Source organism: Lotus japonicus, chromosome 4, assembly GCF_012489685.1.
Source record: "Lotus japonicus ecotype B-129 chromosome 4, LjGifu_v1.2".
Lineage (NCBI taxonomy): Eukaryota > Viridiplantae > Streptophyta > Magnoliopsida > Fabales > Fabaceae > Lotus > Lotus japonicus.
Genome location: NC_080044.1, coordinates 82,650,236 through 82,929,197, shown reverse-complemented (window position 1 = coordinate 82,929,197; position 278,962 = coordinate 82,650,236). Strand labels below are relative to the sequence as shown.

General features: G+C 35.3%; 38 protein-coding genes, 1 non-coding gene and 1 pseudogene across 46 annotated transcripts; 22 read left to right on the top strand and 18 right to left on the bottom strand.

Annotated features, from left to right (window-relative positions):
• The first annotated feature begins 3,097 nt into the window (after positions 1-3,097).
• On the top strand, positions 3,098-10,105 carry LOC130714511 (MACPF domain-containing protein At1g14780). The gene is made up of 8 exons (XM_057564409.1): positions 3,098-3,413; positions 3,515-3,756; positions 6,713-6,905; positions 7,194-7,268; positions 7,434-7,617; positions 8,307-8,476; positions 8,555-8,619; positions 9,352-10,105. Exons 1-8 carry the CDS (start codon positions 3,177-3,179, stop codon positions 9,977-9,979), a joined length of 1,794 nt encoding a protein of 597 aa, XP_057420392.1. The 5' UTR covers positions 3,098-3,176; the 3' UTR covers positions 9,980-10,105.
• Positions 10,106-10,857: 752 nt separating this feature from the next.
• Positions 10,858-13,962, top strand: LOC130714513 (probable phospholipid hydroperoxide glutathione peroxidase). Its single transcript, XM_057564412.1, has 7 exons — positions 10,858-11,049; positions 11,672-11,748; positions 12,256-12,317; positions 12,415-12,533; positions 12,777-12,944; positions 13,176-13,241; positions 13,685-13,962. Exons 1-6 carry the CDS (start codon positions 10,885-10,887, stop codon positions 13,206-13,208), a joined length of 624 nt encoding a protein of 207 aa, XP_057420395.1. The 5' UTR covers positions 10,858-10,884; the 3' UTR covers positions 13,209-13,241; positions 13,685-13,962.
• A 652-nt stretch (positions 13,963-14,614) lies between these two features.
• LOC130714512 (glutamyl-tRNA(Gln) amidotransferase subunit B, chloroplastic/mitochondrial-like) lies at positions 14,615-19,292 on the top strand. 2 transcript variants are annotated; one of them, XM_057564411.1, is made up of 9 exons: positions 14,615-15,445; positions 15,751-15,960; positions 16,758-16,898; positions 17,016-17,219; positions 17,354-17,551; positions 17,961-18,029; positions 18,448-18,564; positions 18,646-18,809; positions 19,009-19,292. In XM_057564411.1, the coding sequence occupies exons 1-8, from the start codon at positions 14,843-14,845 to the stop codon at positions 18,724-18,726; spliced, it is 1,623 nt and encodes a 540-aa protein (XP_057420394.1). In that variant the 5' UTR covers positions 14,615-14,842; the 3' UTR covers positions 18,727-18,809; positions 19,009-19,292. The 2 variants fall into 2 exon arrangements, with proteins under 2 accessions (XP_057420394.1, XP_057420393.1); XM_057564410.1 differs by having other exon boundaries at positions 14,616-15,445; positions 18,939-19,292.
• A 742-nt stretch (positions 19,293-20,034) lies between these two features.
• On the bottom strand, positions 20,035-21,250 carry LOC130712118 (general transcription and DNA repair factor IIH subunit TFB5). The gene is made up of 3 exons (XM_057561958.1): positions 21,090-21,250; positions 20,847-20,903; positions 20,035-20,446 (listed from the first exon to the last, which is right to left on the bottom strand). Exons 2-3 carry the CDS (start codon positions 20,879-20,881, stop codon positions 20,269-20,271), a joined length of 213 nt encoding a protein of 70 aa, XP_057417941.1. The 5' UTR covers positions 20,882-20,903; positions 21,090-21,250; the 3' UTR covers positions 20,035-20,268.
• A 1,220-nt stretch (positions 21,251-22,470) lies between these two features.
• LOC130713468 (two-component response regulator ARR14-like) lies at positions 22,471-24,700 on the bottom strand. The gene is made up of 5 exons (XM_057563233.1): positions 24,577-24,700; positions 24,317-24,469; positions 23,733-24,113; positions 23,557-23,633; positions 22,471-23,070 (listed from the first exon to the last, which is right to left on the bottom strand). Exons 1-5 carry the CDS (start codon positions 24,698-24,700, stop codon positions 22,471-22,473), a joined length of 1,335 nt encoding a protein of 444 aa, XP_057419216.1.
• Positions 24,701-26,417: 1,717 nt separating this feature from the next.
• LOC130715840 (H/ACA ribonucleoprotein complex subunit 3-like protein) lies at positions 26,418-28,356 on the bottom strand. Of its 2 annotated transcripts, none has more exons than XM_057565971.1 (4): positions 28,226-28,356; positions 28,060-28,132; positions 27,800-27,842; positions 26,418-26,710 (listed from the first exon to the last, which is right to left on the bottom strand). In XM_057565971.1, the coding sequence occupies exons 2-4, from the start codon at positions 28,111-28,113 to the stop codon at positions 26,613-26,615; spliced, it is 195 nt and encodes a 64-aa protein (XP_057421954.1). In that variant the 5' UTR covers positions 28,114-28,132; positions 28,226-28,356; the 3' UTR covers positions 26,418-26,612. The 2 variants fall into 2 exon arrangements, with proteins under 2 accessions (XP_057421954.1, XP_057421955.1); XM_057565972.1 differs by having other exon boundaries at positions 28,215-28,248.
• Positions 28,357-31,094: 2,738 nt separating this feature from the next.
• LOC130713562 (adagio protein 3) lies at positions 31,095-34,365 on the top strand. Its single transcript, XM_057563334.1, has 2 exons — positions 31,095-31,514; positions 32,450-34,365. The coding sequence occupies exons 1-2, from the start codon at positions 31,177-31,179 to the stop codon at positions 34,041-34,043; spliced, it is 1,932 nt and encodes a 643-aa protein (XP_057419317.1). The 5' UTR covers positions 31,095-31,176; the 3' UTR covers positions 34,044-34,365.
• Positions 34,366-35,455: 1,090 nt separating this feature from the next.
• Positions 35,456-42,511, bottom strand: LOC130711647 (phragmoplastin DRP1C). The gene is made up of 16 exons (XM_057561348.1): positions 42,157-42,511; positions 41,988-42,051; positions 41,288-41,395; positions 40,646-40,747; positions 40,125-40,175; positions 39,959-40,020; positions 39,695-39,785; positions 39,540-39,604; positions 39,205-39,399; positions 38,907-39,026; positions 38,741-38,811; positions 38,369-38,594; positions 37,594-37,644; positions 36,811-37,063; positions 36,489-36,628; positions 35,456-35,797 (listed from the first exon to the last, which is right to left on the bottom strand). The coding sequence occupies exons 1-16, from the start codon at positions 42,286-42,288 to the stop codon at positions 35,672-35,674; spliced, it is 1,857 nt and encodes a 618-aa protein (XP_057417331.1). The 5' UTR covers positions 42,289-42,511; the 3' UTR covers positions 35,456-35,671.
• Positions 42,512-43,476: 965 nt separating this feature from the next.
• Positions 43,477-45,193, top strand: LOC130711646 (transcription termination factor MTERF4, chloroplastic). Its single transcript, XM_057561347.1, has one exon. It carries the CDS (start codon positions 43,590-43,592, stop codon positions 45,075-45,077), a length of 1,488 nt encoding a protein of 495 aa, XP_057417330.1. The 5' UTR covers positions 43,477-43,589; the 3' UTR covers positions 45,078-45,193.
• Positions 45,194-46,665: 1,472 nt separating this feature from the next.
• LOC130711644 (microtubule-associated protein 70-2-like) lies at positions 46,666-51,248 on the bottom strand. Its single transcript, XM_057561346.1, has 11 exons — positions 50,660-51,248; positions 50,467-50,552; positions 49,972-50,037; positions 49,706-49,876; positions 49,439-49,609; positions 49,180-49,335; positions 48,924-49,070; positions 48,709-48,780; positions 48,092-48,622; positions 47,759-47,952; positions 46,666-47,184 (listed from the first exon to the last, which is right to left on the bottom strand). Exons 1-11 carry the CDS (start codon positions 50,862-50,864, stop codon positions 47,145-47,147), a joined length of 1,839 nt encoding a protein of 612 aa, XP_057417329.1. The 5' UTR covers positions 50,865-51,248; the 3' UTR covers positions 46,666-47,144.
• Positions 51,249-58,647: 7,399 nt separating this feature from the next.
• On the bottom strand, positions 58,648-60,764 carry LOC130711643 (40S ribosomal protein S2-3-like). The gene is made up of 2 exons (XM_057561345.1): positions 60,022-60,764; positions 58,648-58,998 (listed from the first exon to the last, which is right to left on the bottom strand). The coding sequence occupies exons 1-2, from the start codon at positions 60,688-60,690 to the stop codon at positions 58,840-58,842; spliced, it is 828 nt and encodes a 275-aa protein (XP_057417328.1). The 5' UTR covers positions 60,691-60,764; the 3' UTR covers positions 58,648-58,839.
• Positions 60,765-61,943: 1,179 nt separating this feature from the next.
• On the bottom strand, positions 61,944-65,676 carry LOC130711642 (E3 ubiquitin protein ligase RIE1-like). The gene is made up of 5 exons (XM_057561344.1): positions 65,095-65,676; positions 63,779-63,898; positions 63,143-63,275; positions 62,897-63,055; positions 61,944-62,642 (listed from the first exon to the last, which is right to left on the bottom strand). Exons 1-5 carry the CDS (start codon positions 65,553-65,555, stop codon positions 62,481-62,483), a joined length of 1,035 nt encoding a protein of 344 aa, XP_057417327.1. The 5' UTR covers positions 65,556-65,676; the 3' UTR covers positions 61,944-62,480.
• Positions 65,677-67,265: 1,589 nt separating this feature from the next.
• Positions 67,266-70,991, bottom strand: LOC130711641 (DNA-directed RNA polymerases II and IV subunit 5A-like; annotated as a pseudogene).
• A 2,016-nt stretch (positions 70,992-73,007) lies between these two features.
• Positions 73,008-82,589, top strand: LOC130710536 (nuclear pore complex protein NUP155). The gene is made up of 13 exons (XM_057559841.1): positions 73,008-73,326; positions 73,747-73,916; positions 74,594-74,720; positions 76,055-76,317; positions 76,460-78,104; positions 78,192-78,404; positions 78,544-78,791; positions 78,906-79,320; positions 79,517-79,707; positions 80,467-80,824; positions 81,485-81,703; positions 81,871-82,193; positions 82,332-82,589. The coding sequence occupies exons 1-13, from the start codon at positions 73,168-73,170 to the stop codon at positions 82,447-82,449; spliced, it is 4,449 nt and encodes a 1,482-aa protein (XP_057415824.1). The 5' UTR covers positions 73,008-73,167; the 3' UTR covers positions 82,450-82,589.
• A 535-nt stretch (positions 82,590-83,124) lies between these two features.
• TRNAA-UGC (transfer RNA alanine (anticodon UGC)) lies at positions 83,125-83,197 on the bottom strand. Its single transcript has one exon. It is a non-coding gene; the product is annotated as a tRNA-Ala (tRNA).
• Positions 83,198-87,845: 4,648 nt separating this feature from the next.
• LOC130711479 (protein VAC14 homolog) lies at positions 87,846-95,507 on the top strand. The gene is made up of 20 exons (XM_057561117.1): positions 87,846-88,324; positions 88,444-88,557; positions 88,670-88,735; positions 89,175-89,264; positions 89,353-89,472; positions 89,624-89,652; positions 89,918-90,060; positions 90,151-90,245; positions 90,388-90,474; positions 90,661-90,768; positions 90,909-91,000; positions 91,208-91,289; positions 91,935-92,000; positions 92,287-92,402; positions 92,513-92,633; positions 92,944-93,105; positions 93,250-93,378; positions 93,689-93,757; positions 94,401-94,694; positions 95,110-95,507. Exons 1-20 carry the CDS (start codon positions 88,235-88,237, stop codon positions 95,200-95,202), a joined length of 2,166 nt encoding a protein of 721 aa, XP_057417100.1. The 5' UTR covers positions 87,846-88,234; the 3' UTR covers positions 95,203-95,507.
• A 592-nt stretch (positions 95,508-96,099) lies between these two features.
• LOC130713467 (classical arabinogalactan protein 10-like) lies at positions 96,100-97,330 on the top strand. Its single transcript, XM_057563232.1, has 2 exons — positions 96,100-96,108; positions 96,896-97,330. The coding sequence occupies exons 1-2, from the start codon at positions 96,100-96,102 to the stop codon at positions 97,328-97,330; spliced, it is 444 nt and encodes a 147-aa protein (XP_057419215.1).
• A 7,951-nt stretch (positions 97,331-105,281) lies between these two features.
• Positions 105,282-108,959, bottom strand: LOC130715662 (ankyrin repeat-containing protein At2g01680). Its single transcript, XM_057565779.1, has 4 exons — positions 108,816-108,959; positions 108,305-108,728; positions 107,262-107,671; positions 105,282-106,417 (listed from the first exon to the last, which is right to left on the bottom strand). Exons 2-4 carry the CDS (start codon positions 108,636-108,638, stop codon positions 105,542-105,544), a joined length of 1,620 nt encoding a protein of 539 aa, XP_057421762.1. The 5' UTR covers positions 108,639-108,728; positions 108,816-108,959; the 3' UTR covers positions 105,282-105,541.
• Positions 108,960-109,948: 989 nt separating this feature from the next.
• LOC130715664 (uncharacterized) lies at positions 109,949-113,291 on the bottom strand. The gene is made up of 10 exons (XM_057565780.1): positions 113,134-113,291; positions 112,850-112,900; positions 112,639-112,716; positions 112,384-112,408; positions 112,253-112,285; positions 112,030-112,151; positions 111,785-111,915; positions 111,239-111,462; positions 110,480-110,730; positions 109,949-110,241 (listed from the first exon to the last, which is right to left on the bottom strand). The coding sequence occupies exons 2-10, from the start codon at positions 112,850-112,852 to the stop codon at positions 110,149-110,151; spliced, it is 960 nt and encodes a 319-aa protein (XP_057421763.1). The 5' UTR covers positions 112,853-112,900; positions 113,134-113,291; the 3' UTR covers positions 109,949-110,148.
• Positions 113,292-114,240: 949 nt separating this feature from the next.
• Positions 114,241-115,182, top strand: LOC130711256 (probable calcium-binding protein CML25). The gene has a single exon (XM_057560797.1). It carries the CDS (start codon positions 114,489-114,491, stop codon positions 115,050-115,052), a length of 564 nt encoding a protein of 187 aa, XP_057416780.1. The 5' UTR covers positions 114,241-114,488; the 3' UTR covers positions 115,053-115,182.
• Positions 115,183-116,044: 862 nt separating this feature from the next.
• Positions 116,045-119,560, top strand: LOC130711255 (uncharacterized). Of its 2 annotated transcripts, none has more exons than XM_057560795.1 (5): positions 116,045-116,414; positions 116,827-116,993; positions 117,445-117,744; positions 117,858-118,121; positions 118,816-119,560. In XM_057560795.1, the coding sequence occupies exons 1-5, from the start codon at positions 116,105-116,107 to the stop codon at positions 119,191-119,193; spliced, it is 1,419 nt and encodes a 472-aa protein (XP_057416778.1). In that variant the 5' UTR covers positions 116,045-116,104; the 3' UTR covers positions 119,194-119,560. The 2 variants fall into 2 exon arrangements, with proteins under 2 accessions (XP_057416778.1, XP_057416779.1); XM_057560796.1 differs by having other exon boundaries at positions 116,274-116,414; positions 116,817-116,993.
• A 13,165-nt stretch (positions 119,561-132,725) lies between these two features.
• On the top strand, positions 132,726-133,355 carry LOC130710275 (uncharacterized). The gene is made up of 2 exons (XM_057559475.1): positions 132,726-132,992; positions 133,073-133,355. The coding sequence occupies exons 1-2, from the start codon at positions 132,756-132,758 to the stop codon at positions 133,331-133,333; spliced, it is 498 nt and encodes a 165-aa protein (XP_057415458.1). The 5' UTR covers positions 132,726-132,755; the 3' UTR covers positions 133,334-133,355.
• Positions 133,356-147,687: 14,332 nt separating this feature from the next.
• LOC130713466 (protein FAR1-RELATED SEQUENCE 5-like) lies at positions 147,688-150,870 on the bottom strand. Its single transcript, XM_057563231.1, has 5 exons — positions 150,844-150,870; positions 150,579-150,698; positions 150,395-150,460; positions 150,230-150,307; positions 147,688-150,120 (listed from the first exon to the last, which is right to left on the bottom strand). Exons 1-5 carry the CDS (start codon positions 150,868-150,870, stop codon positions 147,688-147,690), a joined length of 2,724 nt encoding a protein of 907 aa, XP_057419214.1.
• A 2,356-nt stretch (positions 150,871-153,226) lies between these two features.
• On the top strand, positions 153,227-154,980 carry LOC130710227 (nudix hydrolase 17, mitochondrial-like). The gene is made up of 5 exons (XM_057559420.1): positions 153,227-153,500; positions 153,777-153,882; positions 154,214-154,297; positions 154,409-154,537; positions 154,643-154,980. The coding sequence occupies exons 1-5, from the start codon at positions 153,427-153,429 to the stop codon at positions 154,760-154,762; spliced, it is 513 nt and encodes a 170-aa protein (XP_057415403.1). The 5' UTR covers positions 153,227-153,426; the 3' UTR covers positions 154,763-154,980.
• Positions 154,981-156,039: 1,059 nt separating this feature from the next.
• Positions 156,040-159,607, top strand: LOC130710226 (protein XAP5 CIRCADIAN TIMEKEEPER). 2 transcript variants are annotated; one of them, XM_057559418.1, is made up of 10 exons: positions 156,040-156,287; positions 156,386-156,629; positions 156,885-156,963; positions 157,070-157,146; positions 157,311-157,372; positions 157,480-157,611; positions 157,715-157,768; positions 158,754-158,819; positions 158,961-159,035; positions 159,305-159,607. In XM_057559418.1, exons 1-10 carry the CDS (start codon positions 156,117-156,119, stop codon positions 159,353-159,355), a joined length of 1,011 nt encoding a protein of 336 aa, XP_057415401.1. In that variant the 5' UTR covers positions 156,040-156,116; the 3' UTR covers positions 159,356-159,607. The 2 variants fall into 2 exon arrangements, with proteins under 2 accessions (XP_057415401.1, XP_057415402.1); XM_057559419.1 differs by having other exon boundaries at positions 156,083-156,287; positions 157,048-157,146.
• Positions 159,608-161,043: 1,436 nt separating this feature from the next.
• LOC130710229 (40S ribosomal protein S15-4) lies at positions 161,044-162,616 on the top strand. Its single transcript, XM_057559421.1, has 3 exons — positions 161,044-161,167; positions 161,265-161,474; positions 162,176-162,616. The coding sequence occupies exons 1-3, from the start codon at positions 161,165-161,167 to the stop codon at positions 162,422-162,424; spliced, it is 462 nt and encodes a 153-aa protein (XP_057415404.1). The 5' UTR covers positions 161,044-161,164; the 3' UTR covers positions 162,425-162,616.
• Positions 162,617-163,933: 1,317 nt separating this feature from the next.
• On the top strand, positions 163,934-170,694 carry LOC130715029 (histidine--tRNA ligase, cytoplasmic). The gene is made up of 7 exons (XM_057565022.1): positions 163,934-165,346; positions 166,122-166,301; positions 166,534-166,791; positions 167,779-167,913; positions 168,951-169,232; positions 169,592-169,732; positions 170,085-170,694. Exons 1-7 carry the CDS (start codon positions 164,039-164,041, stop codon positions 170,382-170,384), a joined length of 2,604 nt encoding a protein of 867 aa, XP_057421005.1. The 5' UTR covers positions 163,934-164,038; the 3' UTR covers positions 170,385-170,694.
• A 1,059-nt stretch (positions 170,695-171,753) lies between these two features.
• LOC130715030 (ubiquitin-conjugating enzyme E2 variant 1B) lies at positions 171,754-175,719 on the top strand. Its single transcript, XM_057565023.1, has 5 exons — positions 171,754-171,914; positions 173,642-173,781; positions 174,322-174,447; positions 174,522-174,648; positions 175,429-175,719. The coding sequence occupies exons 1-5, from the start codon at positions 171,887-171,889 to the stop codon at positions 175,485-175,487; spliced, it is 480 nt and encodes a 159-aa protein (XP_057421006.1). The 5' UTR covers positions 171,754-171,886; the 3' UTR covers positions 175,488-175,719.
• Positions 175,720-185,351: 9,632 nt separating this feature from the next.
• Positions 185,352-188,325, top strand: LOC130714808 (plasmodesmata-located protein 6). The gene is made up of 3 exons (XM_057564755.1): positions 185,352-186,400; positions 187,845-187,970; positions 188,046-188,325. Exons 1-3 carry the CDS (start codon positions 185,671-185,673, stop codon positions 188,057-188,059), a joined length of 870 nt encoding a protein of 289 aa, XP_057420738.1. The 5' UTR covers positions 185,352-185,670; the 3' UTR covers positions 188,060-188,325.
• Positions 188,326-199,082: 10,757 nt separating this feature from the next.
• Positions 199,083-199,806, top strand: LOC130715255 (uncharacterized). Its single transcript, XM_057565335.1, has one exon. It carries the CDS (start codon positions 199,214-199,216, stop codon positions 199,604-199,606), a length of 393 nt encoding a protein of 130 aa, XP_057421318.1. The 5' UTR covers positions 199,083-199,213; the 3' UTR covers positions 199,607-199,806.
• Positions 199,807-209,406: 9,600 nt separating this feature from the next.
• On the top strand, positions 209,407-212,615 carry LOC130714407 (plant UBX domain-containing protein 2). The gene is made up of 3 exons (XM_057564308.1): positions 209,407-210,399; positions 211,277-211,555; positions 212,222-212,615. The coding sequence occupies exons 1-3, from the start codon at positions 209,518-209,520 to the stop codon at positions 212,459-212,461; spliced, it is 1,401 nt and encodes a 466-aa protein (XP_057420291.1). The 5' UTR covers positions 209,407-209,517; the 3' UTR covers positions 212,462-212,615.
• Positions 212,616-216,641: 4,026 nt separating this feature from the next.
• LOC130714200 (protein TIFY 6B-like) lies at positions 216,642-220,514 on the top strand. Of its 2 annotated transcripts, none has more exons than XM_057564090.1 (7): positions 216,642-216,951; positions 217,619-217,740; positions 218,117-218,382; positions 218,479-218,569; positions 219,040-219,346; positions 219,466-219,523; positions 220,216-220,514. In XM_057564090.1, the coding sequence occupies exons 1-7, from the start codon at positions 216,864-216,866 to the stop codon at positions 220,274-220,276; spliced, it is 993 nt and encodes a 330-aa protein (XP_057420073.1). In that variant the 5' UTR covers positions 216,642-216,863; the 3' UTR covers positions 220,277-220,514. The 2 variants fall into 2 exon arrangements, with proteins under 2 accessions (XP_057420073.1, XP_057420074.1); XM_057564091.1 differs by having other exon boundaries at positions 216,645-216,951; positions 218,485-218,569.
• Positions 220,515-222,038: 1,524 nt separating this feature from the next.
• LOC130711019 (glucan endo-1,3-beta-glucosidase 3-like) lies at positions 222,039-226,461 on the top strand. 3 transcript variants are annotated; one of them, XM_057560454.1, is made up of 4 exons: positions 222,039-222,306; positions 223,915-225,191; positions 225,809-225,836; positions 226,004-226,461. In XM_057560454.1, the coding sequence occupies exons 1-4, from the start codon at positions 222,218-222,220 to the stop codon at positions 226,155-226,157; spliced, it is 1,548 nt and encodes a 515-aa protein (XP_057416437.1). In that variant the 5' UTR covers positions 222,039-222,217; the 3' UTR covers positions 226,158-226,461. The 3 variants fall into 3 exon arrangements, with proteins under 3 accessions (XP_057416437.1, XP_057416438.1, XP_057416439.1); XM_057560455.1 differs by having other exon boundaries at positions 222,041-222,306; positions 223,938-225,191; XM_057560456.1 differs by lacking the exon at positions 222,039-222,306 and adding an exon at positions 222,916-223,258 and having other exon boundaries at positions 223,938-225,191.
• Positions 226,462-226,889: 428 nt separating this feature from the next.
• On the bottom strand, positions 226,890-229,148 carry LOC130711020 (F-box protein SKIP28). The gene is made up of 2 exons (XM_057560457.1): positions 228,262-229,148; positions 226,890-227,593 (listed from the first exon to the last, which is right to left on the bottom strand). Exons 1-2 carry the CDS (start codon positions 228,622-228,624, stop codon positions 226,988-226,990), a joined length of 969 nt encoding a protein of 322 aa, XP_057416440.1. The 5' UTR covers positions 228,625-229,148; the 3' UTR covers positions 226,890-226,987.
• A 347-nt stretch (positions 229,149-229,495) lies between these two features.
• On the bottom strand, positions 229,496-233,829 carry LOC130711022 (uncharacterized). The gene is made up of 2 exons (XM_057560459.1): positions 231,256-233,829; positions 229,496-229,800 (listed from the first exon to the last, which is right to left on the bottom strand). Exons 1-2 carry the CDS (start codon positions 231,496-231,498, stop codon positions 229,642-229,644), a joined length of 402 nt encoding a protein of 133 aa, XP_057416442.1. The 5' UTR covers positions 231,499-233,829; the 3' UTR covers positions 229,496-229,641.
• A 6,201-nt stretch (positions 233,830-240,030) lies between these two features.
• Positions 240,031-241,641, bottom strand: LOC130711021 (protein PLANT CADMIUM RESISTANCE 2-like). The gene is made up of 4 exons (XM_057560458.1): positions 241,317-241,641; positions 241,149-241,220; positions 240,773-240,985; positions 240,031-240,346 (listed from the first exon to the last, which is right to left on the bottom strand). The coding sequence occupies exons 1-4, from the start codon at positions 241,486-241,488 to the stop codon at positions 240,261-240,263; spliced, it is 543 nt and encodes a 180-aa protein (XP_057416441.1). The 5' UTR covers positions 241,489-241,641; the 3' UTR covers positions 240,031-240,260.
• Positions 241,642-243,981: 2,340 nt separating this feature from the next.
• Positions 243,982-246,225, bottom strand: LOC130714930 (protein PLANT CADMIUM RESISTANCE 2-like). Its single transcript, XM_057564911.1, has 4 exons — positions 245,823-246,225; positions 244,713-244,784; positions 244,421-244,633; positions 243,982-244,312 (listed from the first exon to the last, which is right to left on the bottom strand). The coding sequence occupies exons 1-4, from the start codon at positions 245,935-245,937 to the stop codon at positions 244,227-244,229; spliced, it is 486 nt and encodes a 161-aa protein (XP_057420894.1). The 5' UTR covers positions 245,938-246,225; the 3' UTR covers positions 243,982-244,226.
• An 881-nt stretch (positions 246,226-247,106) lies between these two features.
• On the bottom strand, positions 247,107-248,781 carry LOC130714929 (protein PLANT CADMIUM RESISTANCE 2-like). The gene is made up of 4 exons (XM_057564910.1): positions 248,457-248,781; positions 247,855-247,926; positions 247,551-247,763; positions 247,107-247,394 (listed from the first exon to the last, which is right to left on the bottom strand). Exons 1-4 carry the CDS (start codon positions 248,647-248,649, stop codon positions 247,309-247,311), a joined length of 564 nt encoding a protein of 187 aa, XP_057420893.1. The 5' UTR covers positions 248,650-248,781; the 3' UTR covers positions 247,107-247,308.
• Positions 248,782-263,553: 14,772 nt separating this feature from the next.
• LOC130710330 (endoglucanase 8-like) lies at positions 263,554-268,067 on the bottom strand. Its single transcript, XM_057559553.1, has 7 exons — positions 267,786-268,067; positions 267,264-267,680; positions 266,904-266,996; positions 266,644-266,805; positions 265,099-265,210; positions 264,688-264,851; positions 263,554-264,203 (listed from the first exon to the last, which is right to left on the bottom strand). The coding sequence occupies exons 1-7, from the start codon at positions 267,999-268,001 to the stop codon at positions 263,877-263,879; spliced, it is 1,491 nt and encodes a 496-aa protein (XP_057415536.1). The 5' UTR covers positions 268,002-268,067; the 3' UTR covers positions 263,554-263,876.
• A 2,152-nt stretch (positions 268,068-270,219) lies between these two features.
• Positions 270,220-273,798, top strand: LOC130710331 (uncharacterized CRM domain-containing protein At3g25440, chloroplastic). The gene is made up of 5 exons (XM_057559554.1): positions 270,220-270,378; positions 270,560-270,635; positions 270,867-271,299; positions 271,813-272,214; positions 273,303-273,798. The coding sequence occupies exons 2-5, from the start codon at positions 270,577-270,579 to the stop codon at positions 273,450-273,452; spliced, it is 1,044 nt and encodes a 347-aa protein (XP_057415537.1). The 5' UTR covers positions 270,220-270,378; positions 270,560-270,576; the 3' UTR covers positions 273,453-273,798.
• Positions 273,799-278,962: the final 5,164 nt, after the last annotated feature.

The following is a 278,962-nucleotide window of genomic DNA, read 5'->3' as shown; positions in this document are numbered from 1 at the left end:
TATAACAAACTCATCCCATCTAAGGGGTGTCAATAGCAACAAGGTTGTTGTCCTGAGAGTTTGCAAGAAAATCATCGCAAGCATTCCCTTAGCTCACTGAGAGTATGGATCACCTCCACTCGCCAATCACGACCTAAAAAGTCCTTAATTTAACATATAGTTTTTTACTGCAACAACTAATAGAAACAAATTGTTTTTTTTTTAATTTATGTCCCATTAATAAGCGTTAATGACATTTTTTTTTCATATTGGAGATTTGAGTGTTAAGTAAAAGGTATCATTTTTAAAGGATTTGGAGGACCTCCATGTTGAAACCATGAGTTTAAGTCATTGGTCTAACTAGTTCATCTGGAATTTTTGAGTGAATACCATCTAATAAAATATTACAACTTTTAAAACTTGAGTACGAAAAGGGGTTGTCTAAATGATTCATGATAAAGTTTTGGTTAAATAATTCATCATCCAATCACATTGGAGATAAGTGAGTTGAAATTTCTATATTTTATTTATTAATTTATTTCCAACTCATTTATTTCCAATATGATTGGATGATGAATTATTTAACCCAAATTTTATCATGGGTCATTTAGACACCCCCTATAGAAAAGGAGTTGTCTAAATGACCCATGACACACATGGATGACAACTCTACAGCGAATCTTGAGCATGTTGGTTTTGGGGGTTTATTTGTAGGGGATTATATGAAATGTGAAATTTAAGACGGTTTTTACTAAACATCTAATAAATATACACTTTAATAACAGTAACTATTAATTAACCTCTGTAAATATTAGTATCGGTTTTTTTTTTTTTTTTGGTCAAATGGTTAATGTCATATCATTAAACCTGGGTGGAGCCAAGCTCCAAAGAATACAGGTAGTGGTCTGAGAGACCCAAGGGAAGAAACCCAGTATCGGTTTTAACCACCACAAAACTGTATGGACACGGATCATTTCCATTAATTTTGAATAGTCTTCATCTATCTAGCCCAGCCCATAGGTTGGAAGCACAAAGCAGAATGCAGGTTGGACTCATAACTATATGGGGTATAAGTAATTGAATGATCTGTTTTTGGTCCTTATGGGGGTCAGTCACATCTTATAACGTGTATGCAATTAATCTTGGCTCGTAAAAGGATCTATCAAATTTTCTGTGATTCACATTACATGTTGACCAAGTCCATTTAATAATACAGTGTGGCTGTGTGGATAAAGGTCTTGGCTGCATTGCAATTTGCAACACATACTTCATTTTTCCTCCTATATGCTGACAAGAGGAGAAGTACAATCTTCAACTTGGTTCAACTCAATTTTCTTTTGATAAACGAAATTTTAATTATTAACATAGTTTTCCGTCTTAACTTTTCAAATTTCCAAATTACCTCACTCTTTTATGTACAGCTTTCCAAGCTTGTTCAACATAAGGGACAAATGTGGGAAAATAACTAAAATCAAAGAAAGTTAGACCAGGGGATCAAGCTGCATTAGTTACCCCTTTATACTCTTCACATGATCCAATATTTCAATTCAACATGGCATCAATTTCCTATGATATGAATGCAGATTAAGAATGAACAAACAATAAGAACTTTTATTAACATAAATGAACAATCCTTATGATTTCTGTTGATTCAGGTTTTGGTTGTTTTTTGACCAAAATCTCATTTAAATATTTGATTTTTAAGCTCTCAGATGTATAATTACTTTCAACGCGCAAACAAACAACACCTGTAGTTTAGTTCTATTAGGCTAGAATTGTTCTCACAATTAATGGTAACAGACTGATTTTGACCTGACTTTTCATTATTAAGAAACTATTTAAATATTTTCTTAAAAAAATGAAATTGATATACACATGCCTTTTATAAATTAAAATGTGTTTACCAAAAAAAGTTATATGCCTGTTTGAACGATAAAAAACCTACTACATTGTACAAGGACTATTTGATATAAGTAAAATAAAATAAATAAAATATATATATAATTATATTTTAAATATAAATAAAATATATGTTTAATTAATTTTAAAAATTGAAATTCGGGTTAAAACTTAAAAGTAACATATATGAGATATTTATAAAAAAATGAATAAAAATGATTTATATATAAGGTTTAATTCATTGTTGAGTTTTTCCAATGGATTTATTTATATTAAAATCACATTAAAATATAAGTGTGAATCACAGTGGTTAAAAGTGTTTACTTGCACTCTTGATGAAATATTTAGCTTTCACGCCATCTGGGTTAGAGTTGTTAGAGAATGACTCATCCACATAAACATCAATTGAAATTGAAACTTTGCCAAGAATTTCAGGAAAGGCATCAAAATATTAGACCAGACGAAATACGTTGTTAATTAACTAAGTGCCTCTAATGTAAGGGTGATAGTGCAGGCCACAAATAAAAACTAACAACTGAAAGTTATATCATCAAATTTTGTCAAATGACAATGAAATTTCCTTTGCCGCATGCTCACCATTATCAAGGACTCTGGGTAAGTTTGGATATCCATTAATATTAATGGAAACCGACATTAGCACCCGCTTTAAAATAAAAAAAAGTAAATAAAACTCTTCTTATAGTTAAATGAAAGTTAGTTCATGTTACACTCAACTAGTATCTAAACACCCAAAAAAAATGAAAACTATCAACTAAGGTTACCCTGTATTGCAGTCAAATTCTGTGAAATGTCGACAATGAAATTTCCTCTAGTGGCATGTTCCCCATCGTCACCAAAATCTTCTTTCTTTTGGCTTGTTTTATAGCACACACGAGACAAAAAAGTGTAGCTATCCCAACTCTCATTGTTGCCCCAAAGAATGCTTGTTCATGTGTGAATGCTGTTCTATGTTTTCCTTCCCTTGAGACACCCCCAAAAAGAAATTAAGGTTAAAACAGAATAATAACTACTAAAGACTAATACATATTCAAATAATCAAAGACTAAAGTAATTATGACAGTCAAACCTAAAACTGATATGTACCAAAAAAAAAACCTAAAACTGATGAAATGATGACATCAACCAAGCATATAAATAAGGAAATTAAACTCCCTAATTTTTATTTTTGATAATTATAATTAATGATATGTCCATATTTCTTTTCCACTTTCCACCCCTTTGAGAGGAAAAACTAGCATATATCATTCACTGGGTCAAAAAAACATACACAACACAACATGGGTGAAGGCATAGTTGAGAAGGCTTTAAACAGCTTAGGAAAAGGCTTCGACTTGACCTCAGATTTTAGGCTCAAATTCTGCAAAGGTGAAGAGCGTTTGGTTATTCTCAATGAAACAGAGAGAAGAGAGCTCACAGTGCCAGGTTTTGGACCTGTGACAGATGTCTCTGTTGACATCAAATGTGATAAAGGCGACCTCACCCGGTACCAATCTGATATTCTCAGCTTCACCCAAGTAAGGCATTTCATCAAACAGTTTGTGGTCAACTTGATTGGAAGAACAACAAATTGAATTTTTTTAATTTTTTTCATGTGGGTTCTGGGTTTTGATTTCAGATGTCTGAGATGTTCAATCAGAAAAGCTCAATCCCAGGGAAAATTCCATCTGGGTACTTCAACACTGTGTTTGGATTTGAAGCTGGTTCATGGGCAAGTGATGCAGCTAACACCAAGTTCTTGGGTCTTGATGGATATGTTATCAAACTATTCAATGTTCATATTGATCGTTACCCTCTTGTTCTCTCCAAACAAGTCATTGAAGCTGTGCCTTCTTCATGGGATCCTACTGCACTTGCAAGGTAATCATTTCATCCTTTCTAGTTTCTTCTTTCTGAGTCACCATTTTTTGGTGGTTGACTTCTTTGTCAAAAGTTTACCTTTGCAACCCAAAATATAATGGATTATATACATTTCAGAAACAAGCTTTCACAGATTTTGTGCTTATTCAATCAAAATAATTTGACAATATCTTGTTTATCACAACTTCTTTCAGTGGTTTAAATGAACTTATTGTTAAAATTGTGAAGGTTTTTTTTAGTATAACATTTGATGTTTAGTCTTTGGGATTCCAATTTTTGTTAATTTTTTTGTAACATTCTTACACTTGAATTTCTATATGAACTTCTATTTCACACTTTTTTAATGGGAAAAGGGTTTAAAAAAAGAGAAGAAAACTGATAACCAAAACGCAAGTTTATGAATGAAAATGATAGGACTATTGTGTCTAGAAAATAAAAATATTATTAAAACTGAGAAAGCAATTGGCAAACTGCCACATTAACAAGGTCAAGTAGCTTGGCTGTGGGCAAACCAGTAGCACTACACGCTTAGCCGACTTGATGCATATTTATAAGTGTGTTTCGATTTGAATTGAATATTCTTTTTAAAAAAACCAAAATATGTTGATACAAAGCACAAAAATGTTTCACCAAGTTTACAATTCAAAGATAGCTAGTAAATTTATATCGACATACATGCTATAACTCAGAAGGATTAAAGGGAACCTGCAGTACCAGTTAAATATAATGTGAACATGTTTTTATCTTAATTTATAAAAAGAGTTTTATTCATTTTGTTTAAAACAAGTGTTAATATTCATTTATACTAGTGTTAACATGGAGGCAAGTTTGTACCAAAAAAAAAACATGGAGGCAAGTCCTCAATATAGACATGGTTATCTCATGTAAAAATAAGTTAGCACCACGTTGAATTGGCCCTTTCATCTTTTCTTTGTAGTCTAATGTTTTATTTTTATTGTTGAGCAAGTCAACTACATAATGGGCTTTAATAATTAGGTTACTGTTTAGATCAGATTATTATTAGGTATGAACCCGATAACTTGATTGAGAGGAATCGTGCAACATTGAAGGTTCAATTATTTAGAAGTCCTTTTCTCAACATCAAATTATTTGTTGCTAACGAATGGGTTAATTTCTATGAGATTAATTTCTATGCACCGATGGTGTAAAAAGTTTTACACTATCATTCAATCACAACATTCTATTTTCTATTTTAAATTTTATTAAATTCAAAATTAATTGTGAGCTAACAAAATGGAGGGATGTGATTGAATGATGGTGTAAAACTTATTTACACCGTCGGTGCATAGAAATTAATCTCAATTTCTTAGCTACTAGTGCGAATAACAATCGTATTTCACTATTTTTCTCGTTATAATTGAATTAAAATACAAAAAGACAAAGAAAGCATAATGATAATGATTAAATCTGATTGGACATGTCCATCAAATTTGTTCACACTAAATTCATGAGAACTTAGAGGGTCGTGTGATATTATATATATTTTGAGACTCTTTGTAAGAAAGATTGAATTTGATGAGTGTATAACATTCAATAATGAGGATTTCCATTTAAAAAAATATTGAATACTCAAATATTATAAGTAAATTGCAAAGATATTAGTGGTAGAAAAAATTTATTCATGACATATATTGAAAACATTTATTTTTATATATAAAAAATTAAAAGAATAATAAAATGAAGTCAATATTTTTGTGATGGTTTAGAAAAATAAATTAAGAAAATCTCTAAGAAGGAAGTATTTTTTATAAAGATAGCTAGAGAATGAAAATAATTTATTAATTTTCACAACGGTAACATAAAAAGAAAAATTCGTGGATTAAAAAAATTGCATCAAGTCAAAAAAGAAAAAAAAATCAAAGAATAAGATTTTTTTTGACATAAAATAATAATATATATTTAATTATAGGAAATGAGAATACGTAATAAAAAATTTAAATGCCAAAAATAATTCATAGTATGATAGTATAAAAATAAAACAATATGAAAGAAAATCATATTTCACGTTTGTAAAGAGCGAGTAATGAAAAATTAAAATTAAAATGAAAAAAAAACCCAAAAGTTTGAACGGGAAATAAAACAACTTTAGATATGATTCAGTGGACATGTTTATTTATTGTAGATTACTTAATAGTCAAATTAATCATGGAGGTCCGTCTTGGTTTTTTATTTCTACTTTTATTAATGAATAATTTTTCTTGCTATGATGAAGTCATGCAAGAAAACTTCAATGAAGTAAGTTAAAGTTGCCATGGATTCAATTCATTCCCAGCTAAACTCCTTTCATCACACGCAAAAACTTTGACTTTCAACCTCTTCACTTCTCTAACTCATCTTCGAAATTGGTTTTATAACTATATAGTGTAGACAATGTTTGAAAACAATGCACCATAAATTGTATTAAAATAGTAAACTTTTTTTTTTATTAAACTTCAACTTTTTGATGATGCTTATCCTTTTAAGACATTTCATCACTCTTTTGAATGTATTGTGCGGAGATCAAACTTGAGAAATCTTTCCACACACTCAACATATGTACTTGCCATATGAATTATCATAAATTTAGAATAATCATCATTCGAAGGGTGACCAGACACCAGATAATTTATAAAAAAAATTGATTTGTAGTTCATTTATCTCTTTTTTATTTCTGAAATTTTTTATATTTAAATATCATTATTTTAACTTAATGAATATAACTCTTCATGAAACATAAATTGCTATCTACTTCTAACTATTTAAACCAAGATTAATTATACCATTTGTCCTTTTATAATGTTTGATGAATTAGTCAAGTTCTATTGGACATAATTGGTTCTCTGTTCTCTATTCACTATATAATTCACTAAGAAGGCAATTTACAATGTATTTACTGAAACTACACATGCATTGAAGTTCCTTAATTGATGTTCTTTAAAGGTTAAATTTTTATCAGATTTATTGAGAAATTTGGGACACACATCCTTGTGGGGCTTAGCATTGGTGGCAAAGATTTAGTGCTGGTCAAGCAAGATGTATCTTCCAACTTGGAACCGTCAGAGTTAAAGAAGAACTTGGATGAGCTAGGAGATCAGTTATTCACTGGAACTTGCAATTTTCTTCCAAAAACCAAAGACCAAAAACACAAGGTTTCTATTTTCATCCACATAATTCAATTATATGTAAATCAAATCCACTAATAAGACATCATAGTTTGGATTTATGTAAAAAGTTTGATACAGACATCAAAACATATCTTATCACCTTGCTTTATTAGTACTTTCTTGTTTTAATTTGTTTATGATAAGTACAAAATTGTTAAATATGTCCGTGTGAACTTTTTAACACTGTCCGCGCATAGTTATTAAAATCTTATACTTTTCCATGATTTATTTTGTTATGAATAGTTATAATGTGATCTGCTGAAAATGATACAGGTACCACCTGCTTTTGATGTCTTTGGTCCTCAAATTGTTGCCTTCAATAACTCTACATGCGTTTGTGCAAAAGATGTAAGGTTCTACCTCGGTCCAAATATTAGTTTTTTCTATCTTCGTGAATAGTTAAATATTCTAGTTTGCAAAAACTCCAAGATCTTTTTAGAATTTATGATTAACTATGTAAATTAAATAATGGATTTCAGAGATGATTATAAAGATGATGGAACATGATTGCAGGGAATAACAGTGATATGTGCAAAGAGGGGAGGGGATACTCAAGTGAGCAACCATAGTGAATGGCTTCTTACAGTTCCTAACAAGCCTGATGCTGTTGATTTTAGCTTCATTCCCTTCACTTCTCTTCTTAAAGCTGCTCCTGGCAGGGGTTTCCTATCCCATGCCATCAACCTTTATCTTAGATGTAAGTTTATTTTAATAGATTCTATATATCCTTCAATGGTCGTGTATATATTATATGCATGAACAATGGGTTGTTGATCCAAGTGATACAAACTTTTTTCCACTAAGCAAAGTCTCTGTTGGAGTCCCATGGATGAAAAAAGCCGCTGGGAGAGCTAGTTCCACCAAGGGCTAAGCCTCGGCGCAATAATAAGGTTGCTACTATGTTATTTTGCAATCACATGAAATCAACCTCTTGCAAAAATGCAAAGTAAGGTTCCGTACATTAGATCCACAAAGTGGGACAAACCACTTCCCGAACCTCCCGCATAAAAGGAGCTTTATAGCACCAAGTGAGTTAGTCTCACAAGAATGTGATGTTCCCTACTCGAACAACATTGGCTCCCATGGATGGCAGCTGCATTAGAAAAAAAATATTATGTATGACAGTTCAATTTTATCAAATGTGTTTGTGACACACACATGATACTATGATAGTAAAAGGTTAAACATTTGACTTCAAAATTGAGAAAACAGATTTGATGTTAACAAGTTTGGACAAATGAGAATGAATAAGTTGACACAAAATGCAGAACTATGTCAATTTTTTCATACTTCATTGACTTCCTAGCACACAAGTTTTGGGTCCCGTAATCACTTTTCATCAGGTTGTTGAACTAATGATATGAATAAAATTATTATCAAATGCAGATAAGCCTCCTCTGTCAGATTTGCCTTACTTTCTTGACTACCAAGCACACAGGCTTTGGGCTCCCATTCACAATGATCTTCCTCTTGGTCCAGTTTCCAACAGAACCACTCATTCACCTTCTCTCAGCCTCAACTTGATGGGTCCTAAGCTTTATGTAAACACTGCAAAGGTACTTTCAAATCCTTTCCCATTAGTGATTAGACTTTGATTTCATGTTCTTATGCCTTAAGTATCTTACTCATTACAGGTAACAGTGGGAAAAAGGCCAGTCACAGGAATGCGGTTGTTTCTTGAGGGCATGAAATGCAACAGGTTAATTCCTCACTACTAGTTATTATTCTTTCAGGTTCTGTTTAGTGTTTAGCCAGCAATCTTACAGCATGTTTTGTTCCATGTTCATAAGTGTTAGAATCTATTATCGACCCCTAGAGTCATAGTGTGTTTGAATTGGCAGTGGACACACGAAATCCCGAACCATGGTAACTCCCGAAGCTATACTTTATATTTTTTTTTCCCTAAAAATGAGTATAAGGATTCCTAGCATATAGCCAAACAAACTTTCAATTTTTGGACATTTGGATATTTCCTTTTTCACAGTTGATCTATCTCCAACATCAATTCTAGCGAAGTTACAAATTTTAGCTTCTGCCTTGAAGATAATTAATGAACTTATAATTTATAGTCTGATGATAGTCAATTCCATGATTATAAGTTCATTCCATATTGGATCAGACCATAATAGGGTTATACACATTCTCATTATGAGAAGGAGTTATTGGTCGAGTGTATCTAAATAGATACTATATTTGCATATAGATTCCCGCATTGCTGCATTCCATTTAGGATTAGTGACTGCTTGGAATTTCACAAATTGTTTTCACAATATTACCTTAAAAAATCACTTTTCGTATAAATGTATCAAAACATAAATAACTTCATTTTCAACTCATTTTTATCACAATCACTTTTACCAAAATCAATTCTAACAACTTACACTATTGTTTGGTTGATGAAAAGTGCTAACAATGAATGTTGGTGACACAGATTAGCCATACACCTGCAATACCTACTAAACACACCAACAATGCTCAACAATAAAATAGAGGACACCACAACATGGTCAGAAGAAATCATTGATGACCGTTTCTTAGAAGCAATCAGTGGAAAGAAATTTTCTCATGTGTGCACAGCACCAGTGAAGTACAATCCCAGTTGGAGTTCTGATAAAGATGTTGCTTTCATAGTCACAGGAGTACAACTTCATGTGAAGAAACATGAATCAAGAAGTGTCCTTCATCTGAGACTATTGTTCTCCAAGGTGTCTAATGCTATTGTTGTAAAATCAAATTGGACACAGGGCTCAACACAAAGATCTGGATCTGGCTCTGGCTCTGGCTCTGGCTCTAGCGTTTTCTCAGCAATAAGCACATCTATTCAGGGTAAAGACCAGAAGAAACCAGCTCTAGTTGTTGTAGATTCTAGTGTTTTTCCAACAGGACCTCCAGTTCCTGTGCAAGCACAAAAGCTTTTGAAATTTGTGGACACTTCACAGTTATGTAAAGGCCCACAAGATAGTCCTGGACATTGGTTAGTTACTGGTGCAAGGTTGATGTTGGACAAGGGTAAGATATGTTTATGGGCTAAGTTCTCTTTGTTAAATACTAGTCCATGAAATATCAATACTAAAGTCCAAATGAAAAATTGAAAAAAAAAGAAGGGAAATTTTTTCAATTTATTTTTTATATTCACTGTTGATAGTTAAAAGATTAATCTCTATCAAAAAGTAGAGATCACCGAAGTGAGTTTTGCCTCTTCCAAAAAATCTTTCAATTTTATTTATTTATGTGTAAATTATCACATGTATCCCAATGGTAGATAAGTCCTTTTAATATTGATATATCTAGCTGAGTGATAGAGGTAGTTATAGGATCAATGCTTTCTTTCATTGGTTTTGTAAGTAGCTTTCAACAAAATCAAGGATTCACAATATAAGTAACTGATGTATATTTCTTGATTAAGCTAATGTGAAGTAAAGAGTGCATTTTAGAGGTGTGATAAACATAACAATAGTTTGGGGGTGGTAATTAACTTTTTCAGCGCTAACCAATGAATTTCCACGGTCGTTAATTGTGAAACTAATTCTCCGCTCTATTGTGAGTGTATTAAGCGGTACAAAGTTAATCAATAAATTTTTTTCATTCGTGAAGTTAGAAATTGAACTTTCAATCACTTGCATAAATGACAAAATGTTGAATCACGGCCTAAACCCACATGTTGGGTGATGATTAATAGTATCTTGAATAAAATAACTATTAATTTCATTATTTAAGATGATGAATCGGATTGAATGAGCTGGTCCCCTTCCTTGACCACAACCCCCCAAAATCAGTGCATGCACATTCCATGTGAGCATTTTCCGACTTTACATGTGAACGTAATATGAACACGATTTGCATTTTCTAATTCAAAATTGGTGCCGTGATCATTTTCTTATGCATGAAGAATATTATATTATATATGCTATATATAAATAAATGAATAATTTGAGATGCTGTGAATTGAATTGAATTGTAACGTATGCAGTTGTTGACTTTCTGGAATTGGATTTCTCTTGTCATTTTGGCTTTCGCTTTCTTCTTCTTCTTCTTCTTCTTCTACTCTCAAACGCACCCAGCTTCTCCTCCTTCTCCTTCTACCATGGCTGAACAAACCTCCAAATCTCTTTACGATTTCACTGTCAAGGTACTTTTTCCCCCCTTTTCCTCTTTATTCTCATCATAATCAATTGCTGTTTCACTCAAATTACTTGAAATTTTTTGTGTCTTGCTCATGCCCAATTGTTGTTCAACTCAAATTGCTTGATGGGTGAATCATGATCATCATATAGATTATTTTTGAAAAATAAAATAGAGTGGTAATTTATCCTATACTTGATAGCTTCTGGTTCCATTTTATCTCTGTATTTTGATTTTCATGGAGATCACTGAAGCATGCTGATCTGTTTTTCATTTCATTTCATGTATTTGCTGTCTATTAGATTCAGCAGCTATGAGTCTACTAAGACTGCAATATTTAGATTTATTTTTCCTGACAATTTTTTAGTTTTTTTTTGTGGAAATTGAATTGGGTCCAGGGTGTGTTATTGTTGATAATTTGTTTGTTCTGCATATCATATGTGTCTGTTCTTTCTGCTGTACCATAGTTTCTGGGATCTTAAGGCTGATCATGCATAATATTTTTTGTTCTTTCTGTTGTTCACTTTGTCTGTTTGTATTGGTTATAATGGATATCCAAACATAAATTGCTTGACTGATGTTTCATTTTGATAATTTATTTTTGCTTCTGTTGTGAACTAAAATTTCAGGACATCCGTGGAAATGATGTGAGTTTGAGTCAATACAGTGGGAAGGTTCTTATAATTGTGAATGTTGCTTCACAATGGTAAGATTATTTGATTCATACTGATAAGTTCTTTTGGGGTCATTGCTTAAGGCCATATACCAATTTACCTGATCTACTTCCTTGTGTTGCTGTAATTATTTTATTTGATGCATCTAAGTTGCTTGTGTTCACTTCAACCTTATTTATCTGTTAACCAATGTGCCTTGTATTGCTCATCCTTTGCAAAAGTTGGATTGGTCTTGGAAAAGTTGTAGTGGCATCTATTGATGAGAATATGACAGAATCTTGCTTAAGGTGAATTGGTCTTGAAAACCAATGGAGGTTCTAGTAAGAAAAGTAGATCATTAGATTGTCTGATTAAAAGAGGTAGACAAAGAACAAAGAGAACTTTAGGAGAACATATTCTAATAAATCTTGCTTTAGATGGATTTGTTGAAATTTTGGTTTTTGATTAAGTCCAATGGTGATTTTGGAGTAAACAAATAAATCTTCCCACTATTATTCTGACTATAACTGTAGTTATGATATTCTAAATCATTGATGCAGTGGTTTGACGCAAACAAATTACAAAGAATTGAATATACTGTACGAGAAGTACAAGAGTAAAGGTCTGTCACTTTAGCTAAGAACAAAAAAAAAAGAAATTTATGTCAATTATATGAGATTGCGAATTTCAAAAGACTGAGACTTTTGAATTCTCTCCAGGGCTTGAAATCTTGGCATTTCCATGCAACCAGTTTGCTGGACAGGAGCCAGGAACCAATGATGAAATTCAGGATGTTGTGTGCACAAGGTTCAAATCTGAATTTCCAGTCTTCGATAAGGTGATTTCTGATAAATACTTTGCAATTTACGGAAAAATTTCCCTGTTTTTAATGCATTCTATTTATGCTATAGGCTCTGTAATGCATTGACACACACTATTTATGCATGCAAAAAACTTGTTTGAAGACAATGCATTTGTATTTTCTCAAGCCAGAATTTGCAAACAATGATTTCTCGAAGGATACTGTTCCATAGATACAAGTTTATATTTTAATCATTCTGAAGTAATTAAATTATTATAGGTTGAAGTGAATGGGAAGAATGCAGAACCACTCTTCAAGTTTTTGAAGGATCAGAAAGGGGGAATATTTGGAGATGGTATCAAGTGGAACTTCACAAAGTTCTTAGTGAACAAAGAAGGGAAGGTTGTGGAGAGATATGCTCCTACCACCTCTCCTATGAAAATTGAGGTTAGAGACATTTTAATGCTTCAATTTTTGGATTTCTGTATATAGTGATGCCAGACAAAGATGATCAATTATAAAATTTTGAATAGCCATTTGGGATATTGTATTGGCATAAATTCTGCTCATCATTTAAAATAGCCCAAACAGAAACCTAACTTTTCATTGTGACTGAGCTCTTTTGTGCTGTCTCATATAAGATTATATATCAATGCATTTTTGTGTTTCTTCTTGCAGAAGGACCTCGAGAAGCTCTTACAATCTTCTTGAGCAGTATGGTTCTATGGAACACCTTATCTTGAGGTTAGTTTTGCAGTCATTTAGTTTTCACGTCTTCTTTGATTCTCAGTCTTGTAGTTGCAAATGCACACATTCATTTTTTCAAATATTCTAGCATATCAATTCTCTTCAATACAACATGCAATGCCCATATCAAAACAACCTTTACATTTTGATTATAGTTCATTATTTCAGTTAAGAGTATCTCAAATTGCATCAGTAATCATCATGTAGACCAAAATACAAAATATAGTCATCCTACTCTGATTAAGTATTGAAGGATTTCTACCCATTCGATTCTACCTCTAAATTTAATTTATATGGTCATGATGGCTCTTAATCCCCACCTTATTTGAAATTAAAGTTCTTTCTCAATTTATGTTTCTAACTTTTTCATTTGAAGCATTGAAGGAACTATTTAAAACTGTCTTAAGAAAACTGATTCTCCTTTCTGTTCTTTTGTACAGGACGCAGGCAATCTGTCTAGTGCGCTTTCAAACAATACATAGCTTCGCAAAGCATGTTGCATTTTCAATTTATGACCTAAAAAATTCTTAATATGTACTCGTGTATTTGGTTTATGCAGTATGTATAATTTGGTGTTCTTACTTGCGTAGCTAAATATTAAAAATAATGTACTGGGAATTTGAGATGTATGTTCGTTTTATTCTGCACGGTCCATCCTCCATACATTGATTTGTGTATTACATATCTACAAAATACATTTTATAGCATGTTTGAATTATTTTTTTCTTTTCTTTTCTTATAACCAATTCGGATACTCAAAACTACTCACTGAACTTCTAATCTAATGTGATTTTGTATTTAGAATCCATTATAGAAGTTTTTTTTCTTTCTCAATAGTTGATTATCATTGATAAAAGGCCGAAGGCCCAAAGATACAAAGCTGAATATACACAGCCCGATAGATATAGCAAGTAAAGCAGTGTGGAAACACAGTTTCACAAGGGATATAATCTGTTCTGGGAAAGCAAACAAATGAGCACTAAGAATTAGATTTGGTGTCTTGTAATAGTGATGAGTGTGGCCCAACAAATTAGCTGCTACCATAATAATATATTTTTTTTGATAAGAGGGGGCCTATTCCTAAGAAAAACAAAGTTAACCAGGAGCAAAAACAAAATAAGAGGAAGCAGGCTCTGAGCAAATGAGCAATCCTTTAACAACAATTGATTGCACTCTCCCATCAAAATTCTAAATAAATGAGTACCAAAATACGACAAATAATATGCAAGAGCAATCGCCTTCTTAAGAACGTGCTAAAACCTCATGCTCCCATGATTATGGCTTTTCGAATGGATAGGCATAATCAAATCAATATACAGGTGTGACTCATCCATATCAGATAGGATAAGTTAAATAACCTATAGAGAATCACTCTCAATAATAACATTAGGTATATACAAGTTAAGCATGTATACACAACCCACAACTCTAAAAGGATAAAATTTGCAGAAGAAAAATTGTCCAAATTTCTACACTCTTGAATAGTCATTTTGGAACGCTTGCAGTAGATATAGCCATCATTCCGCACCACTAGCCATCGTGAGCAACCCTCCCACATTAGTGGCTTCGATTTTTAACGCTGTTCAGTTCCTTCCAGAATGGCTTCCACAATCTTCAGAACCTTCCAACTTCACCCCTTTCTGCTTTGTCCAGCATCATTTCTCAGAACAACAAATGGGGTGGTTTTGCGCTGCGCATCATCAGACACCCAACAGCGGCAACCACAAACCAAGGTTTCAACCCAGTACAAGAAACTTGACAAAATCCCAAAAGACTATGAAGCTGTCATTGGCATTGAAACCCATGTTCAGCTCTCTACTCTCACCAAAGCATTCTGTGGTTGCCCTTATAGTTATGGGTCACCTCCCAATACCACTGTCTGTCCTGTTTGTATGGGCTTGCCTGGTGCTTTGCCTGTTTTGAACTCCAAGGTTATTGACTTTGCTGTCAAGCTGGGCCTTGCTCTTAACTGTAACTTGTCTTTCAACTCCAAGTTTGATAGGAAGCAGTATTTCTACCCTGACCTTCCTAAAGGGTATCAGATTTCTCAATTTGATGTGCCTATTGCTGCTGGTGGCTACCTTCATGTGGATATTCCACTGGAGTTTGGTGGAGGCCACAGGAAGTTTGGCATTACAAGGGTTCACATGGAAGAGGATGCTGGGAAGCTCCTACATACAGAGAATGAGAATTACTCTCAGGTAGTGTCTTTATCCCTTCTTTCAGCTTGCAGCTTCCAATTCTTATTTAACATATATTTTTCCTTGCTTCTATCTTTAACGTGTTTACCAGTGGCAGACTGCATTTGTTCATTGAGGCATTTATATTTATGTGAAGTTTAAACAAAAACTCATGTCAGACCAGTTTCACACATTTCTTGGTTTGTAATTCATGTTCTGGAAACACATAAATGCTTTGTTCCACTCATTTTCCTGAATTATTGGCAAAGGTTCAACAACCTATAGCAATGCTATAACTATGCTAAAGTGATGGTCTTTCATGACAGGTTGATCTAAATAGGGCAGGGGTGCCTTTGCTTGAGATAGTTTCTGAGCCTGACATGAGAAACGGTATTGAAGCGGCAGAATACGCAGCAGAAATACAGAGATTGGTACGATATTTAGGAGTGAGCAATGGCAATATGCAAGAAGGTTCTCTTCGTTGTGATGTAAATGTATCAATACGGCCCATTGGGCAATCAAAGTTCGGGACAAAGGTATCTAGCTATTTCTTCTATTAAAACAATTAGAGGCTTTTAATACATATTGCTAGACTTTTGGAATTGGCACTATGTTATTATTAGGAAGCTTGTTTGTCTAGGTATTGGAATTGCATGGAGACTTAGATGATAGTTTTCAATGTTGTACCTACTCTGATTAGACATTATAATGAGAGAATGTGGGCTAAGTCAAATTGTCAAAAAAAAAATCTCTGCACATCTAAGGATGAGAGATGTGAAGGATATAATGACAGTTATTACTGCATTATATGCTGTTTTCCTTGTCTGACTTATCATGCATTTATATTACCCTTTTGATCATGCCAGAAACCCAGAATAAGTTGTTGGATGTTAATTCATGGGTTCTGTTTTGCCAAGGCCTGACTTGCATGATAATGATAGTCACTGTCCTTTTCAGGCCATATGATGGAATACATTGGAGTTTTAATATTGTGTGTGTTAGAAGTCTTTGTAAGAAGTAAAGTGCATGGAAGGTATTTTCTGAAGTGATAAGTATGGTTTTGATTTTCTTTGAAAACAAGTAACTGCACATAATTTTGGGCTTTTATTGACCTTAAAGAATACAATGAAGAGCAATTGTTACAAACTGGTCTTGTGGATAGAAAATTGATTTGTCTATCATATTGATACTCTTTAAAATTGGTTGATCCTTGCTTTTTGCAGAAATTAAGTACCACAACTTGATACTATTATTGCCTTTTGTTGCAATGCAGTATTAGAGAGTCCAATATGTTGACCTAACTAGCAGCTAATATGTTAAATTGCTCTGGCAGGTTGAAATAAAAAATTTGAACTCATTTTCAGCAGTAAGCAGAGCTATTGATTTTGAAATTGCAAGGCAGGTGCAACTCCATAGTAATGGCCAGGAAGATCAGATAGTACAGGAAACTCGTCTATGGGAAGAAGGCTCTCAGGCTAGTACTATATCGTGATTTTGTTCTTATTTGCCTTCTAGATAGTGTAGCACGTACAGGATAGTATTATCTTCCCTTATACTAACTTTCTTTAATAACTTCTGTTATTCTGTTAAGAGAACAATTACAATGAGGATAAAGGAAGGGCTCGCTGATTATCGGTATTTTCCCGAACCAGACCTTCCAGCTGTAATCGTTTCCCAGGAATATGTTGATGGTATTCGAAATTCTTTACCAGAGCTTCCAGAAGAAAAGCGTAGAAGATATGAAAAGATGGGCTTAAGCATGCAAGATGTTCTCTTCTTGGCTAATGATCAAAATGTAAGTTATCTGCTCTGTTTTCTGAGGTTATAAACTGTTTACCTTTGTGATGCACATGATTGAAGTAAATATTAGGGAAGTTTATTACCACAACTGGTCTAATATGATTTTTATTTTCTGAATGGATTTATTAGATTGCAGAATTTTTTGATGCTACTCTTGCAAAGGGTGCTGATGCAAAGCTAGTTGCCAACTGGATAATGAGTGATATTGCTGCCTTCATGAAAAATGAGAAGTTGAGCATAAATGAAATAAAACTTACGCCTGAAGAGTTGTCTGAGTTGATAGCTTCCATTAAAGGTGGAATCATCACTGGCAAGATCGGGAAGGAGGTATAGTTGGCTCTGGCACCAACAAGTGGTGAATAATTAGGATCTAAGCTTAAATCATTCGCATACCTGATTTTGAAACATTAAGCTTTAGCCAGGAGTTATACTGTTTTATTTTTAACATATCTTCTAGTTTTTTTCTCATTTTTTTCCAGTGGGAGTTAATTGTGTTTGTGTATTAATGAACCTAAGGATTTCATTTATAAAATATGTTGACTTCGGAAGTCTTAATTTTTGGATCCTTTATGATCTGAGCTTTACTATTTTGGTCCTGTTAGAAACATCTACTGTTGTGTCTTGGTTGAATGTGTCATGTAAATGTAGTAAATAGGAAGATTTGATCTTTGTACTTATTACATCCATTCAACATATGCTTCTCTTTTTCTTTCACAACAATTCCATTCCTTTTCAGATACTATTTGAGCTATTAGCCAAGGGTGGCAGTGTCAAGGAACTCATAGAGAAAAAGGACTTGGTTCAGGTCAGTAGTAACATCAACCATTATTGAAATTTTTAAATTGAGTCAGTTAGCAAGGGACAACTGATCTTTTGGATACTAAAGCATAAATTTGCTAGTTTATGGGTTCACTTGTGAATTTCATTACAGGATTATTCTGATTTTGTGTTATTTGAGATGTTACTACTTGTATTTGAAAAACAAAACTGTAGAAGCATAAAGTTGCCTATGTTTTTGGGTCAGTTGCAAATTTAATAACTTCACTGGATTATTTGGATTTTATGATGTTATTTGTTATTTTAAAAGCACAAATTCCGAGGTGGTTTGAACAATTAGTGTTAGGCCTCTTCTCAGTGACTGCACTATCGGTGCTTTATTTGTTCTTGCTGAGAAAGGAAAAAAGAAAATGTTAGAATGTGCTTGTGACATTTGGAAATGACAGATAGCAGATCCTGCTGAGATTGAAAAAATGGTGGACAAAGTGATTGCTGAGAATCCAAAACAAGTAGAGCAATATCGAGGAGGGAAAACTAAACTGCAAGGCTTTTTTGCTGGCCAGGTATTAACTCGTACAGCCTGAAACCATTATTATGTTTGCCCCTTTTAATTATCTTAATATCATATATATTTGTTCAAATAGGTAATGAAGTTATCTAAAGGCAAGGCAAATCCTGGTCTCCTTAACAAGATCCTCTTGGAGAAATTGAATTCAAAGAGCTGATGCATGCTACACGCTTTTTAGTCATGAGAAAGATATAGACATACATTTTCCAATTCGATGCATGGCTTCTTGCTGAGTTCATGGTAAGTGCTGATCCCTGATAATATCCAGCCAGTAGACAAATGAAAAATTAAAATTGGAAGGTTCTTGTGTTGCTCATTGCAAGCTGAGGTGATTGGTTATATTGACTAAAATATTTTATCCGATTGTAGAAATAGATTCTGAAGGTTTTCCACATCAGCTATTGAGACTTGGGTGCTCTGTCCTTGTTTTCTTCTGCAGAGGACATAACCATTATCTGAGGTGATTTAAAAGGACATGCAGCTTCTCAACCATGCGGTTGATATCTCAAGTTAATTGATGGCTTCAAAATTTCTTGATGTATCTCAATGTATTTTGATTTTAGAATGAGAATAATTTAATATTCTCTCTTTTGCTCATACAATAACAAGAGAGCATACGTGTACCTTTTGCACAATTGGCAGTTTTTGCTCCTACTCTACATGAATTCATCTTCTGATTAATTTTATTGAAGAAATTACATGAAATAGTTTTTGTTTTCACTACTGGTTTGTTTCATATTATCCCCAACGCAGAAGGAAAAATCTTCTCCTTTCAAGTGCCCCTCAGGATGTGTACTCTAGATTATTCTCAATTAAAACAACATTTGAAACCGCAACCGTGAGTTCCCATAAAATGAGAAATACAAAGCTCAACTTGGAGACCAAATTGGTGTTGATTTTTCCTAGTATGTTTTAATTGATAGGTCTCGCTTTAAGTTTCAATGGTGTTATTCTAAGAGTAAGACATGCTTAGTTAATATACGATATGGTGGTTCCTGAAAATTATAGCTTGAATTATATTGGTATATGGAAGTGCAAGTGCTGGTTTGGATAGAAGTCGTAGAACTTTAAGGCGAGGGGATGAAAATGTAAGTGTGACCAAATTAGTGCATGAATATGTCAATTTTTTCATGTCCACTTATCTATCAACTGGACTACACCTGACATCTATGCAATCATATCTAGCAGCTTATGTTGCATTATGGGAAGCTCCAAATGCTCACACCATTCTTTATTTTGTTCAGTTCATTAGTGTTAGCCTCCTATCCTTTGTTACTGGTTGAACCTGATTTCTCTTATTGGATCTTCTACTCTTTCTCAAAGAATGTTCTTACTGTTACTAGGAATCTTAGATAAACATATCACAAATGTCAATGAATGTGCAGCTGAACCTTTCTCTTCCTCCATTATCAATGACCTCCAAATTCCAATACAGAGAGCAAACAAGTATTGGCATTCACGCTCATAATCTTTCATACCCTTTTTCAATTATAAATTAGTATTGCCCCTCAGTGGATTAAACTCTCATGGACTCATTGTATGAACAAACAATGTTCCACCAATAATCCCCACAAGAACACATGTCATTCTTAAAGTGATAAAAACAGCTAAAATCTCTTACTAATACATCATAGTTTCCTTGCATGAGATTCAGATACAAGAAACAGGTTTAATCAACTAATAATCAACATCACATGAATCAATTAGGCTTGACATATGTATTGTCCTCTCTAAACTTGGCCATTTGACTTCGTATCATTTGCTCGACATGGGGTTGAACAAACATGTGGGTATTATCCAAGATATGTATAATGAACTTGTCAGATGCAGGCATTGAAGCATTCATGTTGATGATATACTGAGCCATAGGTATGTCACTGCACAAGGCAACATCGCTAATCAATTATGCAGGCAACAGAAGCTATATTGAACTGAAAGAGAACAAAAATAACAACAGTAAAACATGCTCACTCACTCTGACTGCTAGAAATTAGATGCCAATAACCAAAACTTATACCAAGAAGTTATGTAGCCAGAATGAACAAATTATCTAAAATTATAGTACAAGTTCCAAAATTGCAAACAAACTTGCAAGGATTTATTTTACTTTACTTTAATACTACATTTGATTAAGGGTATTCTAAAGCTTTAAAATTATTGTACAAGTTCTAAAAATTGCAAAATAGATGATTGAAAGCTTTTAAAAAACAAATAGTTTGTGCAATCAGCAAATTGCAGTCTTCAATTATACAACAGCAAGAAAAAAAGTAGTGTTACCAGGAAATAAACACTCCTTTAGTGGCATTGACCATGATGATGTATTATGAAAATATCCTGAAAATAATGTAAGCAAGACAAGTGAGTAGATAGAAACTGGTTAAAATCATGTAGAAATAACAAGAGAAAGTTTTACTAGGGTTTGTCCATGAGATGCAGAACGATTATCAATTACATTATTATACAGAACGCAGATTAAGCTTTATCAACCGGAAAAGCACCAACAAAGGATAAGATTGATACCTGTAACGAGGAATTGGTTTCGTCACGGCGGTGGGAGGGTGGCGGAATGGGTGGCGGTGGGAGAATTATTGAGGGAGGAAGAGTAGCAGAGTGGAACCGCGAGTATATTGCACGTGACCTACTTGCTAGTGTTCTAGAGTTTTTTTTCTACATTTTAAGATTAATTAACAGAGTTTTATTTCTGAACATATTCTTTTTATATTTACATTATAATCACTTGTTTATATTACTTCAAAGAAATATCACATAAAATCTGTTTTTACTTAATAACTTTTGAAATATATTTAATTCATAGAATCAACTAATAATGTAAGCACGCTTGGGATCTGGGTTTGAAGAGGTGATATGTGTGTCTGATGGTAGGAGTGCGGTTGATGTGCTTCAGTTGAGTATGTTGGGTTGGAATTGGGAGGGCGGGTTGCTTATGTCGCGAGAGAGATGAACAATGCAACGAACTTCTTGGCGAGACAAGCTTCTAGAGAAAATTCTTCTCAATGTGTTTGGCGGCTTCCTCCGTCGCATGTTATTATATTGCTTTACCTTGATGTCATAGACTAGTTTTTTCTTGTAAAAAAAAAAAAAAAAAAGGTATTGGTCTAGTGGTAACCAAGCTAGAGATGTAAGAATAAGAGTATAAGTTCAAATCTAGAGAAAAAACATTTGTTGAGAGATATATGTAACTGTTTCATGAACTGGTGACGACTTTCATTAAAAGAAAAAATATTGTATCGAAACTTATATGATCAAATGAGTTAGTTTGATTCTCTTTTTTCTAATAAAAAAATATAATTTAAATTTATGTATGTGTAAACATGTTATGTGAGTGTATTAGAAATATTGTAGAAAAATCATAAATTTTTTTTAAAAAAAAAAGTTAGCATAAAAGTCAGGTGTCATATGCCTTGAAATAGAGGAGTATGTACTAGGATTCGCGGAATACAGACAATTTCCTTAAGCAAGTGATTATGATTTTTTTTTGTTACAACGGAAAATAAGTGATTATGATTTATGAGAGTATGAAACTACTATTTCTTACGTGAGTAAAAATAACTAAATAAGGAGTATTCAATTGTGCTTCTTTATGTAAGTGACTCCACCTAGTGTAAAGACTTTGGTTAGAGTTGTTGACTTCTATATTTGTTCAATGAGAATTAATAGACAAAGAAGGACAAGAAAGAAAAGAATCTAACAAATTGTTGAATCAATTCATATCCATGATGCGATTAGGAATCATATTAATTCACACATGTATTGCACACTTAAAAGTCATTGAATATATGATGATTCTGAAAACTTAGCTAAGTTCCAAAAAATTACAATAAACCACGAGATATGAATGTAAATCTAAGGTTCAAGATCATGAAGATGTTGATAAGAAGATCTATGGATATCCTGATGAGGGTGGGAGATCCTCTAGTGGCATAGAATAATTTGGATCCTGGTTCAGTGTATTCATATCTGTGCAGCTATTCTCAACAGGTGCAACATAAGAAACAACTTGTGAATCATGACTAGATGTAGAAGAACCATATGGAACACCTTGTGTAATAATAGGCACTGATGAAGATCTCTTCAAAGATGTGTTTTGAAGATGTTGAGTAGGTAAGTAAATGTTTCTACCTCTGTTGTTGTCCACGGGGAATTGAGCAATGCCAGAAAAGTTACTTGATTGAGGCAAAATCACATTGTTATTATAACCAATGATTTGAGTATGAGAAGATTGAAAACCATTGATTGAATGAATTTGCATGAGTGTCTGCTGCTGAATTTGCTGATGCTGCAATGTGTTATTCATCTGCACATTATCATTGTTTGGGAAACCCATGACCTCAGATTGAAAGTTTGAGAGCATTTCAAGTGAAATATGGCCAGAAGCAACCAAAGCTTCAAATCCATTGTATCCACCATGTTTGAATTTGTTGGACATTCCATTCTGTTGATGTGCCTCTGCATTGGATCTCTTCAAAAAGTTTCTAAATTTCTGCCAAATCAATATTTCAACATTGTTAATGATAATCTCAATTACTGTTTAGAACCACAAAACTCAAGTGTTTAGTGACAACATGCTTGATTCCTAAATTTCATTTAAGCTTCTACATGCCTAAAAACAATGGTGAAGCCAAAACCAAAACCACATTGCTTCTGTAAACCGTAATTCTAGTACATTGTGGTTTTGAACCTTAAATCCAAAAATACGCTAAATCATTTCATATTGAATCATTCAAAATTTTGATTTTGAAAAAAAAAAGAAAATTACATATAGATAGATAGATAGATAGATAGATAGATAGATAGATAGATAGATAGATAGATAACTTTAAAATGCTTTATTGTAAAGTAAATTATGAGGAACACTAAACCAGAAATCCAAAAGAGTTTTGATTCACCATAAGAAAATCTATCTACAACATGTAACCAATATGTGTGCAACCATGGAAAATTCAATTTAAGGAATACATAAGCAAACCTGCAAATGGCTTGCAACGTTTTCTCTTGTCAAATCAGGAACATTCATCTCTTCAAGAATTTTCTTTGGCACAGCCTCTGGAAAAAAAAAACAACCAACAAAAGCCTTATCACACTCCCTGAGATGCCGGCGACGACAAATGAAGAAAAGAAAAAAAAAAAGACAAAGAAACATACTATGAAGCCCGAGTTGCGTGACAGCCCTCATGAAGTTTTCATGCAGTTCTGCAGTCCAAACTATACGACGCTTCTTCTGTGTGGGTGTGTAGCCATTAATCTCTGACTCATAAACCACAGCTTCTTTTGTTGAAGCGTTCTCTTTTGTGGCAGTATCAGCATCAACACCTTCATCAGTAACAGAAGAATCGGAACCCCTTCTCTTCCTATCATACTCTTCCAAGCTGGTAATATTTTCTTCCTTAAAGGCTTTCCTCATAACATGCTGCCAGATGGTCCTGAATTGCTCCTCTCTCAAAGGCTTGATAAAAAAATCACTAGCACCATTTGTAATAGCCCTCATGACAACACTTTTTGTAGATTCCTCAGGCATAGACATCACTGCACGAAGATCACAGCACGCTCATTACAATTTCACAATTGCATAGGAATTAAAGGAAATATTAAGTGATATTATTTTCCTAAAACAAGGATTTAGGTTCCGCTGAACTAGCCCTATTACGATATGAATGTTTCTGACTCGAATAAGATTGATTGTAGTAGAGGATAACCAAAAAATAGGAAAAGTTTAATTAGTTACTTACTAATGACAGGAACATCAATCTCGTTGGTAACTTGCTGAAGGAATTCAAAGCCATCCATGTCCGGCATACGAATACCACTTAGTATCAAATCAAAAGGAACATTTCTTTCCCTTAGGAGACTCAATGCAACTCTGGCTTCAGAGCATGGAGTCACTGGAGCATGAAAAATAATCACAAAAGAAGTATTACAACTCTTTATTTTCACATAGAGTTCGAATAACATATATATATATGTATGATGAATATAGAACTTAACTAACCATGATAATGGCATTGAGTGCACATCTCCTCAATAAGATTAAGAACATTGATGTCTTCATCAACAGCAAGAATTCTGAGACCAGCAGGGAATTGATTTCCATTGGCATAGGCTTCCATCTCCATGAACGTAGACAGATTCTAAGGTAAGAGAGGTGAAGAGTGAAAAAAAGAAAAACTTGAAACACGGTTTAGATATATAAATAAAGATTTCAAACCTAAATATCTGATCCTGTCTAGATATATAAATAAAGATTTTTTGTTATTAGGGAAACAACGCAACAAAATCTAGCATTTAATATCTAATTGAATACCATATCATATTTTATTGTCATCTAAAATAAGTGCTTCTTTTTTATGGATTTTATTTATGCCAATGTATCACGGTCATATTTATTATTTTTTTCAAGAAACATATTTCTAAAGTCAATCATTAATATAATTAATTTTTTTTCTTCTCAGGATATCTCACCGCCAGCCCGTCATGATACTTATCATCTCATAACTTGGAGATAATACAATGAATTAAAAATTAACTAATTAATTGAATTTTTTTTAAACAATTAATTAATTGAATAATTGAAATCAATATTAATTGCAGATTAAAATTTAGAATTATATCTATATATAAGTTATGTATTCAATAACAAATTGACAATAAGATAAGATTAAATATCCGATTCTGTCTAGAAATAAATTATAGTCATATAAAAAATGTTCTTTTTAAGAAATTTATTTATCAAAATGTATGAGGATGATATTTTTATTTTCTTTCTAAAAACCAAATTTATGTAGTCAATTATTATTTTATCTTTAAGGGATGTCACCACCTATTTGAGAAACAGTTGTCAAACCATATTTATGTAGTCAATTTTTATTTTATCTTTGAGAGATGTTGCCACCTATTTGAGAAACACTTGTCAAACCATATTTATGTGGTCAATTATTATTATCTTTAACGGATATCGCCCCCTATTCAAGAAACAGTTGTCAAACTATATTTATGTAGTCAATTATTATTTTATCTTTGACAGATGTCACCACCTGTTTGAGAAACAATTATCAAACCATACTTATGTAGTCAATTATTATTTTATCTTTGTCGGGTTCGCCACCTATTCGTGAAGCAATTTGCTTCCCAACAAGCAACAAATGTCAATATTATTACTATGTATTTTTTTTCAATTATTTAAAAGAGAGGAAATATGTACAATATGTCCCTAATTTTTAGAAATCACCTTAGTTTAGTCCCTAATTTTTTTAAGAATCACCATAATCTTGTTTGGGTCCCTTTCCACCAAGACCAAAAGCATGACAATAATAAACCATGGTAAATTATGGTGATTTCTAAAAGTTAGAATTTCAAACCAAAAACTAATGTTGGGACCCAAAACCATCTATTTCTATTTTTTTTTTTTGGTACTTCATTTTTGTGCTTCATCTATTTCCCTATATTATATGGACCAAAACCTTCTACTTCCTATATTATAAGGACTATAAACATATTTAAGCCTAATCAAAATTTAAAGAAAATACCCTTATCAAAATTAACTCGTGAATAATACCTGTGATACAAAAAAATAGCAGTACGTAAAAAGTAAGTGGGTTTTTTTCTTTCCAGGTTTTACTTCTTTCTTTTTATATCCTTTCTTTTTTTTCATACGATTTATTATTTTTTCAAACTCTTTTCATATTACAGCTAGTTTTTATCTAAACTAAATTTAACTTTGAACAGCTTTATTTTTAACTGCAAACGTCAACTCAGAATTCATCCGTGAATTTCAACACTTCTTTTCTAATATTTGAGAAAGATTATGACTAATTGGTTCAAACCGACAAAAAATGGCAAAATTGATTCAATTTCTTAATACCAGCACCAGATCAACAACACTGCTAATTACGGAATGAATGCTAATTTGCCACACAAACCAATGCAAGTCAAAGGGCAAAAGCTACATATTGTAGTTTCATGATACATGATTTTAGATTCGATATGAAGTGAATCCAAACACATTAACAGTTAGAACTTGTACACCGCTTAATACTTAGGAGGTGGCTGCTGGGTTGGTAGCAATCCAAATCGCTTCTTCAGAAGAACTCTCTGCCTTGAGTATTTGTCATCAGGTGAAAACCGGGCTGCAGTTCAGGAAAACCAAGAAAAATCACCAGTAACAACAGAAAATGGAGCATGAATTCTAAATCATATTCACATGTCTATGTTAGAGTTGACAAAACAAGGAAAGCATGTTCTTTCATCAGTAACAATTTCACCGGTGTCAAGAGAGTGCAAAAATTGATTCTTCATAATAAATATCTAAATAAGATATTTATTTCAACAAAGAAGAAATAAGATAAGAAGTACCCATTACCTCACAATTAAGAAAATCAACACATTTGAACTTGTTAATCTAATTTACCTCAAACCTTTGTCTCATTTGTAAGCAAATAAAGACAAAAAGAAGTGTAAACTAAGCTACCAAGTTCAACATCACATGATTTAAGTTATTAATTAATCAACCACAATAGAATCCCAAAAAGACCTATAGAAGCTTCCATAAGGATGGTAGATCAAATGAAGGGTTATCCAATAATTAGATATAGAAGGGGTCAGGGGGTTTAAGTATAAAAGTGAAAACCATAAAACAATCCATTCAGAATGATTCAGATTTAAATGATTTAACTTTAAACATGATTTACAAAATAGATTAATGCAGTGCAGTTTAATCCATTTAGCCAACTCTATCATTGATCATTCCGCCTAGTGGAAAAACCTTTGCTGTTGTTGTAAATCAACCTAAATGCTGATGTAATGTACATCAAACTTGTAATCATCTCCAAATCTAACAAGTTGAAAATAATGTAATGTAATGGAAGATGATAGACTGACGACAACAACAGCAACAATAAAACAGGTTATTAAGCTCGAATTTTACGCTGAAATTGACTCAGCCACTCGAGGCAAACTTGTGTTTAAATATGAAATGGAAGTGCAATCCAAGTACCAAAGTACTATAACGAGGAAAATACAACAAGAGAATAAACTCAAATCGATAATACGAATAATACTACAAAACACAATATATTTTAGGACCAAGATCGAGAACACAAGGAAAAACAAACAGGGGACCAAAAAACAGAACATTTTTTTTATCATTGACATGCATGTTAAAACAATTTGAAAGAGCGCACAAGGGATAAAAGTAATAAAACTGAAGCTTAAATTACCAGGATGAGCAGATTGCGTAGCATTTCCGAGCGGCGACTCTTTCTGCAAGGGGAAAAAGCAGCAAAAGTGTCACTCAACAACATTTAATTTAAAATTACCAGAACACCACTCAACTCAAATTTTCACTCATTACTGATCACCAGTTATGTAAGATACAATTTTAACACTCATAAGAATGAACAAAACAAAGAAGCATTAGTTAAAACTGAGCTAGAAGATACACCCTTTCAACTACCCAATCAGAAGGTTAATTGATTACCTTAGTGGTGTAAACTTTGTCACCATTGTCATTGATGTAAAACTGAAGATACATGGTTGCTAGTAGCTTATCACTGCCAAGTAAACAACAAAATTAATTATTCATTCCGATGAAAAACAATAAGCTAGCTGTGAGGAAAAAATACAGTGGCGAACCAGAAGCAAACCTGACTCTGAAAAAACACAGTGAAGAAGAACCCTAGCTACTTCGAAAACCTAATTTTAACAAATTAAATTGGGGAACGACCCGAACAATACTCGGAGTCGGACCAACTCAACCCGCCCGTTTCGCTCTATTGGTTAAACGGGCTGAACTAACGGGTTGGGCTTGTACTTGTAGTAAGTATATCACTTGAGATTAAATTATTTGAATTAGGTTGTCTTGTCATATCAAATTGATGCTCACTAAACACTCGTCGACATTCAGGACAATTAATCAATCAATAGCAACTAAATCAAGAACAAATTCACCATACATTAAAAATAATAGAATAGATTCGTCATTCACAACAGTGTAAAATAGGTCACAAGTTTCACTCAATTGTAACGTAAAAAAGTTTAGCAATACATCAAAAGAATGGAAGAAATTACAAGGGAAAACAGTAAAAAAATTGGTGAAATAATTCATCTAAATGAGCTGAAGCCTGGGGACATATGGAATTATGGATTGAGAAGAAGAAAAATTAATAATTTATATTTCTAATGTATAAAAAAAAATTATATTTGAATGCACAGTACTTCTATTATTTATTTTTTGTTAAGAAAATGATGTCCTACATCATAGCATGAATTTACACAACATTTCACCCAATATGCAGTGTAATTATTTATGCACAAGGCATGAGCTTCATTAGGAATGAGTGTCACTTATGCACTTTTCACGTAATTAAAGGTTTGTGCATCGTAAAATTTTAAAATCATGAGTGCCGCTATTTGATACGAGACTTCAATGCACGAGCAAGCACGAGAAGTCTTGTTTATAAAATTTTGTTTAAATTTAATAAAATAGAAATTCAATTAGTTGAAAACATAAATCCCTAAAAATCTGCAATTTTATTTTTGCCTCTCTGTATCTTTCTCCAATGGCTACTCCGATTCAATTCTCCTCCGGAATCACAACGACCTCAGCGAAGTTGTCGGCAGCAAGAGTGAGGACGTAGTGGGCAACAAGGATGCTTCCGTCGGCGAGATGGAAAACTGAAAAATTGGCGATGTAGTTCACTGCGAGTTCAAACTCCACTGCAATCCTTATCTCTTTTCCCCTCTCTTCTTCTTTGTTCGTTTCTGCAATTTTACTTCTTTTTACCATTACTCTGACTGCAATTACTGGTTTCTCCCCATATGTTATTAATGCCATCATCTCAAAAATTTGCAAGCTAGCACGTCGTTGGAGAAGATCTGGGCTTGCAAGTTGCAATTGAGATCAAACCATGGAAAACATACATAAACAATGATGTCCATAAGCTGAAGAAGACAAACAAAAAAAATTAAGAAACCATGGAAGAAAAGTGGATGTGAGGGACTGGAGTAAATCTCTACCTACTGAATCTTACAAGTCCCACATCGTGAAGGCCCTATCAAAGAGACTGAATTTGAAGTCACCAGGTTAAAGCACATGACAAGCACGTGAGTCGTGCATATTCGACGAGAGAGGCTTCGTGCCCTTTAGCATTTTCCTAAAATCATAATTTAAAAAAAAATGAGAAACTACTTTTTATCTACTTTTTATATTCACCAAATAAAAACCTTAAACTTTTTATGGGTCTTTTGAAAAACTAAATGAAGCATGCTATTCAGCACGAAAGGGAAATGGTTTGAGGGGAGTGTGATATTGATATGAATCCAATATGTGACATGTCATGCATGATATTTGGCCACGAAATGTGACTATGATATGAATCCAATATGTGACATGTCATGTACGATATTTGGACACGAAATGTGACATCGTAACCAAATCTAATGATGGTGTGTGTGTTTTTGTTTGACATTCAGTTGTTCACACAGAAAACCACGATAACTAAACTAGAATGGCTGTCATTACCCGCCACGCCGAACCACAAAAATATCTTGTTTTCCATTTCCGATGACGTGGTGGAATTCACTTGCAGATATTTTCTCTCGAAATAAATATCCAACACATGCTCTCTACGTCTTTGACTCCTTTCTTCTTCCAATCCACCTTTAAATTTCCCTTCAAATTACCATACTGCCATCCCTCTTTCTATTGCCATTTTTAGATGTTTCATCCTTATTTGTGTATTATTCTATTTTAGATACATAATAAATAAAAGTGATCAGTTTTTAACCCTAAAAACTTGGGTTCAGAAAAAGTACTTTTATAGGTATTTTGGAGGCAATCTTGTTCGAACTAAAAACATTCATATTATGGTGTGATTAACTCTTCTAGCGGTCCACAAGACTAAAACCAAAGACATCACTTAGAAAAATATTAAGCATGTGTCATTTGTACCAACTACCTATTGGTTTTATTTTTATTTTCTTCTTGAACTCAAACAATCTTTGGTGCTCATTGTGGTACCTTAAGGCAAATTAATATGTGGTACCTAAAATAATATAAATTAATAGAAGAAAAATAATTTGAACTTAGAGGAAGAGGATGGAAAAAGATTTGCAAGGTTCAACATGGGTGAAACATGAAAGAAGAAAATCGTGATAAGAAAAGAACTCAAATGATCTCCCAAAGTTCCAAGTTAAATTTAAAACCTTAGTTTTCAAATCGTGTATTGTTACATTAATTTTTCACAACATAATTATTAATTAAAAATTCATTTATTTTCAATAAATAATAAATGCAACATATTAGTTTTTCTCTCACTATCAACTCTCTTAAAAATCCATTTCAAAAAAAAAAAACTCTCTTAAAAAGAAATTATGGATATAAATAAATAAAGGAAGTAAACTAGATATTTTGTTCGAATAAAGAACGCAAGATATTTGTAACACCTATCAGGTTCGTTGGCAATTTATGGTTGTAAGAAGGATATTTACGTCACAAAACTCCAACATCCTTATAATTGCCAGAGAACAGAAGTAGCTTGTGCAGAAGAGAGAGGCAGAGATTGTTGGTCGGCAAGTCTTGAAGTTGCAGGAAGCTATGGCGATGGCAAAGGAGAATAAGAACAAAAACAAGGAAGATGAAGATGAGCTTCACAATCACAACAGCTCAGGGAAGAGGCTCAAATGCATGAGGAAGATGAAGAAGAATGAAGAACAAGACCAAGTTGTTGATGATGATGATGGTGTTGTTGTTGTTGCAGGGGAAGCTGAGGAAAGTGAGCTTCCACTTCAACCAGGACTCTTCTTCTACCCAACAACACCAACCTCTTTTGTTGTGGCTGATGCTCTTGAACCTGATTTTCCCATCATCTATGTCAACAAGGTCTTTGAAACCTCCACTGGGTATCGTGCTGATGAAGCTCTTGGTCGGAACTGGTGAGAAATGATATATTTTTCTTCTTCTCTCCCTTGTTTGAGTGAGTTCACGGGAAAATGAAATCTGGGGTTTCTATTTTTTGTGGAATTAAGGTTGGAATTTGGATAAAGTTTTCTGCTTTGCATGATTTGAGTTTTGATCTGTGTTGAAACCGACATAATCCTCAAACTTGATCCCTTGTTTTAAACGGTGAAATTCAATGAATTGATTCCATTCATTCAGATCTATGCCAAGTTGGAGCATTTTGCCAACCACATTTTCACTCAATTCTGTACAATTTTGATGACCCTAACATTCATTTTATGGGAAAATAAATGTTATTTTGTTCTCCTTTGATATTGTCATGAACCTCCACTTTCTCAATTTTTATGATCTTACCAAATTAAGTTTCTTTATGGAAAATGTGATCTGCTTAGTACTTCCAATTAGTGCTTGTTACAGTGTCTATGATTTCTGGTTAGTATATAATGTTTTTTTAGGTTTGATTTAAAAAAAAAAAAAAATTGACCATGAGAGTTTTATGATTTGGGGTTCATAATCTGTTTATGATTGTGATTAACTGCCTCTGAGTAAGATTTTGATCGGAGGACAACTCTGGTTAAAGTTGTGACTTTCAGTGTGTCAATGATAGGGAATCTAGACATTGAGAATCCCTTTTGGTTTTACTTGATCCTAGTCGTGCATGTTCAAAATCCATCTACAATCGAATCTAAAGTCAAAATTAACTCCGGGCAGAAGCTTTGCTTTTGCGTGTTAGCTTCTGCGTGCCAGCATTGATTTTGATAAAAGAAAATTTGATACAAAGCATGCTATCAGTTCCTAGTGTTTCTTTTGGGGAATCCTTTATCCAATTCCTTTAATTACCATAGGTTTCTTTAGATATACTGATTTGAGTTATTTTCTTATAGTTGCTTTGAAATTTCTTTTGTTTCAGTCGGTTCTTACAGTACCGGGATCCTCGAGCTCAGAGGCGGCACCCTTTGGTGGATCCTGTTGTTGTGGCTGAGATTAGAAGATGTCTTGAGGAAGGTATTGAGTTCCAAGGTGAACTTCTGAATTTCAGGAAGGATGGTACTCCTTTAGTGAACAGGCTGAGACTTGCACCAATTCATGATGATGATGGAACTGTGACACATGTAATAGGCATCCAAATATTTTCCGAGGCGAATATAGATCTGAACTGCGTCTCATATCCGGTTTTCAGAGAGACTTGCAATCAAGATTTGGACATGGCTGGTAAATATTGTTCTCAGAGTGGACAATCAGTGTACAGCCAACACCAAGATATGTGTGGCATTCTTCAGCTTTCTGATGAAGTCCTGGCTCACAATATTTTGTCGCGCTTGACACCGAGGGACGTTGCATCAATTGGTTCTGTTTGCAGGCGGATCCGGCAGCTAACAAAGAATGAGCATGTTAGGAAGATGGTATGTCAAAATGCTTGGGGCAAAGAAGTTACAGGTACATTGGAGCTGATGACCAAGAAGCTAGGATGGGGTCGTCTGACTCGAGAACTCACTACCCTTGAGGCTGTTTCTTGGAGAAAATTCACAGTTGGAGGCGCGGTGGAGCCTTCCCGCTGCAATTTCAGTGCTTGCGCAGCGGGAAACCGACTTGTTTTGTTTGGCGGTGAAGGAGTGGATATGCAGCCAATGGCCGACACTTTTGTTCTTAATCTTGATTCTAAAAATCCAGAATGGCGGAGGGTCAGCGTTAAATCATCCCCGCCGGGGAGATGGGGCCACACACTCTCGTGCTTGAACGGTTCTTGGTTGGTGGTTTTCGGTGGATGTGGTAGGAAAGGATTGCTGAATGATGTGTTTGTGCTTGATTTGGATGCTCAGCAGCCGACATGGACGGAAGTCTGCGGCGGAGCACCCCCGCTCCCAAGATCCTGGCACAGCTCTTGCACAATTGAAGGCTCCAAATTGGTCGTCTCTGGCGGCTGCACCGATTCCGGGGTGCTTCTCAGCGACACATATTTACTCGACCTCGCAAAAGATAATCCAATATGGAGAGAAATTCCGACCTCGTGGTCTCCTCCATCGCGGTTGGGGCACTCTCTCTCGGTCTACGGGAGGACCAAGATTCTCATGTTTGGTGGACTTGCAAAGAGTGGACACTTGAGATTGAGATCAGGTGAGGCTTACACAATTGATTTGGAAGATGAGAAACCGCAATGGAGGCAACTAGATTGCAATGAATTCAGCGGATTGGCGAGTCAAAATCCTGATGTTCCTCCTCCTAGATTGGATCATGTTGCTGTGAGCATGCCTTGTGGGAGGATCATCATATTTGGAGGGTCCATTGCTGGTCTTCACTCACCATCTCAGCTGTTTCTGTTGGACCCTTCTGAAGAGAAACCATCATGGAGGATCCTCAATGTTCCAGGGCAACCTCCTAAGTTTGCTTGGGGTCATAGCACTTGTGTGGTTGGAGGGACTAGGGTGTTGGTGTTGGGGGGACATACCGGAGAGGAATGGGTGCTCAATGAGTTGCATGAGTTGTGCTTAGCGAGCGACCTGTGAAGGCAGTGAACACACTATCCAAAGCACCATTACGCTTTGTAACATCTCTTCAGAAGTGATTATGTGGCTTCTTATGAGTTCATACCAAACACCTTACTCTCAAGAAGACAATATTTTGTTTTGTTTACACGATGAGGGTTTATTTTTTTCTTTTTCAACAACAAAAAAGAGGTTTTATTTGGGTTTGGTTCTTTCTGCCTTTAGCAGTTTGGTTTTGTTTACTGAACTATTTTCTATGACTGTTATGTGATGTTGTGTATTACCACCAGGGTTATTGAATGATCTATGGCACCTTTGTACATCAAAGAGTTCTTGGTTGCTATATGGTCCTCTCCTCCTCCTTTTACAATTTACTTCTATAATAATTATTTCTTTTATTAATATTATTTTGAAATAAACTCTGATACGAAAATCTAACTTGAACTTGCACAAAGTGCAATAATGTTAAACTCAGCTAACCACAAAAAAAACAAAGGAGAAACATAAGGTAGGAACTAGGAAGAGACAGAATGCATGTCATGTTTGAAATTCACATTAGCTCTCAAAATCACGTTATAATATGAAGTTTCTTCGCTAATGTGTTTTGGAGTGTGCCTGACACATCCAAAATGACATTTGAGAATTAAAACTACAATTGGAAAGTTAAGAAATATTTAAACTTGAGTACAAATAGTAGAAGGTTGTTAATGTCTAGAAATCTGGCCGTGGTATTTAGTGATGTTTAGTAAACTGATGTCTTGCTGCTAGTTTCAACTGTCATATTTTCCAATAATGTTATGTAATTTTATTGTTAGAACCTATATGACCAAGTGATTTCAGACCCTCTTTTATGGCAAATTTTGAGATATTTAGTTGATGACGAACTCTTTTACTTAAGCTTTTAGCATAGTTGATATAACAGAATTTTAGCACAAGTAGGTGGAAATGTGCATTTCTCAATTTTTTGGATTGTTGAGGACATCATTTCTTTTGCAGATCTTTGTCATATTATTACATATTTGTGTTGTTAATTTTTTGACGAGGCACTTTTTACTTTTTAAACATTCTTATAATTTATCTACGTCATAAATTTGGTCCTTTTCAATTACAGATGCAACAATTCATCATCATCACTAATGTAATTTGAGCAAAACGATCTTAAACTACAAGGACTTACTAGAAAAAGATAATATTAAAAATACAATATTAGAAATTAATAAGACTATAAAGGCTAGCTTGTTTAATAATTTATCCATTTCTAGCCTACCAACTAGATTATTGCTATGCTAAGCAAGTGGTCTCGTAGATTTTCATTGTGACAAATTTTGTTAAACTTGCATGTCACCTATTCCAGATTATTGACTCACATAGCAAAGAATTACACATAATGGAAAGCTCTTCGAAACTAATCAATGTGGTAAGAAAACCGAACATAATAAATAACCAACAACTCGTTAGTTATATAAAACAATAAAATCACAACATAGAGCTCAGGCTTTGTACACTAGGGCAAAAGAATTATATGCAAGCAAACATCAACTTGCCGTAAGACTTCTCTGTTTGAGTTCAATTAGAAAAGAATAATGGAAATTATAAAAATCTATTACAAATCTTCGTCATAGTATCTGTTGCAAAACGTGGGATCTTCCTTATTTCCAAGCCACGGAGTCAATATCATCCCTAGCTTGCTTGTACAATTCAAGCCTTTTAGCTATTTGTGTTCTCTTTTCCATAAGAGCTGGGTCTTCATCCAACATAGCTCCCAATTTCTCCTTCTGCACAATTAGCTCATAAAATCAGTTCTTACCACACACAATGTTGCAATCAACATATGCTTTCATCAATCTTACACCAACAAGCAAGACAAATCGCTAATATTGAGTCTGACTTTGTACATGTTTGGAAATCCATCTACAGTTGATTCTAAAGGCAAAATTAATTATGGGGAGAAGCTTATGTGTCTGGTTGTCAAAATTGCAAGCTGATCCGGACATGCTATATCTTGCTTAAACAATCTTAAAAAGGAAAGTAGCCAGCTTTCTATTGTCTTTTCCACAAAATACTTATACTCCACATGGGCAGTGTACTAAACATGGTTCAATAGTATAAATACCCGGGGAGCCTTAAATGATAGAGATAGTAACTTCATGGCCAATGTTTTACCATGTCCATATCTCTATCAATAGATTCAAATATTTAATCTGGTGAAATAATTAGATTCACCGCATCCGGCGTTTACTACACGTTCTCCGTGATATGAACAAACAAACAATCAATTTGTAAGCTCTCCAAGATACTTGGACCAAGTTCATTAAGTTTTCCATGGATATACAAACTTGTAATATAATTATATAAGTAAACTCAAGCTAGCCCAACACAAGTCCTTATCTATACCATGAAAAGAACAGCTTAAAGGAAATTGTGTCTAAGATGGCAAAAATTTAACCAAAAGATATAAAATCATACCTCCTTCTTCCCAACTTGAACGTAGAAGTAGTTCAGCAATGATCTCTTGGCCTCTCTAACTTGACAATAAACTACGGCCTTTGGTATAGTATTCTTAAGCGTATCACAGACCATGTTAATATATGCATTTACATTTGATCCTGAAACAAGGAGCATGATATATTTTAACAAACAGAATAATCAATGTCCAACTTTACAGATCAGCTTAAACAGTGTCGAACAAAATCCAAAATAAGTAGGAATATGACGAATAAATTAAAACAGCCTTTACTTTTCATAAAGGATGTAAATGTTGAGAGAAGGCTTGTAGAACACTATGTACCAATCTTGCGGAGGTGAGTGTCAGTATAATTGTCCATAGTGGGGGGAGGAGCATTCCGATTTGCATTTGGTGGTCCGTTTGGATTCTTTTCTGGTTCAAGATTAATCTTCCTGAAAAATTCCACTGTAAGATAGCTAGACTCCATATCAACCAACCGTGTAACTGTCTTCCTGCTTTCGTCACGGAATCTTTCTAGAGCGTCATTTGCAGCGGTTGCTATATCATTTGAAAGCGTAGGAAATCTTTTTAATTCCTACATGACATGAATTTGCACACCTGTGAGATTCATTTCCTCGTGTCCTCCCCACGCCCAAAAAAAATAAAAAATATTACGGCGGCCCATCAAAACCTAAAGTGAATGTTCCCAGGTACTATTTACAGGCCTGAGACGGGCACCTAATATCAGTTATTTAGTGCTAAGATATGAATGTCCAGCATCATTATCTCTTGAACATTCACTAATTTTTTCTTCGAAGAAAAGAAACACCATAATCAACACTGACAGAGATGAATTAAATGTTGAATAAGAACAGTCTCATCCAACTTGCATGCATATATTAGAAAAGAACAATGTTATACTCTTTTATGTATATTCCTACAAATCCTCCTTCTACTATATAAAGAATATATTAAATGAAAAAATAAATGCATATGATTTAATGGAAATATAAAAAAATTCAATACTTTCTCCATTTAGTAAATAGAAGGAGGAAGTAGGGAGGATTTAGAACTATTCATTTGAAAAAATGACTTGTCGGAAAGAGTTATATTAATATTGCTTACCTCAGTTTCTGCAATTGACTTCCGTACAAGTTCTTTTAAGACAAAATGGACCTGAAGAATAGAAGCAGAAATCATGTAATTAACAAATGCAAAGAACATAATCTTACCAGGCAATTTAACAAGAAAAAGTAAACAAATGGTTGTTACATAAAATGTGAATGACGAAAACCGTTTTTTTGCAGAGTAAGTTCTTCCTTCTTTCATTCAGTAACAGGAAGAAAAGGAGAATAAAAAACACTGGTAAAAAGTCATCATGTGATAGACTGAAGCCTGCCAAATACCACAATGGGTACGAAGAAAGCTGATTTCAAAGTTACGGTTTTTGGAATTGAAGACAACTGTATTCCAACTTTGGGAAATGATCTATCATCAGAAAAGAGGAGTAAGCAAAATGAATTTGACAGCAGGATTTTAGGAGCATGCAAATTCAGTTTTACCAATGACCATATTTGGACTGATGTGGTGGAAAAGAAGAGGAAATTATGAAGACATTCTTGATAGATGGATTTGTATGCTCATGATAATTTATGATTTAAAAGAATAACATTTGGTCTTGAAGTCCTTCAAAATCACCTCTTGTCATGACTTAGACTGAAAAGATGTACCACTTGAAAGGAGATAAAGCATTCTTTTGAAAAGAATACAAAGCACGTAAAGGTGAAGGATGTTTATATAACCAAGTATTTAATATCTTGTAATTCTACCACGTAGGAGTAAGAGACCAAGAAACAGAATGACAGTCTGTAGCAAAATATAGTAAAGTTAAGAAGATTACAGCATCCACAGAAGCTTCAGCTGGGCCTTTGAAATAGCCGATAGACCCTTCAATAAGTCTTCTATAACCCTGTTCTGGAGCAATGAGATGGGGCTGATACCCATCAGCTTCTGTCACAACTCTCTGCACATTTTTTAAGTTCAGATGACGATCGAAGGGGAGTTTTTTTAAAGCAGCTGGTAATTGGTGATCAAAAACTCCATATATCCGATCACCTCCAGGACGTCTGAAATAGCAGTTGGTGACGTAATCAATTAGATTAGCTCCAAAGGTTAACAGTATAAGCAGGAAAAATAACGTATAAATTCATTCTTTGGAAAAGAAAACAATTGCATAATACAAGGTAATGCTAAGACTTAATACAGAACTTACCCTCCATCTAGGTGTTCCTTAAATACTTTGTCAAAAGCACGACACATCTCTAAAATGGTGTATAGTTGGGCCTACATAAACAAGTAGCACAATTTAGTTCACATGCACAACCAGGAATCGACTACTTTCAAATCTAAGAAAATTAATTTCAGATCTCAGTTCTGACCCCGGAGTCCACAGCAATCGGCCTGCCAATAAGGTCCAACTGGGCATTAAGCTCGTCAATGGTCTTGTTTATTAAGGCAATGATACTAGGTATCTTCTGCCTGATAACTTGTTCCAAATGCTGAAGTCATAAAAGGCGGTTAAAGAAAGGAAAGAAAGTCGGTGATCATAGAATGAATTAGAAAACCATTTAACAATAGTAAGTTTAGTAACATAATAAAAATGCTAGAGAAAATGACTGGAATGAAATAGAAAATACTAATAAAAATGCCTATCAAAAAAAAAACTAATGAAAATACCTGAGATAGAAGCTTAGCAAGATATTCTGAGCCCATTTTATGTGCCAAATGTCCATATTCCGGACTTGTCTCAAAATATTCACGTTCCTTTCTACGAGCAACAATCATATCAACATTTTTATTAATATCAGCTTGTGAACGATTCACAATTCCAACCCATGGGTGCTGCAGTCTGTATGACCTTCCCTCAAGAACCTTCAAGATTCACATGAATAACACCCATCAATTTACACTCACTGATAAACTATAAGTTCACACTTAATTACATTGAAATCAATTGAAGTTATTGAAGACCAAAACAGAAGATAATCATGCAGTTGTTATAGAAATCATACATCAACTGCATTTGTTCCTTTGTCCATAAGATCAAGTTTTGTAACCACACCAAATGTTCTTTCACCTGAAATAATAATAAAAGAAGAAATTAAAAAAAAGACATTGGGAAAAACATAGTGTTTCTTGGAATTCCATGCAGCATAGACAACCATACCTGAAGGATCAACTTCCCTTGCAATTTTTATGGCATCTGAAGTGGCAATATCTTGATTGGCAGGAGAAATAGCTAAGATAATGCAATTTGGCTACACAATCAAAGAACTCAATTAGATAGTTTATGAGAAACATCAGAGAGGTAAATGTTACGAATCAGTTAAGAATCTGGGAAAAAATACAATAGAAAGGGACCATGTTTAAGTTCTCAATATCGTGCTTGTTCAATATTAAATTTTAAATTGTATCTCTAGAGTATAGTTACCTTCTCAATATACGAACGGACCATGTTTTCAATATCTTGAACAATACTGTCCTGTTGTCCCTCTGTCAAAGAAGCCAAAATTTCATTATACATTAGAAATTCTGATGAGTCTTCTCAAAATGCCACTCAATTTGTATATAGTACTGGGAAATATATTAAGGCTTACCTACTGCAACCTTCGTCAACCCAGGAAGATCTATGAGGGTTAAGTTCACAACTGCAGAAAAAGCCCCAAAAAATCATCATTAATCTAATATCTCAAACCATAGAGTCATATGGAAAGAAGGCATTATTAGTGAAGAAGAAAATATGTCTCTTTTGTATTCCCATTTCCCAACAGGGAGGGTGCAAATTAAAAGATAAACTTCATGTTTTTCAGCCAAAAGAAATTATTATTTCCAGATAACCAGCAAGTGCAACACGCCATGAAGATGTTGAGATAAAAGAGAAAATCATATGGATCTCTCCAAATAGGGAGTTGTTCACATTAAATAGTGAGTGGGACCTACATAATTTAGAGGGATCACATGATTTTACCAAATAATAGAGTATTTGAGAGGATGTTACTAGCATTCCTAAATCGTAAAAATACATACAAGGCAATATTACACTATTTGATAAGGCCTCAATCAAATTGCTTCCAAGTTTAATCTATCAATGTTATAAATGGATAATGCAAATACAAACCATTTGGCGAATAAATGCTGAGTTGAATTGGAATGTTAGAAATTGCTTTTGTCTTTCCAGTTATACGATCTGTTTCATCTGCTATTTCCTTCCTCACAGCAGCTGCATGGGCATTAAAGGAACATAAGAAAACCATTTGGTTTGGAATCTACAAAGAATAAACTAATGCATCTGCAAGTCTGCAACCGTGTGTTACTTGTTAGCCATACTGAACAATGGACACATAGACAAACATTGTAAATCCCCAACCACAAACATTCTAAATCCCCAACCACAAACATCATAAATCCTTCAGAGTTTTACATCTTTCCCAACCATAATTGTAGCCTCAATTATCAAGACATGTGGTGAGTATTATAAATCATTCCCAGTTCGAAACTCAGGTTTGTCAGAAACGGAATGAATTTTTGTTGTAACCTACCAATAACTGGTAAATTTTTTACACAAGTGGATAAATCTACCACCCTCTACAAGAGTAAATTATCCATTAAGCTCGATGAAGTCTACTTTGGCTGATGATAGCATATTACTATAAAACGAAATGAAGATTATTTAAGCAGCCATACACGATGCTAGCTACTCATTATTGCACATCTTAGTGAAACAGAAACAGGAAATATCTTGGTTAACAACTTCATTTACCAAAGTCTGTGAATTTCTTTCTTGGCATGTGAAGAAACTCAGCATACTCCTGCTGCCCTTGTTCGACCTTATGAAGTTGCAGCACTAGCGGCCTCCGTGTTACAATACCTTCCAATACAAACAGTGAAAGACAACGTCATAAAGCCATTCATTCAGGGAAACAAAAGCAATCACCCTCCCACTGCCATCAATGAAATAATAATGCACGAAGAAAAAAAAAAGGACCACAGTCATTGATCACCTAGGAGCAGCTATTTGCAGTAAACTTAAAATTTATCAAAAACTTGTTAAACTAGCAACAAACAACTCCTGTATCAAGCTGGATGGTAATAGTTCACCTCAACTTTGAAGCATTTTGTAACCTAAACAGTAACCACTACTACTACTACCCACTAACCCAGCATAGCATCCTTTCTTATATATCTATATGTTTGGGTAAACAATTTAACTAAGCGCTTATGGATCCATAAGCTTATCACATATGAACTTAATCATAAGCTTATTTGGGATGTCTTTTGAAATAAGCTGAAAATAACTTTCAAATATGTGTAAGCGATAATTCATCAGCTGAGAAGCTTGTGAAAAGAGTTTGAAGTTGACATATATTGTTTACTAGTTATTGAACTACATTGTGATTGCTGAATAGATCTCGATGATGAAATGCAGAAAACAGTATGAAAAGAGAGTGAGGTGAGATTACCAGATCCACGAGGCAGAAAATCCCTTCCGACCACACTTTCCAGCACTGACGATTTCCCTGAACTCTGAGATTAACATTCCACATAAAAAATACAAAGGAGTTAGAAATACAAAAGCATTGCTAGTTATGGTTTGAAAAAGGAGGTGGAAAAGAAGAAGATAGAAGATACCTGTCCACCGACGACGGCGACGGAGGGAAGAGCCTCCCAGAGGGACAAGCCCTCACCGCCGTGATCGCCCAAGACGGTGCAGGCTCGTTGGATCTTATTGATAAGACCGATCAAGCTCGTCATCGTCGCCATTTTTGGATGGATCCGAGGGGAAAAACACGGATCGGATCGGATCAGAGGAAATCGGATGGATCAGTGAGATTGAGATTGGGAAGGAATGAAGACGATGATGATGTGAATCGCGAGATGAGTTAATTTGAAATGTGGAATGCGCGTTCAGACATCAACACAACGCAACGCAACAGAAACAAATATGGAAACTAGAGAGAATGCAAATGCACGGACAAAACGAAGATACCAAACTCAAAATAAATAAATAAATAAATAAATTAAACGGTACTTTGTTTATTTTTATTTCATTTCATGTTGGGGGTGAATGGTGATTGGGGTAAATGGTCACTTCACACATGTCCTTAACGTAACAGCTAGTTAGTTCTAAAGTCACCATTCCAAGATTATTGAGCTCTGACATGACATCCACATTCCACAATATTTGAATTCTATTTTGTATGTTCCTCTCCTTTTCAAATTTTAGTTGATGGTAAATTGCTTTTTCATTAGTTAACTCTTCATGGTTTCTGTACGAACCTATCATCAATGAATTTGTGTAAATACATTTATCAAATTTGATTATTACATTATTTATCGTGATATAATAATGACAAGTAGTTTTTTTTTTAATCGACAAGTGGTTAGCACTAACTCAAATGGGATGATTCGAAATAAAATGACATTCATCTTCACCACCATTTCGTGATCAAGCCTCATGACGTAGCAATATTCAATCCTAATAGAATAATAACTCATAATCTCGTATGAAGTGTAGAACAAGAGTTCAATTTTTTAAATAAAGTGTCTATAAAAGCAATATAGTAATCTCTTACAACTCCTCTCACATCCTGCTTAAAAGGAGGTTGTACTCACACGGTAAAATCTAGTTCAATTGGTCAAGTGATATCCATCTAAAAGTAGGATACGATATCAAACACCATTTTGCATTCCCCACATATCCTTCCAAGAAGGAAATCTAGAGATACAAAAGTATACATTTGTTCATATAATGTTTTCCCCTGAATTTCAAGTTTCATAATTGAAAGTTTTTGTTCTTATACATTAGAATTAGAAAGTCTTAAATTCAAGAAGAAAAAACAAATGTTAGAATTTGAAGTTTTGGGCCCACTTTTGTTATGTCAGGCCCAACAAACAGAAATGGGCTAGAAGGAAAGCCCGGATTTGCTCCCCTTCCCTCACTCTCTCCCTGAGCCTCCATTTCATCTTCTTCGATCACTGTTGAAACAAACCACCATTTCATCCATTTCCACTGTTCTTCTGCACTTCCAGTTTCTTCGATTCTTCGCTTCAACCCTCAATCAATGCTCACAAGAAGAAAACTCCTGAACTTATTCACAATCCCCAAGCTAATTTCCCACCATCTCAATGCAGTTCCACACCCCTTTTCTCCAACCCCTAGGGTTTTACTCTTCTACAGAACGCAATCATCATCATCCTCCTCCAATTTCCCTGAATACGAGATGCCCTCTGTAACCTGGGGCGTCATTCAAGGCCGCAAGGAGAAGCTCGTGTCGCGTGTCATCATCTTCGACTACCTCAAGGGTTTGGGAATCATCCCTGATGAATTGCACGACCTCGAGCTTCCTTCCACTGTTGATGTCATGAGGGAGCGCGTTGAGTTTCTTCAGAAGCTGGGTTTGACTGTGGATGATATCAACAATTACCCTTTGATGTTGGGTTGCAGTGTGAGGAAAAACATGATCCCTGTGTTGGGGTACTTGGAGAAAATTGGGATTTCTAGGTCTAAGCTTGGGGAGTTTGTTAAGAGTTACCCTCAGGTTTTGCATGCTAGTGTCATTGTTGAGCTTGCCCCTGTTGTTAAATTCCTCAGAGGGCTTGATGTGGAGAGGCAGGATATTGGGTATGTGCTGCTGAAGTACCCTGAGCTTTTAGGGTTCAAGCTTGAGGGTACCATGAGTACTTCAGTGGCTTATCTTATTAGTATTGGTGTGAATCCTAGAGATATTGGTCCAATGATTACTCAGTATCCTTATATGTTGGGGATGAGAGTTGGGACTATGATAAAGCCTCTCATTGACTACTTGGTTTCTTTGGGGTTGCCTAAGAAGATTTTGGCAAGGATGTTGGAGAAGAGAGCTTATATACTTGGGTATGATCTTGAAGAAACTGTGAAACCAAATGTGGATTGTTTGGTCAGTTTTGGGGTAAGGAAGGAATGTCTGCCTTCCATTATTGCTCAATACCCTCAGATTCTCGGGCTTCCTGTTAAGGCGAAAATGTCTTCGCAGCAGTACTTTTTCAGTTTGAAGCTGAAGATTGATCCTGAAGGGTTTGCGAGGGTGGTGGAGAAGATGCCACAGGTGGTTAGCCTTCACCAGAATGTGATCATGAAGCCTGTTGAGTTCCTCCTCGGTAGGGCGATTCTGTCGCAGGATGTGGCTAGCATGGTCGTCAAGTGTCCTCAGTTAGTTGCGCTGCGAGTTGAGCTCATGAAGAACAGTTTTTACTTCTTCAAGACTGAGATGGGGAGGCCCGTAAAAGAGCTTGTAGAGTTCCCTGAATACTTCACTTATAGTTTGGAATCCAGGATTAAACCCAGGTACCAGAGGTTAAAGAGCAAGGGGATAAGGTGTTCTTTGAATTGGATGCTGAATTGTAGTGACCAGAGATTTGAAGAGAGATTGCAGGGTAATTACATTGAATCTGAAAGTGTCGGTCCATCGTTCTTTATGGGGGGGAAATTAGAGCTACCTGGCAATGCGATATTGTCAGATGAAGAAGAGGAGAGTGATGATGAAATGCTATATAGACGAACTGTTTCTCTTTAGCTTAACAATACATATATTGTTTTTTTGCTACTATAGTTGCAATAATTACAATGTATAATTGTCATCAAATGAGTACAATGATTTCTATCTTTCAATTTTATTTTATTGTTACATTCCATTGTTGCCAATAATCGGCATTTGAAGTTTTCTACATGTTCATTATGCACTTGGAGGCGTAGGATGTTCTGAAACAAAGATAACATGCAGTACATGTTAGTTATCTTGCCCTCAACTTTCTCCCTTGTACTTCATTTCAATATATTTCATTTGTTTATCAAAAAAAAATCAAGGTCAATTTAAGACAAGGCGGCCTCTACAATGTCACTTGTTGGAGTAGCCAAGAACTAATGGTTTGATGTGCTTGGTGGTCTGAGCTTTGACAATTGAAATTGGATTAATATCAGCCGAAAGAAATCAGATTCACCACAATTCACTGTTTCAAATAATGTAAAAAATAAAGTAATTTACCAAAAAATATAGTTTAAAAATAAATTACCAACATGAGGTTAGGGTTTTCTGCGACAGAAAATTAATACAATGCAAAAGCCGTCACAGATTCGGACGATGACATTTGCGACGGAACACATCCCTCTCCAATTTCCTCGCTAAATTCACCTATCTGTTATGGATTGTGACGGACTTCCTGTTCGTCGCAAAAAATCTGACAAGATTTTGCATAGTTTTCTTCGCAAAGTTCACCTGGTTTATCTGGATTTTGTGACGGACCTTCTGTCCGTTGCAATAAACGCTGACAAGATTTTGTGACCGATAATATTTCTCTCTAACTTCCGTCGCTAAATTCATCTGGCATAAGGATTTTGTGACGAACTTTCTGTCCGTCGCAAAATAGTAAAGGATTTATTTTCGTGAACAAGCTGACAAGTATTTTTGTGACGGATATATAATCCATCGCAAAAAAAATTAACAAGGATCTTGCAACAGTTTCATTTTCTAATTAATTTCTTTTCCCAACCAAAATTACCCATTGATAAATTACTTTTTTGGCTAAATAGTTTCACTTTTTATAGTACTTTTTAAAAATCCCCCAATTCACTTTATGCTCTTCAAGCGATGATAGATGTTTGACCATGAGTGGTGATGTCATCTAGTTAAGAGATCATGCGAGTAGCAAAGAGAAGTCATCAAGGTGAGGAGGGAGAGTGGACTCTGGACAATGCTAGTGAGGTGATGTAACCATGCTAGGTAATGAGATTCAAAAATGAATGAATGTTAGTGGAAAAAATTTAGGCTTCATCCATCTAGCTAGTTAATTGTATATCAACCGACTAAAAGGCTGAAATTATATATATATACCATATTCTAAGCAAGCTATTTGTTGATGGAATAAACGCAAACTGGTTATTGAAAGTGATTTTGATGGGTACTCCCTATTACAGGAATAAAAAATGTAGTTTCATAAATGGAACATTAAAATATTACAAAGCAATTTTCCTACAATACTTGTTTGATTTTAAATCTCGTTGGCTACTATTTGAATAAGAGGTGGTAGGTAATACATACATGGTTTGAAGTTATTAACCTTGTAACTTTAACAACAGAGAAATAATGAAAAAGCAGCACCCCACGCTTCACTCAAACATGAAATCAGCGTAAACTAAGAGAGTATTACACAACCAAATAAGCTTAGATCTTGATCTGTTTACAAAGCTATTAACAAACCTGAACCAACACAATCACACTATCTGCGTATTACAAATATCAACCGCCAAAAAGAGGGAAGATAAATAAAGCTACCTATACAACCACACAGCCACTCAAAGAAAAGCTGAAAGTTAGTTCCGAGTTAATCGTCTTCCTTTGCCTGGCTTCCTAGCCGATCTCTCTCTCTCTCTCTAAGCAGAGAGCACCACAGTCTAGGTCAGATGCATACTTCTTTTCTTACCCTCAATCCATGGCTTATATCATCAACAACTGTCGTCGGATACGCCAGTTACAATCTCATAATCAATTGGGGGAAAAACGACAAAAGTAAAACAGAAATAAACAAGGGCAGAAGAATGATGCTATGGAAGTTCACTTCATAGTGCCGGCGCAAGAGACCTATTGTCATTGGGTGCTGCGTGTTAGCCCTCCCCGTGCCCCATTTCTGCACAGATATAAGATTGCCCATCAGTCACCCAAGTTATTGGGGAAAGCAGAAACATGAGAAACAAAAGGCAGTAAGATTTGAAATTTCAATCTTAGTTAGCAACACAAATATCAAATAGTTCACATCCCAAATCCCTATTGTTTTGCTTCATAAATCTGAACCGGTCCCAGTCTAACTTCAACAGGGGCACACTTACGAGTCTGGATAAATAAAGATTACACAATATCAGGAAAGAGATCCTTGACCTGACCCAGAGCATTGCAACAATCAGATTCCATGAGCACTGATCATATTACTTATAAGTAAATAATATTTACCCTTCTTTAAATCTAAAGTGAGAGCTCAATATTAAGGATATCTAGTTAAGCTGAATACTATTAATTATCTACCTTCTTGAGTGCATTTTTTTACCCACTTATTTTTTGTATGATTGTAATTGCTCAATTGTTTGGATAATATGAAGAGAAAAGAGGAGTTCTATGTGATAATCATTTGCACAAAACAACAAGCCATAGCACATCATTAAATAAATTGCACAAGAATGTGATAAAAAGGACAGAAATAAAAGTACCTCCCGGAAACAAGCTGATGCTGAGCACTGTTCATAGGGCCCTTTACACTGCTGAAACGCTTTGATCTGCTATCTTGTTCTTTCTCTATACGCATTGCAGCTACCTCCTTCTCCATGGAAGCTACTTCCCTTCTCATCTTCTTTGCCTCAACTTCCATGGCTTTGGTCAATGTATCCACTTTCTTCGCTAGCATCTGGCAGAAAATAGTCATCTCAACAATTAGCTAAGATTAAATTGATCAATTAGAAGTCTAAGACTGAAATCCAAAACAAGTAGAAATAAAATCCTGGCCAGATTAGCTAAGATTACATTTGTCAATTAGCTAAGATTACCTCAATGGCATCATCTTTGTCTTTTAGGCTTTGATCTTTTTCATGACCAGCTTTTCTCAAGGCCAAGACCTCTTTCTGCAGCAAATCATACAAAACTCCTGGAACATTATCCTCCACATCTACTACTGGGGGCTCATTTGGCTTATCTGAATTTCCTTTCCAATTGTCTTTTTCCTCTTTGTCTTTGGTCCTTTCAGAAGACTGGTTAAATGAGGAACTTGGAGGCTTTCCATTCAGAAGAATTTTACTCCTTTCTAGTGATCTTGAGCCACCGTCAAAAGATTTAGATGTGCCTTTAGCATTCTTCAAAACTGTGCTGGAGGACACAGAGGGCTTTAGTTGAAAGGATAATGTTCTCTTAGGTAGAAACCCGTTGGAAGTTAGTTTGGAGATGTTATCAGCTCCACCTAGAGATTGACGTCGAGAAGGCCCATTGCTAACACATCTTCCCTCTGAGGTGCCGCGATTAATACTGTTAGAAGTTTCTCTCAAAGTCTCTTGAAGCACTTTAAGCCGTAATTGATATTTTTCCTGAAAATAGTAAAAGGTTTACCTTGAGTAACGGCAGAACTTATCTTCTAAGTTAATACATGCAGGCTGTAAAACCAGATTATTACTTTTAACTGTGCTTCGGACTTTGAAGTACGCTCAGCTATAGCAAGCTTATCTCGAAGTTGCTGCATCTCTCCCTGCAAGCAAGGACATAGTTTGGTAAAAATGAAGAAACCAGGTTTATGTGAAGCCAGATGCAGGAAAATTTATTGTACCAAAAATAAAACAAGAAAGAAACGAAAAAAAGATTAAATACAAAGGACTGAGAAATACTACCCACCTGTAAGAATCGTCGTTCTTCAAGCCATTGTTTGACAGGCATCACTTTATCATTAGCATCTTTCCATTCATTTGCTACTGCTACAGCTACTCTGTTAGCTGATACCTTGGCACGAGCCAACTCCCGATCAAGAGTTTTTCTTTCTTCCTACAATATCAAGCAAAAAGTGTTTTAGTTGAGATGCTCTTAACAAAAGCAATAAATAATAATGAGTAAATCAACTGGAAGAGCGAACTTGGTGAAAATAACACATTACATTCATTTCTTGAACTTTCCTCTGATAATCTCTCACAGCATTAGCAGCTGCACCCCCTGCAAGAACAGCCTCTTCTAGTTCCCTGACAGTTTGAGTAAGCTTTTCAACCTCTGCCACCTTCAGTCTATGCATTTTGTCCAAAATTTTATTTTCTTCCTGTGAGAGATGTTGACAATACAAGGTATAATAAGTTACATTATTAATTTATTATGGTTATGATGTACTTTAAAAGAGTGACATCATACAAGATTGCAAATACCTGGCAAATCTCAATCTGTTTCATTAGCTCTTGATTTTTATTTTGGAGATCATCCACCATGGAGGCCTTAGCCAAGGCAGCCTTAACAGTCCTCTCCGCTTCAACAAGTGCTGCTTCTTTAGATTTGGTAAGACGATCTAAAGCTTTGTTATCGTCTTGAAGTTTAGCAATCTGCAAGAGACAAATCAAATGAAACAATGACATAAATCACCCTTTATTCAGTATTTTCTGACAGGAATTACCATTTGAAGTAAAAGAAGGTCATACCTCTTGTCGAGCAAGCTTGAGTTCAGCCTCTAGAGGAGCAAGAATGGCCTCTATAGGAGGCATGTCATCATCCTTCTGAGCAGCATGGACCCTTCGAAGAGTGGCTTCAGCTGCAAACTGAGCAGCCATTGACGCTTTCTTCTCATCATTGATTTTCTTTATTTCAAGATTCTGCAAAGAATACTCAGTTCAGTCAACACATCACATGCTGGAAAAATAAAATTACTCATTCCTAAAGTTGATAGAGGCTCAAGTCCAAGCAATACTTTGCTTTCTAGAAGAGATTCTGTTAACTTCAGCTTCCCATCAATCCTTGACAATTCTTCAGTAAGCTACAATACAGGAAGAAAAAAAACAGAAAATAAAGTCAAATTTCAAGTTGACTCAGTAACTAAACCATGAATTAAGAAGCAGCATTAACATGAACAAGTGAAATTATGGCAAATCATCAAGTTCTCAGAGTAACCAATCATTTATGTAAACAATGCAAAGAATGATTTAAGCAAATGAATTTTTGAAATGATTACAACAAAATCAGCCAAAACAAAATCACTGCATAAATATATGATACTAAACCAATTGCATAATGACTCTATTATAAAATGTATATCATAAACACTAAAAGCAAACTCAAATCAATATCATCAAGAAGTAAAAACCTCCTAAATTAGCAAGACAAGTTTGCATTACAGTAGCATGATCATTATAGAAATTCATAATTAATGCAATGAATTCAACGAAGCTAGAAAATCAGAGGTTACCTCTTCAACAGCCTTTTCTCTGAGCCGTTCAGATTGCCTCAAGGCTTTGATCTCCGCCTGAGCTTCAGATAATTCTCTGTCCTTATCTGCAACCACACAGACACACACGCCACCACAGTCAACAACAAATCAACAACACGAAGCAAAAAAAAATCAAGCGAAAAACTCTTCAGATCGAACCGCATTTTCACACCTTTGACTTCATTCTCAAGCCGATTGAGCTCCAACTTCACCGGATCCGAACCGTGAAGCAAGTTCATGAACTCATCCGCATCCAAACTCGGCCTCCTCGACGGCACTCGCCTCCGCGACGACGACGAGCTCTTCCCTTCCTTGAACGATCCAGACATCGCCAGCGGCGCCGCCTCAAGTCCACCTTCGCCGGAGTACTCCGCCATAGCCGATCTAACCGATGCCGGCGCAATCACTCACATCCAGATTCTCCTCCTACCTCTGAAGATCCGAAATGCAGCAACGAAAACGTGACGGTGGTTTTAGAGAGAGAATTAGAGAGAATTTCAGTTTCATAGTTTATGGTTGCTTCTCTCTCTAGCTTGTGAATTTAAATCTGGGCTTTGAGGATTTGTTTTTTGTTTTTTAATTTAAATTTATTTTGTTTGAATGAGTTGTTGTTTCCTGGTTATAGTGAAGAGAGAGTGATAGTGAGATTGATTTGATTAAACAAATCTGAGTGATCAGTGTATACAGCTAGCACAGTTTAAGATTAAGCAGACCAATACTGAGTGAGTGAGTGACACAGAAACACACTAACTAGTTATAACTCTTTCTCTCTAATCAATTATTAATGCCTCTATCTAATCTAATCTAATGCTACTTATATCTTCTATATCTATATATATATATATGTAAAGCTCACTTGAGCTATACATATTAAATGCATTAAATAATGTAAGTTAAACAAATTTCTATTCAACTTTTCAATTTCTCATATTTTAAATTAAATATTAATATTATTTTAATTATTAATTACTACATGAGGAATTTCTTTTAAGTAATAATAATAACTGAAAGTGACTAGCTTTACAAATAAAAAAATTTGATTTATTTGTGCTTCCTAAAATAAATTTGATAGTTAATAGTAATTTATTTATTTTTGAAAGCAAAAAATATTTATATTAAAAATGAATAAATTTGTCTAAGTCATTAGCTATTCAACTACCCACTAAAATGTATAACTCAATTGAAATTTATTATAAATACAAAAAAAAATTTGTATTATACATTAAACTAAACTAAAAACTGATTAATAAATATTTTAGATCAATTAGTTAGTCAACTAATTTTCATGTTTATTGTATAAGGTAAAATAGAACATGACAAAAGTGTCTTGAAACATAACACTTTAGTTCTCTAAAAAAGAATGAAAAAATGAAACAAGACACTCTAATAAAAAAACTACACTTTTATTCGATAGGAAGGTTAATACGAGTTAATATCATGATTTAATTAGATTAATTTAAAAAAAACATATTAGTCATAGTCATTTATTTTTTAATTTAATTATCATAAAAAAATTAATTAATACATTAAGCAGTAAAATCTTTCTACCTTTGTAGTAAAATGAAGGAAGCAATAGCAAATTTCTTTGTAATAATATATTCAACTACCTAAATTGAATAATAATATTCATAAGCATAAAAATTTACTTGAATTTTGCATTAGGGAAAAATAACTAAAATTAAACTTGATTAATGACAAAATAATGTTATCAATAAATAATTTAGATAAAATTGTTTAAATTAAAAAATGATGCTATATGGTATTTACTATTAACTATAACGTATGTGTATTTTATTTGAAGAAACAATCTCAATATAATTTACGGTCTTTCCTTTTTGCGATGTTCGCGGTCTTTTATTGCCGCCAGCGTTGGTTGGTTTGTATAGCCTGCTTAAGAGAGTTTTGCTCTCAAGCCTTTTGATATTATATTAATATATATTTTTATCTTTCAAAAAAATATTAGTAAAATTGATTTTGAGCAAGGTTAATAGAGAAAAACGTTGTGACCAAAGTTGAATAAATATAAATTTACTACATAATACTTAATCTATTTAATCTATATCTTATTATAGTTGAAAAAGATGAAATTGCTTTATTTTTCTCAATTTTAACATGTGTAAACCTGTTTGGGAAATTGTGATTGCCCTTCCCAAAAAATGACTTTCTCGGTAAAAAGTACACAAAAATGGTACAACAATTTTTTTGATGGGATTAAAAACTTATTGCTTAGTTTTTTTTCAAATGGACTGTATTATTCTCACATTATTAAATAAGTAAATAATTAAATTTTTAAAATGATATTATTAAATATTAATTAGTAAATTTTTTGAAATTATTGAATTGTTGAACACAATTATTATTGTTTATTTTAAAATAAAAACTATTTTAATATTTATGTAATAATTTAAATTATAATCATTGTTATTTAATGTTAAAAATGTTGTAAACAAACCCGTGCAACGCACGGGTATAATATCTAGTATATTAGTAAAGCTCACTTGAGCTAAGTATTAAGTACAAATACAAATATGTATTAAACCATAAAAGCTCACATACCTTTATATTAAATACATTAAAAAATAAAATATTTAATAAACTAAAAACTGAAAAAAATTGTATTATAAAAACCTATTCAACTACTTATATTAAATAACAACATTCATAGACTTAAAATTGACTTGAGCTTTGCATATAACAACATTCATAGACTTAAAATTGACTTGAGCTTTGCATTTGACAAATTTAAAAAATCAAAATAAAAAACAAAATAATATTTATTAATAAATAATTTAGATAAAATACTTTAAAATAAAAAAAATTCTATCAATATATATCTATCTATATTGTACTTGGGGCTCTTATTTCCCAAAGTAATTATTTATATATATATATATATATATATTTGGTTTTTCCAAAAAAAATATATATCTATATATATTAGTAAAGCTCACTTGAGCTAAGTATTAAGTACAAATACACATGTGTATTAAACCATAAAAGCTCACATACCTTTATATTAAATACATTAAAAAATAAAATATTTAATAAACTAAAAACTGAAAAAAATTGTATTATAAAAACCTATTCAACTACTTATATTAAATAACAACATTCATAGACTTAAAATTGACTTGAGCTTTGCATTTGACAAATTTAAAAAATTAAAATAAAAAATAAAATAATATTTATTAATAAATAATTTAGATAAAATACTTTTAAAATAAAAAAAATTCTATCAATATACATCTATCTATATTATACTTGGGGCTCTTATTTCCCAAAGTAATTATTTATATATATATATGTATATATATATATATATTTGGTTTTTCCAAAAAAAAATATCTATCTATCTATATATATATTAGTAAAGCTCACTTGAGCTAAGTATTAAGTACAAATACACATGAGAACCTACATACATTAGTAAAAAAACTGGTGTTTTAATGAGATAGCTTAGTGAGTGAATGAACGGGTAGTGGAAACTTGTGCACTAATGATTTTAGTTTTAAACTTAATAAATATCAAATGTATAAGCAAAAGAGTAACATCCATGCCAAAAGTGTAACAGACCACAAAGTTATATCTGCAAATGGTTTTAACACAGTACCTTTTTTTTTTTGAGAAACAAATATCATGGATTAATAAAAAAGAGCCTTGGGAACAAACTCTCCCAAGTAAGATAAAAGAGTACTAGCAAATACAACAGAAATACAAACACAAAGGAAATTAACAAAACATCAGCAACAGACTAGAGGAAAAAGAAAATAAAAGAGAAGGAAAAACAAGGCAGCAACGCAAGACAACAAAGGCCCACGGGAAACACCAGTAGAAAAGGACAAAAAAAGCAAGAAAACAACCAAGAAGCCAAACAGCAAAGGCACCACATCCGCTACACCCGCAAGCTAGCCTCAGCACCAAAATCAGAGAAAAAACAAGGCTGCAAAGATGGACAGAGGAAGGTCAGAGAACAGATTCAGAGTGCCACCACAGATCAGAGCCTCTGTTAAGCACAGTACCTTAAATTAAAATCAAATTTAATGTTAATTTTAAACTAATATCAATTTAGTCCAAGAAAAAAAACTATTAACAATAAAGCATACTTCCGCCAAAATTAATCTTGATATGCAATGGTCTTAGTTTGCAGTCCAATTTTCTGCAGGAATATATGTCTATTTTTCTTAAACTCACAAACTCTTAGATTTCGTTAACATAGTAACTCCGAAGAAAAACTAACATTAAATTAAAAATAGTGGCATGATGGCAATACCAGTGTCAAAACCTTAATAAAATTGTTAATGTCAGGAGACTATTCAACTATCTACATTAAATAAATAAAAAATGAAATGTAGTATATTGAACCATGCATCTATTATATCTCTATATAAACAAACCAGTGAAATCACTCACAAACTCAAATTATTCATATTTCTTAGACTTCAGCTGCTGGTGAGAAAAAAAAGACAATTGTCTCTAACTACTTCAACAAGTATGTCATTTTTAATTATTTTAGTTAATTTCAAAATTGCTTTTTTAAATTACTCATTCTTATTTCTTTATTGCAGGAGAAAGATCATCAACAACAACAAGAAACACACATTACTTAGTGATATATCCCCGTTGCAGATGATTGAAAAATAAAACTGTGAGTTTCACATATATGGTAATTTACTAAACAATTCTTCTCATTCAATTGAAATCATACAAATATATCATCATTTCTATATTTATATGACACAAATCAGTAACAAAGTGTGAGCCACATAAATTTATATACTGCACTAGAAAGATAAGTGTAAAATGTAGTACTCACTATATTCTTGATAAGAAATAGGAATCTTTCACTCCTCAATATTGTCATATTATGAAGAAAAAAATAGCAACTTAATCATTCAAAGGGAACAAATGACGTCCATCCTGCAGTTAGATAGAATCTATTTTTTATGTTCGTGGAAGTGATTTTAAAAGAACTTCTATGCCACCAGCAATGGTAAACAACCACATCAATCTTGATAAAAAAAATTAGCACAACTGATAACATCACTGCAATGACTAAATCAATATAAGAAAAAAAAATAGTAGACTACCACGTTCATTTCAATACTAATCTAATTAAGTAATTAAATTTCTTTTATATAAAAAAAAAACTACTCTCATTTCAATCTCAATAGAAATCTACCTATTTTTTCTTCCGATGAAGCAAAAAAAAAAAGAAATCTACCTGTTTAATCCTTTTTTCCCTTATTAGAGAAAGAAAGTGTGAGAATATCATAACTCAATTATATTTAATTATACATATATTCTAAATCTTCTTCTAACTAATAACTTTATTACCTTTCTGCAAATTTAAATATTACAATTAAAAAATAAAATAAAAAACGAACCCGTGCAACGCACGGGTTTAATTTCTAGTATATATGTAAATGAGACTTGAGTTTTTTGCACTCCTCTACATTAAATCATCCCTCATCTCCTATGTTTGTTGTATAAGGTAGAACATAACATAACACTTTAGTTCTTTAAAAAAGTGTGAAACAAAAAAGAATGAAACAAACACTCTGATAAAAAAAAATTACACTGATGTTTAAACTTCGCTGAAAGAGTTAACTCCACCAATATGTGAAAATTCTTGGCTCGAGCAGGATTGTCTATAAAGGAGGATTCCTCTGAATTAGGAGGATACATGTAAGCAAAAAAAAAACAGTTAAAAATTATTTGTTTGTGGTAGGAAGTTTAATATGAGTTAATATAATGATTTAAAAATATTTTTACTTAAAAAAAAATGAAAAATATATTAGTCACCATTTTTTATTTAATTAACGTAAAAAAATTCATGAAGTACATTAAGAAGTAAAAGGATCCTGTATTAAAATACATGAATAAATAACAAAAATTTTAACTCTTTTTTGATAATCTGAATTGTAATTTTCTTGGTTCTAAACACAGTTATTATTTTTTATTTTATAATAAAGATATTTTAATATTTATGTATTAATTGAGGGATAGTCGTTTTATACAATGTTAAGAATGTTGTAAATAAACCAGTACAACATGTTATATCTATTGTATAAGAACATTGTAAGTAAACCCGTGCAACGCACGGGTATTATATCTAGTGTAAACAGGTAGCGTACTGCGCACTCCATGCAACATGGGTCGGCGCAGGATAGACAATGGGATGGGCCCCATCTGATTAGAAGCTTAGCTTAGCTGGTAAAACGTGTTTGGACAGACCATTAGCATGTGTAGGATTTAATGAAGAATGAACCCATCAAAGTGGATGATGCTTCTGGATTTAGAGTAGAATGTTTTGTTTCATTCTCAAAGTTGAATGCCGTGGTGACTCGGAGAATTGTTTTAATTTATGTCATTTTGTGGTATTAGGGGATTGTTTCATTGTTCTTGAATTGGTAATCACTGGTAGGTGTCGTGGATGAACAAGAGACTAATTAATAGCATTTCAGGGTTGATAAGATAATTAGACTAATTAATATTAGCATTTGAGGGTACAAAATATAATTAGACTAGCTAATAGTATTTGATGTAGATGCGATAATAGTGGTTTTTACCAATGAGTAGAAAAGACCATTTATACTTCTGAGATACCGGGAAGAATAGAAAAGTTCTATATTTTGCATGAATATCACAATATTTATTGTATGAGGTTAGAGTAAACCTAGTTATGCAATTACGTCCTATTTTAGGTGGTTTTCTATTGATATTCTTTGCTTAAGGTTGGTGGCTGGGAGTTAAAGAGTTCTTATGCAATGTTGGAAAGAAGGTTCAGTTAATGTAATGATGATCATCAACAAATTTCTACATCTCCTCGGGTTCTATGGGTGAAAAGGTGTTTTAACTGTCAATATCCTCCAAAGTCTAAAGTGAGATTAATATCCTCCAAAATGAGTTTCTTTGATCTAATTTGAAGTTTCTAACTTCAAATTTTCACTTTCTCGCTTTACTGTCAAATTTGGATTATGTTTGCCTTAACAATGAAGTGAACATGTTCTCACAGGATTGATATGCCCATTTGCGAATATATTCTATAATATACTGTCATTCTACCCCTTCATCACGCAATAACTATAAGTACAAATCCTCTATTACACTCAAGAATTAACAGACTAGTACAACTCTTTGGAAAAATGAAGGCGACCTTTAATACTATGTCGCGAAAGTGTCTACTTTAGCTAGCGCTTACATCTTACATTGTAATTTGTTAATCATCTTATTATAAATGGTCTTGAACAACGCTTTGCATAACTCAATACTACAGGGAAAATTACTATTCAAGAATGATCTTCAAAATGGTGCTTTGTTACAAACTTGAGAGCCTGTAGTTTGTATCGTAAAGGCAACTTCATACGTAGCAAATGAGATAGATGCTCACAGCCTTCATCACATGGTAGGGCCTTCCACGATTGAAAGCACCGTCACAAAAGAATGAAAGGGCCACTAAATTGTATTCGCCAAACAACACAATGTGTGTTTGAAACAAGATAAACTCAAACTGAAAAGTACTTTACCAAATCCATAGAAAAAGTTCAATTTGGAATAGCGAATTGTGAACTTCAATTCAACAAACCAATATACATACATGTTTGCAGTCGGATTCCACAAAGGCATAGCCAGGAGGAATGTATCGCATTATTATTGGTGAACCATGTTCTGGTCCCATGTGGGTTAGACTCATCAAAACTTCTTTGAGCTTATCTACTAATGGGATGAGTTTCAGTAGGTGCTCTTTCATTTAGATCCAAGGATAGGTAAAGAAATTTCTCTGGCATATTGATGTTCATAATAGGGTAGTCATGAACGTCACTAAACACGAACAAACAACAATCAAGAAAAACAAATAATTAACCCAAAATTCTAATTGAAAACATCATAGTTCTTTCTCAAGGAATATATAATCAAATAATTATCCCAAAATTCTAAATGAAAACATCATAGTTTCTTTCCCTAAAGGATAGCATCCCCATGACATGAACGTCACAGTTTCATCACAGAAAAACAGATATGCTTTAGTTAAATCCAAATCCAACAAAAAAAAATAATTGGATTTTAAAATGTCAATAAATTTCATGTTAGATTAATTTTATCAAATCATAAAGAAAGAAAACTTTTTCTATGAATAATGCAACCTGACCCAACCGAAAATAAGGAAGAAAATTTATGGTATTTAAACTGAGGAAATATCCAATAAACTGAGAACTTGAAAAACAAAAAAGTACGAAGATAATAGAATGTTCCTCAATCTGGCAGGAAACAACACAAGCATCAAAAATATAATTACTAGTTCCTAGGTGTTTAAAACATGATCACCCCATGACACCAAAACTGCAAGCAAACTCAAGCCTCCACCCTTTCCTCCTCAAGGATAAGGGCCTTTGCTGTTGGCTTAGCCAAAAGATCGGTATACTCTTGGAATGGAGATTTGGTGAAACGAGTCTCCTTCCAGAATTCAGGTGTCAGAAAACCATAGGTCTTCAGCAGACAATCAAAAGTAGCCTGTAAAAAACAAGGCATTATTATGGACATAGACAAATCATAAAAATCAGTAACAAAATACCTGATCCATTTCTATCCAGCATACAGAAGTAACAATAGTACTAGGACAAAGGTTTAATAGTTACATTAGAGGAAAATCACATTCCATTGCCAAATAAATCAAGGTGGAACATAAAACAATGTGTGACTATCAAGCATAAGTACCAATGAGAATGGTACAATGATAACTCATCTTGCAATGCCATATAACTAAAGGTAGAACCCAATATGGTGCATGTGTAATAGTAGCATAATAACTCAAATACAGCAAATGACATCAGAAGAAAATAATCACCTACAATTACCATGTAACAAAAGGTCGAACACAAAATGAAGCATGAATAATACATCATAATACTCAAATTCAACAACTTACATCAGAGGAAATTCACCTTGCATATTCAAGTAACTAAAGGAAAAAACACACTATGGTTCATGTGTAATAGCAGCATAATAACTCAAATTCAGCAAACTGACATCAGAAGAAAATAATCACCATGCATTGCCATGTAACTAAAGTTAGAACACAAAATGATGCATGAATGATTGTTGCATAATACTCAAATTCAACAACATACAAATGAAAATCACCTTGCATTGTCAAGTAACTAAAGGTAGAAACAAAATGATGCATGTACAATGGTAGCATAATAACAAATTCAATTAACTACACAAGAAAATGATCTTACATTGCTATGTTACTAAAGGTAAAACATAAAACAGTGCATGATTCAGTGACTAGTTCAATCAAATAGATGATTAAACAACCCAACAGTAAATAAAAACATCACAACAGAGAAAATAACAGGGTGCATTCTATCCAAAGCTTATGAAACATCAAATATTTGCAAAGCAATCAGAAAATAAATCATACAAGTGACAAAAACATGAAAATTGTTACAATTGAGTATTCCTAATTAAAGGCATAAAATCAATCTGAGAAATTAAATTAAAAGAAAAAAGAAGAAGAAAAAACCCGTTTACCTTGACGAAATTTCCAAGGGTTTTGGTGGAACCCCTGGAGGAAGTGAAAACATCATCAATCCCAGCGAACTGCAAGACCTTCTTGGGAACCCTAGCAGCAACGATTCCAGAACCACGAGGTGCAGGGACCATGCGGACAGTGACGGAACCACACTTTCCGGTAACCTTGCAGGGAACGGTGTGGGGCTTTCCGATCTTGTTACCCCAGTATCCCCTCCTGACGGGGATAACAGAGAGCTTAGCAAGGATAATCCCACCGCGAATGGCGGTAGCAACTTCCTTGCTGCACTTCACGCCGAGCCCGACGTGACCATTGTTGTCGCCGACGACGACGAAGGCCTTGAACCTGGTTCGCTGACCGGCACGGGTCTGCTTCTGGACCGGCATGATCTTCATGACCTCGTCCTTGAGAGTGGGTCCAACCAACATGTCGATGATCTGGTGCTCCTTGATTGGGAGGGAGTGGAGGTAGATCTGCTCCAGGCTTCGGATTTTGCCGTCTCTCACAAGACGACCGAGCTTGGTCACGGGGACCCACTTCTCCTCCTCGTCGCGCCTGCCACCAGTCCTGCGGCGTCCGCCACGGCCTCTGTCTCCACGGCCTCTGTCGCCACGACCGCCGAAGCCACGGCCGAATCCACCACGATCTCCGCCACCACGTTCAGCCATTTTGGTTTTGTTGTGAGGGAACGGCGAGAATTCACTGAACTGCTGCTCCTGAGAGAAATGGGATATCGAAGTAGGGTTTGGGGTGGTATTTATATCTAAGGGGTTAGGGTTTGCTTCGGAGAATTAGAGAACGAAGCCCGTGGCCCAAACTGGGAATGGGCTCGTATGATATGGACTGGTCCAATTTCAAATAATTATTTATTGGTCAACTATAGCAAAATCTTCTATAATAATCCTTGTATCTAATACACATATGAGTAACCCAATAGTTCAAGTCGCGGTAAAAAGTTATTGGATGAATTGTCAGATTGATAGATTGATTCCTAGGAGTCGCACTCTTATGGATTTTTTTTGTCATTTACTACACCCGTGCTGGAATTACGAGAGTAATTTAAGTATTTAACACACCAAAAAACACATATGAGTAAAGATCCTGGACATAATTTCTATCAACCACATTAATCTTTAGGGTGTTGCTTTGGTACACATTTGAAATGTGCGGTTTTGAATCCTTCAATCCATTATCTGGAATGTAAAATCCCTTAAGGGCGGTCCATTCTTCGATACACATTGCAAATGACTAGATTACAATTATAAAAAATTATTATTGAAGAAAGCACGACAAACTAAGACAAAAGGTATGAAATCTCTTCACTTTTAGATGAATACCAAGGAAATTTTTTAATCTTTAATATGGCCGACAAATATACAAGTCTAAAAGCTGGGGTTGTATAAATCACTCATGTGGATAACTTTACTCAAGTATAATGATGCAATGAAATGATTTTTTAAATAATAAATCTAATTTATAAAATTCTTAATCCACTCATCCTGAACCTCATTAGTCCATTAGTCTTAGGTAAAGTTTTTTTTTTTTTGAAATTTAGTCTTAGGTAAAGTCACTCACATGGGTGATTCAAACAATCCTCTAAAAGTAACGTGACATGACTCTTAAAAAAAATAAAATGGGTAAAAGAAATGTAAATATTTTACTTTTGATGTAGGTTGGCTATACTAACTATCGGTTGAATTTTTCAGCAAGTCTTATGTCAACATGCTAAAACTACCAACGCAAAGTGTGGCTTAATTGGAAACATAGCCTCATTCTCTCAAAGAACACTTTGGTAGGAGACCCGAAAAAACTATGACAATTGATCAATCGTTTGTGACCGGAGAGTTCTCCAAAATTCAAGGTTTGAGAAGCAACATTATAGAACTTCCATCAACAAGCAAACATAAAGCGCAAATCTGTGTTTCTACCAAAACCGATGAAGAATCCATAAAATACAACATGAAATAAGCAGATAGTTGGAGTGCCAGATTTTCCATTGTTTTCTCCCATATGAACAAATTCGAGACATAGAAGTTGGACAGCTTTCAAATGACCAATAAAGGACAAAATAAGAGTGAGAGGAAAACTCACTCAAAATCAAAATAAATACTAGATCTCTATAACAAGCTTTCCTTCTTCCCTCGGCCTTCTGTGCATGTTTGGAACCCCTACTATAATCGATTCTGGAGCCAGAATTAATTACCGGAAAAGGCTTGTGTGAGTAGTTCTGGGTTCCATAATTAATTCTGATAAAAGAGAAAATGATCCAAACATGCTTTACTCCACACGAGCACTTAAGCCAACAATAACAGCTGCACCGAGCAGATTGGGAAAGCTCTATTGTTATATGAGTTGATATTATCTACAAATACACATCAGCAGTTGAAACGCCTGCTCTGTCACATAATTAAAGTAGGCTTGATATGATATAATATCTTGGATCTTCTTTACTGTTCCATTAAACCTGTTCATTTCCCTTAAGAATATTGTACTTGCAAAGAGGACAAGTTGCATTCATCTTTAACCACTTCACTATGCATGTAGAATGGAAATGATGGTTACATGGAAGAGAATGAAGTTCTGCTCCATCCTCATAAGAAGAGATGCATATACAGCACTCCTGAAAAGAAAACAGGAAAAAAAGAAATTTGATTTATTTTTAACAAATCTTTCAAGATTTAGTATCCCTAAGTAGAAGTTAGAATTTTTCCCATTCTGCACAACCAGAAATTCTCACACAGAAGTACATATGAAGCTACTATACAAATTGTCATATGCAGTGATCAAAAAATAGAAAATATTGAAGTACCATCGAGCAAAAGGGAATAACCACATAAGGCATAAACAAATTAAATGTGTTTTTGTAGAACATACCGCATCCTCGGGTGAAAGTGCTCGTTCATTTGCCGGGAAACCGATGCCGGTTTCTAGGGGAACCATTGATCCACCTCCTTCACTAGGTGTTTCCCCATTGCTTGACATTTGAAATCTGTATTTTGGAAGTACGCCGATATCTGATTCAGATGCACCCTCCTACAGTCTCACCAAATAGGTAATGAGAACAATTGGAAGGTCCACAAATATTAGAAAATTTTCAGTCAGAATAAAATAAATTCATACCTGTCCAGCAACAGCATAGAGAATACCAATAATACATGGCAAACAACAGCAGAGGGCAATGCCAATCAAGCATGCCAAAACAACACAAAAGATGGCAAAGAAGACATCAAATGCCAGAAAGACAACAGCCAACCTGTACAAAATCAAAAACAAAAGTGATAACCTTTCTTAAGATTTTCACCACTCAATCAATCCATTTTCAGTAATATAAATATACTACAATCTAATAAGTTGAAGTATTAAAAAAAATATCCTTGGTACTTGGTAATGAAATATTTATTTTATAGAATTGACTATTTAGCATTTCCATCGGTTCTTATTTAACATTTAAACTCCCATGTCTACTTTGACAAAACATCAGAGCTATATAATTGATTTCCCCTATAGTAGAATGGATTATGACATTTTTATTAGAAGAAAATGGGCCATAACTCCTTGAGATATAGCATGATACAATAAGCATTGAGATGAGTGGTTTTCATAATAGACAGTGCAAATTTGATACCAATGGAAGGTTGGAAGAGCAATTGGGGACCTCATAACATTCCAATGTTCATTGCAACAAATTGCAGAAAACTCAAAGTTTAAGGTACTTTTCCCTAAGTTAATATGCAGACATTATCAATAAAGGCTTACCAGTACAAACGTGGAGCATCTTGCAGAAGAACATCACCACCACAGACTACCCAGTAAAAGCCCACCATCCACCAAAGCAATGAAACCATGGTATTGAATGATGCACATCGTTTTACGAATCTGAGTTGCAGGTAATCAAATTCAGTATATACAAAACTTAATTACCTAATACAATCCAGAGAATTATATAACAATAAGCCGAACTATACACAACTCATATAGTAGATTAACAAGCTTTAGCACTTAGACAGTAACAAACATGTAGTTTCCTTTACCCACGGTGAAAGGATAGTCCACCAATCAGAGTGTGTTAGGTACCTCACTGGGGAATCTTAGAATTAATTCTCATTGGACAAAATCTCTTTTGGATGCATGAATGGATCATTTTCTATTTCCTCATAGTAAATTATGAAATCTAGAAGCTACTAAATTAAACTTTCCGCATATTTGATTCTAGCTTTAGAATCAATTGTTGAAGGATTTCCAAACATACATGGATGTTTGGGAATAATCTCGGAACTGATTTTCGTTCCAAAATCAAATCTCTGGAGAAGCTAAAGAGAATAGCTTACACGGCGTCAATCGTGAACTTTTACAACTTGATTTCACAACATTATCCTACGGATATCATTATTTTCATAAATGTATTCAAACATAAATAATTCCACTTTCAAGACACTTCGTGTATGTTTCATAATGAGCTATGCACAAACTCTCCTAGGCACGTCTCATTTTTATCTCCAACGTGTGTCGTGTAGCTTCAAGATCAACCCGCATATATAGTGATTCAAACGTGGATCAAAACAAGTGGTCCAACTCACTTTTACCATAATAAATTATATCAAAATCAATTCCGACAACGATAATCCAAACATGTACTTAGTCCTCACAATACAAAAAGAAGTAAACCTTTAGGGACAAAAATCAGTAGAGGATCCTGTCCACTAAAATCTTAATGAAACACATATACCATTCAGTATAAGAAAAATGACACTTAATAGCTAATAACAACTCAATGCATTCACCCCTAGGATAATTGCTCAAAGTAAACCAACCAAAAACCACATTATCAAAGCCTTAAACTTAGAGAATTGAAGCTTAAAAGCAGGACTTAAAGCATGTCTAGTTTCACTATCCAAAGCATGTCTAGCTTCACTATCCAAAACATGTTAGCAGAAAGACGAAAGTTCACTGTAATTGTTGTTCTGATCAACTTATGTTACCTACCTCGGTGAAAGAAGACAGTGGAATAATATCAAAATTGAATAGTCAATTATCAAAATTCAGCTGAGAGAAACAAAATTCAACGGACGCACCCATAGCTAGAGGAATTCCCAGAGCTTCCAACCCCAACATCATCATCCTCACTGTCGTCAACGTCATCGTCAAGGTTGTTACCAGATTCCATGCCGTGTCCCCTCCGGTTCCTCCTCCTGTACTCGAGCCACACCAGCACGAGGTGAACCAGGCACTGAACCGCGTAACCGCAGATCCACAACCGGATCGGCGTGTTAGGATTCTCCTGGAGGGTGAAACCGAGCATCACCACGGAGACCACCACAAAGGCCATGTTCCACGCCATGTCAAGGGCCACCACCGGCTTCGAGTAGCCCCAGTCGGCACGCCGCTCCTCCAGCTCACGCGCTGCTGTCTCGCGGACCAGCACGGAAGGGCCGCGGCGGCCGAGGAGGAGCGCGAGGATGGGAGGTCGGGAGCCATCGCGGCGGGGGCGGAGGAGTGGCGCGTGGGGCTGAGGGGCGGAGTAAGGCGATGCCATATTAGTAATGATTTAGAATGAGAAAGCGAAGGGTTGTGAAGACATAGTTGAAACACGAGAGCAAAGAAGATGATCACGTTCAACAGTTGAAACGTGAATTGGTCGTTGAAAAGATTAAATTCAAGTGCACAAATTTATGGAGGTGACCCACACAGAGGAATAACACTGGTAGAATGGTTTAACACTACGTCCCTTAAATAAGTGATTAGAGGTTCGATTCTTTAACTTTTGCGAATAGAATTGACTCACCGGTCATCCTTCTAAGTTCTATAGCTTAGTGCGTTGTGAGTGATTGATTGATTAATCTCACATTGATCAGTTGTAGGATATCTCGGTTAGCACTAGAAAAAAAATATCATAATTGATTATAAGTGTGTTTAGGTTTTCATTAGAATAATGATAATTTGATTCGATTTCCTTTAAGTTATAATAAGCTATAAGGAGTTTCTATTTTATGCTTATTTCACATTCTATACTTTTTTAAGGGTTGTGTTATTTTACACGAAAGATTCACGGACAAAACACAATAGTGCTTCTTTCAGCCAATTGAATCTATTATTGACTGAAATCCTCGTAGGATATTTGCGCACAAATAATTTGAACACAAATCACAACCTAACATTTGTCTTTTAGAGTTTTCATATTCATAACTGTTAGGATTTCGCCTTATTTTATGAGAGAAACTAGGTAGTTTATAAACATGCAATATATTTAGAGCAGAAACAATTTTTGCTACCTTCTAGTAGAACTGGTTTTTTGACAGAGATCAATTCTCCAAAATTAATTTTGGTTTCACGACGAGAAACAAAACACACTTATAAAATCACAGAGAAAATTTCAGCAGGAACTTATTTATTAATTTATTAAGCAACATTTGCTCAAGTTTGATGATATTTTTTTGTCCAGCGCTAGTCATTCATCACAGGAGACAATTATATTCAAGCTTAAAACATTCATATCACGGCACAATTAAATCCTTTTAACGAGAATTTTTTTCTATCATAAGACTCACGAAACTTTACTAAAGGAGAATCACGCTAATTCATTGAATCCAACAAATTCTTCTAAAAAACGTACCTCAAAATACCCATTCTATAGTGCCAACCCAAAAACAAATGCAAATCATAGAAAAGGTACAAAAACAAATTTACAATTTCATAGGTTTAATTCCTTGCCATTCTTGTGCCCAAGCTGTCCAATATTTAATTCATTTTTTGAAGGATCAAGCATACACTTTTTTTTTGTGAGCGGTGGATGCCAAAGACACCGCCATTACATAAGGTCCTTTTGTGGACCCTTGCTTCACACTCACATTTATGAAAAGGCCAGCAAATTTGGCAAAACAGATTAGAGAAAGAAAGTGATTAGAAGAGAAATATAGTAGGGAATAACATGTTTAGTTATTATAATAAAAACTCAAATTTTAAAACAGCTAAGAGCTTGTTTAGATATCTGTTAGGAAATATGAAAACAAAAAACAAACATCCTGACACTTTTTGTTAACGAAACTTTCAAACGATATCTTACCATTAAAAAAACTAAAACAAATACCAGAAAATGGTGATTCAAATCGGGAACTGGAAATGAGTTTAGCCATTGTGAGAGATAAGATCAGACTATCATATGATTAGATCAAACTAGAGAAAATGCCTTTCAACACATTTTTATATGATAAGATCATGCTCACTTTAGATTCCAAAGCTCCAAAAGTAACACAAATATTTATCTATTATAAAGTATAAACAGAAAGAGGTCACCCTATTCAAAAAGGCTTTGCCTTACTCCTGGATAACAGAATGAAATAGCATAGTAAAGTCAGTATATTCAAGGAAGTTGTCAATTAACAGATCGGTAGGTGACATATTTGCCTGCAGTCGCCGAGTTATCTTCACGATTTGTCCACGCTTAAGTCCATAATATTTTGCAACAGGATCAGTCACCTGCATTCTAGGTAGCTGAGACACATCCCATAAAGTACCATGTCAGTATCTACATAAATTAGTACAACTTCACTAAATTTGAAATAAGCATACAAGATACAAATCATTCAGCTTATCAGCTATGTTTGGATCAGTGCAAACGAACCGCCAACACTTATTTCAAGACAAAAGTGAACGGAACTACAGAACTTTTCATTTGGATTAGGATGAAAGGACTTACACATTGCACTCAACTCGCATCCAAAAACACGCGAAATAAGAACAACATGTCAGGGTACATTTCACTCCAATAAGCTAGTTTAAAATTGATATGATGCATTCCAAGTTACAAACAGCATAGGGTAACATAAAATTCAAAATTTAACATGCTGACCTGATTTTCTTTCACAGTATATTTCTCAAGCAAAGTTTTCTTTTCTGCATCGGTCAGCACTTTATGTTCAGGTACAAGTTTATGCTCTTTTATGTTGACCAGCAATTCTGCTTCCTGTATCAAAGGTTGTTCTTAAAAACTGTAAATACATGTCTAACAGGAGTTGTTGCGAGTGTAATGTAACCAACTAAATACAAATGGAAACCGGGTAGGTGGGAATCTTAACCATTGAAAAGTAAAATCGAACGAAAATAATCTTAATAGCATAATTTCCTCACATGTTTCTCTTGATGAAAGCTTTACAACATAAAGATTAGAATAAAGAATGTGGATAATTTGAAGTGGCTCCCTCAATCATGAACTGCACTTGCATCTAAGTCTAGAAAACTAAATCACACAAAGCAGAATTGTACTCATTATTGCATCATGTATTTCATTGACTGCAAATAGTTCAAAGTTCAAACTCATACGTGCAAGCTCTATCTTTAGCAAGAGGCATTGAACCACTAAGAACACCAATGCAATTCAGAATCCATGAAAGAACCAACAAAATTGAAAGAAAACAAGACAGAAAAATAAGCTAAAGTTATGTCGAAGAGAACGAGTCCGAGCAAATATTGCATGAGAAAATTAGTTGGTCCCTCCCTCCCAAGAAGATAATAACAGAGGAATGAAAGAAATCACCTCAAAAACCTCCAATTGAAATTTTGAAGAGAGATCACTGATGGCTTTGATGGCATAGTGTGACAATTTCTGCTGAACAACCAAAATAACCTTGAAAACACCATCTTCATGCATTTTATCGATGTAATTCTTTATGATCTTGACGCCAACCTTAGGTTCATCAACGAAAAAAGCATAAATCTGCGTGGAATAAGAGTCAGGCTCAGGCACACTCATGCATTCATTCACATAACAAACGAACAAGTTGGTATATAAGTAGGACTCATTTACAATGTTCCATCATTTGTACTATATATATATGGATTTGAGAGAGGTACCTGATCAGAAGAACTATCCTTCTTGGGTTTTTTTATAACAAGGTCTTCGCTCTTCATGTGTTGACCACCAAACTTGTTCTTGAAGTCGAGTTTGGACATGTTGATTTCCAAGTCATCAACGAGGTAACCCCTGTCCCTGAGCATTTGGAACACGGTCTTTCTGATTCTGTAAAGGCTTGAGATTTTCTCATCAATATTGAGTGTCATCCTTCACAAACCAGACAAGGTTGGTGATAAATGAATTATTGAGCAGCCTCCTGTACTGCAAATTGCAATGCAAACAAGATTGGGGTTGATTCATCATTCAAATATAGTTAGAGCATTGCAAACACCACCCTGTCAGTTAACACGTGGTCAAATAACAACACACTACAAATACCTGCTGCTGACAATGATGCCGTTCAATGAAACCTTTAAGTCCAACATATGTACTAATCCTGGTCCAAATAGATAAGCCCAGTCTACTAATAGATATAGACGGTATCATGTGGAGTAAGTATGGATAATGTGTTACGTTGATAACCACTTACAGAAGTAACTACTTACAGAACATGAAAAATTACCATTGATGCCAATATCAAATTATCAAATCACAATACAGTTCTACAATTTCAGAAAACTAATACCTTCAAAGAATTAATGTTATAAATTTTACCTCATAATCCCCAATGTCCAGCTCATCAAGCAGCTCAGTCAACGTTTTAATGACCTCAAAGTCTGAATCCATTTTTTCAGATGAACCAACAATATCAAAGTCAAATTGATAAAATTCACGGTATCTTCCCTTAGATGGATTGTCCCTTCTATAAACCTTACCTATTTGGTACCTTTTGAAAGATGTCAGACCATTCATAGTCACATACCTAGCTAGTGGAACCGTCAAGTCATACCTCAAAGAACAGAGTTCTCCGCCCTATCAAATAAGTTAACAAGTTAGCATGAAATAAAATTCAACTATATGGGTTTTGAACTTTGGGGGGGGGGGGGGGGGGGGGGATCTGGCTGAGAACCTTAACAGTAGTAGTATGTCTTAAAAAATGTCGGAATTCAGGAAAATGATCACAAATATCCACGGGAAAAATTCAAGAGAGAAAATATTCATTTCTTCAGAATTTTGAATGTTGTAAGTTGAATTTTATTTCCTTACCCAGATAATAGAAAAAAGTTTTATCATTACATCAACACAACTAGTCAAGAAATGAAAAAGCAAAAAACATATGTACCTGGTCAGCAAGATCATAAATCAACTTCGAGTCTTCTCCATATTTTCCTTTGAGGGTATCTTGCAATTCAAAAACAGGAGTATCCAGGCTGTGGCACCATGCCTCTCATAAACTTTTTCTATTTTAGAAAATGCTTCCTTTCTAATTGTCATTTGTTCTTTAGCAAAATCACGAGTACCCTGATATTTACAGAGATACTCGAGGTAAGACTAGCAGCAAATACATTCCATCCAGTGACAGGAATGAATTAACATAAAATAATCCCATCATCTACGGACAACACCATTAAATTCCATACAACTAGAAGTAAATATATGAATAACAGTTTTACATTACAAGATGACGAAGATGTAAGAATCGGATTATATATTGATTAAAAGTAATATTGCCTATGTGTTTCCTTTTTTTCTAAGAATACACCAAACTCTTATTACAGGCCAACCCAGAGCAATTCAGGTCATACAAAATATCTTATTCATTATTCTATTATTAGATGTCCACTATGTAATAAAACAACATCGCGGATGTTTGTTTGATCAGCCTCTGCCTGTTAAGATGCAAGTTAACTATTCGTTTGAAATTGTTAATGTGTGCAGACTTTTGATTATCCAATCACAAAATGTCAACATGCCAGTGCTAATAATGTAACTATTCCAAACTGATTGACAACCATGGTGCTTTTAACCCTCATAGCAATGTCCAAATGCATCGGATCATAGAATAGATACACTATGACACTATCCAATGAAACACTCAAAACATAGTTTCATCTTAGAATGCAGCAGTTTCACCTGCTCCCTCACAGCCCCATGGACATTGGGAACCATCGTAACAGATGGATTCTTATCCTTGCCATCGTTATCGTTCCTCACAAACTTGGAGCCGTTAAGCATAACCCTCATGTCACCAGCGACTCTAACTTGATCCTTGAAGGTGTGTCCGTCGCCGGAATCCATCAAATTGAAGGCGGTTACATCAGCCTTCAACGCCTCGCAGGAGAACGCAGCGACAACGCCGGCGAGCGCTGATAGCGCGGCGGACTGGCGGTCGATAATGGCTGAAACCGAAAGCAATGGACCCTCAGCCTGTGCCATGGCTCCAAAAGGGTAGAGAGAGCGCGAACGCGAACGCGAAGTGAATGAATTCTAAAATGGTTATGGAATAAAATACAACTCATATTAATAAATAAAGTCCCGTCAAAAAAAGTCCTATTTCGTGTTAAATAAGAAAACTAATACAAATATTTTTTATTCTAATTAGAAAAGCAACAAATCAGTCAAAAGTAATAATCTAAATTATCTTAATTTTCCTAAAATAAAACTAAAATATTCTAAGATTTATATTCAAAGGGCTTTAGGAATTTAAATTGAGACCTAATTTCTTGTTAAATAAGAACACTAATAAAAGTTTCAATAAAAGAACACTAATAAAAATATTTTTGATTCTAATTAAATAAGCCACAAATCAATTTAAGCAATGATCTAAATTATCTTAACTATTCTAAAATTAAAATAAATTATTCATATAATTAAGATATATGATATATTTTTTATATTCAGAAGGCTCTAGGATTTGTTTTTAATTAACATTTTTAACTACATATTAGTATAGATTTTTGTGGTTATATCCAAAAATATTAGCTTTAATTTTTATTAGGTATGGTGTGGCAAGATAAAAAATAATAATCACTCGTGTCGTTTGTGCGTCTTACATCTTATATTGAGTCATACATAGTTATGAAATAATCTTAATTCAATGTCCAATATGGAATAAAACACGTCTTTATTATAATAAAAATGAAACAATACAATTGAAGTCTTCCAATGAATCTAATTTAATTTTCCCTAGCCAAATGAATATTTTTTGTCGAAAAATAATAGTTCATTGATCCATATATTCACTCATATAGATAGTTGTCGTGGTATGTTGAGTCTTGGTAGAATGTATTGCATTGTGTCGTGTTTGTCCTCCATTTGGTGTCGCTTTCGCAAACTTCTACAAGTTTGTTGGATGATCGTTGGGTGTCTTGGCAGGAGGCGCCGAAAAGGCTGGGTAACGTTGAATGCGGATGGGTCCTTAATGAGCAATTCAGGGTGTGCGAGGGGCTAGGGGGGCTGTGCAGAATGTCAATGGTGAGTGGATCTTTGAGTTACCAAGATATATTGGGAGGGTAGAGATTCTCAAGATGGAGCTCGTGGCGATCCTCCATGGTTTAAGTCCTTGTTATGAGCGTGGCCTTCGTCGAGTGGTTGTTCATACAAATTCCATGCTAGCTCTCTCGCTATTGCAAAAGCGTGAGGTGTTGCTCCATCAACATGCGTCTATTCTCATCTTAATCATGAAGCTTCTATGTCATGATTGGGAGGTTGTTTGAAGACATCTGTGAAGGGGACACAATGGCAAACTTATTGGCGAAGGAAGGTGCATGGAGCTCTGCTTGCTTGATGGTTTTAGAGCATCCCCGCGAGCGTTGGGTTGTCGTTGGTGGAGGATTACTACAATACCTTGCTCTGAAGGTGCTAACTCGTGGTTTTGGGTTTTGATTTCTTTAAGCAATTATGTAGCCAAAAAAATGGCTACAATGAGATAGTTGGTCATTCCAATCAAGGTAATATATTATTTGTTAAAGTTTATATAATAATGGAAATAAACCTATCTTTAGTGGTATTCATCATCCTTCATCCACAAGTTGGTTTGTTTTCATTAGGTCAAATGTTTGATTCTTAAGATACATTTGAGTTTCACCACACTTAGGTTAGAATATGAGAAAACATTATCTATGAAAAGAATAAATATATAATTTTAATTTATTAGGAGTAAATCTCATCATCATAAATTATAGAAATTTATTTTTCTCTTCACCTGTTTTTTCCCGAAAATTATTTCCTGAAATTATTGGTTGACCGGAAAAGAAAATTATTTGCCCGCCACTATCAAATTCACTGAACCCTCTCCAAAACCCTACATTCATCGCAACCTCCTCTCACTTCGAGGCTTCTCTCTCTTCCATTCCCAATTCAATTGCATTCTCTCCGGCGTAGAAGGAAGGGTTTCAATTTCAATTCTACGGCGGCGATGTCGTGGGAAGACGAGATTGTGATGCGCGATGTCACCAATGCGGGTCTTGTCGTCAGTGATCGCATTGGCCGCGAAGTTTCGTCTCAGCTCGACTTCGAAGAAGCTCTTGAAGCTTCCAGATACGTTAGCCATCCCTATTCCACTCAACCCAGAGAGGTATTCGTATTCTTCAATTGAACCCCTCAAATTGAAGAGGGTTTTGTTCTTGCTTTCAACTCTACATGCTCTGTGATTGTAGTTTTACCCCCCATTTGGCGCTGCTGAATTGAATTTGAGTTATTTTGCGGAGGGATTGAGTTTGTAGTAGACCTGTAAATTTTAATGAATGTTCACGAGAGCAAAATTATCACTGATTCTATGAACTTACCAAGTGTTTTATTCTCACTTAAGTAGTCATACTCATATTCCCATATGAAAGCTCAAACCAATAATTGATTCCAACGTGAAACAGCAAGATGTTATTTGGGTAATGTGATGAGGACATTGTGCATTGTAGTAGAGAGTATGTGGCTAGATTAATTAGTAGAGTTGTGCCTTGTGTTTACCCTCTGATTGCGTTATTTGGTACTGTTTCAGTGGCCCCCTTTAGTTGAGGTAGTGAATACGTGGGAGTTGCCTCCTGTGCTCATTGAAAGGTACAATGCGGCTGGCGGGGAAGGGACTGCTTTTTGTGGAATATTTCCGGAAATACGTAGGGCATGGGCATCTGTGGACAATTCCTTGTTTCTTTGGCGATTTGATAAGTGGTAAGTTAAATACCCGTGTTGACGAGTTACAATTTTTGTAATTTAAAGGCTGATACTGGGCATGTTTCGTACTCATCTTTTGGATGTAAGCCATCTTCCTTTTTTTGGAGGTATGGACTATAGAGTCGCGTCCTGTAATTTTTTTATTTGCTGGGCATTCAAGCAACGGAAGGAGTTCATGTTTATTAGTGAACTTTTTCTTTCTTTAATGCCATATTAAATTATATTTAATTTATTCTTTCCTTTCCTTTCCTTTTTTTTTACTATCTGCATTTATGATGATAGATCCTCAAAGTCTATTTCATGAATTATTATTAGGGTGTTTTTTCGTGGTCATTTGCAGTAGTTTAAGCTTTTAGATTGAGTAACTAATATGTGAATGTTACTGGTGGCAACTTTGACTAAGTAGTTAGAAACGGTTTAAGGGTGTTAAACGTTTGAATGTAAACTTACTATGTTTTTGTTTCTTTGAGTTTCTGTTTGAACTCTCCTAAGTTTTGAACTAGTATTTCTATTCTGTTTTATCGTTACTTTCGCTGTTTAATTATTGAAGTGCGTAAACAGTTTGGAGATTGTTTTAGGTGGCTAAAAATCATTTTGTTTTTTATTGCATTATAGTTTAGCGCAACCATATTTACATGTACTGCACTTCTAATTTAACACTGTTGCTTCCATAGGGATGGCCAATGTCCTGAATATAGTGGGGAGGAACAAGCTATTTGTGCTGTTGGTCTTGCAAAATCAAAACCTGGTGTTTTTGTTGAAGCTATCCAATATCTTTTAATATTAGCGACACCTGTTGAGGTATTAACCATTCCTTTGTCTTAGTTATTTTCCAAGGGCTTGTGTACTAAATATTGTGCTTGTGACCTTTTTTTGTGTGTGCGTAACTGCGAATGGTAAATTGCTTTTATTGTATTTGTACCTGAGCAACATCCTGTGTGTTGGCTTCCTCTTCATTCTAACAGTTCTTTTGACTTGAATACCATTCATTCATTTTTTAAATTATGATATCCTCTTCCTTTCTTGAATCTTATAGTTGAACGTTTCCCAATTGTTGATAAACTATTAAACTTTAAGCTGGTTTTTAGGTGGTTCTCTCTGGGGTTGATTAGTACTTTGACATGCTGGTAATTGAGAAAAAAGTAGCTGCTTTCCCTTCAAGTTTTTAATAGCATTGATAAAGCTCCTTAGTAATTTGGGTAGCCTTCTGACTTATTTATACCCTCATTTGAATTCCTGTCCATGTTGCTAAATGGTTGGAGAATTCATTATTATGGCTCATTAATAAGGTGGGTTTTGTATACTGTTTTGTTATTCATAAGATGAAAAAGAAAAGAAAAGGCCAGCTGTTAGGAATAAGGATACATAAAAGATCCATTGAATTGAATTTTCACCATGTGTACTGCGTTACTTATAAAATGAAGATCTCCTTTCTCTGGTATGCTGTATGAGTGTATGATAAGTTTTTACCTCGAGAGCTAATTTTGAAATTACTCTCAAAATAATACTCGTACTTTGTTAAGAAGCAATGTCTTCAAAATCGCGATTTCATTGTACAATCGCACATTTTCTCCCAGGAGCCTCCTTGCGAGCCAAATCGCACACGAAATCGGTAAACTGTAGAATTGGGTGGAAGCCCCACACTGGATTGTGAAGTTTTCGTATCGCAGCGCCAACATGGTTCTGGAAGGTGCGGAAGACAAAAATAGTGGCAGACAGAAAATCATGAAAATCACAAGGTCTTATGAACCCTGTGTACATCCTGGGGAGAATCTTCACAAAATCCAAAAGTAGAATAGCATAATAAAAATCCAAAAGTAGTGTATGAAATTTTCTAATACAAAAACATCAAATAAAATGTATGTGCAATTGTTGTGGCACTGTGCCTGCTTTTTTCTTAGATAGCAAATGTCGTTTTTTCTTTATTGGTATTCTCTTGCATGATGTTTAATTCTTCAATGTGGTGGTTTTGTTAGATATTAACTAGATGCTGCATGTTTTACATGGCAGCATGTTATCAGATCCTTTTAATGAAGGGTGTTGTATAACAAGTTTCCCATGAATCATGCGCAGTATGTTCTTTCCAGACTTCTTTGTGGGAGCAGTATTGTTTCTCACCCAACTCTTTTTATCAGTTAATTTTAGTAGGAGTATGCTGCTCTGGAGGAGCAGATGATTCAGATCCATTTGAAGAAGTTTCATTACAGCCATTGCCAGAGTATACAATACCATCTGATGGGGTTACAATGACATGTGTATCATGTACTGATAAGGGCCGCATTTTCCTTGCTGGTCGTGATGGCCACATATATGAGCTTCTTTATTCAACTGGTTCAGGATGGCAAAAGCGATGCAGAAAGATCTGTGTCACTGCTGGTCTAGGAAGTGTAATTTCAAGGTTCTTTGTGCTTTTTAATTTCATTCACTGACTGTGCTACTTGATTGTGTTTTTTTTCTTTCTCAATCTTCAAATTTTATGTGTATTTTGTAAATGGTATACAACATTACCTCATTTTTACGATCATGGCTGTTATCTGCAGATGGGTCATACCAAATGTGTTCAACTTTGGAGCCGTTGACCCTATTGTTGAAATGGTTTTTGACAATGAGAGACAAATATTGTATGCACGAACTGAGGAGATGAAGCTTCAGGTTTATGTTCTTGGGCCAAATGGTGATGGTCAATTAAAGAAAGTGGCTGAAGAAAAGAACCTTGTCAATCAGAGGGATGCACAAGGTAGACAATCAACAGGATCAAGGGTCTCAAGTCGATTGCCGAAGCCATCTATTGTTTGCATCTCACCTTTATCTACACTTGAATCCAAGTTGCTACATCTTGTTGCTGTTTTATCAGATGGCAGAAGGATGTACTTATCTACCTCTCCTTCAAGTGGAAGCCTGACTGGATTTAACACCAACCATCATAAGCCTAGCTGTTTAAAGGTTGTCGCGACAAGGCCTGCTCCTCCTTGGGGTGTTAGTGGTGGTCTTACCTTTGGAACCATGGCTCTTGCTGGTAGACCTCAGAATGAGGATCTCTCACTGAAAGTTGACGCAGCCTATTATTCTACTGGAACTCTTATCCTTTCTGATGCATCACCTTCAACTATTCCTTCACTCCTTGTTTTGAACAGGGATTCAAGCACACAGTCATCATCATCAGGTAATCTCGGGACAGGAATGAGGAGTTCCCGGGCATTACGGGAATCTGTATCTTCTTTACCAGTTGAAGGAAGAATGCTTTCTGTGGCAGATGTTTTACCTTTGCCAGATACTGCAGCTACTGTACGGTCTCTATATTCAGAAATTGAGTTTGGTGGTTATGAGAACTCGATGGAATCATGTGAAAGGGCATCTGGCAAACTCTGGTCTAGGGGAGACCTCTCAACTCAACATATATTGCCGAGGAGGAGGATTGTCATCTTCAGCACCATGGGCATGATGGAAATTGTTTTTAACAGGCCACTGGACATTCTAAGGCGACTATTAGAGTCAAATTCTCCAAGATCAGTTTTAGAAGATTTCTTCAATCGTTTTGGTGCTGGCGAGGCAGCTGCAATGTGTCTAATGCTAGCTGCAAGAATAGTGCATTCTGAAAATCTTATTAGCAATGTTATTGCTGAGAAGGCAGCTGAAGCTTTTGAGGACCCAAGAGTTGTTGGCATGCCACAACTTGAAGGGAGCAGTGCATTATCAAACACAAGAACTGCTGCTGGTGGATTTAGCATGGGCCAGGTTGTTCAGGAGGCCGAGCCTGTTTTTTCAGGTGCACATGAAGGACTCTGTTTGTGTTCATCCAGATTACTTTTTCCTCTATGGGAACTTCCTGTGATGGTCGTAAAAGGAAGTTTAGGTCCTTCAGGCACTTTATCAGAGAATGGGGTAGTTGTATGCAGACTCTCTGTTGGGGCTATGCAAGTCCTTGAACTCAAACTTCGATCTTTAGAGAAATTCTTAAGATCTAGAAGGAACCAGAGGAGAGGGCTTTATGGCTGTGTAGCAGGTTTAGGAGATGTGAGTGGTTCCATTCTATATGGTAATGGTTCCGCATTAGGTGCTGGTGATCGAAGTATGGTAAGAAGCCTGTTTGGGGCATATTCAAGAAATATGGAGTCTAATGGTGGTGGAACCACTAATAAAAGGCAAAGGTTGCCATATAGTCCTGCAGAATTAGCTGCCATGGAGGTGGGTTTCTACTGTTAAATGTTTGCATAGGTTACTTCTTTTTTAAGCTACTAGTTTAGTTTTTGACTTGGGTTTGTTGTGCTACAGGTGAGGGCAATGGAGTGCATTAGGCAGTTACTCCTTAGATCTGGCGAAGCCCTGTTTTTGCTTCAACTTCTTTCTCAGCATCATGTCACTCGTTTGATTCAGGGATTTGATGCTAACCTTCAACATGCATTAGTTCAGCTAACATTCCATCAACTTGTTTGTTCTGAGGAGGGTGACCGTCTTGCTACTAGACTTATATCTGCTCTGATGGAGGTACAACCTTGTTATACAAGCCATGAACGGAATTTTATACTCAAAAGTTGATATACATTAATGGAGATTTCTTTCTTTTTCTTAGATAAACTTTTGCCTCTTTTATCATTAATTTCCTTATCATTGTCCAATGCTCCAGTATTATACTGGTCCTGATGGCAGGGGAACAGTAGATGACATTAGTAGGAGATTACGAGAGGGTTGTCCAAGCTACTATAAGGAGTCTGATTACAAGTTCTTCTTATCTGTGGAAGCCTTGGAAAGAGCTGCTGTGACTGTGGATGCTGAGGAAAAGGAAAATCTTGCAAGGGAGGCATTAAATTCCTTGAGTAAAGTCCCAGAGTCTGCAGACTTGCGTACTGTTTGCAAACGTTTTGAGGATTTAAGGTATTTATTTGTTTCCTTTTCTTGCCCTCGTCGGGCTTCATTCAAGTATCATCATTTGTTTTCATGTGATAGAAAGCCGTCAATCTGAAAGTCATATACACTTTCTGACTGTAGGTTTTATGAAGCAGTAGTGTGCTTACCTCTTCAAAAGGCACAGGCTCTTGACCCTGCAGGTGATGCCTATAATGACGACATTGATGCAACTGTAAGAGAGCAAGCACTTGTTCAGCGTGAGCAGTGCTATGAAGTAATTATCAGTGCTCTACGGTCTCTGAAAGGTGACACCTTGCAGAAGGAATTTGGCTCTCCCATCAGATCTGCTGCATCACAATCTGCTCTTGATCCAGCCTCTCGGAGAAAATACATTAGCCAAATTGTTCAGCTGGGTGTCCAATCACCTGACAGAATATTCCACGAGTATCTCTACCAGGCTATGATTGATTTAGGTCTTGAGAACGAATTATTAGAGTACGGAGGGCCCGACCTGTTGCCGTTTTTACAAAGTGCTGGTCGTAAACCCATACATGAGGTTGTGTGTGATCTCTTTCTCCCCAATAATTTGTTTGTGGCATTCTATACATTTGGTCAAAAGGCACAGATATCGTGGATTGTAATTTAAATTTGATATACTTTTCATGCAATCACTGTTATTTCCACAGTGATTCTTATAAAATTTGTATTTTGCTGATTATCTTCATGTTCTTCTGATTTTTCCTATCTGATAGGTTCGTGCTGTGACTGCGACAACTTCTCCAATAGGGCAATCAGGAGCTCCTTTGTCGTCAAATCAAGTCAAGTACTATGAACTTTTGGCACGGTATTATGTCTTGAAGCGGCAACATATGCTGGCAGCTCATGCATTATTAAGACTCGCTGAAAGGCGCTCTATTGATGGAGTTCCTACTCTTGAACAGAGGTTAGTCAGTTCCTCTATTTCCTTGTCTTTATATCATCTCCTTTTCTACATTTCCTTTGAGGTTTTTGGCTTTGCTTGGCTGCAAAGCTGGTTGGGATAGACCACCCACAGTGAATCCTTATTCCTCACACCATAGCTAGATCTCATCCTGTGAATGCTAAGTCACAATTTGTGATATAAAGACTGACTTTTCCCCAGATAGTGAATGGTATCATGTTTAAAACTATAAAGATCGCACAACGGCTCCGGTCCGAACTAGCTTTTGGGGTTTAGCTAGCCTAAATCTAGTCTGTTCTCAATTATAATAATAAAAAATATTTAAAATGTATTACCTGAAAAAAACCTTGTCTATTATTTCGAGCAAAATGAAATTATGCCATTCACGGTAACCAGGATTGAAGCTGGAGGCTTTTGACCACTTATATGGAAATGGAATTATTATTCTGTACTTTCATTGACACTAGTGAATGGTGCTAAAGCTGACACTTGATCTGACCATATAAATCATGGAAATTGAATCCTGATTTACCACTAGTTCTCTTATAAGTTCTGCTTATGTGTTTTGGATGAACATAAATTCACTAATGCCTATAAGGTCGTTCCTCTTCCTGTGTGAGAAACTGCATGTTACATGTATTCAAGCTGTTCCCCTTTTCCACTTCAGATATCTACATGGTCTCTAGAATTTAGGATTAATAGATTTGTTTCAATATGCTTACATGCATATCTTCTAATAGTTTTATGTTTTGGACAACTCAGGTGTCAATACCTAAGTAATGCAGTTCTACAGGCAAAAAATGCAACAAATAATGACGGGTTGGTAGGTTCTACTCGGAGTTCCTTTGATAGTGGATTCCTAGATTTGCTTGAAGGGAAGCTTGCTGTGCTTCGGTTTCAGATAAAAATCAAAGAGGAGTTCGAAGCTATGGCTTCTAGGTCTGAGGGTTTGCAAGGCACACCTGATTCCGTCCAAAATGGTTTAGTCCCCGAGGGAAGTTCAACTGCTGATCCTAATTTTGCAAATGCAATACGAGAGAAAGCTAAAGAGCTATCATCAGATGTAAAAAGCATAACACAGTTATATAATGAATATGCTGTTCCCTTTGAGCTCTGGGAGGTATTTTCCTTCTCTTTTTGGCTACATATAGGTTAAATTTGTCCAACTTTAGAATTTTCTCTTCTGGTGGATCACACTTCACATTATTTGTTAGTTTTGCACAAGCTGAATCTCTTTAAAGAGCTTGATAGTGAACTTAGCCACTAGCTAGGCGTTTTTGAAATCTTTTTGAGCTTTAGTATCTAGATTATTCTGAGCAATTTACTTTCACACGTCATGTTGTTGAAGAGTTGAAGTGGGGGATTAAAAGGCTGCATTTTTTGGTTCATCTTTGAAGAGAAAAAAATAAGGGATTTAGGTCATGTTATTTAATCAATTTCAAAGTTCTGTTACTACTTGTTTTATTTATCTTAATATGTTTTTGACAAATCCAACCCATTGTATAGGCCTGGTTTTGCACTACTTTCTTTTCCTTCCAATGGTACCAAGTTGGATGTGGGGAAGTTGTCACTCTTCTTTTGTTCCCTTCTTTCAAATAATATCTTCCTTGTCAAACCAAACACGAAGCACTACAGATTGTGTTGCATCTGTCATTGCTTTACTGGATGATTCGTGGTTATGTGTTATTCTTGTTGAAAAATTTGTCGCAACTAAGTGAAGCTTTGAAACTTCTTTAGTAAATCTCTTTTCACTGTTCTTCATTTCCTACATTTCTTTCAGATATGCCTGGAGATGCTTTACTTTGCCAACTATTCTGGTGAAAATGACAGCAGCATTGTCAGAGAAACATGGGCTAGACTTATAGATCAAGCTATTTCAAGAGGTGGCATTGCTGAAGCTTGCTCTGTATTAAAGAGGGTCGGGCCCCGCATTTATCCGGGTGATGGAGCTGTTTTACCACTTGACATTATTTGTCTTCACCTAGAGAAGGCTGGACTGGTATATGTTCCCAAATTTGTTAAACCCTTTTTATTTGGCCTTAAATGTTACCTTGTGGTTATTATTACTCCTTTTCCTCTCTAGATTGCCTTTTAATTTTATGAAAGCTGGAGTTGTTGCAATTAGAAGCCTTTTTATCTTAGATATGAATCCTTGTCTTTCTGCAGGAGAGGTTAAATTCAGGGGTTGAACCTGTTGGAGATGAAGATGTTGCAAGAGCCCTTGTTTCTGCTTGTAAGGGTTCAGCTGAACCTGTTCTGAATGCATATGATCAATTGTTATCAAACGGGGCTATTTTGCCATCCCCAAATCTTAGATTGCGTTTATTGAGATCTGTTCTAGTTATACTCCGTGAGTGGGCTACGTCTGTATATTCCCATAGGATGGGTATTGGTGCCTCGCCTTCCCGAGTACTGGAGGGAGGATTCTCATTGGAACGCACAGTTGCTAGCCAAGGAATTCGGGACAAGATCACTAGTGCAGCAAACAGGTTGAGTTCTTTATACTTTTAATGTTGTTCATTTGAAATTTCATGTGGGCATAATTTTTACCAATACAAATATGCATTATCTTCCGTTGTTTATGTCCATTGTCCTGATGTTCTGATCTTATTGACTTGTACTTGCAGGTATATGACTGAAGTGAGGAGACTTGCCCTTCCACAGAACCAAACAGAAGTTGTGTATCGAGGCTTTAGAGAACTTGAAGAGTCGGTTATTAGTCCTCATTCATTTAATCGATTTTGATATTTGTTGCAGTATATAGTGTTGTATCAATTGTCAAATAATTGTTTTCAAATAAGAGGTTTCAGATTTTATAACACTGGACGTGCTCTCGTGATTGCCCTCTTTATCCCATGTTATAAAAATAGTCTTTTGTGTATCAATTTAGAAATTAGAATATCATATCTGCTGGTCTATATTCAGCCAAGTCTTGCAGCGTGCTGGGATGTATCAACCAAGCTGTAATAGCAGGCTAATTTTGTATGGATTTCTCTGCTGCCGTGATAATTGACTTCATATTCCATTGAACTATATCAATCAAATAGTGTAATATGTTGTGTTAATTTAATTGTAGGCTTTTTTATTTTTTAAATTTCTATTTTTGAAGGATGTGCTAAACGTTTCGTAACATTCACGTACAACAGAGTTGGTACTAGTAATGTTAATGATTGTCATGGTTCTAACATAAGATGGTCTATACTATATAATCTATATGGGCTTGGCTACGGTGCTAATAATATACTTATTTGCATAAATTTAAAGAAGAGTTCAAGTATATCACACCAAATCATCGGCTCAGTATAGTTATCGTTTTTTTAAAATGAAAAATACAAATGTTAGCAGTCACTGTCAAAACTAAAAAGAAATCCAACCACGAAGATCATCCTATGAAAGTTGCAAATTGCTTCTGAAGAAAATTGGAGATGCAGGGGATCGAACCCTGTACCTCTCGCATGCAAAGCGAGCGCTCTACCATTTGAGCTACATCCCCATTTATTAATGAAATTGGAAACGTAGAAATAAGAATAACAAGAACAAATAATTATATTGAAACACTAGGCTAATGTCCCCAACTTCATCCATTTGAAGTTTTGAACCACGCCAAGATAATGAGGCTATGTAATTTGGCACATATAAAATGATAGATTATTAAGATATTATATTCATTCCAGTCAATATATATAAACACCACATTATTAAACTTACATTTAATGATAACTTGTAAAATGATTGATCTTTAGCAAATTCAAATAATAAAGAATATTCAAAGGTGCAATTTTCCGAGTTAATAATTGATACTTTACATGGATATATATTCACTCAGCATATATGAGTATGTTTGACATGTCATTTCAACTAGCTTATAACTTATTTGACTAGTTTAAAGCTTATTTGACTAACTTAAAAACTCTATAAAAATATTTGGCGAATGAGCTTATTTCAGTAGCTTAAAGCTTTAAGCTATAAGCTATCTCAGGTAGCTTAAAGCTTATAGCTTATTAAATATATTCTCATTTTTATCCTTATTATTTTATTAAAATTTCACCTTTAGTCTTTATGTTTTTTACTAAACCTATTTACTTATCAATTATCACACTTGTCTCATATGCACACTGTTTCCGCACACAAATAATTACTACTTTGAAATAAAAAAAATGATTTTATATTACAAATTACAAATTATTTGTTTGATTCTATTTAATTTAATAAAAAATAGAAAATTAAATAAGTAAAAATTAATATTATATTTTTAAGATGATATAACTTGAGTGAAATTAAAATATTTATAATAATTTTAATATTAATATCATATACGTGTTAATGTGAAAATAAAGTATTTATTTTAACCACAAGAGGTGGCACAAGTGGTGAATGCGCATTTTCTTAAGGGATTTCGCCTAGGCTCCTGACATTTTCTTATCCCAAGCAAGATTAGTTACGTGAGACCCCTTCCCCCGATATGATGTAAAAAAAAAAGCAAGCATTTTTCATGTGAGAGTTAGTAATTTACAGGGTGGTTAAGAAGGAACTTATAAAACGTGGAGAATTAGGATCCTAATTGCCTTCAAATAATTAATATATGCTCTTCTTCAAATTCCTTCAACAATTGAGATCCAATTTTCTACAACTAATTTACCACCTCTTTCTTTTGTTAATTTTTTGCAGCAGCATTTTATGGCAGTTGGAAACATTTTGTGGCGGTTCAAAATAATTCACTGAAGAAAATCTGGACCCCATTTTTTTGATATGTTCATCCTATCTATGGTATGAATTCCTCTATATATTTCTAGATTTAAATCTAACTTTTTCCGCTTATTAGTAGTATATTTTAATACACTAATAGACTGAGGTGGGTCGACCTTAATTGATCATGACTCTAACATCTTTTGAGCTGAACTCATTTATGGGCCAACAAAGGGAAACTCGGTTTGACAAATTTCTAAGATTAATATGGCGCACTAGTTTCTTAACATTTTTTTTAACGTAGCTTCTTAACATTAAAAGTTCAGTAATGTACATTTTTTTTTCATCAACAAAAAATATATATTAATAAATAGGTAAATGATTTGAAAATTATGAGTCTTTAAGAGTTAAAATTCGACTCTTCTTACCTATTTTTAAGAAAAACGGCTAGTTGCTGCACTGATTTCTGGTGTCCTTCTACTGGCCGTTTTTCAAAATGCTGCTCAAGCTGCTGCTGCTGGAAGAAGAAGTGTTCAACCACATAACTCAACTGGTTCAACTAGTTGTTAGTATCCTCTTAGGCTGTGCATGGTCAACCCGTTCCTCTGTCGTCGCTGCAGTCCCCTCCGCCCCACATAAAATGCTGATGAAGAAGACGGGTCAAAGTAATGAACAATGAATAAATAATGTAATAGGTATTCTAGAATTATGAATAATGTAATGGGTATTCGGACAATTTGAAGAAAGTTGAATCATATTTTATCATATATTGTTATGTTTTCTAAAAATGCCTCTTTCTATCATGTCATGTGTTCTCTTGCACTGTCCTCAATCCCACAAGAAATTTGAATAGGATTCATTCCAGCTGCAATTAATAACCTACAATGGGAAAAGATAAAGAACATGCTTAAGAGAAAGAAATTTAAGAATGCCCTTTTTAAAGTCATTGGCAATTTGGCATGGTGACAAAAGCAGTTTGATGTCTAGAGAAGTAAGCTCTAATTTCTGATTAAACATTTTGAGATTCATAATCAAAATTATTTGGCTGCAGATCTTAGTTAATAATAGATTTTTCTGCCTGCCAATTTTCTCATGTAGCTGGAATGTCTTGCGAAACTTAGTAAAACTGGTTGCATTTATAGGTTGAGGATTAGTGACGGATTCAAGATTTTTAAATTGTGGAGACAGTATTATAATTGTGCAAACACAGCACACACGCATGCGTGCGCGCACGCGCGCGCACACACACACATAACTTCACTCAATCAAAGAGAGTGTTTAGAAACATAATTAATTATCTTTTATATTTTTAAAAACCACAAATAAGTAAGAAAAAAATATTTAATTCATACATTTTTCATTTACAATATGTGGAGAAAACTCTTTAGATTGATACATTTTTCAAAGCTACTTTTAATATAAATAAAGACATATTTAAAATACAGTTCACTTTATTTCCACCTTTATTTTTCATAGATTTTTCTTTTATCATCCGATCATATTACTTATCACATCTTTTGCTTTCTTTATCTTTTCTTCCTATTTCTCTCTTTTCTCCACTTTACTTCTACCTTAATTCTAAACTTAATACCTAGTGGGGGTAAATATAAATAGTGTAAATAAATTGATATGATATCTAGTGGGGGCAAATAAACTGTGAAAATATAATTAACATTTTATCAATATTATACTACTAACAAATAAACTTTAAAACTAAGTGGGGCAAATGCACCCAATACTCTCCTATATAAATCCGTCCCTGTTGAGGATCATGAGCTTAGAGGTGTTGCAGGCTTGCAGCACTCAATGCTAAGAATGGTTATGCAGTAGGAAACATGATTTCTTAGGCTCTTCACTAATTACTTCTGCTGGAAAACTATAATAAGTTGTGTGTGCTTATATTATCTTCATGATTAATGACTTAATTGAGGAACCCTTTGAACTTTATTGCTTTTGTTAAGCAAGAGAGGATTTCTTCAAAGAATTAAACCATATAAAGGTCACCTACATAGATTCATTACATCCTATCTCAATAATTAATTTCTAAATCTGAGAATTTTGGTGTTAACAAAGGTTCATTATGTGTTGTGGTCAACCGTTGATAAATTTAAAGGAGATTAGTTACAGAACAACCCATGTGTAGGATGACTTCGCTATGTGTTGTGTTGTGTAGGATGACTTCACGATGTATCCACAATTTATATTGACATAATGTTATAAAATTTTGCAATTTTTTTTGTTAATTTTTCTATTAAAAAAATTCTTAAAATTCTCACTTAATGACAAAACCGAAATGACAAAACCGTTGGAGTGTGAAGATGATTTCGTGCTTCAAAGAAAAATCGAAAAATTGTTGACATGTCATTGGGTATGAATGAGAGCATTAGGTGACAATGAAGGCATGGTATAGAGTAGAGATAGTATAATACAAATCGCTATTGTTGAATGAACTTGTGGAATTTAGTGTGTGAGACAAACATCATATGAACCAAGATAAGACAGCGTAAGCTTTATATTATCCGCTTGGGCATGTTTTCATTGAGTAATTTAAAAAAGTTAATATTCTTTGAGTAAAATAAAGTAAAATCACTTTTAAATAAAATTACTGAAATTGACCCTAGATAAAGTGAAGTATGAAAAGAGTGAAATTGTAAAATAAAATTTAACACATGTTTCGACTTAGTAAGGACAAGCCGCTTTTTTTTCATAAGGTTATGTTCAATTTTCACTGTCAATGTGAGAATTGTATTAGTAGATTATTTATCTGTACTTCTATAAGCGACATATGGTCTTGGACGCATGCCCTAACCTATATATCGAAACCGAACACACTCAAATTTTTTTTAATCAAAATTTTAACACTTTTTTTTAGTTAATAAAAGCTTATCTATAACCATATTATTTATATAGGCATTTCTTTAAATATGAAAACACATTTTTACTTCTAAATTTACAATCCATGCTAACACACTTATTTTTAATGGATTCTTATAAAAATATAAAAAAATGAAGCTATTCAAATGAACTCATATTATCTATTTTGATTTCCCGTTATATCAACACAATTAAAATGAAGCTATTGAAACTAACACATGATGAGTGAGATTTTACCATATTAAGTTTAAATCGGCAAACTTATTAAGTTGAACAAAAAAGTTAAACACATAATTAACATTGAGTTGTATTCGTTAGATTTCATTTCCTAAATATCATAAGATGCTTAATATAATAGTCGGCGTCTGAATAGAGACCGAATGACGATGATATACCGAGTGATTCATAAAAAAAATTGCTTAGTATAATATGATTGGTCACAAACAAATTATGTAACTTAGTCACTAGGTTTCAAGTTTCAACCTCAGCTTGAGTTGGAAGTGATAGGTACAAGGTAGAAAGTAACCAATGCAGTCACTGACTGACTCAAAAACACCCACCTTTTTATAATCACACACAAGTACTCTCTTATATCCCAATTAGGTTTCATTTTCAATTTCTTTCCATTCCAAATTAAAAAAAGGGGAAAACAAAATTAGGTTTCATTTTCAATTTCCAATTTCTTCCCCATTTCAATTCCCAATTTTTGATATCAGATCTGATTCATCTCATCTGGATACCAAAAATTCCCCAAATTCAGTCCCTTTACACGTCAGAAAATAAAATCTTGAAGTTTGGATTTCATTGCTGATCCCCAAAAAGGGAAAAAAGTGAGGTGAGAAAAACAAAGAGTATCAGTGTCGTCTCAGAATGTTTCGTTTTGAACAGGAAAAGATCCGAAAACGAATTTGATCTCCAAAGTTTGCGACTTTTCACCAATCAACTGCTTCCCACCTTGCCGGGTATTTCTATGGCCGACGCTCTCTCGTTGATTCCGGCAGCCGTGCTCCGCAACCTTGCTGACAAGCTCTATGAGAAGCGGAAGAATGCTGCTCTTGAGGTTTCTACTCTGCCCCGTTTCGTTTCTTGGTTTTCAATTTGCTCAATTTTGGATTTTTGTTTTGTTTTTGGTAATTTGGGACTGTTGTTGATGATGGGTCTGTGTGTGCTTGTGTGTAGATTGAGGGGATAGTGAAGCAGCTAGCTACTGGTGGTGATCATGATAAGATAGCGGCTGTGGTCAAATTGTTGACTACTGAATTCACATTCTCACCACAAGCCAATCAGAGAAAGGTAACTTTTTTCTTTCTTAAATGTTTGTTTTATTAATTTGGATTCAATATATTTGTCATGTTATATGCTGGGTGATTTTTGTTTTCTAAGAATAAAATAATTTTGAATGAAGGGAGGATTGATTGGATTAGCTGCTGCAACTGTTGGGTTGGCTTCTGAAGCAGCTCAGCATCTTGAGGTTAGGGCTTGTTCACTTGCTTTAAGTTTTTTGTAATTTTGTCCTAGTTTGCTTCTTTGATCATCATGGCATACAATTGAGACTCTTTCCAGTAGTGAAATTATGCTAAACTTTTCCAGTAGTATATAAGAAGCTTATGAATGGTCAATGGGGGCTAAGTACTCCGTGCTTCTTATGTATGCGAAATAATAATATTGTAAACGAAAATGGTTATCCTTAAGGGAATGAACTGAAATATGTTGAATTCCTGGATGGTAAATCATATCTAATACTTGGTAGTGTTGTATTCTTTCGGAATGAACTAAATTATAAGCATGCATTGGTGTTATCCTTCACTTCATTATTGAGCTTATTTTGACATGCCTAAGGGTATATACACCATTGCTTTGCACTAACCTTTCTTGCTGACGTATTATCCTTGTAATTTGAGTCTTGACAGCATATTGTGCCCCCGGTGTTAAATTCTTTCTCTGACCAAGATAGCAGAGTTCGTTATTATGCTTGTGAAGCTCTATATAACATTGCTAAGGTGAGGATTTGATTACACTGACATATGTATACTGCTTCAATCTGATCATCTACTATCCTATAATGATATCTTTTATATTTTCTTTCAGGTTGTGAGAGGGGATTTTATTGTATTCTTCAACCAGATTTTTGATGCCTTATGCAAGCTTTCTGCAGACTCAGACGCCAATGTACAAAGTGCTGCGCACCTCTTAGATCGACTTGTGAAGGTATATGTTTTCCTGAACTCCAATAAGCTTTTGTGTGGCTTAATAAGTTTACAAATAGAAATTATATGCTGATTAGGCATTGATCCAAAAAGAATTTGAGTTGTTGTTCCTTTAGCTCAACTGATGATTGAACATTGCTCTATTGGAACAGGATATCGTGACTGAAAGTGATCAATTCAGGTGCACCATCCTCTGTTTATATTTTCTTGTTTATCTGTATGTGGAGTTTTAAATTTTCAGAAGACTCGTACATACAGAGATCTTTTAAATGTAATTTTTGAAATAGTTGAAATGTGTTACACCATGAGGTGTGAGATGTTCTCGTACTCAAGGAAGCAACTTTTTAATTTTCATAACCATAATAAGAAAATGAAAACCAACCTATTCCTCCCTATATGAATTTGCGCTGCCTCATTCCCCTCCTTTTTCCTTTTCTGATCTTTAGTATTGAGGAATTTATACCGCTGCTAAGGGAGCGCATGAATGTATTGAATCCATATGTCCGCCAGTTTTTGGTGGGATGGATTACGGTATTGGACAGTGTCCCAGATATCGATATGCTGGGCTTTCTTCCTGATTTTCTTGATGGTAAGTACATGGTTTGAAGAAGGGTCCTTGTCTTTCTTGACTTTTGATACAACTGAATTTCAACCACCTAATCATACATAAATATCTCAGGCTTGTTTAATATGTTGAGTGATTCAAGTCATGAAATACGTCAACAAGCTGATTCAGCTCTTTCAGAGTTCCTTCAAGAGATTAAGAACTCCCCAGTAAGTCTCCTGCTAATGCTTTTTCCGTTTTTGTTAGACTTGTAAGGATTCTGGCACTTTAAGAGTCCAATTCTTTTATGCCATTATCCCCCCTTTTTTGTTCATTTGTCATTTTCTGACTCGAGCAGTGCTACTCTTGAAGTCTGTAGATTATGGTCGAATGGCTGAAATACTGGTACAGAGGGCAGGCTCTCCAGATGAATTTACTAGGCTAACAGCTATCACATGGGTAAGTGGTATTATAATTCTGACTTAATAGCCCAGTATTTACTGATATAATACCCCTATACTTTAGTTTTGGCATTTTCTCAAAGCTATACTTGTTTTTTTTATATCAAAGAAATATTATTGGTTACTGATTTGTGATTCACTTACATTTTATATAATTTATGTATGCGCTTTCTTATTTGTACAGATAAATGAGTTTGTCAAACTTGGTGGAGACCAGCTTGTTCCATATTATGCTGACATTCTTGGAGCCATTTTGCCTTGTATATCAGATAAAGAAGAGAAAATTAGAGTTGTAGGTTCACTTGAGCTTTCCTTGTTTTCCTTCCTCTTTCTTCAACCTTTTTTTGTTCTCTGTTTTGCCCCTTTTTCAATTACATTGCTCCCTGCCATGTATACCAACAAGTTTAAAGTTATCTTTGGCATATGTTCAAGGTTGCTCGTGAAACAAATGAAGAGCTACGCACCATCAAGGCTGATCCAGCTGAAGGGTTTGATGTAGGAGCAATTCTCTCCATTGCTAGGAGGTGTGGTTTTTATAGCCTGATTAAAGAGGCTAGGAGTAGGTTTTAATTTTGTAAGACATGCAATTGAAATATTATGGATTTGTGTAGTGGCTACTTCACCACTTTAGAAACTTTTGGTAAATGATTGTCAAGGTCTTTTTTGTTTAGCCAAATCTATTTTGCACTGATTATTCTGTGAAATGATTTTGAGTGGTTTTCACTGATCAGGCAATTATCTAGTGACTGGGAGGCTACTCGAATTGAAGCTCTGCACTGGATATCAACCCTTTTAAACAAACATCGTACTGAGGTGAATTGGTTTCAGCTATTATTTTGTCATTTTTTGAGACCCCTGTAGATCTGTAGAGTTTAGTCTATCTGCTTTCTTAGTATAGCCAATGGAGTTACTTGTGGAAACTAGCTGTTGTTCATGCTCGGAATCATACTAGGTTTTTGGTTAAGGTACGCTAGGAGTTGGAGCTGTAGTTCTACTGGTGATTGATGAATGCTACTTGACTGCAACCAGCAAACAATGTCATTCCGCAGCATTTTTGTTTGTACCTGCTGTAGCTCTGCCTAAGTATTAAATGAGATGAGGCAGCATGCTTTCCTTTCACATGATTCAGGAATTAGGAATCCAATAAAATTATTATTTGTCCTGGTTTAATTATAGTGTTATCAGTCTTGGCTGATCAACTTGGAAATAATTATGGGATTTCTTGGCTATTTAAAAATTCAGTTCACTCACCTACCAATAATAGTAATACTTTATTTGGCATTTTTCTCTTTTTTGTGCAATAATTTATTTTTGTATATTAATGTCCTCCTCTCTTCTTTAAGTAATTATTTTTTCTATTTACCTGAAATTCTCTGCAAAAGCTTGTGTATCTCCTTTATTATGTCATTGAGATTTTGGTGCCCATACTCATTTATTGACTTTTCTTGTCTGAAATAGGTTTTGCAGTATCTAAATGACATATTTGACTCCCTGCTGAAGGCACTTTCAGATCCATCTGATGAGGTAGCTTTGTTATCCTGAAATCATTTTATTTTTTACTACACCTGTTCCATCAAATCATTCATTTCTAAAATCTTTGTTTGATCAAACCATGCTATTCTCATTATGTTCAACTTAGGATGTTCAGGATCAATACCTCCCCTCAGCCCCCCCCCCCCCCCAAATGCCTTGTTAACTTGACTAGAGCTTAATAAAAATGTTTTGTTTTTAAATATCTCCTATCTGTATTTATTTGCAGTATGTTGCACTTCTGGAAATTAATAATTCCTCACAATTTTTAATTGAATAGGTTGTTCTTCTAGTTCTTGATGTTCATGCATGCATTGCAAAAGATCCTCAGCACTTTCGGCAGCTTGTTGTTTTCCTGGTGCACAATTTCCGGATAGACAACTCTCTTTTGGAAAAGTAAGTTGTTTTTCTTCATCCAATATATTTAAGTTATTTGGTTTTGCTAAAATATATTTTTAACTGCTAATTTCCTGTTTTTATTAATCTTAATATATATAATATTCTAGGCGTGGTGCTTTAATAATTCGTCGACTTTGTGTGCTTTTAAATGCTGAGAGAGTCTACCGTGAACTTTCTACAATACTAGAAGGGGAATCCGACTTGGATTTTGCATCAATTATGGTTCAGGTAGGTTGTGACTTTACTGAGTGCGTAATTAAAAAGTTGCAATACACTTCTGCTCTATAGTCTTCACAGGTCTATGCCTCACTTCATCCCCAATTTTTGTCAATGAAACAGCTACCTTATATTTTTTTGCTTGCATACATTGGCAGGATTAAGTGATTTTAGTTTTAACTGTTACTCCATAGCTAGCTAACTTGTTTCACTTCAACTTATGCGCGGCCCTATAAAAACACTTCTGTTGGATAATTTGCTCATTCCCAACTTACACATTGGTTTTTAATGTTTTTATGCTCGACTATAATGAATTTTCCAGGCATTGAATTTGATCTTACTTACATCATCGGAACTATCTGAGATTAGAGATCTTTTGAAGCAATCACTGGTAAATCCTGCCGGGAAGGATTTATATGTTTCTTTGTATGCCTCATGGTGCCATTCTCCAATGGCAATTATAAGTCTTTGCTTATTAGCTCAGGTAGTTATCCATTACTTGGTTTTAATTTTTTGTTTGAATTTGCACACTCACACATCTGAACAATGTGTATTTGTGGACAATAGCTTAGATTTATCTGAATCATGTGGCCCCGTTTTTGTAATATTCAATTATCTTCCTTGACAGACTTACCAACATGCAAGTACTGTGATTCAATCTCTGGTAGAGGAGGATATTAATGTCAAACTCTTAGTCCAGCTGGACAAATTGATTCGCTTGCTGGAAACTCCAGTCTTCACTTATCTTAGATTGCAGGTACTTGATTGAAACATCTACTCTTCCAATGCAGTTCAAATTTAATCTCTTGATAAACAAATTTTTGATGCAGTCATTTCCCTAAAACTGATTCTAATAAAATTAAAGATTTGAACCATTAATGCGATTAAACATATCCTAGGCATGACTTGTATATCATCACTCATTTTGCATCTATTGTCAAGATGAGTCCAGGTAGGCTAGTTAAATAGGAGGGAACATTGTAAAGAGAGTTATCCTCATATAGCTCTATTGTTATAATAATACTCCATTTCTTGCGTTGTTCATCAATGGTTATTTAATTTTGCAGCTTCTCGAACCTGGAAGATATCCATGGTTGTTTAAAGCCTTGTATGGTCTTCTCATGTTGCTTCCTCAGGTATGTGCAACTTAAAATATTTGTTGTTTTAACTTAAAAAAGAAGTCAAGGCGTTCGTATTCTGTTCCTGTTGGCTGTGTTCAAACATCCTTTGGTGGTAGGCTAATTCTTAGGCGTTTTAACATTACTAACTTTATTTTAACTCTTTTTTCAAGATTTAAAATGACATTTTTCCTTGTATCACCGTGTGTAGTATACATCATGCTATGTACCGTTGTGTACTGCTATCACCATATTTATCATATAATTCATATTCCTATCCACTTAATCTGGCTATGTCCTGGTTGTGCCAAAAGAAAGGATATACATCTGTAGATTATGTAATTTAATGCATGTGATTATTTCTTGAAGGAATTTTTCTCCTCTAAATTGCAGAAGGATAGAGTAAGTCATCACAATTATTGATTGAGAAATCAATAGTTGAAATTGTGATCATATATTTGTGCATGCATAATAAACTATAATGTTCTTTACATCTTAACCATTGAATTCTCAATCAATTGTTGTGATTATTTGCTTTACTTTAGTTATTCTCTCACTTCAGAGGAGCTAAATTAAACTTGAATATATCAATTCTCAGAAATCTTGATATACCGATGGTTTTCTGTTTTGTATTGACACTTCATTTTATACCATTATGCAGCAAAGTGCTGCCTTCAAGATACTAAAAACTCGTTTAAAAGCTGTGCCATCGTTTTCTTTCAATGGTGAGCAATTGAAGAAAACATCCTCAGGGAATCCCTATCAATTTCTACACCACATGTCTGGTGGATCTCATACTTCTGAGGATGGTGACATAACTGCTGATAGTGGGAACTCACACAACGGGATAAATTTTGCTGCAAGGCTACAACAGTTTCAACAAATGCAGCGCCAGCATCGTGTGCATATGAAAGTACAGACACTGTCTCGCAAAAATTCCCCTTCCTTGTCCAAGGTTGCTGACTTCTTCATTTTGCATCTTACTTCTGTTTACGCTCAAACTTCAGAGATTAAGCAACATTGCCTGCTTCGTCGTTACTTCAGAAGACAAACTATTTTTTAAAACCTGCTTTTCAAAAGAAGAAAAGAAAAGAAGCCTGTTTGAACAAGATGTGTTATAAAGTTGAAAGACCTGTGACTTGAAAACTAAACAAAAACCGAAAACATGTCTGAAATGTTTTGGAATTTTAGTTTTAAAAACTGAACATAAGATCTGGTTTGAAGAATAGTTTTTTAATAGTTTATATTGAGGAGTTTTTCTCTTTTAATGTTTTTAAAAACTAAAAACTGTGTTACAAAACAGTGATCAAACAGATCTCCTTGATGCATTATTCAAGTCTTGAGTTGTGTTTTCTGATGTCTAAATGCAGGAGGCACAAAAACCGGAAGAACCAAAGCGACCACCGCAGTTGAGTGAGCTTAATATTCCTCCTTCAAGATCATCCAAGAGAGGTCCAGTGTAGCTAGAACGTTGCTTCTTGCCCATGTTCATTCAATCTTATTGTGCATTGATCCCAGTGTATGTGAACTTTGAATGGGATCAATCAGGTATTGATTTGTAAAATTGTAAATCATAATAGCTCGTTATTCTACCACCTATCATAGAAGGTTGGAAAGTGGGTTTTGGATAAAGCTTGAGCTTGTTGCTGGGCTATTCTTTTGACCATGTAAACGAAGATACCCCACATGGTTCTGTTGTTTTTGTTGAAAATCATGTGGGTTAGAGAGAAGGGGATATTTTATTTAGAAAAGTTGCCTTTTCTTGACCTCTTCATCATGTTCATGTGCTGCCATACATAAAAAATGTGCTGCCATACATATTATAATAAGGAATTAGCTGTTTAATGGACAAGTTGGCATGCTGCTGCCTGCTATAGATGCTCGTGATTTTGCATTTGCCTAGATGATTTAATTATATCAGTAGAATGTCATGGCCTGTTTAAATTGAATCAAAAGTTTCTACACGGCTAGGCCAGTTGTACAAGTGTGTTTAACAATGTAAAAGATCTGTAAAATGAGTAGGAAGTAGTAATAGCTGAGTTTAATAGTTAGGAATTAGGATGTTGATGTTTCTGTTGTCATTTAAGTTTAACATAAATTTGACTTTTAAGGCTTATTTGGTCACATAAAGTGTATGTTAGACCATTTTAAGCTTCTATTTCCGTCTGTCTCTTCTCCTTTGTTGTTTCTATTTTTAGGTAGTAATTTTTATTGTCATTTCTTATAATTGGATTGTTATGTGAACTTTATTTACTTTTTATTTAATTGCGTGCACCCTTTACCTGACAAGAATACAAGTTATTTGATATGATTAGATTTAAGTTGTGTTTATGTATGATAGTAAAATTCAGTGTTCAAAAATGAATGAGGTAAAGCTTAGCAGTACAAATTTAGAGCTGATGTGGACACTGACTATCCGAAGGCGTAAACAAGATGAGTTTGAGGAATGAATCAAAACGATTGAGAAAGAAGAGAAGGTGGGATTGAACGCGAGGAACAGTGAACTGATTGCGTTTATAGTTGAAGAAGAAAACTCTATATATTGAACAATTGTATTTAATTATTATTAAATTATTATTACTCTATTGTTTTAATTAATGTATAATTTTAGTCTATTGTGAATGTTTAGTGTAAATTGAATTCTTCAATTTATTTAATCATTACAATTTAACTTCCATTACTTTTTTATTTAAAATTCATTCTCATTATCTACTTTAAATCTTTGAAAAATGAATCAATTAAAATTATTGAAACTATTTTCCTACTTAAAATTCCCCAATTACAATATCAATTTTCATCCAAAATAAATAGAATAACTCTACTACTATCAAGGTCCTTGCATATTTTTTCATCCATTTTACTTTCCGGTCGAATTAGAAAGGCATGTGGCAGTTGTGTATTTTACGGAACGTCACGCATTCGGTTATTTCCCCGCTGTGAACTCCACCCTCACTCTCACTCGTTTCCCGCTCGGTTCCTCATCCATCGATTTTGAATCTTGTTTCCCTCTGGTGAAGGAAGTAAGTCTGTGAATTTTGGAATTCAATCTTGTTTCCTCATGATTCTTCTCTCCCTCGCGATTTTGAATCTTGTTTCCTCATGATTCTTCTCTCCCTCGCTCTTAATTGTTTTTCGTTCTTGTTTTTCTTGATTCAGCATGTATTACTCTGGTACTCCTCCGATTCCGATTCCTCGCAGCGTGCCGCCACTTCTCCTGCTCGTGGCAGAGGCGGACGCACTTCCGGTCGCGGCTTCCGTCGTGGCTCCTCCGTTCGCGCTCCACCTGCTCCGAACTCTGCACCGCGTCCCTCCGCTGCACCGGCTCCGCGTCCCTCCGCTCCACCCTCCACTCTACCTGCTCCGAACTCTGCTCCGCGTCCCTCTGCTCCACCCTCCGCTCCACCTCGTGACAACTGTCTGCGTCCCTCCGTTATCACCTCCCGCGGTCGCGCCCCTCCTCGCTGTCCCCGGTTCCACGATTATGATTCAGATGGATTGATGAAAGATGAATCTGGAAGAGCATTGCCCGGCGATTATGGCTTTGAGGGCTACAACATTGAAGAGCGTTCCGACTCTGACGCCGGAGAGTGACCTTCTGACTCTGCATTGCTTCAATTGGCTCGCCATGTTCGTGGAATTGTTATCGTTCTACATTTTTTTTTTGATATTTGGATGTGTCTGTTTTCCGAATATTAGCAAGTTTGAAATGGAAATCTTTCTAGGTATGTGTATGGTTCCAAGTTTGAAGATTAAACACCACTGCAATTGATTCTAAAAGCCAAAATCATTATGACAATTTTATTTGTTCACACATGTTATTGTTCTGAAAAGGAAATTTTAAAAGAGCATGTAGAGATCTTTTTTCTACTCAGTTTATGTCGGTGGCTCATTTTCTCGACACTATGGTAGCATTTGGCAGAAGAACTATGGGCATTGAAGGAAAGGAAGGAATAGAAGGAAGAGGAGAATGTACAGCAACGACAACTCAACCCAGAACCATTCGGTGCGTAACCCACACGATAACGATTTGGGCTGGGCTTTGGATTAAGGCAAAGTTGAGAGGCTTTCAAAACTCTGTGTTTGAATGGAAGACGAATCCAGGGGCGTGTCTCTCGGTATTGTAACTTTGTTGGGAAGCTTTGTGGGGTGGGTTTTGTGTTTTATTGGGTTTTGTCATGTGGGAGTTTTGTGGTTTTGGTTTCATCCGTTTGTTGTGTTGTAGGGGTGGTCTTTGACCATGTTATTTGTATTGCTTTGAACTTCTAGATTAGACTGTTATTTATTTATTTTTTCTTCTTCCTCCTTGTATTTGGGTTTGGCATCCATTGTGCTAAAATTGAATATAATTCATTGGCTTACAAAAAAAAATATTCAAGTATGCATTGCTTGAATGTTTAATTGACAAATCATCCAATTTGTTGTGTATGGCTCATAGGCAGTGTCATTGACACCTGAAATTATTATATTTAAATTTTCAATTATTATAAGAAATTCTTCGGTACCTTTTATAATTCTACTAAACAAAATTATAAAACAAAAATTAGCCCATTAAACTAATTTTATTTTCCCTATTCTTTTTATTTTAGGAAATCCATCATGACAATCATATACAAATAAATATAACCAAGTGGGTTGGTGTAGTGGTTCAACACTTCATTCTTTAAGCAAGTAGTTGGGGGTTCGAATCCCAACTTTTGCGAATAGAAAAAACTTTTGTATATTTATTTAAATATACAAATAAATATAATTATTATGCTTATGCAAAGCAAAATCGAACACATTCATGACATAAAAAAACTTCCCATTTATGTTTGAGTTTAATGGATATGCACTGACAGTGTAAAATAGTTTTACACAGTCATCCAATCAAAGCATGTCACATAGGAGAGATAATTACATTTGACTTTAATTTTAATTAAAAGAATAAGATATTTTTTGATTTGGCGGAATTCAATTGGATGTCTGTGTAAAACTATTTTACACTGTCAGTGCATATCCATTAAACTCTTTATGTTTTCTTATCCAAAATTTAATTTAATTTTTTTAAATTCATAATTTTTTAATAAACATAACAAAAATATCACATATTTTGAAAATTTTCGCCCTATAAACAAAAAAGATATCCATGCGCGGGTCAGTCGTTGAATATTATAAGGTGGACTGTGTTCAAAAGATCCACTAGTGAATCATTATTTTTAACCAAAAGATATATTATTAAACAAATCAATATTGTGAGTGATATCGACATAACGGGTGGACCATTTTTAATTTGGTCCAAGGTATACCGACACGGCGACACTCAATAAGGTATGAAGCTAATGTTTTAACTTCTATTTTTTCATGATTTAAACACTTGCTAAGCTGATTTCTTTTAATATGAAAGTTGTCGTTCACACGCTTTAGTTTTAATTTCTGTCATTAAGCTAATTTACGATCAAATGTTTGCTAGTTGTAATTAAAAAGGACTTAACTAAACTGGAAAAAGACTCCTAAAAATTGACAGTGATAACTAAGTGTGTTTGAATACTGACCAAGTACAGTATGAACAAGATTTTCATTTCAACTAGCGGGATTACCCGTGCCGATTTTCATTTCAACTAGCGGGATTACCCGTGCAGGGCACGGGTGACTTTTGTTATTTACAATTTAAATTTCATGTAATATTATGTTTTGTATCTTTTTAGTAAATATATTTTAACAATTGTTTCAACTATATGTTCTTAATAGTGATAATTATGTATTAATCTACCACAACTTTTTACTTATAAATTTTTAATTATTTAAATATGAAAAAAATTAAATATTTTAAATTATAAGACTTAAATTCACTCAAATTTTTATATATGCATTAAATCAGTATTTTAATTTTTTTATACATGTTTAATTATTAATATTTGATTGATTATTTTTCATATCAATGTTTCTATTTATAATAGCAATACCACTAATAATAATATATATATTTTTTGATTCAAAATGTTTGGTGAATGTGCATTTCCTTAAGGGATTTCGCCTAGGCTTCTGGTCCGGGTTCGATCCCCTCTAAGGGAAAATATAATACATTTGTGGTCAGGGACATTACTACCGTATCCCGAGCCAGATTAGTCACGTGGGGCTCTTTTCCCCCGTGGTGACTGGTGGCCAAAGGACAAAAAAAAAAAAACATGTAACAACAAAATGAAACCCCACTTCTAATAAAACTCAAATCAAATCATAGGAGAAAATCGCCAGATTAAATAAACCAAAATAATAGATAATTTACGAAAATTATTTAAATCCAGAGGCTTCTCTTATTTTTGAATAAACTCTCATGTGACTATTACTTTTAAGTTTGAACTCGTTCCTCTTTTTTGTCCTTGGCTCTTCGATCATACCTTTGGTAACCACCGCCTACTAGGGACGATGGAGGAAAAATTCATTTTATCAATCCAAGCAGATAAATTGAAGGATGTTCGTCTTTCCCCTTCATGATTTAAAAAAGGGGTGAAACAATATATGATGGTAAATAAAAAATGGATGAATAAGTAAATAATATGATCATGAAATAGGGGTGTTCATAACCGAACTAAACCAATTAAAACCGCTCAAATCGATCCAAAAAAACCAAAAACTGAAAAACCGAAAATAGCAAAAACCAATATTTACGCTAATGGATCAGATTGGTTTTCAGTTCCCATGTTCTAAATCGTACCGATCCAAACCAAACTGAAAGTATTTATTTATTTAAATTTTGACATACATAATTACCCATTTAACCATACTTATAATATTTTATTCCATGTATACCCAAACCTTTACAGTAATGTGTTTAACATTTTTCAAGTTAGGAGACATATGTCTTCTTTTCATTTAGCGAAAGTGAAACATATCAGTGCGTACATAATTCATTTCTTACAGTATTGATGTTAGTGTTAAGCATGATATCTTGTCTCTGTAACTTTTACAGTGCTTCTTGTTTTATGATTTTATTTTCTATTTTGTTATGTATTTCAAGATTTTTACTTTCTTTGAAAAACTGAAATCCAATCCAATCCGATAAAAATTGGATCGGATTTGAAAAAAAAATTGGGTAATTAAATTATAAAACCGAAACGATTGATAAATTATTTTTCTCTATAGTTGTTTCAAATGAAAGAAAAATTGAAGGTGAAAGTTCCTTATCATGAAATTGAATAAAGAATTGGAAACAGAAAAATGAAATGGAGGAAATAGAGGAGTATGAAAAATATGGAAGAAAGTTGAAAATACTTACCATGGAGTAGACGAACGGAGAAAAAAATAGGATGAGTTTTTTTCATAAGAAATTTCAAAGATGGGAGGAAGAAGTATAAGATGAATAGGAAATGGAGGAAAATGGAAGTCCTTGCCTTGTTTTCGAGGAGGTATGCACAAACTGACAAAAGGATGCTGAAATATTTTGATTTATTAATGTTTAATTTTTTCCTAAAATAAAATACTCATTATTGGTCAATGAAAAATTAATCAGAAATTAAACATATCAACAAAATTACTTGTATTAAATGTTCTAAGGATTCATTTATTAAATTATATCAAAATGTTATAGATTAAATAAATAATGTGAGAAATGTCTCAAAAGAGCAAATGAATTCTCTAACCAATGCACATGTATAGCAAAATTAATTATTTTTGCATTAAGATAAAATTAAAGCATTACCTAGCACATGATTGATAAATTATTTTTCTCTATAATTGTTTCAAATGAAAGAAAAATTGAAGGTGAAAGTTGCTTAACATGAAATTGAATAAAGAATTGAGAAACAGAAAAATGAAAGGGAGGAAAGAGAGGAGTATGAAAAATATGGAAGAAAGTTGAAAATACTTACCATGGAGCAGACGAACGGAGAGAAAATCATGATGGGTTTTTTTCATAAGAAATTCCAAAGATGGGAGGAAGAAGTATAAGTTGAATAGGAAATGGAGGAAAATGAAAGTCCTTACCTTGTTTTCGAGGAGGTATGCACAAAATGATGCTGAAATATTTTGATTTATTTATGCTTAATTTTTTCCTAAAATAAAATATTTATTATTGGTCAGTGAAAAATTAATCAGAAATTAAACATATCAACAAAATTATTTGTATTAAATGTTCTAAGGATTCATTAATTAAATTATATCAATTTAATTTCGAAAATGTGGAATATTTCATTTTTGAAATTTCAATTCTTTAATTAATCTTGTCTAATTTAATTAAAATTTTTCGTTATTTCTTACAAATTATTTCATTGTTCCAATAAATTATCAATTCTTGAGCATCAAGGATTTTAAAAATTGAATTTCAAAAGACAATTAATTATACTCATTAATTGTAGGAATTAATTAGAGCCATTAATTTCAATTATAAGAAATCAAAATTGTAGTATCTAAAATAGGAATATTTATTCAATTGCAAAATTTTCAAAAAATTAAAAAAAAAATGATGCTAAAAATTTTTAAAAAATATATTTATTTTATTTTCAAAAAAAAATTTGCTCATCACACTCATTTTACAAATAATCTAGTAATAATTAGATTTTAAACGATTACTATAGTAAAGGAAATTCGAATTTCAAAAAAATTAATTTATATTTTAAAATCATTTTAACCATAATATTAAAGAAAAACAAATAAATGAATTTTAGAAAAATAAAAATTAAAAGATCCAATATTTATTTCTATTTGAAATAATTACAAATATTTATTATAACTATTTAGAATATTGTTAATTAAAATAAAGGGATTGCAATTATTTTTAAGAATCGTATTTTCAAATTTGTAATATTTTTTTAAAATATTTGATTTATCTTAAAAAATAATTTCAGGGAAAATAAAAAATTAATTTTTTTTAATCAGAATTGATTATTTTCAAAAAGTTTAAATCTAATTATGAATTTTTAATAATGGATGAAATGAAATAGGTTTAGAGATGTTCATGTATTGTATCATGTTTTCGAAAATATGGAGGGGCAGAAAATAATATTATTTGGAATTATATCCTTACTTTGATAGTTTTTATAAGTATTACTTATGTTTTATTCTTAATAAAGATTTTACCCATATTAAACTTAGCAATTAATGTGACAAAAAAAAGTGGAAATATATTTTTTTGTTTTGGAAGGAAAATGAATTACTTAAGAGGAGACATGTGGCATAGGTCTTCTAGAAGAAAACCTTCTTTTCATATATATATAGATATAGATTGAAAAATTAAAATAACATTTACGTTGAAAATAAAATTAATTTTATTTTCTGATTTTTTATTATTTTTGTTCTATTTTCGAATTCAATTTTTTTTTATTATATTAGATATATTTTCAAATAAAATTCCTAGTAAAGGTTACATAAAAAATTGAAATTAAAATCAATATTAAATATTGAAAATCTGTACTTTCGAAACAGATGAAAAATTAAAATAATAATTACGTTGAAAATTAAATTAAGAAGTATTTTTTCCTATTTGTGATTATTATTTTTTATTTTCGAATTTAATTTTTCTTATCATATTTGTAATGTTTTCAAATATAATTCCAAGTAAAGGTTATATAAAAAATCGAAATTAAATATTAAATATTAAAAAATTAAAACATTAATTGTTGTGATAATTCAATTAAAAAGGATTTAAAATATTTTTGAACTTTTAAATAAAGGTTACATAAAAATTGGAATTACATTAAATGATATTAAATAGGGTGAGTCATGATTGTATGTTGTGACAAAAAAGTAGAATGAATATTTTTTTTCTTGGAGAGAAAATGGATGAATATGGAGGTGCCATGTGTCATAGATCTTCTAGAATAAACCTTATTTTCACATATATATAGATTTTTGGAATATTCCATTTCTTGGAGAAAAAATTCCAGAATATGCTCTAGCTTTTTGGATCAAATAGGATAATAAGGTCCACTAATGGAAAAAACCTTGGAAATTTGTTTAGTAATGAAATGTTTATTAATGATGTGTGTCTCACATATAAATTATTTGTTTGATTTGTAGAAGTTTTAGCAAGAAAAAAAAAGCAAATTTTTTTAAAAAATTGATTTTTTTTTCATTTTTGAATTTAAAAAAGGTAATTAATTATATCCATTGACTTTAGTTATTAATTAGAGTCATTAATAACAATTATAAGGATAAAATGTTTAATATAGATTAAAATTTCGGAAGAATAAATCAAACTTAATAAAAACATGATGCTTATTTTCCAATTTACCGAAAAATCATGATGCTGGAAAAAAATATTTATTTGATTTGAAAACATTAATTTTCTCATCTAAGTAAACCAACAACCAATAATATTAATTAGATTTTCAACAATTATTATAATGAAGAAAGTTAAATTTCAAATGTAAAATTAATATAATACTTCCTTCCAATATATTTTTTTAAAAAATTTAAATATATTTTTTAAAAACATGTTAAAGACATAAATTATAGGTTAGAAAATAATGATAGTTTAAATTAAAAGTTTCAATATTTATTATCAACATTGCTGTTGGAGTTGAATAAACAAAGGATTCCAATTTTTGTTGTGTATTATATTTTTCAATTTGTAATAAAAAAAACTAATGTTAGATTTATTTTTAAAATAATTTCAAGTAATTTTTATATTTAAAATTTAAAAAGTGAGAAAAATATTTCGAAATAATAATTTTTTTTAAATAGATTTCGTAATATTACTTGAATTGTCACAAACTTTCAAAAATATAATATTTAAAAATATACATTCAAATGTATCATATAGGATAAGGAATTATTAATAATAAATGAAATTAAATAGGTGAGAGATGAAATATGTTGTAACAAAAAAGTGGGATGTCTTTTTTTTTCTTGGAGGGAAATTGGAAGAATTTGGGGGTGCCATGTGGCATAGGCTTCTAGAAGGAAACATTATTTTCATATATACTCCCTCCGTTCCTGATCTTTTGTTGTTTAAGGTTATGCACATTGTTTAAGAGTGCAATCATTGATAAATTTGTTGACATAAACACCCCCTATTTAATGTTGAGAGAGTGAAGAGAGAGAGTGATAGTTATTGGTTAAGAAACTTGTTATGATTTTGATTGGTAAAAATAAGAGGTGGTAGGTGAGAGATATAGTATTAAATGAGGGTATACATGGAAAAAATTGAGAAAAAATGCATTGGGTTTGTGAAACTACAAAAGTTTTGAAATTTAGACTAAAAGTTAAAACAACAAAAGATCAGGAACGGAGGGAGTATATAGATTCATGAGAAACATTCCTTTTACCTGAAATCTTAATGTGTGAGTGAAGATGATTGTACTGATTTAGTGTTTAAATATGTAATAAATGACTTATATTTGCTTTGAAAAGTGGGATTGAGCTTTCATAGGTGGAAATCGTGAAAGAAGGAGGGTGCTCCCTTTTCTTTCATGGACATCAACTCCCAACACAAACAGGGTCATAAACGTTAAACCAGTCATAACCTAAGTGAGTTTACCCGTAAATGGTGCAATGATGAGAGTAAATATTAAGAGGGCTGGACAATGCATTTTCATTTTGTGTTAAGAATGCTTGTTCCTTAGTCAACTTTAGCAGTGGAACTCATTTCTATTTTTATTTTTTTCACATATACATACATCTACAAGTGCTGATTAGTAATCATAATCTCAGACATTAGCAAATGCAAACTCTAACTGAAACTTTAAACTACAAACTCAAGATGAATGATCTATATCCCAGTGGGCAAACATCTGAATAGTCACTTGAAACCTCAGCAGTGGGATACCAGCCTCAGTCAAAAAGTTGAAACAGTGTTCTTTGGGTAACATTTGATTCTTGGTTTATACCTCATAGAGCATAGATCTTCTCAATGTCAGAATTATATTCATCATCCAAATCTGAGATATGTGCAGAGTAAGACCATGAGAAAGATTTGCTTCCACTTGCTCTCTTGATCCGCCTCTGCGAATCGCTGCGAAAAATCCCAAAATGTTGGCGAAACACAAAGTAGCACAAGATTGCTAGAGTCCCCAAAAGAATTGGCACTCCCAAAATGGTGATGGTAATAGCCATCCATGTTTTCTTTCCAACAACTTCAAAAGCTACTGCAAGAAAAGCACCACAAGTGCAAGCACATGCAGCCCACATGAGCTTGTTAACCACTGACACAATCTGCTTTTGGGCTCTAGTGTCCCATGCTACCAAAGTGATCTGAACCACAACAACTGCAAGAGAAATGAAGAGGGATGTTGAATTCAAGAAGCAAAAAACTTGGAATCCAACATGATCCGCTATATTCGCCTTCCCTGTCTCTGATCCTGTCATTATATATTGACCAGGCAAATTGAATATAGCCAAGAATGCTATAGAGGCAAAAAGGACAGCAACAACTGTGACGGAATTAATGGTGTTTTGAACTGCTTCTCTGTGAAGTTTCTTCAGTTCTTTAGCGATGCCGGAGACTCGTTTGCGAGTTTTTTCATTTTGTATAAGCTGTGACTGCACCTCATGCTTTATATCACTCACTGTTCTTTTAAGTTCCATGGCTTCATCTACTTTGCCAACATGCCTGGCATACTTAGCACCATATTCTGAAAGGGCTTCCTTGATTTCTAAAGCTGAATCTCCATATGGAAGTTTATCTGCCAAATCCAAGGCTGTTTCTTGTTGCTTATTGATGGCATTAATGTCCGTAGCTGTATAGATTAGCAAAAGGTTCACTATCTGGAAAAAAAATTCCATGTGTTAGTAAAGGAAGCTAAAATAAAAATGAGGCAGAAAAATCCATTGCAACAAAAGTCAAGAAAGGCAGCAAGCGCATTCATTTTGTTCAATTTATGTTTAAATAAACCCCAGCATATGGGATATGTTTAGCGCAAACGGATATTAGCACTCACTTCGAGACAAATAGAGGTAAACAGAACTTTTCTTATGGATTGTGATGAAAGTCCGTTCACGTTGCACTCAATTGGTATCCAAACACATAAGTATAAGCACAATTTGGGGATAAAAAGTCACATGCTTAGTTCCCTATAAACCATATAGGTTAAATATACCGATTTGACTGCTCTAAAGAGGGAGGCACACTTTAGAGGATAAGTGCGGAGTTATAAACATTGATCGGAAAATCAATAATTTGGATTTTATCAAACTTAATAGTTTGTTATGCATGTACAAGTATTTTTCATGATTTTAATCATTGATTGAAAAAGCCATAGTCATCTATTCACTTTATCCTCTGAAATGCACTCCATCACTTTAAAAGAGTTAAATCTCAAATTACCACGTACCCCATGCCATCTAAGATCTTTCCCATCTAACAACTTGCTTATGTTCAAGAAAACCAAGATTTGATGAAACCTGAAGCAAATACATTTAAAAACAAAAAATCTACAATTATGTTTGGATACCTGTTGGCACTGGTGCAAATGGGCGTTAGTACTCACTTCGAGATGAAGAAGTAAATGAAATCCTTTGTTACGAATTGGGATGAAAATCCGTTCACATTACACTCAACTAATATCCAAACACTTACTGCAACTATGGTTCAAGAGAATGTGAGTCTAACCTGTGAACGGCCTTTCCTTGTCGCCATGTGAAGAGCTGTATTACCCTTCTTATCTCGTTCATTCAATATAGTAGGATCAGCTAGTAAAATCTCCTCCACCACTAATGTACTCTGTCCTTTGACAGCCATGTGCAGTGCAGTTTGACCCTTTTTATCTTTGATGCAAACTATTCCAGGATCCCGGGCAATAAGTGCTTTCACTATACGAAGGACATCATACCTAGCAGCATTGTGTAATGAAGTTTTGCCATTTTTCCTAACTATAAACATGGAACTGACATCAACATCCAAAATAGCATTCACCACATCCAAGTGGTCTTGACCTGCAGCAGCATATAGAGGGCTTGTGTTCGTGGAATCACATAGCTTACAAACCTCAGGCCAAGTACTCAAAAGCTCCCTCACGATATCTGGAAAAAAGATTGGCCATGATAAGATATCCTAATTGAAATCCTTAACTATATCAACATTCCACTGATAACTTAAACTATTAAACAAAAATAAACTCATGTGATTTCAAAGTTAAAAGGGTACGCCTCTTTCCAACTAAGAACATGTTTGGTTCAATATTTGTGAGAGTTAAAATTGATTCTCCATTGTCAGAATCAATTTTTGGGTGTTTGGACGTTTCCTTCACCATTGATTCTAGCTCTGGAACTGATTATGAGAAAAAACTACAAATCGCCCTAGCTTTCGTGGTGAATATAATCAAGTATGGGATTTTACAACTGAATTTCACATTAGCAAAGCAAAACCACTTTCTTATAAAAGTAACCAAACATAAATCATTTCACTTCTAATAAATTGTTTGTTTGGATCAGCTTCTCTTTCGTTAGAATTCATCATAGAACCCAAAAGCTATCAGTGATAGAAGGGTTCCAAACATGCACTAACTACCTTTTATTTGGAATCAATTTTAGCAAAATCAATTCTATCCCCAACCAATTCTGAACATTGAACCAAACACGGACTAAGCCAGCTAGTTGATCCATTAATATCAATCAAACCAACTCAACAAAAATGAAAGGAAGAAGCAGGAATACCCAGATGGCCACGCTTGGCTGCAACATGAAACGCGTTCATATCAGACCTGGACCGAATCTTAACAACCTCATAGTCACACAACTTGAGCAAGAAGCTGAACACCTCCTTCAGATTACGCTCTGCAGCGATGTAAAGTGCGGTCTCTCCAGCATCGTTCTGAAGGGACATCACTTCAGAAAGCGACGATGATGATGATGATGATGATGACCCATCACCACCACCATCGTCGTTTTTCAGCTGCTCCACCACTTTCTTCAACCCATCAAAGTCCCCAGATCCAACTATGGAGAAAATTGATTGGTGGGTTATGAAACGTAGAGCCTTCGACTCCATCACTCTCAAAAAAGATTGAAACTCTGCATGAAACTCTGTTTTTCAACTGGCCCAGATGAGAAGATGCTGTGAAAAGTGTGAAACTCTTCTCTGTAACAATGAAAAAAGTATTCAGAGAGAAAGTGAGAGAGAGATGAAGTGGGAATTGAGATATGGATGTGAGCATTGAGCACCAACCAAGTGGTTGTTGTTTTTCTCCATTCCATTGATTTCAATCTCTTCAATTATTTGGATTGGAGTGTGTAATAAATGATATCTGATAATGTTTGATTTTGATGGTGAGGTCTTTTTTCTACAGAAAATCCAAGTAATGCCATTGACTTTCACAATGAGACAACACCACCAATGCAAGCTTTAAACTACATCTGGATGTTAAGAAATAAAATAAAATACTAATTAAACCATACCAGTTGATTTAAGATTTCTTTTCTGTCTCCTTCATAAGAAAATTCAGGGTGAGGGATAAGTTTTTTAATTAAACATTGATATGTAACTAGGGGCTGGAATGTGCTTGTATGGTGATAGATACTCTACCTAAACTAAGAATAATATAGTAGTCTTATTATATATTATAGGGACATTATAAAGTCCAAAATGACTTCATGATAGTTTTTTTAGTAAAATCATGACATAACTGATGCCACCAATTGAATTATCCTATTTGATGTTGAAGCAAACACATTACCATTATTTGTTATATAAAAATGAAATTGTGTAAATTTATGTATCGTAGGTAAACTTTTCTTAGTATCGTAGGTAAACTTTTTCCCCTTTAATAAAGATGGAACCTCACTTTAAAGGAAGAAAATTAATGGAACCTCCAAAGCTGGAGCATGATTCTGTTCGACAGCTAGAAAGCTTGCATCATTTTCTTTAACTAATGAAAATTGTCAAAAGGCTTTTCTTCCATCAACGGAACTCTGAATCCAAAATAATAATGTTAAACATCTATTTGGACGCCCCACAAATATCAATCGATTTTAGTATTTTGTGATTTGGAATACAAATTCTTTTGAATTAACTGTAGTTTTGAATATTCCTTTCCATAAATAATTTATTTCTTAGCTTCTCTAGATTTACTTGGACTAAAAAATACAAGTGCAACGGTACATATGCCCAATACCAATAAAGCACAATACGAGTTTGATAGTGTTCATTAAAATTTAAGTTCAAAGCAAGTACATTTTACACAATCTAAATAGATTTCTTTCACCACCCTACTACTATATTTAAATTCAAACGAAGTGAAATCTGTATGTTAAAAGGTGTTAAATTAAATAAATTTTTAAAATTAAGTAGGCAAAAAAGAATTGGCGATTAAGAGCTGATCCCTTGTGGACAAGATTGCAAACCTTGTCACAAACTTCATTCGCATGTAATTCAAAGATAACTTAAGTATTTTGATATTTTCTGTGGCGTCTACTGGTCTATCTTTTGCTTATACTACAATAAAAAATACAAGTTTCGCAGTAGACTTGGTAATAAGTTAAAAAAAACATTCATAAATTAATCAACCCCTTAAAGAATACTTCTTCCCACTGAAAGGCTGAAATTTGGGTTCGTCTTTCTCTTTTGGTGGCTCTGGTTTTGCTGCCTCTTTTGCCTGCACAAAGGAAGATGGTAGAGCTTAGCAATCCATCAATTACCATCCAAAGACTATACATATGATTGGAAGTATTGGCAAGAAGCATAGCATGATTACAAATCTTTCCACAATTAATTATAAAGACAGAATCAATTATGGGGAGAAGCTTTCGTGAGTAGCTTCTGTGAGTGTCATAATTGATTTTAAGAACACATAAGCTGATCTAAACCTGCTAGCATTCAAGGAAAAGCATTACCTTTCCTGTATCTTTGGTGCGGGCTGGATTTGACCCAAACACAAGCTTGCCCTGAGTTTGATTAGCACTACTTTGTGAACTTGAAGCTGTGGATGATTGTGAATTGACACTAGGAACATCAGGTTTCTTGTCCTTGGTCCCTGATGAGGAAACTGGAGGTGGCTCATACTTCAAAGGTTTTCCATCCAAGCGTCTCCCAGCACCAGTAAATGGGTTGAACTTGGGTTCAGTTTCAGCAGGGGTCTCCTGAGCTGTAAGGGAATAAGAGCTGTCAGTCTTCATAACAAAATAGCACCAAAAATATGTATGAACATGATGGCTATCACTGCACAATGCAACAAACATTACCACCCCATTTATTGAAGATTGAATATAATGTCAATAAAATAGTGAATCATGAAATATGAATCAATACTCATTAACAGCAAAGATTCGAGGATATCAAGTTCAAGTTACTATGTATACAAGTCATAATCACTAATCAGCTTGCAGACAAATAATCAGTAGCACATCCACACACACACACAAAAAAAAAACACTCCTCAAAGTTCAAAGCTGACACTCTAGTGCTAGACCATATTGATTGGGTAACCCATCTCTATTACGGGTTTTTGGTATCTATATATAGTTTATAAAATTCAATTTCTTATAATAAGCTTCCAATACCGTATGTAGAAGCATGTAATACTCATACACACACAAAAGCATCTCACAAGACAGAGAAAAGAGACGAAATGACAAACATAAGTGAATAACTACCAGCCGCTGGTGCCTTTCCCGCAGAATGTGGAGCAGTCGGCTTCTCAGGCTCCTTATAATCCAAGGGAGGAGCAAAGTCCACCTCACAGTCAGTCTCAATGATGCTTATAGCATTGGCAGGCTTAGTTTCAATAATATCTATGTAATATTTCTTGTTGTTGTAAGCCACCATAATGCTATCACCAGTAGTCAAGCAGGAAAAATTCCTCAATGTGGTTTCTAAGCTGCATGATAAAATACAATCAATGAAGATCTGACTCGAGTCAGCATGTGAAAGTAAATACAGGATTAGAACAGCACAAGCCATTAGACACGGAGAAAAAAAAATTCTCGGATCACTTGTGAACAGGAACTCATGCTGAATCTAGCTCTAAACCATATTAAAAATAGTTCTATCAAATAATAGATGACTTCTGGGGACACGTCCCACAAAAAATGTGGAACGAGACAAGTTAAAGCTACAGAACTGGATCCTAGCAAGCGAAACTCATCATTTGGGAAATATTTAACTGAACAGAACTAAAAAGAAAACAAACGCCAACTCACATAGCCTTTGGATTGGAAATATCTAAGAAATCTTTGGTGTGGGGCTGTAACTTAACGTATTTTCCCTTGGGAAGTGTAACATTTTTCACTCTTACAATGTCCCCCTCTTGTAAAAGCATGTTCTCCATCATCTGTATAAGAATTATTGAAGAGGCAGCATCAATTAAAAGAACTTGAAACTCAGAGGAGAACCATAGTAGTAAAACAGGCATACAAACATATTCACTCTACTTGTGAATGCCTACCCAGTATGGCATGTATATCATGCCTTCCTCTGCAATGAACTCCAGGACCCCACAGTGAGAAACCCGCTCAGCATCATCATTCCGGAGCTCAAACAACATTGGATAATCAATATGCAGAGATGCTGCAAATTAGACTTGATATTAGTATCTTAAACTCTAGATATATATTAACCTAGAAAAAATTATGTAAAATAGATAGCAGTTCAGTAGTAACATAACTAACCTAGACGGTCAAGGGCTGATGGAGGCATTATAACTGAAACATGACAAGAATTTCATTATCACATTAGACAAGAACAAATAGAACATAATATTCCAAAAAAAAACAGAAATAGCATGGACATGGAGACTCACTTTTGTCACCACTTTCAAGTTGGGGCTGCAAGATTTGGAGCACAAAGACAGAAACGTTAGATAATATTAGGGTTGAAGTTGTAAGAATGTCACAACTCTGAGACATTAACAATTAGAGATTAAGGCCATTTTAATAGAGTAGTTGTCTTTCTTTAGATTTGACATTTCATAGTTCAATATTCAACAGGCCTAAGGCTAAGAATACCCGAAAAACTAGGTCGTGAGGTAAGGAATGCGACAACAAGGAATGCTAACCTTTTCAATAAAAGAAGCAGGGTAACATCGATATGTCTGCTCAAATGATGTTCCATGGTATCCATACCCATCGAAAAACTGTGACAAGGAAGTATATAATAAAATTACAAAGAACAAATGAATCAATATTGCATCCACCTAGGCCTAGCATAGTTAAAAAAGTTATAATTACAAAAATATGAAATTGTTTGTGTGTTGAAATAGCGGTTACCATTTTTCTATAGCTCTGATTGTTACACACACGCACAAGATTCCGAGCTCCCTGTAGAGTAAACAAATCACATAAAACAAGCAATTGAGAAAACCCTAGCAAGCATGTCAGTACTTAGAAACAGTATAGTATCATCCTTCAATGGTTTGGAAAGAGGCGATTGGAAGTTGATAAGATTGGGGGTAAACAACTCGGAATTGAAGCAAATAAAGGGATTTGTTAGGATCGAGATTTGAGAGTTGAGTGAAGTGAAGAAAACTCAAAAGGGAAATGGAATCAAATACCTGATGCTTGATCGATCAGAGAAGAGAGGTAGGGAACTGTTGTTGTTGGAGAAGTAGTAGGTAGGTGGGTGAAACTGGAGAGGAAGGAATAGAAGGAAGAAGAGAATATAGATCGATTCCACAACGCAACTCAACCCCAGATACCATTCGGTGCGTAACCCACACGATAACGATTTGGGCTGGGCTGGGCTTTCATTCGGCCCTCTGGTGGCCCAAATAATTAACAACACTTAGTATCCATAATAACATCACCACGAGGGGAATATATCACTTTTAACACAAGGGCTAACACTGAGTCAAAGCAAAGATCGAATCATCCACCAATTCTTTGAAGGGTTGGAAATCCTTACATCCAAGACCACCATCACAATTTGAGCGGCATGACATGTCCTACTTAAGCCAATAAATATGAGTATATGACGCCTGTCTTAAAATGTCACTACCCGAGAATAATATGTTAATCGTGCTCTCGATTTGATAGCATAAGTCGTCAAAAAGGATAAAGCAAGACACAATGTATTAGGCAATAGCTTGTGCCACAACCTCTATAAGAACCTCCCTTCTTGCTCTAGAGAGAGTCATCTCCTTCCACCCCTTTAACTTCTTTCATACTTTTTTCTTGAAGGTTAAAATTCTGCACCTGGGACTTGTCAATGATAGTCGAAAGACCTAAATTCATGAAAACTGGTATCTAGTACATTTCGATTACACGAGAGCATAAACTTATTAAAATTAATCATTTGTTGAGAAGTTCGTTCATAAGAAATCATAATGTTTTGAATACACTTTATTTTTCACAAGCGAACAACAAATGAGAGGCAACCGTGAAATTTAAAAGACATAATTTAAATTCATAAATTGGGTATTAAAATTTAGGAAAATAAAATATTATATAACTGATCCCGTAAAATTCAGGATGCATTCGTGTAGTCTCTTTTGTTATTTCCTTATGTAACAAAAAAAAAACATATTCAAGCCACGAATAAAACATTGCATAGTTAAGGAAGAAAATATTTACATGGAGGATTAACTAATTTGCAACGTCCCGATTCTAATGCTGCAATCACACCTAATTCTCCCGAAAATGTGTCTCCAAATATAGCAAAATAGCACATTCATTTCACAAACACCATTAATCAACAATTAACCACAACACCATTAACGATTGATCCTCCCCAACCCATTCATTCTCTTCTTCATTCTTCCCATCCCAAACAAAAACAAAAGAAAAAGATTCTTCTTCTTCTCCTTCGTCATCAATTTTGTTTGCAACACTATTCTATTCCCTTTGCAAAATATCTCATTATTACCACTAATTAATCAGAGAGAGAAGATAATTAACTAGTCATTAAGCCATGGGTTTCAAATCGATCTTCAACCTCAACAAGGATCTCGCCCCATCGGCGACGCCGTCGCGATCCACGTCCCTCTCGGTGCGTTCACGCTCGCGCCTCGCGGAGGAGCTAGAACAAGTCTTCCACAAATTCGACGTCAACGGCGACGGCAAGATCTCGGCGTCGGAGCTCGGATCAATCATGGGGAGCCTAGGCACGCCGGCGACGGAGGAGGAGCTCGACACCATGATCCGCGAGGTGGACGGCGACGGAGACGGGTGCATCAGCCTCCCGGAGTTCATCGAGCTGAACACCAAGGGGGTGGACTCCGACGAGGTGATGGAGAATCTCAAGGACGCGTTCTCCGTCTTCGACATGGACGGAAACGGATCCATCACCGCCGAGGAGCTGAACACCGTGATGAGGAGCCTCGGCGAGGAATGCTCGCTCGCGGAGTGCCGGAGAATGATCGGCGGCGTGGACAGCGACGGCGACGGCATGATTGATTTTGAAGAGTTCAGGGTGATGATGATGATGGGTTCTCGTCATGATACGACGGATAGAGTTAAACCTGAAGCTGTTTAACAAATTTGTACCCTCTTTCTCTGTTTCCTCAATTATCATTCATACATGTTCGATTGAAATATGTACCATGATTTGTTGAACAATGGATTAAGGTTGTTTCCGCGGCAATGCACATCTAGATTTTAAGCTTTGTGGATTCTTTTTTGCTGCATGAAAAAACTAAGCTTCCTGGATTCTAATCGTACTAAGATTCATATGTTCTTTACTTATTTTTCACGCTGACAAAGGGATTTTGTGGCGGATTCACTCTCTGTGCGGGACGCGTTAGGGAGTCCTAAAACTTTGACGGCCCCAAAAAGACTTATCTTTTATGTTTAATAGCTTGTCACCCCGGGAAACAGCTGAGGCATAAGGTCCAGTAACAGGTAGGAATGGCACCCGCGTGGGTTGGGTGCGGGGAGTGCACTCCCCTCCCCACTCCTCATCCCTGTATCCTTTTCCCTATCCTTGTTCCCACTCCCCATTCTCGTAACGAGGTGAACTTTCGCCTCATCCTCAATCCCCACCTCCACACGGGTCCTGTGAAAACCACTAACGCATCATTAAAAATGAAATAAAAACTAAATTAAATATTGACAATACATAAATTTCTATGAACATCGTCAAAATTAATGAGAATTTATAATAAAGTTAAAATAATATTGATTAAAATTCATCACACCATGTGAAGTTTACAAAATAATAAAAAAATAAAATATAAAGTCCAACATTCAATTCAAGAAAAATGTGAAGTTAACGCTGAAAATACATCATTGAGCATTTTTCCTATACACGGCGGAGAGGGTGATCCTCACTCCATCCCCGAATTTGTTTCAAGGGATTTTCGTCTCATCCCTAGGCGGATCACCGCGGGAATTGCCATCCCCAGTAACGAGTTTAATTATCGTCGCAAAATCCCTGACAACTACTTACAAATGACAAAGATTTTGTGACGGTTTTTTCTTCTGTCGCAAAAAGTTGGATTTTTCAATTAAAAAAACCACATATTAACCTTCGAAGGTTGTGATTCTATTGAAGGCCAACACAGGTTTCAGAGCAGGGGAGATTCGGTTATGGCTACATCGAAGATGGTCATGTCTTCGCTGACCCACTTGCGTCCACTAACCTGCGCCGCCTCCGCATCACGAATAGTGTCTCATCCACCTGACCTTATCAACTGGGTTACCAGAGAAGGTGGCTTCGTGCACCGTGCGGTGAAGATAGCTCAGCTTGGCTCCAATGGTTTAGGACTAGTTGCTAAGCAAGAAATTCCAATGGGCAGTGAGCTTATTGTTCTTCCTCACCATATTCCTCTGCAGTTTCCCTCTCTTGATGTCAACCCTCATGACTCTGCATTGCTTCAACTGGTTCACCATGTTCCTGGTATTGTTATGGTTCTATTTTTTTTTTTTCTCAACTTTCTTTCAATTCGAGTTATTCTATGAAATGGGCGTTAATTCAATGTAAAAAATAATCGAATGTTTGGAAATTGAAATCTTTCTAGGTGTGTGTTAAGTTCCATGTTTGAAGCATAAACACCACTGCAATTGATTCTAAAGCCAAAATCAATCAGGGGAGAAGCTTCCTGCTTCTAGGCGCCTACGGCGCCGTAATTGATTATGAGAAAAATAAGTTGATCCAAACATGTATTGTCCTTGTTCACACATGTTAATAGAAGAGCATGTAGAGAATTTTTTTCTATTCAGTGTATGCTGGTGGCTCATGTTCTAAAAAATAGGCTCTACTACTGAGTTTTCAATGTAAATAAATTGGACACTATGGTAGCATTTGACAGAGGAACTGTGGGCGTTAAAACTGGGTTTGAAGCTTCTGCAAGAAAGAGCAAAAGTTGGATCCTATTGGTGGCCATACATCAGCAATCTCCCGATAACATACAGTGTGCCTATCTTCTTTCCTGGGGAAGACATCAAGAACCTGCAGTATGCTCCTCTTCTTCACCAGGTACTGCTCTCCTGAATTGCATAAAACCATTTAGGGCTGACTCTGATGAAACAGTAAAAACTGAAAAGTTTCTTCACCTCAGTGCAGAGGACTAGACAAGAATTGATTTTGGCAATTTTCAATTTGACAAGAGGATGAGTAGTTGATCTCCAATATAAAATGTTTCTCTAGCATCATATAGTATACATTGAAATTTTTGGAAACGTATTTTATGTCCCTTATTTTTCAAAAAAAGTAGGTTTTCTAAAGTGGATGTATTAAAACCATTTGAAATGCCTAGCTAACAAGTTTTAATGTGCCAATGCATCTACTTCATTTTGCTATTGGGGACATGAGAGAGATGCACTTTGATTTGATCCCTGCAGCTAATTGGATCCTAATACTTGAAGGCACATCTGTATCCAACACCATAAGCTGAATTGCCTATATGACGATCTATACCATGATGCAGGTAAACAAAAGATGCAGGTTTCTTCTTGAGTTTGAGCAAGAAGTCAAGCGTGCCTTAGCCAGTCTTACACCAGATAAGCATCCTTTTGGTGGCCTAGAAGTAGATGCACCTTCTCTTGGATGGGCGATGTCAGCAGTCTCATCTAGAGCATTCCGGCTGCATGGTAACAAGGATCCAAATGGAACACACGTTGACATACCCATGATGCTCCCTCTGATTGACATGTGTAATCATAGTTTCAATCCAAATGCTAAGATTATTCAGGAACAAGATAGCAGTAGCACAAAGATGCAAGTGAAGGCATGTTTTCTAAATACTCTTTCCTACACACCCCAACACACACACACATCAAATCCTGCTTATAAGAAACAAACTTATGTAGTTTTGCTGGGGTGATCCAATTTTTGCCTCAGGTTGTGGCCAAGACAACTATCAAAGAAGATGATCCTTTATTACTTTGCTATGGCAATTTAAGCAATGATCTTTTCCTTCTCGACTATGGATTTGTGATGCACTCAAACCCTTATGACTATATTGAGCTCAAATATGATGGTGCTTTTTTGGATGCTGCAAGCACGGCTGCTGGAGTTTCTTCACCAAACTTCTCGACACCTGCTCCCTGGCAGGAACACATTTTATCTCAGCTAAACCTAGCGGGAGAAGCTCCAGATCTCAAGGTTTCTTCCTCTTAAGTCCACAATCCTGTTTTATTATCACTGTTTGAAAACAAACCAAACTACTATTGCATCATTGCATGTTAAATTAGTGCCCTTCTGTCTTATATAAGCTTACGGTATATTGCTGCAAAGATTTAGTGTTTTCTCTGTACTTTTGATGCATCAATATCACATCCATTATTTTCAGTCCTCCCTTTTACCATAGTTCTTAAATGCCTTTTTTATATTAAGTGTGTGTTTGGGTCAACGAATCAACGTTCTCACAATTGATTTTTTTTTTTTTGAAGTTGTTGATTTGATTTGGCAAAATTGATTATAGTAAAAGTGAGTTGAAAGTGAAGTGATTTATTTTTGGATATATTTATGGAAAAATTGGTTATTTTGTGGGGTAATGTGTTATCTAATCCAAATAAAAAATTTCATAACTGATTATGTTCGACGCAATCAAGTCTCCAAAATGATTCCCAAACATCTATACTTAGCATGTCTGGATCGGCTTCTTATTCATTAGAATCAATTTTGAAACACATAAGCTACCCACAAGCTTCTCCCCAAAATTGATTCTGCTTTATGAATAAATTGTAGAAGTGTTTCCAAACATCCATATTGTCATCCAAAATTTATTTTCCTCTTCGTAATTGGTTATGGGGTTTTCCGATAGGCACAAGTTAATTTATTTGTTTTCTTGTAATAGGTGAGCTTAGGTGGTCAGGAAATAATAGAGGGGCGCTTGTTGGCTGCATTAAGGGCCCTCCGTGCAAGTGATGCGGAAACTGTGCAAAAGCATGACCTCAACACTCTCAAGTCTTTACATGCTGAGGCTCCTCTTGGTGTTGCAAATGACATTGCTGTATTTCGCACCCTCATTGCTCTGTGTGTCATTGCACTGGGACACTTTCCCACCCAAATAGCAGATGATGAATCACTGTTGAAGCAGGGCGCTCCAGGTTCAACTGAGTTAGCCATTCAGTTCAGAATGCAAAAGAAATCTGTGATTATAGATGTTGTGAGAGATCTCTCAAGGAGGGTAAAGCTTCTCTCATCAAAGGAAACAGTGACCGCCGAGGGCTAATAGCGTGCTTGCATTTGGCAGTAGACACAATCTAAAGCACGGTAACTCCTGAAGCTAGACTCTGTCGCTTCTCCTCAGAAGTCACAAGTAGAACCAAACACGCAGCATGTTTGTTTGACTGCTATCATGAATCTCATTCCATATCTTGTTCCCTTCACCACCACCTACGTTATCCTTTTCCTTGTTCTCTTCCCTTTTCTGTTTCTTTCTGATGGATTTCTTTTCTCCCTTTAATATTCTCTTGTCACTTTTACTCTATTGTTATCTTGTTGTTTTATTTATCATACTTGATAGTTGATACTTTAGTGGTCAGTGGAATTTTGGTTAGAAACATCTTCTATTGAAATATTAGCACTGCCTTTGATTATGTTTTCTGTCAACTTAGTCATGATATGTTACTTTTACATTATTCTATTGCTTTCAATCATTGGTATTGAATAAGAATAGTTAGTTTTTCAAGCAAAGGAATGATCCCCGGGCTGTGACATTGACAATCTTATCTGCAGTAAGAAGTCTGAATAATGTATGATTGGAATATTCTAATGTTTGAGCAAATGAATATTCCAATGTTTGGATGTTTGTCCAAGAAAAGGTATTGGATATCTTTACTTGAAGGTTTAAAACTTTTGAGTGAAAGATTAGTTTAAAGAATAAAATACAAGTATTAACTAGTTACTGATAAAATAACTTAAAAAATCAAGATTTTACAAAATACTACATTTTTTACGGACATAAATCTGAAAATTCACTCAATTTTAAAATTTTGTGACTACTATTATTATTCTCTAAATAGTATTTACTTATGGTTAAGATATATATTATGGATACTCCACCATGAACATAAATAAATAGAAATTTTACACCTCATCTCTGCCTCACATGAATAATGACAAAGACATTGGATTTTAACAATACGTGTGCTTTAGATTTTGTTATACGTGTATCTGTAGTGTGAGGTTCCGTGCTAGACCAACGTTTTTGCTGAGGAAGCTAGCAGTTAGAAAAAATCATACGTCAAAGAGGTGCAACATTACAACACCTCCAATTTTCAGTTCAACGAATCGGTGGTTTCACACAACAACAGAAGAATCCAAAACTTGCAGACTGAATAAAAAAACATGAACAAGTTGCAGAAAATATTGCAACTTGGGAAGTTACATGATTGTGTTTGATCCTTATAACAAGGGACAATGAAGCGGAAATTTGATTCTGAAGCTATAATCAATTTATAAAGAAATTTGTGTGAATAGCTTCTGGTTTCATAATTGATTTTGATGAAACAAAAACTGAATTATGAGAAGAAGGTTGTATAAGTATCTTCTGGATTACAGAACAAAAGATAAATTATGAGAAGAGAAGAAACTATGTGAGTAGCTTCTATGTTTCAGAATTAATTCTGATGAAACAGAAGCTCTCTGATCCAAACACGTTATTAAACAAATTATAAAATTCATAAGGAATAAGGGAAGAGACTTGAGAGAAAACATGTCATAAACTTTGCCACCAAAAGCATATGTACAAGAAAGGCCAGAGGCACATAGTCACATAGAAGCTAGAAAGTAGAAAACACAAAACTTGTAAGACTCTGTCTCTGACTCAGAGTATGTTATATCTTACATGATAAAACTATACATCTACACATGTATCTATCTCTATGAATTTCTCCATCTAAGAGTGACCAACAAGGATTGCTCTCTCTGCCAATCCCAGAGGAGAACGAGAGCGAAGCCTGTTAACATCTCCTCTAAGAAGTTCACGCCTCATGTATAGCTCCAGTGAAGGGTGCTTGATTTTCTCTGTTTCCTGCTTTATTTTGATCACTTGGCTATGAACAGCAAGTCCTACATCGGAATCTCCATCACTTGTGCTAATCTGCTTCTTGGAGATGGTGGTTATGATGGTGTTGTTTTCCATCTTCTTCTTCTGTCAACTCTGATAGAAAAGAGAATATGAGTGAAATACTGAAATGCTTTGGCCTTGAGAAACCTATTGAAGGGTGTCTATATATATATGAAAGACTTGTGAGATTTTAAGAGAAAGTAAATCAGGAAATAAATATTTATTTATTTATTTTAAAAAGGAAGTTTTTTATTAGGGCTCCCACCATCTCCATTTGGATGGATTTGAAGCAGACATTTGGAATCATACCCAATAAAATATATTATTATATGATATGATTTATATTATTTCCTACCAAAATGAGCAGCCTCCTTTCATATATGGTATTTAAATTTAAATCACAAAGTTGACCCATTTGACCTTGATTTCTTTACTATTTTTTTTATCTCTTCATTTGCACCTATTGAATTGTATTTTTTAGGTAACCTATATTGAATTTATTGATTCAACGCCAAATGTCTAATATTCAAATTTTTTTTGGAAAATAATATTCAATTTGATTCTAATTGAAAAGTTAACAAATCTTATTTTTTAATAATGCTATAAATACAATATCTAAGGAAATAAAGATACATAATTCATTTTTTATTTTTTGATTATGATTTTTCAAAATTTCTAAAAGATATGTAATATTTATGCACGATATAGTAATTTGCAAGGCTTTTTCTTCAATTTTCAGAATATTTACGGGGAGGATCTTTCAATATTGGTGCCTATCTTGACCAAAAAAAAACATTGGTGCCTATCAAAGTGAAAATCAATTGATCATATCATCAATATTCCGTATCACCGACCGAAACAAAACGAAAATATCAATTTGCTAATTAATAGTGATGAGATTGAAAGTTGATCAAACACGTGGAGGAAACTTGTCATGTTTTCATTGGAAATTAATCAATTATGGAGTAGAGTCAATCATATAATATTGATGATAACGAAAAGTCAGAAAATTTTACGTCTTTTTTCCCCATTTTTGGCTCAAGAATCCCTTTACTACACTGAGAAATGGTTTCCACGACATAAAAATGCTTCAAATCAGAACTTCCACCACCCTCCAACCGTTGCAATGATACCTAAAACGACAAGGTAGGAAGCCACCCAAGCCAATAGAAAATAACCATGTATGATTCATTCAATTATATTTTATGACCTACATATATATATGTACACCCACTTTAATTTGGTATTTTTTTATATTTTCAATATGCATGTTTGGGTCAAATCTTTGAAGATTTTTCAAACACTCGGTCCTAGCTATTTTCAATTCCTTGGTTTTCCACCAAATAGTAGTAAACTTAGGCTGCCAGATTAATTGTGTTTTGTTTTTCCCTACTTACCAAAAAGATTAATTATGTGTTGCGATGCATCAAGTTGTTTTTGACAATGAATCATAAACGTGTATAGGTTCATTTTGGAGACTAGTCAAATGAAATGCCTTTGAAAAAGAAAAGCAAAATGGTAAAATATATATATGAAAGTAGTTGACCTATATAATCCAATCAAATATATGTGTATTGACCAAGAGTACTGAAATTAATGATATAAATACAGAAGTTGATCATGCTATACTTATAGTGATCAAAATTTTGTTTTAATGTTTCTCAGAGAGTATCGTACCCGATATGTGAGAGATTAATTTTCCGAAATACTATCAGACACTAAAATGAAAGCTCTCACAATCGTGTTTTTCATACATATGAATCCAAACGAACCCAAAACCACATGCTAAAGAGATCTGAACACATTTCACTTGGACTATAACATTGTTGGTTTTTATCCAAATATATAAGAATACTAATCAGATAATTAGTTTGGGGTGAAAATGAATTAATAAATTATGGAAATCGAGTGGAATGAGTTGGGCAACGCTAGAAGGATCGATAGAAAATAAGCAGATTTTTCATATATTTACATCAGTCCCATAAGTACTATGTGCATAGGCACTCTATATGAAATATAAAAAAATTAAATTAAGGTACCAATGTATATATTTAAAACTAGTATATAATTTTAAAATAATCTAATTCGTAGAAAACTAATTTATTATAATTTAGGACTAATTATGAAATTTGGACCAACGCCGACAGAAAACATCACCACAACAAAAATGCTAATTAGCATAGGATAATAGGGAAAAAGTTGGTGCTACATACAATTTAGCGTTTCTGTCGTGTGTCTAATGTTAAGTATAATTGTAGAGCCAGCCTTGACTGTTAATGTAAGTTTGATGACGAGATATGATCATTTATTCGCTCTTTGAGAGCTTTTGAATAGGCGATCTCGTCCGATTTAAGAAGTACACTTAACTTTGAGTTACTATGTTTAATATCTCCACGTTAAGGATATTTCTTGGTTAGCACTTAGCACGATATTGTCGGCTTAGAGACCTCCAAACACTTAGCAAATGATATAAGTCATCATCAAATTTGTATCGGTAAATATTTATAATCTACATACTCATGCATCAAGTAGATCCCATGGCATAATGCATCAATATTATACTAGTATTATGTGTAAATTTTGTGGAATTAGGCAAATGTAGTTTTAGATGATGAGTTAGTAAAACTTATATGTTGGGTTCACAATAGGATGTTTGATTGTTTAAAACATAAAAGTAAATAAAAAAATGAAAGAGAGACACAACAATATAAGTTTCCTGGGATTTGATTTCATTAGATCATAAGAGCAACTCCAACCCACAATTTCTTATTTGGTTTCTTAACACACTATTCGGCACTATTTTGCACTATTCCGGTGGGCCCGTACTGCCACATCAGACTTAAGAAACTCTTAAGGAACTGAAGCAGATTTTGCTCCAACCCATAGTTTCTTAAATTACTATTTGAAGGGTCCCACCAGACAACATAAATTAATAATATTTATTTTCACCCAATTTAAATTTAAAATTTAATACTAAATTAATATTTCAACTTAAAAATAATTTAATTAATATTTATACGAATTTAATTTAAATTTAATTTTACTAAATATTTAAAATAATTAAATTTTAAAAAAAACCGGTCTAACCGGTTAAACCACCCCTAAACGGGCAGAAACCGGCTATAACCGGTCAATAACGGTGGGCTGACCTGCTAAGCAGGTCACCCACTATATAAACCTTCTTTTCCTCCTCACTCTCCATAACCCTAGCCGCACCCTCTTCTTCTTCCTTTCCTCTTCTCCCTTCACGCCTCCTCTTCTCTCCCTTTCTTCCTCCTTTCTTCTCCCCTTTTCTTCTTCTTCCTCCCCTCTTCTCTTCTTCCTCTGCAATCTCCGGCTATACCCTTCTCCGGCCATCTCCACCCCTCTCCCTCCTCTCTCTCTCACCCACTCGCTCTCTCCTCTCGATCTCACTCAAACAACCACCACCGCCCCCATAAAACCACGCACACTCTCCAACGGCCTCCAAACAACAACCACCGCCACCAAACAACTACATGCAGTCACCCCCGGCCACCAAACAACCACCACCGCCACTATAGAGCCTCGATCCGCCCCAAACCGGCCACTTCACCAGATCGGAGGAAATGAGGTCCCTTTTGACACATGCACTGCAAGATTGGAACTTCATTGTTTGTATTTTTTTTTTCTCTAGGTCTGTTCTGTAATATTGAAAAAATTAATAATAATTTTTTTTTCAATTTCATGTCTTCTTCTGTTCTGAATATCTGGGTTATGTTTTTTATTCAATTTGATCATCTTCTAGCCTTCATCTTCATTCTGTTGTTTTCCCACTGAAATCAGTTGGGTTTTGGTGAGAGAAAATAATATTTTTTTAATGCTAAGAAACCAAAAGCAAAGTTCCTTGTGGAAGGAACTCTGGGCACTGTTCAGAGAATTAAGAAACCATTAAGAAACTGCTCCAATGCAAAAGAAACTGTCCCTTGATTTCTTAGCAACTCCAGCTGGACTAAGAAACCAGCATTGGAGTTGCTCTAAGTAAAGAAGCATGTTTTTGTATTAAAGAGAGTCATACTAATACTAAATACATAAGATATGTTTTCATGGATAGCTTTATAAATACATAAACCATCGCGGTGTCTCGCCGCAAAACCCCCTCTAGAGCTTCTTCTCCAATCTCCAAACACTACAAAAAAACTTGTTTTTAGTGGCACTACATTTGTGGCATTTACCAAAAAATGCCACAAACTGATATTATTTTGGCATTTAATTAGAATGCCACTAATTTAATACCGCTTCCTAGCTAATTAGCAGCTATTTGGCAACAAACTGGAATACTCTGGCATTTAATTGGAATGCCACTAATTCAGGACCGCTTCCTAGCTAATTAGCAGCTATTTCGCAACAAACTGATATTACTCTGGCATTTAAATAGAATGCCACTACTGCATTCCTAGCGAATTAGTAGCTATTTGGCAGCACATTTTCTAAAGTGGACATTTCGCCTAATTACTAGTGTGCTAGAGAAACTGTGCAATCAAACATTCATTGCTTAAGTTTCTAAAAGCTTTTTACAACACAAACAAAAACTTCAAGTCAATTTTTTTTATTTATTTCTGCAAATATCATTTTCCCTTCTAACTTTTGATTTCTCTCCCTTGATCATCGATTTCTCGTAGCTTCTCCATCTCCGAGCGAAGCGGCGAGAAATCGGAGAAGCGGCGTCAAATCCTGAACCGTTTTGGAGATAACCGTCTCAGGTGGCGGAGGATCGACGACGATGTTGGTACCATTCCACCAGCGACGTTTTTGGCAGAGAAGTTGCTCGATTGAGCGAGGAGGGCGACGATGATGGCGCTGGAAACCGTGAACTCGAAGACAGGGCTGCGGCGAGGGTGCGGAGGAAATTGGCGGAGACGTTATGTGCGAAGGGGATGCATGTTAGGGTTCAGGAAATTTGCAAAACGGCGATGCATAGTTCCAAATTCGAAGGGTTTTTGAGCTTCCCTGCTTCCACGAGTAAACCATGACTAATCGCAGCAGGTTGTGGTGGTCTCCAGGTAGCTTCGATTGCTCAACGTTCCCTTCCTTGATTTATTGTGTTATTTTTCATCTTTTAACTCCAATCACTGGATCAGGTACCTTGCATTTGATACTCAGTATGTGTTGAAATGACAAAGATCGACTAACTGTACACCAACTGTTTGATGAAATGCCAAGCATTTATGCAGTATTTAGTTGTTTGTTCTTTGCTTGTAAATTTTAATCCTGTACATTTCCGATTCTAGGAACAAGTCTGAAGTGGTGGTTTTTCTCTTTATTAATGCTAACTTACATATTTGCTTGGATAATAGTTTCAGGGTGAAATTTTGTTTGATGAATTGGTTTTTTGGCCATTGAACTTATCTATATGTTCTCAAGTCTTGATTAGCCTTAAAGGTTTGGCTAGTTCTCTTGATAGTGAACTCGATTTAAACATGTTCATCTATTATATTCATTATCAAACTTGTTTTGACTTTAAGTTATGGTTTAACTTGTTTTGAAAGATCTTGGGCATGACACAGGGATTAAATCTTATTTTTGGATGTGACTTGTTCACTTGTGTTTTTTTAGCTGCCACTGGTGTTGTTATTCATGTGGCAGTCTTTGTTTTGCTTTGGTTCCTTACCTTTGAGTTGGATTTTCCTAGGTGATATATAGGCATATGTTAGTTGATCCATGGACTACAGAATCATGTGGGTTTGATTTCGTGACAATGGAGACTGTTGACGATGCTGATCGATGTCTTAAGTATCTGATATTCTGATTCACTGTGTACTTGAAGGGCGTGTTATCACCGTGGAGAAGGTATACCTTTTGAGTAAAGTCTGATTTTGGGACTTGAATTTTCAATTGTTTTAATTTTTCTTCAAATCCAATGCATGGAAGATATATGGATGATTTGCTCTTTATGTTCGACAGTGTTTTGAAATTTTTGTGCTTCTTTCCATTTGAAGTTCCTGTGCCAGCAGGGTAGCTACGTGAAGCAACTCATCATCAAACTCTCAAATGACAACTAAACAAACAAATCAAATACAACAGTATCAGATCATTGGGGTTGTATGCCCTGCATTTCCCTCTTTTTTCCCGCACTTATATCTTATTATTCATTAATGGTTCTTAAGTTAAGATTAAATACCTTATCTGACAATTGTAGTGTTAAACATGTTATTTTGATTTTTATATTAGTAGTATTATTGCTTACAGACCTATGCTCTATCCTCAAGCTATTGTAAGTCTTTCTTATTTATATGTTTGTGTGGTATATTATTCTACAAGACATGTTATTTAGTTTGGTAGTTTTTTCCCTTTTAACTAATTGCTATAAATATGAACTTGGAAATGATACGGACACTGACCTGACCATTTTCTATTCACTTTTTCCCTTTTTAACCATTTTCGTCATTGGTTTTTCTTATGTGGAAATGCATTTCTGATTTCTTAGTGAACTAGCTCAGTTGAGGAAACATAATTTCTTAAAACTATCATGTCGAAGTATTTTTTTCCTAAGAATATACATTGTAAAATCCATCAGTATCAAAGAAAGTGAGTATAAATGATGCTTCATGAAATGGGAAGCAGATATTTGTTGCAGGTACATAGTCCCTACTTGTATTTATTTCTTGTTCCATATTGATAACATTGTGAGTTGAACACTAACCTCTACATTGAAGGAGTGCTTACCCAAGGGAGTTTCCTAGGAGGCTCTACTGCGGTTTGGTGCCCTTATTGCAGTGGCTGGTATTTGAATCGATATTGTCTCATTTCTAGGTTCAGTCAAACTATGGTCAAGGTATTTACCTATTCTATTGGAAAGTTTTCAATCACATTTGGTATTGTGTTTATGATGCTTTGGTTCCTTACCTTTGAGTTGGATTTTCCTATGGGTTTGATTTCGTGACAATGGAAATTGTTGATGATGCTGATTGATGTCCTAAGTATCTAACCTCCACCCTTGGGTTGTATGTCATATGTTTTTAAGTTTATTTAAGTTATGATTATTATGTTATACATGCAACCATACTAATTTTACTGTATTTTTTTGCTGCTGACTTAAAATAAGTTAAGTTAATGACATGCTATCAATTTACCCAAATGACATATAGGAGCAGGTGGAACAAGAACTAACTTAAACCAACAATTTTACGATGAACCGGTTGAAACTGCTGATCATGCAAAAGGATTTCACTAATGTTAGTGAGGTTAGTCATGTTTGCCACTAGTTTGGAAATTTAGTTTTGAATCCTGAATGTTTTCCTTTCTATTTCTCATTGAAGTGATTACTTGATTGGGTCCTTGCATCCACAACTATTCTCTCATTTCTTATAGCATCACCTTATCCATCTTCCCCTTGTGTAGCTGATAAGATAGATTGAATTGAATTAATGGATGAGATGGATGAGTAGAGTCATGCATGTCAGTTAGGCTTCTAGTTCGATCTCAATGGAGAAAGGACATAACCTACTCTATGGTTTTTTTTGGATTTCAGCTACTGATTAGAAATTTGACATATGCCTACTCTTTTCATTGCAGGGTCAATTGATGGCAATATAGATACAATGAAGGAAATGTCTAACAATATTTGAGTCTTTAAATCTTTATGTAATTGGTTAGCTAGTGTTGGTTGTTTACATATATCTTCTTCTAATAGATTTATGTACTTTGGTGTTTCAATCTTTATGTACTCAAATTCAGATGCTGGAACCATATATGTCATTTCATGTTCATGCCCATTTGTTTATTTCTCTTGTGAAGGTAGAGCTTATATTGATTGTTAACAATATTTTCCTTTAATTAATCATTTTCTCTATAAAAGATAACAGGATTTCATTTTCAAAAAAAAAAAGATAACAGGAGGATTTCGGCTATACAAAGTAATAAAGTATGAATATATAAGTAAATTAAATATTATTGATAAAATGAGGCATATATGTAGTTTGTGGCATTTAAAAAGATGCCAGTATCAATTTGTGGCATTTAAAAGATGCCAGTAGCATTTGTGGCATACAAAAAACCGGCATTTAAGCAAAAAATGCCACAAAGGTAGTTGTGGCACCTGCAATAGGGGCACTTAAGGTGAATGCCAGTAATATCACTTGTGACATTTTTTAAATGCCACAATTTAACAATATCAATGCCACTAAAAATACAATTTTTTGTAGTGAAAGCGTTCTCCCGTGTTCTATGTTTTCCATGTGTGTGGAGAAATGAAAAAAATGGCCAAATCACATTCGAAAATCTGATTTGTGGCTTAAACAAAAGATTCTACCACTTTTTGGCTTAAGCCTAATCACATTTTACTTAAGCCAAAAGGTTACTTCTAAACTAGGTAACTTGTTTTGCTTAAGCACAACCACATCTGGCTTAAGATAAAATTCCAGCCTCTAGACCTGTGTCTCTTTGCCTCTTTTTGGCTTAAGCCAACTAAGCTGGGCTTAAGCTAAATTCTCTTGAAAATTTCCATTTTTCTTTCCAAGTTTTAGCTCAAGTTAGATTCCTCAAACTTGAATTTCCTTCTCTTTTTGGGAATTATTTGTTTTGAACCCTCTTGCTTTTCATTAAGTTTCATACCTACACAAAAAATAGGAGTTTGGACAAAAAATTACATAAAACTTATACTAACCTAGGTATTTACTAAACTACTCCTGTTTAAAAAAAAAACTAAACTACTCAATTAAGGATTAAAACAATATATAATGAAAGCACACAATTTAGATAAATGTTTAAAATTATATTAAAAAAGATGTAAAATTAACAGTTATCATCAACTACTCAAATATTCTTAAGAAATTACTTCACTCGTCTAATTCCACAATTTCTACACATATTTCTATACATAGTATTAATATAATTTATATGTACACATTTTTTTTTGGACAATTATGTACACATCAAAAGCAAGCAGAAACGGACACAAAAAGCATATCTCAATATTTTTTTGAGCCAACAAAATGGGTGAAGGCTATGGTGTCATCCATTATAAGGGGTGCACCTGTGTCCACCATGTGAAATTATTTCAAAAAAAGGGGATACCCGTGTATACAATTTGATAACCATTGGATAAATTAATATTTATTTGGTGTGGTTGAGATCTGGTGACGACTACCGGTTGACAAGGTGATGTAAATTTTGTGTACCAAAAAAAGTTTATGTTAGTAATATTACCCTACCTCCATTACGGCCACCCGTAGTTACTTTGCGCCACCCAAATGAAGCCTGAATCAGAGTTAACCCACTCCCATTCCCAGAATCAATACCCATTTCCCCATTCGTTTGGAACCAAAAACGCGTTGTCCACTGCAAACGCACTTCTCAAACCCACACCCATCTTCTAAAATTCTTCGAAGCCCAACATGTCGTCGATCTAGGGTTCCATGGTCTCTTGTTGCTGCCGTTATCTCTGTTATAGACATCGCTGTCCAGATATTTGTTCATCTCCAGAACGTGCACACATGCCGTAGCCTATTTTGGCCCGACCGAAGCGTAAGTTTTCGCTAACTATTGTCGTGGTAGATGACACCGTAGATGAGTAGATTTGAAGTATAGAAAAAAGTAGTGTTTTGAGGTTCGATTTAGGGGTATTTTTGAAATTAGGGTTTTATTGTGTATGGATTTGAACTCAATATGTCATATGAGCTTCCAATTTGGTGTTTTTATGAAATTAGGGTTTGGTGTGCATGGATTTGAAACGAATTGTTGGATTGTGGGGAATTGATGCATCGACTTAGTGCTTTTTCTGAAATTGGTGTTTTCCCGTTTCCAGACATAGGGGTTTCCCATCCTGGAATTATGCCAGATTGAGTAGTTATGTGAAATTGTGGTGTATTGCATGAATTAATTTGTTTTGGAGGTTTTGAAGGCTTTGCTGGTGAGCATGAACCACTTTCAACAGATTGTGCGAATTTGATGGAATTATATTATGTTATTGGATGTCTAAAAACAAACATGTTCTTAGTTGAATAGTTGAATGATTATTGGTTTGAATGACGACTAACTCCTGTTGTTTGTGTTAATACAAGGGATTTGGGAGTTTGACAAAGCAGATTATTTGAATCCCAGGTTAATCTGGAATTCAAAGTTGTTGAAGGAGATGGCTGGTTGAACCCAGATTTTGATGGGTAACTGGACCATTTTGTGGTAATGTAATTGGGCTAGTCCACCTGTAAATAATTTTGGTTGTTGTGTGTGTATGTGGTGTGTATGTGTATGTGGGCACGGTGCTTCTTCATTTAGTTTTAGTTTGGGCCCGTTTATTTTTTTTTACCTTCCTTTTGGTTTGGGCCTTAAAAAAATATCGATAAGGGCCTAGTCGAGTCGAATATAAAAAAAAAAGAATTTGATAAATATAAATTTTTGATTTACATTTTAGGAAAAATTATTAATGATAAAAATAATGATATATATTGTGTAATAAATTATACTGATAATAAATTATTTAATGATTTTATATTGTGTAATAAATTATACTGATAATGGTTTTGTGACATCATAAATTGTTTTGTCAGTTATTATTAATAGGTAATTTGTCTTCCTAATGCATTCATTTCATTTCCAAAACCCAATGTCTGAAGCTTGCTCCCAAAAAACAGACACTCCCTACCCCCCCCCCCCGTTTTCCCCATTTATGTATTAAAATAAAAATATTGAATAATTTTGTATAACAATTAATTACGAGACAATATATAATTATTTTATGAATTTATATTGTGTAATAAATTATACTTATAACGAAATCGAATATTAATAATGCTGCTATTGTGAGATAATAAATGGTTTTGTCAGTTATGAATAAGTAATTTGACTAGAATGAATGCTTTTGTCAGTTTTTGTCTTCCCAATGCATTCATTTCCAAAACACAATGTCTGAAGATTGGTCTCAAAAACCCACCCCCCCACCCCTCCCCCGTTTTTCCCCATATATGTAATTAAAACTCAATATCTATTAAAACTTAGTCGAATATTTAAAAAAAAAATATATAATTTGAGTATTTTAATATTATATTTAAATGTATGGAATAAATTTTTATAATAAATAATTATGAAAATATATATAATTATTTTATGAATTTATATTTTGAAATAAATCTTACTTATAACGAAATCGAATATTAATAATGCTATTGTGAGATAATAAATGCTTTTGTCAGATATGAATAGGTAATTTGACTAGAATGAATGCTTTTGTCAGTTTTTGTATTCCCAATGCATTCATTTCCAAAACACAATGTCTGAAGATTGGTCTCAAAAACCCACCCCCCACCCCTCCCCCGATTTTCCCCATATATGTAATTAAAACTTAGTCGAATATTTAAAAAATATATATATAATTTGAGTATTTTAATATTATATTTAAATGTATGGAATAAATTTTTATAATAAATAATTATGAAAATATATATAATTATTTTATGAATTTATATTTTGAAATAAATCTTACTTATAACGAAATCGAATATTAATAATGCTATTGTGAGATAATAAATGCTTTTGTCAGATATGAATAGGTAATTTGACCAGAACGAATGCTTTTGTCAGTTCAGTTTTGTCTTCCTAATCCTAATGCATTCATTTCCAAAACCCAATGTCTGAAGCTTGCTCCAAAAAACGCACAGCACCCTACCCCCCTTCCCCATTTATCTATAAAAACTCCCTACCCTTTCCTCACCAGCCGTGAACCGCCGTGAAGCCAACAACACACTTTGCAAATTTGTTCAACAACTGAAATGGCCAGCTCAAGCCAAATTCCTCCCCACGATGATGCTGAAATAGTATACATCTCCTCTGATAGCGACAATGATGGTTCTGAGGATTCTGATGATTCCGATGACTACCCTTTTGGGTGGATTCGAAGGACTGACCCACGGTTTCGTGAGAAGGAGCCTCGGGTTGGGAAAATTCCATTCGGTCCTGGGTTCAATAAGGCCATTACTGCTGCTCAATCTAGACATGGTCAATGTATGGTGAGTAGATTTTGTTACATGCCCAATTTCTTCCATGTATTTAGTATGCAATATTTCATATGCTATTTGCTCCATCACAGGGAATTCCCAATTGGTTTGTGGAGAAATGGCTTGATAGGAAATATGACAAAATCGTTATGGTATATGAGTATGTGAAGATCTATCAATTCTCTCTTGCGTGGAATGTTCACAATACAAACCAGTGCTCCTTTGCGCTTGGTTGGTATGATTTCAAGAGAGAGAATGCCATATCGCCGGGAGACCATGTAATTGTGATGCCAACATGTTTTGAAGATGTGTTCACCATAACTGTGTCACGCGCAAGGGATCGTCGTATGTGAAGGAATAGGTTTCATGCCCCAAGTGTTGAATATCTAATTTTCTAGTATGTTGTTTAATGTCAATTCCCATGTGGAAGCCCTTTGTAGTGTTCTACCCTTTGTCACCCCTTTGTTCCCAACTACGTTAATTTCCAATTGAATAAAATTTAGTGTTGCTGGACATGAATTTGCATATAAAAAATGGTGGAATTGTTGTTAGACATTTTTAACACAGCCTAAAGAGATGTGGTAGCCATAGTGTAATAATTGAGTTAGATAATATTAACCTACATATGCCTTGTGATGACCCACATGATCAATGACAAAAAGGTACACGATATTAGATAAGTTCCCGCAAACATTTGCGGTCTTCTGGGTGGGTCTTCTGCCTTCTGCCCTAAATCATTATAAGACTATTTTGAAATTTAAATCATTATAAGACTACACCAGCGTACAGCATAGGGTACGTTAAATCATTACAATACATAATTTTTTTTACACCCAGTCCTCATACACACAAAGATAGAGATAAATTAATTCATGAATATTGAAAATTTGTTTTAAGTTATGTTAATAAAAGGAAAAAATTCATGAATGTTATGTTAATAAAAGGTAAAAATGGAAGCAAAACGAAATATTATCAAAAAGTCCTAGGCTAGGTTCGAACCTTAGCTGTTAGGTTGCAGGGGAAGCTTCTAACCACTAGGACGTTTGCCGTTCACAGTTATGCTTTACATTTTATTTTATATATTGTTAAAAAATGAAAAAAAAACTGAAAAGGATTGTGAATTTATTTTATATATTGTTAGAATTTATTTCGAAAATTTAGGGGGAGCTAGAGCTCCTCCCTGTCCTAACTAAGGTCCGCCACTGGTAGGAGGAACCCATATATCTGTGCACCTGCAAACGACACTCAATCCATGTTGAATACACACCCGGCTTGTGCCCTTTGTACACAACATATGTCTTGTTGCCCTGTGGTCTTCCTATTATGGCATTGTTGTCGTTGGATGCAGACATGATAAAATGAAGGGTTAACTATCAGCTTGGTCCCTGTCTTTGTCTCGCCGTCTGAGGTAAGTCCATCCCCTGAAAATTTATTGCATTTGATCCTCATGTTTGAAATTATTTGGAGCGGATCCTCGCCGGAGCTCCGAGCTCCGGCGAGTGCTGATTTGGAACGCTGACTAGGACAAGTGAGGTGACACGGATTTAAAAAAAAATTAAAAATTAAAAAAAATTACATATCAGATTAATTACCTAATTAATCAAAATTAACCTAATTTAATTAACTAAGCCCAATCTAATTAACAAATCCTACTGTTAAAAAAATAAAAAACAAATCCTAATTACCCAAAATCCCCCCAATCACATACCCTAAAAATCCCAATCAATAACCCAGAAACACAAAACCCCATATCTTCTTCCTCCTCCATCCCCCAACTCATCTTCTTCTTCATCTTCTTCATACTCAGGTTCATCGTGTTCTGTCCACCAATGAACCATTATTATATGTCGTTAGATCTGGGAATCTTGGAATATTATTTTATTTGATGGTTAGGAATGAATGTTGATAAAAAGGTTAAAAATGTAAATTTATAACCCTTCTTCATCTTCCCCAACCCTCTTCAATCTATGCTCAAATCGGTCCCTCTTCTATTCCTTGCAGAGGAATGAGTGATGAATTGCAAGGAATAGAAGAGGGACCGATTTGAGCATAGATTGAAGAGGGTTGGGGAAGATGAAGAAGGGTTATAAATTTACATTTTTAACTTTTTTATCAACATTCATTCCTAACCATCAAATAAAATAATATTCCAAGATTCCCAGATCTAACGACATATAATAATGGTTCATTGGTGAACCATTTTAAAAGTTGCCCACCAGGGTGGGCACGTAATTAGTTCCGGTGATTTCTCATTATTTCCCCTATTAGTCACATCATTTAATTTGTGAGTTCCAACCTGTTGGTCAGAGACCATACTTGCTCCAAAAGATGCATCCATTTTGTTGCTAACAATTGTCCCATCAGTAAAATTATCTACCCTCACCAATCCAACTTAGCAACCACATGTACAATCTATTAAGATAGCATATTGTGTACAAAAAATAATGAATGCAAAATTTTGGTTTTCACTACTAGAAAAATTAGTTTTCACATTGGGTATTTTTTTGTTTTAACATCGGTTTTTATCCGATGTAAACAATGTTGATGTGATATCTCCTAACCTTTTCACATCGGCTTTATAACCTGAAATTGTAGTTCCCTTAGACCAATGTCGTACGCGATGTCAGGACAATCGATTAAGACAATATACAAACAATAACAGTGAAACAGAAATAACAAAACACAAGAGTTGGTAACCCAGTTCGGTGAAACTTCACCTACGTCTGGAGGGCAAGCCCGAAGAAAGGAAATCCACTATGTCAAGATTCAGGAACTACAGGTACACATTAGCACAACAAGTTCATTGTTTTTTTCCTAATCTACCAAATGTATTTCTACTTAGTATCTCAACCTAAGTATGAGAGCCCCTCACATCGGATATATTCCCAACTGATGTGAAAACTCTCATAAAGAAAAGACTTTTCCCAACGGTTACATTATACATGATGTGAAAAGAACCTCATCAAAATTTAAAAAATGCCACCGCACTTAGCTTTCACATCGCTTATTGTATCAACTGTTGTAAAAACTCTTTCCTAATTACTTTTCACATCGGATATATTCTCAACTGATGTGAAAACTCTCATGAAGAAGAGACTTTTCCCAACGGTTACATTATACATGATGTGAATAGAACCTCATCAAAATTTAAAAAATGCCACCGCACTTAGCTTTCACATCGCTCATTGTATCAACTGTTGTAAAAACTCTTTCCTAATTACTTTTCACATCGAATATATTCTCAACTGATGTGAAAACTCTCATAAAGAAGAGACTTTTCCCAACGGTTACATTATACATGATGTGAAAAGAACCTCATCAAAATTTAAAAAATGCCACCGCACTTAGCTTTCACATCGCTCATTGTATCAACTGTTGTAAAAACTCTTTCCTAATTACTTTTCACATCGAATATATTCTCAACTGATGTGAAAACTCTCATAAAGAAGAGACTTTTCCCAACGGTTACATTATACATGATGTGAAAAGAACCTCATCAAAATTTAAAAAATGCCACCGCACTTAGCTTTCACATCGCTCATTGTATCAACTGTTGTAAAAACTCTTTCCTAATTACTTTTCACATCGAATATATTCTCAACTGATGTGAAAACTCTCATAAAAGTTCACAATAATTTTAATATTGCCACCGGTTTATCTTTCACAACAGGTATATCATTAACCGTTGTAAAAACCCTGATGTAGAAAATACTTTTTGTAGTAGTGTTAATTGGGTTAGGTTGGGGTTCTGTAATTTGGGGTTAATTTGGTCACGATAAGTTGGGTAATTTAATTGTCAAAAGATTATAATATTGGGTATGGAAATTTGGGGGAAATTCAAATGTCAGAACAACTTTATGTCATATCGCGGTTGTCATGAGCTATCAATTTGTCATAGTTTGGCCGGCCATGAGTGCAAAGTTTACTAATCCCATGTGATCATTAATCAGTCGATGGAACAACGGCAGGAAAGGCCCTGTCACTCCCTTGGGTACTAGTCCATGAACTATAAAATTTTCCAATTGTTATTTTTACGAGTAATTAAAAGAAATATAGGTAGTGTACGTATTGTTCAACTACATTAGTGTACTATTCGAGTATAATACACACACACACACACATATTTTATGACTATATTACAAACGTGGAAGCATGAGACCTAAGACCGTATGCCACACGACGACTGATATTTTGACCCAATTGTTTCACAATTTGTATAATTATTTATTTTGATGATAAACCTATATCATTTATAGCAGTTGGTGTCTGTCATGAAAGCAGGTTGACGCTTCCCACCTTCCACCATTAGTTCCAGCGTTGGTGAATATATACAAAGAATGGATTGTAGCTAGAGTGAAACACATTCTCTTGTTATGGGTGGAAAGAACTTTTATGTCGTGTTTAGGGGTAGGAAGGTTGGTATCTACAAAGAATGGATTGACTGTCATAGTCAAGTGGTGAAGTTTAAGTGTAGTGCATATAAAGGGTATCAAACGCGCGAGGAAGCAGAGATAGCTTGGCAGTACTTTTGCAACACTGGGAAAGTACCTGTGGAGTTGCAAGAAATCGAAGAAACTGCAACATGGAGCCCTGGAGTTGGAACCAGCAGCCTCAGCGAAATTTCCCTTGAAGGCCTCACGTTGAAAGGTATTACGGTTTCCCGTGGTTACTTAAGTATTAAATCGTTATGTTTTTTTTCCTGCATGGCAGTAAATAACAACAGTTTTTACTTGGTAGGAGCAGATGATAGCAACTGCAGCCAGAATACTGAGGCCAAACCAAATGATTTCTTGATTGAATATAGCAACCAGGCTCTTCTTGTTGACGTCTGTCACAGCCTGATGATTCCCCCACCATCTTTGACCCTGCTGGACACGAGGAACAAAAATGGTGTCCCTCATCACAAGTACGGCGTTTGCGTCACATACGACGGTCCGCATGCACCACCGTTCTTCATTGTTGGGGATTTTAACACTTCACATGAAGAAGCTAAGGACAGTGCGTCGTGGTTGATGTTGCAATACTTAGTTGGGAAAACAGGAAAAAGGGTTAAGGATCTCAACTATCATATCGTGGATCAGTTGGTGAGTCAGTTAAGCATTAAGGAGGAAGAAATGAGAACCATGGCTGCTGAGATTGCTGTGCTGGACCATGAGATTGAAACGCTGAAAAGTGTGTTTGGGTATTCGCAGTAGTGATTGCAGAAAGGAAGGGGGTCGGAACCAGTGTGTTTTGTGGGAAGTCAGATGTTAAGCCAGTTGTTACGCTTTTAATTTTCCAGTCCATTTGAATGTTTTCTTGTTTGTTAATATGCATGTAGTTCGTCGGAAGACTTTGCATTTTCCAAGGTCTGTTTATTTCATGATTACCGTAATCCATGATTAATCCTAATGTTGTTCTATTTCGTTGGTTGGTCTGTTTATGTAAAAGTGAGTAGTGAAAAATTTGCAATTGGTGGGTTAAATATGAAACAGATCTGTGAGTATGTTAAATGACCAAATAAATATCATTAATTGTAGGTTAGTGGGGAAATATTCTTTTGTACAATAAATGAATCCCACCTTCAAATCCTACTAATAAAATCAAATAAATTTAGGCTAAATTTTGTTTTTTTGTATTCGACAATTCGACTTTACGTGTCACGGTAGCCTAATCCGTTGTACTCATGGTTTTGTCGCCGGTGTTAGAAAGGGTGAATGTCAACTCCTTCTCTACTTACTGGGATTGTCGCCGGGTCCAACAATAGGTTTAGCGTTCGACTTTACGTGTCACGGTAGCCTAATCCGTTGTACTCATGGTTTTGTCGCCGGTGTTAGAAAGGGTGAATGTCAACTCCTTCTCTACTTACTGGGATTGTCGCCGGGTCCAACAATAGGTTTAGCGTTCGACTTTACGTGTCACGGTAGCCTAATCCGTTGTACTCATGGTTTTATCGCCGGTGTTAGAAAGGGTGAATGTCAACTCCTTCTCTACTTACTGGGATTGTCACCGGGTCCAACAATAGGTTTAGCGTTCGACTTTACGTGTCACGGTAGCCTAATCCGTTGTACTCATGGTTTTGTCGCCGGTGATAGAAAGGGTGAATGTCAACTCCTTCTCTACTTACTGGGATTGTCGCCGGGTCCAACAATAGGTTTAGCGTTCGACTTTACGTGTCACGGTAGCCTAATCCGTTGTACTCATGGTTTTGTCGCCGGTGATAGAAAGGGTGAATGTCAACTCCTTCTCTACTTACTTGGATTGTCGCCGGGTCCAACAATAGGTTTAGCGTTCGACTTTCGCACAATTGCGGGGGGACGTGTCACAATAGCCTAATCCGTTGTTAAATTTTGTTAAACAAAATCAATGTTAGTTGTAAAAGTTTCATGTGTGTTGAATTAATTACTCAATAATTATTTGTCCACACCTCTAAATTGAGGTGGAAAGAGGTGGAGGAGGAGAGAGATAGAAAGAAAGGAAAAAGTAAGAGAGAGAAAGTATAAGATGTGATAGATGATAAGAGGAGAGAGATATAAATAAAAATAGGTGAAAATGATGAAGTGTATAAATCATTACTCTTAATTACTATATGGAAAAAGTGAAAATAATAGAGTATTGATCGAACAAACCATTGTAGTGTGTGTTTGGTTTCAAATCGGGAGAAGCCAAACGTGGATCCATAAATCCAAAAGCAACTATTTCTTGCTTCTGTAAACCTGGATCGGAGCCAAACGTGGATCATGAATGGGTTTTCCAAGCACACACGTAGTCAGTGGTATATAGGGTGTAGTCAATTTGAATTTGATGAGTCAGCTATGAAATTGTACTCATGTTGGTGTTAATCTTTTCTGTTGGTTCTATGTGGCCAATTAGTAACCACGTATGTGCAACCAAAAGAATAATATCTTTCCCGTCGTCTGGTTAGCAGTGCAAAGACGCAAACTGTCCCACCTCAGGCCATCAATACAGGCAGCATTAAATGCTAGTAGGTAACATAATCTATAATATTAATTATTTAATCTTCGTTTATCTATAACTCATTAAGTGCGGCTGAAACAAACCAAGACAATGATTCCAACTTAGAAACCTATACACTTTGTTGATATTGGCTTACATCTAAACATACAAGATGAGCCAGTTCTCAGATTCAATTGATACCCTTGACGGAGATGATGGCATGAGCGAAAACGGTGGCCAAAATCACCCATTTGAGTATGCATGACAACGACCATTTTATATTTAACCCAGTCTTGATTGTGTACTAAATAAGAGTTTGTTTCTCATTTATGACCAGGTTATCACATGAAGGACACGTAGGAAGTCATCAATTTGCTGCTGGTGGAGACTCAGAATTTGACCAATCTACCGTGAGTTACAGAACCTTCTAAGTTTGGTAATTTACATATGCTACATGAAGTGATGGTTGATCTCCTTTAATTTCTTCCAGTCGAAGGAACCACAAGTACTTGGAGGTCAGACACTAGTTTGTGAAAACCCAAACTGCCTTACCCTTAGTGGTGTGTTTGAAATGTTAAAGGTGACGTGGACAATGAAGAACACGTATATGTTGTTCTTTCTATTATCTCCTACATGATCTTAAATTTTTAAGTGTAGATCTGTAATCCTTCCTGAATCTTGTCTTTGACGCAGGAAATACTTAGTAGACTAGATAAAATCGACGGACAAATCCGAAAGGACCCTGAACCTAACCGAGAGGGTGGTGGAAGCATACCAAATGTTACATCTAAGGCGCCTCGGGTGGTTGACTTTACCATTCATACTGCTGAACCAAATAATCACCCGGTTGTAGATTCTACTACCTTACGCGGTGTAGTTGGTGGTCAGAACATCCACAAGAGGCCTTATGGTGTGTCTACCCCTTTTCCCAGTGGTAGTGCTTACCCAAACGATGCACGTATGGAAATGGCCAAGGACCCTGTGAGTGAGTATCGGAGGGGAGTGCAAATACAGGTATTTTCGTTGTTGAGTGTAGGGAAACTGAACCAGGGTTTTGTTGGGACAACTGTTGTACTAGAACTTCATTAACTTTATTATATTTTTCATTGTGTAAATAACAGAGTAACGAAGGGTTGACGGGAACGAACGAAACAATGATACCGAAAAAGCTGGTGTTTACCTCTCCTCTCACTTGCCCTCCTCGTTCTGAGAATGAAGACCCTTCCCTTATCCGTAGAACAACACCGGAAGTCGTTTGTAAGGGAAAAGGCCCGGCTACTGATGATATGCCACTTAAGACAAAGACTAGCAACCACACCCTCCCGAGGGTACGTTTGATCATTACATGGGCCTTTAACTTGTCAACTATATATATAATTTAACAAACATAGACATGACAACCACTGATTTTGGTGTATTTGTTGCCACAGTTCATGAAGTCCAAGTTTAAACCTACGGTGGATATGAAGCTGACGTTTTCAGAGTTGCAAATAAGTGCATATGTTTTTAGTCGTGAAAAATCTTCGAGGTAGTATAGTTGTTTGATTACACAGTAATGAACAAGTATGATAGAAACGCAAAATGATGCTTATTATGATATAACTTTGATTATTATATGACAATTGTGTCTGTTAACTTAAATTGAATTCTTTGATTGTAAGTGAGGTCATGTTCAAGTTGGGAAATGCTTCATATGGAAGGGTGAACTTTGAATCTCTGTGCCCTGGAAAAATTGTGGGGGAAGAGGTAGGGTTCCAATAGGCTTATAATTTAATGTCCCAGCACTAATCACTTTATTGTGTACCCTTTAAATGCCTGATTGTAACAATACTGAACCACAAATAATTACTATGCTTGCTTTGGCAATAACATGGAAGGAAATGAACAAATATATGAATCGAATATGGTGCCTACCTCCTGTTTTTGCTGTAAGGCTCTGAATTTTGTTCAAATAATATTGACAATACAAGCTATAGTGGTGAACAATGGTGTTAATATTTATAAGTGACACATCTATTTATTTCTGGTTCAGGAAGACGTGGACAATGGCATGGACGTGCCCCAGCTGGTTACCAAATATGCAAACGAATGGATGCATCCATTCACAGAACTGTCGCATGTGAGTACAACATTGAACCATCCATTTATATATACTTTGATTTAATTGGACAAAAACCCAAACTCACTGCACACATTTGGTGGGTTTATTGCTGTTTGTTTAGATCTATGTGCCTATTGAAGAGATTGGTAGTCATTGGTACCTGATGGTTGTTGATGTTAAGGAGGGCAACATTTACAAATTTGACTCTTATGCTAGTATCCATATGATTCGAGCCAGAGAAGAAAATATACGAACACTTGTATGTCACACTTTTATCACCAATTTATATGGAATGTGTTAACTAGCGCCCACTATTGTGTATGTTTTTTACATTTTCCATTTCATTGCGATTAGGCTAAGGCAATAAGCCAAATTATTCAACACGAGACCTATCCTGCAAAATATCTACATGGAAAGAATAACTTTGGCCAATGGCCTATATTTGAAGCAAGGGGAATCCCTAATTGCGGCGGGAGGTTAGTCAAGTTTTAACAATCTTTTCTAATGAAGCTCTGAAGTTGTTAAATGTGTGGACCGGTAAATGCTAACTGTTGTTATTATTATTTGCAGCGAGGATTCAGCAATTTGGCTCATTTGTTGGTTACAAATGGGTGCTAATTTTACTTCCAATGTCCTAGGGGTGGTAAGTCTACTACATATGTGTTCACCGAAAAAACAACATATAACTCTACTATGCATTAAAAATTCATGTATTGGTTTCAGATGAAGGACCGCTCTGAAAAAACCCTAAGAATGAGAGTGGCTTTAGATTTGATTATGGGGGATCACAATGAGCAAAGGAAGGAGGTTGACGCAAATGCAGAGGTTGACTGGCGCAACATGATTCTCAACAACACTGTGTAATGATGAAGTCCAGCAATGTACTTAACAAAGTACCATATATATAGCATAGTTGGGTCACGTATTAGATTGCCCCTGATTTTGCCAATGGTGTTATGCATTTGAACATTGGGTTAGTAGTACTATGTTGTGACCCTTAACCCATCACCATTATGTTATTTTTTTCGGAGGGCAAGTATTTAGTTGTGGAAGAACATTTTGTGGGTTGTAATTTAGATCCATGCGCAGTCCTAGACTATGTTTAGGTTGGACGAAGTCTGTTTGTGTTTGAAGTCGATTCGTATGTAATTTCGAAACTCCAGTGCCATGACTTGGACCACTTTGTTATATATAATGTCATTTTAATATGTGTTTGTACCATGTTAAACTTACCCCCCCCCTCCCCACTCCAAAATGAATCCAACGATTTATTTTCTCATGTAAGGGTATGGGTAAGTATGGGTACGAAAACGAAAACAAGTTTGTTCTCATGTTTATAGTTTTTTTTAATAAGTAATAATAGAGAAATCAGGAGTGCTAGGTGTACTTCAAACCAATTTACAAATAGAGGTTAAAATGAGAAAAATTGATGGTACTAGCTAACACAGCTAACACATATGAAAATAATCAACCTAACTACAAATTTAATAAATCATAATAAATTGGTTCTGCAAATTTAATTACATATTTATTAAATTATAATCAGCATAATATTAAAAAATTAAATTTAAATAATTTAAAATATATGTATTCATTAAGCCTTGTATAAAATTCTTGACTGATCTCTTTGTCACAACATAATTCAGACCATGCTAACAAAGGGTCCTAACTACAGGTTTACATTAACTAAGCAAAACAAATGAAGGACATATTATGGTAACCAAATGTAACTAAGCGAGTCACATCAGGTCTACACCTGACATCCGTCCTATAGCTGGGACTAGGCACCGAAATGATTAAGCTTTCAGTCACCTCACCAGCACATATGGACAATACCCAACGCTACCTCTTGCATCCTGCTGCTCACCCACTGTGACCAGTCAATCAAACTATCAAAGTAACAGGAAAAGAGACCAGATCTGAAATTTGTTCCATTAACGAGATAACACTAGTTTTGGGATGAACATGGATATCCTGGAGATCGAAGAAAGGGAGAAGGATAATGTCATCGATACCGTAATGGGGTAAGTTTTTCATCATCACTCTTAGGTCAACTATCCAACATTTTCAAATTTTGATTCGGGGCTCGTTTTTTACTGTTATTATTGTGTATGTTTTTAGGAAATACAAGGTGGAAGGAAATAATTCAGACATGAGTATGCATCATGGTCTAGCGGAACTGAAGAGCATTGTCATGGATTTTTCGTCACATCAAACCAGAAGAATGGAAATGTTAGAAGTCTCCATTGATGGCATATGCAACAACGTCGAGCATTTTTCACATAAGCTGAAGGTAAGTGTCTCTTTAAGTAGTTATATGTTGTGTTACGTAAAGGTATCTACAGTGCAAGGCATTTAATCTATATTTATGTTTCTTGTAGACCACAATCGACCTGGTTGAGAAGCTGGAGAGCAAACTAGAAAATATTGATGTTATATTGCTGAAACTGGAAAACATTGAAGATACATTCAAGAACTTTGGATCGCAAGAGTATCGAAGGGCTAGTTCTGGCAGAGGGAGACAGGCTTCGCAACCCCGCGGAAGAGGAAGAAGCACTGTCACGAAGAATTCAATTTCCACCTTTAGGGCTCACAACACTGTTATTATGGTGCCATCAGACGATGAACTGCACAGTGAGTCATTTGGAAGTCAAGTCCCTTCCGATTTGGAAACTAGATCAGTGAATCCGTCAATGACAACAGAAGCAATCGGTTCTCCATCCTTTGCATCACAGACACAAAAAGGAAAAAATGCGATCAATCCTTCATCTCACACCTTAGTTCGGAGATTTAGTTTAAAACCAAGTCAAATTAAACGCCCCCTCAAAATCCAGAAGACTGAATCTACGAAATCAAGCTCCAACACAAGGGAAAATCCTCAAGTAAATCGTGTGTTAAAAGCCAGATCTCCACTGGCGGAAACCACTGCCATGAAGGGTTTAACAATGCCAGCTGTAATTATTTCCATATTATTGTCTGTTGCAACGTGTTAGCTATGTATTATAAATCACAATCATACTTGATGCATATTGACTACCATAGTGAAAAAGTTTTGTTTGTTGAATGTTATTCTCATTTGTTTTTCTCATTTTGTAGTACATCAAGTGTAAGTTTAGACCAACATCAGAGATGGATTTGAGTCCTGAAAAGATCCAGCTATGCGCATATGTGTGGCATGTCAGCGATGAGGAAAGGTATACTCAAGTTTAATGTGCCATGTCAAAAGACATTAGCAATTCACTTTGTGCACCTTGCTAGCCCTTTAATGGTCAATTTTTTTTTCAGTGTGAATGAGGTTTTGGTCAAGACAGATGACAAACAAGCAACTAGAACCACATTTCAAAGTTTTTGCCTTCCACAAAAGATAACAAGTGAGGTACAAGTTGATGGTTTTGTATTACATATCTTAGGCACAATGAAGTATAATGTTTTGTTGTTTTGTTGTCTTGAAAATTTGTATTAATGTCACATACCTCCTGTGTGAAGCAGATACTAACATGGATGGCTATAAAAGCAACCTGGAGACAACAACATGAGGTTGAACAAACTTTGTGGTCATTGCCTCCAAGTTTTGCGGTAACAAAGTTAAAGTGCTGAGATAATGCTAAATTGAGTCATGTCATGGTGGTAGAGTTTGACACCCTAATATGTTGGCCTTAATTGCAAATTACAGGAAGATGTAGCCAAGTCAATGTCAATTGAAGAATTGAAGGAAAAATATGTTAACATTTGGATGTGGCCTTTTGCAGGTCTTTCACATGTATGATCAATGTACATCAAATATTTTGTTATGATTATTTTCTCATGCATACGGCTTGATTATATAAACAGTTTGTTTAATTATGGATAGATATATGTGCCCATTGAGGAAAAATCAGGACATTGGTATTTAATGGTTGTTTGTACTGAGGATAAAGTCATCTACCACTTTGATTCAAACCTTGACGTGTGTTTCATGGACTCAAGAACTGATACAATGCAAAAAATGGTGACATCTTCTCGCTTCAACAAGTTTAATGTTTGCTATGTCATATTTCCATCATACCATAAAATGTGATGCATACAGATTCTAACTACATTTCGCATGCCTAGTGTGAGGTGATTTCTCAGATGTTGACCACACCAGAATTCCCGGACAACTATCTAAATGGTGTATTTATTGAGGACAATTGGGAGTTGTCGGAAGCTAGGGGAATTGCAAATCGTGGGCATAGGTAAGGTCAATTGTAAACTATTTATGTCATATGTCACCTTGCCATAATTTTCGCCACTTGATATAAGTACATACATGTTCTGGAAACATCAAATGTGACGTTGTTTGATCTCTTTTTTCAGCAAAGACTCTGCTGCTTGCGTTATGGATTGGCTGGACATGGAGCACATGTTCAAAGCTAATGTTTCCGGCATGGTAAGTCATAACATCCTTCATTTCATATCTGACCTTGTAGTTGAATAATTCTATTTCAGTGATGTTAACGTCCTAAAACATCAATTACAGCAACCAGAGAAACAAGTCAGAATGAGGGTTGCCATGGAGTTGTTGACAGGTTCCCACAACGAAATCTGGCCAACTCTGCAGAAGAAAGTGGAGGCTTTTTGGTTGACAATTAGGTAGCGCAGTCTCCATAGTGTGCCCAGAGATATCCTTCATCTCATCCTACTGCTGTTCACTGTTGAAGACATTCATATGTTCCTAATCAACATATATGCTCGCATGTCCTTTTGTTGTGTAGTTTAGTAAATGGACAAGGGTACCTCTGGAACCATCCTTTTGTTGCCTGCTCAGGCAGTCCGGATCAATTACATGTAATGTCATATATATATTTGACCTCTGGAACCATCCTTTTGTTGCCTGCTCAGGCAGTCCGGATCTATTATATGTAATGTCATATATATATTTGACTTCATCGCCACAATTTCTTTATTATGTCCTGCAAACTGTCATTTACTTTCACCATTATAGTTCCATAACATTACATAGATTGGGTGAAATCAATCAGGTGTGATAATGTTGTAATATGCAATAACATAAATCAAACGTTATGTTTTTATGTATCTAGCTATGGGCTAATAAACAAGCTGGAGGACAGTTTAAGCAGCATAATACTGAAACCCAACCTGTGTGCCAACAACTGTAACACTAATGGCAGCATAATAATAATAGCACACAATACTTAACGGTAGTCAAGAATCTGTTATAAGCACCCCTAACACAATACAAACTCTTGGTGTATTCTTCAATCAATCACACAAATTACGGGTGCTTTTCCCAAAACCATACATACTTTACTCCAGCGAATAGATTACCAAATCAATACACAAACTATACATACTACACGTACTTCAATCCATGGATTGATTAATAGTTCAAGAGATACACAACAAAGTTGCCAAGAAGAAGAAACAGAAAAATTAAATTCAGAATGCATTCCCAATTGCACCGGTGAACCACCTTGGGCTACCATTATTCCGTTGTACGGCCTAATAAGAACCATCTGCAGTCACCAAAACAAAAGTTTTGTCAGCGAACATGTTTTAATTATATTACTGAACTAAATACCACTAAATACTTCTTGCAAACTATCAAATTTCCTAACACTAAAAAATAAACTCAGACCAGAAAATGAAAGTCAATGTCAATGCTGACAATGTCAATGACTTACCCTGAAATTAATCTGCATAGTCATCTTCACCATACTCATAATCTTCATAGTCATCACCTTCATAGTCATCATCTTCATCTTCACCAAAGATACTTTCATTCTCGTCATCCCTTTCAAAGCTGCGATTTTCATACTCAATGTCTCTTAACAAAGGACATGTCAATCTGTTGTGCCCAGCGACCTTGCACGCGGTGCATCTAATTGTACGCTTGGTAGTTAATCCCGAAGATGACGCTCTTGCATGAACTCGAGGCCTCCTAACAGGTCCCGTGTTATTAACATTCCCCAAACCAGCAGCAGTGGCATCAAAGTTGTTGTCATCCTCATCCTCTGTTGCAGAATTGCCTTTTAATAAATGTATCTCATGAGCAATTTTTTCCTTCACTTTGTTAAAATGTTCAACACTCTTACTAGCTAGCGTACACAATTCTCTACATGACTCTACAAGCCAAACATATCTAGCAATCACGTCAGATTCCCAAAATATTGAGCCTTCCATTACTTCCCCGTTATAACAATCCTTTGCACCTTTAGTCCATCGTTTAGAGACCAGAGAAATAGGCAATTCAGTTATGTGGAGAAAAACAAGAACACCCAATATATGCTCGCATGGAAGCCCATATGTCTCCATCTTTTCACAGGAACACTTGAACTCATCTGAAACTGGGTCATAGTAAACATTCCAAGCCTTGGACTCCATTCTATATTGTACAACCTTGTAACGCTTATCTCCCGTGGCACGTTTGAATTCTGTCACAATCATCTCTGATGCAAGGCTAATCACAGGGACAAACAAATTAAAAACCTCAATAGTAAGAATTCTTGCCGCTGACCTTTCCAAACCCCTAAAATTAGTTTGCAAAGGCAGGTCACCAAAACCAGATTTGAAATCAGCTTCTAATTCCTTGAAACGCATGTACGAAAGACAACGATGGAAGTGGAGAACAAAATCAGTCAAGTTGTACCTTGATCGGACAAACTTCAATAGTTGGGAGTGAAAGCCCTCACACCTTGATGTTGTCCTAAAACCAGCAAAAAACTTCCCACGAAAGTAAGTTGCAGCCCACATTTCCCTCTTGTCATACATTTCACTAACCCAAGTATTGTTCTCCAATTCAAGATCTGTCACCATTGTTGCCCACCGTCGCTTGAATTCACCGATGCCATAGTCACTTAACATACATGTCCTGAACCTATTCAAAAATTCAGGAATCCCAACCCTTTTATTTGCAATTTTAAGCAAATGCCATGCACATAGTCGATGGTGAGCATTCGGAAAAACTCTCCTAATGGCGTTGCGCATAGGCAGCGCTCCATCAGTAATGACAGCGCCCGGTAACTTCTGGTTCATAGCTTCAGCAAATTGTTCCAATAACCAAACATAGGTTTGTTCAGATTCAGTCACAACAATTGCAGTGGCGAATATAATCGTTCTGTTATGATGGTCCACACCAGAAAATAGCACAACGGGTCGGCGATACTTGTTCTTCTTGTAAGTTGCATCAAAAGCATCAACATCTCCAAATACTTTGTAATTGTATCGACTAATGCCGTCACACCAAAACAAATTTTCAACTCCATGCTCAGCATCCTCCGTGTGCCTCTCAAACATTAGTTCATCGTTCAACCCCAACCATCTGATATAATCCACAGCGTTCTGCCCATCTGAACATTGTGACCGCCTTTGTTTGGCAAGCTGATTTTGCATATTCTTCTGTCCAAACCCCACTTTCTCATAACCTCCGCACTGGCTGGCAAACGAATTAAATATTTGAGGTGCACTTATACCTGACTTCATAAAACTATTCATTGACATAATGTCGGCAGTACCCATTTTCCTATGAGCCGCCAACAAACCACCGTGCTGCTTCGGCAGAAGGTCATGGTTATGTGCATCTTGAAAACATGTAACATACCATCGCTGTGAAGGAGGGTCAATGTGCACCCGGAATTTGGCATCACATCCACATCTAAAATCAACCTTTTGTCGTCTCAATCTCATTTCATCACAAATTCCCTTCTCTTCACGAAATCCTTGTCGGTGGCACAAAAAGGTTTGCTGGACAGCTTCCCCTTTTCTATTTCTGCGTATGGTTCCTCTACGGGCAGAAAAACCCATGATTCTTCCATACCAGTGGTAGAAATCATAAGCAAGCTCCACATTTGCAAAATGAAACTTCGTCACTTCAACAGGGTCTACACAACTGAAATCTAACTGCAAATAGTCTTCTTTACTGTTGATAGCTACAAGATTTGGTTCCACTGACTCTTCTCTATGCTGCTCATCCTCATCATCTTCATGCAAAACATCTTCATCTGTATCGAAATGACACTCGTTTTCAAAGTCCACAAACGATTCCTCATCAACGTAATCTTCATAAATTCCAGCCTCATTTTCAAAAACTTCGTCTTCATCAGAGATGAACATGCCTTCCAAGAACTAGAGAGACACAAAACAATAAAATATTACACAACACATATGGTAAAGGAAAACTAAGCAAAAAAGGGCACATCACAAAGGGGAATGGAATGGACCACTTCATTATTACCGTTTCACTACCATTTTCCACTGTCCCTGTTGTAAAATCTCTTACCGACTCGATCTCGATCTCGCTCTCTTCAACAACCTAAAAAACCTGTAATTGTAAGACTAACCAGATACCATACCATATCATAATACATAAGCAAACAAAACAAATTATTCAACTGCATACCTCATCACTGGCCCAATTTCTCCAACCATCTTCCCTTTCATTCTCCATTTCACGAAGACCTTCAACCTACAAAGAGTAGAACAGAATTTTTTAAAGGACACAATAACCATGAAGCTCAAACTTGCGAACATAACGATCAATAACAACCACGAATATCATATCATAGGATGAAAATCTTACTTACCCACACAGCTAACCACGAATCAGAGATCAATTGCGAAAACTGACGCAGTATATCAGGTATAACAGGACTGAACACCACCACAGTAGAGAGTAGTTCGTCTGAAGAACACCCACTTTCTGCCTTTTAGATTAACACACAACTCAATTAGAGACCAACGCGACCTCCAATTGCAAAAAGAAGGAGAAAACAGGATTACTAGATGGAAGATTGAACAAATTTTTTCACCCTAACCCTAACATTTTCCTGTTCCCTCCTCTTGCGATACCTCTTTCCCAAATATCCTGCGATACATTACTTTTCCTATTTTATGTACAATATGTTCAAAAAAAAATTGTAAACAGTCCCGGTAAACCCGACTGGAAGTCGCAGGTAAGCAGTGGGGGGCATGGGTGAACCCCCTTTCGTAAGTGACACCATAGAGTTCACCAACAAAATGCTCCTCAAAGCCCATATACTTAAGAGTATCATGGAAGAACTTTCAATTCAGCCTATCGTATTTTTTTGGCTTATTAGCACTTTTGGTCCCCCAGGTTTCAAAAATGTGCAAATGGAGTCCCTCACGTTTAAAAATAGCATTTTGGTACCCTGACGTTAGTCTCCGTTAACAGTTTTGATCCCTCAGCTAATTTCCGTCCAAAAGTTAACTTTTTTTGCTGATGTGGAATTTTAAATAATTGTTTTTTTGAAAGTAAATAAAATTTAATAGTTAAAATTAATTATAAAAAAACATCTTCTTCATCGTTTCTCTCTTTCTGCATCATCTTGTCCATTTCTTCTTCAGCCCCAACCCCATCAAAACCCTAACCCCAACCTCCCAGTCTCCCATTAAGAGAAAGAGATCAAGTGAGGGATGAAAGGGGAAAATAGATTGAGACGGTGAGGGATGAAAAATGTCAGATCTTGGTTCGGAGAGTGATCTGAGGGACGAGATCGAGGGGAAAACGGTAGCACGGCGCAACTGGCATAGGGGAAATGGCACAGCGGCGAGTCCTGGGCACGACGGAGGGGAGGGTTTGCTTGTTGTTGAGATGGAGATCTAGGACGCATTGGAGGTGCGATGGACCCAGAAACCCCTCTCTATTTCTGAATCGTTGCTTCCCTCTCTATTTCTGAATCTCTACTTTCTCTCTCTCGATTTTTTGAATCAAGATAAGTAAAGGATAGAGGCGGCGGTCGTGATTCGTGTTTGGGGCTGAGAAAAGAGGTGATGGCTGAGGCGGCTGTGTGGTTTTCTCCTCTTCCAAAAGAAAGGTCATCTCGCCTCTTCTCCCAATCTCGTGGCTCTAACGCTCTTTCCTTCACTCTGTGGTGGCTTTGTGATTGTCTTTTGAATTTTTTTCTCTTAATGATTTTCATGGAATCAAGCTCTGAATTAGTGACAATACAATATATAATTCGTTCCATGGAATCAACCTTCTTTGTACAGACATTCTGAACTATTTTTTTTCTGTTCAATCTGAAAAAAAAAATTCCATGTTAATGAGTTTTATTTTCTGGGTTAAGATTGTGAAGATGTAGAGGAAGAAGATGAAGATCATAATGTTTATGGGTAGTGGGTAATGGTGAAGAGATGGAAGCATGTGCAGCTCACATGGGTGAGTCTAATGAAGTCTTCTCTCTCCTAATGTCATGCCATCTCACTTAAAAAAATTCCACGTCAGCAAAAAAACGTTAACTTTTGGACGGAAATCAGCTGGGGGACCAAAACTGTTAACGGAGACTAACGTCAGGGTACCAAAATGCTATTTTTAAACGTAAGGGACTCCATTTGCACATTTTTGAAACCTGGGGGATCAAAAGTGCTAATAAGCCATTTTTTTTTCTTTTCAAAATCCTTAATGGGCCATTCAACCATTTTTAGGCTTCAGAGTCCTCATAGAATGGAGTACTTAGTGTGCAATCAGAATATTATCAAAGCCTTCTCACATAGTCACATATGATAGTCACCATATTATAGTGTGGAGAACGTGTTCTTAGTCAACTTGGAATCATGATTCTCCCAGCTCGTGCGTGTACACTAATGTGTAGACTACTAGACTCCGTAGCCAAAAATCACCAGAAAGGAGTTAATGTTGACTTAACAAACGCAACATGCACCCAACTTTCTTACATGAAAGTTTTGTGTTCCACTTTTTTATCCAAACATTCAAACATTTAAAACTTAGAAAGTGAATAGAGAAAAATATTAAATGTAATGCGGGTTGTTTAAATGACTGATATGAGTTATTAACCCACAACTCAATTGATTAATATGATTTTTTTATAAATAAAACATACAAATTTTAACTCACTTACTTTCAATGTGATTGGACGTTGAGTTATTTCACCTAAACTTTTTCATAAGTCGTTTAGACAACCTCATGTAATGTAACATGAAAAAAACTAGAGAAAAAAAGTTTAATATAAGTGCTGTTTTTTTTTTTGGGTCAAAATATAGTGTTATTAATGTTATGTTGTACATGAATTGGGCTCTACTAATTTGTTGGCGAAACCACATAGAAGCGTCAATCTTATCCTCTTTCTATTATTATATTCTTAGCTGTATATTTCCTCTACATCAACCTCTTTTCATTATTTTATTCCATTTGTGTCGATAGATACGCGTTTGATATGTTAAGCTGCTGGCACCACACGCCCAAAATTATCTAAGTAGTTTTCTATATATAGCTTCCTCCCTCACTCTTTCTCTCCACCCTCCATTCTTTAACATCACCAACAAATCAAAGAGATATATATTGCAATCGCCCTAATTAGTTCACCCTTTATCCTTTCCTCTCTAAACTCTTTATATTTAATTTCATTCAATTTTGTGTCTCTGCTGTGTGTGAAATTTTTCATTCTTCAAAACATGGTTTGCTTGGTATCACGCTCAGGAAGGGAGTTGCAAAGATACAACAACATGGGTGGCCGCCAAGTAGTCGGGTGAGTCTTAATTAGACGTGTGTGTAAAACTTTTTGCATTAATCGTAATAACTATTAAACTCGAGAAATATAGAACAATTTAATTTTTTCTCATCTGTGGGTTAAGTAAATTTCAATAGATTGGTAGGTGAATGGTGGCTCCCAATAGTACACATTCATTGAAAATGGTCTTTCTTTACTGCAAATTGATAACTCTGTCATTTGTTTAATATATTGCATTCACATTTGTACATTGGCCTCACAAATTGACTTAGCTATTGTAATGTCTTTGCGCAGATGTATACCTTATAGATATAAAGAAGACATAGATGGTAACATGAGCAACGAATCGGAAGTACTAGTGGTTAGTTCACAAAAAGGTCAAGGATTGATGTTTCCCAAGGTACTTAACTTTTTTATGCTCATTGCTCATGACTAATTCAATTTGAATTTAATTTTTGGTATATAACTGTGTTATGTCAGGACTTATTCGAAAATTACAATAAAACAAAAATTATGGTTGACAAAAGCAATTTTCCTAAGCTTTTGCTTATGCACACTATGGTTTTTGATTCACCATGCTTTTCAAATGAGTTTTCGAGTATGCACCACATATTTGTTGTTTCGTACAAAATTAACTAGACCTATATGGATGTTTGCAACTTGAACATTATTGCATTATGTGAAAGATAATACAACATTGACTAATGTCCTATTAATTTATATGATCTCAGGGAGGATGGGAAATTGATGAATCTGTAGAAGAAGCAGCTATCAGGGAATCCCTTGAAGAAGCTGGAGTCATAGGAACCGTTGAGGTACTTGATGTTTTCTGAACTTTTATCTAATATTTTCTTTTGAATGTCAAACAAATCTAAAAAAATTGGTTTAAAATGAAATTGAAATATAATTTGATATTAATTTTGCAGGGTGAATTGGGCCAATGGAATTTCATTAGCAAAAGATATGGCATATATTATGAAGGGCACATGTTCCCATTGTTTGTGAAGGAACAGCTTGATCAGTGGCCTGAGAAGAATCTTCGAAGAAGAGTGTGGGTAAGTTTAGACACTAATCTTAACTTACATGTTAATTATATCAATTTAAACATGCTTATATTATTTGAAAATTTATCTGATTTTCTTTTTTATCCCTTTCTGTAGATGACAGTTGCTCAAGCTAGAGAAGCTTGTCAGCATTGGTGGATGAAAGAAGCATTGGACATTTTGGTTCAACGACTCGTTTCTTCACAACAACAGAAAAAGAGATATAGCATTTGTTGATTCTTTTAATTAGTTTATAGAGAACTCAACTTTAGTTTATACAAAGAAAATTGTGGGTACTTTGTTTCTTTGTAAGTTGAAGATTATAGAGAGATTAACTAGAGAGAGAAACAGGAATTGTAAAGAAAGGTAGATCAACTGATCAAATTGCATTTTGTTTTGCAATTGCAATCATACACACTCATAGTGCTAAATAATACCCAAATATATTCTCGCCATTCACCATCACAATATCATTTCAGTTTATATCATTGTTATTTCTTGTGTATAATCCCAAACTCTTAATATGATATCCATAATTATATTGTGCCATTTAAGAGAGACTTATTAGATAGTCAAAACGATCAACATATTTTTGTAAAAATGATAAGGAGTGTTAGTATTGCAAAATTTGATGAAAGGTTGGACATAGGTTTGTAGGAGTAGTGAGTTGAGGTCGACATACAAAGTTACTATGGTAATTGATTGTGTTGGTGGGGAAGGAGATGAGAGGGAGGTGAATAAGACATAGAAAAATGTTGGACCTTTTTCTTATTTAAGGACTAAAGTGATTATTTTAAGACAATACTTTTGAAATAAGGTTACATCACACGCTAAAGTGACACCATCAGTTGAATTTTGTTTTTCTTTAGGAAACGTCGATAATGTTCATCCACGTGAATTATTAGGTATAAAAGCAAACACAATGAAAGGGATAGTGATGAGAGGACCAAAGTAAATAATGATTCCCAAGTTGATGGTTTTATTTCCTTTATTAGTGTATTAAAATGTCAAGTATGAAATTAGTGTAATAAAAATTTCTCAAGTCAAAGCACAACCGCCAACCTCTTTATATCAGTTTCATCATTAGATTGTATTCTACCGCCATTCATGTTCTCAATCTAATGTCGATTGTTGCTCATAATCTCATATGTTGTTCTTCATCTTCAACCTCCAACAATCTTTCTTCATTAATCACTTTCGCTAGGCTATGTACTAAGATTTTTATTTTATTTTCAAATAATTAAAATTTCTAATCACACCTTAAAAACAACCGGCAATGCTCTCTTTTTTCTTTATCTTTTTTTGTAAAAACCCACCTATAATGCTTTTGTTAGGACTAATGAAGTGCTTAGAAATCAAAGGTGAAAATGGAATAATCATAAGTTCATAATTTGGGTAATTTTTTGGGTACATAAAATAAAAGCCCATAATGAGTACCGACATGTTGACAAAAAAAAAAGACCAAATGACCGACACTGACCCATGGTATATAACTCTCGTTACTTAGCAAAAAAAACCACACTGTTAACAAAAAAGACAACAGTTGCTAACTGTGTGTTTTTTCTCTGTTTGAGACTTAACTCGAAGCAAGATGTCGGGTATGGGAGACGGGTACGTCGGAACCGCCCAGGACGCGGTTCGGATCCGGCGGTTGGAGAAGCAGAGAGAGGCTGAGCGCCGCAAAATCCAAGAGCTCAAAACCAAGTCCGCCTCCTCCAATGGCCAACTCGGTCTCCTCCAATTCGGCTCCAGCACTTCCGAAGTACCCTTCCCTTCTCTTCCCTATTCATTCAATTCAATTCTAGGGTTCATCTTCTCCTTTCAATTTCCCAATCCCTAACCACACTTTTCGTGTTTTAGATTCTGGAAACTGCCTTCAAGAAGGAAACTGTTGGTCTTGTCACCAGAGAGGAGTATGTTGAGAAGAGGGTTAATATTCAGAGCAAAATTGAGGAGGAAGAGAAGGAGAAGCTTCAGAAGCTGCAGCAAGAAGAGGAGGAGCTTCAACTGCAAAAACGCAAAAAGAGGAAGATTAAGGGGAATTCTAGATTGTCATTTGCTGAGGACATTGCCACTGATGCTCAAGAGGAGGAACAGAATCACAGTAATCACTACCCCTACTTACCCTTTCATATCATTGCTGTTTGAAATCATAGCTTTTCTTAGTTTTATCTGTAATGTATGATGTTTACATGTTGCAAAACTGTTTTATCAAAGAAGAGAATTGTTGTGAATGATCGTTAATCAATGATGTTACTAGTTATTCCATAAAAAAAAAAATGATGTTACTAGTTACTACTTACTGCAATGTTTGTTTGAAGACATCAAACAAGATCGAACTTTGCTATGTTGCTGGCAGGTGATGTGGAAACAAATGGACTTCGGCGGGGTAAACTTGGCAAAGACCCTACTGTTGAAACTAGCTTTCTGCCTGACAGGTGCAGCATTTCTTCCCTTCTACTTTTGTGTCCTCGATACCATGTCATTTCCTTGTTGGTTGTTTCTCTAACACACCTGCATAGGAGTGCTGAGGATATTATTCAGTGAGCGAGAGGCCGAGGAGCAAGCTGAGCGTGAAAGGCTGCGCAAACAGTGGCTCCGGGAGCAGGAGCAAATTCGAAGTGAGTGTTCTGCCTAACTCATTTTTTTATATATACACAAAAAAAGGTATAACTTTTGTGTATATGATTATATTAGGGAACACATTTTTCTTATTTGCCTCTTAAGCTGACACTCAATAGCCACATTAATGGTCATTCTGAATCAAGTTGTTTCTCGAATTCAGATGAGCCTCTTGAAATCACATACAGTTATTGGGATGGAACTGGCCACAGGCGTGTGGTACAGGCAAGTCAAGGCCATGCACTTCAACTTACATTTTGAGTTCCTAGATTAAAATGGATTTACTATATAATGTTATGTATTGGACTCTCAGCTATTTTATAATGATTCAGGTACGCAAGGGAGACAGCATAGGGGAGTTTCTCCGAGCAGTGCAACAGCAACTTGCTCCTGAATTCCGAGAGATTCGAACAACCTCTGTAGAAAATTTGGTTTACGTGAAAGAAGACCTTATCATCCCTCATGTATGAACACACCTATTATTTATAATTTCAGAAAGTCAAGCTATCTTAACATTTTAGTCATAAAAAAATATCTTTATTTACCCATTTCCATGTATTATTACAGCAACACAGCTTCTATGATCTAATTGTGAACAAAGCCAGAGGCAAAAGTGGACCGGTATGTCTCTTTAATTTCTCTTTCTTTTATTTATTGTGTTCCTTCTGTTTCAGAAGGTATGTCTCCTAAATTTCCTGAAATTGATATACCCCCTTGTATATATTGATATAGAAAACATTTTAGATACTTTCCCCAATTAGTGTATTTGTGTTTTTTAGCTCCCCTAAGAAAAATTCTGTGGATAGTTTATAGAATTGAGAAAGATAATAATAGCCATTATTTTTATAATTTAATGCCAGGTCAATTTCTTTAAATTAGAATTCCCTTCACTTTATATAAGGGGAAAGTAAGGCATCAAGTGTTGAGATGCCTTACTTTCCCTTCTGATGTCAGGGGTCACTTTTGAGGAATCAAAACCCTTTATTTATGTACACAATCAGATTCACAACTTGTAGGGGCATGGGAAGGTCGTTATCAGGTATAGAAAGAAGTAGGAAAATAAGCAAAAATGATTTAGTAAACAAGTTAACACTGACAAATCATATATAAGATGGTGAAAGGTCTGGCACAGAGCCGGGATTTGCACTCCTAATGCTTTACATATATACTACTAATAAACTAACTTGGTTGTTATAATGAAACTTATTTCCCTTTTTAAGGTTAGGGATGTCAAGTAAGATAAAAAAAATGTTGAATGTTAATTCTTCTTTTCAGGTCATCTGTTATGAACTAATTCTTTGTGGTTTAGTTGGGAACATATCGCTGTTTGGATTAGTTGGATTTGCTCTTGTATGTGGTGAAATGTTTGGTACTTTTGATTTCTTAAATCTTAATGTATGCAAATTGTTTCAAGAAGAAATTATTTTGATATTAAAACAACATTGAGGGAAAATATGAGTTTTTTTTGTTTTTCTTGTGATGACTTATGGTGTTTTCAGTAATCAGTAGTGCTTTCATGTTACTGATGGTGTTTACTTAGGTTGTTGGTCCAAAATTGCATTTCATCTTAAGTACCCTAACATTACTTTTTGTTCTATATATACAGCTTTTTCATTTTGATGTGCATGAAGATGTACGGACAACTGCAGATGCCACAATAGAGAAGGATGAGGTACATTTTCTACCAAAAGCCTTCAGTGTTATTATTTTGAAATTTACGTTTATAAGATAGTGAGCATAAGACAAATGCATGTTTGTCTTCTGGGTTCTTGCTTAATTATCTTACGCTCGTGTTCTCTGTCTCTACCAACAGTCTCATGCTGGTAAGGTTGTAGAAAGGCATTGGTATGAAGAGAACAAGCACATATTTCCTGCTTCAAGATGGGAGGTACTCTCACTATCTTTCCCTCTCCTTCCCTCCCTGACTCCCCGTCTTCTGTGTGTTTTAGTTTGAATGCTGGTCTTCATTCTGATTTTATGCCTCAAGGCTCAGCGTATTTGTGGATGAGGTGTTTGATAAATCTTTATTATGATAGTATCTGATGAACTGGCATATTTATGATAACAGTTTGCTCAGACTAGAGCGTTTTTTATGCATGACAGCTTTATTACATAGATTCTGATTTTGATCCCTGTTGTGTTCATCCTCAATTGCAGATATATGATCCAGCGAGGAAATGGGAGCGTTATACCATCCACGGGGATTAATTTTGAGGCTGTCAATTAAGTTGAATATGGATTCATTGCCCTGACCTTTAGTTTGATCATCAGCTAAACCTGATTATGCCTTGTGGACACCTTAATAATGTTGGCTTCTTATCATTAGTAATTTCAGTGGTTTTTGTTTCTATAGTTTGTTGTTGAAACTTGGACAATTAGTAAGATATATATTGAAGTGGAGTCTACCGTCTTTTTGAGACACTGGAAGTTTTCAGGGGTATTAAAGCATGCAATTTTTCATTTCGATTGCCTTTTAGATGGATCATGTTTCTCTTCTTTATATTGACAGAATTTGAACACAGCCTTTACGGGTGTTTGATAGACTAGTTTAGTCTTGCCAGGGCGTGCTTGCTGTCATCCATATCTAACAACACTCTAGTCGATCAGGGGGGAAAAAGGCTTCAGTTAACGAAGCAATCATAACAAAAAGTTGCTGACTAATGTAACTAAACTCGTAAGTAGCCAACACTAGCTGAATTAATTGGATAAAGTTCCTCATCAATTGTGTCATCTAATACTCCTAGAGGGTGGAAGATGATGTTTTGACCAAAAAAAAAAAGAGAGGGTGGAAGATGTCCACTATAATCAGCTTCGAATGAAAAATATCAGTGGTTCAAGGAAGCAATGATTTGGTAACGATATAAAGCTTCTTGATCACAGCTATACAAGGGCAGTAATCTCATCAAGCCTGCTTGCATTTCCTTTTCCCTCACATAATACAACAGTAAATGTCAGGATGGTTCATTCTTTGATGGAAAATAAGATTTGCCGCAATATGAAGGATTATAGGCGAAAAATGATTCGAAGCATACAAAATGGGTTGCTCATTAATAAAAGTTGTTTGGATACTCATTAAAAAGTATGAAAATAATAAAAAAAAAACATTTTGATGCATCTTTTTGTTGAAGTATTCTAATGAGGATATGAACGGGCCCAAATTAATAGGGGTAATATCTAAGTGGCCCGAACTGTTTGGCCAATTTGAAAAAGAAAATCACATTTTTTTTGATACATTGAAAAGCTAACAAAACGAAAGACAAAAACTACAACATTAAGAGGGAATCTTGTAGGCCAACTCAAAGAATGACGTCTCTAACGAGGAAGAATGTGCTCCAAACTTTGCCAGATAATCTGCCGGTGAACCCACTGGAAATGCGCAGTCTAGTCCCTATGGAGAAGCATATATATTCATTCAGCATCTACGTAAAACGTCTTGCTATCCGGATCTTCCACTGTATACAAGACCTATGCACAATCAACCCTCTTGAAGTCACGACTCCAGATTAGTGACAAATCATCCCAAAGAGCCTTTGAATCTGCCAAGAACGCGTTGCCTCCATGAACATGCAAAGAAAACCCAAGAATCCACCAACCTCGCACGTCTTGAAGACTGCCACCCCCATGCAATTAGCTTGTTTGCGGAAACTACCATCGACATTGAGCTTCACTGTGCCTGCCATCGGGGAAACAAATGTCCATTAGTACAAATGAAATTCATGATTAACATCATATATTTTAAAAATTATATTTTTTTGGAATTGATTTTTTTACTTTCATATTAATAAAATTTATTTTACCAAAAAATGTTAATTTTATTAAACAAAATCAATTTGAATGGGCTTTTCATGAAAGAAGCCCAGTCCAGTAGATGAAGCCCTATTCTATATAACTTGTGAAGTCTGAGGACATGAATACAGCGTAACCAAAAACATAAGAACCCTAGGCTATATATAAGAAGGGTGTGACTCTTCCTCCTCTTCTCGTTGTAAACCCTAGCGGCAGCAGCACCAGACAACAATGGTGAGTCCTCGTTGAACCAACCAGACCAGATTCGCACCCATCTTATCTCATCTCTCATCTCTCGCTAACTGGCTTTTCTGATTGTTTGCGTTTGCAGGCGGATGTTGAGGTTGATGTCGCGGCGGCCGGAGGTGTCCCCAAGAAGAGAACGTTCAAGAAGTTCAGCTTCAGGGGTGTCGATTTGGATGCGCTTCTCGACATGTCCACTGATGAGCTTGTCAAGCTCTTCAGTGCCCGTGCTCGCAGAAGGTTCCAGAGAGGTCTCACCAGGAAGCCCATGGCCTTGATTAAGAAGCTTCGCAAAGCGGTAATCTTCGTCTCTCTTTCCCTAATTGTATTCATTTTTCACATTTTCATTTCGATCTAGTAATTTAGGTTTTATTTCAGTGATTGATTGCAAATGTTATATCATTATCCATGCTGTGTTGTGTTTGTGATGATTTTGTTGATTTGCTCAGTGCGTGATACGTTTAGTGTTGCCAGAAGAAGTCATTTTCGATAGAATTGATTCTTACAAAATGAAATATGGCGAAACTGAGTTTAGTATAGAGGTTATTTTATAGGAAAGTGATAGAAATGTCTTGCGAGGAGGGTTGAAATCATTTACTATGTCTAGTTGTCAACCCATAGTTGGGTTTTATTTTTTGGCCTCAAGTTGATTTTGGGAAGTGCTTCTAAGATTTTCTTATGATGAAAAACATGTTAGAAAGGATTAGAAGTCTTCATTGGATGAGCAGCATGAAATCAAGCCTATACTTTATGTGGTGTTTGAAGTTTCAAATTTTGAGCATTGATTGCTGTGTGTGCTTGAATTTAGGGTTTATTTGTGCTAAACTTATTTGTCTATTTACTTGATGGGCTGTTGGAAGTTTTGATTTTGTGAATTGATTCCTGTGTGATTGGATTTGAGGTTTATTGTTTATTTGTGTAAACTATATATGTTTACTTGATGGGGGTGTTGGAGGTTTTGATTTTTGGGAATTGATTGGTGTTTGTAATTGACTGTAGAAAAGGGAGGCACCAGCTGGTGAGAAGCCAGAACCAGTGCGCACCCACCTCAGGAACATGATTATTGTGCCAGAGATGATTGGCAGCATTATCGGGGTGTACAATGGAAAGACTTTCAACCAGGTTGAGATCAAACCTGAGATGATTGGCCATTACCTTGCTGAGTTCTCTATTTCATACAAGCCTGTTAAGCACGGTAGGCCTGGTATTGGTGCTACTCACTCTTCCAGGTTTATTCCTCTCAAGTGAAGCTCTTCCTTGGAGGCCTCTTTTGTAGTTTGCAATGGTTCTGAAGACCCCCTAGAAAAGAAAAACTTCTATCAGATTTTGTTATGTTTTTCATCTTTAATTTTGATTGCCAAGTAGCTTACATTAATGTGTTGCCCCCTGGATTACCTTGAATTAATTTCATAGTAACAACACTTTGCTTTGGATTGTTAAGTTTATTGTTTGATTTTATCGAGTTTTGTTAACGTTACGTGTTTATTTAGAAGCAAAACTTAAGCTTTCATGAAATCAAATATCCTATTGTGACATTTAATGGATGAATGGAACTTTGCCACTTTTGGTTCTTATCCCGTTGTTGACAAAATGACTGTTTGATAGTCAATGAAATTTATAATGCTACAATCAGTTTTAATTCAACTTTAAGGTGAGTGAAAGGAAAAGTAAATTATAGAGTTAGAAGCTTTTTTAGTTTTTCTATCAACTTCTATTTCTCTTTGTTTATCAAGTTATTTTGATGGGAACAAATGACACTGGTCTTGCAATGAGCTCCCTTATCCTCATTGATGGAACACAAGAACCTCTTTACCAACTAGAGTAAGAGAATGCAGAGTCCGAAAAAATCTGGAGACCAACACTCAAGCAAGTCTTGAATCTCCTCTTTAAGCATATTAGAAACACCATTGTTACCACTAAACCTCGTTAGCTAACCACCAAGTTCATTTCGAACCAAACCACCAAAGTTGCCATCTACATTATTACCCAACCTGCACGTAGTTGTGTTCATGGTTCAAGTTTGTGTAAGAACCGATTCGAGATTGAACTGAATTTGAAGATCGTTCGTTTGAATCAAACCAATTGGTTTATTTATACGAGAGTCAAATCAACATGCTTTTCTATTTCAGTCAACTGATTTTACAATTTAGTGACTGACTCTAGGCTTGCAATTCAATCCTAGTGCTAACACCGGTTTAAGAACCAGTTCAGGACTTGATTTGAGAACCGAATCGATAATTAGTTCTAGTTTTGCAATCCATTTTGATTTTCGAGTGTCAAAGCTTGCTCAAGAAACAATTCAAGTACAGGAACCAATTTAAAAAATTCAATACATTTAAATATGAGAAATGATATGGAATATATCAGTGCATATTTACGACGCAGTGATTCAACATCAAATTACAGTTAATTCAAAATATTTTGACTAATTAAAACTGGAGAAGCTTAAATGATACGAACCTAAGCAATCAACAAAGGAAAAATCTCTTTCCAATGTAAAATATAAAGGAAATATGATTTCATGTTTATACACTTTTTAGTGTATATATTTTTTACAGAAGTACCTAATTGTTTTCCATCAAATTAGAAATTAAAACTGTAATCTAATTTAAATAAAAATGAAATGTAACCTATAGGTGACATAAAGTGATTAGATTTTGGTGTAAAAAATAACATAATTTGATAGAAACCCTCAATAACTAAAATTCATGTTGACACTATAACTGATCTAAGTTGAATTGGATAAAACCACTCCATGCCTGTTTATTACATTCAAAACACTTGAATCGAAAGGAACCCTACGCTGAACCCTCACCCTCACTCTCACTCTTAGCCGCCACATAGCTTGAGGTGGTTCAAGCCATGGCTCAGGGTGAGCTCTCCGCCGTAACACTCGGCTCCAAGGGTTCATCCCTCTCTTCCTCCTCCGTCTACGCCGTCGCCACCGGCCGCTCTCAAGTGCGGATCGATTCATCTCTTCTCGACAGACTCTCCTCAACTACCTCCATCAAGCACACCTTCTCCATCCCCGATTTCCTAACCCTAGAACAGTCCAGAGCCTTCCTTCTCGTCCTTCTCAACAAGCTCCTCCACTGCTCCAACTCCCCCGGCCCCGTCATTCCCCTCCGCATCTCCGAATCCCTCAATTCGAACCCTGAAAGCTTCCAATTCGAGGAACTCGACGCCACCGAGGATGAGCTCCACGCGATTACCACCAGCACCGCGTGCTCCGCATTGCTGGCGGTTTCAGCCATTATCGACCACCAGGCCGCGCCGCTTTCAACGCTTGCCGATGTTGCGGCTGCGTTCTCCTGCGAGGCGTTGAAGGCTGATGTAACCGCCTTCAATTTGATGGATTCCGGTGACGGTCACACCTCCAAGGAGGAAGTTGGGGTCGCAGGTGATGTGAGGGTTCTGCTTAACGGGTCCAAGTTTGTCGGGAAGGATAAGCTTACATCCATTGCGAGGGTTCCGGAGGTTCATGGGTCTGTTAGGGTGCAGGCGAAACTGGTGCATTCTCAGATCAGGGTTAAGTTGAATTCGGGGAAGAGTGAGCTTGGGAGTGGGGAAGCTGTTTCCACGATGCTGTTCGGGTTGGTGAAGGCGCTCTGTGATCTGGGAGATTGTAGCTTTGCTCGTGCGCAAAGTAACTTAGGGTGCATAGGTAGTGATGGTTTGAAGTCGGGTCTTGCGGAAATATTTGGAAATGAATGCCCAACTGATGTTGATTTGAACAATGGTTTCAATGCGGCTTTAATCTTGGTCGCTCGAAAGCAGTATGGTCAGTTTGCATGTGAAGTCAATAAGCTCTTGGGGCTTGTGTGGAAGATTCTGGCATGGGAAGCTTTGACTGCATTTGCTGTACTCGAGGCTGCTGAGCTGAGTGAAAGGATCCAAGGTGTTCAGGAAAATGGAGAGCCTTCAAAAGTCGATAAGAAGAAGAAGAAGGCTGTTTTAGGGAAAGGAACTAGTTCAATTTTGACATTGATCAAGGAGAGGTTGTTGAGTGAAGAGCAGAAGGCTGTCCAGAGTTCACGGTCATTGAAGACATGGGTGGCAGATTTTATATCGATTTTGGATTTGTCAAAACCTGAATTTGATGATTTTCTATTGAAAGTAAAGGATATTGTGGAAAGCAATGAAAGCAGAAGATTGCCCAAGATTCCTAAGGTACAAATATGATTAACTTTGTATTACATAAGCATGTTTTAATTTTATTTTATTTTCCCACTCTTTTTGTAGACAGAGAAACTATGTTTTGAGCATTTCATTGGATAGTGTTATAGTGTATCTATTCTATGATCCGATGCATTTAGACATTGCTATGAGGGCTAAAAGCACCATGGTTATCAATTAGTTTGGAATAGTTACATCATTAGTATTGACATGTTGATATTTTGTTATTGGATAATCAAAAGTCTGTACACATTGACAATCTCAAACGAATAGTTAACTTGCATCTGAACAGGCAGAGGTTGATCAAACAAACATTTGCAATGTTGTTTTATTACGTAGTGGACATTCTAATAATAGATGAATCAGATATTTTTGTATGACAGTAAAATGCCCCGGGTTGGCCTGAAATTGGAATTTGGTGTATACTTAGAAAAAATAAAACACAGTCAATAGTTTATTTGTAATTTGATAGTGGTCATTGTCTGAGTTTTACTGCACTCTATTAGAGGCATAGCAATGATAGTTTCTATTACGAAATCATACTTCAACACATCTCTTACTTTTACAAGGCATTACTTTTAAGTTTTAATCAATATATAATCCGATTCTTACATCTTGTAATGTGAAACTGACATTCATTTATTACTTTTATTTCTATGGAATTTAGTGGAGTTGACCATAGATGATGGGATTATTTTATGTTTATTCCTGTCCTTGGACGGAATGCATTTTCTGGTAGTCTTACCTTGAGTATCACTATAAATATCAGGGCACTCGTGATTTTGCAAAAGAACAAATGACAATTAGAAAGAAAGCATTTTCAATAATAGAACAAGTTTTTGAGAGGCATGGTGCCACAGCCTTGGATACTCCTGTTTTTGAATTGCGAGATACTCTCATGGGAAAATATGGAGAAGATTCGAAGTTGATTTATGATCTTGCTGACCAGGTACACATGTTTACTGCTTGTTCGTTTCTTAACTAGTTAAGTTGATGTTATGATAAAACCTTTTTCTATTATCTGGGTCAGAATATTTTGTGAGAATAGACTTGCAGCATTGAAAATTCTGAAAATTGAATATATATATTTCTCTGTCTGTCTCTCTCTCTCAATTTTTTCCTGCTGAACCCATACAGTTAATTTTTTTTTCATGTTAACATGTCTTCAACTTGTTTGACAGGGTGGGGAGCTCTGTTCTCTGAGGTATGACTTGACGGTTCCATTTGCTAGGTTTGTGGCGATGAATGGTCTGACATCGTTAAAAAGGTACCAAATAGCTAAGGTCTACAGAAGGGACAATCCATCTAAGGGAAGATACCGTGAATTTTATCAATGTGACTTTGATATTGCTGGTCCATCTGAAAAAATGGCTCCAGACTTTGAGGTTGTTAGAATTTTGACTGAACTGCTTGATGAGCTGAACATTGGGGAATATGAGGTAAAATTTATAACTTTTATTCTTTGAAGGTATTGTTTTCTGAAGTTGTATAACTGTGTACTCATTCGATAACTTGATATTGAGATCAACGTAATTTTTCATGTTCTGTAAGTTCTTACTTCAGTAAGTGGTTATCAATGTAACACATTATCCATTTTAGTATCACCGTAACACAGTATCAATGTAACACTATAAGTGACACTGTCTTTATGTTTTAGTAGACTGGGCTTATCTATTTGGACTAGGTTTAGTAATTGTCCAAAAAAAGGACTAGGATTTCTACATGCGCTGGACTTGTAAGTTTTGAACGGCATCTTTGTGAGTTTCAGATCTTTGTAATGTGTTGCTATCAGTCTTAGACCACCTGTTGACTGACAGGGTGGTGTTTGCAATGCTCTTATTAAATCTGAACGAGTAACTAATCAGCCATTTGCTAAAGGTTAACCTTGCTCTCCAATTATATCATTACACGTATGGTTTAACCTTGGTCTTTGTTAAATCAGTTATCAAATTGGACAGAACTTATAAACAATTCTATGGATACAGTTTTTACTGCTCTCCAATTATATCATTACACGTATGTTAAAATATGGCAAATTGAGAATAATTATCAAAGCAATAAATACTAAGAAAGTGGATTGCTAGTTTTTTTACTGGGCAATAGAACAAACATTACCTATTATACTGTACTTAAGTTTTATCCTATCAAATTACCTACTGGCTGATGTGATCTATCTCTTGTTAAATCTGGCTGGTTTTACTCATCCCAACTTTTTTTGGTATAGTTTAACCTTATAATATCACTAATTTGAATATGCCTGGCAACTGACAGTGGTTTTCCAATCCAATAATGTTTTCAAATTTCCAACTGTCAGTGGCAACGTAAAGGCTAAAATTCTGATCCAATAATGTTTTCAAATGGCAATACATGTATATTTTTGTTCGACCTTTTTGCTGTATTATGATCATTATGTTTTTGTTTCGCAGATAAAGTTGAATCATAGAAAGCTATTGGATGGCATGATGCAAATATGTGGAGTACCTCCGGAAAAGTTTAGGACTATATGTTCAAGCATTGATAAGTTAGACAAACAGTCTTTTGAACAGATAAGAAAAGAAATGGTGAGGACATATGCATCTTGTTTCCATTTCCTCTATAATTATATTCAGTTGGTGGTTGAGTGTACCCAGTATTTTTGTGCTTTACCTGTTTCTTCTGCTGCATATTTTGAATTATGTAGGCTTAATTCTTTTGTACTCATTTATAAAATACTTGATTATGCTGTATTAAAATACCTTTATATTTTTGGGTAGTAATTGTTGCATGATTTATTGATGATGCAATACAAAAACCTTTTCTATTGTGGTTTCTTCATCTCTCAGCAGTGTGTGTATTTTGCATCCATCCTCTATTTAGTAGTCCCTGGTAACCTATCTGATTTGATAGGTTGGACTTGAGAAAAACAAACAAATGAAAAGGAAAGGTTGCATTGAAGGTATTAGACTTGGAATTTGTCTTTTGAAATTGGTCATATTGTTTTTTTTTTCTGATGTTAATATAGTGGACATGTCATCAATCTTATGTGTAGTGGGATTAGGTTCAATAAAAATTGTCTTGAGTTACATAATAGTATCTTGTATGTATTTAGTATTTGCTTTGGTGCTATTGCATCTGAATTCCTGGATGTCATACATGTATATGGTTGGGAATATATATGTGAGCACATGTGTGGCTATTGCCTACTAGTACTTTACATTTTCCCCCTAAAATAAAAAAGAAATTGCATTTAATGTCTCTAGAACTATGCATGATTTAGTACCTTGTAAGTATTTGAAATTTGTTTTTGTGCTAGTTCATGTAGATTCTTGGATGTCATACATATATATGTTTGGATATATATATATATATATATATATATGATTACATGTGTGCGTATTGTATATTTGTAATTTACATTTTTCCATATAGTCAAAACAAAATTGTATTGAAGTCCGTTGAACAATACAAAAACAAGTAGGTCTTTGAGACTTCTGATTGCTGTTGCTCTTCTGGTATAGACACCTATAATCCCTATTAACTTTTAGTGTCAGAAAATTATTATTTTGTAATGTCATGATTAATTATGTTTAGTAATTTGCTTTGTACTTGTATGCTATAGGTGGAAGAGAAAGGATTAACTGCTGAGACAGCTGACAGAATTGGAACTTTTATTATAGAAAAAGGACCTCCTTTAGCATTATTATCTAAATTCAAACAAGAAGGCAGTGCTTTCTTGGAAAATGTTGGATCTGTTGATGCATTGAATGACCTGGAAATTTTATTTAGAGCTCTGGATAAATCAAAACGCATTGATAAAGTGGTTTTTGACTTGAGTCTTGCCAGAGGTCTTGATTATTATACCGGAGTTATATTTGAAGCTGTTTTTAAAGGGGGTGCTCAGGTAATTTTCATCCTGAATTTTTTAGTCCCTTCTTCATCTGTTAGAATATAAGAAGATATCTTATAATATTTTTATCATTTCTTAGATTAATGTAAGGTAATTTAGATTATTTGTTAAGATTGGTTTTATTTATGGTAATTTGGTTTCCTTTCTCATCATTTTCTGCAATAATTCTTATTTGGAAAGCCTACTAATAATGTATGGAATAATAAATTAAAATGCTTGATGCATGACTTTTTTCTTACTTTGTGTAGGCTTATGAGTCCGATTTGTGCATATACTCTGGTCTGTGTTTCGTTTAAATAATTTTTATTGAATCTTCAGCTTATATCTGTTGATGGATTTATGGTTTTACACAGGTTGGTTCAATTGCTGCTGGTGGCAGATATGATAATCTGATAGGGATGTTTGGTTCAAAGCAAGTTCCAGCAGTTGGTGTAAGTCTGGGAATTGAGAGAGTATTTGCAATAATGGAGCAGAATCAGAAGGATCAGAACCAGGTGATCATAATGCTTATAATTACCATTAGTTGTAGATGTCAAAACAAATAAAAATTCCATGATTTTTCTTGGTTTCAAATCCCATTTAGTCACCAATTTTGCTACAAAATTCAATGAACTTCATTGAAAGTTTACAACAAAGTACAAAACACTAGTTATTTGACTACAAGCTAGAAAACGTTCCTGGATAAGATGGATAGCTACACACATGGGGAAATTAATGCAAAAAAAGTTTGGAAGAATGGTGCCACACTGCCACTGTCTTTGCCAACCAACATTTGCTATGTATGCTTTTCCCCATTTATCCTTCTACTTTTAGCATGTTTTAATTTTTTGTTGGTGTTTTTGTTAGCTGGCTCGGCCAACCAAGACAGAGGTGCTAGTGAGCATATTGGGGAATGACCTAACACTAGCTGCAGAGCTAACTGGTGAACTGTGGGATGCTGGGGTGGATGCTGAATTTTTGGTGAATAAAAGAAGACAGAAGCACTTTGACTATGCAAAAGAATCAAGGATCCCTTGGATGGTACTTGTTGGTGAAAAGGAAATAAAAGAAGGCATTGTGCTATTGAAAAACCTTGAGGCCAATAATGATGTAAGCATTCCTAGAGGAAGTTTTGTGGAGGAAGTTCGGAAACAGTTGAACCCATAAGGTCCAGTACTTACATCAAAATTGGCCGAATATAGGTTTTGCTGACATTTGATTTTCATTTTTATTTACCAAATTTAGTTGAGGAAATGACATATAGTATCAAGATATTTTGTAATGCAATAGGTTATTCCGAACTTTGGCTTCTGATCTAAGCTGGAAAAGAACTGTCCCTTTTATGTTTTCATATGTGAAACTTTTGGGGCTTGTTTCTTTCATGTTCTTTTTAAAAATTCTTTCAAGATGCTTTTGGTTGTGTAGAACGAAGAAAAATTTGGGTGAATTGTGAATTTGTGATGTTTTTAGATTTTCACGGTATGATATACTTCGTTCATTTTTATTTAATATTGTGAAGATGGTGAATGTCGAATAAGGCATGACAATTTGTCATTTGAATATATTACGGGTGGTTTTTGAAAACCACTTTTGTTGATTACAAGCATATTTGGATACCATGTGAGATTGTGTGTAACTTTCATTTCAATTTATTAGAATTCTATTCAACTTGTAGGCAATGTGTGGTAACATTGGTTTGCACTCGAGTTATCCAAACATGGCTATAGTATCAGAATTACTTCATTGTTTGGCTGTTACCTTTTTTGAACTTTATTTTACTGTATGTTATTCTAATGTAATACTTTTGAGATTTCTAAAAATAAAAAAAGTTGGCATTACTTACAATATGTTTTCTATTTAGATAATCTTCTCCCCTAACCCCGGAAAAGTGACGGGTTGATTCAGCTTAATCACAAATTAGTGAAACAATCTCATGAAAAATGCTAGCAACACTTAAAAAATAAACTAATCATAAAAAACGTGTTGGAGTGTATCGTTAAAATAGTGTGTTGTTAGTACTTCTTGTCTCAATTATTCAAATTTAATAAATCAATTTTAAAAGTACCTAACATTGATATACAAACATATGTCTTGTATAAGATTTCACTCGAGCAACTATTCTAAAATTATTAGCTTATATAGGCTTCTAAATAAGGATTGTCATCAATAAAATTAAATAGGTAATGTGTCCTTCGCACCAATAATAACAGAATCAATATTTTAGTCCCGTTAGATTTTTCCAATAAGTATTATCTGTGGAAAACAGTTTACCATTACACTTAAGTACTTATATTCACCGTTAAATTTATGAAATTTGAGTTTACATTTAAGAAAATCCGAATATATAATATTTTAGTTTTTCCTTAAAAGGATTATATTAAAAAAAAAAAGATAATGACTAGTTTTTATTATATAAGAAAATTAATGTTTCTGAATTTTGAATATTGATATATTAATTAACGAGTAGCAATGATACACTTGGCATCCTGTTATAGAAAGACGGAAAGAGGTGTTGTTGGACTTGAGTCACAATTACGCTCTCCTCTTCTTTTCTTCTTCTTTTTCTTTTCTCTTCTTCAATCAATCAATCTTCCTAAACCTAATCTCTCTCTTCTTTCTCTCTCTACAATTCCAAAACCCTAACCCTTTCTCCCAAATTCACCATCAAAATGGGCTCCGAAGGATCCAGTGTCGTCGGTCAGTATCAAACCCCTTCACTCACTTGCTTTCTTATTTCATTTCATGTCTTCTTCTTCCTCTTTCTGCTTTTTCACTGTATTATATGGTTCTTTAATCGTAGCTTTCTGGTTTTTCGGACACATCACTCTTCAATTTCTAACTGCACTCTTTCTCTTTCTTTTTTGGGAGCTGGGTCTTTTGCATAAGGGTTATGATGATGTTAATTCTTTGCAGTTTCAGCTGTGATTGTATCAAAATTGGGATCTTTATGTCAATAATTTAACATGGAAACAAGATTAATAGGCGTGCTGTGAATTCCATTTTCTGTTTTTCTTTGCTGACACTATAAATTCTAGGTATCTCTTCCTGCCCAGTCAGCAATTAGCATAGTGTGCAGACTTCTATGTATATTTAGCTGCATCTTGCTGCATTTTGTCCTGGGTCCTTGCATTATACTATTCTCGAATGGGCTCGTTGTCATATTTGTGTGTGGTTAGAAAATAATTTAAATGCTCAAAGATTGAAATAGTGGGGATAAAATTAGTAAAACTAGCGAAGGGGTTGAAGTGGTGATAGAGTTCTCTATGCAGTTAAAAAAACAATTGATTTGTTGTCCATGTACTTTGGGGGTGTGGTGCAAATGATTGGGGATATTATGACAGACCTTCTGCGGTTAGGAGTAGGAGATTTTTGGAGGGATGTAGTCTACTAGGACATGTGTTGTAACTTATATGGCCTGTGAAGAAAGGTGGATTAAGACTGCTGCTGGGAATCTAGTGTCTAAAAATATTAAGTTAGTACTTTTGGTTGAAGCACCTCCCTTACGAGTTAGGACCCTTGTTGTTGATAAAGGAGAAATTGAGAATTTCACCTGAATGGGTGACTTGTCAAGCTTGGGGTTAATGCTACTCATGTGAGTTCCTAGAAGTTCATCTTATTGGGTGCATTCCTCTCTTTATCCTTTGTTGGAAATGACTTCCACATTGATTTTGTGATGATGTGCGATTAGGGAAATCCTCTTTCTTTGAAATCTTTCTACTATCAAATTTGCTCCTACCACCATTATCCTGCATATCAATTCATGAGTTCTAGATTATGATACTTTTGGAACATATACCAAAAAAATATCAGTCTTATGATATCTCAACATTATGATAAGTTAATGGGCTTATTTTGGGTTAAGCATTTGAATTTGGCCCATTCTTTTATTGGACTTGAAGACACAATTGACTGAGTAAGGTATACAGTTGGGTCCTACTATAAACAAGCTTAAATCAGGTGAGCTTGACAACTTTTGGGCTGGGATATGGTCAACTCAATTAATTTTGAGCAGGAATAGGGCCAGTTTATACTCTTTTGAAATGATGTCAGGCTAGCTTTGTCACTCTTGGGATGAAACTGGACCAATAACTTTTGAGCTGCAATGAGGTCAATAACTTTGGTGCTAAAATTGTCAACGTTTGGATCCGGTCATCGACCTTTAACCATTTAACGTTATAGTGGATTTATGCATGGAAATGTTAAGAAGATGCTACAATTAATGAACTTAAAGGGTTATCATATAAGTTCTAAAGATATTGTAACTTAATATTTGTGATGTAATTGTGATATACCTTCCTCTCTTAATTTATTTGTAAATGTAACTTATCAATGACTATATTTATCTGTTATTGGAACTGTTTTTTTAAGAGCGTGGATTTGTAATTTGAAATTGTCTCGTTAATTTTTTTTGTCTGCCTATGCAGTTCCTAGGAGTTTCAGATTATTGGAAGAGCTTGAGCGAGGTGAGAAGGGAATTGGAGATGGAACTGTAAGCTATGGAATGGACGACGCTGATGATATATACATGCAGTCATGGACTGGAACAATTATCGGCCCCCCTGGTGTAAGCTTTTCTGTTTGCAAAAGTTCTGTTACATTTGATGCAATGAAAGCCTGTTCGTAAAATTGCTGAGTTTATTATTTTTGTTAGACATGCATGGATCTGCAGCTCTCCATTTTTAACTGTCTATTCCGATCAACATACACATGATCATTACCGACTTACGCTGGCAAGTTTTGAAAAAGATTATTTTTCTATCATAATGAAGGGTGTGGGTATGGGGGCTTTGGTTTCGAAGATTATTTCTTTGAAAACTAAATAGTTGAGAGCCTTGTGGTGCTTTCCTTTGGAGTATACTTTCTTATGGCACCATAGTCTAAAGCTAAATGGTTCAAATTGTCAAAATTTCTAAGTAATTAAATTCTATTAATTATTTCCATTATTTTACTCCCCTGGTATCTGAGACTCTGAGCTGCTTTCATCATCTTTAGTAATTTTTTATTGCATTGGATGTGTGTGCTGCATTCTAGTTACTGAATGTAATTAGTAGCTATTGAACATAATATTGCTTTGGTAAAATTTCCTGTCCATTTCTTTTACCAGACTGTTCATGAAGGTCGTATCTATCAGTTGAAACTGTTTTGTGGCAAGGACTATCCAGATAATCCACCATCAGTTAGATTTCAGACAAGGATTAACATGACTTGTGTCAACCAAGAAACTGGAGCTGTAGGTATCACTTTATTAAGTATTCCATACACTGTTGTGATTGAATTTGAACTCATAAATATCTAAATTACCAGGTTGATCCACATTCATTTCCCATGCTTGCTAATTGGCAAAGAGAGTGTACAATGGAAGACATTTTGATGCAATTGAAGAAAGAAATGATGTCTCCACAAAACCGGAAGCTAGCCCAACCAGCTGAAGGTGTGTCAATCTATCTTCTGATTGTTTGTTTGTGCTGTCCATTTTTGCTATTCCTGTATGCATGAATCTGGTGTTTTTTGTAAATTTAGTTTTATTCTACACTGTGGACTTTATTGTTAGTTTTTCAATTGTTATGCCACAATAATTGTTTATTTCATCATAGTCCATAGTCCAAATATGTGTACAGGTGGTCTGCTATCACGATGGATCAACTATTGTTTGTGAAATTACTGTATCTGAATTCTGTTGGTTAAGTGATTGAATGTTAAATGCTTGAGATTATTTAGTGCTTATCCTGTCCAGGTTGTAATGCTTTCAAAATGAGGTTGTTGAAAGCATGAAAAAAATTTGAAGAATTATTTGTGAGCTATTTAGCTTTTAACTGCTGAGTATAGTTTGAGAGTAATGATGGATTGTTCTCTGCAAATGTTTATGCTTTTAGACACCCTGTCTTGTAAATGACACATTGCTTTGCATCACATTTGTGAATTTGATATTTAAAGAAATGAATCTTTGATGACTGATGAGTGTATTTCAGCTAATAATGAATGAGTTTGCAACAAGTTTAGGAATTCAAACTTTTGCTCAAATTTCATCGAGTGGTAGTGTAAAAAAACTTACATTTACTAGAAAAAATTAAAACTCCTATCTTTAAGCCTGTGCTGACTAGATTATAAGCTGTTGTAAGTAACACTGTTGGAACTAGTATATCAGTTGTTAGACTTGCACTTACTTTCCTTGTAAATCTTATGTGGTAAAATTTTCTCATATGACTTTTAGGCAACGAAGATGGCAGGATTGAACAAAAGGGGCTGGTCCTGAGATGTTGTGTCATGTAATTCAGGTGAGAATCGAAGAATAATAATGTAAATAATTATCTTCTATAGATAATCCCAGCTCATGGGTTAATGCATTTATGAAATGTAATTATCGACCCTTTGCATTTGTAACCCTGAAAAATCAAAAAGCGTCTACTGTATCCTTAAAATTTTAATGTGACTTGCGTTGAGACTGTTGTTACTACATACTCTAATTTGTCAGTGAAAACCTTTATCTTTGCATTTTGATGTATATCTGTGTTTCATCCTGGTATTGTGAGAAACATTCACTAATGGTTGAATTTCCATTTCTATTTCCATGTCCAAAATTTCCATGATGCTTTTACTGTGTAATTTTCTTTCTTCCAATTTATGCGTTATATTAGATGAGTTTTCCCCCCTTATTAGTCTGAAACTCCGATATTAGAAAGCCACATTGAATTCCAACTAATCCAATTTGAGTCAAATGCATTTCCTTAGGAGAGCAAACTTATGTTTTTTTTCTTTCTATACATTAAATCTGAACACCCTATATCCTTGGAATGGACAGGTGCTGATAGGTTCCATTATATTATTGTTAATATACGTGGTGGCAGCAATTATGGGGGGAAATTAAAAAGAAACAAATCAGAGATTTGATTTGGAAACCACATTTTAAGTAGGATCTTGCACTTTATCTTTTGTTTAAATAAGTGTTTTCAAGAAAGAGCGATGCAAGCATCAGATAATGGAATCATGAATCATGATTACATATTTTGTCAATTTGTTAACCAGGCGGTATAAGACTATAAGTTATGATTTAAGTTTTCTACTTATGAGTATGGAGCCATCTAAACTGCTAACTCTTACTCCCTCCGTTCCAAAATCTAAGTTGTTTTAGAATTTGTACTATATTCCAAAGTATAAGTTATTTTGCAAAACCGATGCATTTTTTTTTCTTTCTTCCTCATATACTCTCATTTAATATTATATCTATTAATTACCACCTTCAATTTTCACCTATCACAACTGTCACTATCCACTTAATCAATAATAACATTTCTCTCTCCTTAATATAACACAACTTTAAATAGGGGTATCTTAATTAAAAAATTATCAATTAATGAGCTCTTAAACAATGTGCACAACCTAAAACAACCTATATTTTGGAACGTAAGAGCATCTCCAATGCAAGGTTCTTAGTTCTTATTTTGGAGTTAAGAACTAAGAACTAAGAACTTTACCATTGTAGGTGCTGACATGGACTCCTTAGTTTTTAAAAATAAGAACTCAGTTCTTATATAAGATGTTTTGCTTTTTGAGTTCTTAGCTTAAAATATTAATTATTTCTCTCTCATCCAAATTACTTCATTACTTTATGAGTTTTATTTTATTACTTTATGGAAAAAAAAGTATAAATAATGTGGTTGGTGAGACCAAATGAATAGTAGTAAGAACTAAGAACTCATGGTTGGAGCAAAATTACTTGAGAGTTGCTTAAACACATATGGCAATACGGGCCCACATGAATAGTGCTAAGAACTAAACTAAGAAATAAGAACTAGCATTGAAGATGCTCTAAGGAGTATTTTTTTTTCCCTTTTTACACTCTATTTTCTCCTTAGGTAGATTAGTTCCACAGTCAAATGGTGTGGAAGTGTTTTCTCCTTATGTAGATTAGTTTAGTGGCCTAGGATTGGAGAAAGGAATATTTTTTATTCACACTTCAAATCCACAAGAAAATTGAGTGATATGATGTGTTGTCAGTTGTGACAGGAAAATTAGAGAAATTGAGTGAACATGAGATGGAATAATAAATGAAGTGAATGTATTAATTCATTGGAGAGTGATGGTTGTCTGTCACTTGACCACGGTAAAAAATGTTTGAAATGAAGAGTGTTTGAAATTTAGCGTGTGTTATGGTTTAAATTAGAATTTAATTTATATGCATTGATATTCTAAACACTAAATAGTTTTACGCATGCATTCAATCACATCTCTCAATTTCTTCATTTTAAATATTTTTAAATTTCAAATTAATTATGTCATGGCAAATTGGTGGATCTAATTGGGTGTTTGTGCAATTTTTTCTACGCCATATGTGCATCTAATTAAACCCTTTAAATTAATGTTATACAAATTTACAAATCTTTCAATATATCAATGCTGCATTTGAGAAAACAACATAATTAAGTGCTTATAGCAGCATACACATAGATGCATTTGAGTAATAAGGTTTGATTAAACTCTTAGGGCAATAAATGGTTATTTATAAGTTACTATGAGAAATATTGAAATAAATTATAGGTGCTTATTCATAAAATAGATTGGTCATAAAATAGATTGGGTAGCTTAGGAAATAAACTCATAGCAACGTATAGATGTATCAAACTATTTATTTAAGTTCTTTCAAATACTTCACGAGTGCATATGCTATAAAATAACCTAATCATAATTTCATTAGTTAAGTTCAAATTTTTGGTAGATATGTGAGTACTTGTAATTAAAAGCTAATTTGATAAGCTTATAAAATAAGCTCTTATAAGTAGTTCTATTTCATAGCTTACTGAACACCTTAGTCTTATACTAAAAAATACTATGAGATATCCTCTTCCGAATGTACCCCAAATGTAAAATGTAAAATTTATACAACTATACAAATAACCTACTTCTCAAACTCAGTGAGCCTGTTTAAATACATGCTTATTAGACTTATCTACTGAAAAATTCCCTAATTTACCTCCAATAAGTCTTGCTTTGTATCCAAAGTCCAAACGGATAGCCATTCTAGTAATACTGTTATTCCTGCTGGGCTAATTTAAAATCAGCATCAAATAACAAACAATAAAGCTACAAATGGCACTTTCACCTGGATCTGGATACTCACTATCCAAAGTTTTATCTAGAGCTAAGAATAAGCAGCATGGGGTTTTTCAATCAGGTTGGCCACTTGTATAATCAGGACAGATATCCAATCAAAGCCAAATTGGGTTATGGGGTTGGTGGCATTTTATTTTAGGCAAAAAGTAAAGCATTTTAACTCATGCAAAAACCTTATCTGTAGGGGCAAAATGAAGTTTGGCTTTTTTTTTGGTCGGAAGTTGAGGCAGAAAGCTTAATTTAGAGTTGGAGTGTTATGCTCATGTGGTGGCACATCAAAAGGCAAAGACAAAAATCCTCATAACTTCCTATAATAAACATTGCAATATAAACAAAAAATTATATCAGAGAGAGCATGAAACATCATTCATTGGCTTCATTATTGAACATGAGGTGTGACCTTCCTTCCCTCTTGCAATGCTCTTTCGCTTTTCTTTTTTCTTTGATTGAACATCCAATGCTAACTCTTCCCCAACCATGTGAGTGTGTGAGAGAAAGATGCTTAAACAATACGTTGAATGTTACATGTCTTGAAGGGTGATATTAATACTCAATCATGGAAACAAAAATATATATGATTCCTCCCTCACAATTCGAGGGCGGTATGAAAGAGATGTATAATGTATTATATGTGTCGTTTTTTATAAAATGACTAGACCATGTATAAAGTTTGTGTTTAGACGTGTTTGGAGGAGTTCTGTTTTGTATATAGTCAATTATAGGAGATGATTTTATTCATAGGCATCAATCAACTTCTCTAATTCAACCACAATGTCTTGTCATATAATATAAAACCGACCTTTCTTCATCCAATAGCTTAAGTCATGAAATGTTTTAACTAAGAGTTATATTGTTATTATTATTTTTGAAATTTAAGAGTTATATTATTAAATCTGAGATGAATGATATATAAAGTGGAAAATGGAAATAAATTTGGTTTAGGAAAAGAAAAGATTTCTTTATGATGTAATCGTTTGGTTAGCCGTTTCATTTTACAATGAAGTGTGTTTATATTTTATAATACTTTTTTATGAAGAAAAAATGTCTCGAGTATGTGCCTTCTATGGACTAGATAGGAAACTAAATATGAAACACATGAGATTCAACCCTTGCCTATGAGGATAGATCACATATTGTAGTCAATTGTTTATTGCTTATTTCGAATTTCGAATATATGTAGTGAAATGATTAGTCACTACTCTCATGGTACCCTGGTCAATTTTTTTTATAACATTTTAAAATAAGTATACGTCTATAATAGAAACATCCATAAAAAATAAATCCCTACTTTTTTGTGTGCCGATAACAATATAAATATTGTAGGCCATCGCTTTATTTTGTTCTTGTGTGATGATGAATAAATTTTATTTCTTAACGCCAGACAAGTTTAAAAAGAAGGCCAAATAATAATCAAGTCGTGTTGGGAGGGTTGGTTTCACTGCTTTTAATGCTATTGATCGATATATGCCAGAATTTTCTCCTCCATTAAACTTTTTTCGTGGAATAGCAGCTTAGATATGAGATCAGATTCAAGGGGTAGTATCTTTATGTGAGTGTGGTTAATGTCCTTCTAGATCAAATAATCAAGTTAAATGTAAAATTTTTAGGACTATTATTAGATTATATAAGGGAAGGGTGGCTGGGCCCCTGCCTCATTAATTATTTAATTAGAAAATTATATATTTACTATAAATTCATTTGAAAAAATGACTAAAATTCTCATTTTAATTAACATTATTTATTAATTAATTAGTCCTTAGAAACAAATTTTGTCAATTAAATTCTTAGTTGATTTAGTCATAAGTAAGTTAGACCTCTGTAAGGATATAACACAAATTCGACTGCATAAAAGACATTTGTTAGGAGAGATATTCAACAATTTTTTGAGCAGGTAAAGACATTCTTTAAAAACTTTTAAAAAAACCCATAATTTTATTTGTCCCTACATTTATTTATAACTAATAATATTAAATGCGTTAAAGGATAACTTTTTTTTGAGACTTTAAGAATTTAATTGATAAAAGTTAGTTTAGAAAAACTAGTCCTTGAATGATAGCTCAAATGATAAGAGCCGGAGAACATATGAGTTGGGGAGAGGAAAGTCCAAGGACCAATCCCTCAAAAAGCTAAATTGATAAAAGATACATATGTGATAAGGGTTTACTCTTTACAAAATTAAACTTAATTATAACTCATACATGTTTTCCTTTTTTTGACAGCTCAAACATGTTAAAGTTATCTATTTTTTACCCTTCCTTTATATATTTGTTTTATATATTTGTCTATATATTAAAGTAATTTATGCGATATCTTTCATGAAATATATATAATTCCACTTTTTGTTGTGTCTTGCAATTAATTTCCAAGTTCTGCTCTTTATCAATTGAAGGTGACCTCTGTTTTACTGTTTCTTCTTCTCTCATTCCCTTTGGCTGTAGGGTATGCTCGTGTATGTGACTTTTTGTCGTCCTTAACTTCTAATGGTACTAAAATACATAAAACAGTGTCTTTTTTCAGTTTAAAATTATTATTTTTTGTTTATCTCAATTTTACCCACACATACTCTTGTTCTTCAAAAAATAGAGTTCTGAATTATTGTGCTATGCAAAAAAAAAAAGTTCTGAATACCACTGGTCCAAGTGTGATGAATGTAGGTAGAATATGCGGTGGTGTGAGGAATGTCTGCAGTTGGGCACGATGGAGAATGTATTTATAAAAGATACTATAATATTCAAGTCAGCTCATATATTAAAGAGAGAAACTCAAAGTAAGTATATTTAAAAGTAAAATGGGTCATATGTATACGTAATTAAACGATTAAATTTGTACTTATAGAATTTAGTATGAAGTGTTGTTAAAACACTACTTAACCTTAGTGACATCGTGAATGACTCTTAAGTTAGTGGTCATGTTTGGGCATATCCTTCATATTATTGATTGTTCCGGTTAAATTTTGTTCGGCTAACTATCATACGAAACAAATCTTGCTTTTGACCGTTTTGACACCAACACAACGTTCACTCGATTGTGAGTCATTTGGGTCGTCTAAAATGATATTAGTCTTATGATCATTTGGGTCGGCCTGAACACATGTATTTAGTAATAGTGCACATATAACAAAAACATGTATTATATGCATAAATTAAGAGTCTTCCCTCGTTCCAACATATGGTTGGTTTATATATATTTGATTTCTTTTTAAGTAAAATATTGAGTTTGAATTTTGTGAATATTAAGAGTACTAACCGTATTAGAATGTGAAGGTTCTCGTCACAAATATTTCAGGAAAAAAAGTCTTCTCTCCTTTTTATGTATTCCTAGTATATTGTTGTTGAACGACATAACCAAATTAGTCAGTACGCCATATAATTTTCAAAAGCACATCACATGCTTGAAGACCAAATAGCTGGATTTGTAATGGCTTCGTCCTTCCGCAGGTGTGTGAAATTTAATTTTATAAATGGTAGTCAATTTTAGTCAGTCTTTGTGTTACTTAAATCTTCATCAATCAACTTCATTTGCTTTGAATACCAAGTTTGGCTTTGAATTGACTATTGAGGCTTTTGTGGAAAACAATTATAGCTACGAAGCTTCTCACTATAGCGTACATAGATGGATGGAGAAATGTCTTTGTCTAACCCTAATTAACATTATGCAGAGTTCCATTCACTCTTAGGTTAAAATGCTTGTAAAAGTCCAAAAATGAACGTAATAGTTGTTACTCGTAAGAAACTTGATGACTTTCCTTTTTGCAATGCCTCATGCATTAGTCAATTTTATATTTATTTTTCATCATAATAAAAGTATCTCACAATCAGTCATGAGATTAATTTATCGTCTCACAATCAGCATAATAAGAACTGACTAAATAAGTTTTTTACCTTCATATTTATTTAAAAATGATTTGCTGTTTTGCCGTCAAAGAAAAAAAAGGACATGTTTTTTTGCCAGCTAGAATTAACTCAATTAACAATATCATATCCATCCAGGATCAATTTGTGTCACTCCTTAGTTAGTAAACATCAATCAATTGCAAAGCCTATAGATTCTTATTCAATAAAAGGATGTCATGATTGAGATGTTTTCAGAATCATCATAAACTTAATTTGTTGCGAGATAAATAGTCTAATAATACATGCTCTGTGTCAAAAAAACAAAAAAAATCAATAGTAAAGTAAATATCTCCATCTACCTCAAATAATTTTCGTGATCATTCACGAGGTGTCACCATGGCCCAGGTGATGGGGAATTAGAGTTGCCAGCTAGAAATTGCGATGGTGAGATGTTAACTTCTTATTAATTGTTTTACCAATTTTTACAATTGCTCACTTATACATTCATATTTGGATACACTCTTTAATTGAATAAAACTCACTCCACTTCTTTCCCTAATGATGCAGATCCTGTAAATTTGCAACTATAATTCTTTAAACTAATTAACTATTTTGGTTGTACAATGTCTATTTCCTTATTATGTACGCCTATTTGTTCTTTTATTAGGAAAAAAGCAAAGTTCAGAGGTACATGCAGCATTTCTGTTATCTTCTTACATAATTGACTCTCTAAGCACTACAATAAAAATTGACTTTGCTGCAATTTTTTAGCAATTGGCAGCAGTTCGAACCGCTACAAATGTATTTCGGCGGCAGTTGGGAAAACGCTGCAAATACCTACAACGTTTTGATCAACCACTTGAATTACCATTGCCGCAACATTGATGTCACTTAATTGAAGTTAATGAAGTTCTTAGTATTGAGGCAGTTCTGTGATCTCTCCATGATGAATTGTTTGATGCCATTTTTTTGTGTGGTTTGTACATCAGTTAAATGCTTCTGATTATTGTTATTTGAAATATTATGACTTATCAGGGATATTTGATGATAATTACGTATCAACGAGTGGGAATGACACAAATAATATTATGAGATACTCATTTGAAGAGATTGTTAATATTCTCCTTAGTAAAATCGTGTATGCTGAGTCAATTACTTGAAGGGCGTCACTTAAAATATTATGTTAGGCAAACTTGCCTCAATAGGCTTCGGTGGATATGATACACCATGAATCTACCGTGCCTCCTACCAAGTTTCCACCTAAGGTGAAATATAGTACGCCTTCTCCATCACCGGCTTCATCTTCATATAATCTCACACACCATAATACTTACTCAGGTTTAATTAATCTTTTTGAAGTCAATTAAATATCTTTTAATTAACATTAGCTACTCCTGCCCTAACTTCCAAGAAATTATTAAGAGAAAAGGAAGATGGAGAGGAAATTAAAGGAAATTTGTCAGATATGCCTAAGAGGCTAGGTCCTTCACAACTAGGTTAGTCATGTTCAAACAAACTGTTTCTGTCAATAGCCGAATATAATCACAGAGAAAAGTGCAGTTTTTTTATTATCTATTATCATCCCAAAATTAAGAAAATCGAATGACCAAGAACTTCACACAAAACAGTGGTCTGTATAGATGATTGCGATGGACACTTAGATAACAGCTTCACTTTACACAAAGGATCCATCTACTCTAGCTAAGTGGTATAGTTTTTTCCCCAAAAAATAAATTATTAGTTAAATGTCTTTTTTTTTGTGATTTTAGTTTAGTATCAAATTGATAGCAACATTTCCAATTTTGTAGTGTCAAGATCCAACAACGTGGCACTTTTACTATGGTCATCAAATAACAATATAAAGAAGAATTAGTAGTACTATTTTGAATGATGAAACAGAGTAGTTGCATTCCTCTTTTAAAAAAAAACAGAGTAGTAATAAGTTTTCTTCTTAAGCATGTGTATTTTGACTATTTTCTATTGAGGCAATTTTTTTTACACAAAATGTTGTAAAAGGCCGCTTCTATGGGTGTATTTTCTAAAAATTAAACTTTTAATTTAGTAGTTTTGTCAAGCAACCACTTATTCCAAAAACTTAAGTTATTGGATAAAAGCTATATTAACGGTTTTATTTTATATTCTAACACGCTCTCTCACGTAAGAGCTCTTTGGGCTTGAAGCATGAATAAATACACAAGCCCACCAACCATTTACTTAATTAAATTTTACTTTTTAATTAGAAAGTGAGGGAAGCAAATATCGAACTCTAGACCTCTGGGTCATAGAGACTCTGATACCATTTCAAGCAACTACTTATCTCAAAAGCTTAACCTATTGGGTAAGAACCACATTAACAATTTTATATTATATTCTAACAAGTTTAAACAATCATTTTTAACCCTTGCGATCAACATGTGATTAATCTTTTGGACACAAATACTCCTGAAACGGATGGTCACGAAATATGTTTTATTTCCGACCTCATAATTAGGGACGAGTGAACATCTAATACCTCACTCGTGGTTTCCGCTTCAACATAATAGTTGTGAAGGTTTTAACTTATAAATCATGAGTTGCGGCTACAATATCATGATTTTGAATTTGAAGGTTTCATCAATCTCAATTGAGTTCAAAAATCAAGCATCATGATGGAATGGAAGTAGTGCAATTACATAACCTTGATCGTAGTAACTGTTTAAGGGTGGCTTTCCACCTAATGACGCAGTTGTCGTAGTAGTAGTAGGTATAAACCGGACCCCATTTCTCACCTTTCTTTAGATGCCTTTGTAGTCAACCATCACCAGCCCCCTTAACCATTTTTTGACTTCAACTTTTTGTTTAATTAGTTCCTTCAGTACAACACTACCAATTAACTCAACCCAAACCCCATCCCCAAAAGTTGAAAGCAAAATAGTGTCCACAAAAGTTGAAAGCAAAATAGTGTCCACAATTACAATAAGAACAATTTGACTCAGAACATCTACATTTTGGTCAGAGTACTAACTTTCCTAACTAGATTATTTTGAATTTTCACATACAACTTAATACAAAAGAGTGAGCACAATTAACAATAGGAACAATATTATTTCTCTTTTTAAGAATGCATAATAAGGAAAAAGATATTGTGTAGAGGTAGCTAGTCACATTATACATTTATACTATTAAGGTAGCATAACTTTAACCATATATAGTAGCAATTCATCCATCCACTCTGCTTTTGAATTGTTCCCACAATCATACACTCTTCTCCTTACCTCAACTTCCTCACTTCCTTCCTGACTCCCTTACGTAAATTCTCCTCAAAGCAACCATCACTACAACACATTCTCCCAAATTCACACAACAACAAACAACTTTAATTTGTCACCTGCTAGTGCATGCTATACATCCATCATCAGAATCATTCAATATAATTTTCTCACATCATCAAATCAAAACCTTCCTCAGAATCATTCATATTTCACTATCTCATCATACTCACACACACACACTTTCACAAAACAACCACAAACATGGTTCTTCTTCTTCGTCTCCTCTTCATTCTCACACTCTCAGCCATCACAACCCCTTCAACTTCATCATCAATAGACACTTTCATCTTCGGCGGTTGCTCTCAGCCCAAGAACACGCCGGTTTCCGACCCCGTCTACGAAACCGGTGTCAACTCGCTCCTCACCTCCCTCGTCAACTCAGCCTCCTTCACCAACTACAACAACTTCACCGTCCCGGCCACCGCCGGCTCCGGCGACACCCTCTACGGCCTCTACCAGTGCCGTGGGGACCTCAACAACGACCAGTGCTACCACTGCGTGGCGCGCGCGGTAAGCCAACTCGGCACCCTCTGCTCCGCCGTGCGCGGCGGCGCGTTGCAGCTGGAGGGGTGTTTCGTCAAGTACGACAACGTTAAGTTTCTTGGGGTGGAGGACAAGACTATGGTTGTGAAGAAATGTGGACCGTCGATTGGGTTGACTTCTGATGCGTTGACCCGGAGGGATGCTGTGCTGGCGTATTTACAGACGTCGGATGGGGTTTACAGGACGTGGAGGATCAGCGCCTATGGGGATTTTCAGGGTGCGGCGCAGTGCACCGGGGATTTGAGTCCCTCCGAGTGCCAGGATTGTCTCTCTGAGTCGATCCAACGGTTGAAAACTGAGTGTGGGGCCTCCACATGGGGGGAGATGTACTTGGCAAAGTGCTACGCGCGCTACTCCGAAGGTGGGGATCACTCGCGCCACAGTGACGGTAAGCGGTTCCTCCTCCGCCGTACGCGGCGGTGCTTTATGACATTTTATGACTTTCGGTCATGGTACTATTTGCTTGTGCATTACTAATCCTTTAATTTCTTATAGATAGTAGTAGTAATTAATTAAGAGATTAATGAATCTGTACTATATCCAATTACATTATGCCTCATAGGATAATGATTACATTTTTTTACACTTTAATTAAAATAAAAATAAATTTATGACTTTATTGGGTACTTGTGTGAAAATAATTTACAACTAATAACCCTGCATGAAGCTTTTTATCATTAATAAATTAGTAAGAAATGACTTTGCTTTGTTTTGAACTTTTGCTTACAAGCTGTGACTCCCCATGTGACAAGGGTATGGAAGTAGGCATGAAAAATGAGAATTATGTTCAAAACTTTTTTATTTAAATGATCATACATACATATATACATTTCACGTGACAGCTTTTAGACACACAACTTTCATAACTATTGCAATGCAATAATATATCTCTAAAGGATGTTGCTAGAACTTGTATGTTTCACCGATAATTTTTTATTTATGCTGTCAAAAAAAAAATTTACACAAAGCAAATTTCTTACTCAAATTTTGCTGATTAAGAAGTTGTGCATATGAATTTTCAATTATGCTTCCACTATCCATTCTTTAGTAAAAAGTTATCTTTTTGCTCAACAAACGAGGAGATATAAAAGGGAAAAAGGAGATAAGGGAAAAAATTGCTTTGTCTATTATATTTTGGTTCCCTTTTGTGGTTGAATAAATATACAAACATTCCAGTAACATCTATTTGACAATGAATGCGACCCTTTGATTTTAATGAAGAATCCTATGTTGAAAAAGAGTGATCATGATCCGTGAAATGATATCATCATTTTTCATCGTCCCTGAAAAGTATTAACAAAATATAAATAGCATATACAATAAGGTAGATATGATGATAAATTATCTCTGTTTTCTAGATGTGATGTTTAAGATAATAGCTTGGTATCTTCAATAATTTTGAAGGAATTTATTTTAAGTAAAAATTATAACAGCAAATTAAATAATTACTCCCTCCGTTCCTATTTATAAGTCAATTTTACCCAATTCTCTTAGATTAAGAAAAGTAGTTACAAGTAATAAATTTGTAAAATAAATATGAGGATAGTTTTGAGAAAAAATCATTAATGCTTCATTGATATTGTAAATGGACTTATATTTAGGAACAAGAAAAACACTCAAAATTGGTCTTATAATAAGGAACAGAGGTAGTAAAACCTTTCATATGCTGAGAGAAATTCTGAAAACATTACATCTAATTGCAATCATGCACATGTAAAAAATGCCAAAATGCAGGGCATAAGAAATCACCATAGCAGAACATAATTTCATTGTATCTAGCTTTCTTAATTAACATGAGATGTCTAATTTTCTTAATCAATTCTGCAATTTAGATGATAGCAATCACAATGACGATGAGATTGAGAAGACACTGGCCATATTAATTGGACTAATTGCTGGGGTTGCTCTAATCATCGTTTTTCTTTCCTTCTTGTCCAAGGTGTGCGAAAAGCAGAGAGGTATGGTTTTGTGGTACATGTAAATGTCTTTAATCATGTTACAGGTTATAATGTTTTCTTTTCTGAACTATGCAGGTGGAAAATCATGAACAATATGTGCATAATAGTACTGGGATTGAACTTTTGTTCTCTGGTAAATAACTTGTTTCAGTGGCTCTTTTGCTACTCCTCTAGTGTATCAGTCTCAACTTTCCTTTTTGTATTAAATTCTTCTTTTTCTCATCTTTGTAAGTTTTTCTTTTATAAAGAAAGCCAGTGAAGTATAGATAGAAAGTTGTGTATGCAAGTAGTTGCTTGAACTTGGACCCAAGTTATAGAACGGGTTGCAATAAGGAGAAAATACTCAGTTCCACTCTCTCTATGTCCACTTATTTACTTTCCAGCGTACAAATAGTGAACACTTGAAAAGTGCAGCATGATATGTTATAGCCTTTAATTTAATGGGTATAATTAGAGTTTTTGCTTACTTTTTATGTTAGAGCATAATGACGAGCTTTACTTTCCATCCAAAAAGTTAGATTAAGACAAGGATGGTTAAATTTCTATCAAATCAATGTCTCAATTTTGTTATCATAGGCAACTTATGACCTAGTTATTGGTCTATCGATTGTTCTTCTTTACCCTGTTTGTGTCACTCTAATTACATCAGATGCTATTTGCTAGTGCAGGTGTTAACCAATGAATTCTAGTTCTTCATCTCATTTTAATAAACAGATATTGTTGAACCAAAATACACAATGTCATGATAATCTGATCCATGAGGAGGGATTAGTGTACACGTTCATAAAGTGAATTTAAGAGACGCCAAGCTAAATATAAAGAGAGAATTCATAACATAGTCTTTTAGTATTTAAGTGATCGTGTGGACACCACATTACAATTCGCCCCTATATGCATTGAAATCCCAATGAAATGCGTAACCGCCCCCTCATGATGTGGCTCCAAGTGCAGATTGGGGAGGTAGTGTGCCTTTCACATATTCAAAGATAAAGATATCTAAGCTTTAACAATTTTGTAACAAGGCACATGGTACAAATAAGTAGTTCAATTCGCGTGTTTTGATTCAAGTCACACGTGAAAATTCAGGTTGCCTGCTCTAGAAGTATTAACTCAACATCTTCAAGTCATCTTGACAAGCTAGGCTCGCACTTAATTCTCTTTAACCCGAATTGTCTATTCCAGTCCACAAGCTCACGAGAAACTATGCCACAATCATTAAGGCTTAGTGTTCTTTTTTTTAGCTTCATCCACCCGTCTTCCTCAAGCTTCACCCCATCAACCCATTTGTGACTCCGCCCATTTTCTGACCTCGTCCATTCTAGTCAAATACCCTAAGCTGCTAAGTTTACCCAAAAAATACACAGTCTGATCCCAAAGAACTCTGCTCCTGAATTATAGATATAGTCTCTCATGTAATCTAAAAAAATATTACAGTCTTAGCCCTTGAACCTTGTAGATGCATAACATCACCTTGATGCCATTGCCGGGTAGTATCAATATATGGAGCCAAATTTTTATCTTGCAATGAGTATAGAAGGATCATCATCACTCTAGTATTTTATAAGAAGTAAAGGACCAACATGTCACTAATTAAAAAGACAGGGTGAACTAGATAATTGTATAAAGTACCAACAATTATAGGACCATGATCTTTTTATTAAACAAAAGTTCATGAAATCCCTCCAGAATCTTCTCTCTTACTTTATCTTTCTCCTCCATCATCCAGAGCTTTTTGAGTTCACTATATAGGAACTCTGTTTTCAGCTATCTAATCCTTGGCAATACTTAACATGATTACTTTATTAATCCTGTTACTAAACCTTGATTATGAAACGCTATTTGTCTCTCTTTCCTCGAACAAAATACAGGACATGCGATACCAAAACGTGACAATTATAAATCTATGTCATGTACATGATTCATTGTATATCCTATCTAATGCTTGTATTATTAATAAATTGATAAAGGAAGTATACATATGATTACACTGAACAAAGTGGTATAATATAGCACAGTAAAGGCAAGTGTAAGCAAGGACTTATTAAAATAATGAACAAGTAGATGATAATATAATTATGTTATCAATCGAAGATTCCAACCTTATGAAGCCAAAGTAAAAAAACAAAAGTTTGGCGAGGTCTTCAACTTCTGTTAATAAACATGCAGATTATAGCGGTCAGAGACCAGTAATCTGCATATGAGAATGGATGTTTGTCCAAAAAACATCACTGAAAAATAATGTAGGATTTAGCCATGACTAATATGCAGAATAAGATCAAGTAATAGAAAATACATGATAATTGTTTTTAAAAGTCACAAAATTTAGTCGTGAAAAGATAAGCGATGTGTAATTAGGCCTAGCTGCTAATTCAATCAATTCAACTAAACTAGAGGAAATTAGGAATATAGGGGAAGAATGGAATTGAATTGACGAAGGAACTACCTAACTAAAAGGCACCACTTTAATACACTAAATAATGACTAAACATGTAGTTTTGGCATGTTATATAGTACCTTTTTAAAAAGTTATTTAAAACAAAGGCGTGTAAAGCAACGGAGGATTACACTTGGTTCATTTGTTTTGCATTGTGGCGCTATTGGAAAAAGCTAAAGATTCTAACTTTCTTTGATCAGTAGTTACCTTCCTTATGCCCTGGCATATATGTGTGTAAAAGAATAAAGCGGGAAGCTTCTTGTTTTTAATTAATTCCTTCTGAATAATAAGAAACTTGATACATAGTTTTCATCTTCATGTCATGTTCTACAAAGGGTGAAAAATAGTGAAGGGTAAATCACTTTTCCAAGAGGTAAACAGTTTTTTATAGATTAACTATTGAGCAACTAGTACTTTGAGTGGGAAACTCACAATAAAGTGATAAACATAAGTGTTGGTATTGAAGGCGATGATGATCGATGACAAGTTTAGAAATCTTGTCAAGGTATTGATATTGATTGCTATTAATTAGGAGTTAAAAGAAGCTTCCCAACTTGGCATTCAGTTGAATATAACATCATTTGTAGAGATAATAATATAGATCATTTACATGAAAAAAAAAAGTCTAAGATAAGTTTAGGGTTTAGGCACAGAGACGTTGTGCATCTAATGAAGGCACAAACTTAGAAAAACTTCTCATTCTTCCAGATGGATGTTTCTCCCTCGCGATAGACGGATTCTCTTCCACATAAGGTGGTTTTGCAATCTAAATAAGTGAGTTTTTTTTCTCAGGTTTTAGTATGTGATTTCTCACATTTTTCTATGACCAACATCGGTTTCCCTCATTAATTTCCCCCATAGGATGTCGTTGCGACCATCATCTCCCTTTCATCACCCCCTACAAAAATTTGCGGGGGTTTTTCCGTCACTTTGCGGCGGTTTCCAGCCTCCGCAAAGTCTAAGCTCCTTAAAGCTATTTTTGATTGTCTTTAACCGCCAGAATGTGTAAGATACCACCACTAACTACAAAAATGCTAAATTCAGTCAGACAGAGGAAAATTCAATACAATTTTCTTGGCCAGCCCATTGAACCTCTTTTTTTCCGATTGTGTAAGTGGACTGTTTCATCAAAAGGCCCGTTATAACCTTGCATAAATTTATTATTTCTGGATCAAACCAAACCCAATACTGTAAACCCAAAATTACCTCCTCGTTAGAATTTGAAAATATATATCTTATAATACCATTAATCAATTTTTTTAAATGACTTTAATCATATTTAGAATCTTATAATATTTAGATATTATTATAATTTAATTTTGTTTTTTGCAATCTAAGATAATTTTAAATTATTCAGATTAATTGTTTTTGTGTTTGGAAAAAATCCTGCTGGAAGAGTTAGCCCCACCATAATAGGGGTGTTCCCAGCTCGAACAAGATTGTCTCCAAAGAATGACACATGTCTTACACCAAAATGGTTACAGGAGGAGAAGTAACAAATTAAAAACCAAAACTAATTAACTGCATTTAAATACAAAGAAACACAAACAAACGACGGAGGCAAACAAACGACGGAGGCGACGCCAAATCTCCCAATTTGATTTGGGTGTCATGAGAGTTAAATTTTTATGTGTTTTTTTTTTAATAGACAATTGTTAGTTGTTAATTGTTAGCAAATTAGTTCTTTCCCTAGGGTTTGGACCCTGACCCTTCACCCTTCATTTCCCTTAACTCACCAAGTGAGTTACTATCCCACCCTTTTATGTGTTAAATTGTCATCACAAATCTGAGTATAGGTGGGAATAGGCCAGACTGTTCGTAAGGGCCTACGGCATAGCCTACCACAGGCCCAGGCCAGGCCAGGCCAAATTGGTAAATAGGCAAGGCTTAGGCTTTTTGAAAAGCCTATTTAGTTAAAAAGGCCAGGCTCAGGCCATTCAACAAGCCTTGTAAGCCTTACAGGCTAGTCTATTTAAGTAAATATGATTAGTATTTTTTTGGTAAATTGTAAATATGATAAGTATAAATATATTTTATGTAACACCCCGATTTTGGTAGCGTCACTTTAGTAACCAAAAGTAAACTTAATGCGGAAAAACGTGAATATTTTTTTTTGATAATAACTAAGACAAGACTGAAATAAATAAAACCCGAATGCGAAAAGCAATATAACTAATGTACAATATATAAACAGCCCCCGCTGTAAGTAACAACCTCGTCACGAGTAACCTCCAGTGACGGAAAGATAAGTGCAACGCCCGTAGGCAATATATACAAACCAAATGAAAAGGGTGAAGTGCCCGCAACACTATCCCTCAAAACTGAGAATCAGCTGACCCAATGGCCTGAAGATAAGACCTCCTAAGTCCAACCAACTCTCTGTGATCCCCATAAGGAAACCACACAAAAAGCTATAGGCGGATCTACCCTGTCCCCTAAGTAACAAAAGAAGCAAGACTGTCAGAGCTAAAACTCTACTCCTACACTAATCCTAACTCGAGGAGCTCATACCAACACTCAGAACTATGTGCTAGCATGATCGTCGTCTGAATCAGAATCCAGAACGACCAAGTCTATCAACCCTATCCGTCCTCCCCTCGCACCTGCAATGCTCTCCGAAGCTGGACTCACGGGCTTAGGGCCCGAACCCTGATCATCAATGATCGCAACGGAGGGTGCACTAGACCCTGCCGAAGGCACTCCCGCTGGAATCTCCTCTGAGGGATCCTCCTCCTCTGAAGATGACGGTGGCGGCGGTGCTCCTCCAAGACCTGGTCCGCAGTGAACGCCCGGTGGCAAGTTGAAGCTGATAGAGCATCGCCTCAACACTCCTGACCTCAAGAGTCCTCCACTGTCCACGTGGTCCTCCATGACACGCCCCGAATAGGTCGCTCGGTGGCTCGCGGGGTCAACCACCCACGACCCGGGGTCGTCCTGATCTATCATCTCATACCTAATCCCCCCCGAAGGGTGGACCATGGTGTACCAGTCCGCAATATTCATCTGACAAAAGGCGTTGTCCGCCAAAACACACACAGAAGACGCGAGGGTCAACTCTAAAGAACTATGTAGATAATAAACCCAATAGGTACAAATAATAGATAGCCACTTAGGCTTATAACTAGAGATATCATTCCTAGGGTTGCATGTTCCACAAAATCATAACGACAATAATAACAATTAGCATGTTCCAAGTAAGTTTATCAAATAGCAACCACACTCATCAACTAAGTCAGTATGCATGTTGCGTGATATGTATGCAGGTTAACCCAGTCAACCAATATGCAATCCGGAAACGGATGGACATCATCGGATCAGCCCTTCACCAGCCACGGTGGTGCCATTTCGGCCCGTGATGTCTCTTACTCCCACTGGGTAGTCAGATCAGCAGTAAACCCGTAGGCCTGCCATTTCGGTCTGCTACAAGAGACGTCTACAAACGCTCTTTCACGGCATTCCGGGTCTTATGACCATTTTGGAAACCGACGAGGTCCAGAGTACGTCCTGTGTTAATACCTCATTAATGTTGCATGTATGCAAAATGATTAGTCAAACAACGTCTCCGACCTCACTCGACACGTCGCCACGTGTTCTAGGGAAGTTAAAGTCTCTAAAAGCTTACCCTAAGGTAAAGTCGATTCTGCGACCAAAAGACACACTTCATAACGACACATAGCTGCTCCAACAACACCACAACACACGCTGCTCCAACAGCACAATAACACACGCTGCTCCAACAGCACAACAATAACCGCTGCTCCAACAGCACAACATCAAACGCTGCTCCAACAGCACAACATCAAACGCTGCTCCAACAGCACAATGACAACATACTCAACACTTGGATCCGACGACACTCCTCGTTTTCCCAAAATTAAGATTTCACTTCCAATGCCTTCCTTCGAGGTTGTTATCATTACTTAAAGATTTAGAGGTTATTTAAGGTCTTATGAGTTTTCTTTATAAAATAGATTCCATTTTGTCTTATCGCAAGTCTTATACATTTGCAGGATCTCCCAATCCCAAGTCGCTTCCAGAGGATGTCTCGATCCACTAAACCAAATCAAGGCCCGAACCTCGTTCGTCCTATCAAACTTTCTCAAAACTCTCAAAATAAAATCGGCATGACCTGCCCGCTATTCTCACCATTCAGAATCTCAGATTTCCAGTGTGAAGCATATTTAAATCATCACAATCAACAACATGTCATATATCAAGAAATCTCAACATTAACACTTAGCACTTAGCATATAAAGCATGCACCACACATCCTAGATTACCCACATAGCACATAGCATGTAAGTAAATCTTCAAAAACATTCAGTAGATGAATCATCTACATTGTCAGCCGAAGCCTCAGAAAACATTTTCAATCACACACAATCTCAGTGCATAAACAGTAAACAATGTCGAAACATTGACCCTAAGCATTAACTAGAGATTCAGTGAGAAGCCCTCACCTGAAAGATCTCCAGAACGATCAACTAGTGCTTCCTCGCACTCAAAGTGTTGCTCCTCGGGGAAATCCTCGAAAGTACCTTTACAACAAAATCACAGAATACTATAAGAATCTATCGAAAACTAAGCTATCGATACTTACTAAGGTTACTCGAAGTAATCTATGCTCTAAGGTACGATAATCTAGCGCGAAAGGACAAGTTTTCGGAAAAGGAAATTTCCTCCTCCCCCCTCTAATAGGCTCGGCCACTTTGGCTAATTATGGGGCTCGATTTTTCTTCGATCAAACTTGGTTCCTATGCTTTCATAAGCCGTAACTAAGGGTATTCTGAACTCGGAAAAAATTATCGGATCAAAAACTGTCGCAGGGGTATTTTGGTCATGATTTTTAACTTAGGATTTTCAAAACTGAAATCCCAAAAACCAAATTTTGCAGGGACGTTACTAACGACGTTTATGACAGCTAATCCTACTAGCACTAAGCTAAGGCGATAGTTTACAGCCTAAAGATTGGAGCTTTACACCAAAAACTACATAAATGGGTATTTTAGGCTCAAATTGATTCCGGCGGAAATCCGGCGACATAACGGAAAATCCAACCCGGCAGAAGTGATCTTGGGCATACATAGAAGAGGTTTAGAATCAGAAATGAAAGATTCAGGATAGTTTTGCAAAAACCCATAAACTATCCGCTCAGAAAACTCTACAGAAAAGCTATGGAAAAGCGATCAGAGGTAAGGATTAGCGACTATACCTCGAAGCCTTGAAGTAGCAACTGATTGATCGACGATCAAGCAAACGATGAAGAAAAACTCTTCTTCCTTCTTCCTTGTTCTTGGCCGCGGTTTAGAGGAGAGAAAATGGAGGAAAATTGTGTTTTTTCTTCCTTTATTTGCTATATATAGAAGGTGGAAATTCGCGGGAAAATGAAAGTTTCGCGAATCCGATTTTTCCGGCGTCATTCTCCATGAATTCTAAGATAGGTTTTGGCAAAGGAATTCCTAAGCTAAGAAGATGTCTCCTTGTATTTTTTGCAACTAATGCAAAGTCGGTGCAAAGTCGGTGTAAAACTATTTTACCCGATAAGTTGCTTTTTGCCTCGAATGTCGGAATGGAAAACTTCCTTCTGAAGAAAGATTGAAATCATCAAGAGAAATGGGTGTACGCGTGTGGAATATTCATTTGAAGCTCTGAATAGATAAAGTCTTCATTGTCGAGAAATTCTAGGGTTTTGAAATACCAGGGTTTCGGTTTCGGCAAACTTCCGGTGATTGGAATCGGACGTTCGTAGATCCTAGAGTTTCGCCTCGAGACGATCGTGATATATGGAAAAAGAGAAGTTCTAACATTTCTCTGAAGATTTTTGGAATTAACTGCCATCGTGCCTAAAAGTGAAAATTAGCTATATACTAGGGTTTCTGACCTAGGTTTAAGCGTAAAACGTTCGTGCTATAACTTTTATCGATCATAATGCAATCCTTGAACTTTTCCTGAACTTTCTCCTTCATAAATATATTTCATTTAATAAACTTTCGTTCAGGTTTTCCTTCACATTACATCAACCCTAATCGTGAATAAGAAGTTTATTCACTTAGCATAAGCTTAAAAACTTGGGCCTTACATTACTACCCTCCAAAAAGAAAGTTTCGACCTCGAAACTTAAGGGTTAGTAAAAAGTTCTGGATACTGTTCTTGAATCTTCTCCTTCAGCTCCCATGTCGCATCACCAGTGTCTTTATTCCAAATGCCCTTCACTAACTCGATCTCTTTCCCCCTTAACTGTTTTATCCTGGTGTCACCAATGCTAATTGGCGGTGTCTCGAAAAACATATCGTCCTCCTACTCTCTGTTGTCCGGTTCGACCACTTGCATCGGGTCTCCGTTGGAAATAATATTTGTTGGCATTCGTGCAATCGCACAGCCTTTACCACTTATTCCTTTGCTTTTGTTCGTCCAAAATGTTGATTAGAAACTCGGTACATCTCTATGCTTCGGAGTGAATGCTCAACTTGAGTCTTAATACCTTGTGCATCACAAGACTCATTCCCTTTAACATCTAACAATCCATTATTGTTGTCTTCGTCCTCAAAGTCGGGAAATTCTAGGGTTTTGAAATACCAGGGTTTCGGTTTCGGCAAACTTCCGATGATTGGAATCGGACGTTCGTAGATCCTAGAGTTTCGCCTCGAGACGATCGTGATATATGGAAAAAGAGAAGTTCTAACATTTCTCTGAAGATTTTTGGAATTAACTGCCATCGTGCCTAAAAGTGAAAATTAGCTATATACTAGGGTTTCTGACCTAGGTTTAAGCGTAAAACGTTCGTGCTATAACTTTTATCGATCATAATGCAATCCTTGAACTTTTCCTGAACTTTCTCCTTCATAAATATATTTCATTTAATAAACTTTCGTTCAGGTTTTCCTTCACATTACATCAACCCTAATCGTGAATAAGAAGTTTATTCACTTAGCATAAGCTTAAAAACTTGGGCCTTACATTTTACCCTTGATGATGTCTATATATTAGAAATTTATAATAATATCTTGATATTATATACTTATTGAGATTTTTATATATTTAAGCAAATTGACTTATATAACGATTCAGAGTTATAAGTCTTTTTAAAAATAAATATATGACGTATTTAAATATCTTAATATGACGTGTGATTTTAAATTGACTCTCCAACTCTAAGAAACCAACATAATCTCGTTTAGTTTCATCACTACCTATTAGCTAATAATATTATAAGTCTGATTGTTGAAAAGATTATTTTAGTATAATTTAACCTGTTAGCTTATAAGTTTGATAGCTTCTTTACAGATAAATTTGTTAACAAACGTAAAACTCTTGTTGTGAAACGGGCCTTTAAACAGGCTACTAGGCCAAGCCAGGCTTTCGGAAGGCCCAGGCCAGGCTCAAAAAAAGCCTTTGATAGGTCATAGGTCAGGCTCAGGCCTTAAGATTTTTAAACAGGCTAGGCCTATTTAAGCAAAGCCTACCTAGGCCCAGCCTATTCCCACCCTATAGGTATGGTTAACCAAAAATGCAAGTCCTAAAATTGGGTGCCCACTAGGGTGGATCTTTATTAATTTTGTCAACCGGTTTACAAGGCGTATATTAGACTTTGCCCCTTCCTCTACTTCTCCCTCCCACTCTTCCTCTAACCGTATTCTTCCGAGTCCCAACGACCTAGCAACCTCCGTGATTTTCCTTTTTCCTCTTTCCCCGTCTCACTCTCATTGCAGAGGCTAACATGTGATGGTAGAATTGTCATCGCTGCATATCTGGTTGGAACCCTTGAGAAAGAAAGAAGTGAAAGATGAAATTGGCTTTGTAACCTAAGAGAAGCATCAAAATCAAAACCAGATAACACCCTGAGAAGAACACACAACATTCATAATAAAACCACCATATCTGAGGTCCCAACTTCTAGAATGCACATATCCATCAATCACCCCGTAGTAGCCAGAGAAGATAAGTAGCAACCACCACCTTGATGGACGTAGGAGGGGAAGCCGCGACTGAAGAAGAGGAGGATTATACAAAATTGTGGGTTTAGTGTTTTCCAGTGGAAGGAGGTTATAGTCTTAATGTCAGAGATGTCGCAACCTTACTCTCCAATGCGTCCAGATCGGGCTTCCACCACGTCACCTTTTCAGACTTTTAGCAACCATGGACATGCAGATGTGGTTCTGATCGTTTATGCAACCAGTTAAGATGTGGTTCAGATCGAGCTTCCAACCTTCAACCACGCCGGAGTTCTCGCCTTGACACCATCAAACAAGATATGATCCTTCTTCGAGGCACTCTCCTTCTCTTCTTTCTCACAAAGGAAAACCTTCATCGCGCGACCATCGATAGTGCCTTCCATAAGCTTTGTGAGAGAGATGGGTTGAGTGTTGGATCAAATTGAATTACCATTTATGTTTATGTCCTTTTTACTTCTATTTCATTGGTGCACCGGTGGACCAAAACAATAATAGTACACCCTAATGGGCACCCTAAAATTAAACTCTCAACATAAAACTTTAAACATTCCTTTTTTACGATTGTGATGGACACTCTAATATATTAGTTAGTTTTCCAAGACTATCAATTTGCATTTTCAGCCTAGAAAACCTTCATTACTAAGAAACCACGTGTGTGTCAAGACTACAACACGTGTCACACGATGGTTACATCTAAAAATCCCTAAACGGTGCAGTATATAAGATAAAAGCACTTCACTTCTTTTCTTTTGCGTGTCCTAATCAAAGAGAGAATACAGGATCCAAACTCATTCTCTGCTAACTACTTCCGATCGAAGAAAAGAATCATTCACCGGAGATCTCATCGGACGGTCACGATGGCGCTAGAGTGGGTTGTTCTCGGTTACGCTGCCGCCGCGGAGGCGATAATGGTGCTGCTGCTCACGATCCCCGGCCTCGACGGTCTCCGGAAGGGCCTCGTCGCGGTCACCAGGAACCTCCTCAAGCCGTTCCTGTCGGTGGTGCCGTTCTGTCTCTTCCTCCTGATGGACATTTACTGGAAGTACGAGACGCGGCCAAGCTGCGACGGTGATTCCTGCACTCCGACGGAGCACCTCCGTCACCAGAAATCCATCATGAAGAGCCAGCGCAACGCGCTCCTCATCGCTTCCGCGCTCCTCTTCTACTGGCTTCTCTACTCCGTCACCAACCTCGTTGTCAGGATCGAGCACCTCAACCAGCGCCTCGAACGCCTCAAGAATCGCGACTGAACGGTTCAATTCTCTTATGTCCATTCCTGATTTTGTGTTCTCCGCCTACAGTTTTCGTTGTTATCTTAGAAACCATTTAATTTTCTTGTGTTTTTGTTCTTAATTCTGAATCGATGTTTGAATGATGACGATTAATCATCGTAGCTATGTTGTTTCTCTGCCATTTGAATTTGCACGAATTGAGATCTAGGGTTCCTTTATTTGGGGATTTTGCCACTGTTGCAGTAATTTATGGTCTGTGATCTAATTAATTGGCTGAATGTAGGATTTAAATGTGCTTTATGCAACAAATTATATTCTAGGTTTGAATTCTGCTTGAACTACATTTGATTTGGTTGAAGTTTTGTAGATGGAAAAGGCAATGTGAGCTATATGGTCTGACCACTGGTTTCTCTGTGAAACTGGGTACTCTTGCTATGTGTTTGAATTCAAGTATTTCTTCTAGTTTTGTTAACTCACTACAAATTCTTGTTTCATGCTTTAGAAGCTTGTTGATATGACATTTATGTGCAACTGTTTGTAATGTTAATAGGTCCTCTTTGTTAGCAAACTTAGTTTTGGTTTGTTAAGGTCATTAGTAAGGTTCTCTACAGGCTATAGTGTTGATTCAGCATAGCATGTTTTGAAGTTTTAAGAAGTTTGTTAGAATTTTTAGAAACTTCTGGAGATGGGGTTGTTGTCTTAGTATGATCATAGGTTTTCCTCGTTCTGTTGTTGCGTGCAACAACAGAATCTTGTAGTCTTGTTCTGCTCAAGTGCTTTGTTCTGCTGTTTGTGATGCTTTGAAATCTACCTTGGCTAGGATGTCCTATTACTTCATACATTGTTCTCTTTTGAATATCTTGCCTAATTTCTGGTTTGTGTTCTTGGAGTAGAACACTTCTTAGATGGAAGTCTTAGCCATAGTTAGACACAGATTCTTAAGATACCTTAAAACAGAGAAGGTATAGTTGCTTTGTTGATTATTTCATCTGACAATAAGATCAGCAACAAATGAATTTCAACAGTGTTTGACAGGCAGAACTAAGAAATCCTTGTTTGATCACAAACCAAGCATTGGCCACTTTTTTTCCTACATTCCATTTGATTTGTTTAAAATTGATGTTTATGATGTACACATTAGGAAAGTGCTTTGCATCTGCCTCCTGACAACTTAATTTGGAGTACAATATTTTACACGACTGAGAACCATATGTTGTGTACTTTGGAAGCTTCTTTTTCTCTCAATTTTCTCAGCTAACCCGCGAATATAGAGTTAGGATGACTATATAGTTTATAACAGATAGTTGGTCAGTGTTACATATGAAGCTTCCTTAGTTATTCAGCCAGTTCTGCTGCCAATATTTCTGCTTATCACTGTTGTTGTTGTTGTCTGTTCTTCCATCAGTTAATGTGTTTTTTTACCATTGATACTATTTTTAATGCTTCCAATGTAGCCTGTATCTGCATCGTAACAAACTTGAATATGTACTTCATGCGGATTTCTGTTTAATTTTAAAACTCAATGTGAATTGAAAACGTGCTTCTTTGCCTTAATACGTACAAGTATATGACAACAATACATGACTTAGCAATCGAATGGGAATTGAGTTTGGTGCCCCACCCCTTAGGCTTTGCACCCCACTTTATTAAATACGGAATTTAAAGTTCCGTATCAATACGGAAAATAAAATTCCGTATCTGTTTTAGTATATAATGAGTGGTTGAAAATGTGACACGCATGCTTAAATACAGTACGGAATTTTAAGTTCCGTATTCAATAGGGAGAATACGGAATTTTAAATTCCGTATTTGATAAAGTGGGGTGCCAAGCCCCATAGGTGGGGTGCCAAACCCAACTCCCGCAATTGAACCGTGATTTTTTACACAATGATAGTTTTGCTCATTTAATTTTTTTCTTCGTGTATAGTAATTGCGATCTCACTCGCTATTAATTTCACAATGTAAGTGTTAAGTGTCATTCTAATAACCATAGACACGTACTGTTCTCACACCAGTGAGGGTCACCTCAGTAAAATACATAAGCTATTGGATAAAAATTAAAAAGTCAGTGTCAAGATGACGTTTACAAGCTGAGCTTGTGGCCACTTGTTCCTTGCTTGTTTCAATCATAGTAAAGAGGCGGTGTATAAGATCCGGCCCTACCCGCCAACCCGTCCCGGCCCAAGCCTATAGGGCCGAGTTGAACCCGGCCCGATCAATAAAAGAGATTGAGTTCGGGTTGATCTTTGGATTACCCGACTTCGGGTAGGGTTGGGTTGACACCCGGGTCACCCGTCCGTCCAACATATATATTTTATAAAATTTTAATTTGTTATAATGATTAAAATGTGATACATGGTGCTCAAATTTATCTTGTCATGTGGATGAGAATAAAATGTTGGGTTAAAATCTATAATCGTCCTGTACTTTGAGCAAGGTTTGAAAACCGTCCATCGCCGGAAAATTATCTGAAAATCATCATCAGACTATTGAAAATAATTTCAACTCATCCCTCCGGCCGCCTCAGGTCCGTCCAGCTCCTTATGTGGCTGTCCACGTCAATTGGGTTAAAACATATAATCGTCCCTGCATTTTGAGCGAGTTTTGAAAACCGTCCCTCGCCAAAAAATTATCTGAAAACCATCCTCAGACTATTGAAAATAATTTCAACTCATCCTACAAAATGCATAGCAACACAGGCCATGAACAAGCAACACATGTTGATGAACAAGCATGCATAATTTCAAGTTTCAAGCATCACTAAACCCAAATCGCACACTGTCAATTCGAACAAACGAAACCCTAAAATAGAAACAAGGTAGAAACAATCTGATTCAACTCCAAAATAGAAACCAACAACAACAACAAACAACTAGCAAAACCAACAACAACAACACATGTTGCTCGCAATTCGTATTCAACACCCTCTCAACAACAAAAACTCTAACTTTCAACGGTTAAACGAGAAGGATTGAGAACAAACCTCACAAGCTTCCTTCCCAAATCTTCGTTGCAGCCTCGGTGTTCTTCGTGTTCTTCGTCGCCTACTTCGTCCTCAGTTCTTCGAATCACCTTCCCCAGTTCTTCGAAGGGTTCGAACGATGATGATGGGTTAGGTTTCGAACAGAAGCTCAAACAGAAGGGAAAAGATGTTGATTTGTTGTTTAGAGTTAATTAGGGGGAAAACTAGGGATTTAGGGTTAATTTGGGGATTTAGGGTTAATTGTGTTAATTCAGATAATTATGACATATTTTAATTTAAAAAAGAAGACATGTAATCCTCATTAATTGACGTGGACAACCACGTAAGGAACTGGTCGGACCTGAGGCGGTCGGAGGGATGGGTTGAAATTATTTTCAATAGTCCGAGGATGGTTTTTAGATAATTTTCCGGCGAGGGACGGTTTTCAAAACTCGCTTAAAGTACAGGGACAATTATATAAAAAAAAATTCACGTTGAGTCTCATTAATTGACGTGGACGGCCAAGTCAGCGATTGCCGGACCTGAGGAAGCCGGAGGGACGAGTCAAATTTGTTTTTAAAAGTCTGGGGATGGTTTTCAGATAATTTTCCGGTGAGGGACGGTTTTCAAAACTCGCTCAAATTTCGGGGACGGTTATAGTTTTTAACCCTAAAATGTTTAACATCTACTTTATGAATTCGTTGATCAAACTATGGATACTTTCAAGCTCTAACAAGAGAAAATCATTTGTGTATTATGCACATGTGAGACAAGTGAAGAATGATCAAACAAAATGAGTGACACATGTATATAGATCAAACAAAATGTAAACCTCACAAGTGCAACAGATTATGAAAGAATTTGATCCTTTCAAGTTCTTTCTTCCAAAAAACCCGTCCCTTGTACACCCTTATAAAGAGCTTTATATTCGATTCTACATTACATATGGGGGTTACTACGCTCACTTTGCACAGCTTAGCCCAACTCCTACGCCTATCAAGAATCTTGAATCATCATGTGGCTGCTAAAGCAAGCTAAGCTTCACACAGCCCTAAGGGAGCCAAAAGATCTTCTCACGCCTGAAGGCCCCTCGCCTGAAGGCCCCGCAACACGTTGGAGAACTTTTAGATCCCATCCTAAAACACCTATTTTACTAGAGTTTTGAAGTGATCATCATTCTCACCTTTTAAATCCCATCCTAAAACACCTATTTTACTAGAGTTTTGAAGTGATCATCATTCTCACCGCAACCGTCTTACTTGAGCTGAAAGAAAGCCAGGCAAGAATCACATTAGTAGTACGAAGGGGGTGCATAATCGCATTAACAAGAACTGTGAAGATTATAATTTTTTGGGTGCATAATCGCATTAACAAGAACTGTGAAGATTAGAATTTTTTGAACTTACAGTAATATAAGCTATAAATTTAATATAAAATAAAATATATAAAGTAAAAAAATTCAAAATTTAATTCTTTTATATTTCAACTCTACTACTCGAACCAAACCATTAAAAATCAATCTAACATTCTTTAAAATGATTTGATTCATATTAGCTTAAAAAAATATCAAAAACTAAATCAATCAACCTAGTTAAATTCGATCGACTTTGTTTTTTCACTCCATACACCGAAAAATAACTTTCCACTCCATATATATATATATATAGGGGAATGCTAATGCACACCCACCCTTTTTTTAGGAGGAGTGCATTAGCAACATACACCTTTTTCTTTGGACCAAAAACCCAACTTTCACTTTTAAAGTTAAGGTACTTTATAAGGGTACCAAAGTAATTTTGCAATCTACACTCTCTCTCCAATTCAGACTGGGTGATAACTCATAAGTAATTTACCTATATTTTATTTTCAAAAAACTACCGTTTTCCTCTCTCCACCTTTATCACTTAATTTCTATTTCTTCTTCATCTTCTGGGTCGTAGCGTTTTTGGTCCGTGCAGCTCAAGCTGAAGAGCAGCTTTGGCTCCTCCACGACTCCTTTCTTTAGATCGGAAATCTAGCCTCTGCCAATGGTTTATTCGGAGTGTTCCACAAGTGCTTTATTTGGATATACCCACCCAGTTATAATCACAGAACTTCTCAATCACCCCTAAATTATAGAAACTGGTATCGAAATCTCCAGCTTGATTTCACCAATTTCACTTTTTTTTCTCAACATACATCCACCTTTCATTCTACAAATGGTTTTATTTTATCAAACATACCCACACACAGATTATGTAAGAAGAAAAAGAAAGAAGTGAAAATGTGTGAGGAAGAGAGCAGCGATGCAAGAGGTTCAGAGAAAGAGAAAAAGAGAAAGGGGAGAAGATAATAAATGAGCTGAGAGAAATTAAGAAGTTTAAAATTAAAATAGTAATAAAATTACCTATATACCCATAACTTGAATTGTTTTAAAGATAAGAGAATTGGATATTTTGGTCTAAAAGAAAAGGTATTCAATGCTAAGTTACTCATTTGTAAAAGGTGTTCTTATGAAATTACTTTGGTACCCTTATAAAGTAACTTAACTTTAAAGTTGAAAGTTGGGTTTTTTGTCTAAAGAAAAAGGTGTATGTTGCTAATGCACTCCTTCTAAAAAAAGAGTGGGTGTGCATTAGCATTCCCCATATATATATATATATTTTGTTTACAAGAGCAAAGCTAAAAAGAACATAAACTAAGCTACATCATCCAAACACAAGAAGGTAATGATAGAAGGCGGTGGATGTCGCCACACCCGATAAAAATAATCATTCCTAAAATCTTGGCGAGTCAAAGAATTTGTTGCATTGTTCATCTCACGAGGTACATAGACCATAACAACATCCCAATCTCATTTAAGCGCAAAACTATTTATTTCTTCCAAAAGATTAACACATCTGAATCATTCAGTAGAACCTCAACCACATGCAAGTAATCAGAAGCACAAGATATAACCTTGTGACACATCTCTCAAACGTGTTTGAGTCCCAACTCCACTGCCATCACATTTACTGATTTATTTTATTCAAAAAAAACATTTACTAATTTCTTTTGAATTAATCATCAATTATTCTTAGTTCACTACAACATTTTTCACTTTAGACCACGCTAAATTCTTCAACGGAGAAAAAACCGTGGCCTAAGTACAGTATATGCCGCGGTTCGATAACTGTGGACGCTTGATGACCACAGGTGATGAAAACCGTGGCACCTAGATTTTATTCCACAGTTTAATATTTGTGGACAATTCATGACTACGGTTTTTCGACTGTGGAAACCTTATCCCATTAATATAACCGTGGCATAAAAATTTACATTTTTTTGACATTAAAAAGTTTAAAAGTAATAAAACAAGTAAAACCCCAAATCAACACTCACTCTCATCAGAACTTCACGATGAAAAAGAGAAAGATTATGAACCCTAGCTATCTCCATCTCGATTGTTCGTGACCCTCCTCCCTCCGCCGGCACCGCTCATCTGGCGACAGCTCATCTCGCGCGACCCTTCCCTCCACCGATTATCTTCTCTCTCAAGTACTCGTGAGCGATTTCGATCTCAAGCGACTTGAGCCATCACCCTTTCCATGTGTTCGGTCTTCTTCCTCTGCGACGAGAGCAACGAGATCAACCATGAACCCCACTGATTCTCATCACGTTGATAAAGAGTTCAATGTGTTGACTGGTATTCTCCTCTTGTTCTCCATGGGTAACCCTCTTTATCATGTACACCCCTCATTTCTTCTCATTATTCATTAGGCGTTGAGTGTTTTTCTTTTTTCATGTTAGATGTTAGAAATTACAGGGTACTTCTCTGTTGCTTGGTTCTATGCATTATTTTGTTTGCTGAAGTCAGTGTTTGTTTTAGTTTGATTTGATGATGGTGCTCAATTTGGGCATGGATCCTGGTTTGAAGGATTCTCTTCTGCATAATTAGTTCTCTTTTTCCATTGTTACTTGTTTGTGTTTGTGATTTTAATAGTTTTTAGTTCAGTTTCAGCTCCTTTATAGACAGGTTTTAATCAACTATTTTATGTTTTTTAGAAGATTTCCGGAAGATTTGAGCTTTGGTTTAGTCTCTAAATCTTTTGCCATATTTTTTAGGAGTTTCTGGAGGGCTAAGTCTTTTGCCATATTTTTCAGCAGAGGGGTTCTGTAAGGGTGAGGATAGCCATTTTCATTTAGCTTCAGTGTTTAAAGAGGTAGACTCTTCCGTTTTTCTTCTCATTGTATTTGCCTCTGTTTTGAGCACTTCTTTGCTGATTTCATAGTGGATTTCATCTGATTGTTCAAGAGTTGGTGGAGTTCCTCTTTTGCATTTTATGTAGAGTACAAAAGAGCGGGTAGTAAGGGGGAAGATTGTGTTCACACAGTCGCATACACTCTTTTTTGCATCAATTTAGTTATTTATATTTTATATTCAATTAGGAAATGAGGCTACATAATTTTTTAGCAATAGAACTATTGCATGAGATGTTGCAACTCTAGAAACTAACAATCATGATGATCAATCAGAGTAGGTAGAAGGTTTAGGTTAGTAAAAGAGTGAGCTTTTCCAACAGAGAGAGAAGGGATGTGAGAAAAGGGTTGGGAGTGCTGTGTAGGTTCAGTCATGGCTTTATGTCAGCAAAGATCAGTTCTTTTGATCATGGAATTTTCCCCATATAAAATAACACTGCTGGTTAAATTCAATATCTTGTATTGGCTTCTCACCAATTGTTTCTTAATTAAATTGAATAAACTAGGTAACTGTGTATCCTGGTTCAGGAAGCTGCCAGTGATTTTAATTATGCAGTAGGATATTTTTGCTTTTATCTGTGTTTGTTATGATAAGTTCTTATGCTTCAATGTCAGTAGCTTTACAAGCTGATAATATATAATTACAAGTAATTCATATGGTTTGATTTAATTTTTGTTTTAATGATGGGCTATGGCTATGCTGAATGTGATTGTGATTGTTACTTTTTTTTTGTTCTCTTATGTTGTCTGTCCCCAACTCAGCTATCAAGTAACATGTCTGGGAATCATCCAATTCAGGCCTTGTTTCATAGCTTTGACCATGTCTCGAATTTTGTTCAACACCATCTCTCCGATTTGGTAGGACTTCAAGTTCAGTCATCAGGACCCTCTGGTAGAGGCTCTCTTTTCTCTATCGCTTCCTCCATCAAAGCCCCACTTGCAAAAACAACATCTTCTGTACACCCTAGTGATAACATCCTCAAGGTATCCATCATCAATTACTATTGCAACCTTAAATTTCTAAACTTTTATCATGGCTATCGTGTTGTGTCTGCGAGCGTGGTTTCGTTATTGGTTCTTTGCGCTTCTGAACTCAAATCTATTGTTGCTTATGTTCCATTGGAATTTGATTTTCTTCTTCTTATAAAATGTATATTGTCGTTCATGCTTTGCTTAGCTGTGATAAAATTGACATTTTTCTTTAGTTATTATTTTCACATGGTGATTATGGGTTAGATCTCCTTGTATCCTTTTTCTGTAATCAGCACGACAAACATTCTCATAACAGAGTGAATAATAAATTTGGCTTCTTGGAAAGAATTTCATGCATAATTTTTGGGGTTTTCTTTTCATAATAAACTAGTTTAGTTTGCTAAGTTTCTCTCGCAATGCATGGTTAATAGTTTTGCTGGTTAATAGTTAATTTATCATTTTTATTGGGAGGGTGGGAGGTATAGCAGAACTTCAAACTTATGATTACTGCTTTTTGGTGGTGAATGGTGGTATAGGAAGTTTGATACCTATTTCTTATATAGTATGGTATTTTCTGTCACTAACTTGGTTTCTATGTAGGAAACTAAATAATACATTTTGGGTATTTTGTGATGTAACTGTTATCTTTATATTTTCCTTTTTACTTATATATGATTATTCAAAATTATCCAAAACTATACATAGGTTTCTTAAACTAGCCGAGTGAAAAATGGGTCATGTGATGAGTAATTGGATATATCAGGAAGACTGGTTCTAATAACAGTAGTGACAAACAGAATTTCAGATTGTGGTATCCTAAAATCATGTGTTTCATGTTTTCATTTTCAATCTATGCAGTGGGTTGAAGTGTTGGAGAGCTTATAGGGTCCATTCTGGGAAGCAGTTGGATTGGTCTTCAATTGCACTCTGCTCTTAGGTCTTGTAATTCAGATCATAGCTTGTGAAAGGTTTGTTTATATATTTGCTTATTTTGTACTTAGGATTTGATTTAGTCGTAAGTTTTTGGGTTATTGTAATACTTGTCATTTATTAAATCTTGAACTAGTAAATGCCAAATATTTGTGGTATAACAGCTTAATTGCTCGAAATCTATTTGATCTGTCGTGGTTTATTTTAAAAAGTAGTAGTAGTGTATGACCATGGATTGATATCAAAATATTGTGGCATAGACAACGGTTACGAAACCGTGGCACTAACATGTCTTATGAAACCGTGGCATAAATCTCTGAGACCGCGGTTTCAGTAGGCATGTTAAGGTCACGGTTGTCTTTCAGGCCGCGGTTTATGATACGTGGTATAAAGATAACCGTGGCCTTACGATTTTCAACGAACTGTGGCATAAACGCGATAAAACCGTGGCTCATGAGCTTGGCCACGGCCACATACACTGCGACAAGGAAACCGCGGCCAAACCGTGGCTTATGCCTTTAGCCACGGTTTTTTCACATGAGCCCGCGGTTTTCCTTCCGCGGTGGAAGGGCAAAAATGCTGTAGTGGTTTCAAAAAAAAACATCAATTACTCTTAAAAAACCTACCAATTAAATCAAATTTATATTTTTCTTAATATGATCCATATTTATTTTTCTTGAAATTGAAAGTCAAACATAATAAAGGACCAATATTTATTACATATATTTTTACAGAAATACCGTGCTTTGCAAGGGAGTATTGTCATTGTTAATTTCTCTTGTTCTGGATTTTCTCCTCTTCTCTTCAATCCTAGATTCTCTTCTCCGATCTTGAGTTTTCAGAATCAATGGGTGACATGAAAGACAAAGTCAAGGGGTTCATGAAGAAAGTCAACAACCCCTTCACCTCTTCATCATCTGGCAAATTCAAGGGTCAAGGTAGGGTTTTGGGATCTTCATCATCATCTTCTTCTTCTTCTGCACCCATCAATCCCAATCGCAATCCCACTCCTCGCCTCACTCCCACCCAGAACCCTAATCCCAATTCCAAACCCCGTCCAGCTTCAACTACCAATCACGAACCCTCGCCGCAGAAAACCAATCGCAATCCGGGTGACGGGTTTGACCCGTTTGATTCCCTCGTCACTTCATCCAACAGATCGCAAAATGGGTACTCGCTGAACGTGTATGAATGCCCCATTTGTAAACAACCGTTCCGATCCGAAGAGGAAGTTTCTGAGCATGTTGATACTTGTTTGAGCACCCCAGCTGAGGGTGATTGTGAAAAGGGTGTCTCAGAATTGGCATTGACTGAAGCTGAGTCTCAAAACAGTGAATTGGAGGTTTGTGTTGGCACTTTCCTTTCAGGGAACCCATCTGAGGGGTCACTTGATGTTGTTCTTAAATTGCTGAGGAATATTGCTAGGGAACCTGAGAATGTTAAGTTTAGGAAGATTAGGATGAGCAATCCAAAGATCAAAGAGGCTGTTGCTGAGGTTACAGGGGGTATTGAGTTGCTGAGCTTTCTAGGATTTGAGCTGAGGGAGGAGAATGGGGATACATGGGCAGTGATGGAGGTTCCTACAGAGGAGCAAATAAAAGTGATTAAGAAAGCTCTAGTGTTGCTGGAACCACCACTGGTGGAACAACCTTCAAAGAGGGACAATTTGGTGACTTCAACTTCTGCTGAGAAAGATGTTAAGGCTGAACCAAAGAAGGTTGACAGACAGGTAAAAATTATGTTGATAATCCTTCTAAAAAGGGCTTTCAAGTGTGTGTATTGGATGCATTCAAGTATATGCATTATGTTTTTATAGTAGCCACTGAAGTTTTTTATCTCGGTAGCATGGACAACGAAAAAGAAAATGTCCATAAAAGATGTTTACCATTTGAGCAACTGTGCTAAGAAAATTGTACAAAGTATACAGTATTTTTAGCTAATCAATGCTATTGGGTTTGGTGTCTAACTATAATGTAAGGGGAAAATAAATTTCAGGTTCTCTTGTGAGTGATTATCTAGTGTTGCATAGGCATAGTGAAAATTGTGATAGACTTGGTCACACTTTTGCAAGGCTTGGTACTGTAATATGTTTATATTTCGAAGTTCTGTGAGGTTAATAGAACAAACACAAAGCAGAGAACAATAATGCAGAATCCTCTTAAACATTTATCAAGAGTTTCACAAACCGAAAGGTAAGCAAACCTCCTAAGTTGAGCAAGCTATTATGGTGGTACCCAAGTATTAACACCCAAAGAGAAACACATCCTGATACAATAATTCAAAAGAAAAGTGTGAAATTTAAATATTTTACTTTTTAGAGTTTATGTCTTCAGTGTTCATGCATTCTTGTATATATAAATCAGCTGCAGAAATAGTTTTAACTATTACTGTATCAGAGATATTAGTATATTGTTCTTGTTTCTTTGGTCAAATCTTCTTATTCTTTGAGTATTCCTGTTTGATGCTTTAGTTATTATTCGGCAGAACTCAAATCATGTGTGTCATTGCTTTCTTTTGGTACTTCAGTATTGTGCAAAATTTAGCAGCCAACCAATTCTTGACACTAAATATGTTTATTTTTCCCCTATAAAAAATGACTTCTACAGGTGAAGGTCTTCTTTGCTGTCCCTGAAAGCGTTGCAGCTAAAATTGAGCTACCAGATTCCTTCTATAAACTTTCAGCTGAAGAGGTAAGAAGAGAAGCTGAATTAAGGAGAAAAAAGCTTGAAGAGTCCCAGCTTTTAATCCCTAAGTCACTTAGAGAAAAGCAAGCTAAAGCTGCCAGGAGGAGATACACAAAAACTATTATTCGGATTCAGTTTCCGGATGGAGTTGTACTTCAAGGTGTATTTTCTCCATGGGAACCAACCACTGCTCTCTATGAGGTTTGTCCTTTTCTACTCGATTTGAATTTCTAATTTTTTCATGTTTAGGGACGATGGGGTTTTTAATCTCTACCTTATGATTTCGTGTTCCGGGTTTCACTTGAGCAAGTTATCATCACAAGTTGTTCTAAATGGTTCATTCATACTGTTCTGTAGATGTCAATTTGCTGCTTGACATGAAACTTTACATTACAATGAAAAAACTGGTTTTACAAGTGCCAAGTATAATTTGATTAGTCAACAATGGAAAGTGATAAGTTTCATTTGCATCAAATACCCTGTATCATAATGCATAGAATAGCATAACACCAGCAATCTAATTTGAATCTTTGTTTGTTTTGAAGAACAACATAGTTATTCAACTACGGAAATTATTCGTTGCACATTAGCAAGTTACAATGAGATAATTACAATTGCAATTTAAACCCAAGTCTCTAATTGGACAACCTCACCTTATCACTAGAGCATTAGTGTATGTTTGGTAACTCTTCTGCAATTGATTCTGAAGGCAAAATCAATTCTGGGAAAAAGCTTCTTTGAGCAGTTTCTGAGTTGCTAAACCAAACATGTTATAGTTTCTTCTTTCATGCCCCTAATGCTATTGTCTTAGTGTTTATTCTCAGTTAGCAACTTAGTAATGTTTTTTTTAATGTGGTGGTGAAACAGTTTGTGAGCTCCGCATTAAAAGAACAAGCTTTGGAGTTTGAGCTAATGCATCCTGTGGTTATCAAACGGAGGGTGATCCCTCATTTTCCTAAAGCAGGGGAAAATGCTAAAACAATAGAGGAAGAGGACCTGGTACCTTCTGCTCTAATCAAGTTCAAGCCCCTGGAAACAGATTCTGTGGTTTTCACCGGTCTCAGAAATGAATTGCTTGAAATCAGTGAACCACTTGTAAATAGTTAAAGCAATTGCTTGAACTATATTAATTTCTTACGTTTTTCACATTTTTCTTTCTTTCTCCCTTATTGGTGGGGATATAGATACAATTCACTGAACTCATATAATGTGTAATTTTTTAACAAACCATATTAAAATCTGGTACATCTTAAAGACTGAACCAGCCTAGCTCTCATTCTTCTTTTGGTGGGTGAGCTTAGCTCAAGTTCAACTCTTCCATCACTGAGTTTAGTTGAGAATTACTATTCCAACCGCGTGAAACCATCCTTGCACTCGGCACATGCATCTACCGATGCATGGAGAGTTCCACACAGTTTCGAATAGTAATTCTCAATTGAGATGAGTTAGACTACCCAAGTTGTTATTACGCGACTAATCCCAAGGTCCGCCTTAGGCAAAAAAAGTAGCCTAGGCAGTTTATTATTTCCTTCCCCTCAATCAACTTTTAGACAATTCCTTACAATTATTTGAGGGATATTTTGAATTATTTCAGTTGGATCTTGATTACAAACTATTTTAAACACAAAATAAGCTGAATCATTTACGGATTATTGGTCTCTCATTACTCTCTCAAATGTTAATTCACTTTGAACTCATCTTCTTAAAAGTGACAGTAAAATGTTATTTTGATCCTTGAAAATGTTTTATTCTCATTAAAAACCTACATATTTTCTAATGGGTAGTAATTCGAGTGTAGAAAATATTCAGATAAAATATCCAAAACGTGATTAATCTCACTCAAGAGTCAAGACTCATTGGATATGGGGCATGAAAGCACTTAACATTTAACAATATCCTAATTCCTAGCGCATGCTACACATTTTTCCCCTATTGTCCTCTACAGCAAAATTTGGAGTAGGGAATCTACTACAACTACAAAGTACAAACTTTCAAGTGATACAATCCTAAATCCTCTGTTTTTCTTTGCTTTTCTTTTAGCCTTTTCCTTTTGGGCATCCACAGACCAACAAATCAAAACCCATACATCCATCCCTTTTGTTAATTTTGAATTATTTGTAAAAGTTGATATGGGTGGCGGGACACACTTTACCAAATTATAGAATTTAAGAAAGGAGTATTGTGTAATGATCAATTTTTTTAAGTCTTAGTGACAAAGTCTTACAGAAAATTTATATAGTCCAAAGCAATTGTTGAAGTGAGTGCCCTTCACCAATATACCACTATTAAGAATGGAATGAATGCATGTGTGATCCACATGGTTAGTTTCATCTAAAAGCTTAGGACCAAAATTATTCTTGCACACAAATCTTCCCATGCTCTTAGCATGGTCTTCATACAAATATTACTGAATATTCATGAAATTCGGTGTTGTTTTCTAGTTCCCTTACAATGAGATTTGTTACTCATAATGGTCATATTTGGCTCCAGCTACTTGTGTATTTTAAAAATAAAGTTGCCTTACCATTTATGAATACCAACAAAGATTTTGATAATCCTTATATATAAGTGATTATTCATTCCCATCTACCATCTTAACCATGCATGAACAAACAGTTTTGGCATGGAAAACCCCTATTGGATCAGGGATCCAAAATAACATACCTAAAAAGTGAGACCTACTTCCCATGTGAATTCTTCCCTTGGAGGGAGGGCCAACAAAGGAAAAAAGACTAATTTAATTTCAAAACTACAATAATTTGATTGTGATAGGTACAGTGAAATTAATTTAGATGTACTATCGCAAACATATGAGGGCATATATTAGCCAATGGCTATGACCATGACCACTTTGCAAATAGGGGAATAAAATCCAATTAAACTAAGAATACACACACATAGACAAATACTAGCTATGCATTTTTCTCTCAATTTGAATCTCTGCAATTTGATTGAAAGTTACAGATAAACATAAAAAAAAAAAAAAGGCAGAAAAAGACGATAACATTACCTGTTTTTGTATCATGATCACTTGTTACACTTCACAAAAGATTTAGTTATTTAACTACAAAAAAATCTTATTTATTTAAACTAAAGATTATCCATATTTAGTTATTGACAGATACTTCAATAATTAGGGTCACCATAATTAAGTCGGGAGTGTCATTACTCCTTGGGATGGAAAAATAAAGAGAAGGGGGAATTAGTTGGTAAACGTACACTACATGAATTTACCTAATGCATACACATACATACCACATGCAATCTTCTCAGTAAAAAAATTGTCGCATTTTCAAAGCGTTTCACTTTTGTTCTGTTTTTCATTCTTTAATTGTGGAGTATTTTAACCCCGCATTCTTCATCGAATAAAAAAAAACTAATGATGGTTAGCTAAAAAAAAAACCAATGATAGTGACTTAAGCACTAAACAAGGGGGGAAAACAAATTAAAATTCAATGCACGTTCAAGTACCTTCAACTCTCAAGAACAAAACAACTACCAATTCTGTGTGCCTAATTGTCAAATTAACAACACTTAATCCAGGAAAACAGCACTGCTTATATTCTTATCATATTTGTGCCTAATTACGTGGCTTCTCCCCCAGACCGTGACAAGTTTATATATCAATAATTGAAGATGCATGAACCTCATCAATTTTGTTTACCGACACACAACTACTCCCTCAGCTTTTAAATATAACTAGTTTCTTTAAACATGTCCAAAATGGTTTTAAAATACAATGATCGCCACATTTGATTGACTTCATGACTAAAATATTAATTGCTGAGAATATGTTTGAATTTGGATCACCTTACTAGTAGTATTGAGTAAGAAATCATTAACGGTTAGGGTGGTTAAAGTCAACAACTATGATTTTCCCACATTCTAAATTTTCCTTTTTACTTTATTTTAATTTATAACAAAAATTATATATTTATTCATTTTTTAATACATCGTCTTCACGAAAAAGCTTAAGACTCATTTGGTATGTTGTATAGTATGTATAAGGAGTTATTGTATTAAACCTAATATGATAAGGCATGATAAAATTTCAATACTAGTAGCGTTAGGTATAATTTGGTGGCGACAGTGGTGATGGTAGTGGTGTTGGAAGGTGATGATGGTGGAGGCGGTGGTGGATGGTGGCGGCGACGGTGGTAGAGTGGCGGTAGCGGCGATGGTCGCGATAGTGGTGGTGGAGGGTGGTGGTGACAACGGTGGGGGCGATGATGGCAGTGGCAGAGGTGGTAGTGGAGGGTGGTGGAGGTGGCAGCGATGGTGGAGGCATTGGTGGTAGTAGTGGCAACAATAACGATGACAGGGTCAACGATGATGGCAGTGCTGGAGCGTGGATGTGGCGGCGGTAATGGCAGAAGTGGTGGTAGAGGGTGGTGGTGGTGACAGTTGATTAAATATATTCAAGTAGTTTATATATCACACTTTTATCATATCTTATCCATCATCTATAAGTGGATTAAATTATCCATATTTTTAATGTATAAGAAGAGATTGATGTATAAGCTATATAATACAATGTGAGTACAAAACAATGAATAAATCCATAATGCATTGTATAAACTTACACTATCATGTCTAATACGGTGTACCAAACAAGCCCATAGATAACAGAGTTTGGTTAGCCTAATATTGTATTACCATGCTTCCTTTTGAAACCTAAGTGTACACATGAAGGTTGAGTGCCCTTTAATGCTCAAGGCCTATTCATTAATTGTGGTATGCAGAAATTGTGTAAACAAAAACAGTAGTCATTATGTGACATTTATTACATCTCTTGTTAGGCGGAGCATATTGCGAAAAAAACTCTCACTTAAAGAATTAACCCCATACTTATTTGATGGAAAAAATTATTTTCCATTGAAGATAATTGTAAGTAAAGAAAAAAAAAAACCAAATTGCCCTACACATAGATAAAGAAAAATCCAAATTCTAAATCAAATATCAAAAACTTTACCGTGTGAGTCACGAGCTAAAGAACATCCAAGTTATTACTCAAAACACAAGAGCCGAAAATGTCACGTGTCACACACACGTGCTTAAAAACTGAAGATCACGCACGTACAAAATAGCGCTGTCACCGACTAGAGGTAGGGCCACACAGACTCGTAGAGTCGTAGGTTCTTGTGAATCCATTAAAGGATCACGCACGTGCTCCATTACCGAACCATCCCGTCACTCAACCGGTTTACCGGTTAACCATCCACCATTGGTAGTTTCTATTAAAGTTCCCATTCAACGGCCAAGATCTCATGAAACCTGTTATGTGAAACACACGCTTATTTCTTTCTTCTGAAGTTGGAACCTTTGTACTTGAGTCTTCTTTGTTTCTCTGGTTGTTGACGTTGTTGTTGTAAGAGAAAGGAACAAGAACAAAGGGTTGTTGTTGTTTCATTTTTACATGTGAAGGAAGAAAATTCTCAATTTTTGGCTGGTGGGTTTTCAATTTCATTGGATTTTGCTTTATTCTAAGGATACAATTTTTGTCTCTGAAATGGAGAGAGATTTCATGGGTCTGAGCTCCAAAGAACCACTCTCTGTCATCAAGGAAGAAATCAAAAATGATGGGTGGATAGACTCAGGTATGTTTTTATTTATTGTTTTCCTGCTCAATCCTCATCCAATTTTTTGTGCTTGTTTTCTCTTGCTAAATTTCAGTTCTTGTGCTTGAATTGAAGTTGTGAATGTTTGGTGTTCAATCACACTTTTTTAGATTGCATGCAGGTTGATTTGAGCTGCAAAATTAAATTTTGATCATGTCCTGTTGTTCTTAGATTTGCTTGGTTGATTCGTTTTTTTCTCTTTTTGACATGCTTTTGCTTTTCCTTGGTCCTGCTTCTAACTAACTTTAAATGGGTTCATATGTTTTAGATTTTAATAGTGGAACTAAGTTGTGACTCTTGTTTAGATACTTAAAGTAGAGTGCATGTGTGTCAAATTAAATTTGCAATTTTTGGAAAATAATCTGTGTCAAGTTCTTACCAATTTTGTTGATTTGAGTGTGTTCCTAAAATTTTTCATGTAAGGTTAGCAGAAGCGAAATCGTGAATCTTTGGTATCTCTCTTTTGTCTCTCAAGGTTTAGTGAGCGATTAATTGCATGTTTGGATCAGTTTCGGTTTCTTCCGAATAAATTCTGAAACCCAGGAGCTACTCACATAAGCTTTTCCCAAGGATTGATTATGGCTTTAGAATCAATTGTAGAAGGATTTTCGAGCACGCACTAAGATCCTTTTGTGGGTATGTGCAGGTTTCACGAAGGGTTCGGTTGCACAATGGCCCTTCACGAACAAAGTGTCTGCTTTTCCCCATGTGATGTCTTTCAAGGTTTCTCAAGATGAAAGGACTAAAAGGATGGTGTCTGAACCCCAGGTTTGCTACTACCCTTTCTCAGTTTCTCTCTGTATTTATTCAAAATTGACTGTACAACATTCTGTGTTATTTAGGCTTTAAATTAAAATTAAAATGAGTATAATTCATTTGTCCACATTTAACAATTTGGATGGTTTCAGTATGTTCTGATTGGTATGCTTATTTTAAGTCAACTCTATAGTTTAAGAGGACAACTTTTTCTTTTTCTTCAAAAAATTTATACCATAATCTCTTGTTGTTTTGTAAACATCTCAGTTCTGATGTTCCAAACTGTCAATTTCGTAAGTTTCTTCATACTAAATCTGTCCGACACATTCAATAAGTATCAGCTTATGTGTCTTTGCTCTTCCATTGATTGTTTGTTATTGCTATTTAGAAATCTCTCAATCTCAACGAGCAAGGCGGCATTCATTTTTCACTGGCGCCGCATCCGGTACAACATGATGGGAAGATGTTTTCAGTTTCCAATCAAGCAATTTCTGCCCCCTTGGGAAACCCATTCCAGAAGAATCATTTTGCCGCTGCTGGTCAGAATATGAACGGTGCTAATGTAAAACTGCCACTTCTCGGGGGAAAACCTGTTACCGCACCTCATTCATCTCTTCCCACCATTGGTGCTGTTGCTGGAATGTCTGAATCATGGTAATTTACTAGTTTTGATTTTATGCTTTAACTGTTAGGCCGTGCAGTGCACCCACTTGTTCCTTTTTAATTTCTCTAATTTGTGTTAATTTGAAGTAACAGTCTGAAAACATCTGCGCCTTCTGCCCCACTTACCATCTTCTATGCGGGTACTGTCAATGTCTTTGATGATATCTCTGCCGAGAAGGTACCTGTCTTTGCTCAACACATTCGTTACACTCTTATTTGTGATAAAGTGTGTGATTGATTCCATGCTTCATTAGAATCAATTCTCATTTACCAGAATAACTTTTAGTTTTAGCCTTTAGGTCATTATATCAATATCCTACAATCGACTTAGAGATTTGATTTTAATGCGGAGAAGCTAGTGAGAGTAGCTTCTGCAGTGGAGATAATCAATTGTCGGATTTTATAATTGGATTTCACAACATTACCCTATAGAAGTCACTTTTCCAATAAACATATTCAAACATATATTACTTCACTTTCAACTTTCTTTTACCATAATCAATTTTAACAAAATCAATTCTGACGATGCTGATCAAAACACACACGAAATAAACAAATACAAAGTGAAGAAAGAGAGCATACATCTTGTATTTCTTGTTAACCTGGCCTTGATCATGGTTAAGTTTAAATGTTTCCCTCTTTCTGCAGGCACAAGCAATCATGTTGTTGGCGGCTGGCAATGTCTTATTCGGGGCTTCTAGCACGGCACAGCAAAAAGTTCAGGCACCGAGCTCTAAGTTGGCTGGTGGTGATGTCTGTCCGCCTGCAAATACACCACCCTGCTCTGGTCTTTCAAGTCCTTTGTCTGTTTCGTCCCCTACCGGTGCACATTCAGGGAGTGGCTCAACTAGCACTGATGAATTTCTGGCAGCGAAAACAACTGGAGTTCCTACTGCTCCTGTTAGCATTGTGGAGCCGCGAAAAGCAGTCACCGCGGCCACTATGTTAACATCAGGTACTTTGGCGATATCATTCTCACACTATTGCAGTTTCATGTTTCTGTTTTTGTTTATTGATATCTTGTTTCGGGATATTCATCTACAAATCACATTTTGTGAACTATCTTTTGTGCAGCGGTGCCTCAAGCTCGGAAAGCATCCTTGGCTCGATTTTTAGAAAAGCGCAAGGAAAGGTTAGTTCTGGTACATGATTTTTTTTGGCTAAAAAACATTTTTTGCCCCTGATGTTTCAAGTTTGTGCAAATTATGCCCCTACTCTATTTTTGTCGATGTTTCTACCCCTGACGTTTTCAAACAGTGCACTGTATACCCCTCCGTCAGTCAGGCTTTCTCAGGAGAGGTTCCTGAGTGGATTGGAGAGATGAAGAAGAGTATATGAAGTTGATGATGATCAAGGAAATGATATAAATTAAATTTGCTTGATGTTTATATCAATTATGCATGTAATTGAACTGGTTAAATGCATGTTTTGCTACTTACAGGTCTTGAGTTTGAATCTCCCTTGCCTCTTTTTTCCAATTTCACTTGTAATTTCCACGTGGCAGTTCCAAAAAATATATAAAAAAAAGTCACATCAGCTCATTCCGTTAGTTTTTTAACGTTTGACTGATGGAGGGGTAGACGATGCACTGTTTGAAAACATGAGGGGTAGAAACATCGACAAAAATAGAGTAGGGGCAGAATTTGCACAAACTTGAAACATCAGGGGCCAAAAGTGTTTTTTAGCCTTTTCTTTTCTCAGATGCGTAATTTTTATTTCTGCACAAATGGAAATCATCCTTAAATGACTACTCTGGCAACTGGTATTTATCAGCAAGATTGGATGGAAGTATTAACATCATGAGGCCATTCTCTTTGCTTGCAGGGCGATGAATGCAGCACCATACAATAACCTCAAGAAGTCTGAGGAGTGTGCCAATGCATAAAACAGTGGTGGTTCTGCTACTAATACTCTTCAGCCTAGCAAGGATAGTAGCCTGAACCTTTAGTGAACTATTTCAAAGAAAATTGTTGTTGTAACCTAAAAATACTGTAAGCATATGCTTTTATTCTTCGTTGATCAAAACTTGTGCTGACATTCTAATGTTCCAGACTATTCAGTGACATGGGTAGATTAATGAAAACTCCATCAATGAGCTACAATTATGATATTATTACATTCAATTTACTCATATATAAATTAGTAGAATGATAAATTTTTACTATCTAGCATTTCTCCTAATAGGAACATAACATTGTCAAATGCTTTTAAGTGTGTTTTAAAGCATGTTTGAACAGTCAAGTAGATACATCAGAGATTTCTCATTGTTCATCTAATCAACTAAATGTATAGATTCCATCAAAACTCTGAAGTTTCAAAACCTCAAACGTCTTAAGACTCAACACTACATGTGATAAGGTCCAAGTGAAGATGTAAAATACAGGATTTTTCCAATTCATGCAGGGAAAGGGAGACAATAGATACCCAATTTCAAGTGAGTAAACATAATTCTATACTCAATCCCATAGATACATGTAGAATTATGGGGAAAGCTTATGTAATTGGCAAGTGAAGAACCATCACATGATACTACCTCCAAATTGGTAATAATACTTCAAGCCAAGGTAAGGCCATCCAAGATACTACTCTAAGAACTTCATTGCATCAACTAATAAATGTCTATGATTAAATAATATCATTTGTCTTTTATGTGAATAACACAATATATCTTGTGTTCGATTGGCCTCCAAAGACATTAAAGTAGCGTTGGGTGTTTGAGTTTTATGGCAAATAGACGTGAAGAGTTAGCATTGCGTTGGTTTGAACGAAAAATCAAACATAGCTTTAGTTTTTTTTTTTTGGGTTAAAGCTTTAGTAAATGGACATTGAACTGCAATACCAACATACACAAAATCTATTACCTTTTTTTTTGTCGAAAAAATCTATCACCTTGAATGCAAACAAATGTTTTTCCAAATGAAGCAAATTGCCCTTTCCACATTTGGTGCATCACAAACTTCTTTTTTAACAAGCTTATAGTAGTCCTAGCCCATGGGCTGAGTTTTCTTCTGACCCAATATTCAGATCTGGATCAACAGCCTTTTTAAAATAACATTGAAGTATTTGGACAAGAAACAAATATTAAGTCTAAGAATTTATTGACCAAATAAAAAAGTCTAAGAATTTGATTAATATATTTAAATAAGTATTTCACCATATTTTTCATCTTATTTTATAACTTTTTAACTTAATTTAATTATAATGTGATAAGATAAATAAATTTATTTGAATATGCAAAATCTATTTTTTTGCTTAAATCAAATGTATCATCCAGTAAGACATCTTGTTGAGTCGAGCTGGGTAGAATAGATGGTAAAGCTCTATCTAAGTATCTACGGATGTCTATTTACCATTTACATTTTTTAGTTTAATTTTTATACATTGATAATGTAAATTTTTTTTACACCGTCAACCAATCAGATTTTAAAAGTGTGAAAAAATCTCTCTTTTTATTTAATTTCATTAATTAATGTGACACATCCTTAAAATCTGATTGATTGTTGTTCATCGTCCTTTCTCTCTACATTTTTATGTTTTTTATTTAATTTTTAATAATTACTTATACAGAATGAAATGCCTACTTGTAAATGTAAACAAAAATGCTGACTCTGTTGTGTTGACGTTTGACCACGACAACAAAAACAATGCATACCTCTCTTCTCTCTCTCTCTCTCCGCCCTCAAAAGGAGCAAACTTTTACTTCCTTTTTACCTCACGCAGGCTCCATCAAAATTTCCTACCATCTTTCAATTTCAATTCTACTTTACTTCCCTTCTTTCTCTGGGGCCAGTTTTTCTGTTCTGGATTCCTTTCAAATTCACAGTGGATGCACTCACTTCAATTTCATGGCTGTTCTGCTTCTAATGCTTTTCTTCATGCTACCACTCTCTATTTCTATTTCTCATGCTGCTGGAGGTAGGTTTGATTTTCTATTCATTTATGTTTCTTGTTTCATTCTCTTTTGTTTTTTTTTGTTATCTTCCTCATTATGTCTTGTCAATCAACCCCATTCTACCATAGATACTTCTGTTTGGCATTGTGGTTATTTATTTATTCTAATGATCAATAGGTCCTCATTCAATTGCATTACCCTTTATTGGTTGGAAAGAGAAACAGGATTGAGCTCAAACTCACAATCTTGCTTACAAACAAAGCATGACAATTTAGAATAGGGAGTGTGTGCCACAAAGTGAGAGTGGTAAATCACTAGTAACAGTCTCTCTTGCTTACACTAACACCTTGTTGGTGGTAAATGTAAATGCCTATTTTATTTTGTTTATTTTTTATGCTTTCTGTGAGAAAATCTTTTTACTTTGTAAAGAATCTATTCCATGTCCTTTCCCCTCTTTGGTGGAATTGTGGGAAGGGAATAATCTTATTGCGTCCCAGCTCATCACACTTACTTTTTGCAGTTTGCACCTAAAACTGCACTTTCATAGAAAGTGACACGGACTAAATTGCCCTTGTTTGAGAAAGACAAAGATGAAAATTGGAAAATACTAGTTCTACTTACCAATTTTGTCTATCAAAATATCAACCAAAGTTACTAAATTTGCAGTAACATGGAGATTGAGAGGTCCCAAAATATTAATGAGCCAACCTACCATCTATCATTACTAAATGGATTAATATCTCTGTCAAGAAAAACTGTCTTCTAGATTGGGCAATTATGGTTACAAAGAATCTTCATAGTTGTAATGTGAAAAGCTTAGCGACTCCACAAAAACTTGTAGCATGTTTGGATCAACTTATTTTTCCATAACCTCAATTATGGCACTAAGAAACCACTCATAGAAGCTTCTCCCCATAATTGATTTCGTCTTTAGGATCAACTGTAGAAGATTTTCCAAACATGTTATTGGGTGAGGTGAGTTTGCAATTAGATGAGAAACACATGAATTTTGTCAGATATCTCTGCTCAAAATTTATGTGTAACAAACATACAATTATTTTGCCTTCCAGAAAAATAATTGTACTCCCTAGTTAGAAATGCTCTGGGTAGTGGAACATCACTTTGTAGCTTGTGAATTAAAGTGATTCTCTTGTATGTGTAAGTGTAACCTGCCAACCGGCCATCATTTTAGTATGTTATACTTCTTTTAGCTAAATCCATAACTCCTATGGCCCCAGTGTTACATATAAGAACAAGAAACACACATGGGGTGACAGGTTGAAAAGCTGGCCTTGAATTTTATCATGGTTCATGATCATTTATGACTCATCTGGTTGACCTAGGGATATTAATTAGTTACATGACCAATTTGACAACTTATAGATCCTTGTCATGCTTTTTTGTTATTACAGCATCTTTAAATAAGGAATATAACTAATCTATGTTGTTTCATCTTTAAGCATGGTTTTAAATTGTTGTTTCATTCTCTTCTGGTTTAATTTTACAATACTAGTTAGATGACCAAATTTGGTCTGTAAATATACGTTGTTTTTTTCCTTCTCTCTCTTGTGGATTATAACATGTTCACTTTGATTCTACCTTGCTAAAAAATGGAAGTTATTCATTTGTAGGCACTTCTTATTTTTTTCTACAGATGCTTTCATTGGTGTCAACATTGGTTCAGATGTATCTAACATGCCAAGTCCAACAGAGATTGTGACCCTTCTTAAAGCTCAAAGCATCCAACATGTCAGACTCTATGACGCCGACCGAGCCTTGCTTATTGCTCTCGCTAACACTGGAATACGCGTAACTGTTTCTGTTCCCAACGACCAGCTTCTCGGCATTGGTCAGTCCAATGACACTGCCGCAAATTGGGTTTCTCGAAACGTCATAGCTCATGTTCCTGCTACCAACATTACTACCATAGCTGTCGGATCTGAGGTTCTAACTATCATCCCAAATGCAGCCCCCATTCTAGTCTCTGCCATGAATTTCATTCATTCTGCTCTTGTGGCTGCAAAGTTGGATAGCCAAATTAAAGTCTCGACTCCACACCCTTCTTCTATCATCCTTGACTCGTTCCCACCTTCGCAAGCATTTTTCAACCGAACTTGGAATCCGGTCATGGTTCCTTTGCTTAAATTTCTTCAAACAACAGGTTCATGTCTTATGCTCAATGTATACCCGTATTACGATTACCAGCTATCCAACGATGCAATCCCGCTCGATTATGCTTTATTCCGCCCCCTACCGCCCAATAAGGAAGCTGTTGATGCCAACACTCTCCTGCATTACACTAATGTTTTTGATGCAATTGTTGATGCTGCTTATTTTGCAATGTCTGACTTGAACTTCACCAATATCCCTGTTCTGGTCACTGAATCAGGATGGCCCTCAAAAGGCGACTCATCTGAGCCGGATGCAACCATTGATAATGCTAACACTTACAACAGTAACTTGATCAGACATGTTCTTAACAATACAGGAACTCCGAAACACCCGGGAATTGCAGTTAGTACATACATTTATGAGCTTTACAATGAAGACTTGAGATCAGGTCCAGTCTCAGAAAAGAACTGGGGGCTATTTTTTGCTAATGGAGGACCAGTGTATACCTTACACTTAACTGGTGTTGGTACTATATTTGCAAATGATACGACAAACCAAACATTTTGTATCTCAAAGCGTAATGCAGATCCTAAGATGCTGCAGGCAGCACTTGATTGGGCTTGTGGACCAGGGAAGGTTGATTGTTCCCCTTTGCTGCAGGGTCAACCATGTCATGAACCAGATAATGTAGTTGCGCATGCTACATACGCTTTCAATGCTTATTATCAGAAGATGGCTAAGTCTCCTGGGACCTGCGATTTCAAAGGGGTTGCCGCTATCACTTCCACAGACCCAAGTATGGCTTGCACACTCATACACAAATATATATATTTGATTTGGCTGCAAAAGTATGTGTACATTTATTTGTAAAGCCGGTAGAACTCTATGACTAGAGGCAATAAGGAAATATGCATGGTTTCACCTTAGTACTAAACTAGGTTTTGATAAACTTACAAGTAAGGTGAATTACAATGAAATCAGTTTTAGTCATTTACTTCTCTAGTTCTATATATCTTCAATAGCACAATTTTGGTCTCTTCAATTTTAAACTTCTTTCAGATGTGGTTCTTGCTTATCAGTTTGTTTCAAGACTATTTGCTCATATAATGGATGTGAGCATGTGGCTATTTTTGTGTTTGATTCTCATTAGTTATATTTCAAAAAACTTGTGACATGAGCACTTTTTGAATTCCACTTGCTTAGTATCACTTTCACAAAAAGAGTGGTAATCTTAGTCATTGCCAGGTGCTTATTAGTTGATTTGAAAAATTCACTTTTTTCCTACTTATTGGACCTTTTCTGTACACTAACATTTGCTATACTACTTCAAAGAGACTTGCATTGTCAAATTTCTATTTAAAGTTGCGTAGCATTTTAATATAACTGATATTTGTTATCTAATAATCGTTTCAGGTCATGGTTCTTGTATATTTCCAGGAAGGTATGATCTCTCGAGCTTATGTCGGTGTGCTTGTTGTCATTTCCTTCTCAATTATGTGTGAAACTTTTCTTGTTCTCATTCCAAAAAGCTGTGAAATAAATTTAAAGCTAAAGTGTTTTGTAATTTCTGTCTAATACTCTTTTTTGCATATTTCTGTTGAACTACAGTCATGGTAAAAATGGCACCAGCATAAATGGCACTTCACTTGCCCCATCTAATTCTACAAGTTCAGGCTGTTTATCGCAATACTACTACAGTAGGGGATCTTTCACAAGCTCTGTGATTCTAGTTGTTTTACTTTTCAGTGCAGCTGTCATATAAAACTTGGCAAATCTCCTGTTCATCATTAAAATATAAATTTATGGAGACATACTCTGCCTTCAAGAAGACTGCATCATAGCATATCCTAATTTTGCCTGTAGAGAATTTAAATGTATATCAAAATGTATATTGGCAATTATAATGAGTTGTCCGATGATTTTTTGTACAAACAAATCAAATTAATTATTTGATTGACATAATTTATGTGACCTTATTAGGGCTATTTTTATGTTGTATCACAAGTTGTATTCTTTGAATTGGAATTTTTGGTCTCTGGTATCCATTGAAATGTTTGACACTGGCATGATAACCAATTGACCATGATATGGTCCTCACAGCTGCTGAGAGCGTGTTTGAATCAGCATTGTGAGAATTGATTTTGGATAGAAATGATGCTAAAAATGAGTTAGTGAGTTGAAAAGAAGTGATTTATGCTTGGATACGTTTATGGGAAATCTGATTTCTATAGGGTAATGTTGTGAAATGCACTTATGAAATCTTACTTATGTCCACCGCAAAAGTTATCCTCTCTAGCTTATGTCAGAATTGGTTTTGGGCTAGTAAAACCAATTTTTTTGGGGCCAGTAAAACATTTATATAACTACCAAAAAGTGATGCTAGTAAATGAGAATTGATTCTAAACTTCCCCCAAATGTAGAACCAAACATCGAATCAGTCTATTTATGCTGCTTGAAATTATAACTCATACAGTCAAACCTAAGAACATTCATGAGTTGAAATACTTTCATCAACAACAATTTCATTGGTTCTATAAACTTTATTCAACTTACAGAAACTCAGATAGTTTAAGCTTATCATGAGTTAGTTCACTATAGAACATCAGTGTATGTATATCCATGAGAATGTTCATCACAAACTCTGCAGAGGAATATAGGGTCTAAGGAAGAGCACCACCAATTTTCATGTTGTTTACAATATGGTTTATTACAGAAATTACACTTGGGAAGCTGCAACCAACATTCAAGGCACAAGATATCTGCACATGCAGCTTCTTCCTCTTCTTCAGATCCAACACATCCACCACAGTTTTCACACCTTGGAATACAAAATTTGCATCCCCTACATTGAACTTGGGGCTTTTCCCTCTTCATGCATTCCACTTTTGGACAGTCATAGACCATCGTCACCTCAAAGCACTTGGGACATGTCTCCAAATCAATAATCCTCTGGTTTTCTTCGCGGCTAAACACTGTAAAGCTTCCGCGTTTATGATAGTAGTTAGGCTTCTGCATTTGCTGCTCCTCTAATGGAACGTTCTTTCTGAGGTTCATGGCAAGCATGTCTAGATGCTCCTTCTGTAGGTTGTAGATGCCGTTTATGCGTAATGTGCTTAAGCAGTTGCTTCTTTGGCACAATGTTTGCACTGCTCTTGTAACTCCTTCAGCGGTTATGCCGGTGCATGCTGGTATATGCAGCTGCATCTCAAATGAAACTAGAAATGAGATAATTCTTTTTTTTGGTCAACAGCATTTTAATCCTATTTGCATGTTTGGATCAGCTTCCATTTCATCAAAATCAATTCTGAAACCCATAAGCTACTCACAGAATTTTTTCTCCATAATTAATCATGACTTCATAATCAATTGTAGAAGAGTTTCCAAACATTCACTGTGTTAATAACATGTTCCTAGGTGGCTTAGCTACCTTGGATAACAAATATAGTATCTTACCAAAGCCTAATTTTTCCTCTTGTATGCATTCAATTTCTTCCCTTTTGTAAAGTAGCTATGTCCATTTTCTATAATTTTATGGGAAATCCTAACCAAACATTAACAAAAAGCAAGGATAGCCAAACACTTTCTATAGCATGTCTGGATCAGTTTCTCTTTCATCATAATCAATTATAACACTAGAAATTACTCATAGAAGTTTCTAGCTAGAGTTGATTTGGATTTAGAGTCAATTTTAAAAGGATTTTCAAATATGTACTTATCCATTGTATTCTCACCTCCTTTAACACAATCCTAATTGTTAAGCAGCTGAAGAACTAACTTCATAATTTGTTTCAAGTAAAGCAGGAAAGGAAACCATTGAATCAGATAAGCAAAATAGAAATCTAAAACATGGGTTTAATTATGCATACCTTGTTGATGAGGGGGTTTTGTTCAACGACCCTTTGGAGCCCCTTGTCAGTGATGTGGGTGCAGTTCATCAAAGCCAGAGTTTTGAGCCTTCCATTGGCCTTGGAAGTGATTTTCACTAGAATCTCATCAGAGAGCCTTGAACTCAGAGGCCTTTCAACAATAACATTCAGCCATGGCAACACATCATTGTTAACTGCATCCCTTAGTGCTTTGCAAACCTGAGACATGGCTAGAACCTGGTACACTGGAAGGTATGTTAAGACAAGAAACAAGGCTTCATGAGGAGGTTCTTGTTCTGTTTGTGCTTGGCCTTTTTCAACTGTGATGCTTAGAGAGGAGAAAGCCTTGGAAGACTCTTCCATATTTGATTATTTTATCCAAACATGCCTTCCATAAAATCAGAAGCTGATACTTAGAATTTGATCTCAAAATTGAAGATGATGCATCCGTATACGTGTCATGTGATACTGTGATATTAATATCACTGTCGGAGATAGGATATGAGTTGAGGAGGGACACACACGTTAATTCAACACACACCAAGTGTCACACAATGGTACATGTTTGGATTTACATTGTTAAAATTGTTTGTGAGTAAAATTGATTTTATTAAATTGATTGTGGTAAAAGCAAGTTAAAGGTGAATTGATTTTGGTAATGAAAATTGTAGGCCGAAAGATTGGACCAAATTGAAGGATGAAAGATTGGGTTAGAGTAATAAATTACAAGGTAGGATAACAATTGAGACTCCACATGGCCCTTAACGTGTCACATAGACACTTTGACTAACGGAGGTGAGGTTAGGGACTGACGTGTCCGACATTTGAACATTCAAGTCTTTTTCATACCATTTCCTTCTACCAGGAACAAAATTTTTTAGCCATCAAAATTTTCAAGGGCGACATTGATGACTTACTCACTATAAATTTATAGTTCCTTGTAGACTCAAAGATAATGTTACCAAAGTGATTTAGTTACATCTGGCGTGGTACGAGAAAAAATCTTGCACTAGGGGAAAAAACATACTGAAATAGATTTCACATAGATAACAATTGTCTTGTTTCATGGATTTAAAACACATTTCACCATGGTTGCCAATTTGTATACCAATAACTCAACTATTAGAAAACATTTTAAGCCTCTGAATTCTGCAAAATTTTCTTCTTCTGAGCTGAAATGAAGAATATCCTATGACTTGCACAGCAAATTGCACACTCAAAATGCTCTCTCATGGACAAAATATCACAAGTGCATCAAATACTTCACAGAATACAGATGTCTTTAATTTTTCAATCTGTAATTTTACACATCACACTTGGTCTGAACATTTATAGTTTAGGTTCCCAAGGAGATGTGCATGTAACTCAAGGCTGTGGAAGTTATGGATGGTCTAATGGTTCAACAGCTGTCTTGAAGAGAAGGATGTAGACCTTGTCAATGGAAAAATACAAGAATCCACCAAGAGAATGAGTCACATATGAGCCAAAGCTAGATCCCACAATGCAGTGCCAAGCTGGACCATAGGATGAATCAAATTCCTGTAAAACATGGATGTCTCTCTGTCATGAGTCATTCAAGTAGTTAAAACCAGACGTTGTTGTATATGAATTTGAACTCGAGACCTCTCCTTAAAATAGTACATGCTTGGTGATATCTAGGTTTAATATTGTTAGTGTGGTAAAGAAACAAAAGATAAAAATATACCAAGGAAAAATACCACTTTGTTACTTGGGGTATCACATTATTAGGAAATATTCTAGATTTACAACTTCAATATCATATGCCATGCTTCAATGAAATGAGGGACCAGCTAACACTTTTTATATCATAAATAGATTGTACCAAGCCACCTAAATTCATTAATAACCACATCCAACCAACTCATAACCATACTTCTCTGGTTTTGCCAAACTCCGAGTTACATGCAGAAGCACAGATATGCAATCTAGAATGCACTTGCTTGACATTTTTCATAGTTCACAAGGAGAAAAAAATTGATGCAATATTAAGTGGGCCTTAGGGACACCATGCTGATGGATATTTAGCCATATCCATCATCTAATTGAAACTTGAAGTTTTATGTATACAATAAAATAGAATATAAAATTGATGAAGTCTCATATGGCAACTCCTAAATCTATGTACTTAAAGTAAAACCAACAAAACAAAACATGTATTTTCAATCCTCTACTTCTAGTTCAAGCTCTGTTTGTACATAATTTTATATTATAAGCAGATTCTATATTATAGGGGGGCTCAAGAAAAGAAGGGTGTGAGAGACTTCTTGAGATTCGGGTGGTCAACAGACAAGAATTGAAACTTTTGGAAGTAGTGAACTTGGCATAAAAGCCAATGCACTTCTACTTAAATTAGTTCCCAGAAGCTAAATCAAAGTATCAAACCACTGTGAAAATGTTTTGCATATAAGAGCTAAAATATGAAAGCTGCATTACTAGACATCATAAGAACATTAACAGAAATTTTTCAGCTAACCAAATAAAAACTACCAATTAAACCATGTCCTTGCAAAACATGTACTAGCAGCAGTGGAAGTACTATAATCCACCAAGAAAGATCAAAATCAAAGATAAGAAAACAGATCAATTTCAAAAAGCTTAATTAGTTCTATCTCCCAGAGAATAACTAGGAACTTAGGAAGCAATTAGACATATTCCTTAGATGCTCACTCAACTGACAAACTATCAACACGCCAAAAAAAAAATCAGCATATATATAAAAACTTGTGATCCTGAAACCATTGATTGTGCCAGCTAGACTGTTTGATGAATTAGCAAAACAGAGCAAATTGAGGAAGAATAATCACTTGATTGGTTAAGTAACTGTATGCCATATTTGAACAAAAGTTTCCAAAGTAGCATTTCAAGTGACCTCATCCTATGTGGTCAAATATCAGAACCCAGAAATACATTGGTAAAAATGAAAGATCCTCAAACAAAAATAAAATAAACACAAATAAGAAAAGCTATCCTTACCTTCTTAAGGGTCAGGGCCAGGCGTTTGGTGTCAAGCTTATTTGCTGGCATAGAATCCAGAAGATCACGAGCGCAACAAAAGGCACGGTTCTGCAAAAGGAGAGGCATGTCACAAGCCCTGACCCGAACATTGTTGTTTTGGATGTGGTCATGCTGCTCTTGTTTCTCTGAGACTTTCTTCTTCTGTATCAAGCTTTTCAGAAACCTGCTTCTTCTCTCTAGCTCCTCCTCTGCACCTTCCATTACCTCACCCTCTCATCACTCACCGATGGTGTTAACCGTTTTCTTATCCCTTTCTTGCACTGTGCCTTTTTTGGATTGTGCCAATAATCTGCTTAAAGCAATGGCTAATATCTTTTGCACTCCATTGGCTTTCGAAGGGGGGCCGAATGTAAGAAAAGAAATTGAACAGACAGAGAGAGAGAGTAGAACAGAACAAGTATGAGAAGATTAAGACAGAGACATAAAGATACAATATGTATGCATGTTCGGTCAAAATCGCAGTAGCAGAAGTAACTTCCTTTAGCTTTTGTGATTCTCCACGTTTATTTTGCCTAGTGTGATTTTCCCATGGTGTACATCTTTGTTGGGTTTGGTATTGGATTGTTTCTTTTAATTTATCAAAATATGTCACCAAGATGTAGCTATGGTTGTCCCTACTTGATGCAGCTTGTCCTACATAGTGGTTGGTCATATTCACTTTTGCTTTTTCTTTTTCTTTTTTCAAACAAATTGCATAAAAGATTCCACTTTCCTTTGCTAAACATTGATAAAACCTGCCAAGGGGGAACATGTCTACCACTCACTCTTGCCGTTTGGTCAAAGTAGAAGTTTCTTCCAGATTACAAATGCGTCAGAACTGTATTTTACTATGTATTTTGAACCAAGTAAATTCAGAAAACAGTACAGTTTGTCCAACTGAGAAGATCAGATAAATAATGCAGAGAAAACAAAATAGGCCCAACACATTTATTTCAGATCATGATAATGATTGTCATATTGAATGCAATAATATAGTATTGATGATCTTACCTTATTTATGTGGGATTTGAAATTTGAAAATCATATTATTATTATTATTTAGAACGGTAATAAAATTTTAGATATATATGATATTGGTATAAAGCCTTTCTCTTCTCTGTTATTCAATTCAATCAAAAAACAAAAACCCTAACCCAGTGCAGTGCAGTGCTCAGAAATTATGAATCTGCGGCGTCATGTCTCTCTTTTTCTCACTCGTTTAAAGAAATTGATCAAGACTCGTGAGAAGGTATGTTTAATTTCAATCAATGTGATTGTTGTTTTGGTTCATGTTCTCAATGATACTATTCTGTTATTTGTATTGTAGGAACGATTGGCAGAGTTGACAGAAGGTATAAGAAAGTGAGTCATTTAGTTTGTTTTATTTCTACTGTATTGTCGCTTTTTTCACAACATATATGATTCATTCGTTTCATTCACAGGGCTGCTGCTTCATCGTATGCATTGTGGGTACAAGATGCTGAAGAAGAGGACGATCCTAATTACACTGAAAGCAAAAAAGAATTTTTGAGGCAAATCCGTGAGGGTGAGATGACCGAAGAAATCTTTATTCAACGAGGATTAAAAGATGCTCTGGAAGGGAAAATGGTGATAGAGGTATATTATATATTGAGAGCAATAGTTTGAAATTTTTGGATAGCTCTTAATTACTAAAACAATAAATGGAGCCAGCCTTCCCTCTAAGATTGACTGTGTTGTCTTTTCCTTACTAAGAAGCAAAGCAAAAGGGACATGCTTGAATATTGAATTTGATTGTGAAATTTTGTATGCAGGGTGACTTTGAAGAGGATGATGAGTGGTCGTCAAGTTCATATGAATCTTCATAATGGAAAGGAGATGATTCATGCAAAAAGTTCCTCGACAGAGTGACAACACCACTTAAGTAGACTAAATAGACTTAAGACTATGTGATGGGAGGAAAGGCCCCTGTCAACTAATGACCCAATCTATGCCAATTGCTTTGTCATGTGCATATGTGTTTTATTTTTGACGTGGACCATAAATCGTAGGAAATGTATAAGTGGGGGACCAAAGTTGCAATTAAGCCATCTTGCTATTGTTTAGATTAAAATTATTTGCACCGTATGATGTCATCTTTCCCGTCCCACGAATTAAATTGGGCCGCTTCCTAGAAAACCCTCTCATTTAAGGCTATAATTGTTGATTCATGCACCCTTGCTTGATGCAGCACCACACTCATGTTCTACATCTATGTGGTCCAAGAGCTAAGGGTTTAGTTTTTGAAATCCTAATTCAATTCTTCAATCAAATTTTCTTTTCTCCCAGAAAATATGATCCATCAAAGCCTATTGACTTTTCCAAAACATTATAGAATGTCGCTTTCCAAAAAAATTCTGGTTGCCTACCATTTTTTTTCCAGATCCTTGCCCATGATTTAATCTAATCATCAATAATCGTTGTTTAAATGACAAAAAGCTTAGGAGAAAACAGGTCATGGCTTCTCAAAGATTAACTAATAAGTTCAAACAATCATTCTACTGTTTTGTTTTTCTGTGACTTTCTTCTTCTGTATCAAGCTTTTCAGAAACCTGCTTCTTCTCTCTAGCTCCTCCTCTGCACCTTCCATTACCTTACCCTCTCATCACTCACCGATGGTGTTAACCGTTTTCTTATCCCTTTCTTTGCACTGTGCCTTTTTTGGATTGTGCCAATAATCTGCCTAAAGCAATGGCAAATGTCTTTTGCACTCCATTGGCTTTCAAAGGGGGCCAAAGGAAGAAAAGAAAATGAACACAGAGAGAGAGAGAGACAGAATAGAACAGAACAACTGAACAAGTATGAGAAGATTAAGACAGAGACATAAAGATACAATATGTATGCATGTTCGGTCAAAATCACAGAAGTAACTTCCTTTAGCTTTTGTGACTGTTCACCGTTATTTTGCCTTCACTTTGATTTTACCATGGTGTACATCCTTGTTGGGTTTGGTATTGGATTGTTTCTTTTAATGCATGCATATGATATGTGTTGGGTACTAGAGTAGCGAGATAAATATTACGCAACTAAAATAAGAGATGAGAGAGTAGGAAATTGACACACAATATTTACGTGGAAAACCCTCAACAAATAAGGGAAAAACCACGGGCACCGGTAGAAAAGATTTCACTAAGTGGAAGAAATTACAACACCTCTCTCTAATACAAGGAGAGAACAAATTAACTCTCTCTTATAATAGGAGAACACACACTAGGAGAACCTCGCAGGAGAACACAATATATCTCTCTATTTTTTCTCTCTAGCTAAGCAAGTTTTGTTGCTATGAATGGAGATTTTGGGATGATCTGAGAATGGTGGAATTGCCTCTATTTATAGGCAATTTCCACCAGGTGAACAGTAGCTTCCCTTGATTTTCTTCAAACCGTGTTGCCAAATTTCTTCAGTGTTGAAAAATTTGATCCTTGATTTACGGCTTAATTTTTACCACACATGTGGCTTTACTCATTTTCAAAGCCAGCCACCGTTTTTGTTGACAATCTCCCACTTAAAGCCACATTTGTGGATTTTCAAACTTTTCTCTACCTTGCCAGTTTCATGCTGCTCACGTTTCTAATAGGCCATAGGAGGACCTACACCATATAAACTTATCAGAGTTAATCGGCTTTGTCATCACATCTGCTAGGTTGTCTTTGGTGTGAATTTTCTGCATATTCACACTTCCTTCTTCTACCACCTCTCTGACAAAATGGTACTGAACTCCTATGTGCTTTGTCCTGGAATGAAAGGCTGGATTCCTTGCAATGTGCAAGGCACTCGGACTGTCACAATACACAGTAATCTTCTGTTGCTTGTGCCCGAGTTCTTCCAATAACCTTTGAGTCCAAATTGCTTCCTTGCATGCTTGGGTAGCGGCCATGTATTCAGCTTCTGTAGTAGACAAAGCTACAACAGTCTGTAATTTGGATAACCAGCTTACCGCTCCTCCTGCAAGTGTGAACACATAGCCAGTAGTAGATTTTCTCTTATCAAGATCGCCTGCAAAGTCTGAATCGACATAGCCTCTGATAGTGAATTCTGATCCCCCAAAACATAACGCAGCACCTGAGGTTCCTCTGATGTATCTCAGGATCCTCTTCACAGCATTCCAATGCTCTTTGCCTGGATCTGCCATAAACCGACTGACCGTACCAACTGCTTGAGAAATATCTGGTCTAGTGCAAATCATAGCATACATAAGGCTTCCCACCGCTGATGCATACGGTACTCGAGACATCTCCATCCTCTCTGCTTCACTGCTAGGAATCATACTTGAGGATAATTTGTAATTAACAGGAAGTGGGGTTGAGATTGGGTTACAGTCTTGCATGTTGAAGCGCCGCAAGACTTTCTGAAGATAATTCTTCTGAGAAAGCCAAATCTTCCTGTCTTTTCTGTCCCGGTGAATTTGCATCCCTAAAATCTTGTTTGCGGGTCCCAAGTCCTTCATATCAAACTCCCTAGCTAACTGTGCCTTCAATTCTTGGACTCGATCTTTGTTGGGGCCTACCACCAACATGTCATCCACATACAACAACAAAATGATGAAATCACCATCATCAAACCTTTTGTAGTATGTACAATGATCTGAACTTAGTCTGTTGTATCCAAGGCTCATGATGAAGGAATCAAATCTCTTGTACCAACACCTTGGCGCCTGCTTTAAACCGTACAGAGATTTGGTCAACCTGCAAACCAAGTTTTCTCTTTCTTTTTCTTCAAAGCCTTCTGGTTGGAGCATATATATTTCTTCTTCAAGCTCCCCATGAAGAAAGGCAGTTTTCACATCTAACTGCTCAAGATGTAGTTCAAATGCGGCACACATTGCCAAGACTATTCTGATAGTAGTAAGTCTTACCACCGGAGAGAATATCTCATTGAAATCAATGCCTTCTTTCTGAGCATATCCTTTGACCACCAGTCTTGCACGATATCGTTCCACTTGATCGTTGCCATCTCGTTTAATTTTGAACACCCATTTGTTTCCAATGGCTTTCCGACCTTTGGGAAGTTCAACAAGTTCCCAAGTGTTATTTCTATGTAAGGCTTCAATCTCCTCTTGCATTGCTGCCATCCACAGAGAAGCATCTGAACCATTTACTGCCTCATGAAAGGTTGATGGTTCTCCATCTTCTGATAGAAGACAATATGCATCGTGACTAGCCATCACATATTCTGAGTGCCATGATGGTTTTCTTATCTGACGTGTTGTTCGTCTGGGTTCTGCATCATTGACCTCATTTGGTTCTTGTTCTTCGTGCTCTGGCTCTGCTTCAGAATTCTCTTCTCCTGACTTTTCCTCTATCTCCACTGTAGCAGTCTCCTTCGTAGTGCCGTCATTTTTCTGCTCCTTTTGAAGCTCATTTTCTACAAAGATAACATCTCTGCTGACAAAAATCTTGCGGGCAGTGGGATCCCACAGACGATACCCCTTTACATTGTCAGCATAACCCAAGAATGTGCATCTCCTGGATTTTGGATCCAGCTTTGTTCTTTCTTGGGAGTTGTACATCACGTACACAGGACATCCAAACACACGTAGAGAAGAATAATCACCTGGTTTTCCCTTCCACATCTCCATCGGTGTCTTTAAACCAATCGCAGTTGATGGCGATCGATTTATCACATAACAGGCAGTTTTGGCAGCTTCTGCCCAGAAAGACTTAGCTAGCCCTGCTGTTTTCAGCATGGCTCTTGTCCTCTCCAGGAGAGTTCTATTCATCCGCTCTGCTACGCCATTCTGCTGGGGTGTATGAGCAACTGTAAATTGCCTCGTAATACCCTCCTGCTTGCAGAATGCCAGGAAATCACCATCTGTATATTCTCCTCCATTATCTGTCCTCAAGCACTTAATTCTTTTCCCAGTTTCAAGTTCTACTTGTGCTTTGAACTCCTTGAATACTGAATACACACCTGACTTCTTCTTGATCGGGTACACCCACAATCTCCTGGAGTAATCATCAATGAATGATACAAAATACTTTGCTCCTCCTATGGACACTTCCGGTGACTCCCACACATCAGAATGAATCAAGTCAAGTATGTGTTTGCTTCTAGCAGTTGACTTAGCAAACTTTAGTCTATGCTGCTTACTTATCACACAATGCTCACAGAAAGGTAAACTTACTGACTTGAGCCCAGGGATGAGATTACGTTCTGCAAGAACTTTCAAGCCTCGTTCCGACATATGGCCTAATCTGCGGTGCCACATCATCGTTGTTTCTTCTTGGCTTCCAACTGCAACTGATGCGTCTGCCATTTGCCACGTATCTCCCAAAAGCATGTATAGATTTGCAGCGACCTTCTTTGCTTTCATTACTACTAGCGAACCTTTCACCACTTTCAAGATCCCACCTTGAATATCGTACTTGTATCCGAGGTCATCTAGTTGCCCAACAGACAACAAATTCTTTGCTAACTCTTTCACATGTCGTACCTCTTGAAGTGTGCGAATGGTACCATCATACATTTTTATTTTGACAGTACCAATTCCAACAATTTCCAAGGCATGATCGTTTCCCATGAACACGTTTCCTTCTGAGACAGGCTCATAAGTGCAAAACCAATCTCGTCGTGGGGTCATGTGCCATGTTGCTCCTGAATCTACTATCCAAACATCAGTGAGACGATTTTTGCCTTTGGTACTAACTGCTGCTTCGCTGTATAGGACTTCTCCATCATCAGAGGTACTAGCAACACATCCTTGAGATGTACTTGCTTCAGAAGATTTTTCACCACTCTTCTTGTTGGACCAACAATCTTTCTTCAAGTGCCCTCTCTTGCCACAATTGTAGCATTTGAGATTTGTCTTTCTTCGAGATGTTGATCTACCATGGTTCTGACTCCCACTAGGGCCACGCTCCGTTGATCTGCCTCTCGTCACCGTCAAAGCTTCCATTTGTTTTGAGCTGTCCTGACGATCTTCCTTATTTTTTCGCCTGGATTCTTCTTCAAGAATAGCTCCGGCAACATCATTAAAGGATAGACGGTCAACAATATTATTGTTTGTAATATTGATGACGAGTTGATCATATGAATCTGGTAAACTCTGAAGAAGAACCTCTGCACGTTCATTTTCTCCAATTGTGAAATCTGATGCAGATAGTTGAGCAAACATTGTGTTCAGATTGTTGATGTGATCCGGCATCGAAGTGGATTCACTCATTCGAAAAGTGTAGAGTCTCCTCTTTAAGAAAATTCTGTTGTGAAGTGACTTGACCTCGTACAGTTGGATAAGAGTATCCCAGATCTCCTTTGCTGTTTTCTTTTCAGCAATACTAGACAAAACTGAATCTGCCACTGCTAGGTGCAAATTGGCTACAGCATTGTCGTCCATCTCTTTCCGCTTATCATCAGTTATATCAGCAGGTCTACCATCAATTGCTGGTAAGCAATTATCCTTCCTTAGGATCGCCTTTATCTTCAATTTCCACAGGGAGAAGTTACTCCCATTGAACTTCGGGATCTCAAATTTTGCTGCCATTTTTTTTTTCTTTTCACGGAACCGGTTTACACAATTTCACCGTGAATAGCACAGTATACGTGAGCAGTATTGTATATTTTTACCGCACACTAGAATAGATCTAGTATACGTTAACAATCACTGCAAAAGTATACAACCACACGTGTGAATAGTAACCGTACACCGCAGCGGAATAAGGACCGACACCAACAGCTCTGATACCACTGTTGGGTACCAGAGTAGCGAGATAAATATTACGCAACTAAAATAAGAGATGAGAGAGTAGGAAATTGACACACAATATTTACGTGGAAAACCCTCAACAAATAAGGGAAAAACCACGGGCACCGGTAGAAAAGATTTCACTAAGTGGAAGAAATTACAACACCTCTCTCTAATACAAGGAGAGAACAAATTAACTCTCTCTTATAATAGGAGAACACACACTAGGAGAACCTCGCAGGAGAACACAATATATCTCTATTTTTTCTCTCTAGCTAAGCAAGTTTTGTTGCTATGAATGGAGATTTTGGGATGATCTGAGAATGGTGGAATTGCCTCTATTTATAGGCAATTTCCACCAGGTGAACAGTAGCTTCCCTTGATTTTCTTCAAACAGTGTTGCCAAATTTCTTCACTGTTGAAAAATTTGATCCTTGATTTACGGCTTAATTTTTACCACACATGTGGCTTTACTCATTTTCAAAGCCAGCCACCGTTTTTGTTGACAATATGATATGTTGCTGTTGGCTTTGTTGTGTGTAGACCAGGTCATTGGGTAATGCGTAGAGACACTTTGCAAAAATGACTACTATTAGTGGTTTTCACCTTGATTTGCTGAGAGACTGAGAGCTACTCTTAATAAAAGAATAAGATGTTTCATGAAGTAAAGTTAGAGGTAAATAAAACTCTTAATATATCAAAGGAAGTGTCTTATATATGAAATTGAATTTATCGAAATATGTCACCAAGATGTAGCTTTTCTTGTCCCTACTTTATGCAGCTTGTCCTACATAGTGATTGATCATATTCACTTTTGCTTTTTCTTTTTCTTTTTTCAAACAAATTGCATAAAAAATTCCACTTTCCTTTGCTAAACATTGATAAAACCTGCCGAGGGTGAACATGTCTACCACTCTTGCCGTTTGGTCAAAGTAGAAGTTTCTTCCAGATTACTAATGCGTCAGAACAAGTATTTTACTTTGTGTTTGATCATTTTGAATCAAGCAAACTCAGAAAAAGTACAGTTTGTCCAATTGAGAAGATCAGATAAATAATGCAGAGAAAACAAAATAGGCCCAACACATTTATTTCAGATCATGATAATGATTGTCATATGAGTACCAAAAATAAAAATATGTATCAGTAACACCCACATCACAGTACTGGAAAATTCTGCCAACATTGTAACACTGTATCTGTATCTATTCATTGAAGATGTAACATGAATTACAACAACTGAAAAAAATCAATAAACTGTAACTATATATCCATTCTTCATTGATGATCAACGATTCATGTGTTCAACTCCTGGAGCTGATGGAAATGGAATCATGGCTACTCCCCGGTTGCGCTCAACATTTCCGTGCCACCCTAACCATTTCAAACAAAACCAGTCAACAAAAAAGACACAGAGCCTACAAACAAACTAATCTCTAACAAATTAACAGCAAGATCATAGCAACTAAGTAGCTAACTTATCAGTTAACAGAATTCATCAACTATATTAAAAATAAAAATCCTAAAGTTTATCCTTATTGACTAATGCTATTTGGATTCCCTTCCCTTTCCCTTCATTTGAAATTTCAAAGATTAGTATTATAGTAGTCATTAGATAATTGAAACTCATTGGCCATGACCTGTATCGGAGATAATGTTAAAGTAAAACCAAATTAAAAAACAAATGATAGTTAAGAGATCAATTTTAAAATTAAACACATCAATCAAGACCAAATAAAAAACTCAGGTTCAGCACATAGAGAGGATAACTAACAATTAATGGTTCATAATTAATCATACCTAAGGTCATGTCAAATCCACGATTTTCAAGCTCACGATACTCTTGGCACAAGGCGCATGACTCGCAGCAGCAATGAACCAAGCAATCAGAACAAGGACTCTCCTTCAACATGTATTGGCGTCTCAACTTGGAACGGTAGAAGCATGAGTACAAGCAACCGCAACCAAGCACACACATAATCAGTGTGTACAAAGCACCACTTGCACCACATGCTATTAATTTATTTGCAAATCACAAATCAAACAATAATTAATTAGTCACACCAAATTATACATTCAGTTTAACGAATCGACAAAGACTGAATCTCAGTGAATCGCGAATCATGCATTCATAACAAATGAATCTAAAATGAAAATGAAGAGTTTGGTTTCTTACAAGTTGATCCTTGATCAACAACCTCTGCAACTCGGCCAAACGTGACACATGGACACCAACACGTTATGCAACCTGAAAAATAGAAAATTAAACAGATTAATTTAGCCGTATGACTATGTGTATGAACAATTAATCGTTAATTCACATTGATGATGGTTTGGTGCTAACAGGTTTTGACGTCGGAGGAGCAGTCACAGAGGCCTGTGGACCAATCTTCCTGAGCTTTCCGGTGGTGAGATGGCGGTGCAGCTGTCTGAGGCGGGGGAACCGGGTTGTTGTAGCTGCCATAGCTCACCGGGTAACCAGTGGCGGCGGGGTGATCGTACGGTGGTGGTTGCATGACTGAAATGTAGCAGAAGTTAAAGAAAGGTTTGGTAGCTAAGGGGTTGTGAATTTGATGGGAATTTATAAGCGTGCGTGAATGCGACGTAAGGTGGAGTGGTTCAACGATAATATGTCAAATACGATGTAACCAAAGACTTGTGCGGCAGCTTCATGACTGCTTCATTATTAATCAATGACAAAAGCATCTAGTATGAGGGACATATATAAAATAAAATGGAAAAGGAATGTCACAAGAAAATTGTAAGAGATTGATTCAGACTTGGTCTAATCCTGTCTTAATATACTATATACCCACCGGTCACATATATAAACAAAAAAAAATATTTTAGGTTAAAAAACTAAACCCTTAGCTCTTGGACCACATAGATGTAGAACGTGAGTGTGGTGCTGCATCAAGCAACGGTGCATGAATAAATGCATGAATCAACAATTATAACCTTAAATGAGAGGGCTTTCTAGGAAGCGGTCCAATTTAATTCGTGGGACGGGAAATAGGACATTATACGGTGCAAATAATTTTAGTCTAAACAATAGCAAGATGGCTTAATTGCAACTTTGGTCCCCCACTTATACATTTCCAACAATTTATGGTCCATGCCAAAAATAAAATACATATGCACATAACAAAGCAATTGGCATATATTGGGTCATTAGTTGACAGGGGCCTTTCCTCCCATCACATAGTCTTTAGTCTACTTAAGTGGTGTTGTCACTCTGTCGAGGAACTTTTTGCATGAATCATCTCCTTTCCATTATGGAGATTTAGATGGACTTGGCGGCCACTTATCATCCACTTCAAAGTCACCCTGCATACAAAATTTCATAATCAAATTCAATATTCAAGCATGTCCCTTTTGCTTTGCTTCTTAGTAAGGAAAAGACAACACAGTCAATCTTAGAGGGAAGGCTGGCTCCATTTATTGTTTTAGTAATTAAGAGCTATCCAAAAATTTCAAACTATTGCTCTCAATATATAATATACCTCTATCACCATTTTCCCTTCCAGAGCATCTTTTAATCCTCGTTGAATAAAGATTTCTTCGGTCATCTCACCCTCACGGATTTGCCTAAAAAATTCTTTTTTGCTTTCAGTGTAATTAGGATCGTCCTCTTCTTCAGCATCTTGTACCCACAATGCATACGATGAAGCAGCAGCCCTGTGAATGAAACGAATGAATCATATATGTTGTGAAAAAAGCGACAATACAGTAGAAATAAAACAAACTAAATGACTCACTTTCTTATACCTTCTGTCAACTCTGCCAATCGTTCCTACAATACAAATAACAGAATAGTATCATTGAGAACATGAACATGAACCAAAACAACATTGATTGATAACAAGTTAAAATTAAACAAACATACCTCCTTTTCACGAGCCTCTTTTGCTAATCGTTCCTACAATACAAATAACAGAATAGTATCATTGAGAACATGAACCAAAACGACAATCACATTGATTGAAATTAAACATACCTTCTCACCATTCTTGATCAATTTCTTTAAACGAGTGAGAAAAAGAGAGATACGACGCCGTAGATTCATAATTTCTGAGCACTGCAGGGTTAGGGTTTTTGTTTTCTGATTAACAGAGAACAACCGATACAAAAGCTCTTTGGCTTTATACCAATATCATATATATCTCAAATTTTATTACCGTTTTAAATAATAATAATATCATTTTCAAATTTCAAATCCCACATAAATAAGGTAAGATCATCAATACTATATTGCATTCAATTTTAATTTTACAAAGCAAATCAAAATATTGATTTTTCATTGTAAATATTATGATCAAAAGTTATTTTTGACAATAATATCAATGATTTGTTGTTGAATTTGCAAACTTTAAAATTTGAGTCTGACATGTTACCTGTTATAAGATTTTCATTGAGTCAAATTGATTTTTTTTTTAAGTTTGACATGATCTAATATTTAAATGTTTATTATGTAATAAAATAATAAAACTTTAATGTATCTTAGCGAACCTAATCTATTTGTAAATAAGTTAGCAGAGTTATAGGCCAACGTGCTAAATTATACTAAAATACTTTTTTTTTTAGAAACACACATGCAAAATTATAAGTAAATAGGTAGAGATGAAAAATATGACAAATTTGTTGGGTTTTCTAGAGTTTTAAATTAACTTATTTAAATTTACAAATAAGTATACAATATTAAGATGTTCTTTAAATTCGTGTTTTCATATAATGTGCAATTTTACTGAAGTAATCAACTTTTAGACAAGTGTTGTTATTTATTTTTTTGTAAAATGACAAGTTCTTTATTTTTTGCCATTAGTCTCTTGCTGAGAGTTAAGGGGCTACACGAAACGCGTTGCGAATAGGACTTGGGGAATGGGTGAAAATGTTAACCCAAAATGTTAACTAATGGGCTAATTGTAGAAAACTACCAAAGAGTGTTTTTACTCTTTTGTTCTTTGAGTTCTTATTTAACATTTTCATTTAAAGTAAAAAGAAAAGGGTCAAATGTTACATTACTCCTTTAATATTCTGCAACTAAAAGAAGTCTCCTTTAACTCAATTACAGAATTTTCATACAGAATGGAGGTCCAACTCGCATCACATTTTGAGAATTCTAGTTCTAGATACATATTGCAGCTAATGTCACATTTAACACAGTAACACATGACACAGTAAAATGGGAAATAAAAAAGATAGACACACACACTTGTGTAAATTATAGAACTACACATGAACATGAATCCTCATTTCAACGGTTCATGCCCTGTTCCACTGTTGGAGCTGTTGAAGTCATGGCTACTCCTTGTGTCTGTTGCTCAACATTTCCATGCCAACCTATTAATCATGCCAATTAAGTTCAAACCAGAGTTAAGAAACTAGAAATTTAATTTCCAAACATGAATTATCCAATTAAGAAAAAAGAAGAGGATAGCATAAACATACCAAGGACCATGTTAAATCCTTGTTTTTCAAGCTGTCGATACTCTTGGCACAATGCACATGGCTCGCAGAAGAAATGAGTCAAGCAATCCAAGCAATCATTTCCCTTCAAATTGTATTGCGCTCTCATCTTGGAGCTGTAGAAGCATGAGTATAACCACCCAAATCCAGTTAAGCTTGTAATCAGTGCATACAAAGCCCCACTAGCACCACAAGCTGCATTCAACAATTATCCTGCTAATTAATTCAAAAGCTGTAATCAATCATAAAAAATGATTGAGTATTAATTCCTTACAAGTAGATCCCCGGTCAACAATCTCTGCAATTCGCCCAAATGTAACACATGGACACCAGAACGTTATGCAACCTGAAATTAACACACAATAACTCATAATAGGTTGTTTATTTTACTAAGAGTTTTTTAATAAGTTGTACATTTTATTAAGAATAATGATATATAGATATCTCATTTTAACTGCTCATCTAATAGTCATACACTTTAGTGACAGTTTTTAACCGCGGCAAACATTAGCCGTAGTTAAAAGTTAACGTAAACTATGTGTCAATTGGTGGTCATGTCTACTGATCATTTCCGTTGTACTAAATAGGATGGCTTTCACTTAATATATACACTTTATCTTACTATTTATAAGTCATTTTATTTATAAGTCCCTTTTATCTAATTCTCTATGATTAAAAAAAGGTTGAATATGTTTTTAGGTCTATGACTTATACACCCGAATCTAATTAAATGGGCCCTGAAAAAAATCATATTTTTTTATCGGTCACTTTTTTTTGTTTAATTTAAAATAGTACTTATTAGCAATAAATTTGTAAATAATTTTATTAGTCATTTTTCTAGATTACCATTAATTTCCTATATGAGTTTCTTTCTTTAAAAACCTTTCAACTTACGTACTATCGATTTCATTTTAAACATGAGTTTAATTTTGGGGAAAAAATATTTAATGCTACATTATTTATATATGAGATTAATTTATATGCACCGACGGTGTAAATAAGTTTTACACCATCATTCAATCACATCTCTCTATTTTGTTAGTTCACAATTAATTTTGAATTTAATAATATCTAAAATAGAAAATGGAAGATTGTGATTGAATGATGATGTAAAACTTTTTACACCGTCGATGCATAGAAATTAATCTCTCTTTATATATTATAAAGTAACATATATTTAAGGGAAAATTTAATAAAAAATTACTTATAAATAAAAATAGGGAGAGAATACATGGAACAAAGTTAGTTAATTATGAATATGATGTAATTGGGAGTTAAGTTATACAAAATCTATTTTCTTTATCTGTTTGTGTTGGGATATATGTGAAATCGTATTTGAGTTAGTGTAAATAAAGAAAGATACACACATAGAGCGAGGGCTTACAGTTGCTCCAGTTGGAGAAACAATCACAAAGGCCGGTAGACCATTCGATGGGAGGTTTAAGTGGCTGGGGAGGTGCAGGTTGGTAGTCGGAGGAGGCTGCTACTGATTTGTACATGATTAATTAACTAGTTAATGATGTGGTGTTCGAAGGAAAGAAGCTATTGAGCTTGGAGCAATTTGTTCGGATAATATAAGGCCTAAAGGGTTTGATTTAATGGATTTCTCAATTTATAAGATGCAGAATTGTGAGGGAAGAGGCTAGCTGGTGGCTGGTGGTATCAAGGTCGGAGTTGCATATGAGCGTGCTACTTCCAACATTATAAAATGATTTGGATCGTTGCATCGATGCCACCTATGCTAATTAAAAGATTCAAAAAATTAAAACCCTTTGATAATAAAATGACATAAGAGAGAAAAAATAATAATTGTAACAAGATTTAATTTTTAATTCTTTTTGAAAGAAAAGAAGAATTACAAATTGAATTTTACTACAATTATTAATTCAACCCCTTAAATACGACGGAGAGGCAATAAGAACAAAAACACATCAATAAATATATGGTAGCTCTACTATTATTGGGCCTCACACTTTTATTAGGAGCAGGCCCAGTAGGGACATCATCAGGCCCAAATGGATAATATTATATTTGAGATATTTTCTCTTTTTATAGAGTCTTCCTAATGTTGAGATTTTTTTTAAACTCTAATCTTAAGATGGTGTTGTTCATGAGGGTTCGCTTAAATGGTAAGTGGACATAATGGTTGGGTGGGATAATTGTGAAGGGTTCAGGGTTCGAAGCTTGAGGAGAGACTAATTTATTAACATTACTAACAACTAACATTTACCTATAGAAAAAATAAATAAATCTTAAGATAGTGCTTCTTGTATAGCTATCAACCTTTCCAGGATTTTGCCCTATTAAATAATCGGTATTTGAAGAAGTGAGGAATTAATGAAGAATATTGGATATCTCTTATTTTCTTTTATCTGGGGATAACTTGAAGCTACCAATTTGGTGCTTTAATCAGTGTTCTTTATACCTCCACCAGAAACTAATCTCTCCCCATATGATGAGAGACTATCATCCATGGCCACCACCCTACAAACATGGAAGTTGCCATGATTGCCGGATTGGCCTGCACCGCGTTCTCTCACGAAATTGTGCAGTTTCTCCGACCTCACCGATTTTTATAGACTGCTCATATGAAAAATTATGCATCTTATCTCACTGACCCTACTTAAGGAAGGAAAGCAAGTAAAATTTACATATGTACACTTAAAAATTGAAGAGAAACAGAACTTTTATATATAATGAAGGTACAACTCGCATCACATTTTGAGAATTCTAGATACAAATTCTGATGCTGCATTTGTAGAGGCACAAATGACAACAATATTTAAAAGGTAAACGAAGGGGGAAAAAAACAAAACAGGAACCACTTATTCTTCAGAGATATTAATATTATTGTGTTTCAGATCCTCACTTCAACGGCTCATGCCATGTTCCATTGCTGGAGCAGTTGAAGCCATTTGTACTCCTCGTGTCCTTTGCTCAACATTTCCATGCCAACCTATTAATCACGCCAATTGAGTTCAACCAAATTTAATAAGCAACTAAATTAACCCAGAAAAAAAAAGCAAAACACTCTCTATAAACTAGAAATATAGAGTATTTTCCAGACATCAAGTGTCCTAATATAAGAAAAAAAGAAGATCATATAACATACCAATCTTCATGTCAAATCCTTGGTTTTCAAGCTCACGATACTCTTGGCACAATGAACAAGACTCGCAGAAGCAATGAGTCAAGCAATCCAAACAATCATTTCCTTTCAAATGGTGTTGAGATCTCATCTTGCTCCTGTAGAAGCATGAGTACAAGCAACCACATCCAATCAAACATGTGATCAGAGTGTACAGAGCCCCACTAGCACCACAAGCTGCAATTAATCAACAAATTCAACAATTAATTAAACAATTTTCTTGCCAATCCAAAAGTTATGATTAATAATGAATTAATTAGCTTCTTACAAGTGGATCCCTTGTCAACAATCTCTGCAACTCGCCCAAATGTAACACATGGACACCAGCATGTCATGCAACCTGAAATTTAACACACAATAACTCATAATTAATACTCCCTCCTGTCCTATTTATAAGCAACAAAAAAAAATTCACATAGTTTAAGAAATGCAGTTAAACTAGATAAAATGCATTAAATTTGTCTTGAATCAAAATAAACTTCCAAAATTACCCTTTGTTATTAGTGTTGGAAAGTGAGAAAGAGAGAGAATAATTAATGAGACACATTTTACAAGTTAGAATTAATAAGGGCATCATTGGAAAAAAATAATTAATATAGCTCAAACTTTCATTTGGTTCTTATAAAAAGGACCAAGATTTTTCTTCTCTTTCATGCTTATAAATAGGACCGGAGGGAGTAGGTTATATTTGGAGGTTTAATGTGCATTTGAATTTCAGTTGAATTCAACACTAATCCCATGTTGATGAACTTAACACTATAAAATCTTGTTTCTCCTGTTTATATGTTGTGATATGTGAAATCACATTTGAGTTGTACGTAAACGGAAAAACATACACACACTTTGTCAAAGTGAGGGTGAGGGGCTTACAGTTGCCGCAGTTGGAGAAACAATCACAAAGGCCGGTGGACCATTCAACAAGAGGTTTAGGTGGTGGAGGAGGTTGAGGTTGATAGTCTGAGGAGGTGGAGTAATTTGTTGTGCCACTGTAGCTCACCGGAAAACCGGTGGCGGCTGCAGGGGGCTGGTTGTACCCTGCCTTTTGCTCTGAGCCTGGATACATGATGAACTAGTTAATGTAATGCTGTGTGGTGTTGGAAGGAAGGAATGAAGTTGTTGAAGTTGGAGCAATTTGTTTTGAGATAAGATAAGGCCTAAGGAGTTTGATTTATGGTGAATGCATGTGAGTGAATTTGGATTCCCAATTTATAAGATGCAGAATTGTTGTAGGTTGGAATGGGTCATTGATATTATAATGCTACAAGTCAAGGATGGAGGTTGTACAAGCGCGTGCCACTTGCTCTTTACTTACAACAAAATTATTAAATGATGTTTATGGCTCTTTCCATTGATGCCACCTATGATGAAAGATTCTTTGAATCCAGATTGGCATTACTTTGTAGTTTGTACCTTATGGAAATGGAGTGGAGATAAAGAAATAGGCAGAAAAGAGAAAAAAAACTTAAAAGATGTGATGAATGATATGAATTATGATTGATAGAGAAGAGAGATAATATAGATGGTAAATAAATGTAAATGAAATGTGAGTGTGAATATCAGGGCCGGCCCTGGGCCTGTGCAAGCAAGCCCACAGCCCAGGGCCTCAAAAAAAAATTCTAATACTTTTTACAGCGTTTTTACTTAAAAAAGCGCTGTAAATAGTCAATTTTTTACAGCGCTTCGTACCGCTGTATACTATTTAATAGCGGCGAGAGGTTCGAAGCGCTGTAAAAGGCTTTTTTTTGGCTTAGTGTTCTTATTAAACTTTCTTCAAAAAAAAATTTAGGGGTCCATTTTTATTATTAACCCAGGGCCTCCAAAATGTCGGGACCGACCCTGGTGAATATATCATGTCTCTAAAGTTGTATATATACATATGTTCAAGAAAATTTACAAGCATCAAACCATGATATTAAAAAATACAATCATCATTATTTTATACTATAAGATCAAGTTTACACTTTCAAATTTCAACTGTTAAATATCTACTGCCATTTTTTATTAAAAAAAACAAAATATTTTACTTTTAAATAAGGGAGGCATGAAAAGTGCGATCTTTTATTAACCTCCACTTCTATTAAAAATGTAAAATAATCATAGTGTAGATATTTATAGTAAGAAAGTAAAAGAAGAGAGAGTAAAAATAAATTTGATATTATGAATGTAATAAATAAAAAAGATATATAGTGAAAAATTGAGTATTTGTTAAATATTTACATCACATAGCATCTTTAACTAGAAATCCTAAATATTCTAAAACGAAACCCAAGACCAAGAATGCATCTAACCTGTTTTAATTTGTGCTTTTATTTTACATGTTTACAAGTAATTGTTTTTTGTGTATCGTGAAAAAAAAAATTCTCATCTCATCTAATTGTTATTATTAATTAATGGTGATTGAATAAGCTGGGAAAATTATAAAAATAATTGTTTGTTGAGAAATCTCACTTAGAGTCTAGAGATATGATTAAGATATCTCTTATCTCTCCAATTATAATATAGTATCAGAGACTATTATAGATTTATTTAGTGGATGACAGTTGGACAGCCGTGTATGAGTCTCTCGCAAATATTCATATTTCATATATCTAATACTTATCGTGAACAATGTGTTAAGAAGTCTAACATGTAATCGAGATAATCTCATATCTAGAAAGACAATATCCTCACTTCTCAAATTGTTTTTAGTAAAGTAATGGCTAAAAAGCACTTTTGGCCTCTGATGTTTCAAGTTTGTGCAAATTCTGCCCCTACTCTATTTTTGTCGATGTTTCTACCCCTCATGTTTTCAAACAGTGCATCGTCTACCCCTCATGTTTTCAAACAGTGCACCGTCTACCCCTCTAGACGGTGCACTGTTTGAAAACATGAGGGGTAGAAACATCGACAAAATAGATAGGGGCAGAATTTGCACAAACTTAAAACATCAGGGGCCAAAAATGCTTTTTAGCCTAGCCTAAAGTAATATATACCTCTTAAATTTTAATGCTGTTGCCCCACTAGACCTGGAAATTGAGGCGTAATTGTTTACAAAGCTCTAACGGAATTGACAACAGCTTCCAAGAAACAACCAACGAAATTTGATTTGATGTTAGAGTTTGTTTGTTTGTCATTGCTTGCTTGACTTGTTGACTGTGGAATAGATTAAGTCATCAAACGAAGGGGTTTGGAACGTGCAAAGCAGATTTTTGTTTAATTTGAGTTCAAAATTGGTTCTTATCATTTGAAGTCTTCGAAATGTAAGTTGGGGATTGGTTGCACTTGCACCTTCTTATCCGCAAACATCCATTGACAAAAATGCAATTATTTTCTTTATATCCACTTTCTATAATGAAGTCTTCGTTTTTTGTCCAGTTCCACTATTAAATGCAAAATGGTGAAGTGCTGAAGCTAAAAAACTAAAAATGAAATTTAGTCATATTATCATATGCATATATTACCCATATATTGTGGTTATCCAAGGCTCAATATTTGATAAATTGGCCACTTGAACTAAGAAAAATGTGGTAAAGAAATTTAAATTAAGGATTTTTTCATTGAAACTTCAATCCAAGTGATTGCCGATATATTGGTTGTGAAGGCTGCTCGTACACGTACGCGTAGTGACAAAAGTTGACCATATATTGTTCGTCAAGGTTTTGGCCTATTACATTTACAATTACAATTAATAAAAGGATAGTGGGAAAAAGTTTTATCTTCCCAAATTTTGACGAAGGCTGCAATTTTGCAATGAGGCCACATGTTTGGAATACAAGTGGTTCCGGAGTTAAAATATTGAGAAGAAACTTCGTTGTTAGTCATTGAATGTTAGGATAGAAATTTTTACAAACTATATGAGTATGTGTTTGAAAAATATCAATGTCTAGTAGAGATGCATGCCAAATTGAAAAAATAAATAGTTTGCTCGTCTACTGCATTCCAAATTAAAACCAAGTATGTCTTAAGTTGATCCAAACATACTATATCTATAGTTACACCAATTATTTATGATGAGGAAAAAGTTTCTTTGTAGTTACAAAGGCATAAGTTACCAACGGGTGAATGATTCAATATTTAAAGTAAAGATTTGAATTTTATAAATGGAAAAACTTCAACTAAAATAACTAGCCAAGCTTAAATATGTTGTTCCTGTTTTAAACAGCCGTCATCCCCCCTTTTGCTGCCAATTAAAATATGCCAAGTGTAATAGGCTACCATGTCATCCGGTAGCGTAGCCTAGTAAGTCTTATATTTCACATTTTAGTCCCTTTACTTCTTAAAAATTTCACTTTATCCCCCAACTAATAAAGTGAAATTTTAGTCTCAAATTTGTTTTATAATTTTGAAATATCGGATTTAATCTAAATTCATAGTAAAATTTTATTTTATTTATCTAAAAATTCATAGTCATGTGGGTTGGGTTCTGCTAGGGTTTCACCACCAATAGCAGCCATTGCAGTGACGGCGCGGGTGCTGGGGCGAGGAGGTGCGGCGGTTGGAGACTTTCAGGCTTCAGAGAGCAGGGATGGCGTTTTGGATGAGTGAATCTGTACAAATTGAACCAAATGAATCTGCAACAATTGCACAAATTGGGGGTAAATGTGCAAAATGTGGGAAGAACATAAATGATTTCTTTTCCAATCAAACTGCAGAGAGAAAGACTTATTTTCTGGGTGAATTGGAATGGTAGAAAGGAATCTCAATTTTCAATTTGAGAATGAATATTCAATTACGAATTTTCTGTTTAGAAAGGAACACTATCAAGGAACATGGTTGCTACAAGGATACGGTGGTGGTGGGGATGACTGGCCTCGGATTGGTGGCGGCCGTTGAACAACGCGACAGTGAGGGATGCCAAAAACTGGTTTCGACGCCGATGCAGTGATTCTTCTTCTTCACTGCAAACTGCAAAGCTTCCTGCTTCCTGCTGCAGTGCATGTTATTATTTTTTTTAATTAAAATGAATGTTTAATGCATCATATATCTAACTAGTGGATAACAGTTAAATAAACTTCGATGGCTTAGTGGTAACTCACACGGGACATCAAATGCATCAGTTACTTTACTTACCATTAGCCTACATTATATATGAGTATAACTTTTGCGTTATAATTTATTTGTTAGAATTAATTACTTTTATAATACAAGCCACAAAGACCTCCATCGATATAGTACAATTAAGAAAAGTGTAACCCTCGATTAAGACCTTAATCAATATAAAGCGATGACTCTATGTTCCATAGGACAATATTTATACCTTAATCAACATAAAGCAATGACTTTGTGTTCTATAGGATAATCTTGACTTATACCTTAATCGATATATAACAATGATTATAAGTGTTATAGGGCAACTAATACCTTCATCGACATAGTACGATTAAAAAAAGTGAAAACCTAGATTAAGACCTTAATCGATATAAAGCGATGACTCTATGTTCTATAAGGCAACCCTAGACTATGTCATTAATCAATCTAATCGCGATCACTCCAAGTGCTATAGTGAAACCCTCGAAGAAGTCTTATAAAGGTTAATCCTAGACTAAGTCCTTAATCAATCTAAAGTGACAACTCCAAGTGCTATTTGGAAACCCTCGAAGGAGTCTTACAAAGGTCAACAATAGATTAAGTCCTTAATCAGTCTAAAGCGATCACTCTAAGTGTTATAATGCAACCCTCGACGAAGTCTTAATCCATCTAAAGTGTTATCTACCAAGTGCTATATGTCAATCCTCAACTAAGTCCTTAATCGATATATTTTGATTATGAAAAGTACTACAAGACAAATCATGTTAAATATATATTTAATACACTTAACTGTAACATAACAATAATATATATTAATAAGTCAAATATATCAATTAAGATTTGTTGGTCTAGTGGTAACTATTCTCCTTGATGTTTGCATTTGAAGACAAGTTTGTTTAATCAACAATAATATTGCTATGATTTTTGTTTAATGATAGCAAATGTTAAAAAAATACATAAAAATAGCTACATGTAGCATTTGAAGACAAGACATCATATTGAATAGTTACTTATTTTACCACTACGCTACATTTTCTTTTTCTAATATATTAGCGTTATATAATATAAGTCAAACCAAATTGAGTAACAATGTATTTCTTACAATTTGTTACTTTATAAAACGATAACTCCGAGTGTTATAAACTTATAATGCAAGTTTTATGGGTCAACCTTAGACCTTAATCTACATAAAGTGATCACTACCAAGGTATCAAGGTCCTTGCATATTTTTTCATCCATTTTACTTCCCGCTCGAATTAGAAAGGCATGTGGCAGTTGCGTATTTTACGGAACGTCACGCATTCAGTTATTTCCCCGCTGTGAACTCCACCCTCACCCTCACTCTCACTCGTTTCCCGCTCGGTTCCTCATCCATCGATTTTGAATCTTGTTTCCCTCTGGTGAAGGAAGTAAGTCTGTGAATTTTGGAATTCAATCTTGTTTCCTCATGATTCTTCTCTCCCTCGCTCTTATTTGTTTTTCGTTCTTGTTTTTCTTGATTCAGGATGTATTACTCTGGTGACTCCTCCGATTCCGATTCCTCGCAGAGTGCCGCCACTTCTCCTGCTCGTGGTAGAGGCGGACGCACTTCCGGTCATGGCTTCCGTCGCGGCTCCTCCGTTCGCGCTCCACCTGCTCCGAACTCTGCACCGCGTCCCTCCGCTCCACCCTCCGCTGCACCGGCTCCGCGTCACTCCGCTCCACCCTCCGCTGCACCGGCTCCGCGTCCCTCCGCTCCGCGTCGTAACAACCGTCCGCGTACTCCCAGTATCACCTCTCGCGGTCGCACCCCTCCTCGCAGTGACCAGTGGCCCAACTATGACTCTGATGGGTTGATGATGGATGAACCTGGAAGAGCATTGCCAGGCCATTATGGCTATGAGCACTACAACGAAGAGCGTTCCGACTCCGAGATGATGGATGAACCTGGAAGAGCATTGCCAGGCCATTATGGCTATGAGCACTACAACGAAGAGCGTTCCGACTCCGAGCCCGAGCCGCAGATTGGCTGGCAGCAGCGTAGACGTAGACGCTGCAAGGCCTGGGACGAGAGTTCCGAGTCTTCCGCGGAAGAGTGACCTTAGTAACTGGTACACTACACTGAGGATGTTTGGAATTGGTCAAATGAAGATCTTGGCAGTGGAATAGAGCTAATTTGAAGGGATTTTGGGCCTGTTTGATAACCGTTTCCAAAACAGTTTTCAGTTTTTAAAAGCTGAAAACTTGTTTGGTAAGACCTGTTTTCAAAAACAGTTTTTGAAAACAGTTCTCATTTTCAGTTTTTAAAACTAAAAAACCAAAACAGGTAAAAGATGTTTTCAGTTTCATTTTTTAGTTTTCAAATATCAGTTTTCTAAATGTTCGAAAACATGTCATTCAAACTGTTTTCTTTTTCTGAAAACTGTTTTTAAAAATTGTTTCTGAAAACTATTTTAAAAACTGAAAACTAAAACTGCTATCAAACATGCCCTTTGTTACTCTCTTTTCGAGTGGTCGACAAGTCCGGTGACGTGCGTGTGCTCTGTGTAATTGGTTTGTTTTTTATTGGGGTTGAGCATGAGTTTTGTGGGTTGTTTTGTGTAGGATGGGAAGTTTTGTTTGTCCTGGTTTTCATGCTCTTGGTATGCTCTAGTTCTCCATGCGTTTGGTATGCTGGTCTTCTAGAGTGCTTTAGTTTTTTTGTTGTTCTTTTCCTCTTCTTTTGTATTTGGGTTTAGCACCCCTTGTGCTAAGTGTGAATACAATATTTGGCTTATCTAAAAAAAACACTAAGGATGTTTGTTTTCGCTTGATTTACCTCCAGTTTGATTGTTTTAGCTTAGATTCCCTGTCTTCGCTTAGTTTCTCCGATGTTGTTGTTGATTTACCCTCCAGTTTGATTGTTTTCGCTTAGTTTCCCTGTTTTCGCTTAGTTTCTCCGATGTTGTTCTTGATTTACCATCCAGTTTGATTGTTTTCGCTTAGTTTCCCTGTTTTCGCTTAATTTTCCATTATATGAAATTGGTATCGCCATGTTTCTTGTTAAACACCACGCACAATTCTTATTTTGCTTCCCCTGTCGTGAAAATTTTGGGTTTAGTTCCACTGTTTTCTCCTATCTCTTTTAAGCATGTTTACGTGATGCAAATAAGCGGTGGCTGACACCATTGCAAAATAATCTACTGTGGTTGGGGATGAGTTTGGGTAGTGTTTTTCCTATTTGCTTTAATGCTTGTATTCAGTTGGATATTTTGGTCTTTTTATTTCAATGATATCTCATGTTTTCGTCAAAAAAAAAAAATATAATTTGTCTATCAAATTTCCCTGAAGAATTGAAAGGATAAGCAATTGTTTTAATTAATGTGAAATTTTAGTTTCTTGTGAATGTTTAGTGTAAGTTAAATTCTTTAATTTATTTAATCAATACAATTTAACCTCCATTACTCTTTTATTTAAAATCCATTCTCACTTTCTACTTAAAATCTAGATAGTTTTAACTCCATAAACATTACTAGTATGTTTACCCGTGCCGATGCACGGTGGCATATTTCCAAAGATATAATAAATTGTTTTTAATATATGGAATAATTTTTTTGTATAAATTAAAAATAAATATAATTATTATTGATTATTTGATTAGTTTGATTATGATATAATAATATAATAAATTATATGATTTTTTTATTATTTTTTCGTTTTTTTTATCTCCAAATAATTATACACAATTTATAACATATAATATATGTGATGTTTTTTGGTACATCGGATTGATAAATTGGATCATCCAGGAATTGATCTATGGACCTCTCTCACTCAACGCATGAAATTATAATAAAATTTGCTCTTTTTGTTATTTTTAATTAAAAATATTATTCCCCTTCAGATTCTATATTTACAATCAAATTGTAATGCTTTTGTATATCTACTCCTTAAAATATTTAAAAACTCTAAGAAAAGTTAAAAAATTATACTGAAACATTTTCTATTAGTTTCAACTTGAATGTATTTTCATGCTTAATGTTCTTCATCGTATCAGCTTTTTACTATATAACCTAAACATCAACAAATATAGACTGTATATTTTCAATCCCCGTGTGATAAATTGTTTTTCTCTCTCTCTCTCTCTCTCTCTCTCTCTCTCTCTCTCTCTCTCTCTCTCTCTCTCTCTCTCTCTCTCTCTCTCTCTCTCTCATGTAAACGTTATTCCCCTTCAGATTCTATATTCACAATCAAATTGTAATGCTTTTGTACATCTACTCCTTAAAAATGTAAACGTTATTCCCCTTCAGATTCTATATTCACAATCAAATTGTAATGCTTTTGTACATCTACTCCTTAAAATATTTAAAAACTCTAAGAAAAGTTAAAAAATTATATTGAAACATTTTATATTAGTTTCAACTTGAATGTATTTTCATGCTAAATGTTCCTCATCGTATCAACTTTTTACTATATAACCTAAACATTAACAAATATAGACTGTATATTTCAATCCCCGTGTGATAAATTGTTTTCTCTCTCTCTCTCTTTTATGTAAACGTTATTCCCCTTCAGATTCTATATTCACAATCAAATTGTAATGCTTTTGTATATCTACTCCTTAAAATATTTAAAAACTCTAAGAAAAGTTAAAAAATTATATTGAAACATTTTCTATTAGTTTCAACTTGAATGTATTTTCATGCTAAATGTTCCTCATCGTATAAGCTTTTTACTATATAACCTAAACATCAACAAATATAGACGGTATATTTTCAATCCCCGTGTGATAAATTGCTCTCTCTCTCTCTCTCTCTCTCTCTCTCTCTCTCTCTCTCTCTCTCTCTCTCTCTCTCTCTCTCTCTCTCTCTCTCTCTCTCTCTCTCTCTCTCTCTCTCTCTCTCTCTTTGTGTGTGTGTGTAATGTATAAAGGACTTATTATTCCAACAACTTGATTTGGAAGCTGAATTAATCTATGTTGTGAGATTTATGCTGATTGGATACTTAGAAAACATGAATTTAGCGACTCAATAATTTATTTTACTTTCTCATCGAAAAACTTAAACATAGAAAAATATAAGCTATATATGTTCATTTAATTCCCCGTGGGAGCCTCATATTCACAATCAAATTAAAATGCTTTTGTATATCAACTCTTATTATTAAAAATTTGGAGACTTATACTCAACCACAAAAGTTAGCTCAAGAGTTGAAGTTTGCACTATCCTTATAAAGGATATCTATGCTATATCTCTAGCCAACGTAAGACTTCTAGAAAAAGTACTGAAATTATAACAAAACATTTTCTATTATTTTCAACTTAAAAGTATTTCATGCAAATTGTTTCTCCCCGTATGAGGCTTTTAGTGTATGTAGCGTAAACATTAATGAATATAAGTTATATATGTTCATTTATTCTAATTCCCTCACAATCAAATTAAAATGGTTCTGTATATCTACTCTTAAAATTAATTAAAAGTCTGGGAATATTACTAAAATTATATTTAAACATTTCTATTGGTTTCAACTTGATAGTATTTTCATGCCAAATCCTCCTCATGTAGGATACTATATAATTAAAAAATATATACTAAATATGTTTATTTTTCTCTAATTCCTCGTGGGAGCCCTATATGGCTATATTCACAATCAAATTATAATGCTTATGTATATCTATTCTTAAATTATTTATAAAGCATGGGAAACATACTAAAATTAAATAAAAAAATATACTCTATTGCTTCCAACTTGAAAGTATAGACTATATTTGTTAATTTTTTTTTTGTCTTAACCAAGGTATCCCCACAGCCGACAACCATGAGACTAATCCTTCGCCCCACGGTCAGCGCACTAAGCGGTAGGGGGCTGGCCAAGGAGTTTTTTCTATTCGCAAGAGTTGGGATTCGAACCCCCAACCACTTGCTTAAAGGATGAAGTGTTGAACCACTACACCAACCCACTTGGTTCATATTTGCAAGAGTTGTTAATTTGTTTTAACTCCAGTGTGACTAATATTTAAATCAAAACTTCATATATTTTTTTATATTTACTTCTAAACTTATGAAAAATTACATTAACTTTCATTTTTTGTTATTTTACTTGGAAATATATCAATGTAAATATTGTTCTTTCCCGTGGAATCCTTATTTTCAATGCTTTTATAAATCTACTCTTAAGATTTTTTAAAAGACTGAAAAAAGTACTAAATTATATTAAAATGTTGTAAGTTTCAACTTGAAAGTATTTTAATGCAAAATGTTCCTTATGTAGGAGCTTTTTACTATATAATCAAGAAATATAAACTAAATATGCTTATTTTCTCTAATTCCACTTGGGAGCTTTCCTTCTAATGATCACTATTAGTTTAATTCAAAGTGTTTTTGACAAAAGAATTAGTTTTTTATGTTGAACTTTGTTTAGTAAAGAAAGCTAATTCTTTTGTCAAAAACACTCATTAACGACATACTAATTCAACACATAAAATACAAATAGGTTTAAGTAAGCAATTCAAATTCCTAAAACATAATCTTTCACATCATCGCCAACTGCATAATAGCTTCCACCAAGGATTTTTCTTTTTTAGAGAACATGCCCAAAACTCAAGTCTTCAATTCTTTCAGTTCTTGCATTTCTCCAAATCATTTTCAACATTTGCAAGATATTATTCCCCAAGCATGTTTATGTTACTCGATCGTTCAATTTCTCTATTCTTGCCTTCTTTCATGCTAGAAAAATTCCCTTCTTTGCGCTTCTCAATTTACATAAAAACATAGTATCCTTATTAAGGACTTGTTGTGTCAATAGTAGACATGAGACTATGCTTCAGTACTGCAAAAATGTATGCCACATTCCATTAAAAATGATATTGGGTTATGTAGTGAAGAAAAGCCAATCATAAATGTATACAAAAATTAATTAGAATTGGCTGATATAAAAAGTGAAAATAAAAACATGAGAAAGATAGAAAAGTAACAAATTACTTTGTAACACATAGATTGTAGCAAATGACAAAACATATACTTCTCAAGCTATACCCTCTTGGCATCATAAATTGTAGCACCTTTATTAAAATTATTCAATAATATAGCAGAAAACCAAGATAAGTGGACATTTATTCAGAGCTATACCTCCTTGTTCCTTCTTTCTGACTCTCTCCATGTACATAGTTTAATACATTTAAAACATAGGGTAGTTCGGAAAAAGTCACGTCTAAACCTCAAACTAATGTTTCGTATAATGGATTCTCTGATCTACAATAATCATCTAGAAACATGGCTCCATATAATCTCTTGACACAACCTGTTCAAAGATGCCATAGTTCATGGTAAGATAAATCACATTGCAAATAACTGACAAATAAACCCCTTAATTCAAAAGTATATATAAAAGCCATACCAGAAAATAGAGTTTCGCCAAAGAATGTTGAGAAAAATTGTCTGGGTAATAGTCACCACCAATGCCTACATACTCAACCTCTAAAACTTTTTTTTTTTGAAAAAAGTTCTTTAGGGGGAAGCCACCAGATGTGATAAAATGTGGTCAATGGGTCAATGAGTAGTGTAAACTGTAAAGAGTCATGTGGATGAAGAAGCCACCACATGTGATTAATGACCCATCTGAAACTGTAAAATAAAAATAAAAATTATTGACCTGAAAGTAAGAGTAATGTTAGTTATTTCAAGTATATTAAATTCGATCAATTTCAATTACTGTTAAGAAATGCAAAAGTTTAAAAGCAATTACGTTTAGGAATAGTATCAATATTTGACATAGATGACTATAAGATTTACTCATAAGTCAAAATTGAATAACTGGAGAAACCACAATTATTTACCCTGATTTGGAGTGCTTGGAGGAACACGAATTGGAGCTCTTTGTGGCTGTCTAACAGTAGACAATTTAGGTCTTTGAGAAGCCTCTGTTGAGGGTTTCTCCATGTTTACTCCGGATAGAATATTAGGAGAAATATTCTCATCTTCCAAAATAAAAAGGGAATTTAATATAAAAAAAATAATTAAAAATATACAATTATACTAAAAGAACAATAGTACACATTATCAAATTATATAGAAGTATACCTTGATGCCACAATCTCATTGCTTGCATCCTCTTCTGACGTGATTCCCTGGCCTGTTGAAGAGAATAAGAGCCTCCAAAGGTTGTGCCTGCATATCAAATAAAAGAATACAGATTATAATTTTGGTAGAATGAATAATGATTAGAAAACAAAAACTTAAAAAAAATGTAAGTGTCCAGATATGGTACGTTGATGCAAGTTAGATAATGGAGATCTTCCATTAGAATTCAATGTAGTTGGGACGTGATGTATTTGTGATGATGAAGGAATTGTTTTTGGTTTCTTTGTATGCCGTGGAGTGGATGGATTCTGATCAATAATAACAGATTGATTTGAAATTGGCGTGGGGGAACTATGAAGAATAGGTAGTGTAGCATTAGGTGTATGCTCAACGACCACCGAAGCTAATCTCTTACTTCTTCTAGCAGCCAGACGCAATGCACGACTTTCCTTTGCACTAATGTTGTCCATGATTCAACTTTGCTGAAAAGGAACTAAAGTCAGGACGTTTACACACTCATTTGAAATCAGGATTTTGCCCATGCTCTATTTATGCTGCTTGAATCCAAATAATTCCAAAGGTTTCACATTCAAAAGTTTAAAAATAATTCCAAAGGTTTCATTTGAATTAATATACAATTTATTGTGTAGTCATGTTTATGGAGCTGCCATAGTGTAGTCATGTTTATGGAGCTGCCATAGTCATAAATTATTCTTGTAAGTTACATTGTCATTTTCGAATTTTATTTTATTTAAGATAAAGATGATTGAAACTTTTTTTCATGAAAGAATAATTAATGAATCTTATAATTGTCCTATAGTTCATTCGCTGGAAGTTATAAAGCCATGCACCAATTTAAGTTTCCATGTACATAATCAAGTAAACATTTAAGATTTAAAATTTATATCTTTAAGTAAACGTGTAACAATAAATTATTTTACTCCACTATCTGTTTGAAAGCTGTGAAAGGTGTTATAATTGAATATTATTAGTATGCTTTTTCTTAATAATCTGCACCATTTCCAAACACACATGTTATAAAAGAAATCCAACTTATCAATTTCAGAAGTTCAAAGAGTTAGGACTAAATAGAAATAAAAAATCAGTAACGAAATAATGAGTGTAGTTATCAGCGTGAGATTTCTGAAATTGGATTTTAAATGCTTATTTAAAAATTGAGATAACTCACTTGGTCATTGGCTAGTTTAAATTATATTCAATCTGATGAATCCACAAATTGAGTATTAAACGTTAACATAATTCCAATGGCAATTTTCTTTGAAACATTCAAGGGAACTTATCACGCTTAAATTTGATTGGGCCATCATCAAGGTTGTTATTTTAAGTCAAAATAACGGATTATATAAGTAGATAGAAATAAATTGATTGGTTAATTAATGGTCAGTGGGAAACAAATTCGAGAGGAATAATTAATAAGAGGCATAAAACTGATTAAAAAAATCAAAATTTAAATAAATCAAGTGGCTTATTACCTGACTACCCTCAACTTAATTCCAATTATCAAAAGTACCACTTTGAAGTTTCCATAAGTAGAAATAATTTTTTCTTTTTGATTTATTTAATTATAGAGAAAATTGGTGAAAGGTATCTTAGTGTGTGACATGTGTCAAAACTTTCCTTCTTATAGTTTCTCTTTTATATTATATTTAGATTTAGATATATGGAAAGAAAAAAAAGTTATTAATCGAGACCACAAGCATTTTGACAAGCTATTTCTCTCAAAATTAATTTAGTCTATCAACGGTAGGTTTGGCCCACTCTGAAACAAAAAAGGAGTGCAATACTAGTTCTTCCTGACATCCCTATATAAGGTTAATTATATTTTTTCAGTTTCAAAAAAAAACTATTTTTTTGGTTAACCTTATAATTAATTCTTTTTCCTTTAACCATATAATTAACTTGGACTGGCCTCTGATTGGGCGGTGGAGACATGCTGGGCTTGAAAACATAAATACACAGTAGCCCAAAATAAAAAGAGTAACCCTTCCATCACATGCTTTCTTTTTCACAACATGCATGCATGGGCTTTATTGTGCATCATACCAAGAAAACCAATTATCTATTAATTAATAAACATCGTCACACTGTCAAAAAAAAAATGTCACACTGCTTGACAAAAATAAATATATATACTGTTAGATTTCATTTTCAAAGAGTATGCTAAAGATATGATCGTAAGTTAATTACTTTTTGACTCCTTGTTACATCCTGTCAAAGCAGTAGGCATATCTAGCATGTGGTCCGTTATGCAATGTAACTTCACTTTCTATGTATATACATGTGACTTAATTAACTAGCTAGAGATGCCATGAGAACATGAAGTTGTACAAGGTGAAAGTGCAGGTAATTTCTTAGAAGACTAACATTTTAGTAATTATTTTAATACTATCTGATCTTCCAGAAAACAAGCGAAGAATACACATGATTATCAAGGCATAGTGGTGCTAGGACAAGAAATTATAACCGTGATGAGAAGAAAGTCAACAGTAGAACATGACGGAAGAGAAACCTATAAAATAAATTTTGACGCTCAAGGAAGTTTAAGATCAGATAATGATAGAGATATTCAAAGTCTTAGAATAATCATGAGTATTGCTTAACTTATAGAGCAACCAAAACATGTATTTGTAGTGGTTGAGCTGCAGGGCCGGCCCAAGGGTAAAGCCACCCAAGCAAGGGCTTTAGGCCTCCAATTTTTTTTGTTTTTTCTTAAGTAAAAAAGGCCTCCGATTTTTTTTCTTAAGTAAAAAAGGCCTCCAAAATTAAAATTAACAAAATTTTATATTAGATCAAACATGTTTCAAGGCTCTCAAAATTAAAATTCGCTTTAGGCCTCATTTGGTGTTGGGCCGGCCCTGTTGAGCTGAGTAGTAACGAAATAGTTTAACGAATTTAATTCCTGATTGAAAAAATTAGGACGTAAATTTCAGCATGCACATTTGATAAAAACTAAACTTAAACCACTTCAACCTCGGTAGAGAATAAACCTTCTACACTTGCCCCGTTACTAAAACCCTTTACAAATTGCCCTATCCCTTCACTTAGCTTAATGGATAGAGAAAACAACCACAAATCATGATACTATTACATTACTGACATTCTTTCTCCACTTTCTTCTTTTTCGTTTTTTTTTTCTTCTAAGGGTGACCATTTTGCACACCACATAGGCATAACAATAATAATAGATTATACATTTGCAGAATTTTTTTAGGGTCAAATTGCAGAATCAAGGGTGAGCTGTGAAGAAAGCAAGCAGACCCACCAAAGGAGCATTGATATATGTCGTGGGCTCAGACTCCTGAAAGAAAGGCCTTGAATCAGGGAATGAATCTGTATTGTTAGTGGGCCCGCCCACCACAGCTCCAACCAAGACATTTGGGTTGGGGTTTGGGCTGAAGAAGTATTGAGATCCAGCTTTGCAACCTATGTGGGCCGGGTGGGTTGCCACTGAGGGAAGCGAGCTGCCACGGTGATGTATCCTCTGCGGGTAGCGTGCACCGTATCCAACCATGTAGGACATTCCCAACGGGTTGTCCCCAAGAATGTAGTCCACCTAGTAAAAAAGACACCCACATGCATCATTTAACACATGAAAACATAACGTTACCATTTTGTGTACCTATCACATGATGAGATTGTTCATCTCTTTTATTACTTCAACGATTCTCAGGAAAGGACAAAATTGTAGCCGTTAATTTTGTCAGTTGTTGAAAACTAGAAATTGGTCCCTGATTTAATCAAAGGTTATGTGAAGTTCGTGTTGGGACCCCACTAGTGGAATGAAATTTAGCCAAGAAGTAGTAGAGTGAATGCTCAATTTTTTAAATGATAAGCATTGAGCAAGTTACTAGAAGAAAGAAATATTTCTAAAGTTTTTAATATTGTCAAATGTCCGTGTAGGGGACTAACTACCTATGTTTTATCTGATCATGGAGATTAACTGAATAGACATTTGACATAATTAAATACTAATTCGCCCAATAATTACACGTTGATGGATGAAATTAAGCATTCACTTGAAGTAATAGTAGTCTCACCTGACGTTTGGCGACGTGCCTGAGAAATGCAGGGGTGACAGTGGTCTGACCACAAGACACAACCTTATTGGCGTGGCTTAGGTAGTTGGAGTATGCTAGGAGGAGGAAGGACAAGGATGTTACATGCTGCATGTTACTCCCACCTGCCTTGAAGATAAGCCCACCTTTTTCAATTAACCAACAACAGAGTTAGAAAAAACAGTGACTAAATACCGTTATTGCAATAATTGTGCAGGAATATCAATGCAATGGAAGGAGTGTGTGTACACAAATACCCAATCAAAGGCTTTTCCTCTCAAAAGCAAACATAATAAATGGCTTTGTTAATCATAATCATTGTTTAATTGTCATTATCAGGAGTCACTTTTCTCAACAACAAAATGGACAAAGTTGAAAACAGTGAGGGAATACCTGGGGAAAATTGAACTTGAGGGTGAGGAATTCCAGGCAATGTTGAACAAATAAATCCATCAGCGTTTTCTTTGAATGAGGAAAAATAGTTTGCTCTGCCCATCAACACCTCCTGCAGAAAATAAATTAAACTATGTTCATTGCTGCATTATATTTGATGACCTTTTATGTTCAATGTTCAATGAATCACGGGATTAAAAAAATGCATCAGAATGTTGAGTTACTACAACACAATAAAAGAGTACAGGAAATGTGAATGTGATAGCGATAAGAGCTTAAACAAGAAGCCACAGACTAGATCCCAGATGGAAAGTGAAGCAAGCAGAAAATAGTGGTATGGTGCACATGGATTCACCAGTACTGGGACCCACCCATTTGCCAGATCTAAAAGGATGGAAATAATTAAAGGGCAATACTTTTTGTTCCTAATGTTTACAATGTAGAGGGCAAAGAATTTGCCAATTTGGTTTATCCATTTGGTTCTGATTAAAGAGGCAGAAACATTCTACAAATTAAAACACTATAAAGACAAATTTTCCCCCTTGATAAATGAATCAAGAGGCATGATTATTGATTTAGATCCAAGTTCTAATTATTAGAAGATGTCCCTCTAGCAGGAGCCCACATGATAAAACTCAAAAAATGCAATTCACATCATGTGCAATCATATCAGCATTTGGCATTCTCTTTTGTCATGGCTATCTTGACTTTTTTCAATATCATGAATAAACGGATAAAGCTTTTCTTAAATCCAATCTGTACATACATTCTCTAGCATGTTGTACCATACATAATTACATATCCACACAACCTTTCAAACTGTCATAGATTCCTTCTATGACCCACCAATAAGAGAAAGTCCAATTTGAAATAGTTTACTCTCTTAGAACATGATCTCAAATAACTAATACAGTCTACAGTGTATATATTTAAGTAAAATGAACTATTTTTATAATTATCTTCCATCAAGTTCGAGATGGATTCATATTTCTATACTTTTAACAGTAAGTTTCACATTTTAAAAAAGAACAAAAATAAGTCCGTGTACAATGTAACTCACATGTGTAATGTAATGCATATGAATTTGGGTGTGTCTAATTGTAATGTTAGTGGTGTTTGTATAGTATTATCCACTGTTGTGGTTGTGATGATCAATGATTAATAATATGACAAGTACAGATTGAGAATGGGCCAATGAGAATGAGATTCCGAATAGAAAACCCATTGCACAGACCACGTGATTTGGAAACTTTTTACAATCTCTATATTCTGCAGCTAGCTAGATTGAATGGCTGAACAGTGTCACGCACTGCACCCTCACATGACCAACGAGGGACGCAAAACAAGAGGAACAAAAACAACACACTAAAGACAAATCCACTTTGATAACCACACTTTTAATCCTAATAATATACCCCTAATAACATGAAAACATTTACCAAATTAAAAAAAAACATTGTATTATTCTAAACAAGGTTACTACATCAATTAATTAACCAAAGTTGGAATAACAAAGCTATATTGGGTAGTGTTAATATTGATTACCTTGGAAATGAGGATATTAATCCCAGCATGCTTGTTATCCCAACCAAACTCATTAATGGTGTCCCCAGCTCTCAAAATGACCTCATTTTTTATAATGTATTCTCTGTACTGACGCCTACGGGAGGCTTTGTGCAACCACGCTGCTGCCCATAGAAGCTCATCCTAAAATTTATCAACATCACTAAAGTCAACTTACAAAAAAAAAAAAGTAATCTCATCAAACGGCAAGTGTTGAATCATGAATGCTTGATGCACTGTACCTGGTAACCATTGACATCACAGTAAAAGGGGCACACTGCACGGCGCAGGCTGTTACTGTATGCACCACGATGCCTGTCAGCAAAGTCGAACACCTGCACCAACGTCCATCATCAACGGTCATTTTCTCGCGATATTTTAACGGAAAACTAAATTAAATGCACACTTAAAAAGACCAAAACAAGCCCTCCAGAAAAGGTAAAAAAGAGACACATCAATTCCCGGTAAAGGAAAAGCCTCTAGCAAACTTTTCAAACTTACCACAAGTGAGTCTCGTTTTTCTTCACTTTTCAACCATACATAGTGAAAAATGTTTTTCGTGAAAAAGGAAAAAAGAGAGAGAGTGATTGAGTGCGACGCACCGTAACGGCTCGTTTGAGGAGCATGGCAGAGTAAGAGGGATCACGTGATCTGAACACGATGGATGCAGCGGCAAGTGCAGCGGCGGTTTCTCCTGCCACGTCAGAACCAGGGTGGGACCCGTCCACCTTGTAAACCGCGCGCGACGTATCCATGTCCTCCGGCCTCTCCCAGCAGTTGTGGTCAGAGTAAGGGTCTCCGACCTGGACGAACACCACGCCGGAGGTTCCTACCTTCGCCGTCGCTTTCAGAAGGTAATCCGTCCCCCACCTCACCGCCTTCAGCGCGTTTCCAAGCTCTGGTCCCATGGTCTTCCCGAAGTCGATCACGCTCCATGACAGCATCGTCGTCGTGAACGCCATCGGAAACCCGAACTTGATGTTGTCTCCGGCGTCGTAGTATCCGCCGGTCAAGTCCACCTGAAAAAACACAAAATAAACGCAATGCAGGTTATAGTAAGTTCATCCCTGCAATTTAGAGGATGAATTTCAGTAACAGAGTGAGTTGCGTGTGTGCGTGCTTACTCCGGCGGCGGCACCGTCGTGCAAAGCGGAGTCGCGGCGCCAGCGGAGGCGCTGATCGGGTGGGAGTCTGCCGGAGCGTTGTCCTTCGAAGAAGAGGATGCTCTTGCGGAGGGCGTCGTGGTAGTCGTGACCTGCGGCGGCGATGGGGCTGAGCAGGAGGAGGAGCATGGCGAGGACGCGAAATGTGGGAAGAGAGAAGAGAGCATTTGGCGCCATGTTTTTGGTTTTTTCCCACTCTACCCCTATGCTGTGCGTGCTGAGAGTGTGAGCAATGAAGGGGGAAAGCAACGAGGTAGTTATATAAACGAAAAAGCACCCTTGGATTCCAGTGAGTTATCCAATTAGCTGACGCCACGTGGTGATAGAGGAATGGTTCGTTTTTCGGAGCCCGATGCAGAGAGAGAATGCTACATGGGTCGGGTCCGGGTTCTGACCCGGTCAAAGTGTATAGGGATAGGAGGAATAATAATGAGGACATGTGTTGGGCACCGCCAATAGGTGGGGAACACGTGGAGTGAGAGTGAAGGAAAGGGATATGTGGGTCCCACTTGGAGGGTGGAGGGCCTGTGCTACTGTGTTTGTAATGGAAAAAGAATGAATGTATGTAGGATGGGAATGGGAGAATGATGGTTTGACTGTATGTATGATGTATGTGTTGAGTTGAGTGAGTATCTAATGAAATCTATCTGCATGGGGAAGGGGGAAGCATGTGAGTCTATGCTGGATTGTTGGGTGGGTTTTACTAATTGCTTTTGCCCGTGAGCATCGGTTGATTTTTAGACCACAAAGGGGGAAAAGTGCTTATTGGTAGTTGGATAGAAAACTCATGTCTTTGTATATCAAAATTTATACTAGCCTACCTTCAACGAAATATTCCATTAGAGGAAAATTTACAAACCTCATGACAAAACAGTTCTCTCTTGTTGGTAGTAGCAATCTGAAAATTTTAAGATAATTTAAATAATAAGCTAGTTGAGTACTTGAGTTGTTTATTAATATTGGGCCACAAAATGTTCAGTATTACCATTTTAGGTTCACATGATATCTTTATGAACTGAAGAGAGAGTTCCAAATGTTTCAAATGTGGAAATGCTAAATTTATTGGGATAACTACTTTCGTGGATGTATGCTTGGAAGATATGTTTTGTTTTTTAAAAGCTCGATGTTTTAAGGGGTGTGTCCGCTCATAAGTGAGAAGCAACTATTATAGTGATTAAATCGGATCGATTTGCATTTAGTTATCCGAATATTGCAATGACGATGATCTGGGATGATTTAATGAGTCGATCATTAACCATTAGAGACAATGAGCAACTTTAAAGGGAAGAGGCAGAGGCAAAGAAGAGTATTTTCACATATTTGATCCAGGCTTGTTGACTTAGATTTTCTTATCTTATACATAAGTCGATCTTCCTATACTTCGCATGAACAATCAACTTGTCTTTATGCATCTTTTACGTGATCTCCTCATCTCCATGATAACCATATATCTACTCAAGCTAGCTCTTTTACCGGATGGGGCATGAGGAAATCCTACAAATATCCTCATGTCGCATCAATTGCATCTATCTATGTATCTTTATTTAACCTAATGTTGCATCTTTATAATGGTGTGAATCTAATAGTCTGTTTTATTATTCATCTATATAACGATTTGTATAAAGAAGGGTTGATTTATATTTTTAGTAAAAGATAATAGGGTTCTCGTCTATGACATGACAACTAGAGAGAAATCCCAACTTTTCAAAACATGTTAGAAAAAATTTAAAATAATTATTTTGGGTGATTGGAATTTATCTCTTCATCGCGAAGAAGTAAATGCTGATGGAGCCTGTAATGAGTAATTATTGTAGTCCTATAATATTCTTTGATCTTAACCCCTTATTTGATTTTAGACCCACCCCCTAGCCCCAAACTCATGCATCTGCCACTGTTAGCAATTAACCATCTTTTTGCGCGATAGGATGGTGATATCCTTCTATGTTTATTATAAAAATTATGAAAGTTTAACTCAGGTCAAAAACTAACTCAAGAGTTGAGAGTTGCTCTACGCCTCTACCCTTGTAAAAGCTATCTATGTCATTTATGTATCTAGCTTGTTTGAAATCTTACAGCTTTTACCGCGATTGTGGAGGTTTCCTTCCATCATGTTCCAAGGGGTTGCAATGGTGTAGCACATAGACTAACTAAGATGGATGCTTCTCAAACACATCAGACTTGGCTCACCCATCCCTATGAGGTTCAGATACTATTACCCATCACACTCAATCAACTTTATTTTTGTCGAAACTAAATGAAAGTTGTTATTTTTGGGAAATGAAAAAGTTGTTATTGGGGAAAAAAAGTGACTGAACCCACCATTCTAGATAATGAACCATTACGGTTGGGCCATTACAGGCCGATAAAAGAATCGTAAACCCAAGTCAAAGCCCTTAATAATGGCGTCGAAGATCATTTTTGTCAAAAAAAAAAAAACATACATGTGAGACCAGTGGCAGTAGAGAAAATTATTCAGGGAGCAAACATACGGTGGCCAGATCAAGTCATTGGACTGTGCTCCGGCGTCGCTGAGATTACAGGGAGGACTCAACCGGTAATTTACTTTGATCATTGATGTCTTCGTTTGGATTACTAGTTTTCTATCATGAATAATGAGCATAACCTGTTCGACGTATGTCCTGAACCAAACCCCATGATTTTCTGCTCCCATTCAATAATTCACCACATTCTTCATCGTTTTTCTTCTTACCCTTTTTCATTTTATGATTTTTCAGCTGGATTTTCGACTTTTATGTTTTCTGCAGCTTCACTCAGAGGAGCAAGACATGTCTTTTCCTGCACATTCAATAGGTCCATTTTTTTCCCACTTAAACAAAGCATTTATTTTATCTGATCATATTTTTTTACTCTATTTGTGTCGTCAGTTCATTTGTTCAGTGATTAGTATTGTCTATATTCTCGCGTGCGAGGTGAGTGGAAGAAAGGAGAAGTCCTTTTGCTTCTAATGCTTGGTTGAATTTAATTTCCTGTTGCTCAACATATTTAGGCTACTCCTGAAGTCCTTTTATTCTTGCTATGCAGAGATAGACTATCCTGGTTATACTGTCTAGTTCAAGATGTTGCAACCATTGCACCAACTCCAACTGCAACTTCATATTTTCAGTCTTTCACCCCTCATAAGTGTATACAGCCAAGAGCTTATGGGACACCGAGGCATCTTTCGAGGGTGTTAGTACGGAGATCAAATATCATAGGAAGACATGGTCTTCTGGGAAACTGGCTAACTGCCAGATACATTAGCAATGCATCAGTTGAACTGAAGACTGGCAACGGTGTTGTCCGATTCTCTCTGGATAAGCATGATGGTGTTAATTCTACTACGAATGGTCCGCCGAAAAAAATAAAAAAGTCTAAAAAGGCTAAAGTTAATGAACTCAGATTCTATCGTTTGAAGGCAAAGAAAAAGATGAATTCTCCAAATCCAGAAGTTAGAATTCGATATAAGCTTGAAAAGGTTGGAATTTCATGGTAATTTGTACTTTGATTCAGCTGCTTGCTTGGTTGTTATTGATGATCTACTTCTGTGATTTTTCTTCCTTCTGGTCTGGGTTCATACTTTTATTATGATTTGATCACTTAGTTCTTCTTCATGTTTCAGTTCTCTATTAAATGTCTGAGTATTGTTCTGATATGTCCTGCATATATGGGCATTGAAATAACCAGAATGTTGCCTCATGTGGATTTGTATTTGAAACACCCCTGTTAAGTTTTCTCTGCCTTTGAAGGGGAAGCTTATGTGAAATTTTATTTTTCATGAAGACATTAATATTAATATTTCTCAGTTACCCTGCTTATTAGACATTAGTATAACATCACAGTATACATAATAGATATTTCTCTGTTTTAACTTGGCTTTGGTATCTTCACCTCAGTTTACAGAAATAATTTAGTGCCTCAAATAGGCTGTATAGAGGCATTCTTCCTTTCTTCTTCAATATTTCCTTTTCTGAAACTTATTAATTTACAGGCCAAGCGAAAGGAAGTATGGTTGATTGAAAAGCTAAGGAAATTTGATATACCAAAACCCCCAGCAGAAACATTTGATCCTGAAATTTTAACTGAGGAGGAGAGACATTACCTGAAGCGCACTGGTGAGAAAAAGAAACACTATGTTCCAGTTGGGAGACGTGGAGTGTTTGGTGGGGTAGTTCTAAACATGCATCTTCACTGGAAGAATCATGAGACTGTAAAGGTTATCTGCAAACCTTGCAAACCGGGGCAAATTCATGAATATGCTGAGGAGCTTGCTCGGCTGAGTAAAGGCATTGTGATTGACACCAAGCCCAATAATATTATCATCTTTTATCGTGGAAAGAACTATGTACAGCCAAAAGTAATGTCTCCTCCAGATACATTATCGAAAGCGAAGGTAACTTTGACTGTGCACTAGTTGTTCATTGGCAAGACATATTATGTGATAAATAATATCGTATTTTTAACTTTTTTAATTGAAATTATCGGGTTTTGGCAAGATCGGAAAAAAACAGAGTTTAGATAGACTAATATGATATTAAAATTGATGTGGTGTATTATGAAGTACTACAAAAACCTAACCAAATAGTCCTATTTATACTATCACTAGAGTCCTAATCCTAATTAAATGTGGAACAAATAACTCCTTAAAGATGTGATAATATCCCTAAGTATAAGATAAGTTTCTAAAAGATAAGATCCCAAAATATAAGTTAGTAAAATTTGTCCTTGAAATACCGTAAAGCAGACAATTTGTCCCAAAATCTAAGTTAGTCTATTATGCATCATTCTCTTCCTCTAAAATATTTCGTAGATGCCATTTTGAAGTCAGTATTCCTTGTTTCTCCCTCTCTATTGGGCACCAGTAGAAATAATGTACTTGATGATTGGCAGTTGTCTAGCACAAGTGCATGGTAATTTGATATATATTCCAAAATATGAGGGTTGACACTTGAGATTATACAAGGATCTAAATCATTCAATTATAAAGAAAGCTATAACAGCAATAGTTGGTCCTTGATGAGCATAAACTTGGAGGATAGGAATTATGTATATCATCATAGTTTTTTTATATTAATCAGGATCATTTCATAATGCTTTTTTTGTTTTATTAAATATTCACTATATTTGACACTATGGTTAGCAATGCAAGTTTACATGCTGCTACAGATTTATGCCTCAACATAGTAAGACTAATATGAATGTCTGGGAGTCTTTGCCTCTCACAGGCCTCATGCATGCCAGTGAGCTTTGTTTCTATTGAGGAGCTGGTCCTCTTTTATTAAGATAGATAAACCTGTATTAGTAAGCACTATGTTTGTTTTCTAAGAAAGTAAAACATCGGTGCTTTGATCGAGGGAATGATTCAATAAAAGTGCTGATTCTTAGTTTTATAGTGGAATATATTTTGCTGAGAGAGCATTGATTCTTTTTCTTTTAGCATAGAGCTTATGTTTTTTAATTATTAAAACTTAAAATTTCCAGGCGATGGAGAAATATAGGTATGAGCAGTCCCTTGAGCATACGAGCCAGTTCATCGAGAGGTTGGAGAAAGAGCTCGAAGAGTATCATCAGCACGTTGCAAAGTTCAAACAAGGGAAAGAGGATACAAAGATGTTAGGATCGGTACATTAGTATCTTATTCACAATTGATATAAGTGATGCTTAATTTAGAACTTAACATGTCATAAGAAAATTCGTTTTCTTGCTTCTTTCTGTCTGTAACAATTTCATGAATTACACAATCTGTGGTGGAATGTCAATCATCACACGGATTCTATTCCAAGATCTTATTCAGTACTTGGGATACCCATGATTGAAGATGGATTGCTCGAATCCATTCCCCGGATTTGCTGAAACAAAGTTTGACAAATGACATGACTTAGTTTGTAAATGATTTCGTATGGCCTTCACGGCGGAATTTTAGATTGTGATATTGCATTTATGGTAGGTGAATGGTGTTACTATCAGTGTTACATTTCATATGGGCATTACCTTCCATGATAAGGCTACCCAATATTTATGGCGAGCTATTTGTCTTTATGCAAGTACAGATGAGAAAGATGATAGCAAGTTCTGAATTCACATTGGTAAATTGACTTGTCATAACTCATTAAGAGGATCTTCCATGTCTCTTGCTCTTTTGTTTGTCCAATGTAGAAATGGCCTTCGGTTATGATTCATACTCAATCACAGATGATAAACAACGAAGTTTTGTAATTATCCCTCATTTCACGGAGTCCCATTGGCCCAGGATCTCTTTACTTTGACAATGACGTTGATGGATGCTGGTGAATTATCTCAAAGCTTTAGAGATTCACACGAAAATGCTTTCTCCATACTTGTCTCCCCTTTATAGTGCCTGACAGGTATATGGACCCATATTTCAGTTCCCATCTTATCTCAAGTGTCTATTATTTGATTGCTTCTACCACAACTATACCATGTATATCTTTTTTTTATTACGTAGAATGTGTGGACAATGGCAACAAAAGGCAACTTCTTAAGTCTGAATAGTTGGTTTAGTGCTTAAATCAGATGTTGGTTTTTGCCCAGAATGCAAAATATCATTAATTACCTACGAAAAGTAAATATGAGAAGTCATAGACCTTTTAACCACCACCACTAATTTCTTTCCTTACCTCTTTCTAGGTTTATCCGTGTGGCCTTCCGGACTCCTGCAACAACAATGTCGTTCCCGCCACCTAGCAAAGTCACAATGGTGGCGGTGGAGCAGATATGTGGAAGGAGTTGGTCCTCCATCGCTACACCTTGTAGCGACGGAGCAAGTTCGCCGCCCACATGTTCATTTTCATTTTCATTCACCCTCACATTTTCATTTCCCATCATCACTATTTGATCCTATGCACCCTAGTCGTCTGCTATAAATTATGTTTAAATTTTTTCGGTGCATGATGATATTTACTTGCTTAGTTAACATAATAACAAATATATGTGTACTGTTAAAAGCCATCTTTGATCCTGTCAAAAAAAAGAAAGAAAGTCAACATCTAAGGCATAACAAATCATGCCAGATTAATCTGATCTACCGTAATTTAATGAGGACACTAAAGCAGTTTTTGTTTTTAATCAAATGCAAATAATGTGTTAAGAAAAACACAAATCGGAGGAGCTCTCACACTCCTTTCTTCTCCTTTTTGGATAAAAAAGAGTCAATTACGCCGTTGAGTCCGTTATTTGGTAAAGATGTTCTTGTCAGATGGATTCGCCTAGAGTGAGGTTTCAAAACACAATTATGAGGTTCTTTGATTATCTTTTTTTTTACTGTTCTAACTACTTTATTTGTAAAGTCAAAGTTGAAGATAAAGCTAACATGTATTAGAGAGTACGCTTCAATACAGCTTTGGGGTATTTTTTATTTATTTAACAATCTAGTATAAATCGCCACTGTCAGTGACGATTCTATTTATTTTATTAATTTTTTTAAAGAATTGCCAATAGAATTGGGACCCGAATAAGATGGCCAATACTCTTCATCTCCAACTAAACTATGTAATGCATATGTTTATCTTTAAATATCGGTTCAAATATTTATGATTAAAGTGCTGCAAAAGTGAGTAATGACACAAAATTGTGTGTGAGTATCAATTGATTAAATACCATTTTAATTACTAATTTAAAAAAAATTAAAAAACGTGTGGGTGATTAAAAAAAACAAAAAGGTAAAAAAGCCAACATAGTTGGTGATTGTTAGAAAAAAACAAAAACAGAAAATAAGAAAACGCCAACATGGTTGGCGATTTATATAAAAAAATGAAAACGCCAATGCTATTGGCGATTCTTTAAAAAAATAAAAAATAAAATAAAAAGAATCGCCACTGTCATTGGCGATTTATACTAGATTGGTAAATAAAAGAAAAAGTACCCCAAAACTGTAATTTTCAAAAAAAACTATACTACTAGGGTACAAAAGCCGAAAGAGAATGCCAAAATCATGTACTAGTTTTTTTCCGAAGAATGTTACATTTTCCTTTCTTTAAACCTCTGTTCTTTAAATTTGGAGCAAAGAGTTGCATGAATGGTGGGCATCTTCTTTCTTTATGTTCCCTTTTTTAGTGCCCTATATAGATTTGAAAAGAAGCACAAACCAAATTTAGAGCATTCATCTCATAACCTCTACCAACTTTAGTTTTTTTTTTTTTTTTCACTTCAACCAACATAGTAATGTTTGAATATCCATTAACACTCATATAAATAGATGTTTGCACACGCTAACTTCTAAATACAAAAATAGTTGAAACTTTGCTTTAAAATTGAGATGAAAATTTGTTCATATTTAATATTTTAACACACCTTAGGGTTGTTTGTGTTGCAATTCCGTTAACATAACGCCACTCAACCCGTGTTCTTCACTTTGGAATGTCAACATCAAATTTGAAGATTAATGTGTATTCAAATATAGTCAGGGTATGTGTTAGTTTTTTATTTAGACTAGCATATTCACCGTCAATAACAGTGACTAATCATTTTGTTGCGAGTATTCACTAAATGTCTAATCCTATGAAATGTGATATATTCTTAAGAGTGACGACAATACCTCATGATTATTTGATGAGGTAAGTAACTACCACATCACACCGGTTTAGTGTTGTTCACATGATTAATACACATCTAATTTCCCATAGCTTAAGACACCAAATGATCACAAGTAAGATTTTATCATTATGAGTCAACATCAATAGATCAGATATTAAATAAATTCAGTAGAAATTAAAATAGGCAGTAGTCAGTTATTTATAAATTCAAAGGGTAATGTGCAATATGTGAACTCTTGTTCACAACTTGCTTAGATTTTGGGCAGACAATAAAGTATGTGGACTGTGATGGTGGGGCAGTTTAACTCCCACAAGGCACACTATAATTGTCCTTAAAACTTGAATGGTGTTTGTGTATGGAAGGGAAGACAAGCCATTAGAAAAGGCACAACAAAGGTTTCACGCATGGGGCATATAGTGGGCAAGTCACAAGTGCAAGAAAATATTATGCCTATGCTATGCACTCCCCTTTCTCCAATTTCTAAACCAACAACCCAAAATCCAAGCTTTATTAGGCTATTGCCCATTGATTCTCTTGTAGTGGTAGTGGAGGCCCCTCACAATAAAATAGTACCTCAACTTCAATTCACCACATTGGGATTTCATTACTATTATTCTACGCAAAGCAAGTCGAATGTTACTTTCGTAGGCGTGAACGTTTGTTGCTTAAAAGAATACATGATCAAGGGTTATCTGAATTTTATAAGTTTAATGTTTGGGCACCTGTAACAAGCGTCATTGATTTTGTCACGGACGGAAAGTGACCATTGATCCGAAAAAGATACATGTACTACTAAAAGTAGATTACTCCAACACTCACTTTTATAATGGATTCTCACTCTTGTAACGATTTCTAACCACCACACTACCGCTACAGAGTAATAAATTTTCTTTTTCTTTTCATCTTATAACAGTTGAAAACCGCCATAAAAATAGGTTTGAGAGCATGTATTCATGCCAAGCTGCAGTTAATGAGTATGATTCTACACTGGCCGCAAATTTGAAGTGGACACAGTGCATGCCCGTGTATGAAAACAATTTTGTTGTCCTCACACTTTCACTCATTGTGTAGAATCTGAGATTAAAAAAATGGAAAATAATGCTAGTACTTAAAAAGGGTAGGAGTATAATTTTTTCTTCTTAAAAATATCATTATTTAATTAAAAAAAGGGACACCCTTGCTTTGCTGCTTTCGTCGCTTCCACTCATTGTCTCCTAAATCATAATTGTTTATTTTTCTTAATAATCATTGTTTATTTTAGAAGTAGAGTCCCCACCGTCCCACCCCATGCCAAATAGCGCTCTTCTTCCTTGCACTGTTTGTTTCTAGGTCTCTCGAACCAAATGAGATATTTACTTTGTTCCTATCGTTTTAAGATTAAAAAGTGAATGGAACTTTTTAATACATACTTAAATTGCCAACATATCACTACAACATTTTGTTTACAGCAGAAAAGAAATTTTATTGAATAATTGAATACGACTCATTAGTTCTTTCAATACGACTCTTCTACATATTATTGTACATAACAATCCTAGCCTCAAATTCTCTATAAATAGAACAATTTCATGTATAGAAATACACAGTAATAAAAAGTCTATATTAGTTTCAAATTTTCCCTTCAAATTATATATCAACAACCATAGTAATAAGACTGATCACTCATTCCATAGCTAGTCAGCGAACTAAAGTTAGTCATATCATTTTAACTGCCTACAAAATTTATCTGTTTGATTTTCAGTTTGAAAGTATTTTAATTCAATAGAAGTTTAAAGACTTTTTTACATGTTGAACATTAAAATGTATAATCACGAATTCTAGTGCCCCAAATAGACTTGCAAACTGAAAAACCAAACGGAAGCGGACACTAACATTATTTTCTCTTGTGCTAGTTTACAAAAGGCAAACCAATTGTGCTAGTTTTCAATTGGCTTAAATGCATTTGGTGCCCCTGATGTTTCAGGTTCGAGCAAATGACACCCTTCATCTATTTTTGTCGACGTTTGTACCCTCGATGAAACAAAATAGTGTAACGAGTACCCCTCCGTCAGTTCAACGTTAAAAAACTAACGGAGGTGATGACGTGGCTTTTTTTTAAAAAAATTTTGGACCAGTTGAAAAAAAGAGTGGGGGAGATTCGAACCTAGGATCTATAAGTGGCAAAACCCACCCCTAACCAGTTGAGCTACACACAGAATTGATATATTAAGCAACACAATTTTATTTATATCATTTAGCCATTTGATGTTAGTTTCCTCTTCTTCATCATCATCAATTTCATATCCTCTTCTCCATACATAGACTCCACAATCTCTCCTCCGTTGACAACCACGTCCAGCCTGCAAGAACGAGATTAGAACCAAGCAACTAAGCTTTGCTAGAAAAAGAACAAGAACGAATACAAAATTATGGAATCCCAATTTTTGGATAAATCAAGCCAAAAGGAACAAGAGCAGAACCAAGCAAAATTGAATCAACTCTCTTCTCATCACAACTCAAAAGAGGGAGAAGCAAAACCCAGAAACACTTTCAATTAAATCTACCCAGATGCAAGCAACTTCAAGCCAAATCCCTTCTAGACCCATGAC

Coding starts and splice junctions, on each gene's coding strand:
- LOC130714511 (XM_057564409.1), top strand. CDS start 3,177: ATGGGTGAAGGCATAGTTGAGAAGGCTTTAAACAGCTTAGGAAAAGGC. Junction 7,269..7,433: donor CATGCGTTTGTGCAAAAGAT/GTAAGGTTCTAC, acceptor ACATGATTGCAG/GGAATAACAGTGATATGTGC. Junction 8,477..8,554: donor TTTATGTAAACACTGCAAAG/GTACTTTCAAAT, acceptor TACTCATTACAG/GTAACAGTGGGAAAAAGGCC.
- LOC130710330 (XM_057559553.1), bottom strand. CDS start 268,001: ATGGCGCCAAATGCTCTCTTCTCTCTTCCCACATTTCGCGTCCTCGCC. Junction 266,806..266,903: donor GTGATGTCAATGGTTACCAG/GTACAGTGCATC, acceptor GATAAATTTTAG/GATGAGCTTCTATGGGCAGC. Junction 265,211..266,643: donor TTAATATCCTCATTTCCAAG/GTAATCAATATT, acceptor TATTTTCTGCAG/GAGGTGTTGATGGGCAGAGC.
- LOC130711021 (XM_057560458.1), bottom strand. CDS start 241,488: ATGCAACCACCACCGTACGATCACCCCGCCGCCACTGGTTACCCGGTG. Junction 241,221..241,316: donor CTCCTCCGACGTCAAAACCT/GTTAGCACCAAA, acceptor TCTATTTTTCAG/GTTGCATAACGTGTTGGTGT. Junction 240,347..240,772: donor TGGATTTGACATGACCTTAG/GTATGATTAATT, acceptor TGAAATGGTTAG/GGTGGCACGGAAATGTTGAG.
- LOC130715662 (XM_057565779.1), bottom strand. CDS start 108,638: ATGGAGTCGAAGGCTCTACGTTTCATAACCCACCAATCAATTTTCTCC. Junction 107,672..108,304: donor AGCCAAGCGTGGCCATCTGG/GTATTCCTGCTT, acceptor TCTTTTTTCCAG/ATATCGTGAGGGAGCTTTTG. Junction 106,418..107,261: donor CAAGGAAAGGCCGTTCACAG/GTTAGACTCACA, acceptor TTTTTTTTCCAG/ATAGTGAACCTTTTGCTAAT.
- LOC130711256 (XM_057560797.1), top strand. CDS start 114,489: ATGGGTTTCAAATCGATCTTCAACCTCAACAAGGATCTCGCCCCATCG.
- LOC130711642 (XM_057561344.1), bottom strand. CDS start 65,555: ATGGCATCGCCTTACTCCGCCCCTCAGCCCCACGCGCCACTCCTCCGC. Junction 63,899..65,094: donor GGGAATTCCTCTAGCTATGG/GTGCGTCCGTTG, acceptor CCTGCAACTCAG/ATTCGTAAAACGATGTGCAT. Junction 62,643..62,896: donor CACTTTCACCCGAGGATGCG/GTATGTTCTACA, acceptor TTTTCTTTTCAG/GAGTGCTGTATATGCATCTC.
- LOC130714512 (XM_057564411.1), top strand. CDS start 14,843: ATGGCTTCCACAATCTTCAGAACCTTCCAACTTCACCCCTTTCTGCTT. Junction 15,961..16,757: donor AATCAAAGTTCGGGACAAAG/GTATCTAGCTAT, acceptor TTGCTCTGGCAG/GTTGAAATAAAAAATTTGAA. Junction 18,565..18,645: donor AAGGCTTTTTTGCTGGCCAG/GTATTAACTCGT, acceptor TTGTTCAAATAG/GTAATGAAGTTATCTAAAGG.
- LOC130711647 (XM_057561348.1), bottom strand. CDS start 42,288: ATGGCGACGATGACGAGCTTGATCGGTCTTATCAATAAGATCCAACGA. Junction 42,052..42,156: donor TCGCCGTCGTCGGTGGACAG/GTATCTTCTATC, acceptor TGTTAATCTCAG/AGTTCAGGGAAATCGTCAGT. Junction 40,176..40,645: donor CAGCATTTATTCGCCAAATG/GTTTGTATTTGC, acceptor CTTTTTCTGCAG/TTGTGAACTTAACCCTCATA.
- LOC130711255 (XM_057560795.1), top strand. CDS start 116,105: ATGGCTACATCGAAGATGGTCATGTCTTCGCTGACCCACTTGCGTCCA. Junction 116,994..117,444: donor ATGCTCCTCTTCTTCACCAG/GTACTGCTCTCC, acceptor ACCATGATGCAG/GTAAACAAAAGATGCAGGTT. Junction 117,745..117,857: donor GCACAAAGATGCAAGTGAAG/GCATGTTTTCTA, acceptor TTTTTGCCTCAG/GTTGTGGCCAAGACAACTAT.
- LOC130714200 (XM_057564090.1), top strand. CDS start 216,864: ATGGAGAGAGATTTCATGGGTCTGAGCTCCAAAGAACCACTCTCTGTC. Junction 218,383..218,478: donor GCTGGAATGTCTGAATCATG/GTAATTTACTAG, acceptor GTTAATTTGAAG/TAACAGTCTGAAAACATCTG. Junction 218,570..219,039: donor ATGATATCTCTGCCGAGAAG/GTACCTGTCTTT, acceptor CTCTTTCTGCAG/GCACAAGCAATCATGTTGTT.
- LOC130714930 (XM_057564911.1), bottom strand. CDS start 245,937: ATGTACAAATCAGTAGCAGCCTCCTCCGACTACCAACCTGCACCTCCC. Junction 244,634..244,712: donor TGTTGACCGGGGATCTACTT/GTAAGGAATTAA, acceptor TGTTGAATGCAG/CTTGTGGTGCTAGTGGGGCT. Junction 244,313..244,420: donor AGGATTTAACATGGTCCTTG/GTATGTTTATGC, acceptor CATGATTAATAG/GTTGGCATGGAAATGTTGAG.
- LOC130714929 (XM_057564910.1), bottom strand. CDS start 248,649: ATGTATCCAGGCTCAGAGCAAAAGGCAGGGTACAACCAGCCCCCTGCA. Junction 247,927..248,456: donor TTTCTCCAACTGCGGCAACT/GTAAGCCCCTCA, acceptor GTTAAATTTCAG/GTTGCATGACATGCTGGTGT. Junction 247,764..247,854: donor TGTTGACAAGGGATCCACTT/GTAAGAAGCTAA, acceptor GATTAATTGCAG/CTTGTGGTGCTAGTGGGGCT.
- LOC130713562 (XM_057563334.1), top strand. CDS start 31,177: ATGGCGATGGCAAAGGAGAATAAGAACAAAAACAAGGAAGATGAAGAT. Junction 31,515..32,449: donor GAAGCTCTTGGTCGGAACTG/GTGAGAAATGAT, acceptor CTTTTGTTTCAG/TCGGTTCTTACAGTACCGGG.
- LOC130715840 (XM_057565971.1), bottom strand. CDS start 28,113: ATGTATCTTCAGTTTTACATCAATGACAATGGTGACAAAGTTTACACC. Junction 27,843..28,059: donor ACAAAGTTTACACCACTAAG/GTAATCAATTAA, acceptor TTCCCCTTGCAG/AAAGAGTCGCCGCTCGGAAA. Junction 26,711..27,799: donor TACGCAATCTGCTCATCCTG/GTAATTTAAGCT, acceptor CCTGAACTGCAG/CCCGGTTTTCACCTGATGAC.
- LOC130710229 (XM_057559421.1), top strand. Junction 161,475..162,175: donor TTAAGAAGCTTCGCAAAGCG/GTAATCTTCGTC, acceptor AATTGACTGTAG/AAAAGGGAGGCACCAGCTGG.
- LOC130713468 (XM_057563233.1), bottom strand. CDS start 24,700: ATGGAGATGGAAGCCTATGCCAATGGAAATCAATTCCCTGCTGGTCTC. Junction 24,114..24,316: donor GATTGATGTTCCTGTCATTA/GTAAGTAACTAA, acceptor ATCTTCGTGCAG/TGATGTCTATGCCTGAGGAA. Junction 23,634..23,732: donor CACGCAACTCGGGCTTCATA/GTATGTTTCTTT, acceptor TTTTTTTTCCAG/AGGCTGTGCCAAAGAAAATT.
- LOC130711646 (XM_057561347.1), top strand. CDS start 43,590: ATGCTCACAAGAAGAAAACTCCTGAACTTATTCACAATCCCCAAGCTA.
- LOC130711019 (XM_057560454.1), top strand. CDS start 222,218: ATGCACTCACTTCAATTTCATGGCTGTTCTGCTTCTAATGCTTTTCTT. Junction 225,192..225,808: donor TATCACTTCCACAGACCCAA/GTATGGCTTGCA, acceptor TAATCGTTTCAG/GTCATGGTTCTTGTATATTT. Junction 225,837..226,003: donor TCTTGTATATTTCCAGGAAG/GTATGATCTCTC, acceptor GTTGAACTACAG/TCATGGTAAAAATGGCACCA.
- LOC130711479 (XM_057561117.1), top strand. CDS start 88,235: ATGGCCGACGCTCTCTCGTTGATTCCGGCAGCCGTGCTCCGCAACCTT. Junction 88,325..88,443: donor GGAAGAATGCTGCTCTTGAG/GTTTCTACTCTG, acceptor GCTTGTGTGTAG/ATTGAGGGGATAGTGAAGCA. Junction 88,558..88,669: donor CACAAGCCAATCAGAGAAAG/GTAACTTTTTTC, acceptor TTTTGAATGAAG/GGAGGATTGATTGGATTAGC.
- LOC130710226 (XM_057559418.1), top strand. CDS start 156,117: ATGTCGGGTATGGGAGACGGGTACGTCGGAACCGCCCAGGACGCGGTT. Junction 157,147..157,310: donor GGAGCAGGAGCAAATTCGAA/GTGAGTGTTCTG, acceptor TCTCGAATTCAG/ATGAGCCTCTTGAAATCACA. Junction 157,769..158,753: donor CCAGAGGCAAAAGTGGACCG/GTATGTCTCTTT, acceptor CTATATATACAG/CTTTTTCATTTTGATGTGCA.
- LOC130711644 (XM_057561346.1), bottom strand. CDS start 50,864: ATGGCGGAGTACTCCGGCGAAGGTGGACTTGAGGCGGCGCCGCTGGCG. Junction 48,781..48,923: donor AAGAACGACGATTCTTACAG/GTGGGTAGTATT, acceptor CCTTGCTTGCAG/GGAGAGATGCAGCAACTTCG. Junction 47,185..47,758: donor CATCAGCTTGTTTCCGGGAG/GTACTTTTATTT, acceptor ATATCTGTGCAG/AAATGGGGCACGGGGAGGGC.
- LOC130710536 (XM_057559841.1), top strand. CDS start 73,168: ATGTCGTGGGAAGACGAGATTGTGATGCGCGATGTCACCAATGCGGGT. Junction 73,917..74,593: donor CTTTGGCGATTTGATAAGTG/GTAAGTTAAATA, acceptor TTGCTTCCATAG/GGATGGCCAATGTCCTGAAT. Junction 79,321..79,516: donor GTCGTAAACCCATACATGAG/GTTGTGTGTGAT, acceptor CCTATCTGATAG/GTTCGTGCTGTGACTGCGAC.
- LOC130713466 (XM_057563231.1), bottom strand. CDS start 150,870: ATGTATCGCAGGATATTTGGGAAAGAG. Junction 150,699..150,843: donor GCAGGATATTTGGGAAAGAG/GTATCGCAAGAG, acceptor TTAATCTAAAAG/GCAGAAAGTGGGTGTTCTTC. Junction 150,461..150,578: donor ATTCGTGGTTAGCTGTGTGG/GTAAGTAAGATT, acceptor TACTCTTTGTAG/GTTGAAGGTCTTCGTGAAAT.
- LOC130710275 (XM_057559475.1), top strand. CDS start 132,756: ATGGCCAGCTCAAGCCAAATTCCTCCCCACGATGATGCTGAAATAGTA. Junction 132,993..133,072: donor CTAGACATGGTCAATGTATG/GTGAGTAGATTT, acceptor GCTCCATCACAG/GGAATTCCCAATTGGTTTGT.
- LOC130711022 (XM_057560459.1), bottom strand. CDS start 231,498: ATGGAAGGTGCAGAGGAGGAGCTAGAGAGAAGAAGCAGGTTTCTGAAA. Junction 229,801..231,255: donor TGGCCCTGACCCTTAAGAAG/GTAAGGATAGCT, acceptor CATGTTTTACAG/GAATTTGATTCATCCTATGG.
- LOC130715029 (XM_057565022.1), top strand. CDS start 164,039: ATGGCTCAGGGTGAGCTCTCCGCCGTAACACTCGGCTCCAAGGGTTCA. Junction 166,792..167,778: donor TGAACATTGGGGAATATGAG/GTAAAATTTATA, acceptor TTTGTTTCGCAG/ATAAAGTTGAATCATAGAAA. Junction 169,233..169,591: donor TTTTTAAAGGGGGTGCTCAG/GTAATTTTCATC, acceptor GGTTTTACACAG/GTTGGTTCAATTGCTGCTGG.
- LOC130711020 (XM_057560457.1), bottom strand. CDS start 228,624: ATGGAAGAGTCTTCCAAGGCTTTCTCCTCTCTAAGCATCACAGTTGAA. Junction 227,594..228,261: donor AAAACCCCCTCATCAACAAG/GTATGCATAATT, acceptor TTTGAGATGCAG/CTGCATATACCAGCATGCAC.
- LOC130710331 (XM_057559554.1), top strand. CDS start 270,577: ATGTTTTCTGCAGCTTCACTCAGAGGAGCAAGACATGTCTTTTCCTGC. Junction 271,300..271,812: donor TTCGATATAAGCTTGAAAAG/GTTGGAATTTCA, acceptor ATTAATTTACAG/GCCAAGCGAAAGGAAGTATG. Junction 272,215..273,302: donor ATACATTATCGAAAGCGAAG/GTAACTTTGACT, acceptor TAAAATTTCCAG/GCGATGGAGAAATATAGGTA.
- LOC130714407 (XM_057564308.1), top strand. CDS start 209,518: ATGGGTGACATGAAAGACAAAGTCAAGGGGTTCATGAAGAAAGTCAAC. Junction 210,400..211,276: donor CAAAGAAGGTTGACAGACAG/GTAAAAATTATG, acceptor TGACTTCTACAG/GTGAAGGTCTTCTTTGCTGT. Junction 211,556..212,221: donor CAACCACTGCTCTCTATGAG/GTTTGTCCTTTT, acceptor GTGGTGAAACAG/TTTGTGAGCTCCGCATTAAA.
- LOC130714808 (XM_057564755.1), top strand. CDS start 185,671: ATGGTTCTTCTTCTTCGTCTCCTCTTCATTCTCACACTCTCAGCCATC. Junction 186,401..187,844: donor TCACTCGCGCCACAGTGACG/GTAAGCGGTTCC, acceptor TCTGCAATTTAG/ATGATAGCAATCACAATGAC.
- LOC130712118 (XM_057561958.1), bottom strand. CDS start 20,881: ATGGTCAATGCCACTAAAGGAGTGTTTATTTCCTG. Junction 20,447..20,846: donor AAAGGAGTGTTTATTTCCTG/GTAACACTACTT, acceptor TGCCTTGTGCAG/TGACATACCTATGGCTCAGT.
- LOC130711643 (XM_057561345.1), bottom strand. CDS start 60,690: ATGGCTGAACGTGGTGGCGGAGATCGTGGTGGATTCGGCCGTGGCTTC. Junction 58,999..60,021: donor CCCTTGGAAATTTCGTCAAG/GTAAACGGGTTT, acceptor TGTTTTTTACAG/GCTACTTTTGATTGTCTGCT.
- LOC130710227 (XM_057559420.1), top strand. CDS start 153,427: ATGGTTTGCTTGGTATCACGCTCAGGAAGGGAGTTGCAAAGATACAAC. Junction 153,883..154,213: donor AAGGATTGATGTTTCCCAAG/GTACTTAACTTT, acceptor ATATGATCTCAG/GGAGGATGGGAAATTGATGA. Junction 154,298..154,408: donor GAGTCATAGGAACCGTTGAG/GTACTTGATGTT, acceptor TTAATTTTGCAG/GGTGAATTGGGCCAATGGAA.
- LOC130714513 (XM_057564412.1), top strand. CDS start 10,885: ATGCAGTTGTTGACTTTCTGGAATTGGATTTCTCTTGTCATTTTGGCT. Junction 11,749..12,255: donor GTGAATGTTGCTTCACAATG/GTAAGATTATTT, acceptor TCATTGATGCAG/TGGTTTGACGCAAACAAATT. Junction 12,945..13,175: donor CCTCTCCTATGAAAATTGAG/GTTAGAGACATT, acceptor TTCTTCTTGCAG/AAGGACCTCGAGAAGCTCTT.
- LOC130715664 (XM_057565780.1), bottom strand. Junction 111,916..112,029: donor TGATATACATGCCATACTGG/GTAGGCATTCAC, acceptor ATTCTTATACAG/ATGATGGAGAACATGCTTTT. Junction 110,242..110,479: donor GCACCAAAGATACAGGAAAG/GTAATGCTTTTC, acceptor TCCTTTGTGCAG/GCAAAAGAGGCAGCAAAACC.
- LOC130715030 (XM_057565023.1), top strand. CDS start 171,887: ATGGGCTCCGAAGGATCCAGTGTCGTCG. Junction 171,915..173,641: donor CGAAGGATCCAGTGTCGTCG/GTCAGTATCAAA, acceptor CTGCCTATGCAG/TTCCTAGGAGTTTCAGATTA. Junction 174,448..174,521: donor TCAACCAAGAAACTGGAGCT/GTAGGTATCACT, acceptor CTAAATTACCAG/GTTGATCCACATTCATTTCC.
- LOC130715255 (XM_057565335.1), top strand. CDS start 199,214: ATGGCGCTAGAGTGGGTTGTTCTCGGTTACGCTGCCGCCGCGGAGGCG.